This window comes from Biomphalaria glabrata, chromosome 1 (genome assembly GCF_947242115.1).
Source record: "Biomphalaria glabrata chromosome 1, xgBioGlab47.1, whole genome shotgun sequence".
NCBI lineage: Eukaryota > Metazoa > Mollusca > Gastropoda > Planorbidae > Biomphalaria > Biomphalaria glabrata.
In genome coordinates, this window is record NC_074711.1 from 60,378,254 (window position 1) to 60,625,815 (window position 247,562).

General features: G+C 35.9%; 3 protein-coding genes and 3 long non-coding RNA genes across 7 annotated transcripts; 4 read left to right on the forward strand and 2 right to left on the reverse strand.

Annotated features, from left to right (window-relative positions):
• The first annotated feature begins 3,716 nt into the window (after positions 1-3,716).
• Positions 3,717-6,536, forward strand: LOC129921961 (uncharacterized). The gene is made up of 3 exons (XR_008773880.1): positions 3,717-4,133; positions 4,761-4,837; positions 5,119-6,536. It is a non-coding gene; the product is annotated as an uncharacterized LOC129921961 (long non-coding RNA).
• An 11,241-nt stretch (positions 6,537-17,777) lies between these two features.
• Positions 17,778-229,595, forward strand: LOC106069445 (neuronal acetylcholine receptor subunit alpha-10-like). Of its 2 annotated transcripts, XM_056005376.1 has the most exons (11): positions 17,778-18,206; positions 75,137-75,586; positions 206,362-206,507; positions 207,082-207,126; positions 210,783-210,892; positions 213,672-213,855; positions 216,430-216,585; positions 217,705-217,903; positions 220,414-220,604; positions 222,198-222,293; positions 224,704-229,595. In XM_056005376.1, the coding sequence occupies exons 2-11, from the start codon at positions 75,538-75,540 to the stop codon at positions 225,082-225,084; spliced, it is 1,557 nt and encodes a 518-aa protein (XP_055861351.1). In that variant the 5' UTR covers positions 17,778-18,206; positions 75,137-75,537; the 3' UTR covers positions 225,085-229,595. The 2 variants fall into 2 exon arrangements, with proteins under 2 accessions (XP_055861351.1, XP_055861359.1); XM_056005384.1 differs by lacking the exon at positions 222,198-222,293.
• On the reverse strand, positions 34,218-35,444 carry LOC129925414 (oocyte zinc finger protein XlCOF7.1-like). The gene has a single exon (XM_056025191.1). It carries the CDS (start codon positions 35,442-35,444, stop codon positions 34,218-34,220), a length of 1,227 nt encoding a protein of 408 aa, XP_055881166.1.
• LOC129921965 (uncharacterized) lies at positions 190,822-192,821 on the forward strand. The gene is made up of 3 exons (XR_008773888.1): positions 190,822-191,033; positions 192,321-192,388; positions 192,677-192,821. It is a non-coding gene; the product is annotated as an uncharacterized LOC129921965 (long non-coding RNA).
• Positions 192,961-195,429, reverse strand: LOC129921964 (uncharacterized). The gene is made up of 3 exons (XR_008773883.1): positions 194,966-195,429; positions 194,382-194,491; positions 192,961-193,539 (listed from the first exon to the last, which is right to left on the reverse strand). It is a non-coding gene; the product is annotated as an uncharacterized LOC129921964 (long non-coding RNA).
• Positions 229,596-238,900: 9,305 nt separating the features above from the next.
• LOC106069446 (thioredoxin domain-containing protein 12-like) lies at positions 238,901-242,071 on the forward strand. The gene is made up of 2 exons (XM_056033706.1): positions 238,901-239,090; positions 241,575-242,071. The coding sequence occupies exons 1-2, from the start codon at positions 239,000-239,002 to the stop codon at positions 241,952-241,954; spliced, it is 471 nt and encodes a 156-aa protein (XP_055889681.1). The 5' UTR covers positions 238,901-238,999; the 3' UTR covers positions 241,955-242,071.
• The last annotated feature ends 5,491 nt before the right edge of the window (positions 242,072-247,562 follow it).

Below are 247,562 nucleotides of genomic sequence, written 5' to 3' on the forward strand. Positions count from 1 at the left end.
ATGGCGTATTTTATTTTTAGTGAAATAAACTTTAAATAACTTGAACAAACTTAATTTGTGAATGAAAACGCAATATAGCTTTTAAAAACAATAAACACAGATTCACTTATTCAAATTGAGATGAGATCTAGAATAATCTAGATCTACATTCAATAGTAATGAATCGAAATGATATTTATACGAAATCAACACTCACAAGCACGTCATCACTCTCTAACGCCTCTCAATCTTCTTTCATTTTCTACAATCAAACTAGTGACTTCTATTAAAATTTGAATGACGCTAAACCCTGGTGTGGACACATCATTCTACATCACCAAAAACAAACACTCCCTCTTCTCGTCGTTAACTTAGAAACACACATACACACACCCTTGAGGCTGTATCAATTACCGTGGACAGACTATTCGAGGGGCCAGATATTACCAAGACACGGGCTTGCTATAATCTCCTGTGGGTTGGGTCCCAATGATTAGAGGTGAAGAATACTGTTGTCTTACTTTACAACAAAAGGGAGATGTGAATGAATAGCACATCATCTCTAGAGACACATTTTGCATATTAATTTGATTAAAAATATTTGTTAATAGTCAATAAACTAAAATAAAAAATGTTGTGTTTAAGTTAGGGTTACAATTAGGTAAATAAAAATAATAAAATAAAATGGCTCAGAGGTTCTAGGAGTGGTAACATTTTCAACCCTTCAATATGGATCTGAGACATGGGTATCATCTAGGAAGTAACAGAACACTGTCACGATCATCAATGGTGCTAGATGTCAGTTTGAAGATTATCTTGATCTATATTGCACAATCAATGATCGTGATTGCCGAGGATTTAGAAATCGTCAGTTGATAAGATGATCATTAAGAAGTTGCTAGTTGATAAGAGGATCATCTAGAACAGTGATTCCCAAAGTGGTCTATATAGACCCCCAGGGGTCCATGAAGACTTCGAAGGGGTCTACGAAAGTGAAAAAATAAATTGGGTGTCTATGAGATGTCCATGGGAGTCTACGATAATATCATTTCATTTGTGGCTTAAATTTTCACTTCCATTAATGTAATTATTTCCTACACTGATATATGATCTGTACCTTAGTTAATCTTTTAAATATTTATCATGCTATTCAAAGGGAAAATGTTTGTATTTAATTTTAATACTTATTTAAATATCTTAATTTTGTCTACATGTAAGTTATGTTTAACAAAAAGAAATGTAGATTGTACACCGTTGATTATTTAAAATTGGGATTCATTCTTTCCTTGTCAAGCAAGCGGTTGCCTAAGTGCCTTTTTATGACGATATGAAACTAATTACGCTGGAGGTTAATTTGAGACGATGCCACCCTGATAATAAGATAAAAGTTTGAAAAAGATAAGATCAGAATAGACCCACAAAATCTCTCTTCGACATCATAAAGAGAAGATGATGGTTTGTGAACGACTTACAATATCTCTTTATTTATAGTCAAAGACGGAAAACACTTTAGGTAAAACATTGATTTTACCTGCCGTTGAAATAGTTTTAAAAACTGTTTTACACAAACCTACATCTGATATTATTAAACGAATTTCTTGCAACAATACAGTTCAAGGGAACATCGGTGTTTTCTTTATATGAGAAAAGAGTCCTTGTAATCACAACAAATTTCCGTAAGGATCAATAAAGCAGTCTTAGTGTTAGTCTTAAAAGCTTCTTATGTAATTCTTTCAAACGACATAAACAGTTTGGGATCAGCGGTCTTGCAGGTCCTGACAGGATGTAGCGCTGTTTGCTGCAAACTGCCTAAGGGTTGCTGGCTCCTTACTTTTCCTCAGGGTTGACTCACAAAACCCATGTTTATAGTTGCAAGACAGCAGAGGTTTGAATTCAGATATCCTTCTGCTAGGTGGGTAGAAAGCCAAGGCTAATGAGTTTCGCCTGTCCAAGGCTTACTGGTTTTGGTGCCAGTTACTCGCCTTCGCCACTTCTCCTGTTAGTGAAAACATTTCTGCGGACCCAATATTTGAGCCACACATGAAAGATCATGAAATACAAGAGAAACTGATCTTTGTGAAAAAGTTTACAAGAATCCCTAAAGCAAATTAATTAATTAATATTTAATGTTTCAAAGACTACTTTATATAACAACAAATTTCTATATGAAACATAATATCCGTAGCAACGGATGATGAGCCTCCAAAAAAGATGATTCCAGGAATACATATTTTGTTATTTTAATTGGTTTAAATTTAAATTTTATCAATAAAAATGACATCTGTATAACTTCAAATGCAGCTTTAAATTACTTTTTCATTCTGAGACTCACTACATTTAGAAATTAGTTTTAAAAATGTTGATGAATTTTCAAAAATGCAATATAAGTTAAGCAGGGGGTCTACCGAAAATCAGAAACCATGGCAAGGGGTCTACGAGACAAAAAAGTTTGGGAACCACTGATCTAGAAGTTGCTAGTCGATAAGACGATCTAAGTATGTTATTATTAAATTCAATGAAGAAACTTCTCCTCGACAAATACAAATACTTTAATTCAGAACTTGGAAAAGCTATTCACAAATAATTACAATGATATACTGTGATAGAATAAAATACAAATTAAATTTCTACTAGTTTAAATGATCTACATAACAATATGATCATGTCATCTTTCTTTGAGTTCCAACACAAGACTTTTGTACATCTTCTCTCTAACACGTTCCGCTCGACACTGGCGGTAATATCTCCAAGCTTCTAGATCTTTGGGCGTTACCACGTGACTAACATCTCTCCGTCGCATGGCCAACCAATAAAATACAACTTAACATACAATAGTTAACATTTCTGACCAATTACAATTATTCTAATAAAAGGTTTCTGTCTACTTGGATATCCTCGAGGTAGCTGAAATTCTGCCGACAACCTTGTACTAAATATAGACAAAGCGTACGTGACAAACACTACTTGAACGCTTCCACCAAGGCTGCTTGCGCTCCATCATGGACATACGGTGGCAAGACCGAACTACAAACAGCGATGTCCTTGTGAACGCTGGTATGGACAGTATAGAGGGACTTTTTATGGTCTAACAGTTACGCTGGACAGGACACGTATCCAGTATGGGGGGACAAACGTATCCCAAAAGCAGTCTTTTTGTTGAGCTGAAAGGCGGTCGACGAGCCCCACGGAAACGCTTTAAACACCAGATTAGGCGCAAAATTACTTTAATTGACATAAAAGAGAGCACCAGGTTGCATGCGGTTTCAGCACGAGACAGCTGGAGCCTGTGGGTCACTTGATTGATTGATTGATTGATTAGATAGATAGATAGATAGATAGATAGATAGATAGATAGATAGATAGATAGACAAGCATAATGGCTTATGAAAAAAAGACATATGTGAGTATTGATGGGTATTAACAAGAAAATTGTATTTAGTTATGAGATCATTAAAAATCCTTGAAAATCTTTGGATTAAATTAGTATTACACTGACTTTCAAAGTCTGTAAATAGTTATAAAAAGTAATCGAGTTTATTTTGTTCACGAAAGAGGATTTCAAGCTTTCATTTACTTTGTGCTTGGAGTTAATACACACACCTCTAAGGTATGGTTGGGTCAGTTACCTGGAGCTACTCAACACACACCTCTAAGGTATGGTTGGGTCAGTTACCTGGAGCTACTCAACACACCCTCTAAGGTATGGTTGGGTCAGTTACCTGGAGCTACTCAACCGGCGCCTTCGACATAGAAAGCCTTAGCTCTGACCAGGTCGCGGCCTACGTCATCACTGGTCAGAGGCCAAGGTTATGCGTCACTGATTGATGCGTGTGTACGTAACCACTCAGTCCACTGTGTTGCTGTGTAGTTTACATAGACAGAAAGATTTCTTTTGAAACAAATAGAATCTTCATCTAAATATGATTTAGACTTTTCAAAATATTCATCATGGATTAAAACTCTAGATCTACAATGGTGAACAAATGTCTCGTTTTGTAAAGGATCTAGATCTAGCACTACTAGTAACTAGCAGATATGCTTTCCGATTACCAAAAGATGATGAATGGTGGCTTAGAAAGAAAAAATGGCCAGCGGTAATACCTTTGGCTTAGTAGAAGGATTAGATCTACGTACCATTAAAGGAGTACTCTAAAGTAAGTAAATATTTCTAGATCCAGCATATTAACATTATACATAATTAATTGACTTTTAGGCTTTTGATGATTAACATGATAATCATTATATAAAGTCAAAGTGGGTAGATCTAGAAATCTAGGCCTAGCCTAGGCATTGAATTTTGAATACTTGATCTAGGCTAGGACGATGTAGATCTAATTGTAAATCTATTCATTTAATAACGATTCTGTCAATAATTATAGAGTCTAGATCTAGTTTATATACCAATAGCATAGTATAGTCCGTATATTATATAGAAGTACAAATAGACAGGTAGTAACTTATAGATTTATAATAGATAGAGATACATATATATATTTTATATAGATATATATATTATATATATATTATATATATATATAACCAGTAGAAGTACAGATCTATAATCTATTGTAGTCTATTACTATTATTCTATAGTTACATAGACTCATTCTATTAGACTGTTAGACAGTTACTATTAGATCTGTCATATTTTATACCTCGGTATATATACCAAATTATTCTAGTAAATGTTAGATGTTATATATAGGCCTAATATATACATTTTATTTTATATTTTATACAGTTTGCATTTCATTTCAAAAAAATTAATTGTAAACTTTCAGATCTGCCATTAACATTTTCAAGACGAAGTATCATGGACAGTATTGAAAGATTACATACTATAAAGGAATACTCTAAAGTAAGTAATAATTATTACTAGCATCTAGCATATAATATTAGTATTATAAATAATTTAAATTTTTTATGCTTTTGATGATCAACAAGACTATACAAAGAGGCTATTGCTAGGAAGTAATACTACTTTAGGCTAGAACTATGTAAATCTATTAATTTAATAACGATTCTTCAATAGATATTCTAGTAAATGTTTGATATTATTATATTATATATATACAGTATTTATTTACAGTTTGCATTTCATCTAAAAAATATTAATAGTAAACTTTATTTAACTTTCAGATCTGCCGTTAACATTTTGAAGACGATGAAGTATTGTGGACTAGCTACTACACATGAAAGAGTAGAGAGTGCATTTAAAAAAGTGTTAAGTCTCAGGAAGTTGCAGGATGGCTGCCTGGTCTTGTGGTTTGCGCGCTGGACTGTCATTTGGATTTATCGATGTCTCTGGTTCAAACCCTGCCCGCTCCCATCCCCTGTTGTCAACTCTGAAGGAACATCCGAAACATGTCAAACATTTAAGGATATAATAGTAAAAAAAACATCAGTGATTTCAGTGAATTTCAAGATAGTGTAAGAAATATAAATGTGTCTTCGTTTTGGATGTTCTTTGTCAAGAGGAGTGTATGATTTATGTACATTGTAAAGGTTCTGGTCCAGTTAAGGTAGTATATATATATATTCTATTGTTCTTGGTACATCTCTTTGATGTTTTTTTTTAAACAAACAGAAGTATTTGGTAAAGGTGATAAGCTACTTCTTAAAACTGTATCCTACATTTATGAAATTACTAATTTGTTAGAACTCATAGAACAATATTCTACAAAAAATTTTACCAACAATACTAACAGTTTTTAAATGCTATTAAAGAAAACACTAAGTACACAAATACAAAAAATGACAATGAAATAAATATATTAAATTGACTTAAACCAAACAGGACTAAATAAGAAGACCATGTCACTTTTTATGGACTATCTAAATTAAGTATTGTCTACCCACATCCTGCAGATTCCTGCTTATATAAGTTATTGACCATGTACACTACATATATTTAAAGGATACAGTGGGATAAATCAAAAAGATGAAAATATTTCTTTTATCTTTCCTAATTTTAATGATTCATCAAAACATCATAAAGGTTCTCTGTAAGTCTAACTGTTAGATGTTATATTATGGGTAATTATCTTGTTTTTTGAAGTAACTTGTGTAATCTATAAGATAAGATATGTTGCTGGTTATTGTGTTCATGTGGTTCTAAAGAAATTTAATGACTGCATGACTGGGGATGGGAGCGGCCAGGGTTTGAACTTGGGACCATCAATAAATCTAAGCGACAGTCCGGAGCGCAAGCCGCTCCACCAGGCAGCCATCCATATATATATAATATATAATTTAACATTAACATTATATGAGCAAACCGCTTGAACAGGCAGCCATCCATATATTTAAATCACATTAACATTATATGTAATCATTGTATTTTTAAAATGTGTATTGTAAATTATTGAAATTTTTTTTTCCATATGTTCATTAAGCAATTGCAATAAAAACTTAACTCATTAAAGTGGTATCCTTTGTCTGAAAATAAAATTGCTATATAACACCACACATTTGTTTTCATGTTGTGTTATTTCTGTTGTGATGCTTGTTATCATTAGTGTGTACATTAAGTTGTAAAGCAACTGATCAATTTTATATTCTAATAACATGTGTAGGTGTAATACTGTTTATAGAAAAGTCATAACATACATGACTACACGTTAATGAGTTACAGACTATATCACTTAGCCTAAGCACTAATGCAAACATTCAGCCAGGTGTGCTACAGTTCAGTTTACAACACACTACAGTTTACAACACACACAAAGCAGTCTTCAATCACTTAGTGTGTATATTAAGTAAATACATAAACTCTAGACCTAGTAATTAGTCTACTTTAATAATACGTCTGTTTATAGTTATGAGGATCTAAGTCTGATCTAGTACTTAATCTACTTTAATACGTCTGTTTATAGTTATGAGGATCTAATTCTAGACCTAGTAATTTGTCTAGTTTAATAATACGTCTGTTTATAGTTATGAGAATCTAAGTCTAGACATAGTAATTTGTCTAGTTTAATAATACGCCTGTTTATAGTTATGAGAATCTAAGTCTAGACATAGTAATATGTCTAGTTTAATAATACGTCTGTTTATAGTAATGAGAATCTAAGTCTAGACCTAGTAATTTGTCTAGTTTAATAATACGTCTGTTTATAGTTATGAGAATCTAAGTCTAGACCTAGTAATTTGTCTACTTTAATAATACGTCTGTTTATAGTTATGAGGACAACAACTACATGTTGGTTGTGTTACATTTTACAACACTTCGCCTAAGCGCTAATGATAACACAATCACTTAGTGTGTATATTAAGTAAATACATAAAGTCTAGATCCAGTGATTAGTCTAGTTTAATAATACGTCTGTGTATAGTCATCAGGACAACTACACGTTGGCTGTGTTACAGTTTACAACACTTCGCCTAAGCGCTTACACACAGCCAGGCTCTGGTTACGATCAGAAACAATGGTCGCTGACATACTACGTCACAAACCAGCCTTACGGCCTGGGGTCACGGAGGTCACGACTCAACACACACCTCTAAGGTATGGTTGGGTCAGTTACCTGGAGCTACTCAACACACACCTCTAAGGTATGGTTGGGTCAGTTACCTGGAGCTACTCAACACACACCTCTAAGGTATGGTTGGGTCAGTTACCTGGAGCTACTCAACACACACCTTTAAGGTATGGTTGGGTCAGTTACCTGGAGCTACTCAACACACACCTCTAAGGTATGGTTGGGTCAGTTACCTGGAGCTACTCAACACACACCTCTAAGGTATGGTTGGGTCAGTTACCTGGAGCTACTCAACACACACCTCTAAGGTATGGTTGGGTCAGTTACCTGGAGCTACTCAACACACACCTATAAGGTATAGTTGGGTCAGTTACCTGGAGCTACTCAACACACACCTATAAGGTATAGTTGGGTCAGTTACCTGGAGCTACTCAACACACACCTACAAAACTCCTTATAACACTTGTCATGTTGGCAGAGAGAGAGAGAGAGTTTATTGGTTATGGGAAAGTCCAGCAGACTTTAACGAATACAAATTACTGAAGAAATAATTGGGGCATTCCAGTTCAGGTTCCCCCTAACACACAATTTCGCTTAAAACGTAAATGATATATTTTCCATAACTGTTGATCACATTTAACTATTTCACCCACGCCTTACAGAGCTCACACACCGCCTCCATTAACATAGAAACAGGTGTGAGCAGCGAGCTACCAGCAGAGAACACTATTTATGAAGGCCATTAATGGATCACCTCCCCATATTTCCATATGTTTCCAGCTAATCAATCAATCAACGAATAAAAAGGCAAAGAGAAGGAAGAAATGTAAAAAAAAAAAAACCTTGAGTGGAACAATAAGACTCATTAACCGAGCCCAACATTTGAAGCCCCTCCCCCTTTCTCCATTTGTCATCCACATATGCGTTCACGTGACTGTGTCCTTATTTGTAGGCACGTGCGTGGAAAGAGCGGTTGATTAAATATGAATGAAAATTCCATGTACATGAGCATTACGTTTTTTATTTCACTGGAGTTAATCTCGTACGTCAACACACACGTTCACAGACACAGACACACACACAAGCACACATACTCAAGCTCACACTCAAATACTTTCTCATTCTCACGCACACACACACACACACACACACACACAAAGTGTTGTAAACTTTAAAAAAATTGTCATTACATTTGTGACATCTTCTTCCTCTGTTAAAGTCCCCCCCCCATCAACTCGTTCTACTAACTTAAGCCAATTAGACCATTTAGTTTCACTAAGGTCATTCATGTTTGTTTTTTCTGTAGAACCGGCACTAAGACTCATAAATTTATAAGTCAGAGCTCATTACTCAACCCTCCTCCTTCCTCTAAGAAAACGTTTCCCCCCCCCCCCCCCAATTTTGGGGCCCTAATAGACAAAATATCATGTTCTTTTCGTTTTATACCAAATAATTTAGTTTTGATGTGACCGATAAAGATAAGATAACTCCTCCTATCAGACTTTGCGATCTAATGATGATGTTAAGGTCATCTGTTTCTTTGGCCAACGGTTAACGAGAAGGGTGTCATGTGGCCAGCACAACGACCAACCTTCATTACACTCCACAACTTACGCCAGCAACACATTAGGGTTGGGTGGACTTGGGGGGCGCATTAATAATCCCGAAATTCAAAATCCCAGTCTTCACCGAGATTCGAACCCAGAACCCCACGCTCGGAAGCCAAGCGCTTAACCACTCAGCCACCGCCCTGACCTTAATAGACTAACATCACAAAATCAATGTTCCCAACACAACCAAATGTGTAATCTTGCGTTAATGTAATGATTTATTTTCTACATACACATAAACTAGCTCTTCACTTCTGTAGATACGCTGTCTACTTAAAACATCACCTTTCCATTAGGGCTGAAACAGAAAGATTTAAAAACTCCTTTATCCTGCTCTCTGTCAGAGTGTTACAAGGTCATCTGACGTCATCAAGAAGTACACAGAACTCTAATTCATAAAGCGCTGGTTGCGATTGTGTAAGTGTTTCGTGTGTGAATGTGGTTCTTATTTACAGTTATATTGTTATTGTTACAGTAGTTACACTGAGGTGGTTAATTGTAGTCAAACTGAATTTCTATTTGATGGGACCAATAAAAATTATCTTATCTTCTTATCTTATCTTATCAAATAGGAGCGACTTAAAAGTTTCAGTATGACTCTGGTCGACTTGTCCTGGAAAATGTCGGCCTTAAAACACGCCACTGTAGAATAAACCAATGTTCTTTCACGTATGTTTTTACTGAACGACAAGCCAAAAAAAAAAAGTGTATCAAGGGATTTGGGTTCCGGGGGGCTTAGCCTCTTTAGGGGCCCTACTTTTTGACATTCTACATCTTGACATGAGATAATGGCGTAATATTTAATATTTAATATAAACAAATAATTACGAACACACATTTGGGGGCACCCTCAAGTGGGGGTCTGGGGAGATTTTCAAATTCTCCCCCCCCCCCATTTCCCCCAACCTTAGCTGCGCCACTGCCTGGTCGTTCTAGACACTAATCAGTCTTATTTACCGTCGGTCAAGAAACAGGTAAATCTTTCCACACATGCCCCATGGACCTGGAGTTTCTTGCACTTGACTGACAGCTGTACAGCAGAAAGAGTTTGGTCGAAGTTTCTTGCACTTGACTGACAGCTGTACAGCAGAAATCATAGAGTTTGGTTCGAAGTTTTTCGACGATGAATTAAGGGGACGTAAACCTGTACATCACTCCATTCCTTGACGTCCCAAGTTTTGCCCTATTAATGTCACATTAGCCTTTCAGCCAGATACCACAATAAACGGGAGCAGGAAATGACCGCCAAGTTCAATTAACGCAGAACTTTGCTCCACTTTATAGTGCACACATCGGACTGTTAGACTTTCTCCCGTAAACACATCGGACTGTTAGACTTTCTCCTGTAAACACATCGGACTGTTAGACTTTCTCCTGTAAACACATCGGACTGTTAGACTTTCTCCCGTAAACACATCGGAATGTTAGAATTTCTCCTGTAAACACATCGGACTGTTAGACTTTCTCCCGTAAACACATCGGACTGTTAGATTTTCTCCTGTAAACACATCGGACTGTTAGACTTTCTCCCGTAAACACATCGGACTGTTAGACTTTCTCCCGTAAACACATCGGACTGTTAGACTTTCTCCTGTAAACACATCGGACTGTTAGACTTTCTCCTGTAAACACATCGAACTGTTAGACTTTCTCCCGTAAACACATCGGACTGTTAGACTTCCTCCTGTAAACACATCGGACTGTTAGACTTCCTCCTGTAAACACATCGAACTGTTACACTTTCTCCCGTAAACACATCGGACTGTTAGACTTTCTCCCGTAAACACATCGGACTGTTAGACTTTCTCCTGTAAACACATCGGACTGTTAGACTTTCTCCTGTAAACACATCGAACTGTTAGACTTTCTCCCGTAAACACATCGGACTGTTAGACTTCCTCCTGTAAACACATCGGACTGTTAGACTTCCTCCTGTAAACACATCGAACTGTTACACTTTCTCCCGTAAACACATCGGACTGTTAGACTTTCTCCTGTAAACACATCGGACTGTTAGACTTTCTCCCGTAAACACATCGGACTGTTAGACTTTCTCCCGTAAACACATCGGACTGTTAGACTTTCTCCCGTAAACACATCGGACTGTTAGACTTCCTCCTGTAAACACATCGAACTGTTACACTTTCTCCCGTAAACACATCGGACTGTTAGACTTTCTCCTGTACTGACATCTCACTTTAGAAATCTATTGTTTTTATGCTAATTAATGTTGACCACATTCGTTACTCTTTCCCACAGGACATGCACACATTAACATACACACAAACATAAATACACAAACTACTCGTTGATTTTTATATAAAAGATAAATATATCTTGCAGTATTGAGTGATAGTTCATTAAATGTGCATTTTCCCCCCTCATATAAGCTTTGTTTTACAAAATTAATTTTTATATTTTGCTTTTTTTTTACATAGAAGTTTTCCTACGAGAATCTGGAGAACTTCGACCTTTCTAAGAATGTCAAGAAAAAGGGCATTAACGGAGACGATTTGAATTGACTTCTGCACAGTTTATTGTGTACGTTTTGTAAATCTACTGCTGAGATTAAATTATACTGTGTATTTGTCTTTTGCGTTCAATAATTGATTCACTTAAAGTTGAGAGGGGAAAAAAAGCGTTTTATTTCGTAAAGAGGATTTCTGTTCTTCACTTCAATAAGTTTCTCCGGCGTTATGTTTGGAGGGTCAGACTTAATAGTGAAAGGCGTGAAGAGCATCCCCCCCCCCCCCACACACACACATAATTTACTCGTGAAGAATGGGATGAAAGTGCAATGTTCGCACGGAAGCTGTAGACGTAATATGTCTAATAATAATAATACCCGCTTGTCTTTCCTACAGAAGATTAAGAAAGAGTGCATAAATTCACGTTGTTACGCCGACCCAACTGTGACCTATATATTTTGCCACTTTAACGAAGACATCTTTTTTTTTTGTTCGGGGGGTCATTTACATTCGTAATAGTTCAATACGAACAATAGAAAGGCGCTTAGTGTACTTTAGAAAATAGGGAAAGCAAACTACTTTCAAAATGACGCATTAGAAATACGTTAAAATGTACGATAACATTCAAAGTAACTTAGACTCAGGCTGAAGTTAAGGTCTAGCCTGGAATAACTTAGGCTGAAGTTAAGGTCTAGCGTGGAATACCTTAGACTTAGGCTGAAGTTAAGGTCTAGCCTGGAATAACTTAGGCTGAAGTTAAGATCTAGTCTTGAATAACTTAGACTCAGGCTGAAGTTAAGGTCTAGCCTGGAATAAGACTCAGGCTAAAGTTAAGGTCTAGCCTGGAATAAGACTCAGGCTGAAGTTAAGGTCTAGTCTGGAATAAGACTCAGGCTGAAGTTAAGGTCTAGTCTTGAATAACTTAGACCCAGGCTGAAGTTGTCTAGCCTGGAATAACTTAGACTTAGGCTGAAGTTAATTAAGGTCTAGCCTGGAATAACATGGACTCAAGCTGAGGTTAAGATCTAACCTGGAAAAGTTGAAATTTGGAGACAGAGAAAAAAACAAACTAAAAGCTTACGTAAGATAGACAAAAACAAGACAGAGAAACAGAGAGACAGAAAGATAGAGAATGAGACAGAGCGAAAGAGATAGATAGATAGAGAGAGAGGTATATAGAGAGATATAGGGCTAGAGAGAGAGGTATATATATAGAGAAAGACAGAAAGAGAAAAAGAAACTCTATGTTAGAAACAAGAAATTACAACAATAGTGAATACTAAATTGATGTTATGTTTAAAACGTTCTTCAACACTAGCACATTTAAAAAACAATCATGTCCTACTGGTTTGAATTGACAGTCGACTTAAAACAAAAAGGAAAGAGATAAATAAATGTTGATAGTGAGTGAATAGAGAAGTGAAATGTCCTGTTGGGGGGAAAGTGAAAAAAAAAGAAAATGAAAAGTAAAGTAAGAGTAAAAGAGAAGAAAGATAGAAAGAGAGAGACAGAGAGAGAGAGAGAGAGAGAGAGAGAGAGAGAGAGCGAGAGAGAGAGAGAGAGCGAGAGAGAGAGAGAGAGAGAGAGAGAGAGAGAGAGAGAGAGAGAGAGAGAGAGAGCGCGAGAGAGAGAGAGAGAGAGAGAAAGGTAGGTAGGTAAAAGTAGAAATACATCTTTAGAGACAGAAAAGAAAATTGAAAATTTAGATTGAAAGAGAAAAGGAGGAGAGAGTGATAGAGGCAGGTTTGAGAAAGAGGTAAAAAGAGGATTGGAGATTGAGAGAAAAGGAAAGAGAGAAGGAGGTTGAGGGGGAATCAGAATGAGAGAAAGCGAAAGAGAGAGAGGGAGAAAGAGAGAGAGAAAGAGAGAGAGAGAAAGAGAGAGAGAGAAAGAGAGCTATTTATAGCGAAAGACAGCGTGAGAAAGAGAGAGAGAAAGAGAGAGAGAGAGAAAGAGAAAGAGGGAGAGTGAAAGAGAGAGAGAGAGCAAAAGAGAGAGAGAGAAAGAGAGAGTGAAAGAGAAAGAGGGAGAGAGAAAGAGAGAGAGAAAGAGAGAGAGAGAGAAAGAGAGAGAGACAGAGAGGGGGAGAGAGAAAGAGCGGGAGAGAAAAAGAGAGAGAAAGAAAGAGAGAGAGAGAGAGAGGACATGTTTAAAAAGAACTAGTAGAAAGCAGGCGAATGAAAGGCAGAGAACAAACTAAAAAAAAAAAAGAAGGAAAGACAGACATGGAGACTATCCAATTAATTTAATAACTTTCTGTTTTTATCCATGACATTTAAAATCTACCTTCAACAAACTGCCAACAACTCACGACATTCTTTCAGCTGTATTGAACCGAGCTTTGAAACAAAAACTGTTCATTTATAAACTACGAGCTTTCAACATCTTCAAACGTAAGTAGTTTCTTTTTGAACAAATCTCATTTTAAATATCGCTTGCCTGTTATATCATTTTTGTTTGTTTGTAATTACAATGTATAAAAATAATTTTCAATTTATGAAATAAAAAGAAACCAAACACTGGATTTAAAACATAATGACCACAAAGAACTCTTTAAAATAGGTTAAAAAACAAAACAAACAAAAAAGACAAAAAACTTACATTAGAGACTTTAGAATGTTCTCTAAAACCATATTGCTAATTATGTACCAGATATTAATGTGTTTTCTTAGATAATATCACTAAAACTTTAATAACATTGTTTTTTTTTTATTATAGTTCTCTCAAGTCAATGTAAACTTACATGCAGATATGTACACATACACACACACGCATACATACATACATACACATATATCATTTGTTAAATTATCTTCAAAATAAAGGTCGCTATTTAAGAGTGCCTAATTTTAAAGTGCCTAATTTTCCGCCTTGTCAAAAAGGGCCCAATTTACCGGTGCCTAAATTTCCGGGGGGGGGGGGGCTAAATTTCCAGGTGCCTAAATTTTCAGGGGCCTAAATGTCAGTTGGCTTAATACATAACTGTAAACATACATACATAGCTGCATACATACATAGCTGCATACATAAATACATAACTGCATATATATTATACATACATAACTACATACATACGTATAGAACTGCATACATACATACATACATAGCTACATACATACATACATAAATAAATGCATACATACATACATACATACATAACTGCATACAAAACTGCATATATACATACATAACTGCATCCATACATACATAACTGCATACAAAACTGCATACATACATACTTAACTGCATACATAACTGCATACAAAAATGCATACATACATACATAACTGCATACATACATACATAACTGCATACATAACTGCATACATACATATACAACTGCATACATAACTGCATACATAACTGCATACAAAACTGCATACATACATACATACATAATTGCATACATAACTGCATACATACATACACAACTACATACAAAACTGCATCCATACTTACATAACTGCATACATAACTGCATACATACATACATAACTGCATACATAACTACATACATACTTACATAACTGCATACAAAACTGCATACATACTTACATAACTGCATACATACTTACATAACTCCATACAAAACTGCATACATACATGTTTTCTGCGTGGACCAGGCACAACTTTGATTGTAGGGATTTTGATGAACCACGTACCTCTCTCATGGATAGACTGGTCAGATGGGCAATTTGGAATTACAACACGAATTATTAAGTAAGCCAGGTGGTCAGTGTTTGACATGTTCATGAGTTCCATAGTCGTCAACAAAAATGTCATGTGACGTATCTAGTGACCAAAGCTACTTATTGGACCTCAACTAAGCCAGGTCACTTGTTATAGTCAGGTAGGCTTTATTGACGTCCTCGCGTGACAGAATGCTTAATAAGGTTGGTAACACATGTTACCTCTACTCACCCAGTATTTCTGTTGATAGCGTTTCAGTGGCGAGTCCTGAATTGTCGATGGATAGGGTGCTGTGTAGGTTAGTTGTAGAGCCAGAGAGATACCTAATCTGAACACACCTTGTAGGTGTATGAATTAGCTCGAAACAAAAAACAAGCAAAATGTAAAATAAACTACTTAAAAAACAACAACAAAGCTTAAATAATGGGAAGATCTCCACACTTACATCTATGGCACTCAAGAATATAGCAGTTGTTTCCCTTTTTTAATAGCAAATCAAATAATAAGTTATCCAATAATTAATTGAATAATTGGTTATTTTTGTTTTATTGATTTATGTTTTGTTAGGTACAATAAATAATTGTTTAAAGTTTCAACTTGATCCAAAAAAAAGGGCGTAGGAAAAATAATTATCTACTTGAAAGAAGCCTTACATATTTAGCCGTATCTGTAAATACTGATTAATTACCCTTGTTGGGATTAAATAAAATAAGTAATTAACAGTAATTAATTGGATAATTGTTTAATATTTGTTATTGATTCGTATCTTGTCTATGCCAATGAATAAGTGTGCAAAGTTTCATCTTTATCCGAGAATGGGTGTGGTGGAAATAACGCGTACAAACTTTTAACAAGACAAATAGACATACGGATAGAGTCACACAAACAGACCTACTGAGTTAATATAAACTGTTTAATAAATGAAAGTTTGAAATCCTCCTTAGTACATCAATTTAGATGATTCTTATTCACAAATATCTACAGCTACAGTGTTTCAATACCAGTGAATTCATATAGAAAACACATATGTAATCACAAGAGAATAATTGTATTCCATAAATGATGTAACAGTCATCTGTTTCTGTGGCCTACGGTTAACGAGGGTGTCATGTGGCCAGCACAACTTTACTTTTCCCCAACTAATGTCAGGTATCCATTAGAGCTAGGTGGACTCAAAGGCGCCCAAAGATCCCGAAATTAAAAATTCCAGTCTTCACCAGGATGTGAACCCAGGGCCGCTTTACCGCTCAGCCACAGCGCCTCATGGTAATCTATGAAGGCATTGTAAATCAATTATTCTGGACATTTAGTTATCACATGTTTACCCCTTCTTTCACAGCCATCCTCAAACTCCACACCGCACATGCTATTCAACCTTTCTCTAAAACTAAAACTCGCTCAAAGTACACGCAATACAACAGTCAACTTGTAATGTTTAAAAGTTCCTGCCCAAATGAAATATGTTTACGCCTTAAGCCAAACCTCTTCACGAGAACTCGAAACTGGCAACTGTCACTAGCGCATACTATCACAGCTTAATTCATATTTTTTTTAACGGAAAAACCCCTAAAGGCAGGCGCCCCTAAGGCAGACCACGGTTACGATGGCTTGATTATGAGGAGGCAGATCTACAACAGCTCAAAGTGTGGACATGGAGACGTAAGGCGCAGGCAGATCTGAACAGAAAGTCTGTCATGGGCTGAGATGGATGGAGGGTTAAAATATATTAAATATTATGGCAGAACTGGTTTATTATATCAATGGATTCAGGATTCCCTGATAGGGAGAGAACAAACTGTAATAATAAATGGCTTTAAATCAAACACTAATCACAGTAAACTCAGGTGCACCTCAAGGAACAATCTTAGGAACACTACTATTTCTTATTTATGTAAATGATCTTCCAAACTGCTCATGAACAAAAAAATTAGATTATTTGCTGATGATTGCATAATATATAGAACACTAAAAGAAAAAAAGAACTTTAATTTTACAATGAGATTCACATGAATTACAGAAATGAGAATCAAATTGGAGCATATCTTTCCACCCAGAAAAACGGCAATAATTAGGAGTAACCAAAAAAAAACAACATTTCTTAATCATGATAAATCAGTTAGTACACAGTCATGCAGTTGAAGTTATAAAACGTCTTACTAGTAGTCTACACCTTCCACACAGCGGTGCAATAACCCACTGACTTCCAGTCGGATGCTAAGCTAAATAATGTATCCAATGTCTACAGCAACTGTGTTGGAACTATGTACTGTTCTTAACATAAACATTGTAGCCAAGTGAACCAAATACAAAATTTAGAGTCAAATTTTGGAACCTGTGGTGTTATCACACTCTTTTCCATCTGCCGAGAGGTCATTTTAATCTTTTAAGACCGATTTTTTACAGGGGAAGATAAACCTTTTTTTTGTGTGTGTGTAACTCTCTATCTTCAATTAAAAGACGTAGCACTGAGCCTCAAGCTTCGATCTGTGACGTAGCGACCCATCGCGCGAGTCACTCCGCCGCACTTTTTGTTGTTGAGTTCTGGGTCTCGTCTGCTCTCGCCACCGTTACGATTCGAAGTTTTCCCTCTCCTTTTTTTTCTTTTTGTCTATTGAGGGATAATTAATTTTTATTAATTTGAAATGGGAAAACTTCCAGTGATTTTAGGTATTTAGAACAGGCGAGCTATCTTGTAGTTTTTTTTTTTAATCTTTATTTCTTTTGTAGCAATACAAAGCCTGATACAATGGATGTATGAAAATGGCATTGCAAGAAGTTGATACATTTTTAAAAGACGTAACAGTTAAATAAAATTTATATTAATTATTTTTAAGTTTAACCATTTTTGTGAATCTGGCATGTGCAATTTTATCGTATTCTACGAGATTCTTACGGAAAATTCTTAGGACTTAATTTATTCAAAAGGGAAGTTAAAAGTTCTTGAAACTTCAGTGGTGATCTAGTTTTCTGAAATTACGGTAAGTTTTTTTGTTCTTGGTGTTTCTGTTTTAATTATTTCCTTTTTGTGTCCCTCGTGTCAGTTGACTTGATTTGAAGAATGATTCTCGCCCATAGCCAACTGAATGTAGCTCGTGCATAAAATAAAGTACGCAATCAAATAATGGTAGGACCTACCGTTATACATTTTTAAATACTAGAAATGATGTGTATGAGTGAGAGAGAGAGAGAGAGAGAGAGAGAGAGAGATAGAAAGATTTCCACGTATACAAAATATCGTTATGAAAATATATTTCTAAATTTACACATAAAACCACAAAAGAATATGTAATGAGAGTTGACCGCTTAAAAAGAAAGTTGTTCTTATATTTATGTAACCAATGAAAATCCTATCTATTACTGTAAATATCTTCAGGTTCTATTTGCATTTATTAAATATACAATCCAAGCTGAAAGCTTCTACAATTAATAACCTCTCGTTGCAGGCATTTTATATTTTACAGTATTAAAGAAATATTTCAATGCATTCAATTTCCTTGCTGGGTTTTACTTTGTATCACCAGTTTAAAAATATTGTAAAACAAAAAAAATCCAAAAAAAAACTAGAAGCGTCTTGTATTAAAAACATGAAAACATGTTTATATTTCAAATCAAATTAATTAAAAGCACATCAGTTATCTAATCGAAGGCAGGCAAAATGTGAAATAAAATAAAAAGTTAAATAATTAAAAGATCCGTTTGTTAACAATATCAAGAAAATAAAACAATAAAAAAAAAAGCAACATCCTGGACTCCAGGTAAAAAACAAAAGCCTGGACTCCAGGTAAAACAAAAGACTGGACTCCAGGTAAAAAACAAACAACAACCTGGACTCCAGGTAAAACATTTGAGTGCGCTACTTAGTCTATGTAAAAAGGCACGACGTGAAATGAGAAAAATAACCATCTGGTCAAATCGGGCACCATGGTCGGCTTCCTGATCATGTTGTATGCACTTCAGACTGGTATCCCGAACTTTGACCGCTGTCCTGCCGTCATGCAGGAGGTTTGGTTTTGTATGTAATTACTTTTTTTTCCAACCCCCCCCCCCCCCCCGTCCGAATCGAGTGAAACCAAATGACACTGACGGGCAACTTGACATTCGTGTGAAGCCAAACTTGCTCTCGTCCAATTATAAAAACAGAATAAAATTTTGTTTTATTAAATAAACTATCCAATGAACATTTGTTTAAAGTTTCACTGCGGGGCTAAATTATAATAGAAAAAAAAACGTGAGTGTGAAAGTATTTCTAGCTTATCAGTATATTTATAAGCCGATACATTTTGAATTCAAAGTAACGACAGACTGTATAGATTAGCACTTGGCTAGGATTTAGTTCAACATTCCTATTTCTCTACAGGACCCGTATCTTCTATAATTTATTGTCCGTCGTAAGTCTCAATATAAAGCGCCCCCGTGGGTTATTCCAACTCCTTTAGAGATTACATCAGATCTGACCTGAGCTGGTGTGACATGCAACAAGCGCCCGTCTCCAACCTCATATCACATTCGCCCCCCTCAGAAGATGTTTATCACCGTTGTATAAGAGTTATGATCCACATCAAACCCAAATGACACCCTTTAGGCTCTGTATGTATGTTTGTATGTATTTAAGATGACACTTTACAGAGCTGGAGAAATTCACATAACACTTATGTGTTGATAGTTTTGGATGCATTTGCTTCTGTTACTGACTGACGTTCACCTTTCTTTTGAGACAAAGTGAATTATTATTAAAATGCAGAGATCACGTTAGCGATTTCATAACAAATAATATTCTTACTAAATGGCAATACGAATATTCTTATTATAGGCAATGCACCGGACATGGTGAAGGTGTATTATAGATACTATCACGCACATTGTACGCTATATTCATCATCATATTCGTCTTTAAGCTTATTGTTGCAATTATTATTATTATCAAAGTTTCAAAGATAAACTTTGAGATTTACATTTTTGTTTTAAGTTTTCAAATGTATCAAACGGTATTTATTTATGGCGAATATGATAATCTTAAAAAAACAACCACATATCCGAATGGTGTGTATTTCTGTTGAGCCCTTGTCGCTAATAAAAAACAAAGCACCAAAATGTAACCAATGTACAGTCTTTTATTTATCTTTAGTAGAAATTAAAAAATCACGATCATTTGATCACTTTTTTTTAAAACTGTTTTTAAGATTATACCAACTTACTCTTCTCTCAATCTATTATTGGTAATTAATTATTTTGTTTGATAAAAAAAAATGAATCCTTCAGTATTAAGAGATATGGCTAAATATGTGGGGTTGTTTCCCCTTTGATAATTATTGGAAATGAAGTATTTTGTTTGATATCGAAAAAGGGAAATAAATTATACAAATACATACATTTGTAGTTCTTCCCTTTACATAAGCCCTTTTTTATAGTATTCTTTTTTTTTTTAAACAAAAACAACCACACCTAACCTGTGCCATTTATTTGTCATTAATTATAACTTATTATAAGTAGAAATATTATTGTGCAGGAGCTCTATGCACCACATACCTAAGCATAAAAATATTGCAATGCGTATCGTATATTTAAATATTGATCACAATTTTATAAAAGTATTAGTATATAGGAGTACTTAGACTTATGAAGAACTTAATTTTATATTTAGGGATAGCTAAATAGTGGAGATTGGTAAAAAGGGGTTACAGAATTATAAATGTTGAGAACCGCTGGCTTTCTTCTTCTAGCCAGCTTCTTACTGCCGAGCTGTAGGCTCTTTTGCAGACTGTGCCAAGAAAAAATAACATGCTTTTTTTTTTAGTTGTTCACCACTGCCATACAGAGTGTTGGTTATGATGGGCAGTAGTGGTAGTAGGGTCTGCCTAAGGTGTATCAGGTGTATAAAATATGGAAATATTGATAAGCGAAGTATTTACATAAACCAAATAAATATTTCATACATTTTTCAGCAGTGTAGATTTTCACAAATGATAATATACTCTTATATGAAAATGTTTTAGAGGCCCTCGAAAGGGAAAAGACGCTATTAGTTTTGTGTGGAATGTCTGTCTGTCCGTCTTTCCCTCCGTTTAGATCTCGTAAACTAGAAAAGATAGTGAAAATCCGACATCACAATATTTTAGATCATTCAAAGTTCTGATGCAACGGCTGCTTTTTTTATTTCTGAAATTGCAAGAAATTTTGTCATAAAAATACACCACTATTACAACTATTCACTATTAATAGTAACAAACACGGGAGGCTCTTTAGTAGGAGAGATATCTTTCACAATATTTTTAACACATTTATGCAAACGGTTTTAGATTTTTTGTGAACATTTTTTTTTACATTTGTATTGCTAAGTTATGTAAGTTCTATCCTACTAACTCCTTCATTTACACACAAAAAAAAAATGCTTACATTTTTTTAAAGAGAAAAAATCTATCTAGTATGCATATAAGCTGGGCAAAATTTAAAACCATATTATCGCGAGAACTGCAGTGCTGCCCTATGGCAGTAGAACACATATCCATAAAAAATATTTTTTTTTTTTTACGGAAATGTTTTTTCTTGAGGATTTGAATAAGAGTTAGGCCAGGTTCACATCTAACTTCACATTCACTTTCACCTATCCATTGGTCTGCTGGACCGCTGGGGCACCACACAAGATCTGTCAACCTTCTTTCTCCCTTGTTCTCTGTCATTTGTCTTTGATAGAATTTCATTCTGATGTTCTTTCTGAAAATATTGAAACCTGCCTTTTTATCTGCCTGGGTGGACCACTTCGCGGGCCGATTTTGAGTTTGTGTTTCCACACAAAATGTCGTTGTAACCTTGTTTGTTTATTTTTAATTTACTTGGCCACAATGATCTTTCCATATGGCGTGTTGACAATGAGTATTTTGTTTGGTTATTTAGAAATCTCTCCTAATTTTCATCTTTTTATTATTTTTTTTTCGTTTATTTTACGTTCCATTATATTGTCACCGCATTTTTAAAATCGCTCTAAAATCCTTTCCTCTCGTACGTAACGTTACCCCTGAAAGTGTGGGCAAATAGCCGATTACTGTGATTACTTTGAGTGTGAAAACCCCCAATACAACAATAAGAGTTTGAGTTTTTGTGTTACCTTATCTCCCAATTATATAGCACAGTACTATACATGTAAACCACACGCTATCATATATTACTTTCACAAGAGACAGATTATGCAGTCTCTCGTATCTATAGTAAGGGACATTATTGCGCTGATTAATACATTGAAAGAGAAGAACAGTTACTCCAATGACGTTGACCTTTACTGGCCGAGATGCATCCTGGCCTGGTTTGTAACCAAAATCTTTAGCCATTTAGATGAAGATTTCACCAAGCAACAGTGTGTTACTGTCTTGGCCTACTGTACGAGTCAATACAATTATGTATCAAGATCTACTTCTAAATATTATGAGTCAATGATGTGACCTGTCTGGTGAGCGCTACGTACAATTCAAGTTCGAACCATGTCAGCTACCGTTCTTGTATGTAACTTCACATGTTCTTTTCTGTAGGGAAGTTAGAAACTTCTCCAACAAACCCAGCAGGTTGAAAGTATTTTTGTTTTCCTAGATTTAAACCTTGAAAATATCTTTATTCTCCTAGATTTAAACCTTGAAAATATCTTTGTTCTCCTAGATTTATGCCATGAAAGTATCTTTGTTCTCCTAGATTTAAGTCCCATCATCTTAAAAGTATCTCTATTCTCCTAGATTTAAATCCCAGCATATAACATTGACAAATACAATATCTTTTTTTTCGTTTTAATTAATGTTTTATGCCATGACTTATAAACCTGCTATTATTTGTTTTTACAAGTATAGCCAAGGCCGTATTTATGACAAGACTGCAAGCCTGTTACAGGGCCTCATCTTTTAAAAAAGGTCCTTCGCGTTTCAAAACTATAGCATCAATAACAAAATATGCATATTGAATCCAAGAAAAAACAAGGTTACAAAAGACAGTTTGTGTGGAAACACAAACTCAAAATCGGCCCTCGAAGTAAAATGTTTTACATAATTCGGATAATCCTTCAGAGTTGAAGATAGTTTACTTCCTAGTCCAAACCTCCTGCAGGACGACGGGGGATGGGAGCAGGCAGGGTTTGAACCTTCGATCGTCGATAAATCCAAACGACAGTCCAGCGCGCAAACCGCACGACCAGTGGTCCACCCAGGTAGGCTTCAATATTTTCAGAAAGAACATCCGAATGAAATTATATCAAAGACAAATGAGAGATAAGAATGGAGAAAGAAGGTTAACAGATCTTGTGTAGTGCCCCAACCGTCCCGCAGATCAAAGGATACGTGAAAGTGAATGTAAAGTTAGATGTGAACCTGGCCTAACTAGTTTGTGGTCTATAGGGCAGATGATGTAAAGTTCATCTGTTTTTGTGGCCTACGGTTAACGAGGGTGTCATGTAGCCAGCACAACGACCAACCGCCTTTGCTTTTCCCCAACTAATGTCAAGTACCCATTAGAGCTGGGTAGACTCAGAAGTTGAAAATCCCAGTCTTCACCAGGATTCGAACCCGGGACCCTCGGTTCGAACTAAATAAGTTAATTTCTTTGAAAAAGCTCAATCTCATTTTCGAATCCTAAAAAAAAAAAAAAAAAAAAAAAAATTCCGATATATAGAAAAATGTTCACGAAAATGATGTTTATAAGATTACTATTCGTCTTAAATTAGGTCTAACATATAATGCATACTAATTAGCTTTTTCTTATAAAAAACTGCTTGCATAATTGATTTTAAAAATTAGAATTTTCGCTTTCAGGAAAAAAAAAAGTAGCCGTTGCATCAGAACTTTGAATGGTCTAAAATATTGTGAAGTCGGATTTTCAATATCTCTTCTAGTTTACGAGATCTAAACGGGACAGACGGACAGACATTTCGCACAAAACTAATAGCGTCTTTTCCCCTTTCTGGGGCCGCTAAAAATGATTGAAAATTAATGTATTTTTTTCCTACAAAAACATAGCAGGCTTTTAGCTTTATTAATATTTTTAAGTGTTGTTATATCAATGCACAAATTTCGTCTAGGCCCGCCAATGACTGAAGTCCAGCACTGAGTCTATCTCTCTTCATATAGCCTAAATGTACTGATGTTTCCAAATGCTAACCAATATAAAATAGCAAGCCTCCCTTAAACCTAGATCTAGTTGACTGGAGCGAAATGTCTTATCATTATTGTCAACATTTTCTTTTGTCTTTTATCTGGCGTTTTTAAGGTCATTATAACGTCATCGAATTTCATGTGTGTGTGTGCATGCTTACATATATATGTGCGTTTTTGTAGGTGCATGCGTGTGTGTGTGTATGTAAATGTGTAAATGTATAAATGACGTGATTGAGATGAAATCTAATCCCCTGTAGACAGAGGCGCATGATTAGACATTTTCTTGTTGGGAGAATCTGTGTTGGCCTTAGTGTGCGAGTGTTGGCGTGAGTCGGCATGAGTGAGCAGGATTGCGTTCATACAAAATGAGAACTGAAGATGCCTGAGAAGTATGGGCAACAGAAGACATTTGGAGCTGAGGAAGATTATAAGACATTGGTCAGTGGACTAACTTTAGAGGGGGAAGGGGGTTGTTGAGGGGTAAAGCGTTTGGCTTCCGAGGGGTCCTGAGTTTGAATCTTTGTGTTGACAAGATCGTGAATTTCTGGATTTTTAGGACGCTCCTGAGTCCAGCCATCTCTAATGGGTACCTGACATTAGCTGGGGAAAGTAAAGGTGGTATGTCGTTGTGCTGGTCATATGACGCCTTCGTTATCAGTCGGTCATAGAAACCGATGAGACGACCTTTGTATCATGTGTCGTATAGACCGCAAGATCTCAAAGAGATACTTTAATTATACTTTACCAACAAACTACTGTGTGACACAAAGGTTGGGCGGTCGAGTGGAAACGCTAAAACAGGTAGGCTATTAAGAATTCTCATATCTGTATTTCTTTTTCTGTAGTAGAACTATCCCACACACTGATTGTCAAGATATGTAAGGGCGGCACACAATAGATGGAATGAGTTGCTAGAGCTAGCCAGGAAAACCAGTGACTTGGTAGAATTTAGGTCATTGGTTAATATGCATGACTAAATGTAGGACGTAATCATCTTCTTTTTTGAAGTAACGTCTGTATTATATAAGATAAGAAGATAAACAGATTCGAATTAGTAAATTGCAATTAAGTGGCACACATAATTTAAATTTCTCCACATGGGTGAGTGGAGTCTATAAGGTAAGTCTATAAGGTAAGTCTATAAGGTAAGTCTATAAGGTAAGTATATAAGGAAAGTCTATAAGGTAAGTGGAGGCGCGGTGGCTGAGCGGTAAAGCGCTTGGCTTCCGAACCGGGGACCGGGGTTCGAATCCTGGTGAAGACTGGAATTTTTAATTTCGGGATCTTTGGGCGCCTCTGAGTCCTCCAGCTCTAATGGGTACCTGACATTAGTTAGGGAAAAGTAAAGGCGGTTGGTCGTTGTGCTGGCCACAAGACACCCTCGTTAACCGTAGGCCACAGAAACAGATGACCTTTACATCATCTGCCCTATAGACCACAAGGTCTGAAAGGAGAACTTTACTTTACTATAAGGTAACTCTATAAGGGGAACTCACCCTAACTGCAACCGACCCAACGTTTGGATTCGCCAATGCTTTGTAATCAAACGAAATATTTTGACTTTTAAATGTCTTTGTATGTGTGTGTGTGCATAACAGAAAAATCGAAAAAATATTTATCCTCCTAATGGGTACGCGACGTTTTGAAGCAATGAATTTGACGCTAGCCGTTTTAGTGTGGACATTATAGTATATAAGATAGGGGCTCTGATAGGGTATACAATCTCACCCCTCCACGCTCTCCGAATAATTTTGTTTGAATAATTTTGACTATTTTATGAACACATTTGCAAACTATGGATGGCTTCCTGGTCGTGTTGTATAATATCAGGAAAACCATAATGAAAAAAACAATGTGGGTATTAGTCACTGCTGCAGGGGTGCCACATCGCCAGAACATTTCACAGTGAACACTGTCAAAGGGACTACAAAGAATTTTATTTATTTCTCTGTAACGAATGTCGACTTTGGCAATTTTGTAATTGGACAATATTAAAATGTTAGTGTCATAACAATTTTGTAATTGGACAATATTAAAATGTTAGTGTCATAACAGTAATTACACACCAAATTAAATCCCAGATATAATGGACCAAATTAGCTACTATTTTTTTTTAATATATACCATACTTTGAAACACATACAAAACATTGATATGTATAATTCTTTTTAAAGATAATAAAATGAACATAATACAATGGATATGTATAATATAGTTAGAGTATTTTTCCGTTGTAAAAATAAAAAATCCGTCTTTATCAGGATTCGAACCCGGAACCCACAGTTCAGAAACCAAGCGCTACAAAACTATAAATTTCTAAGTTAATTTTTTGCCGATTTCAGCCTACATCTAGAAATCTCATTTAAGATTGCACTGTGCTTGAGTGTACGTCTTTGTGCATGTGTGTGAGTGTGCCAGTTATAACTGTGTTAGGTGTGCAGGTGTGTGTGTGTGTGTGTGTCAGTTATCACTGTGTTAAGTTTGCATGTTTGTGTGTGTGTGTCAGTTATCACTGCGACAGTTTCTGCATGTTGTCTTAGTAGGTGTAATAAAGTGTCCGTCGACTGAAAGAAATGAATTAAAAAGATGGGGGGAGGTGGTGGAAGACTTGCTATAATTCCTACGTCTGGTGCCAGACAAATTTGCCGTGGGCTGTAAGTCAACAGTTCAACTAGAACTACGGCCCTGCACAGTTAATGAGACATGACAAGAAATCGATGCCATTTAAGGAGTTCTCAAACTAGAAGCATAGGCATTAACGAACTATGCAAATAGTAGACATTGGTTCCACATTAGCACTACTTTAATGCTGAAGTCTAACACATAGTGTTAATAGTATCTGACTAGTTTACTGTCCCGTTTTTTTTTTTTTTGGTTGTTGTTTCTTTTTAATAAAAACATAAATTTAGTTTCAAACTTTCTTTAACAGTGTTAACAAGGTATTAAGAAATTTCAAATAAGCAAAATGTTTTATGCAAATAAAACTATACCTAAATTTATATGAGTCTAGGTTTGAAGACTAGAGTTATTTCTATACTTTCTATTCTACTAGATGCAACTTAGACAGAGAAAAATTAAACCTAAATCAATTACCTGCATGCAGAGGAAATACTGCATTCCTCACTGATCTTCGGACTCGAAGACAAGCCCTAATATTTGAGTATAGTTATGCGAATTTTTGAGGCACTTTGCTTTGTTGTCGTTGTAAAAGAAAGTATAATCAGTATATAAGTCACATACAAAAATAAAACATAGCATAAATGTAACCCATTTCTTATATAATAAATAACGTCTTAAAAAAAATTAAATAATGATATTCTATGTCTATTATTAATTGTCTATAAGAAGTACTTAATATAATTTTTAGTTTACATCCTTGTTCTGTTGACTCAGATGTGATTTTTGCCAATTTTACTACTAAAAACAAAAAGACTGTATTTAGACCAGATTACGAAGCACAATTGCTAAATGTTCTGTACAGTGGATTCTTGTCTGATACTTTGTCACATCAACAAATACTTATTACGATCATTCTAAATTTAGAATCTAGTTTATTATTTTTTTTAATTTTCAGCTCATACTGTCTGTCTCTCTGGTAAAATTTTTTTGCTCGTTAATTCTCCCACTTTCCAGTCTCTGATAAGCTGAAACTTGACACAATTATTCATTTTCCTAAGAAAATATGAATCAATCAAACAATTAACCAATTATTTAATTACATAGTGGTAATTAATTAATTTTGTTTGGACATCAAAAAATGGAAATGTCTCTTACAGAATTTATATATATATATATATATATATATATATATATATATATATATATATATATATATATATATATATATGACATCTTACGTCTCGAGAGACGATCTTTTCCCTTTGCAACCTCTTATGTGGCTAAAGAGGCCAATCCTTAATACACAGATGCGGACACAGTTTGGGCATATGTAATCACCGAACGCCGTTGCATTTTCACCCTTCTTTCTGCTGCTGTTGTGTATGACATCTGCAATCCGAGACACTTCCTTTATGCTCTCTCTCTATGTGGATCTATCCAGTGAAACTTTTCCCCAGCTGCTAGTGTTGATCTTGAAGAGCTTCATGTCGCGCTTGCATACATCCGTATACTGTAAAAGTGGGCGACCAGCGGCTCTCCTGCCTTCTGTTAAATCGCCATACAGAATGTCTTGTGGAAGTCGACCTATATCCCAACTCTAATGTGTACCTGACTTTAGTTGGGAAAAGTAAATCCAGTTGGTCGTTGTGCTGGCCACATGACACGATGCTCGTGAACCAATCGGTTAAAGATGGAAAGGTCTGAAAGATCTGAGATGAACATAGCTACGGCTACAATATTTATCACTCAGAGTATGTCAACAATTGTAGTATGTAAAGCTAAAGTGATTGACATTGTTTGGTGGTACTCCACACGGGTATTTGAGCTAAGGTTAGAGAGATGACCTAATGTACAAAACTTCGTTATACAGTGTACTAGCCATATATTACCCGCGGCCCGCGGATTTTAACTATCTGTGCAAAGTGTAGTTCTTAAAATTAGATCTAGATCCTTTCGATCTTCTCTCGTGTAAACATGCCCTAGCTCCATGAAATAGTAATACTTTCATAGAGTTTTTTGAGGGTCTTAAGTTTGTTTTAGGGCTATTATACATACGTCACGGTTTTAGTTAGTACCCAAGGAACATTTCTGCCAAGTTTTATCAAGATTGGTCAAACGGTTTTGATTTCTAATCGTAACATCCATACATACATACATCCACCCATACATACATACGCCTTACATTCTACTTTATAGTATAAGACATTAGGTGCCAGAATAGCGTCAATTAGTGTCAACAGAGTGTACACATCTAAAGTTGTATATTGCTACAATGACACATACGTTACAAAACATAACTATTGGTAATTTATTTAATTTTTTTTTTAAATGACTTTGAAATTCAATGCGCAGTAAGTCTATTTCAATATAAAACATGCCCTGAAAATTATTATAATTGGACGTGAATGTCAACGTCCTGAACATATAAGTATTTATAAACATTAAAATATTTTTTCATCGCTAGGGTAAATAAAAGGCTTAAAGAAGCAAAAACACAACCAAATGATGATGTTAAATTCTAAGGCGCCAAGTTCTGAAGAACTTTGAGAACAACATCGAAATGTTGCTTTAAAGAGAAAGAAGATCATGAAGATCTTCTAATAAAGATCTTTCTACGGAAATCTTTAGATCAGGGGTAAAAAGTAATTACAGTTAAATGATTTCTTTAAAAAATGTTACCACACAAGAAGAAACGAAAGAAATCGTGCGAAAAACAAACGATGTTGTCTTAATGCCAATATCAGTTTTAGCCGCATGTCTGTTTTTTTGTATCGGTTGTGTGTATGTCTAGGTGGAGGTGTGTGGGAGTTGGTGGCTGGATGAGAAGTTTCATTTCTAAGCTGTTTTCTTTGTGCTGCTTCCTTTCTATACATCTGGATGAGCTCAAAGCAAGTGCTCTAAAGCTTACATCTACAGTTGAAGTATTGATGCAATGGAAATGCATTAGTTGCTCAGTTTGAACATGTGTACCCATGAATGTCTTTCTGACTCCTTCAGATATATTTCTGCGTCACTTAACATTCCTTCATTGCAAAAACAATTTAAACTTCAACATGGAGATCTAGATTGCAAAAACATTTCTCAGAGACGGGAGTTCACTTTTTTAATTTTAATTAGAGCTTATATCTCGAGCTGCGAGATAAATTAACGAGCAATAAAGTTTCAGAGACATCAAGACACAAAATGTAACAGTAACGTTTCAGAGACACCAAGACACAAAATGTAACAGTAACGTTTCAGAGACACCAAGACACAAAATGTAACAGTAACGTTTCAGAGACATCATGACACAAAATGTAACAGTAACGTTTCAGAGACATCATGACACAAAATGTAAAATGGTTTTTATGAGGGATAGGACGGATTGGCTGGATGATAAAATACTTGGCTTTCGAATCGAGAGGTCCCAAGTCCGAAACTCGGTGATGACTATGATTTTGAAAAAAACTGGTTTCTAGTAACCTAACTCCATAATATACAAGAGATATTTTCCGTTACACCGATACACACAGAAATATGTAATATAAAAATATATAAAGTCTATCTTATCCCCTCTTTACATTCATTTGAGCTAAGAAAGTATGTTTGTTTCGATTGTAGAAGCCCCTTGCTTTAAACTAAGTCAATCCCCTAATAAAAGCCTGTAGTAAGACAAACTAAGCCAAACTCTAGCTCAAGTATATCTCATGCTGATACAAGTGTGCATGCTTGTATTGAATTTTTCCTAAAATCAGAGTTGGCCTTAGGGGATGGAAAGTGAGACAACCGCCCCTGGAGGCGCCTCGGGGCTTGTTGCGCGACACCCTTGTCACCGTCAGTCCATCGTACAACTATTCGTGACCTGATATAGCACTTGTACAGGGCCCCACGCACAGCCCACCTCTGACTAAAATCTAAAATGGAGGCAAATGCTTGACTAGCACATTGTTGGTGTCTCCGGTGTGCAGGAGACGGTACTGATCAACTCTACAGTGCAGGAGACGGTACTGATCAACTCTACAGTGTAGGAGACGATACTGATACAGTGTAGGATCAAATACAAATATCAGAATGTAAACAAAGAGCAGATTACTGTGAAGTATCATTAGCAGGAACATCTCCATTATCTCTCTCTACATTTTGATCTAATTGTAATGTGGTTCCGGCTTGATAGATTGATCCACCAAAACTTTCAAACATTGTGAGAACCCTTTGGTCAAGGTTATCAGCGCGGCTAGTTTCTGACTTGTGTTCTCCAGGCGACGACCCTGTGATACTTTTTTAATGGATGTTTGTTTATGGAGGCAAGCAATTCGTCTGACGGCACCAGATAACGCCACAATGACGTCCTGCTGTCAGATGACCCCCTCCACCATTCCCCAACCCTCCCGCGTGATGTCCTCTCTCGTGATGTATACAGGTTTTAATACTGGAGGCTGAGATTAAAACGCCATTCTATGTTGGTTTTTATACTTATAAAAAATGAGCCAAGGCGGAGACAAAGAAAAGAAACATATTACGTTGGTCGTGACACGAAAGTTGAGGCAACTCATTCGAAAAGGAAGCGAGAAAAAGTTTTGTCATATTCATTAATTTGATGTCTGGGGCGGGGTGGATGAATTGTAAAGCGCTTGGTTTCTGAAGAGGATTGTCTGTGGTTCGAATCTCGGTGAAGACTGGGATTTCCAATTTCGAGATTTTTAGGACGCCCCAGAGGAAAGTAATGGCGGCTGGTCAATGTGCTGGCCACATGACACCCTCGTTAACCGTCGGACAAAGAAACAGATGACCTTTACATCACTACGTAAAGATCGCAAGGTCTGAAGGGAGAACCTTACTTATTAATACGCCAGTTAGTGTTAGAATTACTTATTAATACGCCAGTTAGTGTTAGAATTACTTATTAATACGCCAGTTAGTGTTAGAATTACTTATTAATACGCCAGTTAGTGTTAGAATTACTTATTAATACGCCAGTTAGTGTTAGAATTACTTATTAATACGCCAGTTAGTGTTAGAATTACTTCTAATCTGCTCTACGGACCCTAAGACAAGCCTCTATTATGTTTTAGTTTGTTGGTAGCTTGAAGTTCATTGCTTCTGATATTCGTGCTGAAAATATTGAACGTTTCCTTTTTAAATGCATTGTTTACCAAAGTAAAATGGATCCAAGGGTGACACCTTTGAGCTTCTACCTCCTTATAATCTTGTTATTTTTTGTTTTGTTTTATGAAGTCCAACAACAGGGCGTTTTTCTTCTTAGTCACTCTGGTGAGAGTATGTTTAAATGAATAAAAGGGTGAAAACAGAGTTTCCGGAAGTTGAGAGACTGATCACAGAGAGTTAAAATTGCCAACATGTTTCTCTAGAGCACTGTTCGACCAGCACAATTGCTGTATCACTTTTCTACTCAGCTGATACAAAGCTACACCAGAGCTGGCTGGGGTCAGGTATTATATCTTTAGACTGGAACGTAGTTTTCGAGTTTACAAAGTGGCTACCAGATGGAGACGTGCTTAATGAGCAACGCTACAAGTTTCTGAGAACGTGGTATGAACTCAATGGCCTAGGTAGGGTGGGGGAAGGAGGGGCGAACTTGAAAATCCTCTCGGGCCTCCACTTGAGGGGGGCCTCAAATGAGTATGTTTTACATTAAATATTGCATATTACGCAAAATGAAGGGTATCCAAAGAAGTCAAGTTCCCACCCGGGTACCCGAAGGATTGACAATTCCTAGCTACGCCCCTGCATGAACTGAAATGAAAAGGCTCTATAATCAGTAGCCCATAGCCACCTATTCTATAGCCACCAAGGCACCAAGAATATAGCCCCGGCAGTTCTGAAGTGGGCAATACATAGTAAGGACTTTATGTAAAAGTAACAAAAAAGTAGTTTCCCCTTTCATAGTATATAGGGCATACGATGTTAACGTCATCTGTTTCTTTGTCCAAAGGTTAACGAATAGGGTGTCATGCGGCCAGCACAACAACAAACTGTTTCCCCCCCCCCTCCCAAATTAAAGCTAGTTACCCATTACAGTTGGGTGGACTCAGGGGCGTCTTAAAAATTCCGAAGTTCAAAATTCCAGTCTTCAATGAAATTCGAGACCAGGACTCCAGGCTCGGAAGCTAAGTACTTAACCACTCAACCACCGCCCCCCAAGGACTCAGTGTAGAGAAATTCTATTTGAAGGAGCTTTCAGGCAAAACATAAATGATGAAAGCCGTTTTTTTCTTTCTGGCTAATTTGAGAAATTCTTTCGATTGATCGAGTGTTTTATATGCCTTTATCAGACTCATGTTTGACACCTTATCTATCTATCTATCTATCTATCTATCTATCTATCTATCTATCTATCTATCTATCTATCTATCTATTTATTTATCTATCTATCTATCTATCTATCTATCTATCTATCTATCTATCTATCTATCTATCTATCTATCTATCTATCTATTTATCTATCTATCTATCTATCTATCTATCTATATCTATCTATCTATCTATCTATTTATCTATCTATCTATCTATCTATCTATCTATCTATCTATCTATCTATATCTATCTATCTATCTATCTATCTATCTATCTATCTATCTATCTATCTATCTATCTATCTATATCTATCTATCTATCTATCTATCTATCTATCTATCTATCTATCTATCTATTTATCTATCTATCTATCTATCTATCTATCTATCTATCTATCTATCTATCTATCTAGCTAGCTATCTGTCTGCCTACTTAATATTGTAATAACCATGTTCTGTAGCGATGAAAAGAATGGAAGAAATGGAGGAGGAAGTGGAATGTTTGGATGGTTGTTGAGATCCGCCTTGATTTGTGATCTATTTGATTAAACTTGTTCAACTTGGGTTGTCATTGTTTCCTTGCCGTTTAGTTGCTTTCTGTAAATGTTTTAACAATATTTATCCGTAATTACCTAAAAGTTGTGCAATGTGGAGATTATCGGGTACCAGGAGGTAAAATAACCGTTAGCTCTCTCTTACAAAACACTTTGTGTGTTGTTGGTAGTAAATGGATAGTTAGGGTTAGTGAGGATGTGTGCATAATTTAATGTTTGATTTCGACTCAATCGCTTCGTGTATTTTGTATAAGTGTGTTTGTGTATAAATGAGGTCACCCAAATATTTGTATTTACTAGAGACGCATATCTTCTTTCATTGTTGCCCCTTTCTCTTTCATCCACGATCAGTTTTCACTTGAATGAGTTCGTGGTTTTTATATCTGTCTGTTTTGATCTCACGACTCCCACAACCAGTTGATATCTCTATAGATTCTATGATCTAGGTTTTGTTTTATCAGTAGGTCATCAAGCATGAGCATGTCTCTAGGTGGTGAAGATTCTTGGGATACGCGCTTGATGAAAGAAACGTGCATTTCATTGTATAGTTTCCAGTTTCTAGCACTCCAAACTGGAGGTAACATTTGGAGCACTCCAAACTGTAGGTAACACTTGGAGCACTCCAAACTGGAGGTAACACTTGGAGCACTCCAAACTGGAGGTAACACTTGGAGCACTCCAAACTGGAGGTAACATTTGGAGCACTCCAAACTGGAGGTAGCACTTGGAGCACTCCAAACTGGAGGTAACATTTGGAGCATTCCAAACTGGAGGTAACATTTGGAGCACTCCAAACTGGAGATAGCACTTGGAGCACTCCAAACTGGAGATAGCACTTGGAGCACTCCAAACTGGGGGTAACACTTGGAGCACTCCAAACTGGGGGTAACACTTGGAGCATTCCAAACTGGAGGTAACATTTGGAGCACTCCAAACTGGAGGTAGCACTTGGAGCACTCCAAACTGGAGGTAGCACTTGGAGCACTCCAAACTGGAGGTAACACTTGGAGCACTCCAAACTGGAGGTAGCACTTGGAGCACTCCAAACTGGAGGTAGCACTTGGAGCACTCCAAACTGGAGGTAACACTTGGAGCACTCCAAACTGGAGGTAGCACTTGGAGCACTCCAAACTGGAGGTAACATTTGGAGCACTCCAAACTGGAGGTAGCACTTGGAGCACTCCAAACTGGAGGTAACATTTGGAGCATTCCAAACTGGAGGTAACATTTGGAGCACTCCAAACTGGAGATAGCACTTGGAGCACTCCAAACTGGAGATAGCACTTGGAGCACTCCAAACTGGGGGTAACACTTGGAGCACTCCAAACTGGGGGTAACACTTGGAGCATTCCAAACTGGAGGTAACATTTGGAGCACTCCAAACTGGAGGTAGCACTTGGAGCACTCCAAACTGGAGGTAGCACTTGGAGCACTCCAAACTGGAGGTAGCACTTGGAGCACTCCAAACTGGAGGTAGCACTTGGAGCACTCCAAACTGGAGGTAGCACTTGGAGCACTCCAAACTGGAGGTATTTGTATCTGGTCGTGGCATTTTTTGCTTCCGAATGTAGTCGCCAAAAAACAGGAGTTAGACTTTTGAAACGATCCGTAGGCTCTGTGCACATTACCAGTATCAATTTTTTTGAGAGCATACAGACATTGATCATTGTTTGGTCACTCAATGCTCTGATAGACCTTTGGTTACAAACCAGGTTATTATGTCTTCCATTGTGTAGTTGTATCCAATTTGTTTTTGTTATTATATATCTTTTTTTTTTTGCAGTTTTTTTTTTGGTAACACTGAATAAAATTCTGGTTCCTTGCATCGATCTTACATTTCTGTACATTCCGAAAACAACTTTATAGAGTTCTTCCTCTTGAGGGTTTCATTTTACTTTTTATTTGTTCTCTCTCTTTGTGCTTCCTTTTTTTTTTTTTGACCTTTCCTCCTTCTTGTTCTCATTGCTCTTTTTTAAAAACTGTAGGGTGTGTGTGTGTGTCTGTGTGTCTGTGTCATCCAAACTACATTCCATACTTTCATTTCAAATATATAATATATAAATATAGAATAAAGAATACCTGCACCCATTAAACCACTGTTACATAAGATCTGAACGAAGTGGTCGTTTCCTTTTTTATATGGATTAAAACAGAAATATTTAAAAACTCCTTTAACCTCACCTTCAGTCAGAGTGTTACAAGATCAGCTACCGTCATCGAGAAGTACATAGAAGTCAAACTCATAAAGCGCTGGTTGTGAATGTGTATGTGTTTGGTGTGTGAATGTTGTTCGTATTTTCATCTATATTGTTATTGTTACAGTAGTTACACTGAGGTTGTCAATTGTAGTCAAACTGAATTTCCATTTGATTGGATCAATAAAAGTTATCTTATCTTATCTTATCTTATAATATTATTTGTAGCACATTTTCAGCATTTTTTGTAATGTCATTTGTGTGCTCTATTCATTCCTCTAGTCAATTCTTTCATGTCTTCATTTCGCGTGGGACTGTTGACAATGTAAAAGTTCATTTATTCCGAGTGGAACTAGTTGTTCTTACAAATGTATAAAGTACTAAGTAAAAGAGGTGACGCACATGCAGCTGCTATTCAAAAAGGAACAACCCCAAATGTCTTTTAAAATAAACTATTTGTAATGTTTTCACCTGTTACTGTATATTCCATCACAGAATTATACACTTGTTTCGAAAGGAAGAGACAGAAGCTTGTTATAAATCATTAAGCCTGAATAATAATAATAATAATAATAATAATAATAATAATAGTAATAATAATAATATTAATACATATATTGTATTGCGTATAAAATTTGAGCCTTTTCACAATTAAAAACTTGTTTAAATAACTCATAACAATAAGAGTCTTACACCGACCTTTGAGCACGCAATTCATTGCCAATATTGACAGCCACCATCCTGTGTTGAGATATCGACTGAAACTATTGACACTCATCTAAATGATATTTAAAGAACAAACGTGTGATACGAAGCAGCGTAACTGAGGCCTGTTGTTTATGTTGCTTGAGGGGCAACGACAGAAACACTAACTCGTTGGGAATTGTGGTCGGGTGTGTAGATGTAGAGTCTGGATCTCTTCTCACATATTTTTGGAGGAGTGAGAAATACAAGGATGCTGCGGGACCATCTTTTAATGCGAGCTCATTCCGTCTCACGTCCGACAACAAATATTAACATTTCAAACTCTATTGACTGAACGATGCGGCTGTCCTTGACATTGATGGAAATACTTTGGTCCTCCTCAGTTGACAAAACTGACCGCGTTTAAAGCTTGTGACAAAACTGACCGCGTTTAAAGCTTGTGACAAAACTGACCGCGTTTAAAGCTTGTGACAAAACTGACCGCGTCTAAAGCTTGTGACAAAACTGACCGCGTCTAAAGCTTGTGACAAAACTGACCGCGTTTAAAGCTTGTGACAAAACTGACCGCGTTTAAAGCTTGTGACAAAACTGACCGCGTTTAAAGCTTGTGACAAAACTGACCGCGTTTAAAGCTTGTGACAAAACTGACCGCGTTTAAAGCTTGTGACAAAACTGACCGCGTTTAAAGCTTGTGACAAAACTGACCGCGTTTAAAGCTTGTGACAATATGAATACAAGTGGTCTAATTAAATAGTATAATTAGTAAGCAGTGCATAGAGCACTTCATGATCTTGTTTAAATACTATTGAATTTATTTCAGCTAAAATTGTTCTATGTCAAACACAACAATACTTGGTAATAAGTTGAGTCTAGTATTTTTTATATAATTTTCTACTAACATCATAAGAGATGTACATTTAATGCGGATATTAATATATAGAATCTTTGATTCATAGTATGAGATCTTTATAGACACTCTTTTTCCTGCAGGATATTAATTGTAAGTTTTAATCAAATTTATTGAGCTGTCTCGGTATTTAGATCGAGTTTTTACTCTTCACTGTATATGTTCATTCCACATTATTTCTTGTCACACTTACTCTTTGGTTACGATGTGACATCTATGACCTTACCAATCACTTTAATCAGGACATTAAAGACTTTCCCTTTCCATACTAAAACTGTGGTTCTGATTCATTCTCAGCACAAGGGCATTATGAAGTTGATATCAAAGCATTCTCTCCCTTTGCTGCGACAAACTTTGTCCGAGGTTTTCACAAGTGAACTCGTCTAACAAGGGGAAATAATCCCACAATTTGTTAATGGAAGATGCTTGTGTTTTTTTTTCTTCCTTTTCTCTTTCCACTTGTCTGTTGGTGAGCGCCTACGCTGAAGGCTGGGGTTGAGATTTGAAAAATATTTTCTCAAACACGTATCTTTATAGTTCGTGTATCTGGGTTTTTTTTAAGAAGGGGAAGAACTATTTAGAATGTTAGTTAGCATAAAACAAGAAATAGAAAAAATACTTTTTACAAAAGTAAAGCTTACTAGTCGACCGGCGGCGTAGCATATGCCGCTATTTTGCAGGGCCGGCCTTATGCCACTGCAGCCTATGCGACAGGGCGGACTGGGTATCAAAATCGGCCCGGGCATTACCATAAAAACCAACCCACAAATGGCATGTCATATATTTTCGGTGGGGGGGGGGGGGGGGAGATTTTTACCCCACTCCGCAATTTATATATAGGGAGACCTGGGGAGCGCTGTGAACCAAGCATTATTTCCGTTATTTTAAGCTGTAAAAATGCATATTCTGAGGTATCTACAGTGCAATTAGCCTGCTACTCTTCCGCTAAAAAAATTCAAAAACCAAATCTGCTATTCAATGGAGTCCAGCGACTGGTAGAAAATGGTAAAATGCTTTAGTTTGAGTATTAGAGGGGAAACCACAAAACCCCTTTTGGCTTCACTCAGTAAATTTGGTGACTGAAGTTTGCTTAAGTTGGCTGCACTGTAGCAGTAAGTAAAGTTTCCCTTTCAGACAATGAGGTCTGAGGCAAGTGATGGTTTGAATACCCTCCCCTGCCGGCTACGCCTATGTGTTATATTATAGGTGTAAGCCTAATTCTCTCTAAAATATATAAAGTTCGATAGCTCAACGAAAACTAGATATAAGCATTCGTAGGATTACATAATGTATTCTATTGATACATGTATGTAGTCTGAAAACTAAACAATACAATAGCAGCCTAGTGAGTTTGAAGCTTTTTGGTATTACTTATAGATTACAGCAGTTTCTTCAAAAAAAAAAAAAGATTATTAAGTCTTACACATTTCATGTGTCAATCTAGTCATGCATGTTGATCTGTGACTTAAAATATGCTAAATCATTGGTTTTCCTGACTGACTCAGGTAACCTATTCCAATAAAAGATAAGAGAAAGCAGAACGGTTAGAGAGGCACTTACTTAATGTGAAAAGCTCTTGCTTCCTTCTAGTACATTCTCAAAAACGCGAATCTGAATATACCATGACTCATTATTTAAAATATAAATCTCCTTTCATTAAATATCGGATGTGACAGCGCTATATAAATTATTGTAATTATTGTAATAATTTTCATCATTAATGACTTCATACTAAGCATAAGTTTGCCATTAATTATAATAGTATACAAATTGATTTAGATCTAGATTTATTTTTTAATTAAATAATTTTTTTTTGTAAGCCTTAAGTGTAGTATTTTTAGATCTATGTTATTAAAAATAAACAAAAAGAAACTTACTTTTCTTTTCAAACGCAGAAAGTAGAAATCTATACCCATATTGAGCTGTGAATAAGTTGGGCGGTTTGCAATTTCGCGGCTGTGTGTAATGTGTATGTGTTAAAGTTGATTTCTTTTAAGCATTGTTAAAGAGCTAATTGTCGCGCCTATCTTTTTTGCTGCGTTATATCAGTGTTTTCTAACTTAACCTCTCTCATCCCTCTTTTTGGTTAAATTTCATTGGAAACATTAAAAGACGGGGGAGGGAAGGACCAAAAAAATTGGAGTGCCATCAAAGGCCCATGTCGACCAGCAAAATGATTAGGCCAAACACAACCTTGAGGACATCAAAGCAGTCCATGCCGCTCGTGTATAGCAGAAAGTACGGTCTAACGTTTTGCAAATGATAATACATACAGTGTAGGCCTATAGTGTATTTTTGTTATATTCTTGTTGAATTTCAAACAAAATTAATTGTAACAAGAATTAAAAAAAAAACAACAGCAAGAAAACGTGTCTGGGCCTTTGTGTCTTGCTGCTGTCACTTTTTTTTTTTTTTTAAGATGTCTGAATGGAAATTTTTTTTTTTTCTTTGGTCGCGACAAGACCGGCCCGTTTGGTACCGGCCCACCGGGCATTTGCCCGTTTGCCCATATAGCCAGTCCGCCCCTGGCGACCGCAGTGTCAATCTAAAAATACTTTAATATGATCCCAAATGACGTCAACATATTTTCCAACTCTCTTCCTATCCATCCCTTCCGGCTTCCACCTTTTGAATCCCACTTCCATTCAATATCCTAATTGGCACCATTTTCATTCACACCATGCTGCGCTACGACCGTAACACAGAAATATGAGAGTGATCTTTCCTTTACTCCTTACTACTCGTTTAAACTTTTGAGGGAAGAAGAGAATTATATATATAAATATTCAGCGCGATTTTTTGTAATTAGTTTAGATCAGTCATATAAATAACTTTTTGATAGGTCTAGACTCTAGACTAACAATAAAAAATCTGTGTGATTAGAAATATTTTGACCAATTGTTTTTGTTTAGCGCAACTTCATGCTTTTAGCTTTCTCAATTCTCTATGATCGTAGTCCAGACTAGTTGAGGAAGGGGTGTAAGAAGGGGATATCTGGGGGACTATTACCTTGATCGTTTTCTAAATGCATTTATAAAAAATAAAATTGAATGACCTGAATTTAAACTTGAGAGCTTAAGCCTCCTCATGTGAAGCTGCCAAACCACTGTGTCAAGAAATAGCTTATGAAAATAGAAGGTTTTATAGTTATCTATTGTTAGTTTCAAACTTTAGAGTTTTCTCTATACAGAGTATAAAGGGGACTAATTCAACGTATACCACCACATCAGTCAACTACAATTTCTTTCCCTTCTTTGATACCAAACAAAATAATGAATTAGCAATAGTTAATTACCTAATTGGTTATTTTTTAAAATTGATATTTGTTTTGTCAGGTACAAGAAATAATTTTGAAAAATTTCAACATGATCCGAGATTGGGTGTGGAGAAATAACATGTACAAACTTTTTACCAGACAGAGTGAGTTGATACAAGCTTTGTAAATATAAATTCTATGATGTTTCTACCGTCACAAATGCACATGTAAGCTACATTTCCGACACGTGAGACAAATATAAGCTTCATTTGTGACAGTTAAGACAAATATAAGCTTCATTTGTGACAGTTAAGACAAATATAAGCTTCATTTGTGACAGTTGAGACAAATATAAGCTTCATTTGTGACAGTTAAGACAAATATAAGCTTCATTTCTGACAGTTAAGACAAATATAAGCTTCATTTGTGACAGTTAAGACAAATATAAGCTTCATTTGTGACAGTTGAGACAAATATAAGCTTTATTTGCGACAGTTGAGACAAATATAAGCTTCATTTGCGACAGTTGAGACAAATATAAGCTTCATTTGTGACAGTTGAGACAAATATAAGCTTTATTTGTGACAGTTGAGACAAATATAAGCTTCATTTGCGACAGTTGAGACAAATATAAGCTTTATTTGCGACAGTTGAGACAAATATAAGCTTCATTTGCGACAGTTAAGACAAATATAAGCTTCATTTGTGACAGTTGAGACAAATATAAGCTTCATTTGCGACAGTTGAGACAAATATAAGCTTCATTTGCGACAGTTGAGACAAATATAAGCTTCATTTGCGACAGTTGAGACACGGCCGTATCGCGCAAAAGAAATAAACGAGTCCAACAGAGTTTGGCCTCGGCGGCTTCATTATGCGTCTGGGTAGAAGTTAGGGTTAGGATTTCACCTTGATCCGAGAAGAGATGTGGGATAAAAACACGTGTACAATTATCTAAGGCGACAATACAAAACCCTAACCCTAACCCATATCTTTATAGCCATATCGCTTGAAGGATTAATTTCCATTGTTACTATAATAAAAATAATAGCCAGTAATTAATTAATTTTGTTGTTTCATTTTTTTGTTTTGTTAGAATAAATAAGTTTCAACTTGATCCGAGAATTAAAGTGGCAGAAATAACGTGTTCAAAACTTTTACGAGACAAATGTAAAAATAGATCTGTTCAAGACAGCAGTGTCATGTGATGTAGGCCCCTAAGTTCTATTAATTATTTTGGTGTCATAATCAATCACCAATCTTACGAGTTCAGCATTTTAATTTGTCTGCACGAGGGTGTCGTCAGAGATAATTGTACATCTACGTCCATGAATAGGTTGAACAAAGTGGTCAATAGTATTATTATCTCCTTTTCATTTTCACTTGTTTATTATAAAGAATATTCTTGTATTACATTCATTCGTAGTCGGCTAAGATCAAATCAGTCAATTGCCTCTCTCTCTCTCTCCTCACACTTTCATATATATTTCTAAGTCTATGGCTATCTCTCATCGCCAATCTAAGAATTTTTTTTTACAGAAAATATTCCATTTCAAAATTTAATGAAAACAAATATCGCTGTCCATTTATTATTTCATTTGTACTTTCTGCTTAGGCGAAGTCTTTTTTATTTTGTGTGTGTTTTGTTCCAGTTCTTTTAAAATGGTCAGTGATATATTGAAATTCCTCCACACCAAACCAATTGAATAACACATTATTTATTTAGTTTTAAAAATGGTCTTAAAATGTGCTGCGATCATACAATATTTATTAATTTTATTATTGAGAGGAACTAATTAAAGGGAAACAAAATTTCACTGTTCACTAAGTGTTTATTCTGGTGATGTTGCAAGTCTGCAGCAGTGCTGCCTTTTTACAGGTAACGAGAATCTTTTTTGGAATGTAAAGGGCTTCGAATCTGTTTGCGAAGTCAGTTGTCTCATGTCACTATCCCCTTGGCTCTCGGTTACATGGTATAATGTGTTGTTTTTTTAATTTTACTTTTATAGTCACTTAATATTTAAACTTAGTTTTTCACATTATGTTTCTTATTGATTTCTTTTTTTTTTCATTTTGAGATAGCACTGGGTTGTCAATGACATTTGCGGATTTGGCTTTTTTCTCAATAAAGAGTAAATCTGGTCAATTAAAACCCACTGCCTTGTCAATATAAATAAGCCTACCCAAGTATAGAAGTATATAGTGCTGGTGGGTTAGTTTCGCAAATTGGCTATGGCGACCTAGAAAGGCAAATTATAATAATAATGATATTAATAATAATTATTATACAAATATTAATTATTATTGTTATCATTATTAATATTGTTGTTGCGTTGTTTAAATTCGTTAACATTGCCAAATTATTTTTATAGCCAGACTCGCAAAATAAAAGCAAATTATAATCTTCCTTATATGGAGACATGTTAAAATGAAAAGATAAATACTGTTTTCTTTATTAAAAAAACAATTAGACTTTTACAGATTTTTACACTAGAGCGAATTTACGTCGCACAGAAAATTCTACAAGGAGTTCGCACGTTTTTCTTCTATGACTTTCTAGGTCACCATCTCTCTCCACAGAGTGCGGTCTAGAACCTCATTATCCCAGTAGTAAGTAGCAATATTCACTGCTTTGAGGTCTTGTTTGATTATATACACATAATGGAGATGGGGACATTCAGTTTTTCTTGAGCCAGTCGCGAGTTGACCATAAAGGATGACTTTTGGGATGCGATAGTCCTCCATCCGGTGAACAACCAAGCCAGGGCAGGCGTCGTTGTCTGAGGATTGCGAAGCTGATGGGAAGACCCGTTCGCGCAAGGATCTCAGTGTTGCACACTCTTTCTTGCCATGTGATTTTAAAGATCCTTCGGAGGCAGCGCAAATGGAATGAATTTAATTTTCTCTCTTGCTTTGCTTACGTAGTCCACGACTCACTGCCGTACTCAAAACAAATGCCATGTTGACCACCATTTTGGTCACTGTAGTGAGCTTCCGCTTGACAATCTTATCTTATAAGATACAGACGTTACTTCAAAAAGAAGATGATTACGTCCTGCGCGTGTCCCTATGTCAATCTTGTCATACATGACTTAAACTTTACCATGTCGTTGGTTTTCCTGGCTGACTCAGTCAACCCATTTCATGCTCTGATAGCACTAGGACAATACAAGTACATTAAAATAAATGATACTTACACGAGCTAAAAAAATGCTTATTTTTAGTTACACTATCATCGACACGCTAAAATCAATAAGAAACACCTAATCACATTTGATTTACTCCCAAAGCTCGGTGCATTTAATATCCCTTCTTATTCCCCTTTTTTCCGGCAATTTTCTTTCATTTGTGTAAAATTACCGACCTTTAGAATGCCAAGGTCAAGGTGTCAAATGTTCGCAATCTTTTCTCTCCGAGATCCTGTCCCCTCCCATCCCACACCCCTCATGTCCTCGGCGAGCTCCAGACCTGGTCATTTCCTCGCCTGGGGGAACACCAGTGAAAGAAACAGCTCCAAAGAAGATTATGTAAGACAAGTGAGAGAAGCCATTCACAAACTGGCTGTTACATGGTTCCCAATCTGCATGCTCTGATGTAAGATCCTTTTTTGATAATTAGGTAGATGAGTTAGTCGTTTGGGAATGTCTTTGGGAAAGCGAAACTTAAAAACAAATTAACTCATAATTAATAAAATATAATATTAACAGCCACTTATTAGTTTGAATACATCAATATCAGGGATTGTATATATATATATATATATATATATATATATATAATATATATATATATATATATATATATATATATATATATATATATATCTTCATCTCTCCTTTCATCTCTCTCTCTCTCGTCTTTCTCTCTTCATCTCTCTCCTCTTTTTTTTCCAGTATACTTCTCTCTCTCTCACTCTATCTCTTCTTCTCTCTCCTTCTTTATCTCTCTTCTCTCTCTCTCTCTCTCTCCTTCTCCCTCTCAATTTGAACATTCTGTTATAAGGTCACGCTGTGGTGAAAGTGAAGACCTAGGGTTCCAGTCTAGAGCTATGGCTGGTCATTTTTATACTTGATTTTTTTTTCTGATCGCCCCTGAGTCCATCGTGAAGTATTTGTTTAAAGAAGTAAAGGTGGTCTAGGGTTACCAGACACTCACATGCCCATAGAAGGGAAAACAAGGAGGACAAAGCCTTACAAAGAAAGACATTAAAACAAAGTCAACATTAAAAACTGCGCTGAAATGAATTTGATTCAACATTTAGTAAATCCGAGGCTGTATTGCAGATTTACTACATATCAAAGTTCTCAGAAGAAACAACTTTTCACAGGAGTTCATCATTCTTATCTTATCTTATCTTATATAATACAGACGTTACTTCAAAAAAGAAGATATTTACGTCCTACGCGTCATGCATTAAGTCATGCATATTAACCAATGACCTAAATTCTGCTAAATCACTGGTTTTCCTGGCTAGCTCATGCAACCCATTCCATTCTCTAATAGCACTAGGGAAGAAGGAGCATTCGTACAAATTTGTCCTAGCATATGGAACAAGGAATGTGCCTTTATCTTTGTGTCTTTCTGAGTATTTTATTAGATTTTGTTTTGGTGCTAACAAATGCGCGGAACTTCATACTGGATATTTTCTTCAAATTTCACTTTGTGAAGATAATACCTCTCACTGAGTCAAGGCATATTTTATTTCTCTCTTATGTCTATTGTGCGTTTATCTGCGAAAACACTCCCGTCAACCCTTTGGAATACAAATGAGAAAATCAAACGTTTTGAAGAGCTCTGAGTTTAACTTAATTTTATTTTACTGCTAGCACTAACGTTAGCCGACATCTAGAATATAAATTCTAATTATTAAACACAAACATGACAACATCTCGAAATCAACGTTGATAGGTTGATGAGATGTAGGATTGTATCATGTATGATTATGGGTACTATCAAGTGCATTCATCATGCCACTCATTATGTAGAGAAGTTATACCAATCAACACAGTGAGCACATAGACTTGAATCTTTACACCTTTTGATCTTCCTATGTTTATAGAGTGTTAGCATTTGAACCGGAAGATATTAAATGAAGTATTCAATTATTCTATTAATATATCATGGCAATAGCGGTAAACAGCACTGAAAAATTCGGACACTTTCAACTTTTTTGGCTAATGCCAGCTGGAGGATATGACCCTCCGAAAAGGAGGAGATTGCCTCCTTTTACCGGACGTCTGGTAACCCAATGGTGGTTGGCAGTTGTGCTGGCCACTCGATACACTCGTAAACCGTTGGTCTAAAACATACGAACTTAACGAACGTGACATCGTCTGTGCACATGGAACTATATTTCTTACACGTGACTATAAAGAACACACTATACAGACACATTAACACGTAGGAATAAAGTCAAAGACAACATTTGTCAGCCTGGACTAGTGGAATGGAAGAAAACAATGTTCAAATACTGCGTTATGAAGGAAATGATCAATAAATAAAATGAAAACCTTTTGTATTAACAATTTTTAGTTTATTGCAATGCAAATTTGATCTTTACATCTATCTACTTCGGTAATACCCATACCACAATGAATATTTCAAAAAAACTAATATTAAATACCAGCAAATTTTTTAAAAAATTAATAAAACTATAGTATAGACTCATGCCTTTCTTGATCTAATCACGTAGGCTGCACTAAAGATACCATAGTTGGCAAGATATTTCAGTAAACTTACCATAGTTGGCAAGATATTTCAGTAGACTTACCATAGTTGGCAAGATATTTCAGTAAACTTACCATAGTTGGCAAGATATTTCAGTAAACTTACCATAGTTGGCAAGATATTTCAGTAAACTTACCATAGTTGGCAAGATATTTCAGTAAACTTACCATAGTTGGCAAGATATTTCAGTAAACTTACCATAGTTGGCAAGATATTTCAGTAAACTTACCATAGTTGGCAAGATATTTCAGTAAACTTACCATAGTTGGCAAGATATTTCAGTAAACTTACCATAGCTGGCAACGGTCAACCTATGCTAGAAAAAAAATTGCTTTTTGTAGCGCGTCTTTCATGCCATTTTTTTCAAATATCATATGGTGGTGGGAGGAGGTATTCTTGCTACCTTCAGACGCAAAGCTAAAACTGTATCTCAACATTTTGAAGTCTACATGAGATTCAAACTCACGCCCTTTATTTTGGCTGCCATAGGCTAGGCCTCTCAACCACTTATCCAACGTAAACAAATCATAGTTTCTGATTTTAATTTTATAATAAAAAAGAATAAGCAGGTAAACATATTTTCCTTATATTCCTGTCGATACATTATTGGTTATTGTCTTCGATTCCGGAGATAAGGATTAGTAAATCATTTCACGTGACGACACAAACCTAACTGCGACCTGAATATTTTGCCAGTCTTGATGCAGACATTAGCCAGGATCAATTTTAGTTGTCTTTTCGTCTTTTTTTTCGAAAAATGGCTTAAGTGTGAGTGTGTGTGTGTGTGTGTGTGTGTGTGTGTGTGGTCTCTAATGTGTATCCTGCTACCTTCGTGTTTAACATAAAAGTTGAGCTATAAAGGAATCTGAATATATCTTTCGTATAATCAACATTCAGCATTATAGTTATAACTGGCCTGTGCTTATTAGGAAAACTAGAAAATTGGATGACTTCATGCTAAAAAAAGTTGATTTGTAATATTTGATATTTGATGAAATGAAAAGTTTTACAAGTAGAACGAACTCATTGTCCTGAAATGTTTCTTTATTCATGCCAAAACTTTTTGACCGAATACTCTTTAAGAAGTCAAGTCAAACATCAAAAAACATAACAATAAAACAGAACTACAAATGTACACACATTTAAAAACAACTTATAGCGATGTGTACCCTGACCCCATTATCAATTTTTCATCACTGACATTTCATTATCTCTTTTTTTTCTCTGTCCTCCTCCCCCCCCCTCCCCTTAACCCCGCCTTCCTGAACGCTCCCCAAATGAAATTCAGCGTGTTTTAAGTTCAAGGATTTATGTTGGTCTTTCGACCTCACCAGTGGTCCATAGCCTGGAAGATGACAATGGCTCTAACTTAATGAACCATTGGGCTAGGACGTTTGCTGCACATCTAGTCAAGAGAGCTCCTTCTCAAACTGTACCATAATAATAATTGTATCACATGTAGCCTGTCTCTACCAGACCGAACTGTGTAAGTTGATGTACAGGCCGGAAAAGTGTCATTCGAAACAATTTTTTTGTTTACAGTTGATAAGAAAGTATAAGCTATTTGATTTTGTTGAGTGCATCTTTCATGCTATAAGCATTCTCAGTGCGCTTTGGTCTTTCAAAATTGTTTAAGTTTTATTGTTTATAGTAAACTGAAAGCATTCATGTGCGATGTTAAAGCTGTCAGTTCTTGCTGTCCGTGAGTTCTGTGTCTTTACATTGTCCTCAAACAAATCCGTAGGTGTGTAATAATAGAAATGACTTCGATTCCGAAGATTAAGGATGAGTGCAGTGTTTCACGTGAATACGCAAACCCAGTTGCGACCTGCATATTTTCCCGCATCTTATGAGGACAAAGCCGTTGTCCACAGGAGGTCTATTTAAGTTTTCTATTTGTCTTCTGAGCCTGTCTTAGATAACGGCTTTCCTTCGGGTCGCAAATATGTTTCACAGTCTTTGTGAGAGCTCTCAAAATGTAAGTAATTTTTGGAATGAAGTTGTATTCACCTGATTACATTTGAGATGATGCCTGTTATATCTTGCAAGATTGTTACGTTCTTTTAATCGAAAGCTAGGATTTAACTGCAGACTTTTTCCTATGGTAATCTGGTGTGTATTGGAGAGTATATGATGTACTACATACATTTATGTTCATATACCGATAGTGTAGAAACAGAAGTTTGATAACTAATGCAGCTGTGAAGAACACATTGAATAAAGTGTAAATTTTGTCTAGTTTGCTTTTGTTTTATATTTCCTTTAATCCTCTCTGAAAAAAAATCATTGCTTTGTTTTTCTCTCTATTTTCTCTCTTTTTTTTTTAGGAAGGATTTATTTCTGGATTTCCCAGTTCCTTTCTTCTCATGCTGCATTATTATATGATTGACTTGCAATACATTTTTTAAGCTCGGAAATTATGTCCCCTTTTATTGTTTGCCTCACTAAACAGAGTTTCCTCCCCTTCCTTTCGCCATTTTCTTTTTGTAGCTTAGAATTAAAACTCTAGCTTTACAGTTTCAGATGCTGACAGACTGACAGTTACATAGCTATGTGCCTGAAATATGAAAGTATGATTGTAGATCTGTGTGGTCAAGGAGTCTCCATACTATACTTAAATGCTAAATCTAAATGGATAAGATTACGTGGCCAGAAATTGACTTTTTTGCCCCCTTTATTAAAGGGCCATGTGGTCATCAGATGTTAGTCAAAGTCTGAGAAAAGAATAGTTGTGTTGCATTGATTTTCTAGTTACATCATATCAGAAAAAGCAGTGACAAATTTGCTTAATATTAATAAACGTTCGCAGTGCCGTAGCTAGAGTGGAAAAGGCTATTTGACCGGTTATAAGTCTAGATATTATATGTCAGTGCTAAATATTTCTTGGGGGCCTTTTGTAAGTCGGTCGTTGGCTTGTGGATTCAACTTCGTAGTACAACTAAACCGATGTAGTAGTAAGTAAAGTAAGTAAAGTTCCCCTTTCAGACCTTGTGGTCTATAGGGCAGATGATGTAAAGGTCATCTGTTTCTGTGGCCTACGGTTAACAAGGGTGTCATGTGGCCAGCACAAAGACCAACCGCCTTTACTTTTCCCCAACTAATGCCAGGTACCTAATAGAGCTGGGTGGACTCAGAGGCGCCCGAAGATCGAGAAAATAAAAATCATAGTTTTCAATAGGATTCGAACCCCGGTTGCCGGTTCGGAAGCCAAGCGCTTTACCGCTTGCCTCCAAACCGATGTAATATAGAACTTTAAATAACTTGAACAAACTTCTTTTAAAAAAAACAAACAAATATAACTTTTATTACAATATAAACAACTTCAATTTGAGATGAAATGATATAAACCTAGTAGTAATAATATAAAATGGTATTTTAAACAAAATTTAACTTTCTACAAAAAAAAACACGTCTTTATTCTCTCGTCTCTAAATCGCCTTCCGTCCTATACATCTGCATTAGGACAAATCAGCTCCTATTTCATCATTCTGTGCTGCACAGCCACCAACCAATCACCTAGCCTCACGACATCGTCACCTAGGAAACTAACACACACACTCCATAACAGTGCTGTAAGCTATGGCTTATCTTGCCTAGAACTAAACACACACGCACTCCATAACAGTGCTCTAAGCTATGGCTTATCTTGCCTAGAACTAAACACACACACACTCCATAACAGTGCTCTAAGCTATGGCTTATCTTGCCTAGAACTAAACACACACACACTCCATAACAGTGCTCTAAGCTATGGCTTATCTTGCCTAGAACTAAACACACACACACTCCATAACAGTGCTCTAAGCTATGGCTTATCTTGCCTAGAACTAAACACGGCACTGAACGTTTGTAGTATAAATAGCAATGGCACAAGTCTAATGTTATAATGAATTGTTCATTTTGTAATAATATTATGTGTAATAAGTATATTTAACATTTAAATATGTAAAAATAACTTGTAATATTAAATAATAGCAAAATGAGTAATATGTAGTAACAGTAAAATGTGTAATGTGTAATATGTAATTGTAGCAGCAACATGTGTAATACTTAAAATATAACGTGTAATAATAACACTTGTAATATGTATAACAAAATGTGTAATAATATAACAGAAACTAGTGTAATATGTATTAAAACAAGCGTAATATATTACAAAATTGTGTATTTTGTATCAAGAGTGTGAGTAATATGTAATAATATAATGTGTAATACATTATTATTTATTTATAATATGAAATTAGAATTTATAATTAATATGTAATAAGTGTAATATGTACGAATAACATATGGATAATGGATTATGTAATATTTTCACGTAACCTACGCTTCAAGGTTTCCTGGTTGATGTAAATAGGATGTCTACTATATTAGCATGGAGAAGATACGATACATTGCTCATAATACTATAAAGATACGATACATTGCTCATAATACTATAAAGATACGATACATTGCTCATAATACTATAAAGATACGATACATTGCTCATAATACTATAAAGATACGATACATTGCTCATAATACTATAAAGATACGATACATTGCTCATAATACTATAAAGATACGATACATTGCTCATAATACTATAAAGATACGATACATTGCTCATAATACTATAAAGATACGATACATTGCTCATAATACTATAAAGATACGATACATTGCTCATAATACTATAAAGATACGATACATTGCTCATAATACTATAAAGATACGATACATTGCTCATAATACTATAAAGATACGATACATTGCTCATAATACTATAAAGATACGATACATTGCTCATAATACTATAAAGATACAATACATTGCTCATAATACTATAAAGATACGATACATTGCTCATAATACTATAAAGATACGATACATTGCTCATAATACTATAAAGATACGATACATTGCTCATAATACTATAAAGATACGATACATTGCTCATAATACTATAAAGATACGATACATTGCTCATAATACTAAAAAGAGACGCACACATTTTTCATGACACTAAAAATAGATTTTTTGGTACTTCTCAGAAGAAAAGGTTTTTATACAAGGAAATGATAATTAATGCGGTCGTTGTAAGTTAATACCTAGTATTATGCGCTACTTTTTTATTCTACTACTGAAACTAAATTAATATTATTTGTTTCTATTGTGTGATCACTATTTTAATTATTTAAACTTGGGGTGTTTTATTTCGTAAAAAGGATGTCTTTCATCTCTTTCGTGGACAGCGCGGGGGAATTAGGGTCATCTGACATAGTTCTGAAAATATCACGGCGTATTAACCCACACTATTTCATGGTAACAATTGAATACAAATAATAATACATGTAATGTGTACTAATTCCACGTGTAACAGCAAGACTATCAGCAGCAAGTATTTCCTTGTTTTAGAGAGGAGAGAGAAATCACTATCAACAAATCAAGCCTACTGTACAGTCTGGGAATGAGAAACTTTAGATTCTCTAGGCTTAGACAAAGCTTAGAGTTAATGCTATGAAAAGTCATTATTTTCTAACGCTTTGAGAAAAAAAAAAAAAACACAAGAAAGCAACAATGTTGAGTTTCTTAGCATGTGAACAGGAGAAAAAATTAACTTTAACTGGAGAGAGAGAGGGAGAGAAAGAGAGAGAGAGAGAGAGAGAGAGAGAGAAAGAAAGCAATTAAGAAAGAGCAGGATTATCAACTTGTAACCTAGGCGTTACCTAGGCGGACCTCAAAATATCAGTATTGGAGTGTGTTTTAGCTAAATAAGTTTTGAAGTAGCAATGAGTAAAAAAAATGGCAGATAATTAGTTTGTTTTGGCTAAAGAGATTCTGGTGTAACCATGAGTAACAAGAAAAACATAAAAAACTCTAAAAAAACAAACAAACAATAACAAAGCTTATTTCAATGTAATTGTATCAATTCCTTTGAATCTGTCATGTATGATAGACCTAGACATAGAAATCTGTGCGATAGAAATACCAATTGTTTTTGTTTAGCTTTTAGCTTTCTCAATGCGCTCTGACCCTATCACTTGTCTTGACCAGTTGGGAAAGGGGAAGGGAAAAAGGGGGTATCTTGGTGAATGTTTACACGATCGTTTGGTAAATGCATAAAAAATGTTCACTAAGGTCTCAAGATTCTTCAAAGGGACTAATTCAACTTATTCCACCACATCTGCCAAGTACGATTTCTTTCCCTTGTCCTAGATACCAAAAAAAAAAATAAATTAATTACCTGTAGTCAATTAATTTTTTTTTCTTTTCAAATTGATTCTTGTGTTGTCAGGTACAAGAAATAATTTTACAAAACTTCCGCTTAATCCGAGTTTTGGTGTGGGAGAAATAACGTGTACAAACTTTTTAACAGACAGAGTGACTTGATGTAAAAATATGGTGGATAATTGGTTTGTATTGGCTAAATGGATTTTGATATAATCCGTAATCAGAGGAAACGTCCGGAAGGGAAGTCAGGCTAACAACGAGTGTGGACATAGCAGGGGCGTAGCTAGGAATTTTCTATCATCTGTTGGCCCTGGGGCTGACCTCTTTGGAGGCCCTGCATTGTGTGTAATATTTAATATAAAAACGGGGGATTTTCTAATTCTCCCCCCTCCTCCCCCACCCTAGCACGCCACTGGTACATAGCCTCCTGTGGGCTACTACAGTACGTTCTAGCGAACAACCATTGCAAGTTGTAAGGATGTAAGAAAGGTTGACTTATCAACGTCCCCGTCGCACCGTTCCCATGGGACCACAAGAGCGGTGATGGTCCTCCCATAGTGCGCGATGGTATAAAGGAATAAGGAGCGTCTCCTTGTGTGCTCGGCTTCCGGCCTTCGCGTAAGATGAATAACTTACGTCTTCGGCTCATGAAAGCCTTCCTCTGGTCAAAGAGTTATAAGAGGGAGATTTCTCGACCTTCGAAGGAGACTTCGACGATGTAATGTTAACAGTCTTCTAGTGTTACAGTTAATCTTGTTTTAAATATGCCTAATTAAGTTTAATTTTTCAAGTTTAGAACAAACTTTTGAAAGAGCTCATCTAATTATTGTTACATTCAAATTTCCTTTTAGTGTGCTGAACCTCCTCCGACCCTCTGTATTTAGATCTCGTCCCAATGAACCCTAATGAGCACACATACGTCCCACTCTGATATTGTGTGCACGCCAACTCATACACTAAATTTCGGAGGTACTTGTGACTTTTTTTTTGATCGCAATAAATGTATCGTCTGGTTTCGTCTGGTTCCAAAGGCATTTCGTTATAAAGTCACATTTTTCCATCTCATTTAAACCTACAAGTATATTTGGTCAAATTAGAGATATAATTCAATGTAAGGCTAAGCACATGCAGTGTATCAAATGATTACAGAGAAATCGCATTGTTGTTACCGGCAGTTGACTTGAAGCATCAAACTGCTGGTAGACAACTAAACCATTGAAAGTTCCTTGTGAACAAAACTAAATAGAACTTAATAATACTGACAAAATCAATTTGTAATAAAATGAAATAAATGTAGCAGACTTTATTAATAATGTTTTTAACAAAATCTAACTCACTACAATAACACACCCTTTCAGTCTCACGCTCTGGAGTCGTCTTACGTGTCTGTCCTAACTAAGACCAAATGATGACAATGCCACCTATGTTGCATCATTCACAATCAATCGCTAACCTCTTCCCACCGTCACCATAGAAACACACGCGCACACTCCATAATACTCATGCAGTACATCTAATAATCAAAGTGAAACCACATAATACTTAGAGACTTTTAATATTCAATGATATTCTATGATACTTAAAGATACTCTGTGACAGTTAACGATAGTCTATGATATTGTATTATAGGCTATAATACTTTAGGATATTCCAAGTCGACGATACTTGGGATATTCTACGCTCGCCAATGATAGTTTCTGATACTGTTAGATTTTAAATGATAATTAATGATACCTTATGATTCATTGACATCTCTTAACGATAGCATCATTTCCCCAGTCCTGTCTTACTTTGCTTTTCATGGATAAAATCTGCCTACTTACTCTTTATTAATATTCATTTTTTATTATACTGTATTCAAAGAACTGATTGTTATGAAGATATGATTCAGAAAGAACCTGGCCTAACCGTATCGATTTAAGAAAATTATCTAAATGATGGCTGCGGGGGGCTGTGGCTGAGAGGTTAAGCGTTTAGCTTTCAAAGCTTTCAAACCAGTGGTCTTGGGTTCGAATATCGGTGAAGAGGGATTTTTAATTTTCTGGATTTCTAGGGCGCATCTGAGTCCACCCAACTTTAATGGGTACCCGATTTTAGTTGGGGAAAGTAAAGGCGGCTGATCGTTGTGCTGGTCACATGACAGCCTGCTGGTTAACCGTTGACCAAAGAAACAGATGACCTTAAAATCATTTGCCCTATGGGCAAGGTCTAAAATGGGAACTTGACTTATTGATGGTTGACCCACGGACATGATGAATGTTATTCATGAATAGTTTAAAAAAAGGTGCATATGTTATAAAAAAAAGAGGTTGTATATTTAACGGGTGGCTTTCAGAAGATAAAAAGTAGCGTTGCACCAGAACTTTGCAAGCTGCGAAACATCATGAAGTGGATTTTTCAATATATTTTCTAGTTTTCGAGATCTAAACGTGGCCACACAAAACTAAAAGTAGCCGTTGCACCTAAAAAAGTAATATCTTAATAAGTTTTGAAAAATTAAAGTAGCCTTCGTTTCTCAAGGTGAAATACAGACACACATATTTATTTAAACATCTTTTTTGTCTGTGTGTGCAATAACATTTATGTGTGAAACATCTTTCTTATTACTAAGTATTTCTACAATGTTAAAAGAATTAAATCGAACTGTACTCAGGCAAAAAGTTAGATGATCAGCTAAGTCTAGATCACCTCTACCAAAAAAAAAAAAAAGCTATGAAAAGTTTGTATAGTTTCATTAATTTTTCTTAGCCTAATTTAGTTAAACTAAATTTTGAAATTCATGATAAACTTTTAGTTTAACTACTTTATTTTAGTTGAAACTTAGTTTTAGTTTAACTTTTTAAAATTTAGTTTAGTTCTCATCACTACCTGCACAGATGTCGCCATGTTTCCTACTACAGTAGTTGTTAAATTTATGTAAAAAAAAAGTTATTATCAAAATGCTAATAGATCTCTAAAAAATAGAAGAGAATATAGAAAAGAATGATAAAAAATCAATCAATTTATCAGCTTCATCCTAATGCATGAACTAGTAAATTAACAAACCACTACATCGATTGGATGTTTTCTTTGGTTATTTTTTTTTTAATCGGCACTCTACATTTAGATTTAACAATGTCACCTAAAAATGTTCTACAGTAAATTCAGAATGTTCTACAGCTGTGCTTTTGTTTTGTAGGATACAGCTCTCTCTCTATATATTTATATTATTTAATAAGAATCAAGTTGTGAGTACTTTTGTTTCTGAGTGAAAAGATATGACCTATATATTTCTGAAAAGGGTATGTTTATTGTTACAAGTCATTAGCTAATAATAAAAAAAGGGAAATAACTACCGAATATGCCTTCTCGAAAAAATGAGCCCAGGGCTAACCCTCTCAGCCACGGCGTTACCTTACTACGCCAGTATGTAAACACAATGCTACAGAAGACTCAGCAAACTTCTCATTTGTGTTAATGATCACCTACGATAAGGTGTCGGGCTTTAAAAGTGCAGCCAATCGCTGCTATAAATACTTAATTAGGCTAGATGTTATAAAAGGGGAGATAAACAGAAGTATGTTTCAAGGTAAACAACTCTTAAAGAAATGTGAGAACACAATTTCGCAAATGATAAAAGCACAAGACGAAGTTTTAAAAATATTTTTTTTTTTACATTTGATAATCAGCTCAAACCTGATCTTTTTTTTTCAAGGCCTAATTAATTTATAAACTTAAAAATATTTCAAATACTTAGCCCCTAACGTAACTTTGAGCATTACACCATAGTCTGTGACGATCTACACAACGAATTACTCGACAGTATAGTTGAAATTGCGTATTTGGCACTGTCTGCCGAAGCAAACGTAACAAACAGGAAAAATGTAAAAATCAGCCTTAAAAAAAAAAAAAAAAGCTAATCCAAAGGGGAAGAACCCCTTCAAACTATATCTAACAATAATGTACAAGCTATTTCTCTTATTCGATATCAAAGAAAATATTAAATTACCAATAATAAATTGACTAAATGAGTATTTTTTTGTTTATTGATTCATGTTTGTTAGGTACAATAAATAATTGATTAAAGTATCAACTTGATCGGAGAATGCGTGAGGAAGAAATAGCCTTAACAATTATTTAAAGGGACTAAATAAAAAAAAAATAGGCCACACTGGAAAATAAGAGTAAGAGAAAAAGGAATGTGGTAAGAGTAATGGACAGAGAGTTGTAGAGACAAAAGGAATGTGGTAAGAGTAATGGACAGAGAGTTGTAGAGACAAAAGGAATGTGGTAAGAGTAATGAACAGAGAGTTGTAGAGACAGATAACCTTTAACAGCATTGATAACGTATTTGTTCTGATACATCGAATCAACATGTGAAGATGACAATGTGAAGATGTAAACAAATTAATTATATTTTTAACATAAAAAATTTATTATAAAAAACACAAGATCATATTGTTTTTGTAGGATTTCTTAATAATATACGACGTAGAAAATACAAGAAGACTTTACTTTTTGCAAGCAAATACATGAAATGTAGTCCAGTCTAATGTGAAGAACTTTACTTTCATTGTTTCCATATACGGAGAGTAAATCTAAATAGCTATTTGGTGTATTTGATGAGCAGGTGTTGATAAGCTATGTAATTCAAATGGTGTATGATTAATTTGTTTTGCAATTGTCTTTAATATCAGAATCAAATTTCTGAACTCTTCTGTTGTTAGCACAAAATAATTTGATGAATGGAGAAATGATTAGAATCTCGTTCTTTCACAGTGACGTGTTTAACAACCATTGGGCAACTGACGAGCGATAACAATGCAGAGTTGATACGAAGATCGTCTGCTATTCTAAAGATATATAGTTGGCAACAGTAAGTTGCTTGAAAACAAAGACAAGTTCTTTCACATCAAAATGTAAACAAAGAGCAGATTACTGTGATTCACATTGTATATCCAATAGTTTATCAATGCCCATTCCAAACCTTTTATCTACTAGATAGACCTTCTTGTAGGACAAGCAGGAAAGCGTTCAGAACCATGGAAGCTAGTTTTCCTGGCCACATTCGGGAGCAGGAACGAACTTAAACTTGCTAAGACCCAAAGCTTTTTGAGATATGGGCCACTGGCAATCAAGATAAGGCACTTTTTCCTTTGCTTCTATCTACAAAATGATTGAAATATTCTTGAACCATTTTTGGGATCTATAGCTTTTGTTGCCTGTAGGTAAATATAGCACTGTGCATTAACCATCTACTTAAATCTACTACATAGAATCTTATCCTTACGTTATGTAGTTTTGAATACAGTCAAAAACATCCAAAAGTCTCAAGCTATTCTTGTAGTGATGTTAAAATATGCAAACATAACAAATTGACGAGACATCAATATGAGTTCTTGGGGGGTAAATAGATCCAGCAGCCTAAATACAATTACAAGGAATAAATAATGATGTCAGTTACTTATGTAAAGTGTAATGGAGCTCGGAATTTCACTAGCGGGCCCGGCGCTCGGGATTGTATAAATCCAATATGCTAAACCTGGAGGTCTCAGTCTTCCTGTTGGTTTGGAGAAGTCGGCTAGTCTCTGGTTCAACAGTCACATGTAGAAAAAGGGAAGTGAAGGGGGGATGCCTCAGGGACGGGGGGAACATGATATATCAATAGAAGGAGAAATGGACACCTCTAAGGTGGGGGAGAGTATGAAACACACACACACACGAGCGCACACACACAAAAAAAGGTCCAGCCGTACTCACGCCCGACAAATCAGCGCTGACTACCCAGACTCAATATTCAGACGTTACGAGTTAATTTAAGAAAAATATGAGTCAAGGAATCGAAAGTCACCTACGGAGAAACAATTACTGCGACTCTCGGAGAGTATCGATACTTCCCCCTTTTCCTTCTCTCCCCCCCCCCCCTTTTTTTTTTCCCCGAAGGTTCCTATCTTCCACACCCCTCCCCTAAAGCTAACTAACAGAAACCTAAAGCCCCTCCTTCTCTCTATCTCTGCTTGTTTCACTGCTCTTACAGTATTCCATTTCAATGGCTGAACTCCTATTCAGTTGCTCAGATCTGTCTGAACAAGGGATGGGGGGGGGGGGGGGGGGGGAGTCAGCTTTTTTTTTTTTTTTTAAATCTTTTACCGCTAAGAAATTCAGTCTAGGAAATTAGGAGGAAATGACGATTAAATGTAGAACTGTGACTGATTTCTTGCTAGTAGAATGGAGGGAGGGCGTGTGTGTGTGTGTGTGTGTGTGAGAGAGAGAGAGAGAGAGAGAGAGAGAGAGAGCTAGAGACTGATTGTATAATTATGTATGAGTTCCAATGTACATATTCGGTGTGTATGTTTACGATAAAAAAAAGTCGGCTCCATGTGAAATGTAAACATATAAATATAGATGATTTTATTGTACTTGTTGATCCATAGCGAAACTTTCCGAAAGTCTGCTTCCTTTATTGGCATACGGAATTACATTGATTGTCTAAATATAGAAGAGATAAATGAATATTTTTAATTACTTTAGTTTTCATTGATACGAATAAAATGAGGTCTCAAGCAGGAAGCTTAGATTAGTCGAATTACTTTTTATAGAAACAATTTTCAACTTATATTTAGGTTTTATATGTTTCAGCAAGTTTTGATACGTATTTTACAGTTTTTTCTGTTAACTTGCAAATACTTCAAAGATATTTAAAAACGATTTTCCTAGAAATTTAATTGTTTATGCTTATTTTTGGAAAAAAGAAACAACCAAATTATTGGACACTCTTGTTCGAGTGTTATAATTTTTCAAAAATAACATCTTAAAATTAAATGTTAAGGTTTTTTTTATATTTGAACACGCTTCAGCAGGAGTTACAGCACTCGACTCAAATATTTATTCATAAATAGACGTACATTCAAATTGTACGCACCGTCTTATAAAGTTTGACTATCCGGATATGACCCGCGCCTGCGGAACTTTCCCTTATAAATTGATTGGAAATATTTTTCCGCTAAAATGAAAGTAGAGTATGAAAATGGGTTTACCAGTTTAGCCGAAATATTGATATCAAATTTAAATGTGAAAACGGGTTTACACAATTTCTTAACAAATTTTCGTCCTTCCGGTGGTGGGTGGGGCATTAAGCATACACTACGGTCTCAGCAATGAGTTAAAGAACATTTTTTGCCAAATTTTATCAAGATTTATTTCTATGCGGCACATACATACATACATACATACATACATACATACATACATACATACATACATACATACATACATAAGCCTTACTTTCTACTTTATATATTAGATAAACAGCTAGAGTAATCTATATTATATTTTTAAGGTGACCCGACAAAGTAGCGCCGACAAAATAGAGCAAGACAAAATAGCGCGGACTTCTCTAGGATGTGTAGAAAAGTAGCGGATTTATGTAAGTGAACGTCCTGGGCAGCATTTTGGTTGAGATCTCTGTCTTCTGGAATTTTAATAGATCTGGAAGTAGGCCATATTTGCAGAGAAAGAGAGTACATATAATTTTATCTCATTCTCCTAAAAATATAATAATGATTTTGAAATGTTGATGACCCTGTTCAAGGGTTAGGTATAAAGATGTGTGTGTTACACATGTGTGTCATAGTATAATTAGAAACCTTGATTATCTGATGCATTTATCTTTGATCAAACCAGGGCGTCTCTTGCCACATGGGCAAACTTCGGTGTGTCCGGATTAGTTAAGCTTGCGATCACTTATCTCGCCAAATGTTTGTTTCATCTCATTGGTTCCACCTCTTCGAAGAACGAAATGATGCTCGGTCTGATGTAGGGAGTTGGTATGACTATTGGGAGGACAACTCTATTGGTCACCAGAGACGAAACCGCAGAGTGACTCCAAGATTTCCAATAGCATTTTGGCATGTTAGACATCGAGTACCCGACAATCGACTACGAATAAACAATTCAGTGGAGGGATCGCACCACGAAGCAGGCCATTTTGGCGCCGCCGTTTTGCGCCGCCGTTTTGGCGCGAAAGTCGTTTTGGCGACGGGACGTTTTGGCGCGAAATACATTATGTACGTTTATTGCATTATTTCTTTTAAAAGAATTATTCATATCTATGTTTTGCATCAGTGTTTGTGTTAAGACATATTTTTCACGAACTAAATGTAAATGTGTGTTTGTGTTTCACATCATTTTCTTTAATAAACATTTTGGCTTGTGTATGTGTGTTTATTAAGACTTACTTACTTACTTAGACTTAGGTCCTCCCGCGCCGTTGGGCGCATTGGGCGGCAAGCTGTCTCCATAAAGATCTGTCACTGGCAATGTCTGAAGCCTCCTCCCACCTGGTGTCCACTGTTCTGAGGTCCTCCATGAAGGTATGTCGCCAAGTAATACGAGGACGTCCCTGTTTGCGCTTTCCTCGTTTTGGCTTCCATGTTATCGCAACTCTTGGTGTGCGTAATTCATTTTGACGTAGAACATGTCCCGCAAACCTCATGCGACGCTCAGTCACAACCTCACTAAGTGTTCGACTCCCAGTTCGGCATAGGATTTTCTTGTTTGAGACCCGATCTGTGTAACTGACTCCCAAAATCCGTCTAAGCCATCTCTGTTGAGCCACATTTAGTCTATTCTCAATTTTGACAGATGACTTCCACGTCTCACATGCATATATAGCAGTTGGAATGACGATTGTGTTGAGAAGGTGTATTTTTGTCTCGATTCCAATTTCTTGGTTAGTCCAAATAGGCTGCAGCCTTTGGAAAATGCTCCCTGCCTTTCCTATTCGGCACGCTACATCATGGTAAGCATCTCCATCATTTGTTATGATGCTGCCAAGGTACGTGAACTTGTCCAGTTCTTCAAGCTTTGACTCGCCAAGTCTGACGGGGACACCCTTTGCCTTATATCCCACTCGCATAATTTTAGTCTTATCCAAGTTTATGCGGAGGCCAATTTTGGGTGCCTCTCTGTCTAGGCTCTACGTCATTTCTTGAATGCATTTATTTGTAGCCCCGAGTAGTGCAACATCATCAGCAAAGTCCAAGTCCGTCAATCGGAGTTGTTCATGCCATGGAATACCAAAGATAGTCTGGTTCATAGCTCTCCTCATTATGTAGTCGATGGCTAGGAGGAAAAGGAAGGGAGATAAGATGCACCCCTGTCTCACACCTGTCTCAATTGTAAAAAACTCTGTTGTTCCCTCTTCTGTTTTAATGCAGCAACTAGACTGACTGTAAAGGTGTCGTAGGATCTGAACGAATTTTTCTGGGATACCGTATTCTCTAACTATTTTCCATAGTGATTCTCGGTGGACACTATCAAACGCTTTTTTGAAGTCCACGAAACTGATCGTTAGCCGTTGTTGGTACTCAAGACTTTGTTCTATGATATTTCGTAGAACGAAAATCTGCTCTGTACATGATCTGCCTCTTCGGAAATCTGCTTGTTTTTCTCTGAGCCTTTCATCTACAGACTATTGAAGCCGGCTTCAACAGTCTGTGTTTATTAAAGAGGCACACTTTATTTTCAAAAAAGTTTTTTTAAGATATTACTTAAAATTAAACAAAAAAAAAAAAACGATGAAAGACCAAAAATTGATGCAATTATTTGTTTACATTAACATTGGTTTATTTAATAACTGTATGGTATCTCCAGCTATACATACCAAACACTTGCTAATAATAAGTAAAAATATAATACATGTACCATGTTTCTCAAAATACTATAAGTTACATATACATAGACACCATGGTTATTTGCCTAAGTGGATGGAATTCAAGGGTTCATTAAAAAAAAGCTACGTGCTTATTAAATTATCGTCAAATGATATCTCGCGCCAAAACGTCCCGTCGCCAAAACGGCGGGGCCAAAACGGCGGCGCCAAAACGTCACGTACCGATCGCACCATGCATTTCAGCTGTCTATTGACGGGTAATCACCCTAATGCTGGAGAAAGAAGTAAAGCTGCAAGCAAGACTTAGTACAGCTCCAACTTAACAGACGTCTTGCAGCTCTATTGCCTATGTACGGAAACAAGTCAGTGATGGAATATATCAACGTGACATTTCTTACAATTTAATTTTGTGAAAGTTTGCGTGTGTATATATATATATATAGCCTGTTTTCAAAGTACACTTTTGGAATGTAATAAATATATACATTTTTTTAATTATTCATTTTGGCTTACTATAATTTTTGCTTACTGTTTGCATATTTATGTTTTAAGATATCTAAAGTGATTCCTGCAAAATGACTGAAAAATAATGATAACATTAAAACAAATAAATATTTGCTCTATTCATATTTTACGATATCTAAAGAATTTCTTTCAAAATGACTGAAATATATTTTTGTCTGCGCTATTTTGTCGGCGCTATTTTGTCGTGGTACCATTTTTAAGGGCCCCGATGGATCCATTCACTGACTTATCACTATTCCGTGGACGAAAAATGCACAGATTTAACTCGTTATTACTTTCAGTGTTTCTAGAACAATTAAGCATCTTTTACGATCAAAACCTCAGTAGTTAAGTTTACATAAAGGGATTTTTTAATCACAATTTAGACCCAATATGTTTTTTTTTAAGCCGACATATCAAAAAGTACAAGATAAAACTTTCTTCCAATTTTAAGCACTATTTCATTTTTTTAGCGGCCCCCGAAAGGGGAAAATGCGCTATTTGTTTTGTGTGGAATGTCTGTCAGTCCGTCCGTCCTGTTTAGATCTCGTAAACTAAAAAAGATGTTGAAATTCCGACATTATGATGTTTTAGACCTTTCAAAGTTCTGATGCAACAGAAACTTTTTTCTTTTTTAAAAGCGAAAAATTTAATTTTTAAAATCAACTATGCAAGCAGTTGTTTTTTTTCATAAAAATACACCATTTTTACAATCATTCACTATTAAGAGTAACAAACACTAGAGGCTGTGTAGTAATGGGGACGACCATTTACCATATTTTTAACACATTCATGCAAACGGTTTTTTTTTTTGTCCACACATTTTTTTCAACAAATGTATTGCTGAGTTTAGTAAGTTCTGTCATACTAACTATTACATTTAAACAAAAAAACATTTTGTTTTTTTAAGAGAAAAAATCTATTTAATATGCATACACGTGGAACATAATGTAAAATACAAATTAATAAGTGGCCTTTCATATTATCACGTGAACTGCACTGCCGTCACTTGCAACTAAAGAACACTTAACTAAAGGAATTTTTTTAACGGAAATGTTTTGTTTTTCTTTAGACTTTGAATAAGAGATTGATCCTTTACAATGAATTACCTAAATTAGATAATCATTATATGACATCAGTTAGACCAGGTTCACATCTAACTAAATACATCTCTGATAAGTAGATCATATAGAGGCTAAAGAAAGACTAAATAAAACTCTAGTTAGAGAGTATGTTAATACAATCCTCCAGGGCATTAGAAGAAGTGTATAACCGATTGCCTTTTTATTTAATTATTTATTTATATATTATTTAATTTATGAACTTGAAGAACCCTAGCAAACTAATTATAAAGATGCAAACGTCCAATCAGTGGACATTCTAGCATTCACTGCAAAGATGTAATTCCGGAATGAAAGAGGAAGCTAAATCAGACGGCGTACACGGCACCAGTTTGTTTGATATCAAGATGAACGAAAGACAAAGTCACAGGGAATAAAATTAAATTTCTGAAAAAAAAAAGGTACCGGAAGTGATCGAATGCCCCTTAATTTACCCAATTTCTTCCAAGGGTGAAGCTACAGGTTAACTTGATTTAAAAAAAAATACATAAAATGTTCGCCCTTAAAAACTAATACACAAAAGAATTAATCAATTCCTGAGCTTTAATCTGAAAACGCCTACAGAGCTAAGAAGTATTTTGATTGTACATTGAAATATCGTTAGAAAACTTATTTAAGTGTTAAGCTCTTGTCTTATTTCACAACGCCTATGTCCTGTTTTCTTATCAAGATCTATGTACAAAAATGAAAGTGTTTGTTAAAGAGTTTATGCAAGTAATGATAAATATTTCATTGCTATTTAAGTTGTCTGTTGTTATTCTATCTCCTCTAAAACTATAAAACTTTACATATTTTTTTTATAAATACAATGCTGCGAAAACATCAACATTGTTCTCAATACTCATTGGACGAGTTAATTATATCCCTAACACACTAGGCGAATGACTACAAGAATTAGTTAGTTCTATATACATAACAACAGCAACACAGGAGACTTAGATATTAATACTTCTACTTTTTATATTAATACATCACCTTCTCATATTAATATATTAACTTCTAATATCAATACATCCCCTTCTCATATTAATACATCAGCTTCTCATATCAATACATAACCTTCTCATATCAATACATTACCTTCTCATATCAATACATTACCTTCTCATTTCAATACATCACCTTCTCATATCAATACGCCACCTTCTTTTATTAATACTTCACCTTTCCATATCCATACATCACCTTCTCATTTCAATTCATTACCTTGTTTTGTATCTTCTTAAATCTAGATATACACTCATGAAATTTTAGGAAATCAGGGCAACAAAAAGTAAGCACTTTTTGTTTTTGTGGGTTGATTCATGGCACCATCCCCAGAGCTCAGGCAAGGGAAGGAAGTCTATTTCGACCCAAATTTCTCTTCATCTTTGGAGAATTACGATTCTTGGTGCTATGCTGGAAGATAAATGAAATATTGATGTCCGAACTAGTGTTGAACCAGGTCATCTCTCGCAGGTACAGGACAATCTGCGAAGGTCAAGCGCCTTGGTCAAGTGTGGGCGGCATGGGTAGTGTATACAGTCGTTCAGCAATCTCTCCAAATCCTGTCTCCCCTCCCCCCCCCCCCCCATTCACAGAGCTACTGTGTCCAGTGCACTTTTAAATAATGTCCAGTTCTAGAACCTATAGTTAACAAACCGCATGGAGTCGAAGAGAATATGAGGTGAACAGCAGATTCAGAAATGAATTGCCCCATTCATCTTCTTCTCGTGATGAGCTTCCAATCTATAGGGGCAATAAAGAAAGTACAGGGGAGGTACGTCATAAAAAAAAAGTGGAAATAGAAAGACGGGAAAAGCGATAGGAATGCTCAGAATTGAGACGAATGAGAAATGTATCGTGAGTTCTGCAGACGTCAAAACAGTGGCGCCATGACTTGAAGATGTAAACAATCACTGTTTTCTTTAGCATCCTATTATTTTTTTGGTTTTGTTTTGACCCCACACATTTTCCCTCCAAAACGTCAAGCGCTAGTAATTCGCTTTTGGTATTATGGTTTTGTTGTTATGAGAACTGTGTGCCTGTGTCGTCTGCAACAGACAATTGGTAAGGTTTGGGGGGGGGGGGAGGGAGGAGGAGGAGGGAGGGGGCAGACGGGACTATGATTGAGATTGAGGTTACATCATTTCTGTGGGTAACTGTCGAAAGGGTACGGTGAAGGAGGGGTCTTTATCGTGGAAACAAAGAATAGATGAAAAAAAAGGAGAGAGGGGTGGGGGAGGGGGTATGTATTCTGAAGTGTAGCTGCGATGACAAAGTCATGAAAGAGTCAGAGGAGCGAAGTGTGGAGATGTCATTGTACCGAGTGCATGAACATGTCACGCCTAGAGACGTTTTAGACAACGTTTTGTTTTCATTCAGATGACAATCAAATTGTGTTGAGGAAAGAATAAAAAAAAATATTAATTTCTTAGTCAATTAATTTCCTCGTTTTCAGAGTGTTTTTTTTTTTTACGAGGTATGTGCGGAGGCCGAGCATTGAAATAAACAGATATAATTAATTTCTTCGTTGATTTACGCTTTTTTTTTATCCCACTTTTTAAAACACGAAACTATTTCCGTTTGTTGCAGACATGGCTTTAGCCTCTCAAACTTAGACGTCATTAGAAGTTGTGTGTGTGTTTGTGGAGTGGTTGTGTGTGTGGTTGTGGAGTGGTTGTGTGTGTGGTTGTGGAGTGGTTGTGTGTGTGGTTGTGGAGTGGTACTGCAGAAACAAATAGTGATAGAAGTAATAACTTTATTTTTATTTTTCTTGTTACAAAAAAAGATTAAAAGGGTATTCCGAATTTTGTTTATTAAAATGTATCACTTCTTCTGTCTCGGAAGACAATGGATGCCCCCAGATGAGTCACTGGTTTTGGTTTCGTCTTGAGACAGGGCAGAATCTGGTGTGGCTAATCAAGCCAATGCTTGATTTAGCCACAGTTCGCGCATGTGTATTTTAGGGTAAGTTGATAGGTAAGCTTTCTTTTTCTTTCTTTTGCCCTAAGGCCACTTCTTTTCTTGTGTTCTCGGCGGGGATCGTGTACCATGCACAGTCTGTCTCTATGCACTCCGGTCTTGAGCTATTTCCTCAAACATACTTTCGATTGATATCTGTGGTTCTCATGTCTCGTTTGCAGACATCTCTATAGGCTAGTCTTGGGCTGCCCTTGGGTCTAACTCCCTCCACAAGCTCTGCAAATATTTTAGGAATTTTGCAGTCTGGCATGCGGGTGATATGTCCGAGCCAGCGTAGTCTTCTGTGTCAGGAGAACATATATGTTTGCGCATATTGGCCAATAACACAACGTCCTGATTGAACACTTTTAAAATTTATGTTCTTGGTACATGTAGACCAGCTCTCACTGCCATAATGAAGAGTGCTCACAAGACAGGCAGTGTAGAATAGGATTGTCAAGACTCCTTTCCTCTCTAATATAAGTATGTGTACTTCAATGCTGATTACTAAATGTACCCAAGTCCTGGGCAATACCACAACGACACATACAACTACAGAACAAAGATTCAGAATGCCACTTCACAGACATATAACATGTTTATTACATAGTCTGTACTATAATACAGAATCAGTTCAGACAAATGAAATATCCAGTATCAATTAAAAATATAACAGCTTAATATTCCATAGACTGAATAGTGACAACACAGAAAAATAATTAGAGTCTACACCTTCGACTCTATCTATATCCAAAAGTCCAACTGTCCAACAAAACCACACTGCCTTAGTATGAATCACATTCTATTCAAAAAAACATCTCACCAAGTAAAAACAATCCAAAACAAAAACAGATTTGAAGTCAACAACCTGAATTGCCCACATTCTCCTCTACAGTAAACAGGAGACCCAGGCTGACCAGAACTCAGTCCTGACAAGGATTTTGGTTGCTTTTGCCAATTTGGCATGTTCCCAGACGCGCTTGGAGAGTTTTGCCATTCCTGCTGAAGCCTTTCCTATTCTTTCTGTAAGCTCAATGTATTAGCTAATCTTGTAAATGTTTTATGCTAGGGATTTGCATACTTAAAGTTTTTCAAAGTAATTTATTTTTGACACTGCGATGTGTATGATACTGTTTAACTTCTAAACAATTCATACATAAAAAAGATTTATGAAGAAATGTTGTGGCGAAATAATGAAACCTAAAAACAAACGTAATAAAATGAAAAAAGTATCGTAGGACTGTGAGAGATTTTGGAGAAAAAAAAAAACAATGTTAAGGACGCCATATTGAAAGATCGCTGTTGCCAACTAAAAATGTTTAAAAAAAATATGTGTCTGTTACGTGAAAAATTTAGAATTTTGTTACTTCAGTATTGAAAAATTACCAAAAAAAAAAAGTCATTATTAAACTACTTCACTTATCAACAATTAAATTCTGTATTTTGTTCCTCGGATGCACCAAAACAAAAGTATTATTATAGTTTTGACTTCATGTAGGGCCATTTCTCTTCGCCATCCTCCCCAAATCCCTGGTTAGTCAGAGACAACTACGATCTATTAATATCACTACAATATCCAATCTCACCATTGTCTGTACTGGCGGGAGACTCGATCATGTACTCACGCAGTTTTCAGAAACTTGGCATGCAAAGCTTCTCTGGGGTGTCTCCTCCAGTGCGAACTGGTCAGTCAGCAGCTTTTACCTCAGTGCTTTACCTCCCTTGATGGGATTTTGGTTTCGAGCATATTGTCGAGCATAATGTCCTGAACCTGTGCGCAGTCCGAGCTTATATCAAGTGACTCTGTCTGACAGGTCTACATCTTACACACGTTATTTATCCCCCTTTCCATTCTCAGATGAGTTGAAACAATTATTCATTGTCAACGACAACACAAAATATAAAATATAATCAATATAAAAAACAATTAAATAATAAATTTTGTCGTAATTAATTAATGCTGTTTTATATGGAACAGGTACTAAATCGGCGGCGGGAGACCCCTGACTATAATAAAAATAATAAGAATGTAGATAATTAACTCTTTTCGTTGAAAAAAATTGAACTAACGAAAGACTTAATAAAACCTTCTAATTTTAGAAGTACTTTAATAGCTCAGTGGCTAAACACGTCGGCCTTTCATCATAGAGCCTCGAGTTCGAATTGAAACTGAGGCAACATTTTTTTTCTTTTGAAAAGGCAGCACGGAAACCGTCTCACAGATATCCCTCTCGTATTGACCATTGCACACTGAGCATGAAAGTTTCGCTAAACAAACACAATCTTTACAATATTTCCAATCGCACAAATGTATTGCTGTTTATCTAGATAAAAATAATTTCACAATTGATTCAAAATAATTGATGCAATAGTACTTAATATAAGCTTTGTTTTTTAAAAAAGTATACTTTATAGTGAGCTTTGTTTTTTAAAAAAGTATACTTTATAGTGAGCTTTGTTTTTTAAAAAAGTATACTTTATAGTGAGCTTTGTTTTTTAAAAAAGTATACTTTATAGTGAGCTTTGTTTTTTAAAAAAGTATACTTTATAGTGAGCTTTGTTTTTTAAAAAAGTATACTTTATAGTGAGCTTTGTTTTTTTAAAAAGTATACTTTATAGTGAGCTTTGTGTGCGTGTGTTCTTAACCAAGGGAGACGCTTTCATTAAAAAAAATACCTGAATAATATTTTTTTTTTTACAATACCTCTATTGATACCAGAACTTCATGAAACCTACAGTAACCAGCCTGGAACCTGCATGGACGCTGATCTCAAAAACGGCTCTAACGATTTTCCTATAAATTTAACTGTTGATTAGATCCATGGGCGTAGCCCCAGCACAGCTAAGGGGGTTTTGAGTTAAAAAAAAAACTACCAGGTGTTTTTGAGTTTAAAACCCCCTACCAGGGTTTTTTGAGTTTAAAACCCCCTACCAGGTGTTTTTGAGTTTAAACCCCCTCCCAGGGATTTTTTAGTTTAAAACCCCCTACCAGGGGTTTTCGCAGTTTTATTCACCTCTTCTATAAAATAAAAGCAACAAAAAAAATGCAAACGACAACTCCCAAATTTGAAGAGCACAGTTAAGGAAGATTTTGATTTTTTGATTTTTTTTTAAATTTACAATAAACCCCCTCTTCAATATAAAAAAAAAACTAATTACAGACTCAAAATTCTATGAGCGTAGCCAAAGGGATTTTGAGCTTAACCCCTCCCCCCTCTTCAGTAGGGTTTGAATCTAAAAAATACATCTTCAATGTGAAGAAAAAAACAAATTACGCAATCAAAATGTTATGAGCGTAGCCAAATGGGTTTAGAATTAGTTTTGAGTTTAAACACTTTTTCAGCGGGGTTTGAAGGTACAAAATACCTTTAATATTAAAAACAAAGCAAATTATACACTCTAAATTCTATGTGTGTAGTCAAAGGGGTTTTGAGTTTAAACTCCTCTCCAGTGGAGTTTGAAGCTAAAAATACCTCTTCTATATAAAAAAGCAAATTACACACTAAAATTATTTGAGCGTAGTCAGGCCAATTGGGGGTGGGGTGGGGTTTGAGTTTGCTATAAGCTCTATATTCTATCAGATCTATATCCTACTAGATCTTTAACCTTCCAGATTTATATCCTACCAGATTCATATACTATCAGATCAATATCGTATCACATCTATACCCAAACTGTGTTCCGCGGAACCCTAGTGCCCGAATAGGTGTTCCGCGAACTACTAGAATAATTAACTATTGGGCCCTACATGAATTTATCTCTCTAAACATAAATAAGCAGTGATCCACTAAATACTCAGAATGGGCGAAGTGTTCCGTTAAAGAAAAAGTTTGGGAAACACTGATCTAAAAGATATCTATCCACATTTTAAAACAAGATGATCTCCGAAAAGTTTTATAACAATTTAGACTCTAAAGAGCTCCACCCCATACCCATCCGTTCTTTAGTGTTGAGCCAGTAATGTGGTTTTCTTCCAACATCTGTTGAGATGATATGACTCCCCCCCCCCCCCCCTCTTCAACTTCTCAACACCCCCCGCCTTGGTATAATCGAATAATTAGTCCTCTCAAATGACCTGTTTTCTTTTTCCGCTTTCCCCGTCCTTTGGACTAATTCGCTTGCTCGCCTTTATTGTGCTCCTGGTCCATCCGGTCTGGCACAAAGTGACCCTAGCGGGAGTAGGTTCAACCAAAATTTGATGCTTAATTGGATGTAGCAATACAGACTGGCTCCCAGAATGCCAGGTACTAGCACACGACTGCTGTTTGGTGGAAATGTTAGTCGTGATCATCTGCCATTTGTGTACATGTTGCTGTCTTAAGATCTGGTTGACGCTCTTTACTCAATAACATTCTGCAACATAGAAAAAGAAAAGAAAGCAATAAAAATGGAGAGGAGGGGGGCGATATAAGTAAACTAAATCAAAATGTACAAAATAAATGAACAAATTTAGGTTCTGTAGAGGTTTTGAAATAATTAGATGAGATCAACAATGTGAAAGGCGCTACATTGAAAGTTCAATGTGGCATTGTGGCCTAATTAAATATCTCATGAAAAGCAATTCATCTTTTCATTATGTAGTCTACATACATTCATTTTAGTTGGTAGCACATTTACACACAAAATAAAAAAGTGTGTAGAAATGAGATTCTGCTGTTCTAAAAAGTGCACACAAATGACATTCTGCTGTTAAGATACGATTAGGAAATAGTTATTTGTTTCGCAAATGGGGGAAGTTTGACTTAGAGACAATGACGCAACTAGTAAAAACAAGAACAGGATTTTGAGGAAGAATAGCGGAACGTAAACAGACCACTTTTGACGGCTTTAGAGAGGGGAGCTCTTTATTAACGTAGAGATTTCGTTTGATGACATTCGACCGTTTCCTCGTTATTATTAAACTTCTTGTTCGATATCAGCGTCGGCTAACTCCGGGGTCGGCAACCTGCGACTCGCGAGCCACATGCGGCTCTTTGGATGTGAAGCTGCGGCTCTTTAGTTCCATATACAAATATTATTTATTTTATCTAAACATTTTAAAAAATAGTTCTGAATCGTTCAACGAGGATAAGCCACCGATTCTATCTCTCAGACACTTGTACTCGCTTTTCATCACACACTTCCCCATTACGCGTTGTCAGTCCATTGAAAGCTCTCAGCCGTCGTCAGATGTTTCTAGGTAGGTTTTAATTCTCTTTTGACGCAAGACTAAATGCTATCTTCACTACTCGCTTTGGCTGCGACGTTTAGTTTGTTGTTTCATTCTAAAGAACCGTTTCGTGGTTTCAAAAACAAAGCAGAAATCTTGGGAAAAAATCAAAGGTTAGCCACTAAGTCAGTACAAGATAGAATAGCTAAAATTTCCTCAAATGTAACATATTTGCAGGTGGAAGATATTCAACTTTTTTCTGTCTTATCACTTGCTATAGACGAGTCTTGCAACATAAAGACATGGCACAAGTTGCCCATTTTGTCAGGTATATGTTTTCCCAAGGGCTAAAAGAAGAACTTCTAGGATTGGAACCGCTCTCGTGACTAACTAGAGGAGAAGATAGAATGCCGTGCAAAAATATCTTGAAGACAATCGTTTAGATAGCTACTGATGGAGCCAGAATTAGGACAGGAAAAATAAATGAGCAACAACAATTCGTCGGAGCAAAGTAAACCGGGAAATTCTTACGTTTTACTGAATTATTCACCAAGAAAAAACTTTGTGCCCAAAACATTTCTGGCCGAAATATAGTTGAAGTAATGAGTTTGGTAATCAAGATTTTTAACAGCAACATGTTACTTTATGGTGGATATAACACAGAAATTAAATGAGCTGAATCTAAAACTGCAAGAAAAGGAAAACTCCGCCAATGTTTTGGTAGAAGAATCAGTTTGTTTTAAGAAAAATTTATTCTTTTTTGCAGAATATATTCAGAGCAGTAAGTTTCTTAATTTTCAATGTCTAAAACAGTATCACGATAAAGTTAGTGCAACTTTTGACACGAATTACTTCAGCACAGTTATAAACAAATCAAAATGAATTTCTTGATAGATTTGAGCTATTCGAAACCAACAAAACCATTCTAGCATTGTTAGTTAATCGTCTCAACACAAATAGTAACGAAGTCCATATTGATCCATTAGGAATTAATTCTGGATCTCTAGAAATGCCATTGATTGATTTAAAAAGTAAAGTGTTGTGGAGTGTAAAATGTACAGAGTTGAAAAGCAAGGTAAAAATGTTGGAGGTCCAGAACTGTATGTACGTAACGAAACAAAAGTGAACAGCTTTCAAAGGAATGCCGCGAGTTAATTCGGCGCATGAAATAATCTTCCAGAATACTACAGTCAGGTGAAGAAGTTGGCATTTGGATTGATTTGACTATCTTGGTTCAACATATTTGCGCGAGCAAGCGTTCTCTTGCATGAATAGAATTAAAAGTAAAGTAAGAAGCAAACTAACAAATGAAAATTTAGAGTCGTGTTGGAAACTAGAAACAAGTTATGAGTCAAATTTATACAAACTTTCTAAAACCAAAGCCATCGCTCCAATTAAGTTTGTTTTGCTCAATTGTTTGTTATTGAAGTTAGTGTTGCATGTAAATTTGTAACATCTTTATTTGTTACCGAAATAAAAAATAGCTATCTAACAGTGACATATATCTAATTTGTTGTGAGAAACACTACTTATATATGAATCAAATTATATATAGTTGTATTTTTCATAACAAAAATTGTGTGCGTACTATTTATTTTTGGCAAGGAGAAAATGTTGTGGCCCTTTAAAAAATATAAATTTTGTAAATTATAATTTTGGCTCTTTCGACTCAAAAGGTTGCCGACCCCTTGGCTACCTTCTAGTGTTGGCCTTTCGCCTGTAGTATTGGATTTCGTTATTTGAGTGTTACCTCTGTTTGACTTAGCTGCAGTATACACAGCGCTGAAGCGCCTAACAATACCCTTTTCAAAATACATAGTGTATCAGCACTTCCTTCCTTCTGTACACCAGATACACCAAATGGTATTTATCGTTACCCACCTAAGATGAAAATTTCCATTGATCACTTCGATCATATTCTAGTTTAATTGACGTCCCGATTTATAACAGGAAATAAAAGGAAATTTCTATACTTCAAGATGGTTATCCCTAATTGTTTGAAACTTGTATCCAAAGTGCAGACAGGTCACGTTGTAGATAATAGCTGGACGTGATCTATAGAAGCTCATTCCAAAGTTGTCAGTTGAATGCATCATTTCATTCTTCACTTCCTCAGCCCTCAGACTCACCTCGTTGTCTTTTGTCTTCCCCTTTAATCTATCAACGTTTCCCTCAGGATTGATTCGTTCTTTTTATTTGTTGCCTACGTCCAATGTGAAATGTTATGTTTATCAATTGTAAATGTGCCATGTTTTACTTATTACTTGTAAATGTAAAATGTGATGTTGATGTCCTCGGTTTAATCTATCTATCTATCTATCTATCTATCTATCTATCTATCTATCTATCTATCTATCTATCTATCTATCTACCTATCTATCTATCTATCTATCTATCTATCTATCTATCTATCTATCTATCTATCTATCTATCTATCTATCTATCTATCTATCTATCTATCCGTCTGTCTGTCTGTCTGTCTATCTATCTATCTATCTATCTATCTATCTATCTATCTATCTATCTATCTATCTATCTATCTATCTATCTATCTATCTAATCTCTTTTTTTTATGTTCATCACAGTCCGATTGCATTTATTGTAAGATTGAATCCTATACTAGAAATTAGCTTAGGTAAGCAGTATTTGTAAATTTACAATCGGATCTGTTGATATATATAGATATGAAGAATAAAAAATTATGCTTTTTGTATTATAGTGATGTGCGCTGCATCTCTCATTACACTCTCTCACTCTCTCTCTCTCTCTCTCTCTCTCTCTCCTTTTCACACACACGTGGACACTCGAGCTGATATACACAAAATACTTACACACACTCACAGACATATATATTCTCCCTGTCTCTCTCACTCCACGGTAGATCTAAATGATCAATAGGCTCACTGAATATTGAACACAAATAAAATCCTTCTCTCTTTCAGATCTGACAAAGCCGTCCACCAGGACAGAATGCAGGTGTTCCTCGTGCTTCGCGGGACTTCAAAGCCAGGCAGGCATATACTAATGGAGAACGGGACATAGCGGGGCGCTGGGCATTACGTCTATTTATGCAACTTGCTCACGCTTCGTCCTTCACTTCATGCCACCCCTCCCCACCCCCGCCACCAATCGTCTCTTTGTGGCTTTCAACGTGGCAAGAATCCCCCCCCCCTCCCCCCGTCAAGAAGACGCACCACTGCTGCCCACCAAGCTCACACTGATTGACGTCGATATTAACGCAATTTCTGGCAAGTTCTGGCGCGAAAATTTGTCTTGAGTGCCTGACGAGAAGCTGCTGGAATGTTGTGGGCAAGATGAACGGATCTCAAAGTACGCAATCATCATGGCTGACGGGTTAAGCCTCGTTCTGATAATGCTCACTTCATGCACAGGTGAGTCATGTTGCTCATTCTTATCAAGGGGAACAATAGAAGTTCTGCAGCAATCACAAACAAACAGAAACGTTAGGACGGGGGCTGACTCTTACACAAACAGAACACAGGCTGTTTCCATATCCACTTTTTAAATTGTCATTTTAGTAGAAATGAATGTCATATAATTTTTTTTATTCTTCTGCCCAGAATGAGGTTAATATCCAAGTTAAACATGGCAGTCTTAGCAATAATCCAAATATCTGGTATTATATTAAACTGCTCACACACACATATAAATATATATATATATACAGACACACACATATATATACATACATACATACATATTACATATATATATATATATATATATATATATATATATATATATACATGGGCGGACTGGGTATCAAAATCGGCCTGGACATTACCATATAAACCGGCCCACAAATGGCATATCCTATTTTTTCTGGGGGGGGGGGGGATTTTTTTACCACACTCGCAATTTATATATATATATATTAGTGTGTGTGTATATGTAATTAATCTTCATTACATTCTGATCTTTCATTCTTTCAAACGTTTTTTCTACCCTAGAATACTCTATTCCTATAATTAGTGGAAAGACAGTACACACCGCCAAAGGGCAGCTAGAAAGTCCGGGGGAGCGCTGTGAGCTTCTCTCAGTGGGGTCGGGGCTTGGCCCCGGAACCAAGCATTATTTCTGTTATTTTAAGCTTTAAAAATGCGTATTCTGAGGTATCTACAGTGCAATGGTAAAATGCTATAATTTTTGTACTGGAGGAAGAAGGGAAACCACAAAGCCCCTTTTGGTTACGCTCATGAAATTTGGAAACTGTAGTTTGCTTACTTTGGCTGCACTGGGGCAGTAAGTAAAGTTTCCCTTTCAGACAATGAGGCCTGAGGCAAGTGATGGTTTGAAGACCCTCCCCTCCCGGCTACGCCCATGTGTTATATTATAGGTGTAAGCCTAATTCTCTACAAAATATATAAAGTTTGATAACGCATCAAAAACTGGATGTATTCATTCGTAGCATTACATAATGTATTCTATTTATACATGTATGTAGTCTGAAAACTATTAACAATAGCCTACAATAGCAGCCTAATGAGTTTGAAGCTTTTTGTTATTACCGGTACTTATAGATTACAGACGTTTCTTCAGAAAATAAGATTGTTCCATCTTACGCATTTCATGTGTCAATCTAGTCATGCATGTTGATCTGTGACTTAAAATATGCTAAATCATTGGTTTTCCTGGCTGACTCAGGCAACCCATTCCATTAAAAGATAAGAGAAAGCAGAACAGTTAGAGAGGTACTTACTTAATGTGAAAAGCTCTTGTTTCCTCCTAGTACATTCTCAAAATATATACCATGAATATACCATGACCCATTATTTAAAATATAAATTTCCTTTCATTAAATATCCGATGTGACGGCGCTATATAAATTATTGTAATTATTGTAATAATTTTCATCATTAATGACTTCATACTATAATAGTATAAAAATTGATATAGATCTAGATCTAGATTTATTAAATAATTTTTTTAAAGCCTTAAGTGTAGTATTTATAGAGACTTACTTTTTCTTTTCAAATCGCAGAAAGTAGAGCTTTATACCCACATTGAGCTGTGAATAAGTTGGGTGGTTTGCAATTTCGCTGCCGTGTGTATGTATTAAAGTTAATTTATATTACGTATTGTTAAAGAGCTAATTGTCGCGCATATCTTTTTTTTTCTGCGTTATATCAATGTTTTCTAACTTAACCTCTGTCATCCCTCTTTTTGATTAAATTTCATTGGAACCATTAAAAGACGGGGAAGGGAAGGAGCAAAAAAAAATGGGAATGCCATCAAAGGCCCATGCCGACCAGCAAAATGATAAGGCCAAACACAACCTCGAAGACATCAAAGCAGTCCATGCCGCTCGTGCATTGCAGAAAGTACGGTCTAACGTTTTGCAAATGATAATACGTACAGTGTATAGTGTTTTTTTTTCCTTTTTCTATTCTTGTTGAATTTCAAACAAAATTAATTGTAATAAGAATTAAAAAAAAAAACAACAACAACAAAAAAAAAAAAAGAAAAAAAAAAAACAAGAAAACATGTTTGGGACTTTATGTCTTGCTGCTGTCTTTTTTTTTTAAAGTTGTCTTCATTGAATTTTTTTTTCTTTGGTCGCGACCAGACCGGCCCATTTGGTACCGGCCCACCGGGCATTTGCCCGTTTGCCCATATAGCCAGTCCGCCCCTGTATCTATATTATAAAGTAGAATGTGAGGGGTATGTATGTATGTATGTATGTATGTTACTTATAGACATCAAAACCGCTTGACCAATCTTGATAAAACTAGGCAGGAATGTTCCTTGGGTACCAACTTAGACCGTAGTGTATGAATTGTAGCCCTAAAACAAACTTAAGACCCTCAAAAAAAAATAAAGTTGTCCGACTCTATTACAGCTATAGTATTTTATGGATCTAGGCCATGTCTACAATGTTGACATAAGAAAAGATAGAAAGGATTTAGACCTAGATCTAATTTTAAGAAATACACTTTGCGCAGATAGTTTTTTACTTTGACACGTGAAAATACAAAAGAAGATTCATTGATTTCATTATATAATAAAATTAACCTTCAATTTTGTGTTTCAAAAGCATTTTTTACATAAATTAGTTCCTGATATCTGTGACTACAGATTTCCCAACGAACATTAATTCATTAGACAGTACCGTAATGAATCGCGTACTAAATATTAATTCGTTTAATTGTTTACTTTATAATCCCATCCCTAGATCTAAAACTCTAATTCAACTCTAAGATGATAAAACTTCTCTTCGCACAGATAGTTTTATACTTTAACACATAAACATATTAATTAAAGTCCATTCATTTCATATTTTGATCAAATAAACATTCAAATTTGGTTTTCTAAAGCTACATTCATCTGCGAAAGCTGCGAAGCCGAGTTGAGATAGGCCTAGATCTATATTCATTCATGAATCGCGTACTAAAAATTATTTCGTTTAATTGTTCACTTTATAATCCCATTCATTTAACAAAGCTATCGCTCTTTTCGTTTTTAATAGATAAGAATGTATCGACTTGGGGTAAACCGATTTTCGCAAAACTAATTTTATTTTCGTAGCGAAAGAGAAATAACGTGAAAGGATCATTAGCTACGTTTAACATACATCTAAATCCAATCCACTAGATTATTCAAAAGCATCTTTTACATAAATTAGTTCCTGATATCTGTGTGACTACAGATTTCCTGGCGAACATTCTTTCATTAGACATTACCAAATGGTTACACATCTCTCTACTGAGTCTATTCCTAGGCCTAGGTCTAAAACTCTTATTGAACTCTAAGATGATAAAATTTCTTTTCGCAAAGATAGTTTTATGCTTTAACACATAAACATACTAATTATTGTCCATTCATTTCATATTTTAATCAAATTAACATTCAAATTTGTTTTTCTAATTTTTAATACATTAGTTCGCTGTTCGCTAAAGCTGCGTAGCCGTGTTGAAATAGGCCTATATTCATTCATGAAAAAAAGTTCACGCATGCTCAGCACAGAATGAACTCTATAAAAGCCAATTTTTAACTCTAGATTAGTGTAGATTTAGATCTATGTCTACCTCAAAATCTACTTTATACTTTATACACATGAACATACAAAATTTAGTCTATTCATCTCAAATTTTAATCAAATATATGTAGGCCTACAAGCAAATGTTTTAATTTGAAAAAAAAAAAAATAGATTTAAGCCTATTAGCTATTTTGATTTGATAGCTTCATTCAAACTATTTTTACATTGACACATTCGCTTTACTTATTACATTATTATTTCGTTTAATTGTTTACAAAACACTCTCAGTGACTATATCGAAAGTAATGCGCAAATAAAGACCCGCGGGTCGCGGGTAACATATGTCTAGTATATCTATATTATAAAGTAGAATGTGTGGTGTATGTATGTATGTTACTTATAGACATCAAAACCGCTTGACCAATCTTGATAAAACTAGGCAGGAATGTTCCTTGGGTACCAACTTAGACCGTAGTGTATGAATTGTAGCCCTAAAACAAACTTAAGACCCTCAAAAAAAAATAAAGTTGTCCGACTCTATTACAGCTATAGTATTTTATGGATCTAGGCCATGTCTACAATGTTGACATAAGAAAAGATAGAAAGGATTTAGACCTAGATCTAATTTTAAGAAATACACTTTGCGCAGATAGTTTTTTACTTTGACACGTGAAAATACAAAAGAAGATTCATTGATTTCATTATATAATAAAATTAACCTTCAATTTTGTGTTTCAAAAGCATTTTTTACATAAATTAGTTCCTGATATCTGTGACTACAGATTTCTCAACGAACATTAATTCATTAGACAGTACCGTAATGAATCGCGTACTAAATATTAATTCGTTTAATTGTTTACTTTATAATCCCATCCCTAGATCTAAAACTCTAATTCAACTCTAAGATGATAAAACTTCTCTTCGCACAGATAGTTTTATACTTTAACACATAAACATATTAATTAAAGTCCATTCATTTCATATTTTGATCAAATAAACATTCAAATTTGGTTTTCTAAAGCTACATTCGTCTACGAAAGCTGCGAAGCCGAGTTAAAGGCCTAGATCTATATTCATTCACGAATCGCGTACTAAAAATTATTTCGTTTAATTGTTCACTTTATAATCCCATTCATTTAACAAAGCTATCGCTCTTTTCGTTTTTAATAGATATGAATGTATCGGCTTCGGGTAATCCCATTTTCGCAAACCTAATTTTATTTTCGTAGCGAAAGAGAAAAAACTTGAAAGGATCATTAGTTAAGTTTAACATACATCTAAATCCAATCCACTAGATTAGTAAACACAAACTTAGGCCCGCAGGCCGCGGGTAATGTCTGGCGAACATCCTTTCATTAGACATTACCAAATGGTTACACATTAACAGTGATTAACACATCTCTCTACTGAGTCTATTCCTAGGCCTAGGTCTAAAACTCTTATTGAACTCTAAGATGATAAAACTTCTTTTCGCAAAGATAGTTTTATGCTTTAACACATAAACATACTAATTATTGTCCATTCATTTCATATTTTAATCAAATTAGCATTAAAAATTGTTTTTGCTAATGCATTTTTAATACATTCGTTCGCTGTTCGCTAAATAAAGCTGCGCAGACGTGTTGAGATATGCCTATATTCATTCATGAAAAAAGGTCACGCATGCGCAACACGGAATGAACTCTATACAAGCCTCTAGATTAGTGTAGATTTAGATCTATGTCTACCTAAATATCTACTTTATACTGTAACGCATGAACATACAAAATTAAGTCTATTCGTCTCAAATTTTAATCAAATATATGTAGGCCTACAAGCAAATGTTTTAATTTGAACAAATGGATTTAAGCCTATTAGCTATTCTGATTTGATAGCTTCATTCACACTATTTTTACATTGACACATTCGCTTTACTTATTACATTATTATTTCGTTTAATTGTTTACAAAACACTCTCAGTGACTATATCGACAGTAATGCGCAAATAAAGACCTGCGGGTCGCGGGTAACATATGTCTAGTATATATATATATATATATATATATATATATATATTATACTGCATAAGTCAGAGCGAGTCTTAATACTTTTGTGTGTTTGAATATTCGTTTAGCATTATTCTACTTGGAATCTTAGGGGACAAAGGAAAGATTTGTGCTGCTCCTAACTCTGGTAATTTTAACCATTGCTAATTGAATGTCGCATAAAAAAGTCGCACTTTGAGTTTAAAAAGTACTTGCTTAATACTTGCGATAAAGTAAAAAAGTCTATCAGATCGTCAAGTCACTTCGCTTCCATGGCATGCGACTCGAGTTTGTATCGTTGATATGGTATTCAACGTATTCTGTCGCCTTGTAAGTTGACTAACAGCCTGGACATTTCCGTCACGTGATTAAGAAGCTAGTGACGACACTCGCCCGAGCTCTCAAAGTAGAACTGAAATGTCCAATGAATTGGTGAATTTAAAGCATGTAACTTAATTGCTACCTCAACAATGTCATATTCATTTGCTAATATGTTGTTTGTAAAATATTTAACAATACAGCAGGGGTCGATTTACTTTCTAGCCAAAACCTCCCGCTGGACAACTACTGATTGCAGCGGGTAGGGTATGAACCTGGGACCATCTAGACGACTGAACGACAGTTCAGCGAGCATACCACATGACCAGATGAAATGATAACTACAATATCACTATGTAGACATGCGAACCTAAAATATCTAGAATATATATATAATAAAACACAGCAATCAGATATAACAATCAGTCGAAATAATCAGACATTTAGAAAGAAGTTTTGTAGGGAAAACCTTGTTGGTTTGGTCAATGTCCGACCACTCAAGTGTAGCTATCTAGCTCTACGAGATCTTGACTGGCCATCTTCAGGGTTAATCTCACGCTTGGAATCATTTTATTCTAGCTCTTAAAGCCACAAGCTCATTCGTTCACATATACAAACACACACACACGCTGACAAACTCAAAGCTATGAATTTTGTTTTCTCTTTAGAAGAGGGCAAACTGAACTGAACTGCGATATAATTATTTCGTAGTCTAAGCCTCCAGTGCAATCGTTGGGTAGAGATGTATTTATTAATTGAAAGATCAACCGAAGGAATATATAGATTGCGTGGGTGTGTGAGAGAGATAGGCAGAGAGAGAGAGAGAGGGGAAGGTAGACAGAAAGAGAGAGAGGTGCGAGAGGTGGGCGAGAGAGAGAAATAGAAATAAGGAGAGTGTGAGAAAGAAGTAGAGAGAGACAGAGCGGGAGAGAGGGAAAAAAGAGTGGCTGAAGAGAGAGGAAGGGAGAGAGAAAGAGTTAGAGAGAGAGAGAGAGAGTGAAAGAGTTAGAAAGAAAGAGAGAGAAATGATCCAGCCAATAGAAGATTTGTAAAAGCATATGTATGAAATGAGAATTGTAAAATATAATTTGAAAGTATTAAATTATAGAGAACGTAAAATAATAAAAAAATAATTAAGAAAAGAAATAACAAGAAAAGAGAAAAAAAAAGAGTGAAAGAGAAGGAGAATTTATAATTGAAAATATGAAAGACCTTTTGATAAAATAACATCGCAAGCATTCAAATAACGGATGCACTCAGATTATGTTATTACAGCTTTCAATATTTGCTTACTATCACATGTGGCCGATCAGTCCTGGCTCAGCTGTATCACGTCTGCCAGTGATAACCTTCTTCAGGACGGGCACTCTAGGAAAATAAAACATCATCACGAGTTATGGGCCGTTCTCAGGAAGTACACGTTTGGTGACGCCTAGAGCATCACGGGTAATGGGAAGGGCTATAGAACAGCATGGCTCATCAGAACGACTGAGCGGCTAATGCACCAAATGTGTAGGCGGACATAGTTATGTCTTTATGACCAGTTCGTAAGTAACATTTAAAAAGAAAAGAGATTTAACGCTAAACTCTGGTGTCAGTTGAAAGTTTCTTAGAGCACGGAAATTAAATAGCGGCAAGTCATCGAGGTATAAAAACATAAACCTAGACACTAAAATAGAACGCTAGAGAGAGAGAAAGAGAAAACAAGTATGGGAGAGAAAGAGGATGAAAGAGGGAGAGAGAAAGGAAGGAGTAAATAAAAGAAGAAGGGAAAACAAAAGAGAGAAAGAAATGTAGAGTGAAGAGAGGCAAAGAGAGAACGAACAAAAAGAGACAAAGAAAGTGATAACGAAAACGAAAGGTAAGAAGGAGGTCATGAAGAGAGAGAGAGAGGGAAAGAGAAAAAATTCACGCAAAAATAGAGAGAATGAATAAAAGATAGAGAGAATGAATAAAAGATAGAGAGAATGAATAAAAGATAGAGAGAATGAATAAAAGATAGAGAGAATGAATAAAAGATAGAGAGAATCGCAGTAGTGAAGAAAGGAAAAGGAGGAGAGTATGAGCGAGAAAGTGCAAAAGAAGAGAGAGAGAAACAGAGAGAAACGGTGAGACTGAGAGAGAGACACAGAGAGAGACACACTGAGAAAGAAAAGAGAGACAGAGACAGAAAAACAGACAGGGAGACAGCGAGAGAGACATAGAAAGAGAGAGAGACAGAGAAAAGCGAGAAAATTATATACCCCTTCCCCTCCCCGCCCAACTGGTCCACATAAGTGATCGGCCCTAACATACAGTCAATGCTATCATCAAACTTGGGTTTCAACATGTAATACAAATATTTCCAATCGTTATTAATGTTATTCTACAAATTAATAAACATCATTGATTAAAAAAATAATACAATTTCAATGTAAATTTTTGTTAAAAAAGAATTTTTTTTCCCATATGACTTCTTTTGTTTTGTTACACACATTTCTTAAAAGCTTTTTTCTTCACAATGATAATGAAAAAGACAGAAATAGATTGACATTTAGTCTGCGATGGAAGCTGTGCCAATTATAGTCCCTGACCAATCACTGCTCTATAAAAATAAATATAGTCCCTGACCAATATATAAAAATAAAACCAGGCTTATTAACAAGCTCATGACACTTTGATGTCTTACTTACACAGCTAAATAAGTACGTAGTTTAACATTTGACATTTAGCAAACAGGCTTTTTTTTTTTAAAGTGTATTTGCAATCGATAATATCAGTGATGCCCAACCTTATTCATCCTGCGGGCCATTTATATTTCCGACACTCGTATCGCGGGCCACATGACCGATAAGGTACAAAAACGAAATGAAATGGACTTGAAACTATTTGATTGGAAACTTACATTAATGATTAGACATTGGAAGTTTTTCTTTTTTAACGCGTCGGAAAGTGGCTTCATTTCTCTACTTAAAATGTGAGCAACATGGTCGCTAGTTTTACCACCAACTCATTTTCTTGTCTCTTTTTCACAACTTTCCCCATCAACCCTCCAATCTCTAGAAGTAGTTAAACAATCTTTTATTTGCGGCTCATACCAAGAGTGTCGTCATATTTGTTCATAATACTGTTATACATGGGGTTGTTTTTTTAAACAGCCACATTTTATTTACAAATCAAATATGTTGGCATATTATCGTGTTTCAATAGCAAAGATCCGTTCACTTGTCCTGGTAAATTCTACATTTAGAGTCCCATGTCGTAAACGAAAAATGATAAAGGTCATGTTACAAACCTAGCAGAGAAACGTGAGAGCCCAAACATTTGTAAAAATATTTCAACCTTTTTTTATGAAGGGGGTATTGTCTACAATTTGTGCTGACGTTTCAGCGGGCCTGATAGAACCACGTCGCGGGCCGGATCTGGCCCGCGGGCCGTACTTTGGGCACCACTGGATAATATCATGATAAATGTAAGACTTCACTTTAAATAATCTGTCTGTCCTTTTTTCGGAATGAGCGTTTGAGTGTCTGTGTTTATGTATAAGTAAATTCCAAAGGTGTTTTTTCGAGACAAAAACAAATTAAAAGGACAAAATGTCAGTACAGTTGGGAGAGAGATTAGAGTTATGGAGTGTGTGTGTTTCCAATGAAGAAAGAAAGCGATTGGTTTGTTGTTGGTGTTGAATGATAAAACCACGCACTGGTCTGTCATCATTCATGTTCACGGTTTGGTTGTTGAAAGATCAGAGACGCCAGAGAGTGTTTTTGATACTGACTTAGAGTTTTGTGTAAATATCAATTCAATTCCTTAGTTTTAGATCTAGCTGAATCTGTGTATATTTTTAATAAGCGTCATATTGAGCTTTGTTCACAATAGAAGTTGTTTTTTCAAATTATCTAAAGTTTATTTTTACTAAAAATGTATTTCATCTACATCGGTCTAGTTGTAATACCCAATCAGAACTACTTTGAAGCAACAGAGTATTAAAAGTGTATGTGTGTGTGTGAGGGTCGGTAAAAAGTATATTTCTATCATGAATGGCGCCCCAGTCGGTGTTGTCCAGCCCACCTAATGAAGCCACGGAGCTTCTCTTCTACTCGACGAGTTTTTACGTTGCAGCAGCCGCCAACACGCGCTTCTATGGCCCCTAGGCAAAACAAAGTTTGGGAACCTCTGGTCTAGATGTACACTTTTTTATTAAGCTCCCCAAAAACTAGAACATGAAATTATCAAGGTCATTTTCCAATCTGTGTATTTATTCTCGCGCTAGGGCGTGCGTGCGTGCGTGTGTGTGTGTGTGTGTGTGTGTGTGTGTGTGTGTGTTAGCAAAAGGAAAGAGTATGTCGGGATGCTTTTAGTTCTCGTGAACTGATTTTTTTCCCCCAAGCCATAATAGTGCTCAGCCAAAACAGGGTCTATTTCCCAGTCTACATTTCGGAAAGAAAGCTGTAAGCTGATTTTCGGAAACAAAAATCAATCAATGTAATTGAACATCCTATCCAAATAGATGTAACCTCTTCTCAGCTACGTCATGGGACGTATAAAGATGAGGGAGTGTGCGCTCAATTAGACCTCACTCTGCCTCCTTTCGCAAGATCTTTAAGTGTTTAGCATTATGGGTGAGCTTTATTCAGGAACCAGAACTCAGAATTTAACAACCACAGTGTAAAGTTCAGTCCCTTGTAAATGTATGTAACGGATTTCATTTTTTTAAAACTGTGCACTCCGATGACCCGAAAGGTCAATGTACATACTTCGTATTCACCCCGAGAATTTCTCCGATTCATATTTTCATCTGCACCTGCATTTGACTGATGTCTTTGTATGCATTTAATATTGTGGCCTTGACTGGCATAGAGTAGTTTATTATAAATCAAATTAAGCCATTTTTTTAAATATTTTTGAAAGTAAAGTTCTGGACAGAAACGTGACCTTCCTCCGTCGTGTTCTCTTAGTTCAGCGCTCATCTTCGATATAAGATTCACATAATGCATTATTAATATTTATATAGACCGAAACGCTTTCCAAAAGCGATGAAAAAATTTGCAAGATAGTTAAAATATTATATAATGACTGCGTTTTAAAATGACTGTTTACTCATATTTTATGCCCTTCTAACTGTCGTCTCGAAGTTCCAGAGTTCGAATCCCACTCCTTTCCATCATCTGCCGTTCTGCAAAGGTCTGGACTATGACGTAATAATCCTTATTTCTAAACGAACATCCGAAACGTCTTACTAGAAAGTTTTTATCCGATTATAGATCTAGTAACTAGAAGCATGTATTCAGATATGATTATAGATCTAGTAACTAGAAGCATGTATTCAGATATGATTATAGATCTAGTAACTAGAAGCATGTATTCAGATATGATTATTAGCCAGGATTTTTTTCTCCCCCCCCCCGCCCCCCCCTCGCGAAAAAAAAAAATTTACATGTATTTATGTGTGTGTGTGTGTGTGTACATAATCTTTATTACATTCTGACCCTTGATTCTTTCAGAAGACGTTTATTGTGCCCTAGAATAGGTTCTTCCTGGAGTTAGCACTATTTCTGGTATTGAAAGCCAACAAAATGCATATTCTGAGGTATCAACCCTGCATTTTCCTGCTATTAAAAAGTTTTATTTTAAAAACCTAATGTGATATTCTTACTGACTTAGACCTTCTCGCGAAGTTCGGCGCATTTGCCGTCTAGCTGCTTGCACAAAAATCTGTCACTGGTAATGTCACCTGCTCTGAGGACCTCCATGAATGTGTGGCGCCAAGTTGTAGTAAGATTTCATCGCAACTTTTCTTATGCGTAATTCATTTTGTCGGAGAACATGTCCCGCAAACCTCATGCGAAGCTCAGTCACAATCTTACTAAGGTGTCCACTCACAATTCGGCATAGGATTTCCTTGATTTAGACCCGATCTCTATAACTGACTCCTAAAATCTGTCTTAGCCATCTTTGTTGAGCCACATTTAGTGTTTTTCAATTTCGGCAGATGACTATTCACTGCACTTTATTAATGGAGCCCCGCCACTGGTAGAAATATGTAACCTCTCTTGAATACGCTCTTAAGTGACTGTAGTTTGCTTTAGATTTTATATCGAAAAGAGAAGTTTTATCGTCAAAATAATCTGTTAGGGGTTTTAAACTAAAAAAAATCTTTGGAGTTTTTTCTTTTTAAAATTCAAAACCCCATTTAGCTACGGTAAAAGAATTTAGTAACTGTAGTTTGCTTTAGAATAATATTGAAGATAGAGGTTTTCCACCTCAAAAAGCTCTGTAGGGGGATTTTAAACTCAAAACCATCTGGAGGGGTTTTAAACTTTAAAAAAAAAGCCATCTGTGGAGGAGGGGTTTAAACTCAATACCCCCAATTGGATTGGCTACGCTCAAATAAATTTAGGGCGTAATTTGCTTTTTTTATATTGAAAAGGTAATGTTTTAGCATCAAACACCTCTTGGCAACGCTCATAGCATTTTGATTGCACTGAAGATAAATTTTTTAGCTTCAAACCCCGCTGGCGGGAGGTTTTAACTTAAAACCCTTTTGGCTACGCTTCATAGATTTTAGAGTGAGTAATTTGCTTTTTTTTATAATGAAGAGGTTATTTTTTAACTTCAAACTCCACTGGAGGGCAGTTTAAACTCAAACCCCCCATGACTACACTCATAACATTTTGAGTGTATTATTTGCTTTGTTTTTATTATCCGGGGTCTTAAACTCGAACCCCCCTGGTAGGGGGTTTTAAACTCAAAACCCCCTTGGTTGTGCTGGGGCAAGTGATTGTTTAGTATTAAAATCTCACCTAAAATAAACAAAATCAAAACAGAACAACAGTCACTATATTCCGATCCCCCCACCCCTGCGGGCAGGGGGGGGGGGGGATTTCATTTCGGGGAGGTCGGGGGGGGGGGGGTTGAACCACAAGCCAACCCCTGGCTGCGCCCATGATTATTGATCTAGTAAATAGAAGCATGTATTCAGATATGATTATAGATCTAGTTAATAAAAACATGTATTCAGATATAATTATAGATCTAGTAACTAGAAGCATGTATTCAGATATGATTATAGATCTAGTTAGTAGAAACATGTATTCAGATATGATTATAGATCTAGTAACTAGAAGCATGTATTTAGATATGATTATAGATCTAATTAGTAGATACATGTATTCAGATATGATTATAGATCTAGTTAGTAGAAGCATGTATTTAGATATGATTATAGATCTAGTTAGTAGAAACATGTATTCAGATATGATTATAGATCTAGTAACTAGAAGCATGTATTTAGATATAATTATAGATCTAGTTAGTAGAAGCATGTATTGAGATATGATTATAGATCTAGTTAGTAGAAACATGTATTCAGATATAGCCTAATTATAGATCTAGTTAGTAGAAACATGTATTCAGATATAATTATAGATCTAGTTAGTAGAAACATGTATTCAGATATGATTATAGATTTAGTAACTAGAAGCATGTATTTAGATATGATTATAGATCTAGTTAATAAAACATGTATTCAGATATAATTATAGATCTAGTAACTAAAAGCATGTATTTAGATATGATTATAGATCTAGTTAGTAGAAACATGTAGGCCCTATTCAGATATAATTATAGATCTAGTAACTAGAAGCATGTATTCAGATATTATTATAGATCTAGTTAGTAGAAACATGTATTCAGATATAATTATAGATCTAGTAACTAGAAGCATGTATTTAGATATGATTATAGATCTAGTTAGTAGAAACATGTATTCATATATAATTATAGATCTAGTAACTAGAAGCATGTATTTAGATATGATTATAGATCTAGTTAGTAGAAACATGTATTCAGATATGATTATAGATCTAGTAACTAGAAGCATGTATTTAGATATAATTATAGATCTAGTTAGTAGAAACATTTATTGAGATATAATTATAGATCTATTTAGTAGAAGCATGTATTGAGATATGATTATAGATCTAGTTAGTAGAAACATGTATTCAGATATGATTATAGATCTAGTTAGTAGAAACATGTATTCAGATATGATTATAGATCTAGTTAGTAGAAGCATGTATTCAGATATGATTATTATTGATTATAAATCTAGTTAGTAGAAACATATATTCAGATATAATTATAGATTTAGTTACTAGAAACATGTATTCAGATCTGATTATAGATCTAGTTAGTAGTAACATGTTTTCAGATCTGATTATAGATCTAGTTAGTAGAAGCATGTATTTAGATATAATTATAGATCTAGTTAGTAGAAACATGTATTCAGATATAATTATAGATCTAGTTAGTAGAAACATGTTTTCAGATATCATGCTATAGGTGATTGAATTAATGACGAGTTAAAACTAGGTTGTGTTGTATTTAAAATGCACATTTCTTGATCACTCTCGGGACTAAAACATCTTTATACTCCATCCCTCACTGCGTAACTACCGGTGGTGGACTTAAAATCTATGCATTTTAGATACCAAACCAAATCGAGTCCGGATCCTTTAGGCCTAAATAACTGACTGATTCGATTATATGTTCTGAGTAAAAAGACCATTAAGATACTTGAGGATTCGGTCCGAATAAGAGATCGATCCGATTAACTTGTGTTCCGATTAATTGGAATCGAGTTTATGCAATACTTCTAATAAGATTCACTTAATTTTCGATGGTGAAGTTTGATGACAATTTTTAAAGATAGTTCATGATATCAATTAACATTACAGTAACAGAATCATAATAAGTATCACTTAGATCAAACGACAGCATCACAGAAGAAATAAAAAAAAAAAAAAGTAAAACGCCAATAGAGCCAGATATCTCAAATGGACAGGGCTCTAATGAAAAGGATATAACTTTATCTTTTACAAAGTAACTTCACTTTGTCTCAATCGCGCGAAGGCCTCTTTTTTTTTACGTCCTTGTTTGATAATATGATTTGAAAGTTTCCCTGAGACAGAAGCTGTGGAAATTTAGTCCGCAATAAACTCGGAGTTAAGAGTTAAGATGGCCGGAAGACGAAGTTTGCACGTCGAGGATCAAGCGAGAAACAAACAATTCTCGTTAACGGGGTCAAATCTCGTACTTTATCGAATCATCAATTATCCGGACGAGATGACGGCGGGATAGTAGGCCGAGTGACTTTCCAGACTAAGGCTCTGGAGAGGGAGCGCTTTGCTATTTCCCTAGCGGTTAGTTTTTGGGGCTTTTCAGAAAACTTCAAAGACAATATTTTAAGACATCGATTTATCATAGGCAAGAGGTTTCTCGACCCATTACCTCCCCTGTACAGCAGGATGACGTCTCGTACATTTCTTCCACATCCCAGTTAAGACAGCACTAGAGGACCAAGTTAACATCATTCATTAGCGACATTAATGGTAAACCACATACTCTTAAGAACACACACACACACACGCACACACCCACACACACACTCTGTGACAATGACAAACACTCGCTCATAGACTCACACACACACTTTACACAATCACTTCCTCTCTTACATATACGCTACACACATTCCCACACAATTACTAACACACATACACACACTCTAATAAATATTCTCAAACATATACTAACACCCACTCCCACACGAACTTCACACCCACTCCCTTCAACGACGCCATAGTAATATTTTAATGGCATTTAAAAAAAAATAAACAGAAACAACCACAACCTAACATTGGGCTAATCAATACGTCGAGTGGCTTGATTCTGTTTCTGCAGATTGTACATGTCGTTTAACCTAGTACAGTGGTGTGTGTGGCCGCATGGCTGCGACGAGGCCACCTAACAAGGGGGCTCAAGTTCGAATTCCGACTCGAGCAAAGTTGTGTTTATTTAGCACCTAAAGGCAGAACTGAAACCTTTTCCCGTATTCCCCCCCCCCCCCCCCTTTCCTCTGGTCCACAAAAGAGATTGGACCATTGCGCACTGAGCATGCTATAAGTAGGGAATATGCGCTACATAAAAGCAAATTAAAAATAATAATACTAGTTTCACGGACTAATCATGTACCATTCCTAATGCGATATTTGGATATTTTTAGTATAAGTATCAGGTCAATTTTCTTCACGTTCTATGACGTATCAATAAAAAATAATGACTATTCTTTAGAAGTCGTCTGCAGTAAACAAGAAAACTCAAGTCTGCTCCAGTAGATTCTGGCTTGCGTCCTTGTCTGTGCGATGTTTCAATGATGTCTTGAAAGAAAATCTTGGCTAGCGAATCTCGTTGGACATTTCTGTGTCCGAACCATTACATTTTTTTGTCTACAATAGATTTTTGTCTACAATAGATTTTTTGTCTACAATAGATTTTTTCAAACTTTTAATGCTAGCAAATTCTTTCTCCTGGCGTCTATAAAGTCTTTTTCTCCCAGTGAGATGAATCAACGTAAAAAGTGAATGTAAAAAGGGTTAAGCGCGAACCGATGTGTAATGGTATCTGGCATTCATCCTGTTCAAAAAAAGTTTCAGGTCTAATAAATGAGGAGGCAGCACCTCCAAAATCATTATGCGAGGGACATACAAGGTATTACAAAAATCGTAGCGTCGCTACGTCTTAGATAAGCGTGACCGTAGTAAGACCTACATCGTATTAAGTAAGAGCTCTTGTCGCGATGTACAACCATTTAGGCTATTCTGATACAGGAAAGTCGATTAGAATCACGTTAGCGGAGACATTGTGAAATGCGTTCTTCAAAGAGCTTTGACTCAATATTTTTGCACACGCCTTTCTTAACAGAAGATGAAACAAAGCATCTTACTTAAAATATTTGGATTACATTTTATTTTAATGTCATTTTACTCAATTGTCTTTACAAAAAAAAAATTGTTTAGCCCATTTAAAAATCAATTTATTGGGTTCGCCCTTTCAACTCGGCCCCTTTTCTTCAGACAGGACGGCGTCCTCCCCACTCCTTCGAAGGAACGTTGCACCCCTATAGGAGGACGCGCCCCACATTTTGAGAAACGCTGGTCTACAGGGTATTCATCTATTCTAGACCCACTGGACATGCAGCCTTTTAAACTTTTTTTTTCTAAAATTGTATTGTACTGCATTCTTCCGAATAATTTACTATCAAAGTTCGACTTCTTCCTGCGTTCACAGTTTTTTTTTTTTGTTTTGTTTCACTATGAATCCATTGTTTTCGAGTCGGAAGATGAGTGTAGTATTTCACATATCCATATATGACATATATAATATACATATTAAATCTAACGAAATCTTACATTACCTATGCCTAACCTGTGACCGCAGCTTTGTATCAAAGATTGGCCTCTTTAGTCACACAAGAAGTTGCGAAGGGAGAGGAGAAGAGAAGAGGCATATTCAAACTTTCTGAGTGTCATTAAAACACATTTTATTTTGACTAAGAAGTTTTTGTAAGTCATCCCACTATAGAATCGTACAATAAACAGTACTACGGTTAAAAACATATAGTTGTTTTAAATACAAAAATTTCAAATACTAATCGAGGACCTATACCTATAAGGACTAAAGGAAACCGCTTATATTGATAGGATCATAGCTAATGCCCAGACTCCTCAGGAGAACTGAAGACAACCTAAACAAAAACCCTCGGAATCATGAGGTATAAGCTCAGAATTTTACTTTTAGAATGCTCTATAGAATTGTAAGTGAACTTTTAAAATACAAAAGTTCTTAAAAATCACTCTTGAAATACCTTCAATTCTAGTGCATTGCTCACATATAAGATTGTTTTTAAAAAAATCTGGATTTCCTCAGTACAATTTTAAATTTTTGTTTCACGTTATCAAGAAGGGGGGGGGGGGAGAGGATGTGAAGGGATGCCTCTAGATTCCATGAGTTGTGCCGTCACCAGCTGAGCGCCGTCATTTCCGGCGTTAGTTATGCACTTATGCCCCCCACTGGGTAGTTCCGTTTCCAGACCAGCGCTCGCAATAAAAAGTGCTCATCATATCATCAGTTCAGACATGGATCTAATCTTATTACTGATCACGTGACAGCTACGCCTTGTCCAGAGCTCGAACAACAAATGCTGTATTTTATGTGTTGCTGACTTTGAACGGCTAAATAAAACAGCAACAGTAGAAGTTCCTTAAACAATTATCTTATCAGGCCCAAATTACCCCCCCCCCCCCATTTCACACACACACTTTCATCTATCCTCTCCCCAGCAATTTAACCCTTTCAGCTCCTAAGGAGAGGCACCTATATATATAGAGAGAGCTTGAAGTAGCTGAAGGGCTAGTCTCTTTATAGTGAACAGGTTCATTTTAATTTGAAAGAAGAAAAAAAACATTCTATCAAAAAATAAACATTTAAACAAGAAAAACATTTAAAAAATATATTGTTTTGCTCATAACGGGCATCGAGCCCATGATTTGGACTCGTCAGCTGCAGGTACATTTATTTTATTGAAGTTTATAAGCGTTACTTATAATTTTACGTAAATCTAATAGAGATTACATCTAAAACCTAGATTCAAAAGTAAATCTAGACTATATCTTAAGAGTTCTAAATCAGAACTTCAGGTAAAGTGTTAGATCTAGATGTCTATATAATGAACCTACCAATAACTAATCGCACAAATAAACCTGCCTCGCTGCCTCGCTGCCCGAATCAGAAAATGCATGTGGTTTTTTTAGCAGATGACGGTGTCACGGGTTCGATACTCGAATTGAACCAAAAAAAAAATGTAAAAATTATTTTTTGGTAAATTATTTTATAATATTTAAAGTTTAATAATGGAGGTTTTGTCTTTTCAAAAATACATTTTGTGTTAGACTCTGAATTTGTTTATAATTTCTTTTTTATATTTCATTTTATTTTAACGGTCATAAGTGAAGTATTGTTGTTGTTGTTTTTTTAATTCATATTCTATTTAATGTTTATCTTGTTCTTGGTATTGTTCTCTATTGAAATACCTTAGCGAACCTTGTGATATGGCCATAACGTTTTAGTTTGGGTTCTTTAAAAGTGGTCATATTATATATGGCCACATCACAATATGAATTTACGGTTCTTATTACCCATCTATATATTTTTAAAATTATTCCCTTTCTTTTTAAACCACGCATATAGGCCTACAGATGTCGACTGAGAAGAGAAAGGAACTGGTGGTCAACCTTTATGTATATGTTTTAGTCATAAAATATTCTGAAATAAATAATTCAAAACAGTTAAAACCTATTATAGTACATACTCTTATATGGAAGTGGGCCACACTTATAATAAAGGAGCCATCTGCAACATACTAAGCAGAAGACGGCTAGATTCCCTGACAAACCACTCACCCCAACTGTTAGGAAATAATTAATTATTTTGCTTTTAATTTTAAATTAAGTATCGCCCAGGAGTCTCTTTAAAATTGTGAATCGACTACCAGAAATAGGGTGAAACAACAACGATGTTAGTAATCGCTGTTGATGGGAGCTAACGGTTTAGAAGTAATCGCCAAACAGCATTAATTCGACCATGATTCTTTTTTGTTGTTGTATGGTACATGAGTCCGGGAAGTTGTGACTAGCTTAAGGGCGTCGACTCCCCACACGGAGTTTGGAGTAGCTGTGTGTAGTGAGTCGGAAGTAAGTACACAGGCTTTGGACGTCAGATTACATCTGATGATGGGAAAGTAATGGACAGGGGGGGAGTTGCCTTTGTTCGGAGTACAACAGAGAGAAGATAGCTGGCACGCTGGTAGAGGACAAAACATTTATTTAAGCCTTAGTTTCGTAAGAGTACATGCAAAAAGTCTAAAACGTAAACGATAAAAAATGTTCAATCAACTGGGCATTCAGTTAATCAACAGGGCATTCAGTCAATCCACAGGGCATTCAATAATTCAGTCAATAATTCAGACTACATATGTCAGTCAGTCCAAATGTGTCATTATTATTATTTGTTGTAGTATTATTATTATGGAAAGGAATTAATTTTCATTCTCTGGCACTGCCAGGGCCGAGCTTCGTTGTAGTCCTTTTAAGTTTCCACTTAGAAGTTTTCTGATGGTGCAGCAGATATGTAGCAGTACTGCCCTCTTGACTAGTATCGAGAATCTCTTTAAGCATGTTTAAGGCCTGGAATGTTCCTGTGTTGTCACTATTCCCTCAGCTGACATTAAATATTGTTATTTTAGCTAACTTCTTAGGATTATTATTGCTTGCGTCCTTCAGGTTATTAACATTGATTGTGTCCAGCGCGACGTCCATGCTCTAATAGCTAGATCAGTGCGACATGGGGAAGGATGTATTTGGAAGAACATTTCACCAGCACATCTTTAGTTAAATCTTGAATGAAAATCTTCCAGTCTCCACAGGGATTCCCTTCAGTTAGGTTAACTCTGTCACACATCCCACATCATTCATCAGTCAGTCAACAGTTCATTCAATCAATCATTTTATCCCTATTCCAACAAGTTCAGTGCTCTGTCGTCCATCAGTCTAGATCGATCTCGACTGTGTGTATATCTCCTAGTGATCTGTTTATCTATCGCACTGACTATGTGTATATCTCCTAGTGATCTGTGCATCTATCGCACTGACTATGTGTATATCTCCTAGTGATCTGTGCATCTATCGCACTGACTATGTGTATATCTCCTAGTGATCTGTACATCTATCGCACTGACTATGTGTATATCTCCTAGTGATCTGTGCATCTATCGCACTGACTATGTGTATATCTCCTAGTGATCTGTGCATCTATCGCACTGACTATGTGTATATCTCCTAGTGATCTGTACATCTATCGCACTGACTATGTGTATATCTCCTAGTGATCTGTGCATCTATCGCACTGACTATGTGTATATCTCCTAGTGATCTGTACATCTATCGCACTGACTATGTGTATATCTCCTAGTGATCTGTGCATCTATCGCACTGACTATGTGTATATCTCCTAGTGATCTGTACATCTATCGCACTGACTATGTGTATATCTCCTAGTGATCTGTGCATCTATCGCACTGACTATGTGTATATCTCCTAGTGATCTGTGCATCTATCGCACTGACTATGTGTATATCTCCTAGTGATCTGTGCATCTATCGCACTGACTATGTGTATATCTCCTAGTGATCTGTACATCTATCGCACTGATTATGTGTATATCTCCTAGTGATCTGTACATCTATCGCACTGACTATGTGTATATCTCCTAGTGATCTGTGCATCTATCGCACTGACTATGTGTATATCTCCTAGTGATCTGTGCATCTATCGCACTGACTATGTGTATATCTCCTAGTGATCTGTGCATGTATCGCACTGACTATGTGTATATCTCCTAGTGATCTGTGCATCTATCGCACTGACTATGTGTATATCTCCTAGTGATCTGTGCATCTATCGCACTGACTATGTGTATATCTCCTAGTGATCTGTGCATCTATCGCACTGACTATGTGTATATCTCCTAGTGATCTGTGCATCTATCGCACTGACTATGTGTATATCTCCTAGTGATCTGTGCATCTATCGCACTGACTATGTGTATATCTCCTAGTGATCTGTGTATCTATCGCACTGACTATGTGTATATCTCCTAGTGATCTGTGCATCTATCGCACTGACCCATGTATATCTCCTAGTGATCTGTGCATCTATCGCACTGACTATGTGTATATCTCCTAGTGATCTGTGCATCTATCTCACTGACTATGTGTATATCTCCTAGTGATCTGTACATCTATCGCACTGACTATGTGTATATCTCCTAGTGATCTGTGCATCTATCGCACTGACTATGTGTATATCTCCTAGTGATCTGTGCATCTATCGCACTGACTATGTGTATATCTCCTAGTGATCTGTGCATCTATCGCACTGACTATGTGTATATCTCCTAGTGATCTGTGCATGTATCGCACTGACTATGTGTATATCTCCTAGTGATCTGTACATCTATCGCACTGACTATGTGTATATCTCCTAGTGATCTGTGCATCTATCGCACTGACTATGTGTATATCTCCTAGTGATCTGTGCATCTATCGCACTGACTATGTGTATATCTCCTAGTGATCTGTGCATCTATCGCACTGACTATGTGTATATCTCCTAGTGATCTGTGCATCTATCGCACTGACTATGTGTATATCTCCTAGTGATCTGTGCATCTATCGCACTGACTATGTGTATATCTCCTAGTGATCTGTGCATCTATCGCACTGACTATGTGTATATCTCCTAGTGATCTGTGCATCTATCGCACTGACTATGTGTATATCTCCTAGTGATCTGTGCATCTATCGCACTGACTATGTGTATATCTCCTAGTGATCTGTGCATCTATCTCACTGACTATGTGTATATCTCCTAGTGATCTGTGCATCTATCGCACTGACTATGTGTATATCTCCTAGTGATCTGTGCATCTATCGCACTATGTACATTTCCAACTATCCATCCCTTCCAATAGACAAAACAAACTCATTAGAACTCTGTCAATTAGAAAACTGAACAAAGCTCTGTCATATACATTTATGAACTAAAGAAACAAAGCAACAAAAACGTAGAAGATTCGAACTAGGCCCAACATTAACCAGTGTCCGCTTCAGCTTAGTTTTTGTTTTTTTCGGCATCTGGTTCTATATTTGTTCGAAAGTTTTGAGCGTATTATTTTGATAACATTTGATTAAGCAATGACAAACTACTTTAGGGAACTAGGGCCTATGCCTCCATTTGTCCAAAGTATATATTATATAACCAATATAACGCACTAATTCTTGAAGAATAAATAACAAACATTTTGTAGGTCAGAACAAAGCGATCGAAGAACAAATTTGAGTCAATAAATCCTGCCCGAACTACCCAAACTGGACACTAAGATTACAGGCTAATCAATGTCGACGTAAAGAAATGCTTCCCTCTTTGTGTTCAGACATTGTTCAGAATGAAAGCATTTTTGGTAGATTTTTTTTGGGTTCATGTCTGAGGTATCATATTAGGACTGGATCTATACAGTGGATCCATAATGCATGAGATCGTGTAGGATGATGGAATGCCAAGGTTCTCGCACATCCACCTCTGAATTGACAGGGGAGCCTTGTTAACGTGGCGTCTCCCTCCCCAGCCCGTCCACTTGACCCCCTCAGATGGAGCGGTACGTCCCCGGCCTGTCAGCCTGCTGCCTAACCTACAAGTATTTCATTGAGAAGGCAACACGCCTCATCACTGATTAGAGCCAATTGGTCAGCAGAGGGAGAGGGACAGCCTCTTGTCAGAACTCTCAGAGCAGATAAATAACTTCTTGTCACCTCCCATGTGTGCAGGCCATTTCACTGCTTGTCCAAACATTCCATGGTCCAACAACTTAACTTCTTGCATTGATTTGTATCTTGTTTCGTTGTTTTTTTCTTTGGTCTATCTATTGCTTTTGGTTGGGCGACTGAGGACGTCATTGATAGTTATTGATTTGGTGTTGTCTTGGTTCATGCATATGTGATCTTTATTGGTATTTAATACATGAAATGTTTCTATTTTAGTAAATATTTAGTTATCTTGTAAGCAGGGCCGGATTGAAAAATATAGAGGCCCGGGACAAGATTTTTGTGGAGGTCCCAACACTGTTTCGAAAACTTTAATAAAGATTCACCTATGAATATAAATACTTATATCTAAAAGTATGTTATATTTTAAAAGAAGGACATATAGTACTTCTTCCTATTTTAAAATATTTAATATGCATATTTTAGATTTTAAAAAATGAGTTTGAGTTTGTGAATTGTAAGGCCCTTGGTATTTGTAAACATATTCCAATAGTACTACAACTAAAAAGCGGACACTTTTTAATCACGACATTGTTGCCACCCGACTTAAGATTTCAAGTGTTCGCGTTAAAAATGAGAAAAAAAAATGCTAAAATGTATTTGACCCGAACGAAATGTCGATATATTTTTCTCTTTTGTGGAGGCCCCTCTCTTGTGGAGTCCCCGAAGCTGTAGCCTCGTCTGCCCTCCCTTAAAAGTACTTACAACCGGCCTGCTTGTAAGTATGTATCGGTGAATGGGAATGTGGGAGAGTTAAAATCATACACTTGTATTTATGTACTGACCTGGCATTATGTCACGTACTGCACCAAAACTTGGCATGAATGTCATGGTGTTACACATTGAATGACATGACATCCAAACTAATGGATACAATTACACTTCATAGAAGCTTTTTTTTTTGTTTTAATTTTTTTAAAAATTTTTCTTGTGTGCTTTTATCTGTTTTTTTTTTTTTTTTTTGTTTCTGAGACGCCCATTATAGCCGCCATGAAAGATCCCAACTATTCCTTACTTACATAAAACATCTGTCTACTACCTGGCCTAAATTTTCGGAGTTCATATGTCTTGGACTTCATGTATTCTTGGAACTCAGATTTCGCTTTTCCAAAGACTTTACAGTTCAATAATACTAATAAAATAAAAGTTCAATACACACTTTTATAAGGATAGTCTACGTTTTTCAAAACTTATTTAGATTTTTGGGCCTAATGACAAGTCCAGCTTCGTCATTGGGTCAAAGTGCGCACGGTTTAAAACTGGATATAAGATAAGCCGCACAGAGATGAACGCGTAGAACAAACACGGAAGGTATTCAGAAGGAGAGAGAATACTAGACAGGCACGTTCTATAAATGGAAAGTTCAATATTAAGACCAGCAAGTAGGATACTTTAAGATCTACTTTGATAGAAGGGTCAGGGCGTCTTGACATGTACATCTTACAGACTGGAGTGAATTAAAAGTCTGTACACAATAGGATGTTATGTGGAAACAGAGAATTAGAGAGAGAGAGAGAGAGAGAGAAAGAAAGAGAGAGTGAGATAGAGTTAGAGAGAGAGAAAAAGAGAATGAGAGAGAGAGAGATACAGATGGAAAGAAAGATATAGAGAGTGAGAGAGATTTAGAGAGAGAGAATGATGGAGAGCTAGGGATATATATATATATATAGAGAGAACAAGAGAGAGAGAGAATCTTCTTACCGAAGAGACTGGAAAATGGTGAGGGTTGTCAAGATCATAAGGGGTTGTCAACATTAAAAGGTGTCATCGTTGAAAGTTTAAAAAGCACATAGCAGTTCAGCTAATGTCCAGAAAAACGCAACATCATGTCTATCCCTGATCTCATATCAAACATCATGTCTATCCCTGATCTCATATCAAGCATTGAATCTATCCCTGATGTCATATCAAACATTGAATCTATCCCTGATGTCATATCAAGCATTGAATCTATCCCTGATCTCATATCAAGCATTGAATCTATCCCTGATCTCATATCAAACATCATGTCTATCCCTGATCTCATATCAAGCATTGAATCTATCCCTGATCTCATATCAAGCATTGAATCTATCCCTGATCTCATATCAAGCATTGAATCTATCCCTGATCTCATATCAAGCATTGAATCTATCCCTGATCTCATATCAAGCATTGAATCTATCCCTGATCTCATATCAAGCATTGAATCTATCCCTGATCTCATATCAAGCATTGAATCTATCCCTGTTGTTAAAGAAAACAAAATAATCTTGTCTATTCCCGATGTCAAAGAATCCTAACCCTGTCTATGCCTGATGTCAAAGAAAACATGTCTATCCCTGATGTAAAAAATAACCCAACAAAATATCATGTGTACCCCGAGTAAAAAAAAGAAAATGCCATAATACAAAGCCTTCTAAAATTTCCTTAAGCCTAATTTAGTATATTTAGAACTATTTAGCACTAGCGTGAAATTAATGATGTCAGTGTATTGTTTTCTTAAAAACATTTCAGGCATGTGTATCAACAAAATAAAATGGCAGATCAATGATGAGCATTGATAATATGTAAAAACGAAAGATATAAGTAAAAAAATCTCGTCAAAATAAAATTTACATGAAGTGCAAGAGATCTCAAATTGACGAATTTTGTAAAAAAAAAAAAGTTTTAAGATTCAACAATCATTGTGTAACAGTTCAATGGAAAGAGTCAGTTTTATAAAGTTTTAACTTTGTTTCAGCTCTGGTTAGGTTGATATATTTCCCTATAAATCTCCAGAACATAAATTACTCCTCGGTTCTCGTTTTATTTTCGCGTGATGATACAATGCACAGGACACTAAAGTATTTCTTTCCACCATCAGAATGTCTACATTTAAGCGACAGTCCAAAGCCAAACCGCTGCTCTCAGATCCTACTATTTCGGTGAAAATGCCAACAAAGTGTCTGCCTGCTGTCTGACTGCTGTCGTGTGTGCCCATGTATCATGCCACTTCTGAGTTTCTTGAAATAATAGACCAGGTTTAATAGCTGTCACGCACGGAGACAGGGCCGGATGACTGTGTTTATAAATAATACATTTTGGACTACTGGACGGTAAATAATGCCGATCTGTGTATACGCCTTCTTATATCGTTTTTAGATCTCTACATTTCATTTTCGGTTTCGGTCAACGAGATTTGGTCGTTAGTCTGAATGTAAGATTTTGGAACATGTTTCGATACATAGTATACACAAATACAAGCAATATATAGGTATTTGTATGTCCCTAGTTTTATTTATTTAAAGGCTTTGAGCAAATAATTTCTAAAGCTATTTCGTTGTCACACACACAAAACACACACGTACACAACTACCAAACCTATAATTATAATTGACGTGGATTGCTAAAGAAAAAAACGCACACCCCATACTGAGACTTGAACATATTGTTATAATGACGACAGTACTGGGGAAAAACTGTGTGTGTGTGAATTTACTTTCAATGCAATAGCATCACAGATTTTATCTATCTATCTATCTATCTATCTATCTATCTATTGTTATGACATGATTAGGAATTATTTATTTGTTTCGGTAATAAGGGGAAAGTTTTAATTAGCGACAAGTGACGTGACAGATCGTTAAAAAATAAGAACGCTCTTAGTGACGCTAAAAGGAAGACGCTTCTTGTAGAGTAGTAGACTTGAGTACGACATTATTGACATCGGACGATTCCCTTCTTGAGTATTAAATATCTTTATAGAACAACATATCAGCGTCGACTACATATTTGATTGTTTCGGCCTTTCGCCGGTGTTACTGAATTAGTTTAGTTCAGCGTTACTTCCAGTCAGATCTACACTAGACACATTGTCAAGAATCAACACCGTGCGGAAGCCTTACAAAACAGCTATCAGGTGCTAAAGAAGGAACTGCTAAACGCATACGGGCACAACGCGGCAACATTCCGAAAGAAGTATTACGAAAACACTCCATCCAGCCAAGTTGATCCACAAACAACTATCAACTCAGAGAAAGACTTCTTCACGAAATGGCTCGGATTCGAGAATGTAGAGAACACCTACGAGGGGTTGAGGAACTTTATCTTGATTGATAATTTTCTCAATAAATGCGATCTCCAGCTGCAGTCTTTTGTAAAAGAAAGGAACCCAAAGGTGTTGGACGAAGTGACAGAAATTATTAGAACATATAAAAAGGCGTATCCCAGCAACCCACTTTCAAATAAAGACAAGAAAATATCGACTTGGTGGGATACACGCAGGAGAACAAGGATAGGGGTAGAAGCAGAGGGCGAGAGCCACAACCCGTCAGAGGGAATAGTAATAGCGGAAGGGCTAAAGGAGTGAGATGTTATACATGTGGAAGGAAAGGGCACATTGCAGTGAACTGCATGAGGTCACAGAGCAGGTCCAGTGGTAGGAACAATTAGAGCAATCGGAGTGGTTACAATAACTACAGTAATAACAGAAATAAGGAAAATAGAAGTAAAAGCAGAGAGCAGCAACCAGAGGTGTGGACAGGGTGTACTTTGTGAAGGGGAACAGTGATAGTTTCACATTTTACCCAGGGTTCATAAATAAGCGGCCGGTACGGGCGGTCCGCGATAGTGGCTGTAACACGATCGTTATCAGGAGTAACTTCATTGAACCACAAGATTATAGAGGGTACCAGAGGAAGGTGGAGTTTGCGGACGGAAGCATCAATGAATTTGAAGCATTTAGGGTCTTCATTGAGACGCCATTCTACACTGGATATTGCGAGGGAGTCGCAATGCCCGAGATGAGACAAGACATGTTAATTGGCAATATACCAGGAGTGAAGGAGTGCACTGCAGAGGAGCTAGCAGCATGGCAAAACAAGTATAAACAGATGAACCAGAGCACGGACACCACGCCATACGAGAGCAACATGGTCATGACAAGAGCACAGGGGATAAGAAAAGCAGAGGCGCAAGAAAATAGCATAGAGAGTGGATCGACGGAGACGATGGAGCAACCAAGGGGAAACGGACTCGAAAACAACCAAGTAGCAGAAACGAATGAAAATGATTCAAGGAAAGAAGAGCAGGAGGACTTGGAAGAAACAAAGGAAATACCCAGGTTTGCACAGGAGCAAAAGTTGGATAACGTAGTTGGAAGGATATATGCCAGGGTGGAAGACAAGAGGAATAATAATCCAATGGAAAAGTTCAAAGTTGAAAATGACATACTGTTTAGACAGGCAATACTGAATGGGAGGAAAGTGAAACAGTTGGTACTTCCCCAGAAGTATTGGCAAGACGCGCTTGTGATTGTACGCGACAATAACATGGCAGCACATAGCGGGACAAAGAAGTGCTTCAAAAACTTGTCCAGACATTTCTTTTGGCCAAACATGAAAACCACTATCGCCAAGTACATAGGCTCATGCGACATATGTCAAAAGAAAGAAGCTAAGGGACGGATGGGTAAGGCACCGTTGCAGGCCATGGATGAACCAACGGAACCTTTCCAGAAAATAGCCATCGACATTATAGGTCCATTGACTAAAACGGAAAGTAATAGCAGATACATACTAACAATAATTGACATGTTTACTAGGTACCCGGAAGCGGTGGCATTGTCTAATATAGACACGGAGAACATTATTAATGGCCTAACACAAAAGTGGATAACCAGGTATGGGATGCCGAAGATATTGCTGACGGACAACGCATCTTAGTTCCGGTCGGAACAATTTAAGAATTTATAGAACAACATATCAGCGTCGACTACATATTTGATTGTTTCGGCCTTTCGCCGGTGTTACTGAATTAGTTTAGTTCAGCGTTACTTCCAGTCAGATCTACACTAGACATATTGTCAAGAATCAACACCGTGCGGAAGCCTTAACACTATCTATCTATCTATCTATCTATCTATCTATCTATCTATCTATCTATCTATCTATCTATCTATCTATCTATCTGATTCTATCCCAATAAATCTTAAAATCAATTGGAAAGCAGGCGTGTCCTTCGATCAAACGATTTTCTTTTCGAAATCGCCGCACCTTCAAGTAATTAACAATAGCATGGAGCTTTCTTCACACTAGACGCGCCATTTCCAATGTAACCTTCAACGTCACAACTACTTCATGCAAATGTTTTGTTTTGAGAATGACTTAGTTTAGGGGCTTCTAGTATCAAGTCCACACTAAAAAAAAATCCTACACACATCTAGATCTATAAGCAGTCATACAGACACATGACAAAACCATGGGCGTAGCCAGGATTTTTTTTCGGGGGGGGGGGGGGGTTTGGGGGGATGAATTTTTTTCTCCCCCCCCCCCCCGCGAAAAAAAATTATATGTATTTATGTGTGTGTGTGTACATAATCTTTATTACATTCTGACCCTTCATTCTTTCGGAAGACGTTTATTGTGCCCTAGAATAGGTTCTTCCATGAGTTAGTGAAAAAATTGTAGATTCCCCGACATTACTAGTAAAGGGGTCTGGGGAAGCGCTAGGAGCTCCCCCAGCGCGGGGCGAAGCCCCGCCGCCAAGCACTATTTCTGATATTGAAAACCAACAAAATGCATATTCTGAGGTATCTACAGTGCATTTTCCTGCTATTAAAAAGTTCTATTTCAAAAACCTAATGTGCTATTCTTACTGACTTAGACCCTCCCTCGTCGTTCGGCGCATTTGCCATCAAGCTGTTTCCATAAAATTGTGGACTCCCCGCCATTAATAGCAAGGGGGTCTGGGGGTGCGCCAGGAGCACCACAGCGCGGGTCGAAGCCCCGCCGCCAAGCACTATTTCTGGTATTGAAAGCCAACAAAATGCATATTCTGAGGTATCTACAGTCCATTTTAATGCTATTAAAAAGTTTTATTTCAAATACCTAATGTGCTATTCTTACTGACTTAGACCCTCCCACGCCGTTCGGAGCATTTGCCATCAAGCAGTTTCCATAAAAATCTGTCTCTGGTAATGTCTGAAGCCTCTTCCCACCTACCATGAGGACCTCCATGAATGAGTGGCGTCAAATTGTACTAGGATATCATTGCAACTCTTCTTATGCGTAATTCATTTTGTCGGAGAACATGTCCCGCAAACCTCATGGGTCGTTCTCTCACAATCTTACTAAGGGGTCGACTCCTAGTTCGGCATAGGATTTCCTTGATTTAGATCCGATCTCTATAACTGACTCCTAAAATCTGTCTTAGCCATCTTTGTTGAGCTACATTTAGTGTTTTTCGATTTCGGTAGATGACTATTCACTGCAGTTTATTAATGGAGCCCTGCCACTGGTAAAAATGTGTAACCTCTCTTGAATACGCTCTTGGAATTAAGTGACTGTAGTTTGCTTTAGATTTTATATCGAAAAGAGAAGTTTTATCGTCAAAATCTTCTGTTGGGGGTTTTCCACCTCAAAATGCTCTTAGACTCAAAACCATCTGGAGGGGTTTTAAACTTTAAAAAAAAAGCCATCTGTAGAAGAAACTCAAAACCCCCGATTGGCTTGGCTACGCTCAAATAATTTTAGTGTGTAATTTGCTTTTTTTTTTATATTGAAGATGTATTTTTAGCACCAAACCCATCTGAATGGGGGTTTAAACTCAAAACCCCTTTCGACTACGCTCATAGCATTTTGAGTGCGTAATTTGCTTTTTTTCTTACACTGAAGATGGCGGGGGTTTAAACTCAAAACCTCTTTGACTACGCTCATAGATTTTAGAGTGAGTAATTTTCTTTTATTTATATTGAAGAGGTACTTTTTAGCTTCAAACTCCACTGGAGGGGAGTTTAAACTCAAAACCCCATAGGCTACACTCATAACATTTTTAGTCTATAATTTGCTTTTTTTTTATTATTAATTATTAAAGAGGTATTTTTTTACCTTCAAACCTTTTACCTTTAAACTCAAAACTGAGTCAAAACCCATTTAGCTACGCTCATAACATTTTGAGTGCGTAATTAGCTTTTATTTTATATTAAAGAGGGGGTTTATCGTAAATTTTAGAGGGGGTTTTAAAATCAAAATCTTCCTTAACTGTGCTCTTGGAATTAGGGGATTTTCGTTTGCATTTTTTTTGTTTTGTTGTATAGAAGATGGGGAGTTAACTGCAAAAACCCCAGGTAGGGGGTTTAAAACTCAAAACCCCTGGTAGGGGGTTTTAAACTCAAAACCGTTAGTAGGGGTTTTTAAACTCGAACCGCTCTGGTAGGGGTTTTAAACTCGAACCCCCCTGGTAGGGGTTTTTAAACTCGAACCCCCCTGGTAGGGGTTTTTAAACTCGAACCCCCCTGGTAGGGGTTTTTAAACTCGAACCCCCCTGGTAGGGGTTTTTAAACTCAAAACCCCTTTGGTTGTGCTAGGGCAAGTGATGGTTTAGTTATAAAATCTCACCTAAAATAAACAAAATCAAAGCAAAAAATCAGTCACTAAATTCCGACTCCCCCCCCCCCTTGGGGGGGGGATTTCATTTCGGGGGGGGGGGGGGGGGTTGAACCCCAAGAACCCCCCCCCCTGGCTACGCCCATGGACAAAACACAGACACAAATTCCCCCCCCCCAAAACACACACACACACATTTAACCCTGTTAATATTTCCTCCTCCCACACGCAGGGATAAACAAATCTTACATTTCTTCCATCACTCCTTGAATGCATTAATTTACTTTTTTTTTTCTGTCTTTCTCATCCATTTCATTTAGTGCTGAAACTTTTTTTTTCATAAAAATTTTCCTGAATCCATTTTTTTACTCACCCTTTTTGTTTTATCTTGGATCCATCACTAAATCAAATCTTTGTTTCGATTCTTTGAGAATGACGTGTCTGTGTAATGTTTTATGGTTTTGTTTTTGGTTTATTGTTGGTTCTAACTGAAGCCGCGAGGAAGCAAGAGGGAGATATAAACGAAGGCGGGGGGGGGGGAGGCTCCGTTTTGTTACTATTTGAGGCAATGATAAACTAGGACAATGTCATGAGTGGCTCCACACTCCATTCATACATAAGAATTAATTCTTTAATTATAGAGCATCAAATTAAACCAAATTGTATATTATTAAAGATAAAACATATTAAAGAAAATGAAACATATTTGTTGAACCACAGCCGAGGCCGGTCCTGTCTATGAACCATGAATATCAAGCAGATGGCTAAGAAACAATAGTTTGTAGTTGCCCCTAATGATACTAATGTATGTTATCCTCCCCCTTCATTCCTAGCGATCTATGGAGCCCAAGGTTAACTAGGGTGGCATGAGTCCAGCACAACGGCCAAGCGCCTCCCCACCTAATGTCACTCATTAGCTACCCTACTTGCTGGTAGCCATAGAAACGTCATCAAATGTACCCAAGAACTGTACAATATAAAAACAAATTATTTGAGAAAAATGTAATAAAATAGTTTAACATATTCGCATTGTAATTTAAAAGACATTTAGAAGTGAGTCCCTCTCAAGCCAATACCGTACAACAGTACAATGTGGTATTGATCAGCTTTGTTTTACTGATAGCTCTAAAGAGAATGAATACGATTTTTTTTCCCTTTCAGTAAGTGACTGGTCTTATACGTTCGTACTTTCCAAGACCCCAGTCTGTTGGCTCACAACGTTCTTCTAACCAAGATGATCACGCGCACGACCTCTGGTCAAGCTACAGGAATCATTTACAGGAGCGGCGTCCTCCCTTGGGGACACGAACAATCAGTGAAAGTCCACAGCTTCTAAAAAAAAAAAAAAGGGAGTTCTCATTGAGTTCAGTTTGACGGTTGAAATCGATGAAAGATGAACTTGAACATATAGACTGCAGGTAAACTTTCTCTACTCCAGTGTGAGACATCTGACTGGAACACACGAGTCTTTGAAACATCTAGGTCAACCCGTGCAATTTCATTAAATTGAAATATTTCCGTTTCTATCGCGATACACGTTTTGAAGAAACCGGAGCACACAGAAAAACGAATCTTCACGAATTGAAAGAAAGCTGAGAGTGGATATTAAAAGAGATTAAGAAGGTGTCTAAAGAGGCGCACAGAGCTAGATTTTATTTTAATTGGCGCCAGATATTATTCTAATTCTAAAGAGATGAACAGCTATGATGAGAGCCAATAAGTTCTAACGCATTTAGTTCTTTAGTCACTGGAGACCTAGAAGGTAGAGGACATCAAAATGTGAACATATTAAATGTATATCTTGAGCCCATCAGATCAAGTGCAGGGCCTAACTTAAGGGAGGGCAGAAATTGGCCTCCAGAAAAAAAAACTATATTTCGATGGGTCAGTAACATTTTACTTTAAAAAAAACACAACATTTTACCACTAATCAATTAAATAAATAGTCAATTTTTTAATAAATTCATTTTTTGTTAGTCACCGTGTATAATTGTGCAAAATTAAGTGGGAGAAAAAACGTGTACAAAATGTGTACGTGACAAACAGACGTAGTGAGTTGATATCATCTTGAAGAAAGGTCGTCGGTAGACTGAAGTAACTCCAGTATTACTTGAAGTAAGGAAGATGTTGCGAATGTGTCAAGATCAGATGCTGATAAACTATTTTGACCAGGACAAACGTTTATTAACTATGTTTATCTCTGACCAGTTTCTTTAAAAAGCATTAGAATGTTTAAATACCAAATAGGCATCCACCGTTGTAGAAATGTTTCACCGTGCCTGCGCCAGATCCAGTTCGTCATGCATTGTTTTCTGGCCTCTCAACATGCGGCCCACACAAAGCCGCTGGGGCTCGGTTCCGGGTAAGCGACTTTTTTGGCGCAGCTGTTTTGGTGCGAGTATTTTCTTGGTGCATCTGTTTTGGCGCGAAAGCTTCTGACGATAATTTATTAAACACAAAACTTGTTAGAATTGTTTTTTTCCTCACTATACTCACTATAGTACCAGTATATATAGTATGCTATAGTACCAGTATATATAGTATGCTATAGTACCAGTATATATAGTATGCTATAGTACCAGTATATATAGTATGCTATAGTACCAGTATATATAGTATGCTATAGTATCAGTATATATAGTATGCTATAGTACCAGTATATATAGTATGCTATAGTACCAGTATATATAGTATGCTATAGTACCAGTATATATAGTATGCTATAGTACCAGTATATATAATATGCTATAGTACCAGTATATATAGTATGCTATAGTACCAGTATATATAGTATGCTATAGTACCAGTATATATAGTATGCTATAGTACCAGTATATATAGTATGCTATAGTACCAGTATATATAGTATGCTATAGTACCAGTATATATAGTATGCTATAGTACCAGTATATATAGTATGCTATAGTACCAGTATATATAGTATGCTATAGTACCAGTATATATAGTATGCATTTCCCCTCCCCCCACCCCCCCCCCCCCACCCCCCGATAAAAAGGTTTTTAATAATTGTTATTTCATGAACGCAAATTGCAGACTATGGAGTACGGTCTGGTCGTATGGTATGTGCTCGGGTCATGGCGTCTCGATGGCACCGGATTTGAGACTTCACACCCCTATACCCCACCATCCTGTGGGAAGTTTGGGCTAAGATGGAATAATGTAATAATCTTCATTACTGAGAAAACAGCCGAAAACACGGGAAACATAACAAACTATATAAAGGTCAGATTCCTACCTGAGACCATAATGTCGACTTGTTTCACCCACCCGCATTAATTATAGGAGAAGCGTGCGAACATCCCGCGCCAAAATGGCAGCGCCAAATCGTCCTGTTTCACTTGGTTTCATTGGACGCGACTCATCCTCTTATTGCCCCCCCCCTCCCCAATCTATAACAAACATCATTCAAGTCTGCACTTTTTGTTTAATACAGATGAGTCTCTAATTGGGCAATCTCATTTTTTTAAATTAAAAAGTGGATTTATGGCCTCACATAAAATATCATTGAAGGCTTCAATAAAAACAATCCATTAATGAAATGATTAGACGGCGTTAAGATAATTACTTTCAACTCTGACCCTGAATGACGTCATCTTTTCAGCAGACGACATGGTTAATTTCATTGTTTACGTTAACCGCTTTGTATCATTTAATATCAAATGTAATGTTTGTGTTAAGTTTTAGTTGTTTGTTTAGGTGATGCGGTTCAACTGTTAACACAATGTTTCCTAGGTCGAAGTCAACTCTTTCCTCTACTGCACACTTTCTACACAAGTTTTGTACAAAAATGAACACATATTTTAATCGTACAAATGATGTTAGTTTTCGGATATTAGGAAAGCTAGGATGTTCTCTCTCTTCATCCTTGTTCGCTCTCTCTCTCTCTTTCTCTCTCTTTCTCTCTCTCTATTTTTCTCTCTCTCTTTCTCTCTTTCTCTTTCTCTCTCTCTTTCTCTTTCTCTATTTCTCTCTCTCTCTACTCTCTATCTCTTTCTTTTTTTCTCTCTTTATCTCAATCTTTCTCTCCCTTTTTTTCTCTCTCTCTTTCTCTTTCTCTCTCTTTTTCTCTCTCTCTTTCTCTCCCTCTTTCTGTCTCTTTTTCACTTTCTTTTTTTTCTCTTTCTCTCTCTTTCTCTTTCACTGTTTCTCTTTCTCTCTCTCTCTCTTTCTGTCTCTTTTTTCACTTTCTTTTTTTTCTCTTTCTCTCTCTTTCTCTTTCACCGTGTCTCTTTCTCTCTCTCTCTCTTTCTCGTCCTGCAACACAATTAAAGTTAATATACATTAAATTAAAAAAATAATAAACTTATATACGCCCCCCGCTGTGAAAGAAATCCGGAAGTTGCTCACCAGCAACAGATGTTATTAATAGATTTAAAAAAAAATGTTTGTAGATAAAATGTTGTATCTATCTTGCCTGGCACAGCTTTAGGGGAGAAATATGTCAAACAGTTACTGCACTCAAAAACCTTATTTAAAAGTTCAATAGAATATATATAGTAGTAAAGTAGTAAAGTTCCCCTTTCAGACCTTGTGGTCTATAGGGCAGATGATGTAAAGGTCATCTGTTTCTGTGGCCTACGGTTAACGAGGGTGTCATGTGGCCAGCACAACGACCAACCGCCTTTACTTTTCCCTAACTAATGTCAGGTACCCATTAGAGCTGGGTGGACTCAGAGGCGCCCGAAGATCCCGAAATTAAAAATCCCAGTCTTCACCAGGATTCGAACCCCGGTCCCCGGTTCGGAAGTCAAGCGCTTTACCGCTCAGCCACCGCGCCTCAGAATATATATAAGATGTTTGTAAAAAAAAAAAAAAAAAACCCACTGACACTCTCTTTGATCAAGAGATCTTTTAAACAGTCGTAGAGATCCGCATGAAATTTCGTACACTGGTTCCTTTTACATCCTAAATGCTCACTAACAATGGTTTTTGACTGGTTCGCAACCTGAGGACCGCTATTCGCGAAAAAACGCATGCTTTCTATCAAACCTTTTTATTTTATTTTCGGTATTTCCCAAAAAGAACGCAGTCTACATCAAAAAAAAGTCACAAATTTTGTATTTATAAATCAATTTTTTTTATTTTTCACAAAGGCTTCATCACAGACCTATATATATTCTATCAAGACTGGAAAACGGAAACAAATTCTTATCCGCTATTTATCAACTCACAGACCTATATATATATATATAAAGAGAGAGAGAGAGAGATTGTTATGTATTAAACACAGAGCTATATATTCACGCAAATTCATAAAATAAAGCCATTTCCTGTTAGTTTCCATTAAGATAACATCTCAAAATCCCATATCAAAATAATTCATGTCTATTGACTTTAGTCATCTTATGTACATTTAAATAGATTGATTACCTAGATCTTTTTAGATTATGTATCTAAAAATTGCAAAATAATAATTATGAGACGAGAGTGTTCTTTTTTTTCCATGTTTAATTACTAGATCTAGATCTAAACATTGATTTATATGTTACATAGGTTAGGGTAGAAAAAAAACTTTACTTCTTTTAACTACTTGACAAAACAACGCTTTCAATTTTTAAAAAAATTCACATTTTTTTGTAGTGTTAAAAGATCTCCATGCCCAGTCTAGATAAAATATATATAGGTCTGTGGTCTACTTATTTTTAATATGCCTTGCGTCATTTCCACTTCCGTTTAGACGCGGTCTAAATACAAAAACAAAACCAATCCTAATAGCTTTATAAAGATAGATGTAGTCTTTTTCTTTTTTTTTTTTTTCGCGCGCAAGAGAGAGAGAACGAGAGAGAGAGAGAGAAAGAGAGAAAGAGAGAGCAAGTAATGGTACTTTGTAAAGTAAACCTAGATTTATTATCATTTCGCTACATTCAAAAGGGTCAAATAATTGAATAAAATTAATAAAAACAAATTAATTATTTCTTTTTATTTAGAGAAAACAAAATATCAAGATAGATGTTGAAAGGACAACAGGAATGTGTACGAAGGACTTTTTGTTGGTGGAGGGGGGAGGGAGCGGACAAGTCAAAGTGCTGCTAAAGTTAACGGGCCCAAAATATGAGAGCGTGTATGTGTTAAGGGTGCATCATGAAGAGAGTCTTATCAATCTTACCAAACCAATTCGAAAGTCTATGTGGGAGATATTACGATGCGCAGGTTAAAAAAAATGGGGAGGAGTTTCCTTAGTGCGCAAAGATAGAGAGAGAGAGAGAGAGAGAGAGAGAGAGAAAGAGAAAGAAGGAAAGAGAGAGCGGATCGTACATTTTCATTGGTGTTCCGGCTATAATGAACAATATAAAGCCTAGCAAAAAATCAACGGGCGTAGCCGGTATGTGCTGCTAGTATGATATAATATAACACAATATTTTATATTATTATTTATCCGAGAATGTAGACATATTAATACATTTATATCCAATGCATTTAGTGAAGGCGGGTTAAATCTGTTGTTTATTGCTGTGTAAAGAGGATCTGTGTTGAGTATGACTCTAAAATATATTGCTTGGTTTATTTTGAAACTAGTCTATCAGACTAAACCAACAGCTTACTCTGAAACTAGTCTATCAGACTAAACTCAACAGCTTACTCTGAAACTAGTCTATCAGACTAAACTCAACAGCTCGTTTTGAAACTAGTCCATCAGGCTCAACCGAACGGCTTTCTGTGAGACTTTTTGATGTATAACCATAGATCGATAGCTCGTTGAAATCTACGATAAATCCTCACGATGATGGTCAGTCGGATGACCACATGCCAAACGGGAAATGAAGAGTCACGTAATGAGTCGCTTTCACATTTGTGTCCACTGAGTGACCTAAGGTCGGTCTTCTCTTTAACGCCTACACACGCCAACCATTAGCTTTGACTTTTGTGACGTTATTACCCCATCCCCATCTTCTGTTTACGACGTACATGAACAAGCTGAACAAGGATTGGTATTAGTGACATACGTACATGAACAAGCTGAACAAGGATTGGTATTAGTGACATACGTACATGAACAAGCTGAACAAGGATTGGTATTAGTGACATACGTACATGAACAAGCTGAACAAGGATTGGTATTAGTGACATACGTACATGAACAAGCTGAACAAGGATTGGTATTAGTGACATACGTACATGAACAAGCTGAACAAGGATTGGTATTAGTGACATACGTACATGAACAAGCTTAACAAGGATTGGTATTAGTGGACTTTACGTCTTGTGTGTATGTATGTGTGTATGTATGTACTAGTGTTGTTGGGTGTCTGTGTTGTTTCATCATTGATCCTGCAAGATAAAAAAAAAGGGGGGGGGATAAATGAAGAAAAAAAAGCTGTTACCATGGATATTTTCCAAACATTTTGTCAGATAAAGTTTTTCTTCGTGCTACTGCTTGTGATAAACGTGATCGCAAGGTTCCAACACTTTGGTTTAATTGATACCTTAAGTCTTGACCACTTCATACTTACACTGGTTCAGTTGGACATCCAGTTGGTCAACACTTTCTTATTTTCTCTCCCTTGTTAAATAAAGTACCAAATTAGGACCTTGCCTTCTATTGGGCAGTTGATGTATGCAACTAAGTGGCTGAGCAATGGCTCTTTGTTTCAATTCTCGTCGAAGACGAAATTCGGGATTTTTTGGCGACCTACCTCTGAGCACTTGACATTAGTTAGGGAAAGTAAAGTCGGTTGGTCATTGTTCTGGCCACATGACACTCTCGTTAACCATCAACCATAGAAACAGATTCTCTGCCTTACGAACAAACATCTCTATGGAGTTAATTAGAAAAAAAAACAACTTGATTTCGTTCATAAGAATAGACTATATTGTTTCTAATTTGAAGCAGTTTTGAAGGGAAAACGGATTCAGTAAAATGGTCTCTTGTTTCGTGTATTCAATACTAAATATAAGTTTGTATTTCTCTTATAGTCAAGATGAACTGCTGGTGATAACTGAACAAATAAACGTATTATTAGGTAGTTCTGTGTCGACATGTGTAAACATGCAATAAAATCAAATCCATATTTAACTCTTATTCTCCTAGCTGACGATACCAACGTTGATTCCACCAGAATGTGGTAAATAATTACGGTGAGAAAGAGTTAAGAATATAAAGAAAATGTGAAATCAGCTACATAGTTTCTCATTATGTCCATGAACATAAGAAGGTTGTAGCATACGACCATAGTATACACCATAGGTCCAGAGCATTCGACCATAGGCCCATAGGCATACGACTATAGCATACGACCATAGGCCCATAGGCATACAACTATAACATACGACCATAGGCCCATAGGCATACGACTATAACATACGACCATAGGCCCATAGGCTTACAACTATAGCATACGACCATAGGCCCATAGGCATACGACTATAACATACGACCATAGGCCCATAGGCATACGACTATAACATACGACCATAGGCCCATAGGCATACGACTATAACATACGACCATAGGCCCATAGGCATACGACTATAACATACGACCATAGGCCCATAGGCATACGACTATAACATACGACCATAGGCCCATAGGCTTACAACTATAGCATACGACCATAGGCCCATAGGCTTACAACTATAGCATACGACCATAGGCCCATAGGCTTACAACTATAACATACGACCATAGGCCCATAGGCTTACAACTATAGCATACGACCATAGGCCCATAGGCATACGACTATAACATACGACCATAGGCCCATAGGCATACGACTATAACATACGACCATAGGCCCATAGGCATACGACTATAACATACGACCATAGGCCCATAGGCTTACAACTATAACATACGACCATAGGCCCATAGGCATACGACTATAACATACGACCATAGGCCCATAGGCATACGACTATAACATACGACCATAGGCCCATAGGCATACGACTATAACATACGACCATAGGCCCATAGGCATACGACTATAACATACGACCATAGGCCCATAGGCTTACAACTATAACATACGACCATAGGCCCATAGGCTTACAACTATAACATACGACCATAGGTCAATAGTGTACGACCACAACATTACGGCCATAGGACCACATCATGCTCGGTGTGATCAGGTACACACTGAATACGTCGCCAATATTGGAAAAGAAAAGACGTCACAGCCTGACATTACGTTCAATCCAGAAGTTTGATCCGACACCAGTCGTTGTAGAAGTCACTACCTATGACGTGGCAACGAGCTATTGGTCTAACCTGCCCACCGGCTGCGACATCGCAGGTCAGTGTTGAGGCCTAATGTAACGATTGTTATCGTTCAAACTCACATTACCCTCAAGAAACGAAACTAAATCCTATATTCAACAACATCCGGTTCATACCACTTTTATTTCGAAGTTAAGAAAGTGCTTTGCACGAAAATGAATTTCATTGTTCCGTTCATCAACTCGCCAAAGTAATTATTCCTCCCCCCCCCCCCAGCTGTTTAAAACTTTATAATTTATCCACGTATATTGTGGTAAACACTAAAAGCTACATGGTCAAAACTTTTATAAAATAAATTTTTCTTTTTCTTTCTTTTTACTTCTTGATAACTTTTAAATATTATGCTGGGGTTTTTTAGCGCGCGTTGAGCTTATTTCATTTATTTTCAGAGCGCATTGAGGCTTTCGCGAGTTTGTTAGCGCCGCTACTATAATTATACTAATTATTATTATTCTCATGAGAGAAATATGCCTTATGCCTAAAGTGGCGAAAGAGTTAAGGCTCAAACTCAGCTTCTGTTGTATCTAGAGTCCAACCCAACATCATAGGAATAGAATTCCCCCTCCATGCCCGCCCATCCGCCATCCCCACAAAAAATCAGTTAATTATAAAGACCTTGACTATTATTCTATTCATATGAAAACATTACAGCTGTGCTCGTTCCAATTATTAAATAATTCGCTGAGCGTCGCAGAGTTATACGTCACTCGTTAGGGAGTCTGTAATTTGAAGATCTGATAGAGTGCTGGGCCTTTACGTTACTACAACCAAGAGATATTCTTAACCGTTTCCTCCATTGCTCTTTGTTTTCTCTGCTCCTTGGGTACCGTCCCTTGTAAGTCTTTGCAAATCTTGAGATTCTTTTGATGTCATCGTATTATTTCAGTTCACGCTTCTTAACATTGATTCTGATTAAAACTAGGGTGTCTTCATGTTTTAATATCAACTTTTCAAGACGATCATCTAAAATATTGACAGTGATGCTGAGCATCTGAAGAAACTTACTATCTCCATGTTCTATTAAACAAAATCTCTTCAACCTTTTTTTTCGTTTATTATATTTTTAGCGGCCCCCGTAAGGGGAAAAAGCCGCTATTAGGTTTGTGCAAAATGACGGTCTGTCCGTCTGTCCGTCTGTCACACTCAGATCTCGAAAACTAGAAGAGATATGAAAAATATTATTTCATCATTAAATCCGGCTTGAAAAGTTTAGGTGCAACGGCTACTTTTGGTTTTCTAAAAGCAAACCGTTTAATTTATAAAATTAATTATGCAAGCGATTTTTTCAAAAAATACACCAATTCTAAAACAATTACGTAAATGTAAGGGAGGCAATGTTACAATATGCTAACAAAGATGGACAATTTTTGTGTATTTTCAGTATCACTAAGTCAAATATATTTTTAAAATGTACAGGAAATGTTTACAACAAATACAAATAATAGTTAAAGACGTTTTTTCTGGTCAACTAGCTGCTAAAATTAAAAGAAAACATTTCTGTTTGTTTATAAAGGCTAATAATGCACTTTGTATGTAAATATCACGCACATTTTTTTAAATGGACTTTTTATGCAGCGATTTTCGTGCAGTAGCGTAACGTCGCAACATGATCAGGTGCTAAACCAATTCCTTAAACTTTTTTTAAAAATCAGATTTTATTTATTTTTTGTTTAGTGCCCCCATCCGAATAAAAGAAGCTTATTTTTGTGCGTTTTGTCTGTTGGTCTGTCTGTCCGTCACGATTAGATTTAAAAAACTAGAACTCTAAAAGCTATTGAAAATCTGATTTACCCTTTAATGTTCCTCCCATAACATCTCAATAGTTTTAAGTATCTAAAATTGATTGTTCCGTTTGCTCTTCTAACTTATATTACATTCAATTTCCATGCTTAAACGTTGCAAAAACACATTATCAATAATATGTTGTTCCGTTTTTTATGTAAATAGCATATTAATGCTAAATCATAATCTCTATACTGACTTATATTTCATTAAGTGTAAAAATGTTCCGGATATTGTTTTATAAAACATGAATTATGCTTAATGATTGTTTGAAATCGCATAAGGCTTTTAAAAAAAGTAATTTACTAGAATTGATTACTGAAAATTACTTTTTAGACATTTAATTTTCTTGTAAAACATAACATAGAAGTTTTGTAATCGATAAAGAAAGTTCCGGATTTTGTTTCTTACAAATCGTCGCCAGAAATTTCCGAATTTATTTAAAAATCTACTAACGCCAAATAATTGTTTGAACTCCCTCTTCTAATTAATAAACAAATAATCTTCTCATTTACGAAATAATGTTTTTACGGATTTTTATGAAAAATATTTTAACTCACTACTCTCTTACAGTACATTTAACTTTCTACCTAAAACATTAAAAAATCTAATTATCGTTAATATTATGTTCCGATTTTTAAGGAAAACAGAATCCAAACACCAAAGTAAGGTATGAAAATCTCTCCACGGGGCTGTAGTACATCTAATTTTTATACGAGACCATCCAAAAAATTTAATTAACGGTATTACATTTATCTGAAATTCTCTTTTTCTTTTACTATTTATACAAACATCCGGAACAATCTATTATATAAACTTTTCAATTGTGTTCATACCTAAAAATTATTGCGATGTTTTGAAACGTAAAATAAAGGTTAATCAATTTTTAATAACTTTTAGTTGTTTTTTTTATATCAAGATAAAGGACAGACCGACTGACAGACAAAACGCAAAAACAATGTGGCTTTGATCCTTTTTAAATAATATCTATTAGAACTCAGTGCACCAATGTCTATGAACCCTCGTTAAATATCTCGTGTAAATAAAGACATTTTTTTTTATGGTACCGGTACTAGCCTATTGTGAGGTAATGGAATTTTTTTTCTTTGACGTCATATGAATGGACTCTTTAAATGTAATGTTAAAAGAACGCACTCGGTGCACCAATGTCTATTAACCCTCGAAAAAATTGCTTGTATTAATGAAAACATATTTTAGTCTAACTAAGCCGTGTGACGTAGTGTTTTTTTTTCCTTTGACGTCACATGGAATGAATTCTTTAAATGAAATGCTAAAAGAACGCACTCGGTGCACCAATGTCTATGAACACTCGAGAAATGGCTCGTGTTGATAAAGGTGATTTTTAGTCTAGCTAGGCCTTGTGACGTAGTGTTTTTTTTTTCCTTTGACGTCATATGGAATGAATTCTTTAAATGAAATGATAAAAGAACGCACTCGGTGCACCAATGTCTATGAACACTCGATAAAAGGCTCGTAATGATGAAGGCGATTTTTATTCTAGCTAGGCCGTGTGACGTAGTGTTTTTTTTACTTTGACGTCATATGGAATGAATTCTTTAAATGAAATGCTTAAAGAACGCACTCGGTGCACCAAAGTCTATGAACACTCGATAAATGGCTCTTATAGATGAAGGCGATTTTTAGTCTAGCTAGGCCGTGTGACGTAGTGTTTTTTTTTCCCTCTGACGTTATATGGAATTAATTCTTCAAATGAAATGAAAAAAGAACTCGGTATAGTAATGTTTATTAAGCCTCGTTATGTGACTCGCGTTTAAAAAAGGAATGATATCTTGATTTAGATCTAATCTAGATTTTTTAAATTAGATCTAGATTTTTATTACAGTATATCTAGATCTGGATTTATAATCTAATTAAAATTATTTTAGAGTCTAGATCTAGAATTTCTAGATCTAGTTTAGACTAAAATAGACTAGATTAAGATGTAGAATTTCAATTTCTAAACTTAAAGTGTAAAAAAAAAAGTGTAGATTTTCATTTCCAAACGTTTTGATCAATATTGTAATGTTTTAATATACTAAAACTAATCTACTATTTTTTTTATTAAATTTAAATTTACGGCAAATGAATCTTTGAAACATTATTACTTTTGACCATCGGATGGCTGCCTGGTCGTGCGGTTTGCGCGCTGGACTGTCGTTCAGATTTATGGATGGCCCAGGGTTCAAACCCTGCCCGCTCCCATCCCCGGTCGTCCTGCGGGAGGTTTGGACTAGGAAGTAATTATCTTCAACTCTGAAGGAACATCCGAAACGTGTAAAACATTTTACATCAAAATTAAATCACCTCTTGAATATTATTTGCGAATATGCAGATCCGACAGGGATCCGACTTCGACGGGGGCCGCCTCTGAGTTTGTGTAACACAAACTCTCTTTGTAATCTTGTTATATTTTTAATTCATTTTTTTAAAATAGTAAATTGTGAACATTTATGTCCAAAATCAAGTAAGTGTCACTTTGCAGTTAAACGACCTTTCCTTTAAGCGGACCAGGAAACTACCCAAAAAATTCAATCTGGTCCGAAGTGATCTTAGTTTCAGATAAGACTACCAGACTAACAAAAAGGAAGGATCATAAATAGACCAAAAAGTTCACTACATTACAGATACCATTACCAGCGCTGCGCTCGGTGGAGCTGACAATTATCGGTTTTACATAAAGATTTCACATTCCTGGAATGTTCAATTCTCGACACAGTCTAATCGGGATTTTTTTTTTTTTTTGAAAGAGAAAAATCTAAAAAGAAAACTTTATCCAAATGAAAATATAAAAAAAAAAACTGAATTTGTGTCCAATTTCACGACAGTGAGCCTTGGGTTCATTTCAATCTCTCAGCCTCCGATAAGCAAGAGAGCAAAGAAGATATGGAACAAAATTCTGTCAGAATCTAGAAAATTATATTTCAGCTGGTTAGCTCTAGGAAAGCAGTGAATATAAAACTTGTTTCGTATCTTGAAAGACTGACTGACAAGTTGTCATGTCAGACTAATTGTTGTCATTACATCCAAGACTATGTCACCTACAGTGTTTAACATTTTAAGAACACGCCACTTCTGACACCAATGAGAGAGAGAGAGAGAGAGAGAGAGAGAGAGAGGGAGAGAGAGAGAGAGAGAGAATAGGAGAAGAAGAGAGAGAAGGAGAGAGAGAAGAAGAGAGAGAGAAAGGAAGAGAGAGCACGAGAGAAAGAGACGGAAAGAGAATGAGAGAGAGAGAGAGAGAGAGAAAATTAGAGAATGTGAGAAAGAGAAAAAAAAGGGAAAAGAAGTAATTTCCTTACAGAGTGAACTCGTTTGATATACATTTAGATCAAAGATTCCCAAACTGTGTTCCTCGGAACACTATTTGCTGAAATAATGAACTAGTAGGCCACGAGCTGGATTAATCCCTCCAGAAATAAGCAAAGTGCTCCGCTAAATGCTCAGAATGTGAGACGTGTTCTCTTAAGGAAAAAGTTTGGGAAACACTGATCTAGACGATGATACACAAACATGTTTTGTTTTAACAGGCCACTTACGTACTAAAAGAAGCTATTAAAAAATGGCCACCTGACCTCCAAACCATCGTTAGATCCAGTGTAACAGAAAACAGAGACTTGATTCATTCCTTTGCTTTACATATTTCGGATGTTTCTTCAAATTTGAAGATTATTACATCCAAGTCCGAACCTCCCGAAGGAAGTCGGGGGATGGCGGTGGGCAAGGCTTGAACCCGGGACCATCGAGATCGTCGAACGACAGTCTAGAGCGCGTATTACACAACCAGGCAGCCATTACGTCCTGTGGGCAGACGTTTCGTGAGGCCGAATAGCCACGTGGTGCGTAGATTGGCGACTACTGTTATACCTTTTCCAACACGTGGCTAACGTTATACACTTCACTGTAAGGATCAAGATAAATGTATTAAATGTTCGACTGTTTAAATGCTTTATTTAAAGTTCATTTACCAAGTATAGTTTTTAAATTATTCACATGTAATTTTGTAGCATAATATATCAAGTTGAACTTCACCACATTAAAAGCTGACGATATTTATGCCATTGTAAAATTTATCTTTTAACCCAACATAAGAAAGAGTCAACTATAGCTTTTATACGCAAAAGGTTGCGGGACATACACTTGAGACTCACAGAAGCGCCCTTGCCGAAGACATGCGCAGACGACGAAAAAACTTAAGTAGACCCTCAACAGTCAACGACTTTGAATTAGATGTGTCAAAATATGCTGGTCGCAGCTGGGTTTGCTTGATCATGTAAAGTACTGCACGCATTCCTAAATTATGTAGATAAGTGCTGATCATGGGAAAGTCTTCGGGAGTCAACCCTGAGGAAAAATCAGGAACTGGCAGTTTGCAGCACCCAGTGCTACATCCTGTCAGAACCTGCGACGCCGCTGACCCCAAACAGTATCGGCACTGCCACTCCTTTGGATACAGCAGCTGCGTGGAGAGGGGAGAACTGATGTGTGGGCGACATCGACCACAGCTAATGCCCAGGCATTCATTTCATTTCCATGAGATGATCCATAGTCGCTTCGCGACTGAAAGATGCCAAGGAAAATAGGTGAACAACACCTTCCTTATGCAACATTGGAGGACAAATTCAACGAATGAATGAGATACATAGATGAATGGCATACACAGCTAAACTGATTAATTGAAGGGGGCCGAGTTCGAATCTAAATGTAGACAATGGATTTCATTGTAAATTTGATTCGACTTGATTTGTGTTTGCTCAGCACCTAAATGAAATCGACCCGTAGAAATACTTGTATCACCAATACGAAATTGGACACTGACCTTTTATTGGCTTTTATAGGAACTGCTAACTAGTTCCTTCTTCCCTAGTGCTGTTAGAGCATGGAATGGGTTGCCTGAGCCAGCCAGGAACATCAGTGACTTGGCAGAATTTAAATCATTGGTTAAGATGCATGACGCGTAGGACGTAACCATCTATCTTTTAACGTCTGTATTTTATAAGAAAAAATAAGATATTGAAAAAAAATTGGAAACTAAAACTCTGTGGTCATATAACAAGGTCTTCGGGGCTTGCAATGACATTCCTTCAGGGAACAGTACAAGGAAAAGGAAGATGAGGCAGACAGAGAAATTGATGGGAAGACAAAATAAAAGAATGGACGGGACTGCCATTGAAAGAGGTTCTATTCAAGGCAAAAAAAAAACAGAGAGGAAAGGAGAAAGACGGTTGACAAATCGTGTGTGGTACCCCAACTGTCCAAAAGTCTAAGGCTAGGTGTAGAAGAAGAAGGAGCATAAAAAACGTGCTATACAACAGGAATGGTAAAAAAAATATATTAAAAATAATAATAAACAGCATCAAGTTTTACATCTTTTACATACAAGTACATGCTAAAAATATTAATACGTTATAATTAAAAGAAAATTTTTAAAAAATTAGGCGAAAATAGTGTAAATTTATTTCAGTTAGAAAAGTTATAAAGTGAACAAACAAAGATTACATTGACAACAGCTCGGCACTATAATGGTCATTAATGGTCATTATAATGTTCACATGTATTTCCTTTCCTTTGTGTTATTCTAAAGCACAATAGTGTCTAAAGTGAATATAAATTGCTGCCAAAAATAACTACATTTTGAAAATGGCATTTTATTGACAGATTGCATAACGTTACGAACACTTCGGCTACGGGGGTCACTTGGGACACGCATAATGTCCATAAGTGAGTCAGCAAGGTCACAGAGAAGAAATTTTATAAAACACAGTTTCGGCAATTTCTTTCTAAAAAGGGTCTTCAGACAAAATTTTCAAATTCCCAAAGACACGTGACATGAGTGACAAATAGAGAGAGGCTTGCAACAGTCGCTACCCAGAGGTTAAATTGAATTTATCCAATAACTTCTAGACCATTGACTAACTGATTACCTCGTCCACGGCGCATTGACCGAGCAGCGCTTTTTTGTACTGCCTCCAGGCAGTTGCTGACCAAGCCTCGTTCAGCTGCTGTTTCTGCCGTACACTAGCACCAGTAGAACGTGCCGGAAACTGAATGAGCAGATTAAATGATGCTGTGGGGACAGTTGCTCACCGTAAGGCTTTGTTTGTTTGTTTGTATGAGGGCGTGTCAACAGTATTTAGCATTGAAAAGGCCCTTAGCCATTTGAGATTTGGGGCCATTTTTGATTCTTTTACAAGTTCAGATATAGTAGGTCAGTGCTAAATATTTCTTGAATGGAGGCCCTAAGCAATAACTTGTGTTGACTTTAGGTAAATACGGCCTTGCGTGTCAATGAATAAATATTTAGGAATTTACATTAAATAGAATAAGGCACACCAATGTTACTATTGTATTTACCATAGAAGATCTTTGGGTGTTTCTGAAAGAACATGTTCACCATTAATATCATGTCTTAGGGTCCATTAATATCAATGTTAGGCAATGTTAGGTTCCATTTCTGGTGGATTGTTTCTCGTTTGTTTTGACATGTTTCGGACGCGCCTTCATATGTGTAGATAATTACATCCTAGTCCAACCTCCCGCAGAACAGGGGTTGGCAGGGGGCAGGGTTCGAATGCGGGGCCATCGTGTTCTTAGAACGACAGTCCAGAGCGCATACCACACACTTGTAAACGAACTCATTGAATACTACACATGCGAGAAGGGTCTAAGTATCATAATAGGGGTGGTTCACTGTTTGGGCTTGTTAATTTTAGTAGCACTTCTTATCCGCTTCTCCCCCCCCCCCTCGCCAACACCAAAAAGTGAGTCCTTCGAACATATTCCCGATCTCCTTTCTGCATTTCTCTTGGTATTTTATTCTCTAAATTGAAAGCAATATCAATTTGGTTGTATTGATGGTAATCGTTTATTTGACCCAATTTGAATGTAGCGAATTGACAATAGATTAAGATTCATCTTTTCAATGCTATTAAAATTAGTTTTTTGTTTATTTTTTACAGTGTTACAAAGTACTATTACTTGCTCTCTATCTCTATCTCTCTCTTTCTCTCTCTCTCTCTCTCTCTCTCTCTCTCTCTCTCTCTCTCTCTCGAAAAAGAAAAAGACTCTAGATCACAGACCTATATATCTGGAGATCTTTTAACAAAAAAGCTGAAACAAGGCGTTGTTTTGTAAAGTAGTAAAAAGAAGTAGAGGCCATTTTTTTCAACCCTAACCTATGTAACATATAATTTAATTTTTAGATCTAGATCTGGTAAATGAACATCAAAAATAAGAGTACTCTCGTCTCATAATTATTAGTTTGCAATGTTTAGATACATAATCTTCTTTATCAATGACTGAATGCAACACTTAATTGTGATTTTTTTGTGTATTTTTGATAATCAATTACTAGATCTAAATTTAAAAAATAAAATTATATGTTACATAGGTTAGGGTGGAAAAAAAAACAACTTTACTTCTTTGACCTACTTGACAAAACAACACCTTGATTCAACTTTCTACACAATGTTCACGATCGATCAGTCGCGGATAAGAATTTATTTCCGGTTTCCAGACTAGTAGTAGATATATAAGTCTATGACTGCGGCCTTTTGGGAAAATAAAGAAAAAAACATTTTTGATAGAAAGGTTGTGGCTTTACGCGATTAGCGGTCCTCAACTAGCCAAAAACCTCTTAGTGAGCGTCTAGGAGGTAAAAAGAACATCTGACGAAATTCCATGCGGATCTGTAAGAGGGTTTCAGAGATCTCTTGATCAATGAACTTACAAATCTATAGCAGATTAGAAGACAACAAGTTTGAATGTATCATATGTTAGTGATAAATAAAATAGTGCAAGTTTCCATTAGCTTTCGTGTCCATTTTTTTAGTCATTTCTTGAATAATTAAAATGCATGTAATAATTTTATTGAAACATAAGCCGGTCTCTACTTTCCACATTCACACACTTGCCTCCACAAAGACAATAACTGTACCATAAACGTAAACCTTGCATTGTATTTTGTCTATGTAGGGGAGTACACTTTAGACAAGGTTTTACTTTGTTGTAACCAATTATAGAACTTGGCCGAAATGAGAAACGTGCTGACCACGCGACCAGTCAAAGTTCTCGCTAGATGGAGTTGGTAGCAGAGAAAGCAGCCCTGACACGTTTTGCAATTTTGATTGTTAGATTTGTCTCACTCGGGTTGAATGTGTTTACATCAACTTTCCCCGCCCGCGGACCCGCTTGTCTTAGCCCCACGGCACGGCCTATATACACAAGTTGCCAGTTTCCTGGACGACGTTTCGGTACCAGAGTTTGGATCACGTGATTTGATGACGCACGTGATGTCCGCCATGTTTCTTTCATTTCTAACGATATTCAAACATTTTGTTTTTTAATTTATTCCGTTCACTTTTTTTTTTGTTTTACTTTTAAAGTTAAAGTCAACATTTTCCATGACAGTACAATAATTGTTAACTTTACTTCTTTAAATTTTAACAAGTATACCATTTGTCCAAATTTTAAAAAATTATATATTTTCTGACTAAATTTTAACAAGTATACTATTTGTCCAAATTAAAAAAAAAAGTTTCTGACTGTAATTTATATTTTGTTTCTAATTATTCTAATATCTATTAATTTATCCTAAAAATTAACAACAATGAGTGAATTAGAAAGCCATTCAATCATTTTTAGCGACCCTCGAAAGGGGAAAAGACGCTATTAGTTTTGTGCGAAATGTCTGTCCGTCTGTCCGTCCGTCCCGTTTAGATCTCGTAAACTAGAAACGATATTGAAAATCCGACATCACGATATTTTAGACCATTCAAAGTTCTGATGCAACGGCTACTTTTTTTTTTTTCTGAAAGCGAAAAATCTAATTTTTAAAATCAGTTATGCAAGCAGTTTTTTAATGAGAAAAAGCTAATTAGTATGCATTATAAGCTAGACCTAATTTAAAACGAATAGTAATCTTGTAAACTTCATTTTCCTAAACATTTGCGTGTATGCCTGGACATACAAGAGATTGAGCCATTTCAAAACAATTAAATCAATTATAAGACATCAGTAAGGCAGGGAAGGCGCGGTGGCTGAGCGGTAAAGCGCTTGGCTTCCGAACCGGGGGTCCTGGTGAAGACTGGGATGGCTGCCTGGTCGTGCGGTTTGCACGCTGGACTGTCGTTCGGACTTATCGATGGTCCCGGGTTCAAACCCTGCCCGCTCCCATCCCCCGTGGTCCTGCGGGAGGCTTGGACTAGGAAGTAATTATCTTCAATTCTGAAGGAACATCCGAAATAAGTAAAACATTTTACAACCAAACAAACATTTTCAACTTTGGTACCTAACATTAGTTGGGGAAAAGTAAAGGCGGTTGGTCGTTGTGCTGGCTACATGACACCCTCGTTTACCGTAGGCCACAAAAACAGATGAACTTTACATCATCTGCCCCATAAACCACAAGGTCTGAAAGGGGAACTAGTTAGGCCAGGTTCACATCTAACTTTACATTCACTTTCACCTATCCTTTGATCTGCGGGACCGCTGGGGCACTACACACGATCTGTTAACCTTCCTTCTCCATTCTTATCTCTCATTTGTCTTGGATATAATTTCATTCGGATGTTCTTTCTGAAAATATTGAAGCCTGCCTGGGTGGACCACTTCGGGGGCCGATTTTGAGTTTGCGTTTCCACACAAACTGTCTTTTGTAACCTTGTTAAAACATAGAATCAAGCCTTTAATTGCTGTAACAATACAGACACAGGAGAGTTAATAACACTTTCAGTTACATAACTATTGTCGTATGATTTTCCTAAAGAATACTGTCGAATCAGGTTAATTGAAACCACAACCGGATGCGATCGTTTTGGTCCTGATAACCGTCAGTTCCGATTAACCAGATTCAGCAATATTTGGCTCGAAGCTTTAAGATTCATTCCGAATAAGCGGCTGGATTAATCAGCGGTCCAATTAACCGACTGTTTTCTTTAAGCAAGTCTAGATCCAAAAAAAAAAAAAAAACTTAAAAAAAAAACAACAATAGTTAAGTAAGTGGAAGCACTCCACATTTAAAGACATATTATCTCAATATTTTTCGATATCAAACAAAATTAATTAATTACAACTATTTAATGAATTACTTGGTAAATAATTTTTGATTGATTCACGTGTCGTCATCAACATGAATACTTGTGCGAAGTTTCAACTTGATCCGAGAATGGGAACTGGAAAAATAATGTGTTGAAATTTGTATCTGACAGACTGAGTTGATATAAGCTTTGTAAAATAGAAGAGAATCACTGTTTTAGAGGTTGTTGTCGGTGCGTAGGTTATGGTACTATAGTATTAGGTGCACAATCTTTGAACGCACCTATTTTTGTTGCCGTTATTTAGCTTATGGAGGGTTTTTGTTATTATGCTGGTGTAACGTTTCTTGCGTCGATGTAGCCCAGTTTAGTTGGAGTATCTAAGGCATTGCATGCATTTCAAAGTTGTTTCGCTGCCATAACGTATTAGACTAGAGAACTTTCAATTTGTGGCTTCTTACGTCTCTACAAGGAGTTTGTCATGGGATTATCAAGTCTACACTAGAGTCGGTAGTGGGCCAGTGTTGTGTGTACTAGTGTGTTGCGTTGTGGGACAGCAAGGTGCAGAATGATTTGAGTAATATAACAACTATAGTATAATATTTGTTAGATTCAATGATATTACTTCATTAGTCTGTCATTATAAAGTACATTCATCTCATTAAACAATTATATTGTTAACAAACATCTAGTCAATTATTTATTGTAAGCACGAATGTCAGGGGCCCGGGCAAACGAATTAGGCTTAAACACAACCCTGACAGTTGTTAATTATAAACAAATATAGAAATTTAAACGCTCAGCTGGCGTTGTTGTTTATATAGGTAGAACAAAATGTTACAGATCAACTGCATTGTGAAGCCTGGCTATGCCTGTTCACAAATTGGTTATCAACAAAGTTGTTGCCACTTTAGTTGATCTCGAGATAGTCCACGTTAATGCAGACAATTGGTTTACACACACACACACACAAATGGTGACAACTTTTGATGAAGTAGCAGAGAACGTGTATGCAAATGATCTTCCGTCGTGGACGTGTTTCGGTCGAGCACCACTCAGTGACCCACTTTGTTCTGTGTTCAAACGTGACACTTCAGACATAAACATGCTGAATGGAGGTAACAACGTAACTTTATGGAAGTCCCAAGGATCCAATGCCTATACTATTATTTCTATATTAAAATCAAATGGAATGGTATTTCTTGTGTTGATTGTCTCGTTAACCTGTAAAGTAAAAAAAAAAAAAAGATTCTATAGGTCATCTGTTTCTGTGGCCTACAGTTAACAAGGGGTGTCATGTGACCAGCACAACCGCCTTGACTTTTGCCCAACTAATGTCAGGTACCCATTTAGAGCATGACTAAACAATTTTTAACTCTAAAGGAACATCCGAAACATGTAAAACATTTTACAACAAACAAACAAGACTTATACAATTAAATCAACAGGTGTAAATCAAATAGGAATGTTTGATCCAGAACAGGAACAGTCTAGTCTCAGTCACTATAAACAAAGATGTTGCTCCTTTGAAAGCCTAGCCTCAACTGTCTAGTCTCAGTCACTATAAACAAAGATGTTGCTCCTTTGAAAGCCTAGCCTCAACTGTCTAATATACAGTCTTGTTTTGAATTAATGTCGTCGTAATTACGCTTTCACTAGGATTCACCTAAAGTGCTTCTCTACAAATAAAAATAATAACAATAATAATAATTATAATAATAATTATTATTATTATAATGATGGGGTTGGTGTGGCGAGTGGTAAGTTCTTGTTTCCGAACCGAAGAGTCTCGGATTCAAATCTCGACTAAGGCTGGGATTTTGAATTTCGAGATTTATATGAAGCCTCTGGGTCCAGCCAACTAAAGGGTGGACGCATGAAAAACTCATTATTTGTCGGTCATTGAAACAAATGTACTGTTTACTGACCAAAAAAAATTTCCATAACCATCAATGACGTCGCAGTACCACTATCTCATAACATAAACAAAATTCAATGAAAAACGAAATAAGTATGCATAAATGCTAAAGCTATTCTATTACCGACTATGGAAGTTAACTAAAATAACAATATACTCTGTTGTTATTTGGACTACAGTGTTAGATAATGACAACTGACCAAACAGGTTCTTTAAAGACCTAAACATCCCTAACATGATTCTAGTTACGTGTCAGAGGAAACTTCTGCTTCAGACCTGCCTCGTAATCAAAAGATTCTTAGTAAAAGGACTACAATGAATTTTGCTTTCCCCCTAAAAAGTTTTGACTCTGGAAGTGCTAGAGAATGAATATTAGTTCTCAAATAATAATAATAATAAATCATAATAAATTATGTACATAACACAGTTAAAAGGGATAATGCACTTTGAAAGGTAAACTAATCTAAATAAGTTGGAAAAAGGTAGATCTTATTGATCATGTAAGGGAGACAAGCATTTAATGTACCGAGGGAAAGGACCACGAAATATAATGGTCCTTTGCAGTCTGGTGTAGTTAGTGGCACTGTCTGACTATGAAGTAAAACTGGGGTAAAAATGCTGTAAGTGTGCATGGAGGTGTTTGGTGTGAATGTAGGTGTGAATGGAGGTGTTTGGTCTGAGTGGCTTGGAGGTGGGAGAGAGCGTTGCGGACGTTACGGTCTTCTTGACCGAGGGAAAAGTAAAAAAACAACGAGGGAAAAAAACGGAATCAGGTTCACTGGAAGGTCAACTCAACCACCGGCACGTGCGCACTTCTCTGCAATAGTTTCAGATAGGAATAAATGTGTTTCTAAATATGATTTCGGAGGTTCTCAAACCAAGAGTATCATCATGTGATATACATTCCATGGTATATTAGTTGCTTTCTCATAAAGTCGAGTCTATATTGACCTCACTTCTTGGAACTAATATAAATACTATTTATAACTAGTAGAGCAAATAGCGATAGTTTGTTTCATTCGTTGGTTGCTTATTACTGTTTTATAGTTAATTCGCAGATTATCGGAAGTGTAATCAGAAAAGATTTGGAATAGTGTTATCAAAAAGTACATAGGCATTAGCTCGGGGTTAAGGTAACCCTTTAAGACCTTTCCAGCTCTGGGCCAGATGATGCTAAAGCTCATCAGTTGCTAACTTGCTACCTAATTGTGATAATCCATCAGATGATATCAAAATTAAATATCAATATCACACAACAGTGGATCCCTGGACACATTGGCATTTTGGAAAATGAAAAGGCAGATAAGCTATCAAAGGCAGTTCATCAGTTGCGTGGACTCTGGTAGTGGCGGTTGGGGGGGGGGGCCTCTAAAAAATCCAGAGGCTCAAAATCCAGTCTTCACTGAGATTCGAACTCGAGAGCCCTCGAATCTGAAGCCAAGCGCTCTAGCACTCAGCCACCACGCACCGTACATAGATATTAAGCAGATGGAGTGCTCCTTTGAGAATCCTCAACAATAAACTATGCGTGGCATTTTATTACAGTCTGAGCATGTAAAAGGTGAAACTACAACAAATCTTATCTGTCTCCACGGTTACAGTACATCTTTACTTTCAGAATATCTCCGGGTCATTAGAACCACATGTTGACGGCTAGGGATTTGAGGAATGGCTTAGAATGAAAAGGTATTTGAAATAGTTCAAATGTTTGCTTATTTAGATACATAGGATTATGGCCGTCAAAAGAAGGTATCAAATGAAATGTTATTTGACCAGCGAAAAATGATATTTATGTATGTTGTTGTTTTTTTAACCCGATACTTTGTTGTATTAATTTGGGAAAGTATATTTAAATAGTTGTGACAAATATACTACATTGAATTGGTATCAATAATCTGCAATAATTTGCTAAGACTATTATGCAAGGGCCACAACTAGGATTTGACTCAAACATAATCACTAAATTATCTTCTCTTTATTGTCTAAGTTTTTTTTCAATAATGAGATATTTCTATAATTATAGATCTAGTAAAGAAACACAGAACTAAGCCTAGCGATATAATAAACAAGTGGTTGTTATGTCTTAGATCTAAATGATTCTAAATGATGCATCATGTTCGATCTGTCTCAATGTTACTGGTATAAGACTCATCTTAAGCATACGATACTGACATTTAGACTATTTGTATTTTGTATTCCACTCCTCTTGGTGGTTGATACTGTACATGTAGCTGAGACAATTAGATTATTTTTATTTTGTTTCATTTTGTAACTGTAACTAATGCAGGCTATGTAAAATCAGAAAACATAAAACATACATAAAACATACTTCCTTTATTTTTTTAAATCATGTTTTCTGTACTTTGACATTTAGAAGTGGCATATTTTACATTTTACCTTATATTGTATAGCAAAAAATGTGTTTATTCTTTCTTTATTTAAAGGTACATTATATAACAAGGAACAACACCAAACAATCAAACTATTGACTAGGTTCAAAGTTTTAAATACTTGGATCTAAGACATAATTTTCTATGTTGTTTATCTAAATAGCATTACGGGTCATGATTTCAATGTTGCCTACTAATATGGCATATACGGATCATAGTGCCATATTCTGAAGCGACGAATGAAACCGGATTGTGTGATGATTGTATGAGAATTTAATTTTCTGATGTTGCCAAATGGTGATGTAAGACCAATTACTACAAATTAAGAGGACTCTGAGAGGATCCTGCCTTTGCATCATGAAGATCCTAGTCCAGGCCATCTCTTGCATTTAGAGCAGCAGAAATGCAATTAAAAACTATCTCGAGGTCTGACGGCAAAACATTGTAAGATTTAATTGATGTTATGAAATGATGAAAGACCTTTCAAGACGTCGCTCTTATTTCCAATTAGAAACAAGAAAAAGAAGGCTACATTATCATTTATATGTACAGTGTTAATACAATACAATTGAAATAGAAGATATGATAGAAATTAGAAGATACACACACATATAATTATTATAAGAACTTATTTCTGAAAGCCAAGAAAGTTCATTAGCTATGTTGAGCTATGTTTTGAGTCTATCCAAAAAACAAAAACAAAAAAAAAAACAGTTGTTTTTTGCAGAAAAAACAAGAACATACACACGTACAATACTTCAATTTTAAAAGTACAAAAACGAAAAAGTCACGATTCGTTGTAGATATAAAAAGAAAAACAAGTTTTTATATTATGAAGACGCGGGTAGGTGTTGAGAAGTAATTGATTGTCTGGGTCTCTTCTTCATCATCCATCAACGCAGTGACAGTGAAGGAAAGATGTTGGTACTATAATTGGGAGTGGCTGGGGTTAGGTGTGTAGTAAATATGTGTGTGTATATGTCTGTGTGTGAGTATATATTTGTGAATATGTGTGTGTTAGTATTGTATGAGTATTAGTGTGATATTGTGTATGTATATTTGTGCGTTTATCCATATGAGGGGATATGTTGTTTGGTGAAGAGAATGTTAAATTATTTTGTTATAGCTAGGCATTGATTAATCACTATTGCAACACAAGTAAGACAAGTGTTTTGTTCATATTTAACTTAAGGCAGGCAGAAACGCTCTGATCCTGTGACTTGTTGATGTGTAAACATCGAACAGTTGAGGTAATCTTTAAATTTGAAGACTGGTTCGAAGCACTCCCACTTGAAGTGAATATTGTTAACACAAACTGAATTGACATTGCATGGACTTCATCCGTTCTGTTCATTAAAGCGAGACTTTCATCCAGTTATTTATTTAGAATTAAGTCTGACAAAATATTTTAAGTAGCAGATATGTTTCACATTTTTGTTTTGTTTTAAACACTATATTATCGACTAGATATTTCTAAGGACAAATAATTCAAATTTAAAGTTTAATAGTCTTAAGGTTCTCGAAACATAATTGAGGGACTTGTGGTAGAGTTCGTGTTACAAAAGTGTAGTATTGTTCAGTTGTGCTAATTATCTATTATATTTTCTTTAATGTCTTTAAAAAGTGCAGCAATGGTTTAAACTATAGGTTTCTATTGTTGTTGAGATGGAGTTTGACGACATTCGATGGTTCCCTTCATTAAGCATTAAACTTCTTGTTCCACATCGTCTATCGACTACCCTTATAGTGTTGGCCTTTTGCCTGTGTTGTTTCGATATTTAAGTGTTACCTCCGTTTGACTTACCTGGAAAAGACTTAGCGCGGAGGCGCCTAGCAATATTTATGGAAATATAGGTACTTCGGTGTAGTTTTTACTATCCGGCCAACTATTCGGCAGAAGCCGGAACCGGAGTGACTATCCGGTGCACCCCTAATATAGATATATATGTAATTGTTTTTAAAAGACTCTGAGAAAAGAATTAGTTAGATACAACCCAAGAAGGTAGTATATGCAACTCTAGGAAGTGTTATATACATCTCAAGAATATCTATATAAATATATATATAATTTTCTTCATGGCTCAAGAGTTTGGAAACCACGTAATGGAAAGATCACTCTTTTATTTTTGCAAAACGGACGGACTAGAGTTACCCTACGAAAAAAAAAAGGGGTGGGGAGAACAAGTAGTATTCGCCCGTCACAAAATAGCGGGGCCGGACTTAACCGTTGTGACCAAGAAGTCATAGAAAGATCACTCTTTTTTATTTCTACCCCACGTAGTTTAGAGCCGAAAAAAAGAGGGGGGGGGGGGAGAGAAGAACAAGTAATCTACTCTGTTTTCACCCGCCACTAAATAGCAGGGCCGAACTCTACCGTTGTGGGGCTCAAAGCGAAACGGATTTAGCGGAGCCAAGTTTGGGTAGGGATACTGATAAATAGTGAAAATTAAGAATTTGTATTAGAAAATAAATTCGTTTTTACATTTAATTCATTCTTTACTACTTACAGAATTACTTTACGAGCATTGCTTGTAGCGAAGCCATACAGTATATTATAAAAATTCCATTTCCTACATAGATCATGCTCAATAGCAAGAATTACCAAATGTTTCAATCTATCTTTGCGAAATGTTAATCTCAAGTAATTCTTCATTAGTTTAAGGCGCAAGGAGCTTCTTTCACCAGATTCCCCAATTACGGGTATTTCATAATGCCGTATTTTCATCGCGCGTAGGATTGGCGTTTTCCATTTTGAATGACACCCCAAAATTACAATTTTTGGTCTATATATTTTAGGAAATTTATTTTTTGAGTTTTTCAAAAGATTTAAATAATTTCCGGAGATTTCAATGACTTTTTCGTAAATTTTGCAATATCAGAAGATTTCAAGGAGCCCTTGGTAAATCAGGAGGCTGCGGGAATTATGTTATAACTTATAAAATGGTTTAATTTAATAATTTATACCTAGAATTAGCGCGGGTCCTTTGAAAGTGCGGTGCCCACTGCGGTCGCATAGATTGCATTGGCCTAAGGCCGGCCCTACAAAATAACGGCGTATGCTACGCTGTGGGTCGACTAGTGTTATATACATATATATATATATATATATATATATATGTATATATATATATATATATATATATATATATATATATATATATATATATATATATATATAAATTGTGATCGATACATTTTAAGAATGTGTTCTATTCAGCTCAATGAGTTCATTAAAAACGCCCTAAGCTTGTTTTTCTTCCCAAAAGATCTTAAAATATTACCTTTAATTCAAGATTATTGTATGAATGTTTAATCTTTTTTAATGTCCGAGATCAAAGATCACCTTTTAACGCTTTTAACATACTCATTTACAAATAGAGACATCCTTCCATGTCAAAATCACTTTCAATTTATTGACACACACACAGAGACACTCACACGCACAAACACATCCAACATCTCGAGGCACGCACTCTAAAGATACAGTTTCCACTCTTAGAAGGAAAAACGATGGAAGACGAGTAAAAAAAAAATAAAAACAAAATGAAATAAAAATGCGAAATGTGAAAAAGACGTTAGAGGAAGTTCACTAGCACCATTGTTTACTTTACGTCGCGGCGGGTAAAGAGATGGACAAAGCCCCCCGGGGGGAACGAAGAATTGACAAAACCTGGAAGCGCACTCAAGATTACCTGAAGGGATAGTGTTGATCCGTTTACCTCGTTCTTTTAAACCAGGCAAGCAACGATTTCCCGCCGTCTGCTTGGTCTGCATATTTTTTTATTTTTTTTTGGTTAAATAAATGAATCACCAATCCACCGCGCAACGAAACTTTTATAGGCAAGTGAGGATCCTGCTTTTTCATTTTTTGAAACTTTCACGAGGTGATGAATGAAATTTTTTCTTCTTTCTAAGACAATATGCTGCTATTAGTTTGGGGATTTTAATGACGAGTAGTTTGGGGATTTTAGTGATGAGTAGTTTGGGATTAGCAGAATGAGTAGTTTTGGGGATTTTTAAGTTGGTGGTAGTTAAGTGCCAATTAGCAGTAAATATTCCTTTTTTCCTATGTTCAAATAGAGCTCCGTTTGTGTGTGTGTGTGGACGCGCGCGTGTATGTAGGCCTATACGTGTGTATGTAGACCTATACGTGTGTATGTAGACCTATACGCGTGTATGTAGACCTATACGTGTGTATGTAGACCTATACGTGTGTATGTAGACCTATACGTGTGTATGTAGGCCTATACGTGTGTATGTAGACCTATACGTGTGTATGTAGACCTATACGTGTGTATGTAGACCTATACGTGTGTATGTAGACCTATACGTGTGTATGTAGGCCTATACGTGTGTATGTAGACCTATACGTGTGTATGTAGACCTATACGTGTGTATGTAGACCAATACGTGTGTATGTAGGCCTATACGTGTGTATGTAGACCTATACGTGTGTATGTAGACCTATACGTGTGTATGTAGACCTATACGTGTGTATGTAGACCTATACGTGTGTATGTAGGCCTATACGTGTGTATGTAGGCCTATACGTGTGTATGTAGACCTATACGTGTGTATGTAGACCTATACGTGTGTATGTAGACCTATACGTGTGTATGTAGACCTATATGTGTGTATGTAGACCTATACGTGTGTATGTAGACCTATACGTGTGTATGTAGACCTATACGTGTGTATGTAGACCTATACGTGTGTATGTAGGCCTATACGCGTGTATGTAGACCTATACGTGTGTATGTAGACCTATACGCGTGTATGTAGACCTATACGCGTGTATGTAGACCTATACGCGTGTATGTAGACCTATACGCGTGTATGTAGACCTATACGCGTGTATGTAGACCTATACGCGTGTATGTAGGCCTATACGTGTGTATGTAGGCCTATACGTGTGTATGTAGAACTATATGTGTGTATGTAGACCTATACGCGTGTATGTAGACCTATATGTGTGTATGTAGACCTATACGTGTGTATGTAGACCTATACGCGTGTATGTAGACCTATATGTGTGTATGTAGACCTATACGTGTGTATGTAGACCTATACGCGTGTATGTAGACCTATACGCGTGTATGTAGACCTATACGCGTGTATGTAGGCCTATACGTGTGTATGTAGACCTATATGTGTGTATGTAGACCTATATGTGTGTATGTAGACCTATACGTGTGTATGTAGACCTATACGTGTGTATGTAGGCCTATACGTGTGTATGTAGACCTATACGTGTGTATGTAGGCCTATACGCGTGTATGTAGACCTATACGCGTGTATGTAGGCCTATACGTGTGTATGTAGACCTATATGTGTGTATGTAGACCTATATGTGTGTATGTAGACCTATACGTGTGTATGTAGGCCTATACGTGTGTATGTAGGCCTATACGCGTGTATGTAGGCCTATACGTGTGTATGTAGGCCTATATGTGTGTATGTAGGCCTATATGTGTGTATGACTTTGTGATATTATGATATTAATAAATTTTCTAACATCATGGTTTGCGGGGGGGGGGGGGGGGGGTATAAAAAGGAAAAAGTTTATGCTCACTGGTAGAGTTCAATTTTGTTGGTCAGAATGAGAGTTTCCACGCTTGGTAGTCAATGCGCCAACGTCTGCTGTTATATGTTGATATATTATCAAAAATAAATACCGTTCAAAATAAACTTTCTACAGTAGGTCTGGGGAACAAACAATAGCTCAATGAGATTAGACCAATAGGAAAGCAAACAGAATACCCGTAGGGGTGTCGAAGGATCGGATTCATTGCACTGGCGGGGATGGAAAAAAACCCAGATATGTCACCATCTACACGTCGTTTATCAAGGGATGACCCTTATGGCGGACACCCGCACGGCTGCTGTACAGAGAATGAGTGTGGGGAGTCTCCCAGGTGTTCAGATGGAGGCAAGCTTCCATAGACCGTCTTGGACTCAACTCTTAAGTTAATTAAGACTATTAATAAGAAGAAACAAAATAACAAAGAGAGTTTGTGTTACACAAACTCAGAGGCGGCCCCCGTGGAAGTCGGATCCCTGTCGGATCTGCATATTCGCAAATAATATTCAAGAGGTGATTTAATTTTGATGATCAAAAGTAATAATGTTTCAAAGATTCATTTGCCGTAAATTTAAATTTAAATTTAATAAAAAAATAGTAGATTAGTTTTAGTATATTATAACATTGCAATATTGTTCAAAACGTTTGGAAATGAAAATCTACACTTTTTTTTTACACTTTAAGTTTAGAAATTGAAATTCTACATCTTAATCTAGTCTATTTTAGTCTAAACTAGATCTAGAAATTCTAGATCTAGACTCTAAAATAATTTTAATTAGAATATAAATTCAGATCTAGATATACTGTAATAAAAATCTAGATCTAGTTTAAAAAATCTAGATTAGATTTAAATCAAGATATCATTCCTTTTTTTAAACGCGAGTAACATAACGAGGCTTAATAAACATTACTATACCGAGTTCTTTTAGCATTTCATTTGAAGAACTAATTCCATATAACGTCAGAGGGAAAAAAAACACCACGTCACACGGCCTAGACTAAAAATCGCCTTCATCAATACGAGCCATTTATCGAGTGTTCATAGACATTGGTGCACAGAGTGCGTTCTTTTAGCATTTCTTTTAAAGAATTCATTCCATATGACGTCAAAAAAAAACAAAACACTACGTCACACGGCCTAGACTAAAAATCGCCTTCATCAATACGAGCCATTTATCGAGTGTTCATAGACATTGGTGCACCGAGTGCGATTTTTTTAGCATTTCATTTAAAGAATTCATTCCATGTGACGTCAATGAAAAAAAAAACACTACGTCACACGGCTTAGTTAGACTAAAATCGCCTTCATCAATACGAGCCATTTATCGAGTGTTCATAGACATTGGTGCACCGAGTGCGTTTTTTTAGCATTTCATTTAAAGAATTTATTCCATATGACGTCAAAGGAAAAAAAAACACTACGTCACACGGCTTAGTTAGACTAAAATATGTTTTCATCAATACGAGCAATTTTTCGAGGGTTAATAGACATTGGTGCACAGAGTGCGTTCTTTTAACATTACATTCATATGACGTCAAAGAAAAAAAATTCCATAACCTCACAATATGCTAGTACCGGTACCATAAAAAAATTGTCTTTATTTACACGAGATATTTAACGAGGGTTCATAGACATTGGTGCAGTGAGTTCTAATAGAATTTATTTATATAGGATCAAAGCCGCATTGTTTTTGCGTTTTGTCTGTCAGTCGGTCTGTCCGTCATCTTGATATAAAAAAAAAACAACAACTAAAAGTTATTAAAAATTGATTAACCTTTATTTTACGTTTGAAAACATCGCAATAATTTTTAGGTATGAACACAATTGAAAAGTTTATACAATAGATTGTTCCGGATGTTTGTATAAATAGTAAAAGAAAAAGAGAATTTCAGATAAATGTAATATCGTTAATTAAATTTTTTGGATGGTCTCGTATAAAAATTAGATGTACTACAGCCATGTGGAGAGATTTTTATACCTTACTTTGGTGTTTGGATTCTGTTTTCCTTAAAAATCGGAACATAATATTAATGATAATTAGATTTTTTAATGTTTTAGGTAGAAAGTTAAATGTACTGTAAGAGAGAAGTGAGTTAAAATATTTTTCATAAAAATCTGTAAAAAAATTATTCATTATTTCGTAAATGAGAAGATTATTTGTTTATTAATTAGAAGAGGGAGTTCAAACAATTATTTGGCGTTAGTAGATTTTTAAATAAAGTCGGAAATTTCTGGCGACGATTTGTAGGAAACAAAATCCGGCAATTCTTTATCGATTACAAAACTTCTATGTTATGTTTCAGCAAGAAAATTAAATGTCTAAAAAGTAATTTTCAGTAATCAATTCTTGTAAATTACTTTTTTTTTAAAGCCCTGAACAACCTATTGTCGATATTTTCAAAGTCTGTTTAAAGATGAAAATACGGAACAATTTGATATTGATAACCAAATTATAGTGACGCATTGTCAAATAATATAAGTGTAATATTAGTAAATTATGCAATTTCAAACAATCATTAGGCATAATTCATGTTTTATAAAACAATATCCGGAACATTTTTACACTTAATGAAATATAAGTCAGTATAGAGATTTTGATTTAGCATTAGTATGCTATTTACATAAAAAACGGTTTTATTGATAATGTGTTTTTGCAACGTTTAAGCATGGAAATTGAATGTAATATAAGTTAGAAGAGCAAACAAACATTTGTTGGCGTTGATTAGTTTTGCACAAAAAAATCCGGAACAATTAATTTTAGATACTTAAAACTATTGAGATGTTACGGGAGGAACAATAAAGAGTAAATCAGAATTTCAATAGCTATTAGAGTTCTAGTTTTTTTAATCTAATCGTGACGGACAGACCGACCAACAGACAAAACGCACAAAATAATCTTCTTTAATTCAGATGGGGTCACTAAACAAAAAATAAATAAAATCTGATTTTTTAAAAAAGTTTAAGGAATTGGTTTAGCACCAGACCATGTTGCGACGTTACGCTACTGCACGAAAATCGCTGCATAAAAAGTCCATTTAAAAAAAGTGTGCGTGATATTTACATACAAAGTGCATTATTAGCCTTTATAAACAAACAGAAATGTTTTCTTTTAATTTTAGCAGCTAGTTGACCAGAAAAAAACATCTTTAACTATTATTTATATTTGTTGTAAACATTTCCTGTACATTTTAAAAATATATTTGACTTAGTGATACTGAAAATACACAGAAATTATCTGTCTTTGTTAGCATATTGTAACATTGCCTCCCTTACATTTACGTAATTGTTTTAGAATTGGTGTATTTTTATGAAATAATCGCTTGCATAATTAATTTTATAAATTAAACGGTTTGCTTTTAGAAAACCAAAAGTAGCCGTTGCACCTAAACTTTTCAAGCCGCATTTAATGATGAAATAATATTTTTCATTTCTCTTCTAGATTTCGAGATCTGAGTGTGACAGACGGACAGACGGACAGACAGACAGACGGACAGACGGACATTTTGCACAAACCTAATAGCGGCTTTTTCCCCTTACGGGGGCCGCTAAAAATTAGAGCTGGTGACAAAATTGCTAAAGATTAAAAAGTGAAACAAAACGTAAATCAATAGACCTCTAACTGTTTTATTTTTATTTTTTTGTTTTGGATTTTGTTCAATTCCTCTATTTAGGTCGCACATTCATCATCAAAACAGATGGAACCTCATGGGTGAATACGGTTCTTGGAAACGGCTCTAAAGAGTTTGACAGTTGAACTACTAACTCGTTTGTAATACTGGGAAACTATTGTTGACCTTTGTAATGTTTCAAAGCATGAAAAACAAATTAAATTTGCCTCAAGGATTAGAAAATATTAATCTTCAACTTATTAGTCTTCGTTTTTTTTCCGCACGTAGATTCACTAAATCATGAAACTATACTATAGTAGGTCTATAGTTCCATGATTAAATTAATGTTCAGGAACATTTTGCACACCTTCTAAGTCTAGAACAATAGGTCTATCATTAGAATATTGTAAAGTCTAGATCTATAGGTTTATCATTAGAATACTGTAAAGTCTAGATCTATAGGTCTATCATTAGAATATTGTAAAGTCTAGATCTATAGGTCTATCATTAGAATATTGTAAAGTCTAGATCTATAGGTTTATCATTAGAATATTGTAAAGTCTAGATCTATAGGTCTATCATTAGAATATTGTAAAGTCTAGTAGATTTATACATTCTCTTAACCAGGATTCTTTCTCGGATGTGGGGGGGGGGGGGGGGAGGGCGGAAGAGAAATGGAGCGGGGTGAGCAATATTCCATTTTTTTTTAAACCTAACATTCATTTGTTATTAAAAGCCAAAAATCTCTTTAAGGATGTATTAAGGAGGAGTTTTCTTTTTTATAAAGTTTTTTTTTTGTTGTTTTCACTTCAGGCTCTCTTTCTTTTATTTGTTTATTCTACCCACATTTTGTCACGGACTAAAACCTCTGTGTGAGATGTAACAGTAAGTACTTTGAAAATTGAGATATGGGAAATTGTGCAAGGCGTGCCAAAGGTTGATGATCCTTAGTCACTTTTGTTGTTAATAGTCACACTTCTATAAATGAGAATAGAATTATTCCTTAATCAGATATACCACATCCTTGAGGCCTTTTAAAAAAATACTTGAAGCATATTTACACATTCTTGAGACAAATATAAATATTTTGGAGACATAAACAATACATTATTGAGGCGCCTACATTACATTGTAAAACTATGCATTTTCGATAATTAGAAGTTCGGTTTTCCTGAATGTAGAAACAAGATGTCAACAGCCAGCTAAGAACTGACAGTGGTACGCTAAAAGACCAGACAGTGGTAAATTTAAAAACCACACAGTGGTAAGCTAAAATACCAAACAGTAATATGATGAAAAACTATTTAGGTTTAGGTAATAGACCAGACAGCGGTAAGTTTAAAAACTTGATAGTGTTAGTATGCTAAAAGACCAGATAATGTAAGGTTAAAGCTGCCAAATTTAAATGATGACATTAAAACATGATGATATTAAATGATGACATTAAAACATTTAGAAAATAATAAAAAAATAATGACCAAAATAAAAGACCACAGGATGTGTGTGTGTGTATGCCTTTAAGATGACCTTTCCTTTGATGTCCGTCACGCCTATTTTTTTTTTTGGGGGGGGGGAGTTAATTTCGTTTCTTATCTTTCGCCGATACATTTTTTTATGAAACATAAAAAAACAAGAATCTAAGAACTAATGACGACCGATATCGAGTTTTGAACCTTGCAGACGACCAAACCTTGGTTAACAAAAAAAAAAAAAAGAATATAATGAGTACTAGAGTTCCGGGAGAAGTATGTCTTCAGTATCTCTTTAAAAAGAGAGAGAGAGAGAGAGACTGATAAGACAGACAGTTAGACACAGAGCTAAATAAAATCGTTTTCTGTGTTGTCATGATACATATCCATCTAAAAAAGGAAGAATGTCTTAAGCAGACACTTGAAACACTAAAACTTTATAGAATGTTAGTCCTCTTCAGCTCCCAGTGCTCCCCTGGCTGGGCTCCATTAGTACAGTGCAGTAAGTAGCTGATTTGATATTTGACTTTGTTTGGTTATTAGAAGAGCAGGACTGTGCGCTGTAGACAACTCTAAAAATGAATTTTTGAATTTCCGAAAACAGAAAAAGAAACATTTTAATTTTCTTTGTAAGAATAATTCAACCACTTTACAAAGATTATTTGCCTTCTCTGATTGTGTCATTGTGTCCTTGTGTCATTTTGACCTTGTGTCATTTTGACCTTGTGTCATTGTGACCACGTGTCATTGTGACCTTGTGTCATTGTGACCTACTGCCATCTTGACTTTGTGATCTTGTGTCTTCATGATCTTATGCCTTTGTGTCAGTAAATGAAAAACCTATAAACAAAAGTTACCAGAATATATTTTGACATATATGAGTCTAAATATAGTTAAATTAGTTTACTGATTAGATTATTAAATCAAAGAAGGGTATTGTTAGGGTTTCAGTGAGTAGAATGTAAGCCATGTGGACTTTAGTATTATATCTAATTTCCAATGCTCCGGCTGTGTATAAATGTGTTACAGTTTTTCAAAACTCTTATATTTTAGTCTTTTTATTGGATGCTTAAAGAAAGAAACAAGTTAAGGAAACAAAAATGTATTGTTATTATATTATTATCATTTATATTATTATATAATAGGCCAATATTAGAATATACATCGTCAGTTTGATACGCCTAAAGTAAACATAAAGAAACCAACACAGACGCAAAAAAAAAAGAGATTTATAACAAACGAATATTTACTTTTGATTGGAGCAACACTATCCGTAAAATCACTAAATGTAGGGATCTATCGGGTCAGAAAAAATAAATAGTAAAGTAGAGAAAATACATACAACACTGAACCATTTATTTACAAATACAAAAACAAAACAACGTAATAAATACTCAAAAAGACACAAAGATGAAGGCGCATTTCTTATTCCTCATGCAGGGACAAACTTGTAGAAGTGCTCCTTTTCCCCAGTGCTATTAGAGTTTGGAATGGGTTGCCTGAATCAGCCAAAAACAACGACTTGGAAGTCACTAACATACATGACTAGATAGACCAAGGGATACGCATTGGACGTAGTTATCTTTTCTTTTGAAGTGATGCTTCTAATCAAATAAAACTTTTAAACAAGCTCCCAATCCACCTAGATGATTTTAAAAACAACATTGATGACCTCCTCTAAATACAAAATTTGGCAATAAGACTAAAAACGCAATTTATTGTTATAAAGACCAAATAAAAATTGGCAACAAACTCTGGTGGTACGAACATACCACAAAATGTTCAAGACTGGAGAGGCCTAGATGAAAAGAAAAAAAAAACTACCATGCAATATCAAGAGGCAGAATAGAAAAAGTGGTAGACAAAGCCAGATAGGAGATACGCTGGGGATAAATAGATCTGGAGACAAGAGAGAAGCGAAGAAACCGATTGGCCAATCACTTCTGGCTTCCAAAAGTCCAACTCACTTCTTGACAGGTCAAGGCGAACTATTAATATTTCCAATCTTCTCTTTGTCTACAAAGAAAGTCATCTACGCCTCTGAAAACGACGTACTCTTAAGGCTGGTTAATGTAGCCCGGTACCTATCCAAAACAGAAACGCCTTTATCTTCAAAAAAAAAAAAAAGAAGAAAGAAGAATAAAGAGAGGTCGATAAAGAGAAAAGAAAACCTAATGGAGAGAGAAGTATGACAGCAAGTCAGTGGCTTGTAACGTGGGGGCTAAGTGAGCGTGGCTGGTTGGGTTAAGATTGTTATCCATCAGTCTGGACAATGCCTTCAAAATATTTGTTGGCAATAGGGTCAAGGTTACAGTTCATTTTTCTCCATTTTCTTTGATCTAGCTCCAAATGTCAGTGTCTAGAGCCGACGGAACATAACTTGGTTGTATATTTGGAGACTGAGTCTTTCATCATAGATGTCCGTCCGTCTGTCTTTTCTCTTTCTCTCTCTCTCTCTCTCTCTCTCTCTCTCTCTCCCTCTCTCAGATGGAAAAAGAATAAAGTTTTTGAAAGGACCAATATATAAAACAAAATCCTACCAATAAAATTCCATTAGATATGTATTGTCGTGGAAATTAAGGTCGAAAAGGCACACAGTACATTCTACTTGACTGATGTGATGTTCTAGCTTGAGTGAGAGCGGCTTTACACTTCATTGGTATAATGTTCTTCTTCCGTGAGAGCAGTTATACTTGACTGATGAAGTATTAGTGTCTCGGCCAAGAGAGACATTATACTTGAATGATATAAAAGTGTGTGAGAGAGAGAGTGATAGAGAGACAGTGGGCAGACATTATACTTGAATGATCTAATATTGTTGAGAGATCGAGCGAGAGAGATTGAGAGAAAGAAGGAGAGAGAGAGAGACGGGAGGGGGGCAGGCATTATATTTGACATATATATATATATATATATATATATATATATATATATATATATATATATATATATATATATATATATATATATATATATATATATATATATTGGAGAGAGAGAGAAAGATGGCATACATTTGACGGATGTAATATTGGAGAAAGAAAGAGTCAGAGAGAAGGCTGACATCATACTTGACTGATGCAATACTATTGCCTACAGGAAAGAAACCATTATACTTGGCTGATGCAATACTATTGCCTACATGAAAGAAACCATTATACTTGGCTGATGTAATACTATTGCCTACATGAAAGAAACCATTATACTTGGCTGATGCAATACTATTGCCTACATGAAAGAAACCATTATACTTGGCTGATGTAATACTATTGCCTACATGAAAGAAACCATTATACTTGGCTGATGTAATACTATTGCCTACATGAAAGAAACCATTATACTTGGCTGATGTAATACTATTGCCTACATGAAAGAAACCATTATACTTGGCTGATGCAATACTATTGCCTACATGAAAGAAACCATCATACTTGGCTGATGCAATACTATTGCCTACATGAAAGAAACCATTATACTTGGCTGATGTAATACTATTGCCTACATGAAAGAAACCATTATACTTGGCTGATGCAATACTATTGCCTACATGAAAGAAACCATTATACTTGGCTGATGTAATACTATTGCCTACAGGAAAGAAACCATTATACTTGGCTGATGTAATACTATTGCCTACATGAAAGAAACCATTATACTTGGCTGATGTAATACTATTGCCTACATGAAAGAAACCATTATATTTGGCTGATGTAAGGCTACGGAGTGACAGCGTAAAAAAATATAACTTAAACTTAAGAAATCTATATTATAAAGTAGAATGTGAGGGGTATGTATGTATGGATGTAAGTTACTTATAGACATCAAAACCGCTTGACCAATCTTGATAAAACTAGGCAGGAATGTTCCTTGGGTACCAACTTAGACCGTAGTGTATGTATTGTAGCCCTAAAACAAACTTAAGACCCTAAAAAAAAATAAAGTTGTCCGACTCTATTACAGCTATAGTATTTTATGGATCTAGGCCATGTCTACAATGTTGACATGAGAAAAGATAGAAAGGATTTAGACCTAGATCTAATTTTAAGAAATAAACTTTGCGCAGATAGTTTTTTACTTTGACACATGAAAAGACAAAAGAAGATCCATTGATTTCATTATATAATAAAATTAACCTTCAATTTTGTGTTTCAAAAGCATTTTTTACATTAATTAGTTCCTTATATCTGTGATTACAGATTTCCTGACGAACATTCTTTCATTAGACAATTCAGTAATGAATCGCGTACTAAATATTAATTCGTTTAATTGTTTACTTTATAATCCCATCCCTAGATCTAAAACTCTAATTCAACTCTAAGATGATAAAACTTCTCTTCGCACAGATAGTTTTATACTTTAACACATAAACATATTAATTAAAGTCCATTCATTTCATATTTTGATCAAATAAACATTCAAATTTGGTTTTCTAAAGCTACATTCGTTTACGAAAGCTGCGAAGCCGAGTTAAAGGCCTAGATCTATATTCATTCATGAATCGCGTACAAAAAATTATTTCGTTTAATTGTTACTTTATAATCCCATCCCTAGATCTAAAACTCTAATTCAACTCTAAGATGATAAAACTTCTCTTCGCACAGATAGTTTTATACGGTAACATATAAACATATTAATTAAAGTTCATTCACTTTTTATTTTGATCAAATAAACATTCAAATTTGGTTTTCTAAAGCTACATTCGTTTACGAAAGCTGCGAAGCCGAGTTGAGATAGGCCTAGATCTATATTCATTCATGAATCGCGTACTAAAAATTATTTCGTTTAATTGTTCACTTTATAATCCCATTCATTTAACAAAGCGATCGCTCTTTTCGTTTTTAATAGATAAGAATGTATCGACCTCGGGTAAACCCATTTTCGCAAAACTAATTTTATTTTCGTAACGAAAGAGAAATTACGTGAAAGGATTATTAGCTAAGTTTAACATACATCTAAATCCAATCCACTAGATTATTCAAAAGCATTTTTTACATAAATTAGTTCCTGATATCTGTGACTACAGATTTCCTGGCGAACATTATTTCATTAGACATTACCAATGGTTACACATTAACACATCTCTCTACTGAGTCTATTCCTAGGCCTAGGTCTAAAACTCTTATTGAACTCTAAGATGATAAAACTTCTTTTCGCAAAGATAGTTTTGTGCTTTAACACATAAATATACTAATTATTGTCCATTCATTTCATATTTTAATCAAATTAACATTCAAATGTGTTTTTCTAAAGCATTTTAATACATTCGTTCGCTGTTCGCTAAAGCTGCGTAGCCGTGTTGAGATAGGCCTATATTCATTCATGAAAAAAGGTCACGCATGCACAGCACAGAATGAACTCTATAAAAGCCAATGTTTAACTCTAGATTAGTGTAGATTTAGATCTATGTCTACCTCAATATATACTTTATACTTTATACACATGAACATACAAAATTTAGTCTATTCATCTCAAATTTTAATCAAATATATGTAGGCCTACAAGCAAATGTTTTAATTTGAAAAAAAAAATGGATTCAAGCCTATTAGCTATTTTGATTTGATAGCTTCATTCACACTATTTTTACATTGACACATTCGCTTTACTTATTACATTATTATTTCGTTTAATTGTTTAAACACTCTCAGTGACTATATCGAAAGTAATGTGCAAATAAAGACCCGCGGGTCGCGGGTAAAATATGTCTAGTAACATATAAAAACAAAAAGAACTTAAATCTATATTATTATTATACGCATAAAATACCAATGCTTGATTGGTTGATTCATTTAGGTATCAAGAGATCTCAGCAACTGCCGAACGGATTCACACGAAATTTCAAACACATGTTCCTATTACCTATTATGTGCTTGCTAAGAAGCGGTTTTGATTCTTCACACTGCTTCACAGATATTGCATTTTTATTTCCGCATCTGTTTGAATACGGACGAAATAAAGAACAAATTTTTTTAACAAGGACTATATAATGATTTCGTTCGAGTTTGTCTGTAGAAAAGATTACTATGCTCTGTATAACTGTCTTCTCTCTATACCATCATCTACATTTCCTTTATAATCTAGACCTGGATGTAGAATTTAGAACCCACTGAATGGTCAGTGGGAATTTGAGTAATAAATCACAGACCTGTTGGGTGATCAAATCTGTTCTAAAGCTGGTCGTTCCACTGCAGTTGAAAGTCTAGAGAACACAACGATGCGCAGGTTGAACAAAAGGAGGTTCCAGTGAGAGAGAGAGAGAAAGAAAGAGAGAGAGAGAGAGAGAGAAACAGACAGACAGAGAAGGAAAAACAAAGACCACATGTCTTTTCAATTCGATGTAATATACTTGAATTTACGGGCTAGAAAGAATGTTAGGGCCATCTTTCAAATGCGGCCCTTTCATATTGAAGTTAAAGAAAATACAAAAAAAAAAATACTTTTATTTAAAAAAAAAAAAAAAGTTTACATTAATGTGTATCAATTAGTTTGGATCAGTCATGTAATTAAATTAAAATATTTTTAAAAAAAATGAACGACCTTAATTTGAAATTGTGGGCTAAAGCCTTCTAGGGCTTCTGAATGCAATACGGTGACCACCCTGCTAGTGAAGTGCCTATGAACATGGAAGATTGTATAGTGATTCTATTGTTTCTATTTCATGTTTGTTTTCACTCAAACTAAGCCGGCATCAAAATATAAAGAGGACTAACTCAGCGTATATCTCCTCTTCATTCAAGTAAAGTTTTTTCCCTTGTTTGAGATATCAAACAAAGTAGTTTATTGCCAATAGTTAATTAACTAATCGGTTAATTTGTTTCATTGATTCTTATGTTGTCAGGTAAAAGAAATAATTGTGCGAAATTTCAGCTTGATCCAAGATTGGGTGTCGAAGAAATAAGTGTACAAATTTTTGTCAGACAGACACACAGACAGACAGACAGAGTGATTTGATATAAGCTTTGTAAAACAAACAATATTTTGCCTTGGAAAAAATCAACGGGCGTAGCCGGTGTGTATTGCTAGTATTTCCTATAACAAAGATTGACATTTGGCTCCTAAAAGTTGCGTGTTTTGGTCTATTTACGTTCTTTAATACAACTTTTTTTAATTGAACAAAAATGTAATAATGAAAATTTGAAGCGTCTTTTAACTCAGAACTTTGTGGTCTTTTACTAAGTGATATTAAACTTAGTGGTCTTAAACTCAGTAGTCTAACTCAAAGCTCTTTAACTGAGTGGTCTTTGGCTCATTGGTCTTTAGATCGCTGGTCTTTAGCTTATCTTTCAAGTGATATATGCATCTCCTGAGACCGTTTCTCAAATGATTACCAAAAAAAAACCAACAACAATATCCGTTGTCCTTCAATTTCATCTCAGGGTCAAAATAACACACTATTTAACTTTCAAATAAAGGAGCTTTGGAACTACCAACGTCTTTTAATTTTTTTACTAAAAATTTTTTTATAGTCAAGAAGAAAAAGTTTAAAACATAGGCTTACAACTTTTTAATATTTTTTTTCTGTTTATAATTAAGGGGATCAGGGACAAAATATGATTTGAAAGAAAGACAGAGAAGCACACAGAGAGAGAGAGAGAGAGAGGGAGGGAGGGAGAGAGTGAGGGAGGAGGAGGAGGATGAAAAAAAAAAGGTTGACAAAAAGACCAATCGGCTGAATACCAACAACAACAACAAAAGTTTGATTTCCCTTTCCTCACTTAGCTGACTTGAGCTTCAAAAAATCTTAGGAAGTGATTGACTTTTGGGCCCGTCCCAGCCCCAATGTCCAAGCACCAAACTTAGTATTCAGCCCACAGCACCTTGAAGTAGTCTTCCAATATTTCAAGTGTTTCAGCGCCACATCCGGAAATGAGATTATGGCCTTTTTTTTTTCCCACCGGTTCTTCAGACCCGTTCCCTTTTTTTTGAATCGTTGAACCATACTCACGTGCACGCAGTCAGAAGTGCCAGTTATCAAAACTTTTTTTTGTGTTATTGTTGTCAGGCCTGGATGTCGTGACCAGCGTATCAATGTGCTCGATTGAGTCACAGATTAGCATCTGGCCTGACAGTTGTGTCTGACGTTTGTTATGCAGTGACGAAAGAAAAAAGAATAGAACAATTTCGAAAGACTTTTCCCCATGAATTTATGTCATTTGATATTTTGGTCATGTAACAGAAGGCGATACATTGCAGGATTTTATTAAATATCAGGTGGCTGAGCCTCGCTCGGTTAAATAATTTCGTAAGGAAGGTTATATACCCGAAGTCATTTAGGGAATATTTTTGTAATTACCAAAATGAACGATCGGATAAGACTACTAATCTGAAGAGTTGCTTTAGTGTACAGTTAGTTGTTAGTTCTAAATGTAATTGTACATGGTGATTAAATATAAAGTCTCTTAAGTCCTCCCACAGCCTAGACAAACCACAGCTTACGTCCGTCTTATAGTTTTACAATCCATCTTTTGCGTAAAACTATTGTAGGCCTACTATTATTGGCTTGCGGTATTCCCAGTCGCCACGCAGCCCAAGCTGTGAACTACATATTTTGCCACTTTCAAGGCAAACATAACCATTGTCCGCCGGTGGTCAATTAAGATTTTCTTTTCGCGTCTACGTCTGTCCTCGGCAGCAGATTTTCTTTTGGTCTCAAATGTGTATCCGAGACCTTTGTATAGAGGGAATTCCTTAAGTCCGACAGTTACGCTGGTCAGAGCAGTATCCTGTATGGGAGACGAATCTCAGACGAACGCATGCCAAAGGCAGTCTTTTTTTTTTTAATAAGCTAAAAAGTGGTCGACGTAACACCGAAACGCTTAAAAGACCAGCTTAGGCTCCAAATTGCCTTAGCTGACATAGAAGAGAGCACATGGTTGCATGTGGCCTCAGAAAGAGACAGCTGGAGGGCACCAGCAAATTAAACAACAAAGTAAAAGGTATCTACACTGCTCTACGCAATTAAAGTGTAAAAAATTTTTTAAGCACTTAAAACACAATAACTAATCATACATCGGCACATTTAATTTCATTACGTTTCATTCATCTTATATTATAAAGTAGAATGTGAGGTGTATGTATGTTACTTATAGACATCAAAACCGCTTGACCAATCTTGATAAAACTAGGCAGGAATGTTCCTTGGGTACTAACTTAGACCGTAGTGTATGTATTGTAGCCCTAAAACAAACTTAAGACCCTAAAAAAAAAAAAATAAAGTCCTACTCTATTACAGCTATAGTATTTTATGGATCTAGGCCATGTCTACAATGTTGACATGAGAAAAGATCGAAAGGATTTAGACCTAAATCTAATTTTAAGAAATACACTTTGCGCACATAGTTTTTTACTTTGACACATGAAAATACAAAAGAAGATCCATTGATTTCATTATATAATAAAATTGACCTTCAATTTTGTGTTTCAAAAGCATTTTTTACATAAATTAGTTCCTGATATCTGTGACTACAGATTTCCTAACGAACATTCTTTCATTAGACATTACCAATTGGTTACACATTAACACATCTCTCTACTGAGTCTATTCCTAGGTCTAGGTCTAAAACTCTTATTGAACTCTAAGATGATAAAACTTCTTTTCTCAAAGATAGTTTTGTGCTTTAACGCATAAACATACTAATTATTGCCCATTCATTTGATATTTTAATCAATTTAACATTCAAATTTGTTTTTCTAAAGCATTTTTAATACATTCGTTCGCTGTTCGCTAAAGCTGCGTAGCCGTGTTGAGATAGGCCTATATTCATTCATGAAAAAAGGTCACGCATGCGCAATACAGAATGAACTCTATATTAGTGTAGATTTAGATCTATGTCTACCTCAAGATCTACTTTATACTTTAACACATGAACATACAGTGGCGTAGCTAGGGTGGGGGGAGAATTTGAAAATCCCCCCGGGCCCCCACTTGAGAGGGGCCCCAAAATAAGTGTTTTTTTACATTAAAAATTAAATATTACGCAAAATGAAGGGGCCCCAAAAGAGGTCAAGCCCCCCGGGCCCCAGACGATGGAAAATTCCTAGTTACGCCCCTGTGAACATACAAAATTAAGTCTATTCATCTCAAATTTTAATCAAATATATGTAGGCCTACAAGCAAATGTTTTAATTTGAAAAAATTGATTTAAACCTATTAGCTATTTTTATTTGATAGCTTCATTCACACTATTTTTACATTGACACATTCGCTTTACTTATTACATTATTATTTCGTTTAATTGTGACTATATCGACAGTAATGCGCAAATAAAGACCCGCGGGTAACGTATGTCTAGTAGTTCTATAATAAATAAATCTACAGTAAAATGGTGCGCAAATGTTTAATTAGGTCTATTGATTCTTTAAAACCCGTTCTTGTTTGCAAAGAAATATTTTAGTGTACTGCGGTAAGCCTAGTGACGTAAGCAGCGTTTTTCCCGTTTACGTCATGCAAAAACTTTCATTCATAAAACATTCTAGCCAAAATTAATTTTTCGATAATGAGGCATTTTCAAACCAACATAACGGTCGACCTCAAATTTTCCCGATGTGGCCAATGAGTTGAGAATTTTTTTCTCACTATTATGCACATACCGTGAAATTTTAAAGAAAATCGTTAGAGCCGTTTTCGAAATATATATACATACATACATACAAGAATTGCTCGATTAAGAGTATATGATTAGTAATAAAAAATAATAATCTTTATTATCCATGAGGAAATATGTTTTAGAATTGTGCATTACAAAAAAACAGTGCATGATTAGCGCAAACATTTGTACAATAGCTTACGAGATATTCGTTCATACCCCAGTTTCTCTTTAACACAACATGCAAAATTTAGAACAGTAAGTTACAGTTCGTTCAACGATTTAATTGCCAAAAGGAACCAAAGAGTTGTTGCGGCTATTTGTTTTGTTATCGGTGTCTTATAAGTTATATCTTCGTTGTGATGGTGAAATGTTCAAATCATGAAAAAGAGGCGATTTTTTATGCTTAAAATCTTTATAAATTTCTTAGCAAATGTTTTTCTCAAAAAGGTGTCCAAGTTGCGGTTTGTTTGTTGCCTATCATCTTACTAGCAGCATTTACAATGTTATAAAGCTTTGTTTTATTTTGTATATTCAGATTTCTATTTCAGGCAGAGATTTTGAAACTTAAAATACTGAAGATGTAAACATGGTAAAACATTGACAATACTTTTTCGCTAACATTCAAGGATGACATTTTTCTTAGTAGCGTTAATCTTTATTGTTCTTTTTGGTGATGTAATCTGTGTTTTCAATAAAATTTAATTTATTGTCCAGCACAGTTCCAAGGTACTCAAAGCCTTGAACTATCTCTATGCTCTACCCAGCTACTAAAAAAATAGATAATAATTTCTGTGCACTTCATAGTACCACAGAATCAAAGTTTCTAAGTACTTCCGTTTACAGCACAAACTAATTTCCATATTGTTACGAATCTCACTATCCAGGCTCTCAGCAAACTGCACCACACAACACCACTAACTGAAAGAACTTGACAACTCAGGGCTTGAAATAACGTAACAGTTTAATGTCAATAAATCACAGCCAATACTGTACAATTGGCAGCACGTAACACAAGACTGTACAAATATCTCTCCCCGTACCGCCGTATCAACTCTTGCACTGGTCTCTCGAACTTATACTGAGTCGTCGTACGAACCGTAGATCGGGAAGTTGTGACTGCCCGTCTCTGATACCTTCGCTCTTTATATAGGGTCCGTGCTGGCCTTCTAGAACGGGACAGAACGTCGCTCGACCATTCTGGGTGGTCAGATGACTACATCACCCTTGACGCTCTGTTCGCGACGCCGATCCTTCCCGAACCGTCACGTTGACACTCGTCTCGGCTGACCGTCGTTACTCGTCACGTTTGACCTCTCATCTAGCGCTGGCCTGGGGCGATTTTCGTCGGCTGACTACACACACACGCACCACCACCCCCCATCTGTGCCACATCCAGGTTTATAACGATATGGAGGAAGCTTTTAACTTTCACTCTAGGACTTATAAAACTTATTTCAAAACTAAATGGACAACTAACTTCAGGTAATATTTCCAAACTAAATGGACAACTAACTTCAGGTAATATTTCCAAACTAAATGGACAACTAACTTCAGGTAATATTTCCAAACTAAATGGACAACTAACTTCAGGTCATATTTCCAAACTAAATGGACAACTAACTTCAGGTCATATTTCCAAACTAAATGGACAACTAACTTCAGGTCATATTTCCAAACTAAATGGACAACTAACTTCAGGTCATAAGAGCTATGATATAATGATCAACTGCCACGCATTAAGATAGTGTTAAAAATTATGGCTCAATCCTTTTTCCATTTAGCTGACAACAGTGACATTCAGTTTGGCGTCCTTGACATTGTTTAGCTTATTGTGAAATATCCAAAATGAATAAATAAATGTATGATTAAATGAATAGTTCAGTATATCTTTAAATATTTAAAAAAAAAAACGAAGAAGAAGCAGACAGAGAAAGCGTTGGGAAGACAACATTGAAGAATAGACAGACTTGTCATTTATAGACATTCTATCCAAGACAAAAGACAGAGAGGAATGGAGAAAGACGGTCAACCGATCTTGTGTGGTGACCCAATTGTCCAACAGACTAAGGAATAGGTGAAGGAATACTACACATATACACATACAACATCCCACATACACACTCAGGCTATTATTATATTCCAACGAAATAAGAACTGGGTTTTTTCTACCCAGACCCAAAACAAACATTCCAACAAATCAAACATTCTGATACACAGACGTAAACAAAGGCAAGACAAACAAATAAACAAACTATTTAATTAAAAACAAATAATGCAAACATCAACATAAATTGATTTTTGCCGCCAGAAACCACGGGAGCCCCCCAAAAAAATGTGTAAACGAGTGTTTCTCAAACAACTTATACACTTGTATCTAGCCTGTAATGAATATGTATTCATTCGCCTATCATTTCGAAACATGGCATCAAACTACATTGGTGGAGGGATATCAATTCTGAAAGATAATATTCGCGCAATCAGATCTTTCTGTTTGCAGACGATCACAAACAAGAAAAAAAAATGATGTGGAATGATGATGTCATGATATGATCGGCAAAAGAAAACAAAAATCATCCTGAGATGTTAAGGCTGAGCTCTTTCAATGCTGTGTTCAAATTATTGAAAATAACCATGCCCAACCTTTTTTTTTTTTTTTGGTCTGGTTACAATTGTCTCCCTTGATTGATATGAGAGTGGCCTTCTTCACATTGACCTTGTCCTTGTGTGTGAGTGTTTGAGAGAGAGAGAGAGATGGGGAGGGGGCTACAATTGAGCTAGTGAGCCTGAAGAGTTAGTTTGTAGTTAGATATATAGGCCTTACTGTTTGGTAAAACTCAAAAATCTTATTGATACTACTCTTAGGTCCAAGATGGTCATTTTTTGTTTTGATTTAGATGGTCATTATGTTGTGGGATTGCGATGGTCCTTCTGTTGTTTGTGATTATATAATCGCAGTATTGGCTCAAGCATGACGGCTTTGAAATTTCTGCAGAGTTGTTGGGGGAGAACTAGAGTGAAATCTGAAATCCTTACCTCTGCCGCCTGCTAAATAGAGATACATTCTTCCAAATCTGCTTTCAGTGATGAACTTGGCTAATGAATGTTATGAAAATGTAACTAGCGATCAATTAACAATTTTTTTTTACAAATCTAATATCAACTCACACTGTCACTCATTGTTTTTAAGAAAACATGAATCAATTAAAAAAAAAACCAATTATTCAATTAAATAGCGGTAATCAATTTTGTTTAATGTAGAAAATAAGAAGTACAATATTGAGATATATGGCTGTAAATATGGAGTGATTCCCCCTTGATAAGCCTTTTGTTTAATGTTTTGCTTGTTTTGCACTAATAATTTATCAAGGCATTTAGTATATGGCCATTCTAGATAATTAGTTATCTAATTATAGGTCTAAAAATTGTTCTGACATCTATTGCTGGAGATTAATTCTTTTGAAAAGACAGTTATGTATTTATTTGAATTAATGGATTTTTTGAAATATTTCTTTCCTTTCTTTTAAGCATTTGTATTAGGTTATTATCTAACTAGTAAGATAACTTAGGCCAGAACATTACATTTCGTACTCATTTAAGACTTTTAATGTTAGTATTGTACAATGTATTGACAGAACAAACAACATTTGTTTCTTTATGTAACGAATCGAGGCCTTTTTTTGGTCGGCATCTAAAGCATAAGTAATGAGCCTTGCGCCAACAATTACAATATTTCAGAAACTAATTTGAGTGCTTGATGATTTAACTATCAGAACTATTTCTACACCATAGGTACAAATACTCGTCGTTGTTTTTTTTTCCCTGAGTTACTTTGATCACAGCTGAAATAACAGAAATATGAGAGAAACAAAAAGTGATCTTTCTAAATCCTTCGCGTTTTTTTTAGAGACGTGATAGAGACACACACACACAGAAACAGGACAAGAGTGAAATCCATCACATTGTTTTAGTGTTAATGAAAAAGGAAAAAAAAGCAACATAGATGGATTCAATTTTCTTACCAAACAAATCCTAGCCACACTGACCTTCACCTTGGCATGTAAATGCTTAGCAATAATTGTTTGCAAAGTTGAGCACAGTTTCGTAGAAGAGATTCTGGGGATGAGTCAAATAGACCAACCCAGATATAACCCACACTAGCTAACCAACACTGTAAATCTCTACAAATCTACCAACGATCATTTTTAGCGGCCCCCCGAAAGGGGAAGAGACGCTATTAGTTTTGTGTGGAATGTCTGTTCGTATGTCCCTCCGTCCGTCCCGTTTAGATTTCGTAAACTAGAAAAGATAGTGAAAATTTGACACCACAATATTTTAGACCGTTCAAAGTTCTGATGCAACGGCTACTTTTTTCTTTTTTGAAAGCGAAAAATCTAATTTTTAAAATCACTTATGCAAGCAGTTTTTTATAAAAAATACCCCACTTTTACAACTATTCACTATTAATAGTAACAAACACGGGAGGCTTTTTAGAAGGGGAGATACGAATTTCCCATATTTTTTTAACATAGTTATGCAAATAGATTTAGATTTTTTGTCCAAAACAACATTTTATTACAATTTTATTGCTAAATTATGTAAGTTCTGTCATACTAACTACTACATTTACACAAGAAAAGTTTTCTTTTGTTTTAGAGAAAAAAAACTATTTAATATGCATATAAGTTGGACATAGTTTAAAACAACAATTAATAAGTAGTTTTTCATATTATCGCGTGAACTGCAATATTCACGGTAGCAAGCAGTACACTTAACTTATTTTTTTACGGAAATGTTTTTTCCTGAGGATTTGAATAAGAGATTGAACTTTACAAAACAATTAGTCTGCAGGGCCGCTTGGACACCACACAAGATCTGTCATCCTTCTTTCTCCGTTATTCTCTGTCATTTGTCTTTGATAGAATTTCATTCTGATGTTCTTTCTGAAAATATTGTAACCTGCCTTTTTACCTGCCATGGTGGACCACTTTAGGGGCCGATTTTGAGTTTGTGTTTCCACACAAACTATCTTTGTAACCTTGTTAAAACTTACCTTGTATCACCCCCAGCATTTCTCAGTTTCTTTCTCTTCTTTTTCTACGTTCCTTTACTTTAATGCTCAAATAATTTCATCCTGATTAATCGAATACTTAACAAAGGGGAGATAACTGTGTTTAACATTGACCGTAATAGTCCCCCATCATCTTTCCTCCTACTGTATACAGTTTTAGTTGTTAACTTATCAATCTTAAGGAATTATATTTATTTTGTGACTGATCATTAGTATTTTGTGTTACCACACCGTGTTCCACCGCTAGTAACTTTGAGATTGATTGATCTGTTTTCAATAGGAGAAACCAACTTTTTGTTTCTTAATTTGTGAATTCGTTTCTTTTGCAAAATGTCTATAGTAATATACGTAAGACATATATATATTTAGAACAAGTAACTGCATACGATTTTAGCATTCTTTGTAAACTTTACAAATTTAATCAAAACAATAAAAAAATAATTTTCCACGCAAATATTTTCCCATTTATCATAACAGTTCAAAAAAGCCAAGCACAAACTCATAAAAAGCTCTAAAAAGCCCACTTGGAATGGAGTTTAGAAAGATATTTCTTCATTCAGCTACGTAAAGCCTCAATCATAGCATTGACAGAATGACATCTGTGAAAAGAAAGTTTGAGAAAAAATGATCGAGAGAGGAGATGATTGACTGAATAGTTCAATACATCAATCAATATGTATGTTGATATAAAGGCAGACAATTATAGAAAGCGTGGATAGATAGACAGATGGATAGTCAGATATATATATATATTCATTAACACCACAGTTTTTCTTTAATTTTAGCTATTAATTCCTAGTATTAAAACTTAACTATTAAACCCAGAAAGCATCGATAGCTCTCTTTCAATCCGTAGTGTAGTCTTCTCTGCCCAAGGGGCACATTTTCTACTCCTTGATTGTATTTACTATGCAGTCTTCATGTTTCTAACTCGTTTTAGCCCCATTTACCAACCCCTTCCCGTCATGGCCATGGTTAGGTCCCATCGATATGTTCAATAGCTTCAGAGATTTCTAACCACAAGGATCAATAGCTATTTTCTTTATAGGTCCTGTACAAATGAACATCGCGTTTAACCAAAGCAAATACGATACGTTGTGCTGACACTAGCATCAACCCGGCTTTGGTTCGGGAGCATAAGGAATCTCCTTTGTACGGGTACACACTTCATTAACTAGAAAGTGATGTTAAGTAATGTATCTTGTCCCAAGTTGTATTAATAATATTACTTTCCAAAAAAAACAATTAATCATAGGAGTCTATGAAAAAAAAATTCAAAATAGCGAAAGTGATTTTAATAAAAAAAAATAACAACATAGTATCTGAAAAGGAAAAAACAATTTAATACTCTACACCAACAATGAACAGAATATAGACGTGAACTAATGTTACGATGTATCAAAACTTAATCTTAGCCTAGAGTTTGGTATTGTATCACTGTTACAGCTATCGACTAGGCCTTAAGTATACCTAATAAGATTCTTGTTACTTGTCAGTAGGCTCTACTGCTTCAAACCTACCACATCATTAGGAAACTAATCAGTGGACATTGTTTAGGGGACTAATTGGATTGGTTTCCTCTTAATGAATCTCGATCAGGCAGTGCAAGATAGTGACTTAGCTTATTGTTCTATAATATGAATGTAAATAAAACTATAATAATAATAATTAAATAATAATAATAATAATAATAATCCAAAGAAATGCCTTTTTTATATTCGAAAACATCTCGATCCTGGCAATGTCAGTTAAAGACTCATCTCTCATATCTGCCTGTGGTCTTTTCTGGGGCATAGACCACTAACCAGCTTCCTCCAGGCATCTCGGTTCTTGGCGAGTCTCTCCAACTGTCCCCACTTCTCGTCCATCTGCTTGGCATCTGCTTCCAAATCGCGGCGCCATGTATTCCTGGGCCGTCCCGTCTTCCACTTTCCTTGAGGGTTCCAGGTTAGGGCTTGCCTTGTTATGTTGGATGCACTTTAAAAAATATTGAACGGTACTTGTGTCCGAGGATTCATTTCACATCTATAGACAGAACACTATGCAGTGGCAAGTCAAATGGTGGTGGAATTGCAGCGTAAATGTATAAGGGAGATTATTAGAAATTGTTTTATGGCTAAAACGCACTGAACTTAGAGTGTCCCACTTAGACCCTATCATTTGCACAGGTGTATATTGTTATTGTTTAGATACCAGCCACGTCTGTCACAATGATTTCGATCCAGGTAATTTTTGATGTCATTCATTATTTGGAATAGAAGACACAAACCAAAACCAGCACTCACTCCGCCATGTCACGACATCAAATCGTCTGGACCTGCTCGACTTCTGTCCATCAACACAAGAACGCTACAAAAACTCTCTCGTTCCTTATCCTGTGACACTAGCACTGTAGCACTGTTTGTCGTCTGGGTCACGAAAGATTCGAAATGTCTGTGTGTTGTAGTGGCTTAATGAATGTCTAGGTCTGTTCTCGTTCGTTATTTTCTATAAAATGTTTTTTTAAACTAAAAAATTCTCTGTTTCTGCCACCCCTAAAACATTTCCTTATAGGATGAATAAAGAAAAACTTGAATGAGATAAAAAGAAATATCGTCAGTATGACGGCAAGCAGGGATCGAACTTGGATTTATCATCACGACAGTCCGATGCTCAGACCATAGAGCTAAGTAAAAACATTGAGCTGATTGAACGCGGAGTCTCCGGAGAAGATTTAAAGTCTCATTCTTCTCCAAAAGAGGAACCGAGACTTCCGGCTGTCACTGTAAAGCTCTACCTCTCATCCAGCAGCCATTGAGTTTGGATAAATTCAAAATGAAATATTAAGTAACAATGTAAAATTTTGTTTTTTACTGTTACGACTGAATTAAAACACAGAGCCTTGTATGTTAACTATTCCCGCCCAAGCCTGAAAGTGTAGAAGGCATTAGAACTGTTAGGCGAAGAAAATCAACTAGTAGGCCTAGTGTGTTTTATAATCTTACTACAGAGCCGTTAGCCGGACATAGATAATTGGAGGTCCTAGGCACCGTGGATTTGGTTGCCTCAAAGGAAATAAAAAAATAAAAACAATTAAAAACTAAGATAACGTAATTGACCTAAAACCTAGTGTACTCCAACGTTGGGCACAAGTTCCTCTATTTCTTCTCTAGTAAAATTGTTGAGACCCCTGTGCGAGGACCCACACCAATCGAAGGCCCTAGGCGGCTGTGGTTTGCTTATGTCTAAGGCCGGCCCTGCACTATTTTCCATTATGTAATGTAAACAAACCTCCTCTTCCAATCAGTATCCCTTTTATTGAGTTGCTTGTGTAGATTTTGAATTATTAATGATTTTTTTTTTGATAGTCATCGATATTTTTCAGTTTCCAAAAGTTTAAGCATCTCTCAGTCCATTTTGCTTTAACATCAAATCAACAGGAACTAAATTTCTCTTGACCGGCTGGCCGTCTGTTTGATTGAAAACAGACATTGATAAATCACGATCGCCCAGCTTCGCGCGCAAACACACATGTAGTTATAGTAACACGTAGCTATACACATAGCTGTTATATTCAGACACATACACAGAAGGGAAGTTATGGCGCAATTTTCTTTAATCTCTCTGGAAGTTTCCAAGTTCTAAGATGGTTTAATCGCTGTCTGAGATCGAGGACACAAAGTGAATCGTAATTGCCGCCTACATAACTTCTATTGGCGATTGGCACTTCGCTTTGACACGAGGAACAAATCTCTCTTACAGTCAGACTTGTCACTGGATGACATGACGCACATTGTGTCAAGTGGCTCACTTGGCAATCTAAGATGTCAACAAATAGACATTGAAGGCATTTCTATGCCGTTTCTCTTAATGCATCTTTTACCTCTCAAATATTTGCTCTCTTTCGTAATCTGGCTGTTTTGTCTTTCTCTCTCTCTCTCTCTTTCTCTGTCTCTATTTTTCTACTTAAACACACTCTCGATTCTTTTATATTCAATCAATGCTCTTTCTTTCCTCGATTATTTCTTTTTTTACACCTCTCTCTCTCTATCTCTCTCTTTGCATCTCTCTCTGAATCTCTCTCTCTCTCTGTCTCTGCCATTCTCTCTCTGTCTGTCATTTTCTCCCCCTCTGTTTTCTCTCTCTTTTAAAAAGCATTCTAGGATGTGAACTTCAATGCTCTGTTTCTAAACACGCCACAGCAATGTTTCAGACATGGTACTCGTTTTTTGAAGAGAATTATAATTTTTTTTGTTACTATCTATCCCCTAAACCCCATTTACCCCTCTCTCTGTGTCTTTCTTTACTTCTGTGTCCCACTCATGCTGTCAATGTTTAACTCTGAGATTACTGGTAAATTTAAAGTTCTCTCATTGACATCATAACTTGACTACACAGTCTACTAAATGTTCAATTTTATAGCTACCTAGCTTTTTAAAGTGGCTATATTTCTTCATTGATTCGAAACCATTACACACAAATACTCTCTCTCGTTCTCTCTCTTTCTCTCTCTCTCTCTTTCTCTCTCTTTCTCTCTCTCTTATTGTGCCTCATCCTTTTGTGTTTCTTTCCATGTTTCCTTTTTCACTGCCTCCTGCACATGTCTCCTGCACATGCCTCCTGCACATGTCTCCTGCACATGTCTCCTGCACATGTATGTCTCCTGCACATGTCTCCTGCACATGCCTCCTGCACATGTCTCCTGCACATGTCTCCTGCTATGCTCACCACCTTTAAACTCACTACTGAAGCGCCTTTAATTGACCCTTGACCTAGATGTGTACTTTCACATTCTCCTGACTTGTCCGTCACGAGCCCACGGCACGCGGAAGTGACTTTTCGGCACAATAATGTAAACACTCGCTTCTGCTCTATTGGACATCAGGCTCTGGACAATTAGAACTTAATGCGAGCGAGCCTAGACTTAACGTGCACTCGTACAAGACATTCAATCATGGCGGCATTACCTCCCCTTGTCTGATGGCAGTCTCTTGAGCGTGAAGAAGCCTGCATTTAAAGACAAGTTGCACATCTTATGCATCGGGCTGAAATGGTGAACATTGAGTTGAGTTGAATTAAATTTAAAAAACTGCGTATTGTAGTCATTTGAGTGGTTTTTGTAACGTGTATTCAATGTGTGGATATGAATGCTTGTGGTATTTGTAACGTGTATTCAATGTGTGGATATGAATGCTTGTGGTTTTTGTAACGTTTATTCAATGTGTAGATATGAATGCTTGTGGTTTTTGTAACGTGTATTCAATATGTGGATATGAATGCTTGTGGTATTTGTAACGTGTATTCAATGTGTGGATATGAATACTTGTGGTTTTTGTAACGTTTATTCAATGTGTAGATATGAATGCTTGTGGTTTTTGTAACGTTTATTCAATGTGTAGATATAAATGCTTGTGGTTTTTGTAACGTTTATTCAATGTGTAGATATGAATGCTTGTGGTTTTTGTAACGTTTATTCAATGTTTAGATATGAATGCTTGTGGTTTTTGTAACGTGTATTCAATGTGTAGATATGAATGCTTGTGGTATTTGTAACGTGTATTCAATGTGTAGATATAAATGCTTGTGGTTTTTGTAACGTTTATTCAATGTGTAGATATGAATGCTTGTGGTATTTGTAACGTGTATTCAATGTGTGGATATGAATGCTTGTGGTATTTGTAACGTGTATTCAATGTGTAGATATGAATGCTTGTGGTATTTGTAACGTGTATTCAATGTGTAGATATTAATGGTTTTTGTAACGTTTATTCAATGTGTAGATATGAATGCTTGTGGTTTTTGTAACGTGTATTCAATGTGTAGATATGAATGCTTGTGGTTTTTGTAACGTTTATTCAATGTGTAGATATGAATGCTTGTGGTTTTTGTAACGTGTATTCAATGTGTAGATATGAATGCTTGTGGTTTTTGTAACGTGTATTCAATGTGTAGATATGAATGCTTGTGGTATTTGTAACGTGTATTCAATGTGTAGATATGAATGCTTGTGGTATTTGTAACGTGTATTCAATGTGTAGATATGAATGCTTGTGGTATTTGTAACGTGTATTCAATGTGTAAATATGAATGCTTGTGGTATTTGTAACGTGTATTCAATGTGTAGATATGAATGCTTGTGGTATTTGTAACGTGTATTCAATGTGTAGATATGAATGCTTGTGGTATTTGTAACGTGTATTCAATGTGTGGATATGAATGCTTGTGGTATTTGTAACGTGTATTCAATGTGTAGATATGAATGCTTAAGGTTTTTGTAACGTGTATTCAATGTGTAGATATGAATGCTTGTGGTATTTGTAACGTGTATTCAATGTGTGGATATGAATGCTTGTGGTATTTGTAACGTGTATTCAATGTGTAGATATGAATGCTTGTGGTATTTGTAACGTGTATTCAATGTGTGGATATGAATGCTTGTGGTATTTGTAACGTGTATTCAATGTGTAGATATGAATGCTTGTGGTATTTGTAACGTGTATTCAATGTGTAGATATGAATGCTTGTGGTTTTTGTAACGTGTATTCAATGTGTAGATATGAATGCTTGTGGTATTTGTAACGTGTATTCAATGTGTAGATATGAATGCTTGTGGTTTTTGTAACGTGTATTCAATGTGTAGATATGAAAGCTTGTGGTATTTGTAACGTGTATTCAATGTGTGGATATGAATGCTTGTGGTTTTTGTAATGTTTATTCAATGTGTAGATATGAATGCTTGTGGTTTTTGTAACGTTTATTCAATGTGTAGATATGAATGCTTGTGGTTTTTGTAACGTGTATTCAATGTGTAGATATGAATGCTTGTGGTTTTTGTAACGTTTATTCAATGTGTAGATATGAATGCTTGTGGTTTTTGTAACGTGTATTCAATGTGTAGATATGAATGCTTGTGGTTTTTGTAACGTTTATTCAATGTGTATATATGAATGCTTGTGGTTTTTGTAACGTTTATTCAATGTGTAGATATGAATGCTTGTGGTTTTTGTAACGTGTATTCAATGTGTAGATATGAATGCTTGTGGTTTTTGTAACGTGTATTCAATGTGTAGATATGAATGCTTGTGGTATTTGTAACGTGTATTCAATGTGTAGATATGAATGCTTGTGGTATTTGTAACGTGTATTCAATGTGTAGATATGAATGCTTGTGGTATTTGTAACGTGTATTCAATGTGTAGATATGAATGCTTGTGGTATTTGTAACGTATATTCAATGTGTAGATATGAATGCTTGTGGTATTTGTAACGTGTATTCAATGTGTAGATATGAATGCTTGTGGTATTTGTAACGTGTATTCAATGTGTAGATATGAATGCTTGTGGTATTTGTAACGTGTATTCAATGTGTAGATATGAATGCTTGTGGTTTTTGTAACGTGTATTCAATGTGTAGTTATGAATGCTTGTGGTTTTTGTAACGTGTACTCAATGTGTAGTTATGAATGCTTGTGGTATTTGTAACGTGTATTCAATGTGTAGATATGAATGCTTGTGGTATTTGTAACGTGTATTCAATGTGTGGATATGAATGCTTGTGGTATTTGTAACGTGTATTCAATGTGTAGATATGAATGCTTGTGGTTTTTGTAACGTGTATTCAATGTGTAGATATGAATGCTTGTGGTATTTGTAACGTGTATTCAATGTGTAGATATGAATGCTTGTGGTTTTTGTAACGTGTATTCAATGTGTAGATATGAATGCTTGTGGTTTTAGTAACGTGTATTCAATGTGTAGATATGAATGCTTGTGGTTTTTGTAACGTGTATTCAATGTGTAGATATGAATGCTTGTGGTTTTTGTAACGTGTATTCAATGTGTAGATATGAATGCTTGTGGTATTTGTAACGTGTATTCAATGTGTAGATATGAATGCTTGTGGTATTTGTAACGTGTATTCAATGTGTAGATATGAATGCTTGTGGTTTTTGTAACGTTTATTCAATGTGTAGATATGAATGCTTGTGGTTTTTTGTAACATTTATTCAATGTGTAGATATGAATGCTTGTGGTTTTTGTAACGTGTATTCAATGTGTAGATATGAATGCTTGTGGTTTTTGTAACGTGTATTCAATGTGTAGATATGAATGCTTGTGGTTTTTGTAACGTTTATTCAATGTGTAGATATGCATGCTTGTGGTTTTTGTAACGTGTATTCAATGTGTAGATATGAATGCTTGTGGTTTTTGTAACGTGTATTCAATGTGTAGATATGAATGCTTGTGGTATTTGTAACGTGTATTCAATGTGTAGATATGAATGCTTGTGGTATTTGTAACGTGTATTCAATGTGTAGATATGAATGCTTGTGGTATTTGTAACGTGTATTCAATGTGTAGATATGAATGCTTGTGGTATTTGTAACGTGTATTCAATGTGTAGATATGAATGCTTGTGTTATTTGTAACGTGTATTCAATGTGTAGATATGAATGCTTGTGGTATTTGTAACGTGTATTCAATGTGTAGATATAAATGCTTGCGGTTTTTGTAACGTGTATTCAATGTGTAGATATGAATGCTTGTGGTATTTGTAACGTGTATTCAATGTGTAGATATGAATGCTTGTGGTATTTGTAACGTGTATTCAATGTGTGGATATGAATGCTTGTGGTATTTGTAACGTGTATTCAATGTGTAGATATGAATGCTTGTGGTTTTTTTAACGTGTATTCAATGTGTGGATATGAATGCTTGTGGTATTTGTAACGTGTATTCAATGTGTAGATATGAATGCTTGTGGTATTTGTAACGTGTATTCAATGTTTAGATATGAATGCTTGTGGTTTTTGTAACGTGTATTCAATGTGTAGATATGAATGCTTGTGGTATTTGTAACGTGTATTCAATGTGTAGATATGAATGCTTGTGGTTTTTGTAACGTGTATTCAATGTGTAGATATGAATGCTTGTGGTATTTGTAACGTGTATTCAATGTGTAAATATGAATGCTTGTGGTATTTGTAACGTGTATTCAATGTGTGGATATGAATGCTTGTGGTATTTGTAAAGACAATCTTTCATTGCTTGCTAGACATATTTGTTTCGATAAAAAAAACTAACGCATTCTTCTTCAAGAATTAATTTATTTTGAATTCTCTAGTAGAACTCGTGAAAACATTGAATAAACGCTAGTACCATACACAATAGAACTTAATTTCAATAATAGATTCTAAAAAGTAGACTTAACATGAAACTAAAATCCTTTGACTTAGATCCCTATAACATTCCCATTGACACAGCTCTCTATAACATTCCCACTGACACACCTCTCTATAACATTCCCATTGACACAGCTCTTTATAACATTCCCACTGACACACCTCTCTATAACATTCCAACTGACACAGCTCTCTGACATTCAGATTGACACAGCTCTCTATAACATTCCCATTGACACAGTTCTATATAACATTCCCATTGACACATCTCTATATAACATTCCCACTGACACACCTCTCTATAACATTCCCATTGACACATCTCTATATAACATTCCCATTGACACACCTCTCTATAACATTCCCATTGACACAGCTCTCTATAACATTTCCATTGACACATCTCTCTATAACATTCCCATTGACACAGCTCTCTATAACATTCCCATTGACACAGCTCTCTATAACATTCCCATTGACACAGCTCTCTATAACATTCCCATTGACACAGCTCTCTATAACATTCCCATTGACACAATTTTCTATTACATTCCCATTGACACACCTCTCTGACATTCCCATTGACACACCTCTCTGACATTTCCATTGACACAGCTCTCTGACATTTCCATTGACACAGCTCTCTGACATTTCCATTGACACAGCTCTCTGACATTTCCATTGACACAGCTCTCTGACATTTCCATTGACACAGCTCTCTGACATTTCCATTGACACAGCTCTCTGACATTTCCATTGACACAGCTCTCTGACATTTCCATTGACACAGCTCTCTGACATTTCCAATGACATAGCTCTCTATAACATTCCCATTGACACAGCTCTCTGACATTTCCATTGACACAGCTCTCTATAACATTCCAACTGACACAGCTCTCTATAACATTCCCATTGACACAGCTCTCTATAACATTTCCATTGACACATCTCTCTATAACATTTCCATTGACACAGCTCTCTTTAACATTCTAACTGACACACCTCTCTATAACATTCCCATTGACACAGCTCTCTATAACATTCCAACTGACACACCTCTCTATAACATTCCCATTAACACACCTCTCTATAACATTCCCATTGACACAGCTCTCTATAACATTTCCATTGACACAGCTCTCTTTAACATTCTAACTGACACACCTCTCTATAACATTTCCATTGACACAGCTCTCTATAACATTTCCATTGACACAGCTCTCTATAACATTCCCATTGACACAGCTCTCTATAACATTTCCATTGACACAGCTCTCTATAACATTTCCATTGACACAGCTCTCTATAACATTTCCATTGACACAGCTCTCTATAACATTTCCATTGACACAGCTCTCTATAACATTCCCATTGACACAGCTCTCTATAACATTTCCATTGACACATCTCTCTATAACATTTCCATTGACACAGCTCTCTTTAACATTCTAACTGACACACCTCTCTATAACATTCCCATTGACACAGCTCTCTATAACATTCCAACTGACACACCTCTCTATAACATTCCCATTAACACAGCTCTTTATAACATTCCCATTGACACAGCTCTCTATAACATTTCCATAGACACAGCTCTCTATAACATTCCCATTGACACAGCTCTCTATAACATTTCCATTGACACAGCTCTCTATAACATTTCCATTGACACAGCTCTCTATAACATTTCCATTGACACAGCTCTCTATAACATTTCCATTGACACAGCTCTCTATAACATTTCCATTGACACAGCTCTCTATAACATTTCCATTGACACAGCTCTCTATAACATTTCCATTGACACAGCTCTCTATAACATTTCCATTGACACAGCTCTCTATAACATTCCCATTGACACAGCTCTCTATAACATTTCCATTGACACAGCTCTCTATAACATTTCCATTGACACAGCTCTCTATAACATTTCCATTGACACAGCTCTCTATAACATTTCCATTGACACAGCTCTCTAAAACATTTCCATTGACACAGCTCTCTATAACATTCCCATTGACGCAGCTCTCTATAACATTCTCTTTGACACAGCTCTCTATAACATTCCCATTGACACAGCTCTCTATAACATTCCCATTGACACAGCTCTCTATAACATTCCCATTGTAACAGCTTTCTATAACATTTCCATTGACACATCTCTATATAACATTCTAACTGACACAGCTCTCTATAACATTCCCATTGACACAATTTTCTATAACATTCCCATTGACACACCTCTCTGACATTCCCATTGACACACCTCTCTGACATTTCCATTGACACAGCTCTCTGACATTTCCATTGACACAGCTCTCTGACATTTCCATTGACACAGCTCTCTAACATTTCCATTGACACAGCTCTCTGACATTTCCATTGACAACGCTCTCTGACATTTCCATTGACACAGCTCTCTGACATTTCCATTTACACAGCTCTCTGACATTTCCATTGACACAGCTCTCTGACATTTCCAATGACATAGCTCTCTATAACATTCCCATTGACACAGCTCTCTGACATTTCCATTGACACAGCTCTCTATAACATTCCAACTGACACAGCTCTCTATAACATTCCCATTGACACAGCTCTCTATAACATTTCCATTGACACATCTCTCTATAACATTTCCATTGACACAGCTCTCTTTAACATTCTAACTGACACACCTCTCTATAACATTCCCATTGACACAGCTCTCTATAACATTCCAACTGACACACCTCTCTATAACATTCCCATTAACACACCTCTCTATAACATTCCCATTGACACAGCTCTCTATAACATTCCAACTGACACACCTCTCTATAACATTCCCATTAACACAGCTCTTTATAACATTCCCATTGACACAGCTCTCTATAACATTTCCATTGATACAGCTCTCTATAACATTCCAACTGACACAGCTCTCTATAACATTCCCATTGACACAGCTCTCTATAACATTTCCATTGACACATCTCTCTATAACATTTCCATTGACACAGCTCTCTTTAACATTCTAACTGACACACCTCTCTATAACATTCCCATTGACACAGCTCTCTATAACATTCCAACTGACACACCTCTCTATAACATTCCCATTAACACACCTCTCTATAACATTCCCATTGACACAGCTCTCTATAACATTTCCATTGACACAGCTCTCTTTAACATTCTAACTGACACACCTCTCTATAACATTTCCATTGACACAGCTCTCTATAACATTTCCATTGACACAGCTCTCTATAACATTCCCATTGACACAGCTCTCTATAACATTTCCATTGACACAGCTCTCTATAACATTTCCATTGACACAGCTCTCTATAACATTTCCATTGACACAGCTCTCTATAACATTTCCATTGACACAGCTCTCTATAACATTCCCATTGACACAGCTCTCTATAACATTCCCATTGACACAGCTCTCTATAACATTCTCATTGACACAGCTCTCTATAACATTCCCATTGACACAGCTCTCTATAACATTCCCATTGACACAGCTCTCTATAACATTCCCATTGACACAGCTTTCTATAACATTTCCATTGACACATCTCTATATAACATTCCCACTGACACACCTCTCTATAACATTCCCATTGACACATCTCTATATAACATTCCCATTGACACACCTCTCTATAACATTCCCATTGACACAGCTCTCTATAACATTTCCATGGACACATCTCTCTATAACATTCCCATTGACACAGCTCTCTATAACATTCCCATTGACACAGCTCTCTATAACATTCCCATTGACACAGCTCTCTATAACATTCCCATTGACACAGCTCTCTATAACATTCCCATTGACACAATTTTCTATAACATTCCCATTGACACACCTCTCTGACATTCCCATTGACACACCTCTCTGACATTTCCATTGACACAGCTCTCTGACATTTCCATTGACACAGCTCTCTGACATTTCCATTGACACAGCTCTCTGACATTTCCATTGACACAGCTCTCTGACATTTCCATTGACACAGCTCTCTGACATTTCCATTGACACAGCTCTCTGACATTTCCATTGACACAGCTCTCTGACATTTCCATTGACACAGCTCTCTGACATTTCCAATGACATAGCTCTCTATAACATTCCCATTGACACAGCTCTCTGACATTTCCATTGACACAGCTCTCTATAACATTCCAACTGACACAGCTCTCTATAACATTCCCATTGACACAGCTCTCTATAACATTTCCATTGACACATCTCTCTATAACATTTCCATTGACACAGCTCTCTTTAACATTCTAACTGACACACCTCTCTATAACATTCCCATTGACACAGCTCTCTATAACATTCCAACTGACACACCTCTCTATAACATTCCCATTAACACAGCTCTTTATAACATTCCCATTGACACAGCTCTCTATAACATTTCCATAGACACAGCTCTCTATAACATTCCCATTGACACAGCTCTCTATAACATTTCCATTGACACAGCTCTCTATAACATTTCCATTGACACAGCTCTCTATAACATTTCCATTGACACAGCTCTCTATAACATTTCCATTGACACAGCTCTCTATAACATTTCCATTGACACAGCTCTCTATAACATTTCCATTGACACAGCTCTCTATAACATTTCCATTGACACAGCTCTCTATAACATTTCCATTGACACAGCTCTCTATAACATTCCCATTGACACAGCTCTCTATAACATTTCCATTGACACAGCTCTCTATAACATTTCCATTGACACAGCTCTCTATAACATTTCCATTGACACAGCTCTCTATAACATTTCCATTGACACAGCTCTCTAAAACATTTCCATTGACACAGCTCTCTATAACATTCCCATTGACGCAGCTCTCTATAACATTCTCTTTGACACAGCTCTCTATAACATTCCCATTGACACAGCTCTCTATAACATTCCCATTGACACAGCTCTCTATAACATTCCCATTGACACAGCTTTCTATATCATTTCCATTGACACATCTCTATATAACATTCTAAGTGACACACCTCTCTATAACATTCCCATTGACACATCTCTATATAACATTCCCATTGACACACCTCTCTATAACATTCCCATTGACACAGCTCTCTATAACATTTCCATTGACACATCTCTCTATAACATTCCCATTGACACAGCTCTCTATAACATTCCCATTGACACAGCTCTCTATAACATTCCCATTGACACAGCTCTTTATAACATTCCCATTGACACAGCTCTCTATAACATTCCCATTGACACAATTTTCTATAACATTCCCATTGACACACCTCTCTGACATTCCCATTGACACACCTCTCTGACATTTCCATTGACACAGCTCTCTGACATTTCCATTGACACAGCTCTCTGACATTTCCATTGACACAGCTCTCTGACATTTCCATTGACACAGCTCTCTGACATTTCCATTGACACAGCTCTCTGACATTTCCATTGACACAGCTCTCTGACATTTCCATTGACACAGCTCTCTGACATTTCCATTGAGACAGCTCTCTGACATTTCCAATGACATAGCTCTCTATAACATTCCCATTGACACAGCTCTCTGACATTTCCATTGACACAGCTCTCTATAACATTCCAACTGACACAGCTCTCTATAACATTCCCATTGACACAGCTCTCTATAACATTTCCATTGACACATCTCTCTATAACATTTCCATTGACACAGCTCTCTTTAACATTCTAACTGACACACCTCTCTATAACATTCCCATTGACACAGCTCTCTATAACATTCCAACTGACACACCTCTCTATAACATTCCCATTAACACACCTCTCTATAACATTCCCATTGACACAGCTCTCTATAACATTCCAACTGACACACCTCTCTATAACATTCCCATTAACACAGCTCTTTATAACATTCCCATTGACACAGCTCTCTATAACATTTTTATTGATACAGCTCTCTATAACATTCCCATTGACACAGCTCTCTATAACATTTCCATTGACACAGCTCTCTATAACATTTCCATTGACACAGCTCTCTATAACATTTCCATTGACACAGCTCTCTATAACATTTCCATTGACACAGCTCTCTATAACATTTCCATTGACACAGCTCTCTATAACATTTCCATTGACACAGCTCTCTATAACATTTCCATTGACACAGCTCTCTATAACATTTCCATTGACACAGCTCTCTATAACATTCCCATTGACACAGCTCTCTATAACATTCCCATTGACACAGCTCTCTATAACATTCCCATTGACACAGCTCTCTATAACATTCCCATTGACACAGCTCTCTATAACATTCCCATTGACACAGCTCTCTATAACATTCCCATTGACACAATTTTCTATTACATTCCCATTGACACACCTCTCTGACATTCCCATTGACACACCTCTCTGACATTTCCATTGACACAGCTCTCTGACATTTCCATTGACACAGCTCTCTGACATTTCCATTGACACAGCTCTCTGACATTTCCATTGACACAGCTCTCTGACATTTCCATTGACACAGCTCTCTGACATTTCCATTGACACAGCTCTCTGACATTTCCATTGACACAGCTCTCTGACATTTCCATTGACACAGCTCTCTGACATTTCCAATGACATAGCTCTCTATAACATTCCCATTGACACAGCTCTCTGACATTTCCATTGACACAGCTCTCTATAACATTCCAACTGACACAGCTCTCTATAACATTCCCATTGACACAGCTCTCTATAACATTTCCATTGACACATCTCTCTATAACATTTCCATTGACACAGCTCTCTTTAACATTCTAACTGACACACCTCTCTATAACATTCCCATTGACACAGCTCTCTATAACATTCCAACTGACACACCTCTCTATAACATTCCCATTAACACACCTCTCTATAACATTCCCATTGACACAGCTCTCTATAACATTTCCATTGACACAGCTCTCTTTAACATTCTAACTGACACACCTCTCTATAACATTTCCATTGACACAGCTCTCTATAACATTTCCATTGACACAGCTCTCTATAACATTCCCATTGACACAGCTCTCTATAACATTTCCATTGACACAGCTCTCTATAACATTTCCATTGACACAGCTCTCTATAACATTTCCATTGACACAGCTCTCTATAACATTTCCATTGACACAGCTCTCTATAACATTCCCATTGACACAGCTCTCTATAACATTTCCATTGACACATCTCTCTATAACATTTCCATTGACACAGCTCTCTTTAACATTCTAACTGACACACCTCTCTATAACATTCCCATTGACACAGCTCTCTATAACATTCCAACTGACACACCTCTCTATAACATTCCCATTAACACAGCTCTTTATAACATTCCCATTGACACAGCTCTCTATAACATTTCCATAGACACAGCTCTCTATAACATTCCCATTGACACAGCTCTCTATAACATTTCCATTGACACAGCTCTCTATAACATTTCCATTGACACAGCTCTCTATAACATTTCCATTGACACAGCTCTCTATAACATTTCCATTGACACAGCTCTCTATAACATTTCCATTGACACAGCTCTCTATAACATTTCCATTGACACAGCTCTCTATAACATTTCCATTGACACAGCTCTCTATAACATTTCCATTGACACAGCTCTCTATAACATTCCCATTGACACAGCTCTCTATAACATTTCCATTGACACAGCTCTCTATAACATTTCCATTGACACAGCTCTCTATAACATTTCCATTGACACAGCTCTCTATAACATTTCCATTGACACAGCTCTCTAAAACATTTCCATTGACACAGCTCTCTATAACATTCCCATTGACGCAGCTCTCTATAACATTCTCTTTGACACAGCTCTCTATAACATTCCCATTGACACAGCTCTCTATAACATTCCCATTGACACAGCTCTCTATAACATTCCCATTGTAACAGCTTTCTATAACATTTCCATTGACACATCTCTATATAACATTCTAACTGACACAGCTCTCTATAACATTCCCATTGACACAATTTTCTATAACATTCCCATTGACACACCTCTCTGACATTCCCATTGACACACCTCTCTGACATTTCCATTGACACAGCTCTCTGACATTTCCATTGACACAGCTCTCTGACATTTCCATTGACACAGCTCTCTAACATTTCCATTGACACAGCTCTCTGACATTTCCATTGACAACGCTCTCTGACATTTCCATTGACACAGCTCTCTGACATTTCCATTTACACAGCTCTCTGACATTTCCATTGACACAGCTCTCTGACATTTCCAATGACATAGCTCTCTATAACATTCCCATTGACACAGCTCTCTGACATTTCCATTGACACAGCTCTCTATAACATTCCAACTGACACAGCTCTCTATAACATTCCCATTGACACAGCTCTCTATAACATTTCCATTGACACATCTCTCTATAACATTTCCATTGACACAGCTCTCTTTAACATTCTAACTGACACACCTCTCTATAACATTCCCATTGACACAGCTCTCTATAACATTCCAACTGACACACCTCTCTATAACATTCCCATTAACACACCTCTCTATAACATTCCCATTGACACAGCTCTCTATAACATTCCAACTGACACACCTCTCTATAACATTCCCATTAACACAGCTCTTTATAACATTCCCATTGACACAGCTCTCTATAACATTTCCATTGATACAGCTCTCTATAACATTCCAACTGACACAGCTCTCTATAACATTCCCATTGACACAGCTCTCTATAACATTTCCATTGACACATCTCTCTATAACATTTCCATTGACACAGCTCTCTTTAACATTCTAACTGACACACCTCTCTATAACATTCCCATTGACACAGCTCTCTATAACATTCCAACTGACACACCTCTCTATAACATTCCCATTAACACACCTCTCTATAACATTCCCATTGACACAGCTCTCTATAACATTTCCATTGACACAGCTCTCTTTAACATTCTAACTGACACACCTCTCTATAACATTTCCATTGACACAGCTCTCTATAACATTTCCATTGACACAGCTCTCTATAACATTCCCATTGACACAGCTCTCTATAACATTTCCATTGACACAGCTCTCTATAACATTTCCATTGACACAGCTCTCTATAACATTTCCATTGACACAGCTCTCTATAACATTTCCATTGACACAGCTCTCTATAACATTCCCATTGACACAGCTCTCTATAACATTCCCATTGACACAGCTCTCTATAACATTCTCATTGACACAGCTCTCTATAACATTCCCATTGACACAGCTCTCTATAACATTCCCATTGACACAGCTCTCTATAACATTCCCATTGACACAGCTTTCTATAACATTTCCATTGACACATCTCTATATAACATTCCCACTGACACACCTCTCTATAACATTCCCATTGACACATCTCTATATAACATTCCCATTGACACACCTCTCTATAACATTCTCATTGACACAGCTCTCTATAACATTTCCATGGACACATCTCTCTATAACATTCCCATTGACACAGCTCTCTATAACATTCCCATTGACACAGCTCTCTATAACATTCCCATTGACACAGCTCTCTATAACATTCCCATTGACACAGCTCTCTATAACATTCCCATTGACACAATTTTCTATAACATTCCCATTGACACACCTCTCTGACATTCCCATTGACACACCTCTCTGACATTTCCATTGACACAGCTCTCTGACATTTCCATTGACACAGCTCTCTGACATTTCCATTGACACAGCTCTCTGACATTTCCATTGACACAGCTCTCTGACATTTCCATTGACACAGCTCTCTGACATTTCCATTGACACAGCTCTCTGACATTTCCATTGACACAGCTCTCTGACATTTCCATTGACACAGCTCTCTGACATTTCCAATGACATAGCTCTCTATAACATTCCCATTGACACAGCTCTCTGACATTTCCATTGACACAGCTCTCTATAACATTCCAACTGACACAGCTCTCTATAACATTCCCATTGACACAGCTCTCTATAACATTTCCATTGACACATCTCTCTATAACATTTCCATTGACACAGCTCTCTTTAACATTCTAACTGACACACCTCTCTATAACATTCCCATTGACACAGCTCTCTATAACATTCCAACTGACACACCTCTCTATAACATTCCCATTAACACAGCTCTTTATAACATTCCCATTGACACAGCTCTCTATAACATTTCCATAGACACAGCTCTCTATAACATTCCCATTGACACAGCTCTCTATAACATTTCCATTGACACAGCTCTCTATAACATTTCCATTGACACAGCTCTCTATAACATTTCCATTGACACAGCTCTCTATAACATTTCCATTGACACAGCTCTCTATAACATTTCCATTGACACAGCTCTCTATAACATTTCCATTGACACAGCTCTCTATAACATTTCCATTGACACAGCTCTCTATAACATTTCCATTGACACAGCTCTCTATAACATTCCCATTGACACAGCTCTCTATAACATTTCCATTGACACAGCTCTCTATAACATTTCCATTGACACAGCTCTCTATAACATTTCCATTGACACAGCTCTCTATAACATTTCCATTGACACAGCTCTCTAAAACATTTCCATTGACACAGCTCTCTATAACATTCCCATTGACGCAGCTCTCTATAACATTCTCTTTGACACAGCTCTCTATAACATTCCCATTGACACAGCTCTCTATAACATTCCCATTGACACAGCTCTCTATAACATTCCCATTGACACAGCTTTCTATATCATTTCCATTGACACATCTCTATATAACATTCTAAGTGACACACCTCTCTATAACATTCCCATTGACACATCTCTATATAACATTCCCATTGACACACCTCTCTATAACATTCCCATTGACACAGCTCTCTATAACATTTCCATTGACACATCTCTCTATAACATTCCCATTGACACAGCTCTCTATAACATTCCCATTGACACAGCTCTCTATAACATTCCCATTGACACAGCTCTTTATAACATTCCCATTGACACAGCTCTCTATAACATTCCCATTGACACAATTTTCTATAACATTCCCATTGACACACCTCTCTGACATTCCCATTGACACACCTCTCTGACATTTCCATTGACACAGCTCTCTGACATTTCCATTGACACAGCTCTCTGACATTTCCATTGACACAGCTCTCTGACATTTCCATTGACACAGCTCTCTGACATTTCCATTGACACAGCTCTCTGACATTTCCATTGACACAGCTCTCTGACATTTCCATTGACACAGCTCTCTGACATTTCCATTGAGACAGCTCTCTGACATTTCCAATGACATAGCTCTCTATAACATTCCCATTGACACAGCTCTCTGACATTTCCATTGACACAGCTCTCTATAACATTCCAACTGACACAGCTCTCTATAACATTCCCATTGACACAGCTCTCTATAACATTTCCATTGACACATCTCTCTATAACATTTCCATTGACACAGCTCTCTTTAACATTCTAACTGACACACCTCTCTATAACATTCCCATTGACACAGCTCTCTATAACATTCCAACTGACACACCTCTCTATAACATTCCCATTAACACACCTCTCTATAACATTCCCATTGACACAGCTCTCTATAACATTCCAACTGACACACCTCTCTATAACATTCCCATTAACACAGCTCTTTATAACATTCCCATTGACACAGCTCTCTATAACATTTTTATTGATACAGCTCTCTATAACATTCCCATTGACACAGCTCTCTATAACATTTCCATTGACACAGCTCTCTATAACATTTCCATTGACACAGCTCTCTATAACATTTCCATTGACACAGCTCTCTATAACATTTCCATTGACACAGCTCTCTATAACATTTCCATTGACACAGCTCTCTATAACATTTCCATTGACACAGCTCTCTATAACATTTCCATTGACACAGCTCTCTATAACATTTCCATTGACACAGCTCTCTATAACATTCCCATTGACACAGCTCTTTATAACATTTCCATTGACACAGCTCTCTATAACATTTCCATTGACACAGCTCTCTATAACATTTCCATTGACACAGCTCTCTAAAACATTTCCATTGACACAGCTCTCTATAACATTCCCATTGACACAGCTCTCTATAACATTCTCATTGACACAGCTCTCTGACATTTCCATTGACACAGCTCTCTGACATTTCCATTGACACAGCTCTCTGACATTTCCATTGACACAGCTCTCTGACATTTCCAATGACATAGCTCTCTATAACATTCCCATTGACACAGCTCTCTGACATTTCCATTGACACAGCTCTCTAAAACATTCCCACTGACACAGCTCTCTATAACATTCCCATTGACACAGCTCTCTATATATTCCCATTGACACAGCTCTCTATAACATTCCCATTGACACAGCTTTCTATAACATTTCCATTGACACAGCTTTCTATAACATTCCCATTGACATAGCTTTCTATAACATATTTTGATGTACATAGCTCTCTATGAAAACATCATTCTCCATGCTTGTGGTATTTGTAACGTGTATTCAATGTGTAGATATGAATGCTTGTGGTATTTGTAACGTGTATTTAATGTGTAGATATGAATGCTTGTGGTATTTGTAACGTGTATTCAATGTATAGATATGAATGCTTGTGGTATTTGTAACGTGTATTCAATGTGTAGATATGAATGCTTGTGGTATTTGTAAGGTGTATTCAATGTGTAGATATGAATGCTTGTGGTATTTGTAACGTGTATTCAATGTGTAGATATGAATGCTTGTGGTTTTTGTAACGTGTATTCAATGTGTAGATATGAATGCTTGTGGTATTTGTAACGTGTATTCAATGTGTAGATATGAATGCTTGTGGTATTTGTAACGTGTATTCAATGTGTAGATATGAATGCTTGTGGTATTTGTAACGTGTATTCAATGTGTAGATATGAATGCTTGTGGTATTTGTAACGTGTATTTAATGTGTGGATATGAATGCTTGTGGTATTTGTAACGTTTATTCAATGTGTAGATATGAATGCTTGTGGTATTTGTAACGTGTATTCAATGTGTAGATATGAATGCTTGTGGTATTTGTAACGTGTATTCAATGTGTGGATATGAATGCTTGTGGTATTTGTAACGTGTATTCAATGTGTAGATATGAATGCTTGTGGAATTTGTAACGTGTATTCAATGTGTGGATATGAATGCTTGTGGTATTTGTAACGTGTATTCAATGTGTGGATATGAATGCTTGTGGTATTTGTAACGTGTATTCAATGTGTGGATATGAATGCTTGTGGTATTTGTAACGTGTATTCAATGTGTGGATATGAATGCTTGTGGTATTTGTAACGTGTATTCAATGTGTAGATATGAATGCTTGTGGTATTTGTAACGTGTATTCAATGTGTAGATATGAATGCTTGTGGTATTTGTAACGTGTATTCAATGTGTAGATATGAATGCTTGTGGTATTTGTAACGTGTATTCAATGTGTAGATATGAATGCTTGTGGTATTTGTAAGGTGTATTCAATGTGTGGATATGAATGCTTGTGGTATTTGTAAAGACAATGTTTCATTGCTTGCTAGACATATTTGTTTCGATAAAAAAACTAACGCATTCTTCTTCAAGAATTAATTTATTTTGAATTCTCTAGTAGAACTCGTGAAAACATTGAATAAACGCTAGTACCATACACAATAGAACTTAATTTCAATAATAGATTCTAAAAAGTAGACTTAACATGAAACTAAAAACCTTTGACTTAGATCCCTATAACATTCCCATTGACACAGCTCTCTATAACATTCCCACTGACACACCTCTCTATAACATTCCCATTGACACAGCTCTTTATAACATTCCCACTGACACACCTCTCTATAACATTCCAACTGACACAGCTCTCTGACATTCCCATTGACACAGCTCTCTATAACATTCCCATTGACACAGTTCTCTATAACATTCCCATAGACACATCTCTATATAACATTCCCATTGACACAGCTCTCTATAACATTCCCATTGACACAGCTCTCTATAACATTCCCATTGACACAGCTCTCTAAAACATTCTCATTGACACAATTTTCTATAACATTCCCATTGACACACCTCTCTGACATTCCCATTGACACACCTCTCTGACATTTCCATTGACACAGCTCTCTGACATTTCCATTGACACAGCTCTCTGACATTTCAATTGACACAGCTCTCTGACATTTCCATTGACACAGCTCTCTGACATTTCCATTGACACAGCTCTCTGACATTTCCATTGACACAGCTCTCTGACATTTCCATTGACACAGCTCTCTGACATTTCCAATGACATAGCTCTCTATAACATTCCCATTGACACAGCTCTCTGACATTTCCATTGACACAGCTCTCTAAAACATTCCCACTGACACAGCTCTCTATAACATTCCCATTGACACAGCTCTCTATAACATTCCCATTGACACAGCTCTCTATAACATTCCCATTGACACAGCTTTCTATAACATTTCCATTGACACAGCTTTCTATAACATTCCCATTGACATAGCTTTCTATAACATATTTTGATGTACATAGCTCTCTATGAAAACATCATTCTCCATGCTTGTGGTATTTGTAACGTGTATTCAATGTGTAGATATGAATGCTTGTGGTATTTGTAACGTGTATTCAATGTGTAGATATGAATGCTTGTGGTATTTGTAACGTGTATTCAATGTATAGATATGAATGCTTGTGGTATTTGTAACGTGTATTCAATGTGTAGATTTGAATGCTTGTGGTATTTGTAAGGTGTATTCAATGTGTAGATATGAATGCTTGTGGTATTTGTAACGTGTATTCAATGTGTGGATATGAATGCTTGTGGTATTTGTAACGTGTATTCAATGTGTAGATATGAATGCTTGTGGTATTTGTAACGTGTATTCAATGTGTGGATATGAATGCTTGTGGTATTTGTAACGTTTATTCAATGTGTAGATATGAATGCTTGTGGTATTTGTAACGTGTATTCAATGTGTAGATATGAATGCTTGTGGTATTTGTAACGTGTATTCAATGTGTGGATATGAATGCTTGTGGTATTTGTAACGTGTATTCAATGTGTAGATATGAATGCTTGTGGAATTTGTAACGTGTATTCAATGTGTGGATATGAATGCTTGTGGTATTTGTAACGTGTATTCAATGTGTGGATATGAATGCTTGTGGTATTTGTAACGTGTATTCAATGTGTGGATATGAATGCTTGTGGTATTTGTAACGTGTATTCAATGTGTGGATATGAATGCTTGTGGTATTTGTAACGTGTATTCAATGTGTGGATATGAATGCTTGTGGTATTTGTAACGTGTATTCAATGTGTAGATATGAATGCTTGTGGTTTTTGTAACGTGTATTCAATGTGTAGATATGAATGCTTGTGTTATTTGTAACGTGTATTCAATGTGTAGATATGAATGCTTGTGGTATTTGTAACGTGTATTCAATGTGTAGATATGAATGCTTGTGGTATTTGTAACGTGTATTCAATGTGTAGATATGAATGCTTGTGGTATTTGTAACGTGTATTCAATGTGTAGATATGAATGCTTGTGGTTTTTGTAACGTGTATTCAATGTGTGGATATGAATGCTTGTGGTATTTGTAAAGACAATTTTTCATTGCTTGCTAGACATATTTGTTTCGATAAAAAAACTAACGCATTCTTCTTCAAGAATTAATTTATTTTGAATTCTCTAGTAGAACTCGTGAAAACATTGAATAAACGCTAGTACCATACACAATAGAACTTAATTTCAATAATAGATTCTAAAAAGTAGACTTAACATGAAACTAAAAACCTTTGACTTAGATCCCTATAACATTCCCATTGACACAGCTCTCTATAACATTCCCACTGACACACCTCTCTATAACATTCCCATTGACACAGCTCTTTATAACATTCCCACTGACACACCTCTCTATAACATTCCAACTGAAACAGCTCTCTGACATTCCCATTGACACAGCTCTCTATAACATTCCCATTGACACAGTTCTCTATAACATTCCCATAGACACATCTCTATATAACATTCCCATTGACACAGCTCTCTATAACATTCCCATTGACACAGCTCTCTATAACATTCCCATTGACACAGCTCTCTAAAACATTCTCATTGACACAATTTTCTATAACATTCCCATTGACACACCTCTCTGACATTCCCATTGACACACCTCTCTGACATTTCCATTGACACAGCTCTCTGACATTTCCATTGACACAGCTCTCTGACATTTCAATTGACACAGCTCTCTGACATTTCCATTGACACAGCTCTCTGACATTTCCATTGACACAGCTCTCTGACATTTCCATTGACACAGCTCTCTGACATTTCCATTGACACAGCTCTCTGACATTTCCAATGACATAGCTCTCTATAACATTCCCATTGACACAGCTCTCTGACATTTCCATTGACACAGCTCTCTAAAACATTGCCACTGACACAGCTCTCTATAACATTCCCATTGACACAGCTCTCTGACATTTCCATTGACACAGCTCTCTATAACATTCCTATTGACAGAGCTCTCTATAACATTCCAACTGACACAGCTCTCTATAACATTCCCATTGACACAGCTCTCTATAACATTTCCATTGACACAGCTCTCTATAACATTTCCATTGACACAGCTCTCTATAACATTCCAACTGACACACCTCTCTATAACATTCCCATTAACACAGCTCTCTATAACATTCCAACTGACACACCTCTCTATAACATTCCCATTAACACAGCTCTTCATAACATTCCCATTGACACAGCTCTCTATAACATTTCCATTGACACAGCTCTCTATAACATTCCCATTGACACAGCTCTCTATAACATTTCCATTGACACAGCTCTCTATAACATTTCCATTGACACAGCTCTCTATAACATTTCCATTGACACAGCTCTCTATAACATTTCCATTGACACAGCTCTCTATAACATTCCCATTGACACACCTCTCTATAACATTTCCATTGACACAGCTTTCTATAACATTTCCATTGACACACCTCTCTATAACATTTCCATTGACACAGCTCTCTATAACATTTCCATTGACACAGCTCTCTATAACATTTCCATTGACACACCTCTCTATAACATTTCCATTGACACAGCTTTCTATAACATTTCCATTGACACACCTCTCTATAACATTTCCATTGACACAGCTCTCTATAACATTTCCATTGACACAGCTTTCTATAACATTTCCATTGACACAGCTCTCTATAACATTTCCATTGACACAGCTTTCTATAACATTTCCATAGACACACCTCTCTATAACATTTCCATTGACACAGCTTTCTATAACATATTTTGATGTACATAGCTCTCTATGAAAACATCATTCTCCATACATCCATCAACATCTAACACAATCATAGAAAACATCTCAGGGGTAGCTGTACTGTCCACTTGAGATGAATCGCCTTGTTTGTTCCCATGTCACCCTACATTGATCAAATTTGGGACGCCTACACTCCTGGGGACAAAATCACTTTCCGCACGCTATCTTCGCTGCTGTCCCGTTTTTCTGTAGCCGTCGGAACTCAGAGTTGTACGATGCTAGAGGCTGGTCCAAAAGAAACCATGTGACATGGAGTGTTACCGACTTTTGGTGACCATTGATAGTTACTGTCTCATATGGTCATCGGGTACTAATTTTTTTTTAAAATTCGTTGAGTATGATTAGAGTAATGTTGATATTTTGTAGCAACACGAGTCTATGTGTGACTTCTTGTTGCTATGTAAAGATACAAGTTGCTACATTTGACTACTGCAATGTATCTGGTCACTTTAGTTGTTGATTTATTCCTTGACTCGCGAACTAACAGAAGATGCAGGGCTGTTCGAGTTTACTTGAGTGGAGAACATCTCCAACAGTAGCATGGATACATACAAGAAATAAGAAATAATGACCAAGTCCACTAAAGATGATTTCTTATACAACTTTTGAGCAGAACAGGAACTTTTTAGTGACCTTCTAGTGACTGTCTTGTCCAGTGATGCTCAACGTAATTCGACCCGCGGACAATTTTAACTTTTGACACGTGTGTAGCGGGCAACATCAGCAAAAAGGTACAAAAAAAGAAATCAAAATTCACCTGAAACTATTTGAAACTATTGTATCTAGTACTTACATTAATTAATGGGATAGTGAAAGTCTATCATTTTTTTACGCGTCTAAAATTGCTTCATTTCTGTACTTTTGAATGCAACATTGTAGCTACCTTTACCACCAACTTATTTTCTTGTCTCGTTTTGGTAAATATTCCCATCGACCCTTCAATCTCTTGGCCTAGTTTAACTAATCTTTTATTTGCGGCTCAAATGCCGTTGTATTTGTTGTTGTTTTGGAAACAGTCAGACTTTATTTACGAAAGAAATATGTTGGCTTATTATCATGTTCCACAAAAAAGATCCATTCACTTTTCCTGGTAGATTCTTAAGAGTTCCATTTCATAAAATCATTAACGTATACTCGTTTAAGGTCATGGTCCCAATTCATCAGAGAAAAAGTGTCGGCCCTAATGAAGAAAAAGATACATTTTCAACTTTTTTTAAAAGGGGGGGGGGGGAGGATTTTCTATTTTTTGTGCCGACATTTCGGCGGGCCGGATGGAACCATGTCGCGGGCTGCTTCTGGTCCGCGGGCCGTACTTTTGACATCACTGGTCTAGTCTAAATCGCTAATACATTAACTCTTGTGTATGTGTGATCATTGTATTTGTATATATAGTATTGTAAATAGCACTTGATAGATTCTTGGTTGTAACATATAACGAATTCTAGGTTTATTTGTTGTGAATTCATTGGTCTATTAGTTACGACCATTGAAAGACTGTTACTTTTGTCAGAGACCTGAGTTTTGAGACTAATTGTAGAAGTACTGTAGAAGGCAGTTTTCATAGTGTCTTGTATATTTAATAGTTTAACATTTGCTGGCGTAGTTTACAGGTACAGTTTATTCTGATTACTTTTATTACATCTATATTTCTGTTCTTAATTAATCCCTGGCGTTTCTTTGACTTGTTGAAAGACGTCCATGTCAAAGTCATGTCAGGAGTTCACAACAGTAGGCATGACGCTGATTTCTGTAACTAAGGAATTTACAGTCAAGAAGACGTTTTGATTAGTACCATGTTGAAAGTCCGACTCTTATGGTGTTTCGCTAATTATTTTGACTAACTAAAACTACGCGTTTCTATGTGTGGCTACTTGTTGTTATACGTGGCTACGTATTTCTATGTGTGGCTTTATGTGGCTGTGTAAGTGTATGTGGCTGTGTAAGTCTATGTGGCTGTGTAAGTCTATGTGGCTGTGTAAGTCTATGTTGCTTTGTAAGTCTATGTTGCTATACGTGGATAGGTAAATCTATGCTTGGATATGTGATGTTGTGTGTGAATACATGTTGTTGTGGATATGTGTTTTGTGGCTACGTGTTATTATGTGTGATACGTGTTTATGTGTGTGGCTACACGTAGCTGTCTCGATGCATGTTGTTGTGTGTGGCTACGTATGACTGTTTATATTAATACGCACTGCTATGTGTGGCTAAGTATAACTTTGTGTGTGTTTTTTGTGTATGTTACGTGTTGTTGTGTGTATGTTACGTGTTGTTGTTGTGTATCTACGTGTTGTTGTGTGTGACTACGCCTTGCTGTGCCTGGCAGAAACACGATGCTGTGTTTGACGCCAGTATGGCAGTATGTTTTCTTTACAAGTTTTTTTATGGGTGTATTATTTTGTTTTCCTTGCTTTAGTTTTATAAATCTTTATTAGCGAACAATTATATGTGTTTTTATTCGTTAATCTCTTAGTAACTTTATATTCCTTCACACATTCCATTCCTTCCTCTTCTTCTCTCTCTCTCTCTCTCTCTCTCCTTCTCTCTCTCTCTCTCTCTCTATCTCTCTTTCTCTCTCTCTCTCTCTTTTTCGTACCCTCCTATAAAATCACACAAAAACACATTGGCAACTATCTTGTTAAAGTAAACAATGGTGTAAAACAGAAATTCAATATATCCTATACAACTATGTGTGTCTGTCTGTGTAAATGAATGTAAAAGAATGTTGCGCTCATTATCATCTCAATTTTTAGCGGCCCCCGAAAGGGGAAAAGACGCTATTAGTTTTGTGCGAAATGTCTGTCCGTATGTCCGTCTTTCCGTCCGTCCCGTTTAGATCTCGTAAACTAGAAGAGATATTGAAAATCCGACTTCACAATATTTTAGACCATTCAAAGTTCTGATGCAACGGCTACTTTTTTTTTCCTGAAAGCGAAAATTCTAATTTTTAAAAATCAATTATGCAAGCAGTTTTTTATAAGAAAAAGCTAATTAGTATGCATTATATGTTACACCTAATTTAAGACAAATAGTAATCTTATAAACATCATTTTTGTGAACATTTTTCTATATAGCGGAATTTTTTTTTTTTTTTTTTTGAGAATTCGAAAATGAGATTGAGCCGTTTCAAAGAAATTAACTTATTTAGTTCGAACCGAGGGTCCCGGGTTCGAATCCTGGTGAAGACTGGGATTTTCAACTTCTGAGTCTACCCAGCTCTAATGGGTACCTGACATTAGTTGGGGAAAAGCAAAGGCGGTTGGTCGTTGTGCTGGCTACATGACACCCTCGTTAACCGTGGGCCACAACGACAGATGAACTTTACATCATCTGCCCTATAGACCACAAACTAGTTAGGCCACGTTCACATCTAACTTTACATTCACTCTCACGTATCCTTTGATCTGCGGGACGGTTGAGGCACTACACAAGATCTGTTAACCTTCTTTCTCCATTCTTATCTCTCATTTGTCTTTGATATAATTTCATTCGGATGTTCTTTCTGAAAATATTGAAGCCTACCTGGGTGGACCACTGGTCGTGCGGTTTGCGCGCTGGACTGTCGTTTGGATTTATCGACGATCGAAGGTTCAAACCCTGCCTGCTCCCATGCGGGAGGTTTGGACTAGGAAGTAAACTATCTTCAACTCTGAAGGATTATCCGAAATATGTAAAACATTTTACTTCGGGGGCCGATTTTGAGTTTGTGTTTCCACACAAACTGTCTTTTGTAACCTTGTTTTGTTCTGCAAAAAATTCAGAGATCAAATTTGTTTCTTTAAAAATTACTGAAATCAAAGCTTCTAGAAAATCGGGCACATTAAGGTAAAAACAGTTGTTGTTGTTACGACTCTGGTATAACCATTCTCTAGATCTTTCTGGTATGCTTGGATTTTAGCAAACGATTTTTTGACCACGTCTACTGATCTTCAAATTTTGTACACACTCTTAAGATCGATGACAACAAACACTTCAATCAAAAAATCAATTAGTCGTAATAATTTAATTTAGTTTTTATAAAGAGTACATAGTAAACCTTAATGCTTCTATTATTTTAATGTTTCTATTACTTCGAGCGCTTTTAGCCAATACACACATACACACACTCAACAAACAACGAAGTGCTACTTGCGTAAAGAATTCTGTCTCGTTCGCTAAAATTTTCAAACTAACTATAGACTATAAAACCTTCTATTTTTATAACTACTTGGAAAGCTCAGTGGCTAACCAGTCGGCCATTATCCTAGACTACCTAGAGGCTCGAGTTCAGATTAAGACTTGAGCATCTTTTAATTTTTGAAAAGAAAGCACGAAAAGCTTCTCGCATAAACTCCCCCCCCCCCCATCCCCCCCAAACTGGTCCACGATATTAATTTGAACCATAGCGCACAAGGCATGCTTAAAAACATTGAATTGATAAAAGCTCGAGTCAAATAAATAATTAGATGTTTAGGTACAAATTATATCAAATACTGTATGTGTATCAAATATAAAGAAAACTTTGTAATCGTATAACAGATTGAACCCACATGATTTCCCCTTCTACACAAATGTAGTGACACATATAGATCAGTGGTTCTAAATGATTGTACAAATAATCGATATCTTTTTTCAAAAAAAAAAAAAAACTACAATCATTTTTTTAAAACGTACTAAAAAGTAGAAAATAAAGAATAAACAAGAAAATTATTAAAAACATTTTAAAAGTACATTTCTTTAAAATAAAATCAAATATTTAAAATAATAATTTAATTTGTTTTTAGTTCAAACCAGCAACAAGCAGGCATTTTTATTAGAAACCAATTATTTATTGGTAGCTCTAGTAGGCCGACACGAAGAGCAATACAGCGAGGTCTTGTGTTTTTTTTAGATCTAGAATCTAGACCTTACTGTTGGTAAAATCACCTAAAGATATAAGCAAAGCTTGGATGATCTATCAATAAACTAAAAACAACTTTAAATTTAATATACAACTAATAAACTTAAAGCAAAATTTTCATTAACATTAATTTATTAAATTCTTGAATCAATAATGCCTTACATGTTTGTTCTAAATCTAGGTCTGGTTCTCAAGCCAAATGTACATTTATTTATGTTTTACTATGAAAAGTTATAACGGTCAAACTAGGGTTTTTCTCGTGTGGCTAATGAGCTAGTAATTTATTTCTTAGCGCTTTACATTAAATGTTAAATTTCTAGAAACATCGTTAGAACCGTTTTTGAGATATACATTCATGTTCCGCGCATCCGACTTTCATGAGGTTCTGACTTGAATAGAGGTGTTGTAAAAACAAAAGCTTCACGTGTGTATTTCACCTCAACTCAGGCCATAGACTATATATTACATGGACTGCCAACTCTACGCACTAAGCCTATATTTTTCAATAAACAAGTCCCGTTCACGGAGGCGTCCTTGGTTGCGTGGTAAATTGACTTCCGGTAGATTTTTTTTTTACGTATAAAGAAACCATTCTCGAAGATTTTTACCACCACTTTTACAGCAAATCATGAATGGAAACTGAATTGTTAAAGAAGATGTTACAGAGGTAAGTGTGCACAAATCAATTTCTGACTTAGATCTATAACTGTAAAGCTTTATAGCTGATTTTCTTAGCCAATATAGACTAATTAGCCAAGCCTGTATTTCGTGTATTTTCTTGTTTACGACATTTATTGAATTGAGGTTCTTGTGAGAGCATAGCCTATATATATATATATAAACCAAATAGTAAGACTTATTCAGAAGGATAACCCGGTAAATTTAGATCTATATGCTCTTACTATAATAGGCTAAAATGACCTTTCGTTTATAAGTTGTAAAAAAGTCCTATATTATGTGTAGGCCTAAAGTAAAAGTAATAAGTCTAGATGTAAAGTTTTCTCCGAGTTGAAAAATGTAAGAAAAGTATGTTTGGCATTTAGATGCTGTCGTTGATAAAATAGAAAAAGTACATTCTGTGATGTTTTATGGCAAGTTATTATAACACAGTGCAGGACAGGCCACTGTCCTGTTGCCTCATGTTTCTCACGGCTATGGCCAAATTTCGAATCCTGGTGCCCCCGTGCCTCATTTTCTGTTTGACTGCCCCAGACTTGCTGATCTCCGTCTCAACAGGTCAGAACAAAAAATTCTCGATCTGTATGGTGACATGTATGCACTACGCAATACAGCAGGGTTTCTGTCCAGGGCTTTTGCAAGAGAAGATTTGAGCCTCTCAAGCCCTCACTCAAATGGAGTTTGATGATGTTGACTTTTTATGCCCTTTTTTCTGTCTTGGTGAGAGTTATTGTAAGACTGAACTATTGACCTGCAGCTGTCGAAGTATTGACTAGCCTTTGTAATAATTACTGCGAAAGGTAGTGAGAGCAGCATCGTCGTCAAACATCAGTTCCCTAATCAGGTTATGTAGTTTCCTCGTTTTGGTCAAGCCAGTTTAAGAAACCTTCCATCCGATCTACTGTGGATATATAGGGCCTACTCCATCTTCCAAGGCGCTATGAGAGTACAGACGAAACAATTCCGAATAGTGTTGATGGCCAAAACCCATCCTTGTTTTACCCTGCTCTTGATAGATAATACCGGTACCTAAAAGTCTTAGAGGAAGAACTGTCAAACTTTACAGTTCATATCATGTGAAGCTAACAGTAGTTTCAATAGCTTATTTGGACAGACAATTTTCACTAGTAAAAACCACTTCTGCTTAGTGTGAGCATATTGCTAAATGAAGTTCATATTTCTATTACGTTCTACTCAAGTCACCCAAGAGAAATTTTATTTAAAGCGAAAACTTTTTATAATGCATTTTTCGTTTTTTTTTTTTTTTTTACTTAAGGAGCATACTACTTCCACAAACCTAATTTGATTGTCACTAACTTTCAAATTGGAAGGGATCTACTACAAGTGAGATTTTTTTTTTACTTTCTCCAATAACATTGTGTTATCAATACATGTATCACTTTAAATTACTTGTAATTGTGAAATAATAGGTAAAAAATCTCCTTAAGTACATGTAATCATTAAAGCAGAGAAATTGTAGAGAAAAAATTATTTCTTGTGATTGCATTGAAATCAACTTTAAAGATGCTGTCCATTGTTGTAACATAAAGTAGTCTTACATTTTTTAATTAGCAAATATATATATTTATAACATGTCTAAACTAGTTTGAATTTCTTTTCTTTTTTTCTCAGCTGCTCATGAATTTCGAGATTTTACAGCTAATAGAGGAACAAATTTTATCTGCTTCCACTTAGCCAAACAGCATGGAAATATGCTATTGTAATGAGTAGAAGATATTTGTCATTTAGAGTATCATGCAACAGCTAATTATCAGTCCACACATTTCAAGATGAGGAAAAGAACAGTATAATTAGCTACATTCATTGATGCATTATTTATACAAAAATGTTTAGTCAACCCAGTCATCACTCCATTTTTTTATGAAGCCAGTTACAGTTACCATGAAGGGATGAAATTTCAGATAATATTCTGTTTATTTCATGAAATGAGAATAGGCCTACATCAGAAATTGAAATGGTCATCTTCAGTATTTAATGTTTCATCTAAAAATGATAATTATATTAATACATATTTGATGTACAAACAAATGAAAACCATTCAAACACTTTTTTTTTGTGAAGTATAGATGATTAAACTTGTGTCTGAACAATACTACATTGACATTAACTTATTATTATAGACTTTTTACAGGAATGTATCTTAAGCTGGACTGAAAGAGAAAGTTGCTATAATTTAAATAATAAAATTTAATAGTTTGAACATGTAACTAAAAATTGAATAATGCTAACATTTATTGACAAGTGAATATTGGTAATGATGTGCTTTCTATTTTAATAAGTCAATAATATTAGTAAGAACAATATTATCTTCACTTTCTTATAGAAATAATGCTCAAGTCTTCAGAAATGGTAGTTTTCAGAATCATCAAATCAAGGACAACATAGTATTCATGAACTTCCAGCTATCAGCAAGCTCCTAGTAGGTATTATGGAGCACATTCTACTTCAACACAGGCACTGGACAAATTCTAGTACTGTTGATGGAATAGAAACAACATACATTAAATTCATAACAAGTCACCAATTCAATCTTAGTTTCATATAGTACCAAACTTCCATATGTTCAAGTCCTTTACGGATAAAATCAATTCTGAAAACATCTAACAAAACAGTTCCTTAAAAAGTATATTAGGAGTATAGTAAAGTATATTAGAGGTTTTACACAAAAAATGCTATGGGAACATATTATGAAACTAAAATATTACAAAAAAAAGGAATAGTATAATAATAACAATATTTAATCTTTGACATTATATTCAGTAATATTATGAAAATTTAATGAATGATTAAATGCACTTGAAAGTGAAGGGAACAGATTTTTAAAAAAATTCAGGAAATTTTCTGCACAAGCATGCTGAGGTAACCCAAATAAAGAGAGTCATTGAATATTGTACTGAGTGTTTGAAACATAATTTTTTGACATTAAATTATAAACATATCTTTGCAAATTTAAAGGGAGAATTTGAAGACAGCTTTTATTCTTTTTGCACCAAGATAAAAGTATTAAATTTTAAGCTGCCCTACTTACTGGAAGGAGGCCTGGTGGCTTAGCGGTAAAGCGCTTGGCTTCCGAACCGGGGACCGGGGTTCAAATCCTGGTGAAGACTGGAATTTTTAATTTGAGTCTGAGTCCACTCAGCTCTAATGGGTACCTGACATTAGTTGGGGAAAGTAATGGCGGTTGGTCACTGTGCTGGCCACATGACACCCTCGTTAACAGTAGGCAACAGAATGGTCAGAAACAGATGATCTTTACATCATCTGCCCTATCGATCACAATGTCTGAAAGGGAAACTTTACTTTTTTTTTTACTTACTGGAAGTTTCGTAGGAAGAGTTTCTGGCATAACAAGTGAGTTTTGTGGCATTCATCCTATTGATAAACTCTTAGAAATAAAAAAGCATCATTTCTTCTTGAAATATACATCTGCGGAAAAGAAAAGAACAATTGCTTTTAATGTGAGCAATAATAAAATTCTAATTAAATTTTAAAAATCTCCAAAATATTTATAGTGACTTAGTTCAAAGAATTATGTAAAGACTTTCTTTAAGCATTTTCTCAACTCATCTGACATCCTTTTCCACCAAGATAACTGGTTAATCTGTACTTCTAATTGAGAATTGTTGCATAATATATTTAATTCTTATGCAAGAAAGTATAATTTGAAGGAAAACACCTTAGATAACAAAAGAGTGGTATTGGCCTGCATGAGAAAATTATCACTTTAGAAATACCCTGCACAGGCTGGAGGGAATATAATATGTTTTATTTACAACATAACAACAATATTGCAATATTCACCTATAAGTTAGCTTGAAATAAAATAGCACATGGATTCTTACAATTAAAATAGACTTACATAACGTTTAAAAATAAATGATTAATTACTTAAAAACTTACTGTTAAATGTATTTATACAGCTTCTGGCACTGTGTGAAAACTCCTTTGAAAACAATAAGAGCATATTGTGGCAGTATCTGGGTAAATACTTGATTCCACACATTGAATGCTATCTTACTAGATTTTTCTAAGGCTTTTGACAAAGTTCACCATCATAGTTTGCTTAAAAAATTAAAATATTTCGGCATTAATGGTCCACTGCATCAGTGGATTAAAGACTTTCTGATAGGGAGAGAACAAACTGTAATAATAAATGGCTCTAAATCAACACCGATAACAGTAAACTCAGGTGTACCTCAAGGAACAGTCTTGGGTCCACTACTATTTTTAATTTACATAAATGATTTACCAAATTGCATTACTTCAGGAACAAAAGTCAGATTATTTGCAGACGATTGCATAATATATAGAACAATAAAAACAACACAAGACACAGATATTTTACAAAGAGAATTAGATGAATTACAGAAATGGGAATCAAATTGGAGCATGTCTTTCCACCCAGAAAAATGTCAGTTGTTAAGAGTAACAAAAAAACTAAAACAAATTAATTCCACTTATCTTATTCATGGCAAACCAGTAACACAGACTAAAAACGCAAAATACCTAGGTGTTATAATAAATGAAAAACTGTCATGGAATCCACATATTGATGAAACTACAAAAAAATCAAACAAAGCATTAGGATTTATTAAAAGAAATTTCTATAAATCAAATAAGAACATAAAACTAAAATGTTATTTAACCTTGGTTAGGCCAATAATAGAATATGCATCCTCTGTTTGGGACCCCTCAACTCAAGAAAACATTAAGAAACTAGAACAGACACAAAATAGAGCAGTGCGATTCATAACAAACGAATATTCACACTTGACTAGAGTAACACCTTTAGTAAAATCACTAAATTTAGAAAGCCTTCAGGACAGAAGGCTCAAAAGTAAAGTAGCAATAATACATAAAACACTGAACCATAATCTTCAAATACAAAAACAAAATTTAATAAAATACTCTGAAAGACACAAAGATAAAGGCACATTCCTCGTCCCATATGCTAGGACAAATTTGTACAAATGTTCCTTCTTCCCTAGTGCTATTAGAGCATGGAATGGGTTGCCTGAGCTAGCCAGGAAAACCAGTGACTTGGCAGAATTTAAGTCATTGGTTAATATGCATGACTAAATGCATGACGCGTAGGACGTAATCATCTTCTTTTTTGAAGTAACGTCTGTATTATATAAGATAAGAAGATAAGATAATGGTAGCAATTAGAGCCCTTTGGGTACCATTCAACATCCTTTGAGTACTTCTTTGGTAGTTAAGAGAAAAGTTAAGATTTAGATCTACAGTGAATAAATAGCACAATTTGGTACCTATTGCCTACTAGAATATGTGAGAATAATGAAAAACGAAAATAGAACCGATTAGAATGTCTAGTCCAATCTAGTACAGTTGTTTATATCTAGGCAAGATATGAGTTGTGATCAAAAGAGCTAGATCTAGTACATGAGTAGGGCCTATGTTAATGGGCATGGCTGTAGATAGTAGTATTGCTCATCAGAAACATTAAATCTGTAGTGTATAATCAGTGTATAAATCACAAAAGGGAATAGATCTAGATACAGATTCTAGATCTTATAACTTTGTCTTTATTATAAGTATAAGAGTCTAGGCAGGTCTATTATTATCATATAAAATATAGATATAAACTAGATATAGATTAGAGTCGTTAGTAAAGATAAAGTAGATCTTCAAATAGTTTAAAGAACGATCTGTGACACTGTGAGCCAAGCACTTCCATTCATGATTCACATATAGATTATATGAAGAAGCTAAGGCTAAGGCGCCTAAGGGCTAAGTAAGACGAAGTTTAAGTTAACAAGTCAGGAAGTCAGATTAAAATTAATCATCTGCATCATGATCAAGGTAAGATGAAGCTGAACATCTAGACTTGAAATTATCCTAGATCTAGTCTAGAGTCAACTAGAGCTAGATTCTATATAATAGGGGGCCTATATAGATTCTATATCTTCATTCTCTGGGTTTATCAGACACACAAAGATGATGAATCTAGAGACTCGACGTTCATAATATTTTTAGTCATAATTTTGTTAAGAGTACTATAGGCATAGCCAGATTTTTTATAAAAACAAATTATTATTTTACAAACTTAAAAATGGGCATTTACATAAATAGTGTTTAGTGTTCTATTATATATATATATATAGTAGTGTAGTAGTGTGTTGTGTGTAAGTTCGTATTTGTAGATAAAGTTTATAGCCATAGGTCACTACATCTGGGTGAAAGTCTACATGTTTATGTGTACAATCACTTTCTAGTGAAGTAGAGCCTAAGGATTCTAAAATTTTATTGGGCGAATATATTCGAAACAATATCAGATCTTTTTATAGCTTTTAGAAGAATTGGATGTTATTTGGGATTCTAGTTAGTTAAAAAAAAAAAAACACTAAAAACTTGAAGGCCGAAATTTTTATGCAGATTTTTCAGTTAGTCATACATACATCGTTGATTTTTTTTTATGGTTGATTTTCCATTACTATAGATAAAAATGCACATTATCTTGAAATTAAAATCAAATTGAATAAAAAAAATATTTGTAGATCTGAACAAAAGTTGGTAAAGATGTAAGATTGTAGGCTTATTGACTCACTATGTTGTTATTTTATTTAGACTGACTCATTCACAGACTTAACTTAGGCCTATATCACCCATTATATAAAAAATTAATCAATGACACTCTCAGAAATGTATTGACTCTTTCAGTAAATCGCTTATCACATTTAAAATATACATTGTAAAAATAATGATAATAATTATCAAATGTGATGAAAAAAAAAAGAAAAACAAATAATCCAAACTGGCAGCACCAATTAGCAGACAAATAATGTCGTAAACAAGAATACACGAAATACAGGCTTGGCTAATTATCTATATTGGCTAAGAAAATCAGTTACAAAGCTTTATAGTCATAGATCTAAGTCACAAATTGATTTGTGCACACTTACCTCTGTAACATCGTATATGACAATTAAGTTTCCATTTATGATTTGATGGTAAAAATCTTCGGGAATAGTTTCTTTATATAGTAACAAATTCTACCGGAAGTCAATTTACCACGCAACCAAGGACGCCTCGGTGAATGGAACTTATGCTTAGTTTCCTTAGTGTTGGCAGTCCATGTAATATATAGTCTATGACTCAGGCTAAGCGAAGGCTGGTAAAGAGTAAAATTTTTAAATTTCAGGATTTTTAAGACGCCTCTGAGTCCACCCAGCTCTAATGGATGCCTGACATTAGTTGGGGGAAAGGGGCGGTTAGTCGTTGTGCTGGCCACATTAACCGAAGGCAACAGAAACAAATGACCTTTACATCACCTGCCAACAAGGTCCTATTGGGGAAATTAACTTTGTTTTTACTCATGCTTTATATGTATATATATATATATATATATATATATATATATATATATATATATATATATATATATATATAGAGAGAGAGAGAGAGAGAGAGAGAGAGAGAGTGAGAGAGAGTGAAAAAATTGTCTTTGACGTTTTTCACACTTAGATCGTTTTAATATAAGCGTTGCTTATAGAAATGTATTTAAAACTCACAACTAACAGTAAAATGATACTTATTATAACATAGTTGAACTCTACTGACAGTTCACACGTCTTAATCTAGGTATGCAGGTAGATACAACACATGTGGACATTAATTAATCCTACAGAGAAGCCAAAGTCATAAAATAGAAATAGCAGCATAAAGTGTTTATGATCCTTAATTAATTCCCTGAATAGCAGAAGAAATGAATGACTCAGCGAAAATTTGGCTTTCGTTGTTCAGTTTGAAGATATTGGTTACGTTTACAACTTTGATTAGAAAACATGAAGACTTGCACTTTAAACAAAATGCATAGTAGAACTTCGATTATCCGGAATAATCGGAAACGTCGTCTGTCCGGATTATCGATCGTCCGGATAACCGATTGTGGAATATTATATACGGTACATATATTAAATAAAAATAATGTAAAAAAAAATACGTTAGTTTCGCGATGTACGTAAACATCAAATTAAAGTAAAATATACAGGGGAACAAAGCGTGACGGTAAGAGGCTGCCATTATTCAGAGCAATACCGCGATTATGCCGCACTGTTCAACTAAAAGCAAAATCAAAAATTAAAAAATCATTTAAAAACGCAGTTTGGATATTTGACGTTCCGGATAACTGTCGTGACGTTCGGATAAACGACGTTTCACTGTAATTGGTTGACATACAATATTGTAAGGAAAAGGTGTGAGGTTCTGTCTAGAATTGGGATTTGATCATGTCTAGGAGTTGATCATGTCTAGGAGTTGATCATGTCTAGAAGTTGATAAAGTCTAGAAGTATTGATCAAGTCTAGAAGTATTGATCAAGTCTAGAAGTATGAGTTGATAAAGTCTAGAAGTAGGAGTTGATAAAAGTCTAGAAGTAGGAGTTGATAAAAGTCTAGAAGTAGGAGTTGATAAAAGTCTAGAAGTAGGAGTTGATAAAGTCTAGAAGTAGGAGTTGATAAAGTCTAGAAGTAGGAGTTAATCATGTCTAGATGTATGGGTTGATATTATCTAGATATATATATTTGTTAGTATTTATGAAGTATAAATAGATTTGCATATAATTTAGAGTTGATGGTTTCGTAATGTTAATAAAAAAGCTATAAGATATTTTCCGATCATATGTGAAAGACTACGGAACCAAGAGGTAACAAACCTCAATTTCAAGATGAAATCTTTTACAACTTTGTAATAACTTCAATTGAAAAAAAGTAAAACTCATACAAGTTTGTAATACCTTCCAGATATTCTATAAATCACGCCGATGTTTGGGTAAGACTTCTAGAAGTCCATAAAACATTAATATGTCAGTTCATAATGCTAATCACCATTTGGTTTTGGTATAAACCTCCAACATAAGATTTATATAAGGGTACAATAACATTCTAGACCTTAGGCATCGCTTATAACTTTCAACAGCGTTAGATCGTTTATCTTTATGAATCGTGTATTGGCCTTGCTGCATTGGAAATAGTTGAAAATGTTAAACGCCCTTTTGAAAGAAAACATTAATATCAAGGTATCAAATTGAATCATTAAAAATCATTAAAAATGTTCTATCAAAAATCTTTGTCAAAATATATTATTTCAAAAATTGGTAATGCAAACCATTGACACATTTTAGTTGTGATTGTGTTTATTTGCAGGTTTTTTTGTTTTATCGTTAGAGTTAATATCTTACTGCTAACGACTCACGGGTCTGGGTGTGATTTAAAACAGCAAACACTGACATTTTGTGACTGGAGTCTAACCCAAAGAGTGAGCAATCCTCGTTATGACCAAAGCCTCTACACGTCTTTTCTAACTTAAGCGTCTACCCCAAAAATACTCCTGAGACCCGACCATGTAACAACCATCCTACAGCGCTGTCTAACTAGCAACAATGAATAATTAAGTGTTGACCGTAGAGTAACGAAAGAGTTTTACGGTAAAACATTTTTTTGTGGCGTGTTTTCATGACTTCCCAGCTCTGACAATAGCTTCACGTAGCCCGGTGATAGCGAGTACTAGAAATAGCTTTGTTCAGACTACTATATAACGAGAGATGTCAGCAGTCTACATATAACCTCAACAATAGCAACTTTATCGGACAAGGGACATTACCGCGCCCTCATATTACTCCCCTTGTATCCTGTCAGTAGAAATGAACCACTCACGTGTGGGAGTGGGAAAGTTGTGTGGGTAATAAAAGTGTGTGGGGCTACTTCGGGAGAACTACCTTGCCTGTGTGTAGTTGCTGAATGAACTTTTATGATGTGTCTGTTGTATTTATGTGTGTTTGTTTCTGTTATGTTGTCTTTGTCCTTGTAATCACAACAAAGCTCCATAAGGATCAATATTAAGCAGTCTTAGTGTTAGTCGTGTGGGGTGTAGTGGTGAATCTATGTTTCTTTCTTTATGAGAGTACGTGTTAGCTACCCCATATTCCTTCTCTTCTCTATTCCAATCATTCTTCTAAATCCCTCCCTTGGTTTAGGGACTCTTCAAAATGGTTTTCGATGCCATGCAAAGAATGTTCGGGAGGGGTCTGGCTCAGGAAGGTCAAAGTTCACATTTTAATGGATACCATGTTCTAAATGAGATACAATGATGATTATCATGTCCCATTAACCGGCTTTAGCTTATTTCAACTACCCCAGTTTAAATGTACACTCTTGTAGCACTTGAGCCAGCCTTTTATTATTCAAATTTAAAATTCTGACATTCATCATGGTTTAAAAAAAATGAATATAAACCATTTATTTTGACAGTTTTTCTATTCGAGCTGAAATGTCGCACAGAAACCCTTGTCACGATAGAAAATGTTGTAAATGTTTTTAGTGTGTTCCCTTAGATGTGAAAAAAATGACGTAGCCCAATCTTCCCAACGGACGACAGGTGGCGGCGGACAGAGTTCAAACTCGGGACCATCGATCGACAATCCATAGCGCATACCACACGACCAGGCATGTCAGGACATTTTATTAAAATTTCAGAAATATTACCTCTCCAATATTTTTTTAACTTTGAGATATTTATAATTTTTTTTTTTTAATTTTTACTGAGTATCAGTAATATCCCATTTGCCTATGTCCGCCCCTGCCAATGTGAGACAGAATCTTTATTTTATTACTATATCAATATAACGTAGGATTTATTTTTTTAAAGTATATTTCTTGTTTAAATATTTTCACTTTCAAAGTGGAAAAAAGTTTTCTGTTCAGTCAACTAATTTAAAAATTCAAAATGGAAAAAAGTTTTCTGTTCAGTCAACTAGTTTAAACATTCAAAGTGGAAAAAAGTTTTCTGTTCAGTCAACTAATTTAAACATTCAAAGTGGAAAAAAGTTTTCTGTTCAGTCAACTAGTTTAAACATTCAAAATGGAAAAAAGTTTTCTGTTTAGTCAACTAGTTTAAACATTCAAAGTGGAAAAAAGTTTTCTGTTCAGTCAACTAGTTTAAACATTCAAAATGGAAAAAAGTTTTCTGTTCAGTCAACTAATTTAAACATTCAAAGTGGAAAAAAGTTTTCTGTTCAGTCAACTAGTTTAAACATTCAAAATGGAAAAAAGTTTTCTGTTCAGTCAACTAGTTTAAACATTCAAAATGGAAAAAAGTTTTCTGTTCAGTCAACTAGTTTAAACATTCAAAGTGGAAAAAAGTTTTCTGTTCAGTCAACTAGTTTAAACATTCAAAGTGGAAAAAAGTTTTCTGTTCAGTCAACTAGTTTAAACATTCAAAATGGAAAAAAGTTTTCTGTTCAGTCAACTAGTTTAAACATTCAAAGTGGAAAAAAGTTTTCTGTTCAGTCAACTAATTTAAACATTCAAAGTGGAAAAAAGTTTTCTGTTCAGTCAACTAGTTTAAACATTCAAAGTGGAAAAAAGTTTTCTGTTCAGTCAACTAATTTAAACATTCAAAGTGGAAAAAAAGTTTTATGTTCAGTCAACTAGTTTAAACATTCAAAGTGGAAAAAAGTTTTCTGTTCAGTCAACTAGTTTAAACATTCAAAGTGGAAAAAAGTTTTCTGTTCAGTCAACTAGTTTAAACATTCAAAATGGAAAAAAGTTTTCTGTTTAGTCAACTAGTTTAAACATTCAAAGTGGAAAAAAGTTTTCTGTTCAGTCAACTAGTTTAAACATTCAAAATGGAAAAAAGTTTTCTGTTCAGTCAACTAGTTTAAACATTCAAAATGGAAAAAAGTTTTCTGTTTAGTCAACTAGTTTAAACATTCAAAGTGGAAAAAAGTTTTCTGTTCAGTCAACTAGTTTAAACATTCAAAATGGAAAAAAGTTTTCTGTTCAGTCAACTAGTTTAAACATTCAAAGTGGAAAAAAGTTTTCTGTTCAGTCAACTAGTTTAAACATTCAAAGCATCCTTCTGTCCAATGATCTAGTTTTATAACATACGTTCTTCAACTATCCGAATCATTGGCTCTTCACACTTGGTTGGGGATGGGTAGACCAGGCCATGAGATGTCTGCCCCCCCCCCCTACTTTAACAGAATCCCCCTCTTCCTTGACTGGTTTTTGTTTCTGATGATTACGCTACCCCCCCCCTTTTTTTTTCTTTTTAGAACCATTAACTTCTAATCGGCATTTTGGTCAATGTGTGTTGTATGAGTAACGGAGGTGTGGGAGAGGGTTTGGAGGATGGGGGAAGATAAGGCCTCCTGTCACCGTCACACACCATGAGAGACGGTATCGGCTATTAGGTGTCCCTGGACTGACGTAGAAATTACTGGCGTGAAACCGCGCGAGAGTTGATTTACTAGGAGTAGGAGTGGGAGAGTTTCTGTACAATGGTACACTACACTCTAGCAAGGAAGGGTGAATGTTGGTTGTATATGTTTTGAGAGTATTTATTGACGATATGTTAGTTTGTAAAATCATGTTCTCGAGGGTGTGTGATGCAATTGGAAATGTTGGTTTTGAAGTATTGATTTAGAGAGCCGCCAATATGTGGTTTGAAATTGTGATGGAGTCAAGTATGTGTTGAAGTGTTGTAATGATCTTACTACTAAAACAGCACTAATGGTAGATCTTTAGTTGAACAGCCCTAGAGTCCCGGCTCACACTATTGGATTTCTTTAGACGACGAATTCATCTTCTTATTTCTTTAATCCATATTTATTCTTAAATTCAATTATTTTGTTTCGTTGTCCTAACACTATTTTGAATGATGCATTGTTTGCATTTTTATAAGTCACACATTTCTGTTGAAACGATTTAGTCTTTGAGCTAACAGATGCTTGTCAATAGACACGGTGCTGTCAGTAGACACAGTTCAGTCAATAGACGCTGCGCAGCTAATAGCCGTGATTAAAAAGAATTGATTGACCACTTCTAAGGGTGCTTGCTCCGTGATTGATCGAGAGTTGAATGTTTCATGTTGTGAAGAGAACTTTTGGTCAGTCGTAGTCTGGTACTTCTGGTATGACTTAAGTTCAGGTTCAGTGCTCGTTGTTTCATTTCTCTTCGTCTGAGGGCTGTCGTCTGCTGTTTGTCCACGAGTCTCAAGACTTACACAACGCATAAATCACGAGGCTTGTTGTTTGTTTTTGATGGGGGAGAGAAACAAGGAGGAGGAAGGGGAAGACTCTGATCATAGCAAGAAGACGTGAAAATAATAATGAAGACTCTGATCATAGCAAGAAGACGTGAAAATAATAATGAAGACTCTGATCATAGCAAGAAGACGTGAAAATAATAATGAAGACTCTGATCATAGCAAGAAGATGTGAAAAAAAAACAGACTTTTCAAAAATCAGTTTCTAATGATAACAAACAGATATGGAATCATTTTACAGTGACTTTTTAAAAAGTGTACCCTACTACACTTCCTCAGAACCTGAAACATTTACACCTATGTGTCGGTGGCAGTCTGGAATGTGCACAGTTTAAATGATTTCTACAGGTTCTGTTAGGTGTGTGTTTGTATTGTAACATACTATATCAAATTGGTACTAGACACTCCTTTCTGTGACATAGTGCACTTGTTGGAAGAACAGAACTGATGTCCCACGAGTAAACAAAATCTTCTCCTGACTCCCCAGAAATGCACACTGGCCAACCACATCGCATTCTTCAAAATTTCTTTTCTGAACAGACCTAGCATACACTGCCTGTGGTCCTGATACTTACATGTAGTCTGATCTCGGCACCTCCTTTCTTTTACATCTAATGGTTTTCTGATCAGTTTCAGGTTTCAATTATTTAAAGGGGCATAACTTACGATCTACAGATCAAGGTTACTTCCCTTGGGAAAAACATTCTTTTATGACTCTCAAAAGGCTTTGTAAGAATAGATTAGGAAAATAAGGAGAAAAGATGAAAAAAAAAAAGAAATACTCCCCCACTTCACTCGCTACGCACTTTAACAAATTTTTTCTCGATTTGTACCAACCACGCAGTCATCAACGCACGTCATACAAATGAAGCGTACAATTGCTTTAACAGAGAATATAAAGTTAATATAAAAATGTTATCATTTGGTTTCACCAATCTCACTAAACATCGTATCTTCTACACCTGCACATATCTCTTAGATTTTTAGTCTGTTGAACCTTTGGGGCACCATCCATGATCTGTCGACCGTCTTTCTCCATTCCTATATTTTGTCTTGAATTGAATTCGTTTCAATGAAAGGCCTGTCCATTCGTTTATGTTGTCTTCCCATCGCTTTCTCGGTCTGCCTCTTCTTCTTTTTCCTGGTATTGTTCTCTGAAGGAAGTTTTTTGCAAGCACTGTGGAACATTCGATAGGGCCATGAAGTTAAGGTTTGCATTTTTCGATAGCGGTCTGCTATCGTAATCATGGGGCCCAATTGCATTGTGATCCTGTTTCGAATTTCCAAATTAGTGGTGAGGTCATTGTAGGGGATACTTAGAATCCTATTATAGCATCTCAATTCCATTGCAAGTATCACCCTCTCTAGTCCAGTTATGCAGTTAGTGTATAAGAGTCTCAAGTATACAAGAATGTGGGCATAACCAAGGGACAAATACGTCATGTCTTTCAAAACAAATAAACATAATATTATTGATATTTCTTTTATTCGTACTACGCTTGATGTGGCAAAGTATGTAGGTCGCAGCTGGGGTTGCGTAGCCACGGGAAATACTGCATTCTCCATTCTCCATTAATCTTCGGACTCCAAGACAAGTCTTATTATTGGTATTTTTATTTTAATGAACTTTTTAAGGAGTGCTCCAGTCTAAGTAATGATCTTCTTTGTTATTTCGATTAAAAAAATAATAATGTTGACTTTGTAGTTGATATCTATGTTTGTAGGATATTTTATGTATATGCTCATCACTACGTCTGTCTCTATCATCTCTCTCTCTATGGAGTTTGTCTCTCTCGTCTCTCTCTCTCTGGAGTTTGCCTCTCTCTCATCTCTCTCTCTGGAGTCTATCATGTCTCCTCATAAGTCTCACTTTTCTACATCTTTTTTCTCAGTCACTCCTTCGTCATTCTCTATCTGTCCTATCTCTCTTTCTCTCCAGATATCTTTCAGTGCGAAAAATGGCCAGCTCCGCTACCACCGAAGCAAAAGCCACCTTTAACCTGCGATATTTGTGGACGGGAGTGTCGCTCCAAAGCCACAAGAGGAAGTGTGCCGGTGTAACCATAATCGTTCTACGACTGAAGGAGGCCTATGAATGATCTTTCAGTCATTACCCTCGTCTGACTTTGTCTTTGTCTGTCCGTCTGTCTGTTCATTGTTGTAACTGTTCTCTGTGTTTATATTCAAAACACACACAGACGTTTTATCTTATTTACGTATATCTGTTGCAGTCATGGTGGTCGTGGCAGATCCGAACGAGTACAGGCTGGTTCGAGACTTAATGAAAGGGTACGACAAAAGAATACGTCCCTCACTGAACCACTCTGACTCACTCAATGTGACATTTGGCTTCGCCCTTGTACAGATTATTGATGTGGTAAGTTGCCTGCTGACTCTCAAACCTGAGACAAGATCTCATTTTCTGTTGAACTTGAACACCTATTAAAAAGAAGCCGATGTTAAAATCTAAATTAAAATTTATCAAAACTAATATGTTTTTGTTAAGCAAAAATTAAACAACAATCTTGACTATGAATTTTGTTACTTAAGGGATTACTTGTGGTGGCACCGCACACGCTTGCATGCGACCTGCCGAATTTTGACAAAATAACAAATCACCACTACTACTTTAAAAAAAAAATCAGCAGAAACATTTGTGGTATAACAAAGAAACAAACAAAATTATTTTTTTATTGCAATACCTCTATTCAGTTCGTAACGTCATGGTAACTTTTAAAACCTAAAACCTGGGTGGGTGGACACGGATTTAAAAAACGGCTGTAACGATTTTCCTAGAAATATAACATAAATAACATTTGATGTATATCTATGAGAAAAGAATTACTAGCTCGTTGGTCACAAGGGGAAAGTCTTTGTTTGACCGTTATAAGTTTTCAAAGTAAAACAAGAAATTTAAATTTGGGTTTTCATAATCCTCTTTCTCTGTTTAGGATGAAAAGAACCAGATCTTAACAACCAATGCTTGGCTGAATCAGGTAGGTCCATTTTTTTTAAAAAAACATGACTGGAATTGTTTTCAAATTCTCTTCTTCTTCTCTTCTATTTTACCACTCTTCCTTCTTCCAGCCTCTTTTCCTCTCTCATACTCTTTCTGCATTCGCCTCTCTATTCTCCTCATGTCCATTCTGACTCCACTCTTCTTGTCACGTTCTCTCATCCGTCTTTTCTCTCTCTTCTTTTCTGCCTTCTTTCTCTCGTGTACTTTTAACCTCTCCCTTTGTCTCCTCTTCTAACATTCTTTCAGCCTCATTGTCTCTTTTCCTCCTACCTGCTTTGTATCCCTTAAAGTGTGACATACTAGAATATGGACATACTAGAATATAGACATACTAGAATATGGACATACTAGAATATGGACATACTAGAATATAGACATACTAGAATATGGACATACTAGAATATGGACATACTAGAATATGGACATACTAGAATATGGACATACTAGAATATGGACATACTAGAATATAGACATACTAGAATATAGACATACTAGAATATGGACATACTAGAATATAGACATACTAGAATATGGGCATACTAGAATATAGACATACTAGAATATAGACATACTAGAATATGGACATACTAGAATATAGACATAATAGAATATAGACATACTAGAATATGGACATACTAGAATATAGACATACTAGAATATGGACATACTAGAATATGGACATACTAGAATATGGATATACTGACATACTAGAATATAGACATACTAGAATATGGACATACTAGAATATGGACATACTAGAATATGGACATACTAGAATATGGACATACTAGAATATAGACATACTAGAATATGGACATACTAGAATATGGACATACTAGAATATGGACATATTAGAATATAGACATACTAGAATATGGACATACTAGAATATGGACATACTAGAATATGGACATACTAGAATATAGACATACTAGAATATGGACATACTAGAATATGGACATACTAGAATATGGACATACTAGAATATAGACATACTAGAATATAGACATACTAGAATATGGACATACTAGAATATAGACATACTAGAATATAGACATACTTGAATATGGACATACTAGAATATGGACATACTAGAATATGGACATACTTAGCCACAAACAAAATAGTGGAGTCAATTGTATTCAAATCTTTTAAAGATTGCTTTGTTGGAAAGTCGTTTTTTTTTTTTTGCTGCCAAACTGTCCTTTCTTTGTTGGTGTGTTTACTTGTTTTAATATTTCCCATCGTATTCTGTTTTACCCAAATACCAACTCTGTAGATATATTCATCTCAAGTCGCGATCGCCAGGAAGCCGCGCAGGCTTTCTCTCATTTCCTGACATCTTCACACCACCGAACGTCAGGAAGAGAAAGCACATCCCAAGCCAACATCTTATTCCAGCGATTGTAACAAACTTGTACAGTTTCTAAACTCTTACATCTAGATTGTAATACTTTTTTTCTCTCTCCGGCAAATATTACAGGATGTAAAAATGCAGCGCTCAAGAGAAATAGCTCTTGATTAGTCGGAACTTCAAAATACGCTCATCAAATAGACATTATAAAGAGTTATGTGCCTTGGATAACTCCCCCCTTCTTGTTGCCGCCATCATCGAAGTGTTTTTCATCATCACCAAGGCTACGCCAAATAAAAAAAAAATCTTGTTTAGAAGGTGGTGAGGTCTGTGTGTGTGTATGTGAGAGACAGAGGGGGGAGAGATCGAAATGGGTTTCTAAATATTTTTTTTCTTTTATCTTCAGGAGTATATAGTTCTTGTTACTGTAGACTCCAACAGGACTTCGGGACAATTTTTATTGTTATTTCAGTGACTTGTACCTACAGACACTGCTAGAAACAAACACTTCTAGGCCAGGCTGATTTATGTCTGTTTTAACTCGTACCCTTTGACTGCTTCAAGAGTGCGACTATAGTTTTAGAACAAGTGTGTGAGTGTGTTTAGTTATGTTTCTCACCCACACACCTACTCAGTCACATCCCCACACATACTCGATACCACACACGTTCACTTACACACTGCATCATATTTTATTTTAAATACAAAAAAAGAGTGCACTGGGAAGGTTGGTCCCCAGAAACAAACTATTTTTTTTTCTTCTGATGATTAGACGCCACCTGCAGGCACCTACCTATAGACATACCAACTTTGAGAAGCAAAAACATCGTTAGGTCAAAGGAAGAGTTCGTGTCGGAAGTTCACTCAAAAAATATGTCTGGCCTCTTGGAACTTGTCATACACTGAACTGACTGACTGACTGACTGAATGTCAGCTCCGCCCCATCAACTCCCTCGTCTTTGTTATCAAGAAAGATTATCCAAATATCAACGATATTTACAACGCTATTATCATCCGCTCCACAGAAGTAGTAGATGTACCTGGAGGGCATAACAATTCACGTCACGGAGCACGGGGCCGCAGCACTGCTAACAAACAAAATAATACACATCGACAGCAATGGAACAGAACCTCTGCGGTTCGTTATGCGCTGTTGACAGATGCTAGGAGGGGCGGTATAGCATCGCGTCACGTGCAGGCCGTATTTTATGGAATCACTGTTGTAGGGTGTGCGTACAAGAAATTGCAAATACTCTAGTGTCTGGTTGCTGAACATTTACTTCTAGTTCAAGTATTCCAACGCCTACGTGTAAATAAACCTTAATAACGCCAAGGAAATATTAGCATACGCTTTATGGTGGCAACAGACTAAAAAAAATAGAACATCAAGGCAACAATTTCAGAACAAATAAAACATCAAGGCAACAATTTCAGAACAATTAGAACATCAAGGCAACAATTTCAGAACAAATAGAACATCAAAGCAACAATTTCAGAACAAATAGAACATCAAGGCAACAATTTCAGAACAAATAAAACATCAAGGCAACAATTTCAGAACAAATAGAACATCAAGGCAACAATTTCAGAACAAATAGAACATCAAGGCAACAATTTCAGAACAAATAGAACATCAAGGCAACAATTTCAGAACAAATAGAACATCAAGGCAACAATTTCAGAACAAATAGAACATCAAGGCAACAATTTCAGAACAAATAAAACATAAAGGCAACAATTTCAGAACACATAGAAGATCAAAGAAACGAGTAAAGAACAAAACGAACATCAACAACACAATATCTTAGTTTTTTTTATTGATATTTTCTGAAAAACTTATTTCTTTGATAGCATAGATGACAGTCTTGGATGGGCGGCATAGTGCAGTGCTGGTAAACACTACCAATTCAAAGATTTTGTTTTTGGAAGGGGGGATTTCCATAACATGCTCGCCTTTCATGTGTTTCTGCTAGACGATGTTGTCGAGTTGGAGGGTCCGTGGTTCGTGCTCGGGTCTAAACTAGTCATTGTTTCGCTATTTTGAACTCACCATATTCTATGATTAAAAATACTTTAACCTTTTATATATGTAACATTGTCACTAGGAAGCAGCTGCTCTCTCAACAAAAAAAAAAGAATGTTTTAAGTACCTCAGGAGCTACTTCTTTAGTTGCATTATTCTGTTTTGTTGTTCATGCTGTTGTCTTGAGCTTAGACCCTGAACTAAGAGCACTTGACTTTGACCTACTATAACAAATAATTTGTCTCTTCTATTTCAGATCTGGACTGACTATAACCTCCGCTGGGATCCGGCTAAATATGGCGGCATCAAAGTGTTACGTCTTCCAGTGGATGAAGTCTGGAAGCCAGATATTTTACTTCATAATAAGTGAGGGAGCCTTTGTCTCGTCTGCGTCATGTTTGAGTAGACAGGGCCACAGCTAGGGTGAAGGGTCCCCAAAATGAGTGTCTGAAATTGTTTTTACTTTAAATATTACGCCATTATTTCATGTCATGATGTCGAATGTCAAAATGCAGGGGCCCCAAAAGAGGTCAAGACACCCGGGCCCTTAAAGTCACTAAATACGCCACTTGGTGTATATGTATCTAGATCTAGACCTTCACCTATCCCTTAGTCTGTTGTACGGTGGGGCACCACACAAGAACTGTCAACCGTCTTTCTCCATTCCTCTCTGTCCTCTGCCTTGGATAGAGTTTGATTCACTGACAGGCCTGTGCATTCTTGGATGGTGTCTTCCCATCGCTTTCTCTGTCTTCCTGGATCTAGACCAAGTCCAAGTGGGCTTCTGTAGCTATCAGCTATGTTATGTTATGTGCTTGTGTCTTTATGGCGTGTTTTTGTGTTTGTGTTTTATGTTTAGCTTCGTGTTCATGTTTGTAGTTTGTGTTTTGTCTAAATAAATGTATTCCTTTACTTGCTTCTTGATCAATGTCAAGTCTCATTTTAACCCTCTGAATGTTTATGTAAATTTTTATGTAAACTTTATTTGATGTATACTAAAACTCGACTAAGCCACGTCAGTAACATTCAAGTAGTCACATTTGAGATGTGCAGAAGTAGAGTAGGCCTACAACAAAGAATTACACAAAGATATGTAGGCTACAATTTTAGAGAGCATTACAAAGTAACACTCAGTTATTTTTTTTTTATCCATTTACTCTTCAGCTTATCAGTATGGTAATGCTCTAGTTACATATAATTTTTTTTCATTTAACAATAATGTGGGGGGCTGGGGAGTGTATTAAAAGAAGGAGAAAACATTTTACAGATAACTTGTTGATACATGCCTTACATGCTTACAGCTTTAAAAAACTAAAACTACTCTGTTTAAAAGTCGATCATTTAATGAACAAATACAATGTGGTCAGCTGTGGTCAGCTGTCAAAGACAAGGGAAAGCCAAGGCGCTCTGTTTCAATTCTTCCTCCAAGTTCTGGTCACCTACCCCCCCCCCTCTCTCTTCTGTTCAACCTTATTTTTCTCTCAACTTTAAAGAAGGTCATTTTGCTTTCCATTAAGACCACTGAGGTAATAGTGAGTGACCACAGACCAACTACTGGTAAATACGATTAGCTTTGTAATGGCCGTCGTCTGGTTCTTTAGAAAAAGCATTGTTTATTTGGACACACTGATGCCTCTTTCAGACACTTCATTCTATTTGTTCTAGACGCTTCTTTGTTTCTAATGTGTTTTTAGAATCCTAACTTGATCTATGCGTTTATTCTTTAGTTACTTTTATAGTCTAATTATTCAAGTATTAATAACTCGTTTCTGAATTTAAGTAAAAATATCAGCTGCACATATCCCACATCTCTTCATTCATCTATGTATTGTGCCAGAAATAGAGTTACTACCATAGACAGACCCATATCCCACATCTCTTCATTCATCTATGTATTGTGCCAGAAATAGAGTTTCTACCATAGACAGACCCATATCCCACATCTCTTCATTCATCTATGTATTGTGCCAGAAATAGAGTTACTACCATAGACAGAGCCTTCCATTCTCTATGCAGCCCTCCCATCGCTTCCTTTGTCTGCCTCTCCTTCTTTGTGCTGGTGCTCTTCCTTGTAAAAAAGTCTTAGCGAACCTTGAGGATCTCATTCTATGGCTGCACAGTTCTAACTTTTGTTTTTCACAATGGTAAAAGAAGGTCTCAATGTGGGATCCTGTTTCAGATTTCCACGTTTGTGATGCAGTCTTTGTAGTTCATATATACAATCGTCCTGTAGTATGACCAGAATATCAGTAACTCTGCAGTTAGAGTAAAAAATTCGCTCGCATAAAGTTTCACAATTAATTCAAAGTAGTTTCTATTATTGGAGGCGCGGTGGCTGAGCGGCAAAGCGCTTGGCTTCCGAACCGGGGGTCCCGGGATTTTTTAATTTCGGGATCTTTGGGCGCCTCCGAGTCCACCGCGCTCTAATGGGTACCTGACACTAGTTGGGGAAAAGTAAAGGCGGTTGGTCGTTGTGCTGGACACGTGACACCCTCGTTAACAGTCGGCCCTATAGACCACAAGTATGAAAGGGGAACTTTACTTACTTTTTAGTTTCTATTATTATTATTTTTGCATAGAACTATTGTATGCTTTTTTTCTCCTTGCTGCTTTTGTATGTATATAATATTATATATTATATAAATATATTGATAGATAGATATTTAGATAGATAGATAGATAGATAGATAGATAGATAGATAGATTGATAGATAGATAGATAGATAGATAGATAGATAGATAGATTGATAGATAGATAGATAGATAGATAGATAGATAGATAGATAGATAGATAGATTGATAGATAGATAGATAGATAGATAGATAGATAGATTGATAGATAGATAGATAGATAGATAGATAGATAGATAGATAGATAGATAGATAGATAGATAGATAGATAGATTGATAGATAGATAGATAGATAGATAGATAGATAGATAGATAGATAGATAAATAGATAGATAGATAGATAGATAGATAGATAGATAGATAGATAGATAGATAGATAGATTTGTTTTCGTTACTTGGATGTATTATTTAAAGCATGTTCTTACATTCACCTAGATGTAACCCCCATGAAATACGTAAGTCTACGTCTCATTCTATGTCCTTCTAACAGCTGACTTACTTTATTTGTTCACAGCGCTGACGTGTCTGCCTTCGTTTCGTCCATCTCTTCCAACCTGATCGTGGCCGCTGATGGCAACGTGACCTGGTTCTCTATGGTCATCTTTAAAAGCTCCTGCTCCATCAACGTCCGCTACTTCCCGTTCGACGCACAGAACTGTTCCATGCAGTTCGCCTCCTGGTCATACGACGGCTTCCTGGTGAGTCCGAGATGTTCCCCCGGTCAGCCTGAACTGGCTACATCAACGGGGCACTCATCTTTATGCATCTGTACATAAAATCGATGCTCTGTTTTTTTTTCTCCCCTCCCCCCACCCCGGTCTTTAGTTTAGTGGAAGTGTCTGTCCACTTGAATTACGTCATACATCGGTTCAAGCAAGAGATTTGTTGTAACGTGTGCAGGTTTGGGGCTGATTTGAAGTCCCAGTTGTCTATGAGCTGTAGGAATCTCATCGAAACTAAACTTGTTCACTGTAAAATGTTTTGAAATACGCCTGTGTTATCAACGTTACAGAATCATTGCTGTGAACTGACATGAACTTTAAAAAAAAATGAAATAAATACTTAAAATGTTAATTTCAGACCCTGCGCTTTGCGACGCAGAATATGCGAAAAAACAAATCGCTAATCAATTCCAGTAGCTATGGCGGTCGTAAAGTCAATAGTTAATGTGCATTTCGTGTGACCCAGTGCCTTGACTTGACCTAACTAAGGAAAGAGACAAATGAGAAGTGATCTACTAATTCTACTTAAAATCGCTGACTGTACTGGGACTCGAAGTTCGACTCGAACATTGTGTATTTTATTTCTGTAATTACGTAAAAAACACACAAAAAGTAAAGTTTTAGAAACTAAAATTTCACTTTTTTTCTATATGTTTATGACCTACATTCTTAGAATATTTATGGAGTCAATGTAAGGAAATCAAATTTTCTGAAGCTATTGAAATGTAAATGTAAATATTTCAAGCGTGATATTTCTAAGAATGACTTGTACATCAACTCTGTCACGTGATGTCTGCCTTTCATAATCAATGAAGTTAATGTATTTAGAACTAAACTTCAGTTTTCTAATTGTACTTTCTGTAGTATGCAATCAAGTGCTTGGTGAGGTTGGCTGGAAGGCACGAAAAATAGTTCAAATAAGGGTCTCCCACACACACACACACACACACACAAAGTGAGAAAGGCCATAAATCCAACATTAATGAGACACACATCACTATTTCCTTGTCAACTTCAGCACTTGTCCAGCATTGACAGAGTTGTATTTTGTTTGTTTGTTTAGTAAATGAGCACAGAGACTTCTTGTACACCCTCACCACCACCACGTTCTTAGCAACAGCCCAGGGAGACAATTCGTCCCTCTCTATTTCCTTCCTACCATCTTTATCCAAGCAGCCGAATAGAAGCTCTAACGATGTATCAACTTTAGATGAACTCTAGCCCACTCTGGTCTTACTTGCTCCTGAACATACCAACTATCGTATCGATGCTTTCAAATGAAAATATTAGCCCGAATCTAAATGTTTGCTCTCAATATTTGCACTGGCGATACCGCACATTAAATCTCATAAATGAGTCGGACCTGGAGGAAGAAAGTGGCACTGAGGACGAACTTGGGTCAAGGTGACATTCCATTCACGGCTTTGAGCTGCCTGGACAATTAATCTTCTCACGATGAAGCAATTACTTTAAGATGTAGTCCAACTCTTAATCAACAGATGAGCTCCCTATTTAGATCGGACACACGTGTTGACATTGCTGATATAGACAGAACGAAAACTTTTGAAAATATGTCACACACTTTGTATAGATTAATATAGTGGTCGAACCAGCAATCTAACAATACTTTGCTCTAAACCAGTAATATGTTTTTTGAAGGCAGTTGTGTATATTATTAAAGCCATTAAGTAGTCTGGTGGGGGTGGGGGGGATGTAACTCAAGATCAAAAACGGAAGCTAATGAAACAAAACAAAAATAGATGAATGTAAATTAGAGAAAGTTGATTTTCATAAGAGAACTTGGTACTTAGAATTTTAGCAAGCTTCAGATCTCGATTTAGAGATCTGGTACTTTCTTATTGAAATAGCGAAGTCGAGACTTAAGTCTTGTGGACTTCATGTCCTGGAAGTAAGGGTTATAGTTGCAGGAAATGAACCGATTAGAATAAATACATATCTTTAAACCTGTGAAGATCATGTTTAGACCTAATCAATATACCGCCTTTACTTTCACAAACTTGGGTGGACTCAGAAGCGCCCTAAAAATCCCGAAATTCAAAATCCAATTGAAAATCTTCACAGAGATTCGAACCCAGCACCCCAGGTTCGAAAGCCAAGCACTTAACCACTCAGCCACCAGGTCCCCATTACAAAGAAGTCTAAAGTAAAATTAAATGGTATAATCATTTTGTTGATTGTACAGTTTTCTTTTTTTTCCGCCTGTTTTTAATATCGATTCCACCTGTCATCATTATGCTAGTGAGATTTATATTTCGGTATCCTTATTACTTTTATGCTAATTACAGTCTTGGTGCTTAATTTTCTAAAATGATCGATTTTAGATTTGGATATGGCCCTACATTCGTGCAAAGCATTATTAACTTTATTGTTTTGCTCATTATTTTCAATTATTACGATTTGGTTTTTGTGTTTGTTACTTTCGATAGTCATGATTTCATTTGTTTGACTTTGTTAATTTCTCAGCACTTTTTAAAAGAACATTAAAGAACATTTGAATGTTTGCTTAATGTCGCCTGTCGTCCTCTCTAGGTGAACCTCCTTATGAATTCCAACGAAGGTGATATGAGCAACTACATCCCCAACAGCGAATGGGAGATGATACGCTTCTCCGCCGAGAGGACGGTTCGATCGTTTTCATGTTGTGACGAGCCCTACCCAGATATAACCTTCTATATTGTGATCAAAGTAAGTCCGATTGATCCACAGCTCATTAGCGGGAGGGGGGTTCGCTGGTCATTAGACGTTTCGCTGGTCATTCAAGGGAGTAGAGTTTTGATGGATCGTTTGTAAGGATGCTTTTCAATAGAGCTGGTTCTGAAAAGAGAGCTTAGTTTGAATTCGATTCGAGGGGGTGATGTTGTAGAGACATAGTACCAGGTGTGTGGATATCAGGAAGTCTGCAGGAAGATATATTGGAATGGTTTATTTGTTCAGGATCTGTTCCCCTCTAGCATAAAATTTGACCTAGATACACGTTTTGTCAAGGGAATGAGAGGGGAGGGGTGGGGTGAAGCAATTTTCGGATAGTCAGACTCTTCATTATTTATGTGGTATTTTTTTTTTAATGGAAACACACCGGGCAATGTTACTAATCAAATTGAAACTGTTTTATCAGTGAATGTCAACTTTGAACATTTCTGTTCTCTTTTAAAATGTTAAATGCTGAAAACCATTTCAAAAGTTAGTTTGGTTATCAATAGGTTCATCCTGAAATTAAAAAAAAAAGCAATATAACATTTCAGCTAAAGGAACGCGTGTACATCTAATGTTATATTTCACTGGTGTTAGTATGATTTTAAAAAGATATCATCAACAAGATTGATTGTATGCTAAATAAAATAATAGTTACATTTAACTTATCTGTATCTACATAGTTAATGAATTATTTTGTTATTATAAGCGTATTACTTGGTAATAAATACAAGTGTTCAGTTCAAGAATGGTCCAAACTATATAAGAGTATTCACGAGTTGAAAAGGATATTGTCCCACGATGATATAGGATTGAAGTGAACTGAAATGGGTAGGCAGCAATCAAATGTTTCATATGACCATTACTTCATATTTTTTGATTCCCGTTTAGACATCAGCGATCGCCCAATAAACTTGAACCACCACTAGACGTCCAGAAGAGTTAGCGGGTGAGGAGGAGGGGTAATTCAGGTGTTACAATCCCCCTGTTTTGTTTTCAAGTAAAATGACCTAAATTCAACTACCAAGTATGGTAGAACCCTTATTTTCACCCCTTTGCATAAAGAGTCTATAAAGCACATCAAATTGTTTCATTTTCTTTGTATCCCAACAGCGGCGTCCTTTATTTTACATCTTTAACATGATATTACCCTGTATACTTATTACACTGGTGGCCCTACTCGGCTTCTACATCCCTTCCGACTCTGGCGAGAAGGTGACCATGGGGATCACAACGTTGTTGTCAATGACAGTCTTCATGATGTTAGTGACAGAGAACATGCCGCCCACCTCCGATGTGCTGCCTCTGATAGGTAAGACCTTTGATATGTATCACATGTACAGCCTCTGATAGGTAAGACCTTTGATATGTATCACATGTACAGCCTCTGATAGGTAAGACCTTTTATCTACATCACATGTAGTGCCTTTTATAGGTAAGACCTTTTATCTACATGTACTGCCTCTTATAGGTCAGACTACTGCCTCTTATAGGTAAGACTTTTTTTTATCTACATCACATGTACTGCCTCTTATAGGTCAGACTACTGCCTCTTACAGGTAAGACTTTTTTTTATCTACATCACATGTACAGCCTCTTATAGGTAAGACCTTTTAACTACATCACATGTGCAGCCTCTTATAGATAAGACCTTTCAACTCCACCACATGTACTGTCTGGTAAAGATAAGACTTTACATCCCATTTACTACGTCGTATAAGTAAAGACCTATCATCTACATCTAATGTACTAAAACTTATAGGTCAGACCTTTCCCCTACATTACATGTACTGTCACTTATAGGTAAGACCCTCCAATTGCATCACATATCAGGCCTTCTTAAGTCACGAAGCTATTTCAGATTCAATACCATATGCATCTGAGCACTGCTATTTATACAATATTCGTGCAACCTCCTTTTAGTATACTGACAAGTGTAGATTATAACAGCCGCATACCTTACAGGTTTCGCTGCATTCCGTAATCCCAAATTTTAATTCCAGCTCTAAAGTAGAATGCACCATACATTACAAGTATTTCCACTAGTAAGTCCGTAAAGTACTTCCTTTTTGGTGTCTAATGGAATTAAGTAAGTGCAGACCCTGAGACAGGATTTTGTGGAGGTCCCTTCAATTTTTCGAAAACCTTAATAAAGATTCACTTATGAATGAAACAACTTATATAAATAGAGTTCAACTACTTATATTAATAGAGTTCTTGTACATTTTATCTCACTTTCCTTCTAAAAAAAATATTTAAAACGCATATTTTAGTTTTTAAAAGTGTATATTCTTGAGTTTGTGAAGGGTAAGACCCTTGGTAGACGCCATATACCCGGAGCTGTATTGACTTATTCCGAGCATGCTGAAAGCCTACATTTCTTAATCAAGACATTTTTAAATCAAGACATTTCTTAAGACATTTTTTGCCAGTCGTAAAACTTAGAAAATGTCAGAACAAAGTTTCTAACCCGTCGAAATTCGGATATATTTGTATCTCTTTGTGGTTGCCCGTTTCTTGTGGAGTTCCCGGGGCTATAACTCCGCCGCACTCTTAGTAGGTACGGTCCAGTGTGGGTGTTCTTTGTTATTGCTGGTATTTAAGCAATTATATAGGTAGACCTAAAAGAACTAAAGATTACTGTAGGAAATGACCATTGTTCCTAACATTACATTGCAATCCTCCCATCTGTACTTTAAATGAGACTAGAATTAAAGTTAAATGTCAAGGTTGTATATAACCCTCTAGAGATGTTTAAGTAATTGTAACCGATTCAGGGATTGGTCTGATAACTGGGTTAACCTCTTTTTAACCTGTCACTACTGATGTCTGATACTCTAGAGGACGGACTGAATCGTCGAGGTTATTTAAGACTTTATATAAAAGAATGTTCTCACGCACTATAACTTAGACGATAATAGCACTATAACCTAGAGACAATAATATCACGATAACTTAGACGATAATCACACTATAACTTAGAATATAATCACACTATAAATTAGAAGATAATCATACTATAACTTAGACGATAATAACACTATAAATTAGAAGATAATCACACTATAACTTAGACGATAATAACACTATAAATTAGAAGATAATCACACTATAAATTAGACGATAATCACACTATAACTTAGAATATAATCACACTATAAATTAAAAGATAATCACACTATAACGTGTAGACTTCTTAAATTTTAAACTCCGATATCCTAACGTGACAAATAAATTCTTCCCAAAGACTTTGTAGTCAAGAAAGACGCCTGAAAGCTTCAAGTTGTCGTCTTCAACTCAATGACCATAAAACAATTTTTTCGTTAACCAAATTGTGAATTGTACAACGCACTTTACATTACGGCTGCCAATGGTCTTGATACGTTCAGCTATTAGTGTCTTATTTAGCTAAGCATATCAGACTCCATTTTAAATTGAGATAATTTGACGGGTCAGCAAAGCTTTTAAGAGCAGAATATAATTTTTAGACATATAAACATCTGAGTTAAAAAGTAAACTCTTTTATTATAGTTTCTTTTGATGAATGGAACTAAAATGGTCGAAGCTCTGTCGTGTCATAGTGTTGGCATATGAAAGAAGCATGATTACAAATTGTGTACACGTTATTTTTCCCACTGATGTTCTGTATTAAAGACCTCATAATGTTCTGTATTAAAGACCTCATAATGTTCTGTATTAAAGACCTCATAATGTTCTGTATTAAAGACCTCATAATGTTCTGTTTTAAAGACCTCATAATGTCCTGTATTAAAGACCTCATAATGTCCTGTATTAAAGACCTCATAATGTCCTGTATTCCAGGTATTTACTACGGGATGACAATCTTCATTGTCTCCTTCGCTACAGCCATGACGGTGCTAACCCTCAACATCCACCACAAGGGCAACTCAGGGAGGCCGGTGCCTGGAGTCATCAAGAAGATTTGGTTCGAGCTCCTGGCCAAAATGTTCTGCATGAGGGTGGACAGTTGGGACGAGCAGCCCAATAACGTGGTCAGAATAGAAGCTGTTCTAGTTAGATTGAATCAAGTGGTCAGAATAGAAGCTGTAGTAGTTACATTGAATCAAGTGGTCAGAATAGAAGCTGTTTTAGTTAGATTTAATCAAGTGCTTAGAATAGAAGCTGTTCTAGTTAGATGTAATCAAGTGGTCAGAATAGAAGCTGTTCTAGTTAGATTGAATAAAGTGGTCAGAATAGAAGCTGTTGTAGTTAGATTGAATAAAGTGGTCAGAATAGAAGCTGTTCTAGTTAGATTTAATCAAGTGGTCATAAGCTGTTCTAGTTTACATTCAAAATGTAATGATTACTTTGAAAGAGATTTGGGAAGCAAGAAATGGAATAATTACACATGTTCATGACTAATTAGGGCTATAGGTGTCATTTTTTTTAAAATTGAAACATTATGCGTTTGCATAAATATAATAAACCCAACATGTTGCTGGCTAGATAACACAATTCCCAAGTCGCACTTAGCGTCATAAACAAAATTAGAGAGAGAAAGAGAGAAGGAGAAAGAGAGAGGGAGAGAGAGAGAAATAGACGTGAAATTATGTGACTATTTTTAATTTGATAAAAATATTTATAATGTTCAAAAAATGTGTGTCCACTTCGTATATATCTACGTGCTGGCACACTATTAGATGAGCTTCTAAAACACCCGTTTCATTAGAGCACAATTGACTCTATACTTCCACTTGATCATATCGCCAAATCTAGATTTTAAGCCTTCAAATTTGTTATGCCAAAAATTAATAGCTAAAATGCTAGTCGGGATTGAAAGCTAAGTTATAACTCAAGCTAAGTTATATGTTATCTATAGTCAATCACTCTGGTTTTTCTTTCAGTGTTGGCTTCAGATTATTTCAATCGGAATGAAACTATTTCTATATTATGTCTGATATTTGTTGTCAATGTTTTGCGGCAGGCTCATGATTCTTTGCAAGTTTCTATATTTAGAGGCCTCAGCATTTATTTACAAAAAAAAAAGAGTTATTGACAGACCGTAGCGTTTGTTCACATACCCATCACTTCATCATGTTCTCCGTTTCACAATGTTTGAATGTCAATACAATCAGTCGAAGGCTGCTAGGATGCTAATTAAATAACACGCACTTTATTTGTATATCAATGTATATGCATGCCTCATGCTTTACTATTGTAGCGAAACTTCTGAAGTCATTTAATATTACAAATAAATGTTGACAGTTTTACAAGTACCTGCTTTTGTTATATAAGGAAACATTTCGTGTGAAGTGGATATAGTAAATCTTATAATATATATATATTTGAATATTCTTTTCTATTAATTGTTACAAATAAGTTTTTTATAATTGAGGCAATTTTTTTTTTACAATTTTGAATCAATTTATAATTCACTTGAAGAATTTAATTAATTTAGATAACATTTTGTTAGATACTAGAACTCTTTCTTGGTGTTGGCTTTTCACAAATGTGTAAATTTGATGCGGAAATCACTATTTGGCTTCAAACATAAAGCGATATTTTGTTCCTTTATTTTTGACTTTTCTATTTTTAGTTTGTTTTTTGTTTCGTTTTGACTTCTGTTCTCGCTGTTCTACTTTCAGTTCACGCCGGATTGCAATGGTGCGCCCGCTGGATCGTCCTCCCGTTATATCCGTTTCAAAGTGGCAAACCCACGTGACATTGAGCAGCTCAATTTGGTATGTCTGTCAAAAGGATCTCTGTCACACTCTGCCCACTGTAGTCCCTGTGACACTGTATTCTGTAAACCCTATCTCACCTGCCGTATAGTCCCTGTGACACTGTATTCTGTAAACCCTATCTCACCTGCCGTATGGTCCCTGTGACACTGTATTCTGTAAACCCTATCTCACCTGCCGTATGGTCCCTGTGACACTGTATTCTGTAAACCCTATCTCACCTGCCGTATGGTCCCTGTGACACTGTATTCTGTAAACCCTATCTCACCTGCCGTATGGTCCCTGTGACACTGTATTCTGTAAACCCTATCTCACCTGCCGTATGGTCCCTGTGACACTGTATTCTGTAAACCCTATCTCACCTGCCGTATGGTCCCTGTGACACTGTATTCTGTAAACCCTATCTCACCTGCGTATGGTCCCCGTAGCACTATATTCTATGTAACCGTGTGGAAGTAACCAAGTGATTTCTTCCAAAATCTTTTGGAAAGATCTCCAATATCTGTCGTGCAATAAAAATAATGTTTACATACTCGATTAACTTATTACTAAACTTTTAAGTTTCAAGAGTAAAACAAAATAGAAAAAAGCGATAGCAATTTGTAAGTTTTCTGTAAGAAAGGTAGAGACCAAATGTCGAAAGAAGTGTATCAAATCATTGAATTAACAGAAAATTGTAAATTATTTAGTCTTTTTTTTATCACTTATTTACATTTATTAACTCTTTCTCTCCTAGCTGACGATACCAACCTTGATTCCACCAGAATGGGGTAAATAATTACGGAGAGAAAGAGTTAAGCATACAAAAGTTTAAAAAAGGATATAAAAGCTGGGAAAAAAGGTGGCATCAATTCTTGGTGGTTAATGTACTAATACCGAGTATATTTCCCAGCCCATGTCAATCCGCAGTAAATGTGTTCTTCCTTTCTGCATAAACTGCATGCTCATCATTAAATAAGAGAAAACCAATCTTGTATTTAAGCCTCCAGAATGAAGCACCTATTGGTATCAGCGAAGACTGCTTTCAAATAAGTTTTCAGTTCTTGTTACCTCTCTTCTTTGTTAGCGGTAGCTGTGTTTGACTAGTTCTGTTCTTTATATGTATATGACTATTCGTTGTTAGTTGCATGCTAGTGGATATACTGATTTCCCTTGCTACGTACTCACTTGACTTGAACTCTCCTGCACTTTATGTTGCGTTGTACTTATGAGATCAGAAAAATCCAGAAAATTATTGCAAAGAGAATCTATGCTTTATTTTGCATGCATTTAAAACTTGAAATGCTATTTGGCAACAGAAATGCTAACAATGTTATTTCGACAAACACGATATTCAGAAGTCTTTGGTATTATTTAATATTTACTTTAATTAGTATCATCCATTAATTGTATTTCTGGTAAAGATGTGATAATTATGTTTCTTTAAGTTTTTTAAAAGAAGTTTATTAGTGCACTTTTACAAAAACCTTTTTTTTTCTCTTAAAAATAAATACGAATAATGCTTTGAAATGGTGTGTGTATGGATTTGGCGAGCCGTTATATTAGTTTCGCAATAGTCGAAGATAGTGTTTGCATAGTCTACCTAAACATATAGTGTTTGCATGGTCTCGAGACGTAGTGGCCGTGTGGTAAACATCTTGATCATGGAACCAAAAGACCCAAAGTACGAATCCCATTGAAAACTGACAAATTGAAACTCAGTCTTGTCAAGACTACGCAGGGAGGGGAAAGTTACGTCTCAAAGCATTTTTACTGCACAAAGGCGAAAGTCATCAGTGGTGCCCCAAACAAGCCACTCACCACGTGGTTATATGAGTCCTGTATTATTTATTCAAATCCCTGCAAACTAAGCACGATAGCAATGCAGCGATGCAGGATCCTCTGCAAGTCAAGAGTAAAAAAAAATATTTCTGCAAGCTTTTTTTTTTTTTGAGCTAGTCTAAAGATTGCTTCTTACTTCAAGCGGAACTCATCCGCTGACGAATTACTAAAATGTTATCCGTAATATATTAATTCTTATTACTTTTGTATAGCGCTTCTTCTTTTGTATAGCGCTTCTTCTCTTGTGTGGAAATGCATGATTGGGAGTGGGTGAAGTACCTAGAAGAACGCTTCCATGCTGTCTTTAGGAACTCAACAAACAATGCTCGCTTCAAATTTTGATTTACAAATCACGAGTCTGCATTGGAATGTTCGCAGTATTCGCTTCTCTTCATATACTCTATTGGCGACATTAACAGAAAAGCTCAGGCAGTTCCGATGCCAACGCCTGGGAAATTGTCTCAAATTTCTCCGATGTATTTCCTTTTTACTGTATTTTCTATTTTCGCTAACGCCCCTGTTACGTCATGTTAATAAATCATTAATTAACCAATAAAGAATCAAATAATCAATGTTTTACCTTTCACAGGAAATGAAACAAGTTCACGAGGGGACGAATGTCAGCCGCGTCGACCTGCCTCCTCTCGACTCGGACACTTATCAAGGAAACGGGACCATCCCGCGGACTGGGTTTCGACGTTCCAACGGCATGACGTCGGCCTCGGAGCAGGTCAGCGCGGAAAACGCACAGTTCGAGGCTTACTTTTCGCGTGTCCTTCAACGAGTCTACCAGACGTTAGAACAGAATGACATTCGTCTGGCGGAGCAAGACCAGAAGGAGAACTTCAAGCTTGAGTGGCAGCAAGTGGCCCAAATCACAGATCGCCTGCTACTCATCTGCTTTGTTTGTGTGACCTTGACAATCACCGGGGTTGTGCTTTTAGCGTCACCTGCTTCTGTCAATGTTTAAAAAAAAATGCTTCATTTCGTAATTCTCTGCAACTTCCGGTTGGCTGGTCCACATTTCCGGTTTCAATTCTTTTGGGATACATATCTGCACCAAATGTTGACTCGTTGTGCTAGCTCTCGTAGAAACGTATTAGTGATAGTTGTATGCATTTGAAAACAAAGTGATATATACAGTTTTGAAATTTTATATATTTTGAGGAATACTTTTTCTATCGAAATCTCATTGGCTATTCTGATATTCTAGTGGGAATGTTATTAACACCAAGTCTGTCTCAGACTGTCTCGATATAAGGTGAGGATAATATTCACGTGGTTCTGACTGTACAGGATACTGAGTTATGTACTTCCACTGGATAAAGTGCGGATTAACATTCAAGACATCAACGTGATAGCACAGTTTATACCGGACGATAGCATATGTCCACCAATACATAGTTTGGATGTTTCAATCAATCTGTGGATTGGATGATGTTTCAATCAATCTGTGGATTGGATGATGTTTCAATCAATCTGTGGATTGGATGTTTTCTCAGTTATTCGGCTTTGATATTTCCCCCAATATGTGAACTGGATATGTCCGAAATACATGTATATGGATTGGATGTTTCCATCAATAGACGTGTTGGATTCATCTTCTAATATATGGATTGCATGTTTCCACCAATCCACGGATTTTACAAAACTAAAAGACGTCTTGATCTGACCATGAATACAGTGTGTTAAATCGAATATTTTATGCAGATGTGCAGAGTAGAGTTGACATCATGTACATTCAAGAAAGGTGATGGAATTGTATTGATGTATGTTTTACTTATTTATTCTTCGCACGGCAATGAAATACACAGACTCCTGGAAAGGATCCCAAAGACATTTTGGAGCAAGTTCCGGCTAACGCAATATCTCTTACATTGAACTAGTTACATTTAAATTATTTTTTTCTGTATATTTTCATATTAAATAAGAAATTATGTGTACATTTCATAGTAGAGACATGCAACAATGTGTACATGTTTTGAGGTCTCATTCTTTTCTTTCGTGTATAAAGTACAAAGCATCTATTAATAATTTGTTATTTTTCCAATGTTACAAGCAATATGTTGAAGTCATAAATGCAAGAATAACAAAATATAATTAGAATAACATTTGAATAAAGAACACAATAGGAGGAATGGTGTTTTTCATAAGCTGAAAAATAGCATTTAATTATGGATAGGCCTATATAGTAATTTTTACATTCTAATGTTATGTTAAGATATATTATTGTAAGGGTTAGGTTTAAAAATGTAAAAATATTAATAGTTAAATAATGATTCTAGGAACCTATGATACAGGAATTTCTTTTAGGAGCTGTCTCTTTTGTACTTATGTAGATAGTACAGTCAATCAAGGCATCGCTTTCTTAAGAGGCACCCACAACGTGAAAAGAATTGCATTTAAAAGCAACTTTACTATTTATAAACAAAGTTGGACTGTGAGATGAAAAGTATCAATACTAGAACGAGTCCTATGCCAAGCATTAAGTCTTCAAACGAATCTACGGGACTCTATAAAACATAAACGTATTGTCAGGGCCTGCGCATGCTAAAATCCGGCATTGTAAATAATAAGTAATTGAAGTTATCATAATGTCATAGCAATAAGTCACATGATATGTTCAGGTTTTGAGTATAAAATCACAAGCTAGTCAACATATGACCATAGAAAGTGTAGAGATCTGACTGGAATTGTTAAAGTGCTACATTTAAAAACGCGGCTATATGTTTGCATATTTCAACATTAAATGTTCAGTTATTTGAATGGTAAGACCTGACATATTTTTTTAAATTTCTGTCCTCTATAATATGTGACTACGTGACTAGCAATGACACTGTCTTGGTGTGTTTTTTTTCCTTCACTCAGAATAGTTGAATCAAATATTTTTCTAAATACTTTTAAATCTTAACACCTTTCATCTGACTAAATGCTAGTAGGATGTGCCTCAAGAACGTATGGATCTTTTGGTCTGTTTGAAAACATGACAGGTCTGAGACAATCACAAATTCTAGACCTTAATGGTGACATGTATGCACTACGCAAAACAGCAGGGTATCTGTCCAGGACTTTTGCAAGAGAGGATTTGAACCTCTCAAGCCCTCACTCAGATGGAGTTTGATGATGATGATGGTGAAAATGTGAACTTGTTTGAAAATAAATTGGTCTCCGCATGTGATGAAGAAAGAGAAACGAAAGGTAGAGATTTGAATGCCAAAACGTTTCCGCTGCTTCAACATTCAGTGAGTTTGTAAACGATAAATCAATGCTCGAGAAATGTTTCGCTGTTATTTCAATGTAGGCTTCAATATAATTTTATACGGTTTAAAAATCTTTTTTAAATGAACTGTATTGATAGTATTTAAATCTTTGGGTATTTTAGTCATTAGATTTTTGCTATCAGTAGATTGAAATGTACATACTCTAAGCAGGACGTAATTAGTAGATTGCAAGTGCATGGCTAAATGTGGTAAGGGTGGAATCTGAGGCGTAGTGAGGGGGGCACGATGCCACCCTCAGGGGGCGCCACATGCAGATAGGCGCCAAAAAAAATATTGTAGATATTTTAGTTAGGTAATGCATTCTAAGATTATTTGTATAATATTATTATTAAATACTTTGTATTTATAAGCCTATATTTCTATGTGCTGTTCATGGAAACTGGGGGGTGGGGGCGCTAATAAAGTACCTTGCCCCGGGCGCAGGTTTTGATCGCTACGCCTCTGGGTAGAATATAGTTGGATACTAAATTAAAAGCAAAGATGTGGATAGGAAGATCTATCTGTATGTTAACATTTTTTGTTATGTGTTTGTTAATTTCACTTTTTCTCCACAAACTAATTGATCAGACTTAGTGGCAATGAGTTGGAATTGATTGATTAATTAGTTTTTTTTTATCAGGTTTATATTATGATTATGTTTCTATGTGGTTTTGTTATATTACAATACTACAGCATGTTCAGTAGAAAGACAGAGTCCCTCTTTCAGTACAACATCTAATGAGCGTTTTAATTTATATTTAACTTTTGGTTTGTTAATTCATGCACTGGAAACATTTACAGTTTTTGTTTTAATTAGAAAACTCATAAAAATGATAATGATAGAACCACAGACATATATATATATATAAGTCTATAGATAGAACCATAGATGGATTGGGTCGACTTCCCTTAGAACTTGAAAAAGAGTTACGTACATAAAAATCTATATATATAGGTCTGTCAATCGATCAATCGCGGATAAGAATTTGTTTCCGGTTCTAAATGTAAAATATAAATCTATGGATAGAACCACAACTTGAAATCGTAAAACTTAAAAGAAACAAAAAAAAAAATAAAAATATAATACTTTAAAAAAAAAATACCTCCTTTATGCAACTTATTGTGCGATTGTTTTGTTTTTTTTTCTTAAAAATTAATGAATGTTATATTTAAAAACATTTTTACCCCCCCCCCTTTTTTTTTCACTTTTCTCCCCAAGAAAGAATCCTGATTAAGCGAATTTATATCTCTGGTACACAATTTAATATTCCATTTATATAAGCATTTAGATCTAGAATAACAAGACAATACGAAACATTTTTGTGAACATTAATTTATTAAACTCTTGAATCATTAAAGCATTTGGAAATTCCCAAACGCGATTGTCCTTTCAAAACCGATCTTGGATCTAGATTTAGATTTAGTCTCTAGCCAAATTTAGATTTATTTATTTTTACTTTGAAAAAATAAATTTAAAACGGTCAAACCAGTTTTCCCTCCATGTGGCCAACGAGCTTGTCATTCTTTTCTCAGTGATATACATCAAATGTTAAATTCATAGGAAAATCGTTAGAGCCGTTTTTGAGATCGGCGTCCACCCTCCATGAAGGAGAGACTTGAATAGAGGTAGTGTGATAAATAACAATAAAAGCAATGAAATAAGAGGCGTCGATGGCATCTCTCTCTAAAAATGTTGCAAGTAGTCCCAACCATTCCTCAGCCTCTTTGCCCCTATATGTACATTTATGGTGAAGCTGAAGAAGCGAGTTTGTTTTGAGATGAAACTCCGGGGTCAAGGAGGAGCCCCATCCTCTTTCGTATTAACACAAAAATGGCTGTGGAGTTCAAGCTTCGCTTTCCAATCCGTATATAAACATGACTTGGGCAGGTCGGTCCTTCAAATGCAATGTCTGGATTCGTTCTTAAGTTTCCTTAACATTTTTTTCGTTTTTTTTTTGCTATCGACTTTCCTCTTAGCCTCGTATCCCATGACACCAACCCTGCCACGTAGAGTCTGTTCTGTGTCCACGCCAAACTACCTGCAGAATGTTAGTAATGCAATAAAACAAAAAACTTGTTGGATCTGTATAGTGTTGGTATACAATGTCAGGTTTCGTATCTTGCAAAGTGCAACAATGTCTTAAGATGACGTATTGAATCATTTGAACCATTTTTTAGCTGCATTGATGAAATAAATACTTTGTACAATTATTTCAAGACACGTATGTGAGTTTGTTTTTTCCTTTGAACTGTTAGAATTGAACAAATTAAACTAGACATTTCTGGAATGTCAGTGCGTGTATGTGTGCGTGTTTATATATTTTTAATGTGTGCAAATTAAGCCATCGCTTTCTGGTCATTTCACTTAACACCGTCTTATGGACTATTGGTAAATACAGTACTTACTGGTAAGTGTTGGATCAGCTGGACCTTCATGCTACTAAGCCTTGTCAATGTGAATTATTTCTTTATAAAATTTGGGTCTTCAGTATAGAAAATGTGTATCATTGAAGACGTTGGCTGAATCCTCAACAAGTTTCACTTTAACTTGAGTTGGAGAAGCTACTGTAACACTAGTAGGTCATAAGCTCCGAAACTGCTTGAAACTTTATGAAATAATTGTAGAGGCTACAGTTAAACAAGCAAAAAAAAATTTTATTACTGAAAAAAAAGGTTTTATAGAGGAAATAACTTACTATTTGCAGCTATATTTCTCAATACAGTACGATTTTTCCCCTTTTCTAAGTCAAATTAAATTAATTAATTCCCTCTTATTAATTAGCTAATTGGTTAATTTTTTGTTATTGATTCATGTTTTGTTAAAAGTAAAGTAAAGTTCCCCTTTCAGACCTAGTGGTCTATAGAGCAGATGATGTAAAGGTCATCTTGTTCTGTGGCCTACTGTTAACGAAGGTGTCATGTGGCCAGCACAACGACCAACCGCATTTACTTTTCCCCAACTAATGTCAGGTACCCATTAGAGCTGGGTGGACTCAGAGGCGCCCAAAGATCCCAAAATTAAAAATCCCATTCATCACCAGGATTCGAACCCGGGACCCAAGCGCTTTACCTCTCAGGCACGCACCTACATGTTTTGTTATGAACGATCAATAATTGTGCGAAGCGGAAGCTTTGTAAACAGTGAGATACTATTATTTTAATCATTGTATGCGTATCTTGTGACGTTGGTATTCTAGATTTCTATCTTGTGACACAAACACTTCAAAGTTGTGACGGCATTTTCCTGATAGAAATCACAGAACAAAAGCTCTAGTTAGCATGCTAAGTAATTAAATAACAGAAACTTCAACTGTAGAACTATTACTCACACCGAATACCTAAAATATAATGGCACACTATAAGTACATTAAAATAAGACAATGAAATTGAAATATAATCTACAACTATCTTATCTCCCCTAGTTCTACGTTTTCAACTCAGGCTTCTATCTAGTAAAAGGTATGCCCATGCCGGGTTAATACTTCTCAGCCTCAATGTGGCGCTCGGATGGAAACGGCCGTTAAAAGAAACGATTAGGCCTATGGGGAAGCAAAACAGAACTACCCCCCCCCCCCCGTTGGATGCTTAAGGACTGAGCCCATTGGATTGGCGTGAAAGGAAAGAAGAAGCCCCCAACAGCAATGTCACTATCTACTTACCGTACCTCAAGGGGCCGCGGACATCTACACGGCTGATAGTGCTACAGAGAAGGAATTCCCTTTATATTTTGATCTGTGGAAACAAGTTGGGAAATATTTGAACTCTGCTTCTCTTGCTACAGTTAGGCCGATTTATGTGGCGATATTTAAAGTGAGAGAGAGAGAGAGAGAGAGAGGGGGAGTCAAAGCAGAGAAAAAGACTAGGTAAGAGAAACAAAGAGAGATACATAGAAAAACAAAGACAAAGAAACAAAGGCAGAAAGAGAGTGAGAATGAAAATAATACTAGAGAAACAAAAGGAAAACAGAGAGAAATACAGAGAAAAACAAAGAAAGAGAGACAAAGAGAATGTGAGAGACAGACAGTCACGGGGAGAAAACCACAGAGAGTAAGGCCAGAGAGAAAACTGAGTGAAAAGTAATGGAAAGAAACGAAAGAAAAAACTAAAAATTCCGAATAAAAACGTAAAATTGAAAGAAAGAATTAGCAGAACGAGAGTATGTAACAGAAACATAAAATACGCTACAAAAATAAAATGACGTGATAATAATGGTATAAAGAGAATGAATAATTCCTTTTTTTTTCTTTCCATTGGCTTCGTCTAGAGATGAGCACCTCTAAACCCCCACACCACTCACGTAACACGTTCTACAGATGATGTGTACTTGATAACCTTCGACTGCTTTTAAGGGGCTTGTGAACTCTTAATGGAATAAAAAGTATGAGCTTTCGGACCTTTAGTCATACGCTCTGTTCAACTGGGAACCTCAAATATACAGACGTTTGATTTGTAGTCACGTGTCATTTTCTGAACACCAGCAAAATCAGAAAAGTTGATTCTCTCATTCTGTATGTCCTGTGTTCTTCTCTAGGACACATTCTTTGTTTCATTCTTTCGAGATCTTTCTCTCTCTTCCATATTTTTTCTCTCTTCCTTACTTTCTCTTCCTTACTTTCTCTTCCTTACTTTCTCTTCCTTACTTTCTCTTCCTTACTTTCTCTTCCTTACTTTCTCTTCCTTTCTTTCTCTTCCTTACTTTCTCTTCCTTTCTTTCTCTTCCTTACTTTCTCTTCTTTTCTTTCTCTTCCTTACTTTCTCTTCCTTTCTTTCTCTTCCTTACTTTCTCTTCCTTACTTTCTCTTCCTTACTTTCTCTTCCTTACTTTCTCTCTCTTCCTTATTTTCTCTCTTTTCATTGCTTTCTCTCTCTTCCTTACTTTCTCTTCCTTACTTTCTCTCTCTTCCTTACTTTTTCTTCCTTACTTTCTCTCTCTTCCTTACTTTCTCTCTTTCTTCCTTACTTTCTCTCTCTTCCTTACTATCTCTCTCTAAGCTTCTTGCTTTTTCAATCGCTTTCTCTCATTCTCTAACTCTTTGTTTTCTCTATCAGTTTTTCTATCATTGTCTTCAGAAGTCAGAATCTGTCTTCAGTAGTAAACATTTGCCCCCTAAGCGTTTAGACAACCAAGAAGTCAAGGTTTCGAATCTCAGTGAAGACTGGGATTATTAATTTCAGCACAACGACCAACCGCCTTTACTTTACCAAATTTGAGTCAGGTAACCATTAGAGCTGGATGGACTCAGAGGCGCCCAAAGATCCTGAAATTAAAAATTAATCCTTCACCAGGATTCGAATCCCGCACCTCAGGTTAAGCACTTTACCGCGCCTCCTAATTGGTACCTTACATTAAATGCAGAAACTAAATCATTGATATGGCCATATGACACACTCGTGACCTTAACATCATCTGTCCTATAGATTACAAAGTCAAGGTACCATACTTACTTTAATTAGGTCTAACCACATTTTCCTTTTCAGAGCTTAAATTCTGATTCATATCTGGCAAAGTTGTTCTCTGTCTAATCATAGCACTTGGTGATAATCTTTTCAGTTTGCTTCTATTTAACAAAAAAAAAATTATTTAACCTTTGCAAGCTAGAAATTGTGGTGGAATCAGATTTTCAATTGTCCTTATAGTATTTGAGATCTAAACGTGACAGACGGACAGACAGATCTCACAGAACTAATATCAAATTTCCTCCTCACGGAGGTCCCACTAAAATTCTATGATAAACTATAACTTTGTATAATATTATAAAAGTCAATTCCAACTGAGATAGGCATCTGATGTGAGTGAACGTCATTGAGAACAGATCACTGTGGTGTGTGTGTGTGTGTGTGTAAGGATGTGAGGGTTTCGTGGGAGCTGGAGAGACGTGCGTGGAGAGACGTCTCAAATATTTGATCAAGTCATTTCCACCCAGTTAACGTCCTTGTTCTCCAAGACCTTCCATTCTGTTGGATGGCATCGAACCTTGTCTTCACCCACTGGGCGCCTCGCCCCTGGACCAGGTCTGTGGATGTCCACAAACAAGAGCCGAGAGTCACTTGCTAAGACAAACTTGGAACAAACTAAACAAAGGCTGAAGAAGTGTGCGTGTGGTGACTGAAAATATTGGTTTAGTAAGCAACAGAAAGATTCAAACAGACATCTAAACGTGTGTATGTGTTTATATTGTGGTTTTTGGTCTAGTCAAATTAATTAAGTGAACAGATAGTGTCGATATTACGTTGAATTCCTCTATTCTTGTTATATTCAAACTGTATAGCAATGCTTTGAAAATTGAGGGGGGGGGGGCGGAAGCGGTGCAATGTCTATGCCTTTTAAGATGCTCAACAAGTTGCCTGAAATCAATCCCAGGTGACTGCCAAAAGAAATGTCACAACTGACATGCTCACCAGAACCTGACTTGAAATGAACAAGCTGAACACTAAGTTGAAGTCAGAGAGAAAGTTCTTATCAATCAAATGTCTTTCAACTAACACGTATGGTGAGTTTAATGAGTAACAATTTTCTAAACAGCTCGATTCGTTTGCAAGAATATAGGTGGTAAATTTAATTATTGCTTAATACTATAACTTTGTTCAAGTAACTGATTAATGATAAGATCAAATCATTCACTACCAGCAATGATGATGCAACATATATATATACACCTTACACAGAAGAGCATTTAACGAAAGAGTCTGATGCAGTACCCCAACTTCCAGAAAACAATTTAATACTATATCTTTGCCACAATCTAAGACCCCGCATCGACGAAAATCTAAGACATCTTTTGTACCACAATCGAAGACACCATATATAAGACTGTTTAAAACACCATATAAACTTGCAATCAAATCACAATATTTACGGTATTTAAACCGGGGACCTTCTCAACACCAAAATATCTTCAAAAGTCTTTGTTGTAATCCAATGGAACCAAAATATACTTCAAGGGAGAAAAACTTAATCACTAGAGGTCTCAGAGATCCATCTCTGCCTCCCGCTAATCTTGACACCATTCATCTAAATAGTTTTCTTTGAGCTAGTACTTCCATCTTGTGCTCGCTATATTGCTACTTGCTAGTGTTTCCTCTTTCCAATTTTGTGTTCAAGTCAAAGAGTAAGTCGGCAGACGTTTAAAATGATAAGACACCAACCCTGCTTGTGTTGTACTGAAACACAGAGGATATTTGATATCGATTTTCGGATTCACTCATTCAGACCCTTTCATTCAACACCTTTCAAAGGGAGACAAGCATAGTAGGGAGTCTAGCGTAATGGGGTTACGTCCCTTTCAGTTGTCTTTTTTTTTTTTTCTTTGGTCTTTGGTCCAGGATTAGAGACTATTAAAAGAAAGTGATAGAAGCAATGATGACGAAATCAGTAACTTCCTGCACCGTTTTATTGGTTACAGTACGTGACTGGTAAATATCAAATATTGCAACGGTACCATACATTTGTATCACATTATGTTACTGCTAGGTAGGGTAGATAAGGACAATGAATTTAGAACAGAATAGTTGAAAGTTTTTATTTCTGTAAATAAGATAAGATAGGTTAATGAAGCATTCTTTTCCCAATATAATCTGGGAACGATTGTCTGGGAAGTAAGTGAGATTAAAAAGATGAAAACTTATTAGAATACAATACGATGGGAGTATGACATTCATTGAGTCAGTGGACAGTTAAAGCTACGTTTCTATTGCGTACATCTCAGTGGCTTGCTAGAAATGTAAGAATCCACTACTAGGTGGCCACATTTCGTAATCATTGCATCTACAATGTCATTGAAATGCCATTGTACCTTAGTGAGCTGATGACTCCAAATGTTCTTCAGAAAGCCACCACTGGCCCAATGCTTCTAAGTGTGTCACGTTTCTCCCTCAATAGTTAGGGTTTGAGGCCTTTCTCTGTGCATGGACCAACGATTGGAATTCGTTCTCGGTCGAGCTCAAACAAAGAGTATGCTTCACTTGATCAAGAAGAACATTAAGACCTATCAGTTCAAAACTTGTTTAGATTAGTTAAATTTAAATCTTATGTATTTGTCTGTTATGTTTTCATGTCGCCTTCAGACTATATTTATATTATGTATGTTAACATGCTATGCAAATTACATTATTATCATTATTATTATTAAAACTGAATGGAAAATAAATTTGGCGACAAGAAAATGATAAATGAAAAATGTTTTAACAATAATATGCAGTCTTTAAGAAGTGTTTTTTGTTTTGTTTTCTTTAACAGTGCATGTATATACAGCTCCATCTGTTGATTATCATGAACGAATAATAACAAGACTCTGGATATAAATTATAAGACATGAAATCAGCTGTTTAATCTAACGACATTTTGGTTGACAACAACAGTTACAAGGGATGTTACTCCCAAACACCGAGTGGTGTAACCTATATAAAATACACATCAACACAATCCTTATACACAATCGCCAAGCAATTGACCATCTAGTGATTCCACACAATTTTCTGTTGGCAGGACATTCCTGATTATACACGCTAGTGAAGAGAGATACCATTATGTCATTCAATATTGCCCCAATAACAAGATTTTTAATAAAAAAAAACAACTAATTTCAGTTTGAGCTGCCTTCGGTATATTTCGGCTTACTGAGCTTAAAGGAGATGAACTACTCTGCAATTGCCATGGTCAGAACATCACCCACACAGTAGATCTAATGCCTCCACGCAGTTGGTGAGTGAGTTGAGTCCAAAAGTACAGCTATTAATCGATACAGTTTGGGATCTTCAGCGTCGCAAGAGCTGAAAAAAAAAGCACTTAGTAATTATCGTTTTTCTGGAATGAAAACAAAACTGAAGCTTCTACATGATGTGCTTATTGTGGAGGATTAGTGAAAGCAAGAGGATACACCAGTAAGAGGATGGACCGAAAAGAAAATGGACCAAAAAGATGATGGACTAAAAGAGGATTGATTTCCAAGAGAATGGATAACCAAATGGATAGACCACCAAAAGGGTGGACCACTAAGAAAAGGAACCACCCACATGATGGACCCTCAACATGACGTACTATCATAAGTAAATTGTAAATTGTGTTGAAAAAAGTTGCAAGTTTTTATATATTTCTAAGTTTTAAAACCAAGGTTCAAGTTCACTGCAGAATTCAATCCAATCAAACAGAACCCACGCTTGGAATTAACTAATTCTTTCCAACTACAGAGGGAAAAAAATAAGGAAAGATCATCTTTCGGGCTTTTGTCCGAGTCACAATTGACCATCGGCTAGATGACCTTGGTGGTCAGTCTGAAGCAGAATGGCCACAGTATTACATTTCAAGACTTTGCCCTACATTCTAAATCCGACTCTAGAGCTGCTTGAGACTTTCGCAAGAAGTAAGACCTTTTTTTTTTAATTGACCATGACATACAAAATAAAGTTTAAATAGAAAAAAAATGAAGTTTGTTCTAAACTAGTACAGATGGTAAAATTAAAATATAGCTTTTCAATAACTGAATGTAAGTTCGTAAATTAACACAGACATTCTATTTTTTTTTGTGTCAATGGTAAAACGGGGGGGGGGGGGGGCAATTAGAATAGAAAATACGCGGTATTTCAGTGACATATTTCTTTTCTGCTTTCTTGCAGAATTTCGATCTAAAGTGAACAGCTTCACAGACATTCACTTTCACCTTCTTTGAAAGATGTGTCCTTCAAAGTTTATATTTCTGAGGATATATATTTTCTCTACAGATCTGGTTGGAAACATAAATACACTGGAAAAGTATTGGAAAAGAATTAATCAAAGAGTTAGACTAGTCACAGTACCGGTATTCATTAAAAAAATTAAATTTTATGCGACCGCTCTTGAAACTTTTGTTCACAGTGCATATTGTGCATACGAAGACAAAGAAACTTGTCTCCCTACACTATAGACATATGCTAATGACCCTTTCCTCCCCCTCCAGTCCCTGCAAGTTGAGCATTGATAGTGATGGAAATAAACATACAGCAGTGTGTCCGTAGAGGAAGATGATGTTTTGAAGGGTGTAGTATTGTGGTAATGGTAACTTATCTTGTAACAAATCCTTTATTCTTCTCTTTTCTGTGTCTCCTTCTGCATGTCCCTCTCTCTCTCTCTCTCTCTCTCTCTCTCTCTCTCTCTCTCTCTCTCTTTCCCATTCATATTTATTTATAATTATCATATTTCTCATTTTAACTAATGCTGCTTTAATAACAATGATCGATAATCAAATCATTCTAAACTGATTGAACTGCCCCTTTAAAAAAAAAATCAAACTAATCAAAGGAATCTGAATAGAGTGAATCAAAAAACGCTGAGATAGTTTAAACACAATGGCCATTGAGAATTTTTTTTAATTGCACATGAAGTTAAAGTGGCAGTACACGTGAAGAGATGGGCGGCCAATGATTCTCTCAACACAGTGACGCACAATCTTTGGCCACCAAGCGTATCAATGGTAGCCTGACTACGACAATAAATGGATCAAATAGAACTGAGCCTCTGAAGCTTCATTATTAAATGTGGGCAAATTTTAACGCGGCCGGACTGCACCGCGTTAGGAGCTAGATTAGTGGGTCATAAGTCAGTGATATTCATTTTTCTCAACAGAGGAAGAAAATGGAAAAACTTGTCAGCGTGAGTCCTTACATCACTATTATATGAGTTTAGGTCCACCAACGGTGATGAGGAAGGATAGAATACATTAGTAAGTACTCTAAGTAGTGCTTACATTGGGTAGAAAAAAAAACAAAAACATTAGGCTTAGTGATCTACACAAGCTCCAATTACCATACCAGTTATCTCACTAACTATAAACATAGGAAGGAATGTAAATTTCAAATTTAGTAAATTATTTAACATTTTAAAAAATTATTTTATTTAATTTAGATATATTTGTTGTGTTTTGATGTTGTTTATTTTTATTTTATTTTTTTGGCCACATTTCAACATTGGTTTATCCAATTTAAAAGAGAGATAACTTGGTATAAGTTTGTTCGTAAATGTAATATACGTTATTTCCCCTTTTCAGAAAATATTTAACTATTCTTATCTCCAGAATCAAGTCTCTAGAATGTGGCATAACTTGTCAATAGCTAGATAGCTTTACAAATACTACATTTTAAAATTAAGTGTTAGATAATGCGAAAGAACTTGTCTATAGCTAAATTTACTTTACAAATGCTTTTTTTTATCCTGGGTTAAATAATGCAAATGAAATAAATTTTAAAAGTTTTTAAACTTAGCTGCATTATGTGAAACATAACTTTCCTTTTAGGTCCTCCAATGTATCAGTACGTATCTCAAACATTATAAAGACCGTCCGTAGTACCGGGTAAAATGAAAGCAGCTAATGCATGACTTGATTGACTAGAAACACGCGTAGGACGTAATCGTATTCTTTTTGGAAGTAACGTCTGTATTTTATAAGATAAGAGAAGATATACCAAAATTAACGAGAAATAATAATATACTTTACAATGAAACTTAACAAAACTGAGATTTCGCATCATTTTTTTTAAGGCACGAAAGTAAACTTCAAATGGATGCGTGCTGAAATGTTCCAGCCATAGACATGTATAGGTCTGTTTATGTCTAGGGTTCCAGCATACTCTATTTAGAAACAACAGGTCGAGAAAATGTTCGATTTGGTAGCTCGTGTCTTTCAAAAGATCAGATCCTTTCGAACAAAAGACTTGACCTACACCTCTGGCGATGACAATCACAGGGGTAAGCGAGTTTTTTTTTTTCATATTTGGAATATTGATTAACATAGGAGTCTAGTTTCAAAATATATAAAGTAAATCTAGATCTAGATAATATTCCATAATTTATAAAATATATCTGTAAAAAATAAATTATAGATCTAGAATCTAGATTCTACTTTTATAGTCTAGACTCTAGACTATTCTAGATGTCTGGTCTGTCTAGAGATTCTAGTCTACACTATTATAGATTCCTTGTTTATCTAATGATTCTAGAGTATTCTAGATTCTTGTTCTATCGAGGGATTCTAGTGTCGGCCCCTTACAATCTTAGTCTATCGAGTGATTCTGTCTATTCTACATTTTTAGCAGGGGCGGACTGGCTATATAGGCAACCGAAATGGCCGCATGGATGCCACTATTGCACGTATTCAATTGGTAAAGGTTTTACAAATATTCTCTTATAAATAGGTCTCTCTGAGTGCCATGTTTATAAAAACAATCCTTTACTGATTCTACACTACAGACTAATACGAATAAAATGTTTTCCGAAATAATGTAATAGCCTACAGTGCTACTAGTAGGATTCATCCTTTTAGGGATAACACACTTAGCGATAAAAAAGCAACATATGGCCCATATTTCTTATAAAGATATAGAGTTGACTGTATCCATGCGTACAGTTATCGATACATTATCAAACCTAACTTAATGATTTTGCTGAAAGGTATTATTGGATGTCCATCGTGATATAAAATTTGTGGGACGCTTGGTATAGAAATGTCCGGGCCGATTTTGACACCCAGTCCACTTCTGATCCTTAGTCTATCAAGTAATTCTGTCTATTCCACTTTCTTAGTCTATCAAGTAATTCTGTCTATTCCACTTTCTTAGTCTATCAAGTAATTCTGTCTATTCCACTTTCTTAGTCTATCAAGTAATTCTGTCTATTCCACTTTCTTAGTCTATCAAGTAATTCTGTCTATTCCACTTTCTTAGTCTATCGAGTGATTCTAATCTAGAGTATTCTACATTCTTGGTCTATCGAGTGATTCTAATCTAGAGTATTCTACATTCTTGGTCTATCGAGTGATTCTTGTCTAGAGTATTCTACATTCTTGGTTTATCGAGTGATTCTTATCTAGAGTATTCTCCATTCTTGGTCTATCGAGTGATTCTTGTCTAGAGTATTCTACATTCTTGGTCTATCGAGTGATTCTTGTCTAGAGTATTCTACATTCTTGGTCTATCGAGCGATTCTTGTCTAGAGTATTCTACATTCTTGGTCTATCGAGCGATTCTTGTCTAGAGTATTCTACATTCTTGGTTTATCGAGTGATTCTTGTCTAGAGTATTCTACATTCTTGGTCTATCGAGTGATTCTTGTCTAGAGAATTCTACATTCTTGGTCTATCGAGTGATTCTTGTCTAGAGTTTTCTACATTCTTGGTATATCGAGTGATTCTAGTGTATTTTGAGTTTTATCTGTGGTGGCACATTGGACCCTCCTCACGTGCCTTCCGACATGATAAGATGATTTGATGCTTGACCTGACTAATAACATCAATCAATTAGTTCAGGGGAAACACTACTGTAGAAACTGTAAGATATTAGCCTCTGAGACGATATAAAGTAAATAGAGTAGATTCTCACTTGATGTCCAGCGGCCATCTTATGTTTGTTTTTTTGTTATTATTTTAAATAACAATTATAATATATTATAATTGATTTACTTTTCTGTAAGTGTTTGTACTCCTGTAATCATACCAGTCCTCCTATCTTGGCCACCCTGTATAAGCTACATATATTGAATAATATTAGAATGTGTGCATATATTCAATGACTTGCGCATTTTGAAGAAATAAGAGCAATTAGCACCTCTGAATTATCACCAGTGCACTGCGGTGCCCGTAAGAGTTCCGACTGCTTCAAGTATCGCTACGAAGGTGTAATGGTTAAGACACAGTATCAGATGAGTGTGTATTGTTCGTGTGCTTCAAATCATATTACTATAAAACATGTTTTAAATCAAGTAACTGCCTTCTTTTTTACTAAGCTTTAAACATTTTCCAAATTGAGATTGGCCACCAATCTTAGCATTCAGGCTTGGATTTATCCATACTTTATTCCTCAGTTAACCCATTTCCTTCTGTCTTTTCAACCTTGCTGGTTTATTAGTATTGGTCAAACAAACCGTAAATCTTTAGATAAGTGGAGGCCCAAGGCGAAGTGAATCTGGTGGCCCCAAATGAAATAGAAAAATATAAAAAAAACAGCGGAAAAATAAAACTACAAAATTTATTTGAAACCTAAAGTACCCCAACAATAATATTTGGCACAAACTTTGCTATTTGTTCTTTTAAAAAAATGCACCTATCGGAGGCCCAAGGCGGCTAGCTATTATGCCCATGCTTAGGACCGGCCCTGTCTTTATACCACTAATACTTAGTATGCCTTAATAGTGCTTTTTACTTTAAAATACTCAAATGACATGAAAATGTGTTCACAGGCTGGGGAGAAAAGATTGACTGGTACACACTGGGCGTGGCCCTCCACAAAGCCAAAAAGGAGCACAAACACATGATGATTGTGATACACCGGATGACCTGCTCGGCGTGCTGGTACCAGAAGAGCTGGTTCTCCAAGAGCCCCGCCATCTTAAACCTCAGCAAGAACTTTGTCATGGTCAACATGGAGGCAGGCCAGGTGCCCAATGACGAGCAGTTCAGTCCAGACGGTCACTACGTGCCCAGGATTCTTTTTTTCAACCCTCAGGGCCGGCTCATGCCGCATGTTAAGTTTTCGTACAATGACCTCTATCAGTATAATTACCCCGGTGAGGGCGACTTGATTCGAAACATGAAACTGGTGGCCGAGAAGAAAATGTAGACGAATCGAAACAAATCGAATTCAATAACTGTATAACATCTAAGTATGCTGAATCGAACTAAATAACTCTATAACATCTAGGTATGCTGGTCAATAAAGCCAAGAGGTTAACACTAACATTTGTGTTTCAATTGATTTTAAATGTTATGTTAACATCAGCAGTGATGCAAAATTGTCGTTACGGTTGGAGCTCAGTGTGTTGTGAAGGTGAATGTAGAGTGGTGGAATGCCTGTTTGGAGTGGTAATGACGTCAGAGATAGTAAACCTGCTGCTAAATATGTTAACATGAAAATATAAAAGTATCTGTTATATCACAATGCACTCCGACTGATAAGGTAACACAATATTTTTTTTATCATAATTCAGAAGATGATATATTTGCTTGAACTGTTTAAGCTCTAAGTTATTCAGATTCAGGCGTGTGTCTAATGAATACCTGACCAAACAAACTTTATTTCCAAATATTATGTTTTTTTTTTTATTTAATTTTTACTAAAAGTAAAATTGTTAATAGCGACTTTAATTACATGGGATCCCTGGAGCTGAGTGTCATCGCAATGCCTTTAGTCGATCGTAATAAATAAAACAAATACATTTAGATCTTTGTATTCCATAGTCCATTATGAGTTAGCTATTTTATATATTCAAGTGTAACTATATTACTATTTATTATTACGAACAATGAATCATGAAAAGAAACTATAGACACACATGGTTTTCTGTAGACTATGGCGAGCTAAACAAAAAATTAGGACAGTTATCTACCCATTATAGACCAAACATTGCTCTGCTTTCAGTGGTAAAATACCTAAAGCACTCATAACATCGGGGCTACATTATTAGGCACATCACTTTAGTACAAAGTGAATAATGATTAACATGAATTCTTATCGTCTCCTAATAATAGGACAGTGGTAAAGACATTAAGGATGCTGATTTATTTTGTAAAGATCGTACATTGAACTCGGTTGGTTGGCTAGTATTCAAAAGGACTCTCCTTACAAAGATGAGAGAGAGCACATTACGCTATATGAACCAAAGCAGGAACTAGATGCACTGGAAAGTCCGGTCGTCACCACAACCGTTCCTTCCCTCTAGGAATAAGGATTTTTCTTTAGGATCTTCTTATCCGCAAAGCCAAGCTGAGCTCGTCATATTTTTTAATTAACCCAAAAGTAAAGAAGAATGTATGGCCAGGACAAAGTTCAACTACCTTTGCTTTATATATATTTATCACTCACTCCCTCTCTCTCTCTCTTTCAATGTCATTTAATAAATCTAAGTCTTAGAAGACAAATAAACAGCTAGATCTATGGCTAACGCGCATCTGGTTTGATACGTTCAAACAGAAACAATACTTCCATCCACGCCAGTAGAAAGGAACCTTATCATTTCCGAGTCCGCAGAAATTCGGCATTGAGTTAAAGGATTCTCATAACTGGTGGAGAGCTAGTTATAACTGGTAGGCCCTATTAGTACCGCTAAGTAAAGTTCAGTGCTAACCCAGCAGATCTCACCGGTGATCCAAACTATCGACAAGAGCATGTCACAAATGTTTGCGCAGGTATACTTTAGATGTCGATATGTGTACATCGTTTTAAGCACTGCAGTAAGCACTCTCTCTTGTGAGTGAGATGTAATTTTTTTAATAGTCATTATATAGTCATACTATATATATATATATATATATATATATACTAAACCTTTTGAGAAATACGCTACATACTTAAGTGGTCTAAGTGACCACTTCACGCAAGAGGTCAAGAATGAAAATTAACATTTCTAATGTCATTGGTTATCGCCACTGTGAAGTGATGGTTGTTCTTTCAATGCCCCGTGATCTCAGCTGATGTCAGAATGCAATACTAACCTACTTTGTATTGACCTAGTTTTATCCGTACATAAAAAAAATATAAAATCTCTTCTTTAAGGAAAAAAAATGTATAAATAATTTCTAGTTTATTAGTTGGTGTAACTCAACATACTGAAGAACTCTATTAGTCAATATGTGGATTGGTCAACTATAAGAACTTTCATTAATGTTTCATATATATGTCAAATTATCTAAAGGCAATTGTTTGTCCAATTCTCGTTATACTTAAGCACAAAGGAAATACACAAGAGTGGGATTGGTGGTAACAAGATAGAGTAGGTATGACTTATCCAGAGGTCCTGGTTTAGAATCTATGTTGTCTGAGCGTCGTGTGTCCTGACTTGCCGGGTTCATGAGAAATGGCTTTGACAGGCCTTAGTTTTCTTTATCTTACCATTCTCTCACTTTCTCTCACTCTATCTCTCTCTATCTCTCTCTCTCTCTCTCTCTCTCTCTCTCTCTCACACACACACACACACGCACACACATAAACACACACCATATTCACACACTTTTCTTTCAATTTTCTTTCGGTTCGGCTTTCTACTTCTCACTGTTATAAAGTAAATCCCATTGACAGATATAAAATATATATCTATGGTAAATCCTGATTTTCATATAATTCCAAGAATATTTGTGCAGCATATACAAATCTGAAACTAAATGCTAGTAGAGCATTGTACACAAACATTAACTAGAATTTACACTGACTGGTGTTATTTGGAGGGATCGAAGGAAAGCTGTGCCTTCTTCAAAATACGAAGAAAAAAGATGAAATTTGAAATTTTATGAATCGTGTTCGATTGAATAGCGTCAGGTTGGATTAGAAGAGAATGCACTTACTTCATATTTCTGGTGTATTCAATAGCCTATATGTGTCTGCACGTTGGCTTAGAGTTTTTCTTTGTAAAGTATTCCTTTCCTTTTCTATGGGAAAATTCATTAATTGAAGTACGCTATTCAACAAAAAATTTGGTTAGCTTTTTTTAAAAAAGAAAAATCTTGTAGTTATGCTTTTAATAATATATTTGTGTACAAAATGTGCTTATTGAAGTAGGTCAGACTTAAAAATGGCAGATGAGAAACATCGATACTGATTCCATTAATTTAGTTTCCGATCGAGTTCTTGTTTATATTATTGACTGTGAATATTGAAATTGTGTAATTCATAGTTTCTCCATTACTTTTTTTTACCAGTCTTCACTACAATAGGCCACAAATCACGTCTACAAATCTTTTTTAAAAAAACGAGAAAAGGTCCCACTGAACTCTAATTATAACTCTAGTAGTCTCTAACAAAATATCAAAATTTGAATTTGACCTCTCTGTCTTACCAAAAACAAAACGGACCCACAGAGCCACCCCTTTGTTGTTGTGTTTCTTTTGATTTCTGCGTGTCTGTGATCTGCATCCTAAAAAAAGAAATAATTACAATTACAGGGACAATGATTAATCTTATTGGTAATACAGTGAAAGACACAAGTAGACAGACGTCTGGAAAGCAAGAGCTTACTAAAATAAATGTTTAAAAGACTATAAAATTAGAAAAAAAACTCATAAGACCCTATATAAACCACAAGATCAAGGCTTTCATTTCTGTCTAGCTAGATATTGACATTCTATAAAAAAAAAGGGGGGGGGGAAATTACACATGGAGAAAGTGAGAACTACCATGGTGAGTAAATGGGACATAACACATGGAGAAAGTGGAAATTGAAATGAGAACATGGGAATGACACAAAAAGAAAGAAATGATAATTGACATTGGTAGAAGGTGGGAATGACTGACATAAAAAGAAAGTTAGAAATGACAATTGACATTGGCAGAAGGTGGGAATGACACGAGAAGAAAGTTAGAAATGACACAAGGAAATGACAAGAGGGAAAGATGACAAATGACACGGGGTGAGCGACGCATTGTTTTCAGGGAACAATCTTCCTTTATTTTCTTCAAAACGATCCTGGACCCTCCAGAGCAGCGGTTCTCAACCTTTTTGGCTCGGCGACCCCTTAATATGATTCTTCACTAGGCGGCGACCCCCAACCATAATATTATTTCGGTCTTAAGCCTAAGCAGGCCCTAAATGTGATTTTGCTAATGTTATAAAATCATAATCAAATTCTAAATTTATGATGTCTTTATATTATATCATTGTATAAAAAATTGTGCTTAAATTACTAAAAAAAATTCTGTTATGACTTTCATTTATTTACTTTTCCACTGCATGTTTATTCATGTTTCATAATTAAGTCACAAGTTGAAATATATTTCTAAGCATTTAAAACGTTAAGCCTACAGTCGTTGATACAGTAAACTATATTGCTACAAAAGTAATGAATCTTGCAGTGAGTTTCGATGAATTTTGGTGACTCATTCAGAACCAGACGTTGAAATCAAAACCCACATCCAAGCCTACTCGAAGCACCATCTGTGCAGACACCACAAATTAAATCTATAACGTGCTGTAGAGGTTGTTTCAAAAGGTTTGTAAAAAAGAAACTCGTCTTGAAAATCTCGTAAGCCAGTAACAATTTGTGAACAATTTGCGAATTCATCAAGATAGATGCGAAATCTTTGAAACTGGAAAGAAATCACTGCCTGAATCACCTGATCGATACTATCTGCAGAACTATTCTCAATGGGAAAAGTGTCATTAGTTAAGAAAATTGCACTAAATTTAGTAACAAATGTCTTTAATGGTCGCTTGCAATTTTAACTCCTTGGCAATGATGTGAGATTTCATAGCTCTGTCAATTCAGAGAGAAACCAAATAAGAAAATAAGAAGCTATAACGGCTGCTGTTTTGATTATGAGTTAAGATTCGTTGACTCCGTCAGCTTTAACCCTAAACTACTGGATGTCCTTATCGTTCTGACGTCACACAACCTTGCCTCAAAAAAATCGTCATTATATTTACTTTTCTAACATTATTTTGTTCAAGATCCATGTTACAGTAATGTTCAGCAAATAATATATTACCTTCAATAACATGGACTAGAAAGCAATTACTTATTAATAGTTTCAATTAATAGTTTTCAAACTATCTCAAATCTTCACCATTGAAATAATGTTTTATTTCGCAATGGAGTTAATCAAAGAGTTTGAAAAAAAAAATACCAATGGAAAAATATGTCTCCCTTCAAGCAATGGTGTTACACTCACTAAAGGTGCCCTCTGTATCGTTTGGTAAGAAGTTCGTGTCTTTAAATATGTCTCTCCCCAATTTTTATTTCATTTAATTGACGCTTCACAATCGTTTAACCCCTTAAACGCGTGTGGTAGTTCAGCCTCTAAACATCAGAATTGTAATTCCATTTTGTATGCACTCATTGTAAAACAGCTCAGCACTTTGAGGGTTAATGAGTAATTTTATATTGCCCTAATCAGAGCAATATTCCTTTACTTTATACATTAGATTGTAATTGTTTACCTTCTATGGTACACTTTTGTTTTTTTTACAAAAAAAAAAAAAAAGATGAATGTAAAATTAACGAAAACCAAACTTTCCGATGGTCTTAGGCGACCCCTGGCAAATAGTCATTCGACCCACAAAGAGATCGCGACCCACAGGTTGAGAACCCCTGCTCCAGAGACTTGGATCACTCTGAAAATGATTGCATGCCAGTTAGTGGACGTGTGGTCAAGGGAAAGAAGTCTGGCAAGGATTCAAATAAACAGCTGCACATTTAATTAGCATAGTAGCACCTATGACTAACTAACCTTCTTTGCCCAA

Excerpts from the sequence above, each read along its gene's own strand:
- LOC106069445 (XM_056005376.1), top strand. The coding sequence starts at position 75,538 with ATGGCTGACGGGTTAAGCCTCGTTCTGATAATGCTCACTTCATGCACA. Across the intron at positions 207,127-210,782 it reads CCAATGCTTGGCTGAATCAG|ATCTGGACTGACTATAACCT; the intron begins GTAGGTCCATTT and ends CTTCTATTTCAG. Across the intron at positions 222,294-224,703 it reads ACATTGAGCAGCTCAATTTG|GAAATGAAACAAGTTCACGA; the intron begins GTATGTCTGTCA and ends TACCTTTCACAG.
- LOC129925414 (XM_056025191.1), bottom strand. The coding sequence starts at position 35,444 with ATGTGCACAGAGCCTACGGATCGTTTCAAAAGTCTAACTCCTGTTTTT.
- LOC106069446 (XM_056033706.1), top strand. The coding sequence starts at position 239,000 with ATGTTCGATTTGGTAGCTCGTGTCTTTCAAAAGATCAGATCCTTTCGA. Across the intron at positions 239,091-241,574 it reads TGGCGATGACAATCACAGGG|GCTGGGGAGAAAAGATTGAC; the intron begins GTAAGCGAGTTT and ends ATGTGTTCACAG.